General features: G+C 35.7%; 1 protein-coding gene across 1 annotated transcript; it reads right to left on the bottom strand.

Annotated features, from left to right (window-relative positions):
- Positions 1-45,610: 45,610 nt before the first annotated feature.
- TECRL (trans-2,3-enoyl-CoA reductase like) lies at positions 45,611-188,046 on the bottom strand. The gene is given in 12 exon segments (NM_001080324.2): positions 45,611-46,229; positions 47,369-47,414; positions 47,960-48,045; positions 60,460-60,517; positions 71,787-71,830; positions 85,243-85,315; positions 86,547-86,652; positions 91,828-91,943; positions 100,446-100,549; positions 115,107-115,151; positions 151,476-151,527; positions 187,766-188,046. Coding segments are annotated over 12 exon segments (1,092 nt in total). The 5' UTR covers positions 188,000-188,046; the 3' UTR covers positions 45,611-46,101.
- Positions 188,047-288,358: the final 100,312 nt, after the last annotated feature.

Here is a 288,358-nt window from a genome sequence, read left to right on the forward strand (position 1 = left end):
CTGGAAGATCTGCTGGAGAAGGGATAGGCTACCCACTCCAGTATTCTTGGGCTTCCCTGGTGGCTCAGCTGGTAAAGAATCTGCCTGCAATGCAGGAGACCTGGGTTCAATCCCTGAGTTGGGAATATCCCCTGAGAAGGGAATGGCTACCCACTCCAGTATTCTGGCCTGGAGAATTCCATGGACTGTATAGTCCATGGGGTTGCAAAGAGTTGGGTACGACTGAATAATTTTCACTTTCTCTCTGATTATCAGGTGACATATGATTTAATCACAAAAAATCAGAGCAGGCAGAGATTGGTCACAAAAGAGCAGGCACAGTTTGCAACATAGTAACCCAACCCTTGACTGAGGGTCTACTTTCTTGTTCTTTGGGAAGAAAGAACCCTACTTTTGAATATCAGTTTTGTCCAAGGCCTTGGGCTAAAGCTATTACAATTAAAATTTCTCATGTACTTTTTACCTTCCTAAGATCCAGGGGAACAAAGGAAAACTTTATCTTTGTGTTACATCTTTGTGTTACTTGAAAGAAAATTTAGTGCAAATAAAGATAAAATATTTCTTTACCAAATCCTGATAACCACTTACACTATTTTGTTATGAATTTTAAATAAAATATTTTAATATGTACAAGAATAAATACAACAATATTCCATAATGGAATTCATAGTCAATGAGTGACATCTATTTCAGATTTTAACTTTTTCAAAATTAAAGAGTAACAGAAAAATTTAAGAAATCTCTTCTAAAACTACTTCTTAGATTTTAAGTTTAAAACTCTTATTAAATAATAGGATGAAACTTTTTGACCTATGTTACAGAGAAAGTGTACTTTATAATTTGATGTAAACAATGGGAACATTATTTTGTTAATATTATAAGTCAATTGTGCAAAATTATGATTTTATCATAAGGTGGAACGTGTTGAATTCACGTGTTCTCCCTTGACATCATTCAAATTGATGCCAAGTTTGGAAACTTGTCATTAAGATTGCAATAGTATATACATATGTTTGCTTTAAAAACTCACCAAAAGAGTGAGTTTTGTATGACTTTTCTTTTTTTTTTTTTTTGCCTTAAAACCTATTATTACAATTGACTAGTGAAAAATGCTACAATAAAAAAGATGCTTTTGTAATGTGTTAATATTTCATTTAAAATGTTTCAGGAATGAATACTAAATGATAAGAAAAAGCTGTAAGGATGTATCACTGAAAAGACAGAACACAATTAAAAAAAAAAGCTTCTTATCTATACATAAATAATGGCTAAGCTGTTGTATCCTACTGTTCCTTATAAAAGGTCATTTTTGTACATATTTTCTGACAGAATGAGGACGTTTATTTTATCCCTGATTAGCTGAATAATGTCCGGTGGCATTTTCTCCATTGATGCAACATAGCAATGACAGCCTCATCTGCTGTTCATCCTGACCTTCTTCCCACCCACCCCTTACTACAGTCCTTCCCTCTAATAGACTTAGGGAGATCAGTATGTTCCAAAGTCTAAAAATAAAATGCAATTTTCTTCTGGCTTACAATACTAAAATGAGACCATTTTCATTAACATTCCTACCTACATTATGCTTTTTAAAGTGTGCTTTTCTAAGAAAGTTATTAAATCTTATAAGAATTAATTCCCCACTAGGTAAAATTTTTGTTTAGATAAGATTTAATTTTAATTATACTTTACCTTGATTGTATATTTGTATATATAAACTGGATCTATGTTGCTTTTTTATTTTAAATATATTTAGTTAATTTAATGTATAAATAGCAAATATGGCTTTGAAGGATATTTGTAAGAGGAAAATATATGAAATTAATATTCACTTAGTGATAAGCTAAATAACCCATTCAAAACATATTTTTTAATTTTCTTTTTACATCATCGAAACAAAAAAAGGCAACTTTGAAAATCTTACATATACATAATAGAAGTAAACACATTGTTTTCACCAAAATGAAAAATGTTACTATCTTGAGTTATAGTGGAATATAGCCTGCTTTCTTAATAACATCATGTAATAGCCATTTAGAACAAAGGGTCTTTCTGTATAGTCTGAACAACTGCAAGAAATAGATGAAGTGGTCACATTAGCAAGGGAAAGATAGCCTAATACATTTCCCAAAATATGTCTCATGTTTCATTAGTTGTATTGAATGTTTCATGTATGGCATCATGGATTGTTTTTGTTCCTATAGATTTAGAAAGTACTGTATGAAACAAACTGAAATGCATTTACTTATTTTTACTTGATTTAGCAGCAGTATTTAATGTGCATTGTGATTCTTTCATACTTCTAAAATCTAATGAACATGAAACAGTTTCCCCAGAGGAGCCCATGGAACTAATTTTCTAACCACATATTCTTCTGGGAAATAATAATTTAATATATCTTGGCATTCTTTACGGAGAAAGCAATGGCACCCCACTCCAGTACTCTTGCCTGGAAAATCCCATGGACAGAGGAGCCTGGTAGGCTGCAGTCCATGGGGTCACTAGGAGTTGGACACGACTGAGCGACTTCACTTTCACTTTTCACTTTCATGCATTGGAGAAGGAAATGGCAACCCACTCCAGTGTTCTTGCCTGGAGAATCCCAGGGACAGGGGAGCCTGGTGGGCTGCTGTCTCTGGGGTCGCACAGAGTCAGACACGACTGAAGTGACTTAGCAGCAGCAGTAGCAGCAGCATTCTTTAAAATGATTAAAAAAAAAAAAAAAGCCAAATAAATGGAAACTCAAGGAAGAGAATTATAGTTAGCACATAACTCAATTAATTTCCGAGGGAGAAACTACATATACTTGTTGTTCAGTCGCAAAATTTTATCCGACTCTTTGCGACCCCATGGTTTGCAGCATGCCAGGCTCCTCTGTCCTCAACTATTTCCCAGACTGTGCTCAAATTCACATCCATTGAATCAGCGATGCTATCTAACCATCTCATCCTCCACTGCTCCCCTCTCCATTTGCTTTCAATCCTGCTTATTATCAGTGTCTTTTCCAATGGGTCTGCTCTTCACACCAGGTGGCCAAAGTATTGGAGCTTAGCTCCAGCATCAGTCCTTTCAAGGAATATGTGGGGTTGATTTCCTTTACAATTGACTGGTATGATCTCCTTGCTATGCAAGGAATGCCCAAGAGTCTTCTCTAGCAGCACAATTTGAAAGCATCAATTCTTCACTGCTCAACCTTCTTTAGGTACAACTCTCAGCTCCATACGTGAATGTTGGAAAAACCATAGCTTTGATTATGTGGACCTTGTCAGCAAATTGATGTCTCTGCTTTTTAATATACTGTCAAGACTTGTCATAGCTCTCTTTCCAAAGGACTCTCAAGAGTCTTCTCCAGCACTACAATTGGAAAGCATCTGAGGGTCATTTTTGCTTTAGCCCAGCCACTTCATTCTTTCTGGAGCTATTAGTAATAGCACTCCACTCTTTCCTTGTGGCTCAGTTGGTAAAAAATCTACCTGCCAATGCAGGAGACACAAGTTCAACCTCTGGGTCAAGAAGATCCTCTGTAGAACAAAATAACAACCTGCTTCACTATTCTTGCCTGGGAAATTCAATGGACAGAGTAGACTGGCTGGGCTACAATTCACAGGGTCACAAAAGTTTAGAACACAGCATAGCGAATAAACAATGACAAGAGGAGTCCAGCCTACAAGAGATGTTTAAAGCTTTCCAGGCTTTGCAGTGAAGGGCACACAGGAGAAAGGAGGGAGTGAATGAGGGAGTCTATCCACCCTATGGAACACACCAATGACCAAGATAGTGGAAGTTCATTATTGAATGCAAATATAACATAGGAAACAATTATGGATAGAATTGTCTCTCCAAAACTCATGTATTGAAGTCCTAACCCCCAGAACCTCAGAAATGTGTCTTTATTTGGATGTAGGGTCTTTACAAATGTAATCTCGTTAAAATTAGGTTATAATCTAATTCAATATGACTGATGTCCTTTTAAAAAGAGGAAAATTGAACTAGAGACATTCTTAGCAAGATCATGATGTAAAGAAACAAAAGTAAAGACAGCTGTCTACAAGGAAAGAGGCTTGAAACAAATTCTTCCCTCGTTACCTTCAGAGAAACTCAACCTAGCTACCACCTCAATGTTTAGACTTCTGGCCTCCAGCTAAGGTAATACATTTTTGTTAGCTAAGACATGTTATCTGAGCTACTTCGCTATGGTGGCCCTATGAAACTAGTACAGAAACTCACATCCAACTTTTTGCTATTTTATTTAGGTCTACATTGTGAGCAAGCACATATCTAACAGTTAATAACTTTTTTCTTCATCTACCTTAAGTGTTGTAGTATTTCATAATACAATTAAATGTTTGAATTATACACCATTTCCTTTTACTCTATGAGGTTTCTGAAAAGTGAAAGTGAAAGTCACGCAGTTCTGCCCAACTCTTTGCAACCCCATAAACTATAGAATCCATGGAATTGTCTAGGCCAGAATACTGGAGTAGGTAGCCTTTCCCTTCTCCACAGGATCTTCCCAACCCAGGGATTGAACCTAGGTCTCTCACATTGCAGGTGGATTCTTTACCAGCTGAGCCACAAGGGAAGCATGGGGTTTCTAGGTAAGTCAATAAAATCTAATGGTAGAATATCCTTTTTCCTTTGATTAACAGTTTATTATGTAGCTGTATGTTTGTTTGCTATGTTCTTTTTAAATTGCTGGGTGATTTGTATGTCACTAAGCAAAAATAAAAATTTTCTCAAATTCCAGGAAACATATAGTCTAATTAAGCTATATCATAAACAAATAACTGAAATATAATTTTAAAAAACATAAATTCAATGTGAATAACTAAAAAATAATAATAATTAAAAAGAAAAGTGTTAAATTTATGTAGTAACAAAGAATGATGAACAGGAATTGCATTTATACATATAAATAACAAAATGTAAACTTTCACTTTTTAAATTTAATTATTGAAAAAGGAATCAATGGTATATTTTAAGATTTACTTTCACTAATGCTGGTATTCTTTTCACATAAAATCTGTGTATTTTAATGTATATGAATTAGTTTTGATTCAGGGTCTATAGGAATATTACTATTATGGTGATTCATAGTATGTATTTCATTTATAACATGGCTGTTAAAGATTGATTATAAATAATAAAACAGTCCTTAATTTAGTAAAAAAATATAGTAGTAAAAATATTCCACTGAAATGTAACACAATCACATTGTAATTTAAAGCCAATCTGAATTACAGATTTAATATATTAGATTCTTCACTTAAATGCATATATTTTTATCATTTAACACATATGGGGAGATGATACCAAAATAAATTAAAATATACTCAAAAGCTTATTCAGATAACCTGCCATATAAGAAGACAATTCATATTAGACTGGGTGTGTGTATTTAAATGACAAATTATCAAATGATAAATTCCAGTAATTTTTGGGTGTAAGACAGGCTTTATAAACACACACATATACATCAGTTCAGTTCAGTCGTTTAGTTGTGTCTGACTCTTTCCGACCCCATGAATTGCAGCACGCCAGGCTTCCCTGTCCATCACCAACTACCAGAGTTCACACAAACTCACGTCCATCGAGTCAGTGATGCCATCCAGCCATCATATTCTCTGGCGTCCCCTTTTCCTCCTGCCCCCAATCCCTCCCAGCATCAGAGTTTTTTTCCAAGGAGTCAACTCTTCGCATATGGTAGCCAAAGTACTGGAGTTTCAGCTTTAGCATCAGCCCTTCCAATGAACACCCAGGACTGATCTCCTTCAGAATGGACTGGTTGGATCTCCTGGCATTCCAAGGGACTCTCAAGAGTCTTCTCCAACACCACAGTTCAAAAGCATCAATTCTTCGATGCTCAGCCTTCTTCATTGTCAAACTCTCACATCCATACATGACCACTGGAAAAACCATAGCCTTGACTAGCTGGACCTTTGTTAGCAAAATAATATTTCTGCTTTTCAATATGCTATTTAAATTTGTCTTAACTTTCCTTCCAAGGAGTAAGCATCTTTCAATTTCATGGCTGCAGTCACCGTCTGCAATGATTTGGGAGCCCAAAAAAAAGAAAGTCTGAAACTGTTTCCACTGGTTCCCCATCTATTTCCCATGATATGATGAGATCAGATGCCGTGATCTTAGTTTTCTGAATGTTGAACTTTAAGCCAACTTTTTCACTCTCCTCTTTCACTTTCATCAAGAGGCTCTTTAGTTCCTCTTCACTTTCCGCCATAAGAATGGTGTCATCTGCATATCTGAGGTTATTAGTATTTCTCCCAGCAATCTTGATTCCAGCTTATGCTTCTTCCAGCCCATCGTTTCTCATGATGTACTCGGTGTATAAGTTAAATAAGCAGAGTGACAATATACAGCCTTGACGTACTCCTTTTCCTATTTGGAACCAGACTGTTGTTCCATGTCCAGTTCTAACTGTTGCTTCCTGACCTGCATATAGGTTTCTCAAGAGGCAGGTCAGGTGGTCTGGTATTCCCATCTCTTTCAGAATTTTCCACAGTTTATTGTGATTCACACAGTCAAAGGCTTTGGCATAGTCAATAAAGCAGAAATTGATGTATTTCTGGAACTCTCTTGCTTTTTTGATGATCCAGCAGTTGTTGGTAATTTGATCTCTGATTCCGCTGCCTTTTCTAAAACCAGCTTGAACATCTGGAAGTTCACATTCACATATTGCTAAAGCCTGGTTTGGAGAATTTTGAGCATTATTTATTACCCAGATATATAATTTAAAGTAATACTTTTATTATAGTTTAATCTTGGAGATCAGGTTAGGGTAATCCCTACCTATATCTGTATTGTACACTTTGTTTTCTTACTAAAGCTAGTTTTTCACCAAATTCATATGATTAAAGGCAAGATAGATAAGCAGATGATAAATGATAGGTAGATGTATGGATAAATAGACAAAAGTCATGCTTTTGAGGTTTAAAGTTTACATAATGCCACCATGAAGTGGTATCAATATTTGCCTGATGCATTTATGATCTCAACAAATATTTATTGGTAATATTAAAAATAATGTTAAAACTCATTTTTATAACTCAGACAGACATAGTACTAGATTGGGAAATAACTCCTTAGTGGTGAGGCAAAATAAGTTATGAAACTAAAGATATACAATGCAAGATTTGGAAATCCTGAATATATCCTTGAATATTTGTATCCAATAAATTTCTAATAATGCAAAAACAAATAATCTACTTGTATATGCTCAGTTGCTTCAGTGACGTCCAACTCTTTGGAACCAACCCCTAGAGTGTAGCCTGCCTAGCTCCTCTGTCCATGGAATTCTCCAGCCAAGAATTCTGGAATGGGTTACCATGCCCTTCTCTAGGAGAATTTCCCCAGATCAGATCAGATCAGTTGCTCAGTTGTGTCTGACTCTTTGCGACCCCATGAATCGAAGCACGCCAGGCCTCCCTGTCCATCACCAACACCCAGAGTTCACCCAGACTCACGTGCATCGAGTCAGTGATGCGATCCAGCCACCTCATCCTCTGTCGTCCCCTTCTCCTCCTGCCCCCAATCCCTCCCAGCATCAGAGTTTTTCCAATGAGTCAACTCTTTGCATGAGGTGGCCAAAGTACTGGAGTTTCAGCTTTAGCATCATTTCTTGCAAAGAAATCCCAGGGCTGATCTCCTTCAGAATGGACTGGTTGGATGTCCTGGCAGTCCAAGGGACTCTCAAGAGTCTTCTCCAACACCACAGTTCAAAAGCATTAATTCTCGGTGCTCAGCCTTCTTCACAGTCCAACTCTCAAATCCACACAAGACCACAGGAAAAACCATAGCCTTGACTAGACAGACCTTTGTTGGCAAAGTAATGTCTCTGCTTTTGAATATGCGATCTAGGTTGGTCATAACTTTCCCTCCAAGGAGTAAGCGTCTTTTAATTTCATGGCTGCAGTCACCATCTGCAGTGATTTTGGAGCCCAAAAAAAGAAAGTCTGACACTGTTTCCACTGGTTCCCCATCTATTTCCCATGAAGTGATGGGACTGGATGCCATGATCTTCATTTTCTCAATGTTGAGCTTTAAGCCAACTTTTTCACTCTCCTCTTTCACTTTCATCAAAAGGCTTTTTAGTTCCTCTTCACTTTCTGCCATAAGGGTGGTGTCATCTGCATATCTGAGGTTATTGATATTTCTCCTGGAAATCTTGATTCCAGCTTGTGCTTCTTCCAGTTCAGTGTTTTTCATGATGTACTCTGCATATAATTTAAATAAACAGGGTGACAATATACATGATGTACTCTGCATATAAGTTAAATAAACAAGGTGACGTACTCCTTTTCCTATTTGGAACCAGTCTGTTGTTCCATGTCCAGTTCTAACTGTTGCTTCCTGACCTGCATACAAATTTCTCAAGAGGCAGATCAGGTGGTCTTGTATTCCCATCTCTTTCAGAATTTTCCACAGTTTATTGAGATCCACACAGTCAAAGGCTTTGGCATAGTCAATAAAGCAGAAATAGATGTTTTTCTGGAACTCTCTCACTTTTTCCATGATCCAGTGGATGTTGGCAGTTTGAGCTCTGGTTCCTCTGCCTTTTCTAAAACCAGCTTGAACATCAGGAATTTCATGGTTCACATATTGCTTTAGCCTGGCTTGGAGAATTTTGAGCATTACTTTACTAGCGTGTGAGATGAGTGCAATTGTGTGGTAGTTTGAGTGTTCTTGGCATTGCCTTTCTTTGGGATTGGAATGAAAACTGACCTTTTCCAGTCCTGTGGCCACTGCTGAGTTTTCCAAATTTGCTGGCATATTGACTGCAGCACTTTCATTGCATCATCTTTCAGGATTTGGAGTAGCTCCACTGAAATTACATCACCTCCACTAGCTTTGTTCGTAGTGATGCTTCCTAAGGCCCACTTGACTTCACATTCCAGGATGTCTGGCTCTAGGTCAGTGATCACACCATTGTGATTATCTGGGTCATGAAGATCTTTTTTGTACAGTTCTTCTGTGTATTCTTGCCATCTCTTCTTAATATCTTCTGCTTCTGTTAAGTCCATACCATTTCTGTTCTTTATTGAGCTCATCTTTGCATGAAATTTTCCTTTGGTATCTCTGATTTTCTTGAAGAGATCCCTAGTCTTTCCCATTCTGTTGTTTTTCTCTATTTCCTTGCATTGATCGCTGAAGAAGGGTTTCTTATCTCTTCTTGCTATTCTTTGGATCTCTGCATTCAGATGTTTATATCTTTCCTTTTCTCCTCTGCTTTTCTCTTCTCTTCTTTTCACAGCTATTTGTAAGGCCTCCCCAGACAGCCATTTTGTTTTTTGCATTTCTTTTCCATGGGGATGGTCTTGATCCTTGTCTCCTGTACAGTGCCACAAACCTTATTCCATAATTCATCAGGCACTCTATGTATCAGATCTGGGCCCTTAAATCTATTTCTCACTTCCACTGTATAATCATAAGGGATTTGATTTAGGTCATACCTGAATGCTCTAGTGGTTTTGCCTACTTTCTTCAATTTAAGTCTGAATTTGGCAATAAGGAGTTCATGGTCTGAGCCACAGTCAGCTCCTTGTCTTGTTTTTGCTGACTATATAGAGCTTCTCCATCTTTGGCTGCAAAGAATATAATCAATCTGATTTCAGTGTTGACCATCTGGTGATGTCCATGTATAGAGTCTTCTCTTGTGTTGTTGGAAGAGGGTGTTTGCTATAACCAGTGCATTTTCTTGGAAAAACTGTATTAGTCTTTGACCTCCTTCATTCCGTATTCCTAGGCAAAATTTGCCTGTTACTTCAGGTGTTTCTTGACTTCCTACTTTTGCATTCCAGTCGCCTATAATGAAAAGGAAATCTTTTTTGGGTGTTAGTTCTAAAAGGTCTTGTAGGTCTTCATAGAACCACTCAACTTCAGCTTCTTCAGCATTACTGGTTGGGGCACAGACTTGGATTACTGTGATATTGAATGGTTTGCCTTGGAAATGAATAGAGATCATTCTGTCATTTTTGAGATTGCATCCAAGTACTGCATTTCAGACTCTTTTGTTGACCATGATGGCCACTCCATTTTTTTCTGAGGGATTCCTGCCTGATGTAGTAGATACAATGGTCATCTGAGTTAAATTCACCCATTCCAGTCCATTTCAGTTCGCTGATTCCTAGAATGTCGACATTCACTCTTGCCATCTCTTGCTTGACCACTTCCAATTTGCCTTGATTCATGGACCAGTGATCAAACATGCATCTCCGGCATTGCAGGTGAATTCTTTGCCACTGAGCCACCATAGAAACCCATCTACTTGCATAATGGAACTCAGTTTCTGGTATTATTTAGAATTATCAGTGAAGTTCTTAAGAATGCAAATACTGAGTTCTCACCTGATTATATCGTGGTAAAGTAGATTGAATCAGGCTAATAGTATATATATCTTTATGAAACTTCTCAGATGTCTGTATTACACACTAAAATTTAGAGAAAGAATTATTTATAAATAATGTCACTTATGTACATTTTTATGAATCTATCTATAATATTTATACATACATTTTCACAACTGGCTAAAATTTAAATTTATTTATTTATTTATTTTTTTTTTTTAATGTAGCTTTTTAAAAAATTTTATTTTTAATTAGAGGACAATTACAATATTGTGATGGTTTCTGTCATACATCAACATGATTTGGCCACAGGTATACATATGTTCTTTTTAAACATTAACTTCGCTAGTACATTGGAACTAAAAATGAATATTTTTTTCTAATTCTGAGATATCTTACAAAAACCAATCAAGGATTTATAAGATAAGTATCGGTAATTAAATATAAACAGAGTCTGCTTATATCCTTTGAAAGAGATTAGGGAAAATTGATATAAATTCTTCCTTAAGTGAATGGTAGAATTCACCAAAAAGCCCCTTTGGGCCTTGTGTTATCTGTTTCAGAAGATTATTGCTTATTATGCCCATTATTTAAAATATATTGGCTAATTCATATCATGTATGTACTCTTGTGTGAGTTTTGGCAAACTGTGTCTTTCAAATAATTGGTCCATTTCCTTCATGTTAACATATTTGTGGACATCAAGTTGTTCATAGTATTCCTTTATTATCCTTTTAATAGCCATGTGACCTGTAGAGATGTTCCTTTCATTTCTGATGTTAGTAATTTGTGTGTTCATTCTTTTTTTCTTATCTAGCCTAGTAGATATTTATTGACTTTATAGGCCTTTTCAAATTTCAACTTTGTTTAAGTGTTCAAGTCACTTTGGTTTAATCTTTGTTGTTTTCCTTATTTAGAGTAGTTTTCTTATTCACTTTAAATACTATTTGTTTTACTTTCTCTTGATTTCAATTTTAGGCCAACAGTAAAATATTTAAAATATAAAATAGAAATATATCTTAATTACTTGAGTGAAGAAAAGATGCTTTCCACTATAAAAAACACTAACCATGTAAGATTGATAAATCTGATTGCTCAACATTTTAAAATTTTGTTCATATGAAACTATGAAAAAGGCAAGACATTGATTGAGGAATTGTACTTGTAATACATATATCACAAAAATATTGAAACCAGAATATTTAATAAGCTTCAACCAATGAAAGTGAAAACAACTTAATGCCCTCATCTCATCATGGACAAACATTATTTTTTTTGATAGAAATATTTTTAATGCACTTTACAAAATAAGATATAAAATGTCCTCTCTCTCTCTCTACATATATATATATATATGTGTGTATATATATATATATATATATATATATATGCAAACGTACCAAAATTGATAACAAAAGATAAATATAAAATAACTGTCATGACATATACAAATTAAATGATATATAACACAGAAAATTAAAAAAATCAGGATTTAGAAAGAATGCAGAATAATTATGCTTATATGCAGTGAAATGAGAGTATAGTTGCTACAGTTACTTTGGACAATTACTGACCCTAGTTAGAAAAACAGGACAGAATTTGAGACCCATAGTACAGAAGTACCCAAGTGGCCATTATCAGTAGAAAATTATTACACATTTTACACTGTAATTTTATACAAGGAAAAATGACTGATTTCTGCAACAATAAACAGTATGTTAATATTCACAGAAAAATGTCTAAGCAGATAATGTCAGACACAAAATCTATTTCTCTATGATTCATTCTTTATAAAACATTCAGTTCAGTCAGTCAGTTCAGTCGCTCAGTTCAGTTCAGTTCAATCTCAGTCCTGTCCGACTCTTTGAGACCCCCTGAATCACAGCACGCCATGCCTCCCTGTCCATCACCAACTCCCAGAGTTCACTCAGACTCACGTTCATTGAGGTGGTGATGCCATCCAGCCATCTCATCCTCTGTCATCCACTTCTCCTCCTGCTCTCAATCCCTCCCAACATCAGGGTCTTTTCCAATGAGTCAACTCTTCGCATGATGTGGCTAAATATTAGAGTTTCAGCTTTAGCATAAGTCCTTCCAATGAACACCCAGGACTGATCTCCTTTAGAATGGACTGGTTGGAGCTCCTTGCGCTCCAGGGGACTCTCAAGAGTCTTCTCCAACACCACAGTTCAAAAGCATCAATTCTTTGGCGCTCAACTTTCTTCACAGTCCAACTCTCACATGCATACATGACCAGTGGAAAAACCATAGCCTTGAATAAATGGACTTTTGTTGGCAAAGCAATGTCTCTGCTTTTAATATGCTATCTAGGTTGGTCATAACTTTCCTTCCAAGGAGTAAGCATCTTTTAATTTCATGGCTGCAATCACCATCTGCAGTGATTTGGGAGCCCCCAAAAATAATGTCTGACACTGTTTCCACTGTTTCCCCATCTATTTCCCATGAAGTGATGGGACCAGATGCCATGATCTTAATTTTCTGAATGTTGAGCTTTAGGCCAACTTTTTCACTCACCTCTTTCACTTTCATCAAGAGGTTGTTTAATTCCTCTTCATTTTCTGCCATAAGGGTGGTGTCATCTACGTGTCTGAGGTTATTGATATTTCTCCCAGCAATCTTGATTGCAGCTTGTGCTTCTTCCAGTCCAGCATTTCTCATGATGTACTCTGCATATAAGTTAAATAAGCAGGGTGACAATATACAGCCTTGATGTACTCCTTTTCCTATTTGGAACCAGTCTGTTGTTCCATGTCCAGTTCTAACTGTTGCTTCCTGACCTGCATATAGATTTTTCAAGAGGCAGGTCAGGTGGTCTGGTATTCCCATCTATTGAAGAATTTTTCACAGTTTATTGTGATCCACACAGTCAAGGCTTTGGCATAGTCAATAAAGCAGAAATAGATGTTTTTCTGGAACTCTGGCTTTTTCGATGATCCAACAGATGTTGGCAATTTGACCTCTGGTTCCTCTGCCTTTTCTACAACCAGCTTGAACATCTCAAAGTTCACGGTTCATGTATTGTTGAAGCCTGGCTTGGAGAATTTTGAGCATTACTATACTAGTGTGTGAGATGAGTGCAATTGTGCGGTAGTTGGACATTCTTTGGCATTACCTTTCTTTGGGTTTGGCATGAAAACTGACATTTTTCAGTTCTGTGGCCACTGCTGAGTTTTCCAAGTTTGCAGGAAATGTGAAGTAAAACTACAGTGGGATACTACTATACACTCATCAACATTACGAAATGTTGGTAAATTTCCAATATCTGGAAATGTTATCATTTTTCAGTGTATGAAAGTTCCTACATCTTTAGGAAACATTTTAATCATTTCTTATAAAACTCACTCTGTGAATGAGCAATACCACTTTCAGGTAGTTATCCAAGAAAATGCAAAATACATTTCACAATAGATTCATACGAAAATATTCTTAGAAGCTTTATTTTAATAGCCAAGATTGAAAATTACTTTGTTATCCAACTATATGAGGTGGGAGGTGTGCTTACATGGAAAACACATAGCAAACTGAATGACTCTCAAAACCTTATGCTGACTGAGATAAACTTTTTTCATAGAGCAAATATTGTGTGTTTCCATTTATACAAAGTTTTAAAGATGGCCATTTATGTAGTAAATGGTTCTAACTAAATTTGTAAATATGCTCATTGTAAATTTTTTTCAACTTTAATAAATGTTTGAATATTTTCAAAGTAAAAATCTTATAAATTGGTTAAAGAAACAACAAAGTAGATATTTCTGTAACCATATGTCACATATGGATTGCCAAACAAAGAAAACAGAATATTTGTTTAGATCTCTTCAATTTTTATCTATAAGCAGCATTTAACATTGACACTCTTGGCTGATACACTTTTTTTTAAACTTGCTTTTTAATAAATACGTGGGCTCTTTCTTTGTTTTTAAAACATTTTACTAAGCCCGTCAATTTTCTTTGCTGAATGACCTTGTGTTTTTGACCATCACTGGAGTGTCCCAGAATCAAGAGATTTTCTTCTCTCTTCTGTTTATAAACATTATTTTGGTGCATTCATTTTGTCTCTTGATATAAAATACTAGGTATGTATTTTCAACTCACAGTTGTATATCTTTTGACCATAGCACTCTTCTAAATTCCAGAATTTTCCTACTCAGTAATTCCATTTAGAAGTTGAATTTCATCCAGAACTTACAATATCCAAATACTGAGTCACTGGAATTTTCCAAAACATTCTGTATCTGCAATCAACCATATTTAGTTCATTACAGTTTCATTATTCCAGTTGGCCAAATTGAAAAAAAAGAAAACTCTTCCTTTATCTCTAATACCCAGTTCAACTTACTAGACTATTCTATTAAATCTATTTTCAAAATATATTCAGAACTTGGCTTCTTGTCTCAATCTCCATTTCTAGGGCCCTAGTTGTAGTTACCATAATTTCTGCCTGGATTTTCTGCACTTTCCTTATGATTGCCTTTTTTCCACCAAGTCTATTCTAAGAGCAGATAATCCCACTAAAACAGAAGGCAGAAAATGATGAATATGTTATAACTCATTATTTGATATGAGTGAAAGCTCAAATTTTACTCCATGATTTAGCTCTATGTCTCTTCTCTGACTTCATCTGCTACAATTCTCTCTCAGGTTTGATTACCTCATTCAGGCCATAAGGTCATATTTGCTATTTTTCAAAACTACTAGGGATATTCCTAAATGAGGGGAATTGTACTGACTGTTTCCTCTGACAGGGAAGAGTATCTGTTTGGATCCCTCCCTCCCATCTATGATGTCTGTGTACAAAAGTTGCGTTTCAGTGAGGCCACGGTTAATCAGTTCATATGGCACTGTAAATGTTATGTAATGTTAATGATAGCTATTACCTCATTTTTTTCTCTCATGCAATTTATCATCTCCAATTTACATTTAATTATTTAGTTAGTATATTGATCATTTCTTTCCTGTCATTATAAAAATTCAACTCATTGGGAGCTGGGAATATTGTCTATTTTCTTCATACACATTTCCCAAGCATAAATACCAAGGTTTAAGATATAGACAGTACTATAGAAAGATATAGTAAGATATAGAAATAAGTATTTCTCTAGTGAACATGTTTAAACAGTATTATTTAGTGTGTCTGTGTATTAAGAAAAAATGAACTAAAGAATACACAGTTTTTAGCATGCAAAAGATATTTCTATAATTTAAAGGCAAACTGGATCATTTAAGATTATAAAATTAAATAATTGATATCATTAAATAGCATGTTCTGATAATAACATAATTTGGATAGACTAATAACAAAGAAATATATACTTAAAACATAATTATACATTTGAAGACTCATAAACACTATCATCAACACAAGAGAAGACTCTACACCTCTACACATGGACATCATCAGATGGTCGACACTGAAATCATATTGATTGTATTCTTGGCATCCAAAGATAGAGAAGCTCTATACAGTCAGCAAAAACAAGACTGGGAGCTGACTGTGGCTCAGATCATGAACTCCTTATTTCCAAATTCAGACTGAAATTGAAGAAAGTGGAGAAAACAACTAGACAATTCAGGTATGACCTAAATCAAATCCCTTATGACTATATAGTGGAAGTGAGAAATAGATTTAAGGGACTAGATCTGATAGACAGAGTGCCAGATGAACTATGGATGGAGGTTTGTGACATTGTACAGGAGACAGGAATCAAGACCATCCCCAAGAAAAAGAAATACAAAAAAGCAAAGTGGCTGTATGGGAGGCCTTGCAAATAGCTGTTAAAAGAGGGAAATGTGTCCTATTGTCTTGTACTTGACCATTTCCCTCAAATATATTGCTTTTGGTTCTGTGGGCTTCCATTTTTGTATCTTGCTCAAACTCAACGGAGACTATTGCTAAAAATCAGCAAGCTTTATGCTAAAAAAATTTTGCTGAGGTAAAAAAAAAAAAGAGGAAATGAAAAAAAAAGGGAAAAGGAAAGATATACCCATTTGAATACAGAGTTTCAAAGAATAGCAAGGAGAGATATGAAAGCCTTCTTCAGTGATCAATGCAAAGAAATAGATGAAAAGAAATAGAATGGGAAAGATTAGAGATCTCTTCAAGAAAATTAGAGATACCAAGGGAACATTTTATGCAAAGTTCGGCTCAGTAAAGGACAGAAATAGTAAGGACCTAACAGAAGTAGAAGATATTAAGAAGAAGTGGCAAGAATACACAGAAGAACTGTGCAAAAAAGATCTTCATGATCCACATAATCACGATGGTGTGATCACTCACATAGAGCCAGACATTCTGGAATGGGAAGTCAAATGGGCCTTAGGAAGCATCACTATGAACAAAGCTAGTGGAGGTGATGGAATTCCAGTTGAGCTATTTTAAATCCTAAAAGATGATGCTATGAAAGAGCTGAAGTCAATATGCCAGCAAATTTGGAAAACTCAGCAGTGGCCACAGGACTGGAAAAGGTCAGTTTTCATTCCAATCCCAAAGAAAAGCAATGCCAAAGAATGCTCAAACTACCACACAATTACACTCACCTCACACGCTAGTAAAGTGATGCTCAAAATTCTCCAAGCCATGCTTCAGCAATATGTGAACCATGAACTTCCTGATGTTCAAGCTGGTTTTAGAAAAGGCAGAGGAACCAGAGATCAAATTGCCAACATCTGTTGGATCATGGAAAAAGCAAGAGAGTTCCAGAAAAACAACTATTTCTGCTTTATTGACTATACCAAAGCCTTTGACTGTGTGGATCACAATAAACTGTGGAAAGTTCTGAAAGAGATGGGAATACCAGACCACCTGACTTGCCTCTTGAGAAATCTGTATGCAGGTCAGGAAGCAACAGTTAGAACTGGACATGGAACAACATACTGGTTCCAAATAGGAAAAAGAGTACGTCAAGGCTGTATATTGTCACCCTGCTTAGTTAACTTATATGCAGAGAAACATCATTAGAAACACTGGGCTGGAGAAAGCAGAAGCTGCAATCAAGATTGCTGGGAGAAATATCAATAACCTCAGACATGCAGATGACACCACCTTTATGGCAGAAAGTGAAGAAGAATTAAACAGCCTCTTGATGAAAGTGAAAGTGGAGACTGTAAAAGTTGGTTTAAAGCTCAACATTCAGAAAATTAAGCTCATGGCATCCAGTCCCATTACTTCATGGCAAATAGATGGGAAAACAGTGGAAACAGTGGCTGACTTTATTTTTCTGGGCTCCAATCTTACTGCAGATGGTGATTGCAGCCATGAAATTAAAAGACACTTACTCCTTGGAAGGAAAGTTATGTCCAACCTAGATAGCATATTGAAAAGCAGAGACATTACTTTGCGAACAAAGGTCCATCTAGTCAAGGCTATGGTTTTCCAAGTGGTCATGTATGCATGTGAGAGTTGGGCTATAAAGAAAGCTGAGTGCCAAAGAATTGATGCTTTTGAACTGTGGTGTTGGAGAAGACTCTTGAGAGTCCCTTGGACTGCAAGGAGATCCAACCAGTCCATCCTAAAGGAGATCAGTCCTGGGTGTTCTTTGGAAGGACTGATGTTGAAGCTGTAACTCCAATACTTTGGCTACCTGATACAAACAGCTGACTCATTGTAAAGGACCCTGATGCCAGGAAAGATTGAGGGCAGGAGAAGTGGACGACAGAGGATGAGATGATTTGATGGTATCACCAACTCAATCAATGGATATGCGTTTGGGTGAACTCCATGTGTTAGTGATGGACAGGGAGGCCTGACATGCTGCTGTTCATGGGGTCACAAAGAGTCGCTGTGTGACTGAACTGAACTGACTGAAAAATCTTCATAATTAACACTTGAGTTAAAGTATAGCAATAAAATTTTTAAGTACTTTAAACTGTGCTATAAAGAAATTACAGTTCTCAATATTTATATTTGTAAATACCTCATGATTCAAAGAAGAAACAATAATAAAAATTTAAATTAATTATAGATCCCCCATGAGGAATATATATTTTGAGTACTAGTATAAATAAATTTATAAACAGTAAAAATGTATTTTTAAATGGATTTGTGGCAGATGCATGTTGATGTATGGCAAAACCAATACAATATTTTAAAGTAAAAAATTAATAAATACAATTTAAAAATAAATAAATAAATAGATTTTATACTTAAATAAAATTGCAAAAAAAATAAATAAAATAAAATAAATGGACTTCTAGGATATTACAAAAATAATGACAAAATTTAAAAGTGTGGCAGATTTTATTTCGTAAAGCTTATTGATGAACTATGTACACGTCCAACAATGTAACTGACTATTGGTCTTCATTTGTTTCCCTTGAATCTCAGCAGAAACTTGGGAGTATCCATTTAAGTAGATGATATTGGAAAGATGCTAAGTTGATTCTAAGGCTTAGTCTTAAAAAGGACAGAGTTTCCACCTTACTTCTCACTCTCTAATGAGATGCCTTGGGGGATCTGAGTGGACATGTAAAAAAGTCCAAATACTTTGTAGCTTCTGTGCTAATGAGATCGCATGTAGACACCACATAAAGTAAATATTCCAAAAGAAATTCAGCTGTACTGGTCCTTAGCTCTTTGAGTTTTCTCATCACCAATTACCAGACTTATAAAAGAATACATCTTGAGATGATTACATCTCCTGGCTTTCAAACCTCAAGAGAAGATGCCAAGTAGTACAAAGACAAATATTCCCTACTGTGCCCAGTCAAAATTTCTGGCTCACAGAATCTGTGAGGATAATAGGTATTTGTCAACTTAGTTTAAACTGGAAACTATATTTTCTGTTTTCCTCTTTCATATATATATTCCTTAGAGTTGAACAAAACAGGAAAATGCACAAGAGTTAAAAGTTTGAAATAAAGAAACATAACTTTTCAAAGGTCTTAGGACCACATCAGAGCTAGACATAGCTAGATTCTGGAGTTCAGAATCCAGGTGATATTTTGAACTACTGGACCCAGCAGTCAATTGTGGACCCAAGACATCTGCCAATCCTTTCACTGAAATTGCTTCAAGAACAGCTAATTCCAAAGATCTCTCCACCAGATTTCCTTTCATGGTCTCACTTTGAAAGCTAGACTTGCACAGCTTCTAAGATTTCCCTTAAAGCTGAAATCAGTGCAACTGCTTCAATGACTAAGACTATTATTGACAATAATTTTACCTCACATCCAAGGAGTGGTGGCTGCACTGGCGAAGGAGGGCCTAGAGTAGCTATTCCACGTTCAAGGTCAGGAGGGGTGGTGGTGAGGAGATACAACTCATCCAAGGTAAGGAGCAGCGGCTGTGCTTTGCTGGAGCAGCCATGAAGAGATACCCCAGGGCCAAGGTAAGAGAAACCCAAATAAGACGGTAGGTGTTGCAAGAGGGCATCAGAGGGCAGACACACTGACACCATAATCACAGAAAACTAGTCAATCTAATCACACTAGGACCACAGCCTTGTCTAACTCAATGAAACTAAGCCATGACCGTGGGGCCACCCAAGACAGGAGGGTCATAGTGGAGAGGTCTGACAGAATGTGGTAGACTGGAGAAGGGAATGGCAAACCACTTCAGTATTCTTGCCTTGAGAAGCCCATGAACAGTATGAAAAGGCAAAATGATAGGATACTGAAAGAGGAACTCCCCAGGTCAGTAGGTGCCCACTATGCTACTGGAAGTCAGTGGAGAAATAACTCCAGAAAGAATGAAGGGATGGAGCCAAAGCAAAAACAATACCCAGTTCTGGATGTGACTGGTGATAGAAGCAAAGTCCAATGGTGTAAAGAGCAATATTGCATAGGAACCTGGAATGCCAGGTCCATGAATAAAGGCAAATTGGAAGTGGTCAAACAGGAGATGGCAAGAATGAACGTTGACATTCTAGGAATCAATTATCTACTACTGTGGGCAGGAATCCCTTAGAAGAAATGGAGTAGCCATCATGGTCAACAAAAGAGTCTGAAATGCAGTGCTTGGATGCAATCTCAAAAATGACAGAATGATCTCTGTTCATTTCCAAGGCAAACCATTCAATATCACAGTAATCCAAGTCTATGCCCCAACCAGTAATGCTGAAGAAGCTGAAGTTGAGTGGTTCTATGAAGACCTACAAGACCTTTTAGAACTAACACCCACAAAAGATGTCCTTTTCATTATAGGCGACTGGAATGCAAAAGTAGGAAGTCAAGAAACACCTGGCGTAACAGGCAAAATTGGCCTTGGAATATGGAATGAAGCAGGGCAAAGACTAATAGAGTTTTGCCAAGAAAATGCACTGGTCATAGCAAACAACCTCTTCCAACAACACAAGAGAAGACTCTACACATGGACATCACAAGATGACCAACACTGAAATCAGATTGATTGTATTTGTTGCAGCCAAAGATGGAGAAGCTCTGTACAGTCAACAAAAACAAGACCAGGAGCTGACTGTGGCTCAGATCATGAACTCCTTATTGCCAAATTCAGACTTAAATTGCAAATATATATATATATATATATATATATATATATATCTTTACATAAGTATTTAAGCCTCAAAAGTTTTAATTTTTGTTATCTTATCTAGTTTAACTGCTTTTAATGTTAACATTCAGAAAATGAAGATCATGACATCTGGTCCCATCACTTCATGGGAAATATATGGAGAAACAGTGGAAACAGTGTCAGACTTTATTTTGGGGGGCTTCAAAATCACTGCAGATGGTGACTGCAGCCATGAAATTAAAAGATGTTTACTCCTTGGGAGGAAAGTTATGAACAACCTAGATAGCATATTGAAAAGAAGAGACATTACTTTGCCAAAAAAGGTTCGTCTAGTCAAGGCTATGGTTTTTCCTGTGGTTGTATATGGATGTGAGAGTTGGACTGTGAAGAAAGCTGAGCACCAAAGAATTGATGCTTTTGAACTGTAGTGTTGGAAAAGACTCTTAAGAGTCCCTTGGACTGCAAGGAGATCCAACCAGTCCATTCTGAAGGAGATCAGCCCTGGGATTTCTTTGGAAGGAATGATGCTAAAGCTGAAACTCCAGTATTTGGCCACCTCATGGGAAGAGTTGATTCATTGGAAAAGACTCTGATGATAGGAGGGATTCGGGGCAGGAGGAGAAGGGGACGACAGATGATGAGATGGCTGGATGGCATCACTGACTCGATGGACGTGAGTCTCAGTGAACTGGGGGAGTTTGTGATGGACAGGGAGGCCTGGTGTGCAGCGATTCATGGGGTCGCAAAGAGTTGGAGACCACTGAGTGACTGAACTGAATTGAACTTACCTTATTTCCCAGTTCTTATCTACCTTATTTCATTTAGCCAGTTCCAGTCACATTCATGTAAGTCCTGATTTCCATCATAAACTCTTTAGCCCGCTAATATTTTAAATAGTTCTGTGCTAATTGCTAAGTCACTTCCTTTGTGTCCAACTCTTTACCACCCTATGGACTATAGCCTGCTAGGATCTTCTGTCCATGGGATCTTACAGGCAAGAATACTGGAGTGGGTTACCATTCCCTTCTCCAGGGGATCATCTGGATCCAGGGATCAAACCCACATCTCTTATGTCTCCTGAATTGGCAGGCAGGTTCTTTAGGACTAGCTCCACCTGGGAAGCCCCTGTCCTAATTAAGCACCAATGTAATAATGAGCTTAGTACCTATTATATTAAAAAAAAAAAATCTGTGGCAAACTGGGTCAGAAAGAGCCCCTGGAATAGTAAATGGCAACCCACTTCAGTATTTTTCTCTGAAAAATTTCATGGGCAGAGGAGTCTGGTGGGCTACGGTCCATGGGATTGCAAAGAGGCAGACACACTGAGCAACTGAGCATGCACACACACACACACACACACACACACACGGCAAACATAAATATTTTTCTAGCTTGTATTAGAGACTACATTACTGAAAAGGAGACTTTGAACATTAAAAAAGGCAAACAACTTATACTAGAATTTAACCTTCAAGTATTTTCATACATTCAGCATGAAGTTGGCAAAATATTTTTGCAAAAGATGAAATAATGAATATTTTAAATTTTATAGGCCTTATAGTCTCCATAACAACTACTCAACTCTGCAGATGCAGTGCTAAATCAACCCATAGACAATACATAAATGAATGACTGTCACTGTGTTCCAATAAAATTGTATTTACAATAAACTTTTAATATGCCAAACTTGGTGCATGGACCATAGTTTGCTGAACATGGTCTGTAGAATAAGGTTGAAACAAATAAAAAGAAAATAATCTGAAAATCTGTTCTATTTTGGATTCTACTTAATTTAAACTTGCAAAACTGCTCTGTGAAAACCATATTTTATTACATATTTCTGTTGCAGCCATTCACTGCTTTCTAATTTGTATCACACATGCATTTTTCTTCTGACACTAAATATCTTAGATACTTCACCTTCACTTTTGAAATGCTCAGCCCATTTCCAGCTAAAGTCTAACTCCACATATCAATTGACAAATTACATAGACTCACAATCTCGTGTGTATCAGTTCATTTTATGCTCTGACTATCCTCCCGTATTTATTATGGAAATACGGTATATGAATGGGATCCCCTATGGTAAAATGTCAGGGGAAACAGTGGTACATGAAATTCAAATTGATTGAGCACCACAATACTGAACCTCAACTTGTCAAGCAAATGTGAGGATTTATTCCCTTTGTTCCATGCTAATAATATACCACTTAAAGAGTGAAAAATATAAAGAATAAATGAAACATTAGTTCAAAGAGCCTGAAGAATTTGTTAACATTCACATCTTGTGGACTTCACCTCTTTTAGGCAATGAAATCGCTGATTTATTTGGTAACCCTTAGAAGAAAACAAATTACTGTGACATTCCTGAAACATTTGTAATTCTGTCCACAGGCAGCTTAGAGCCTCTCCTTCATTAAGACTCTACATTCTGTAGTTGCTGTTGTCTGTTAAAGTCAAAGTAAACACTTCTGACAGCCAGCTGTTCCTTTTTATACCATAACTGAACTGCTTAAAGTAAATCATTAGTTAGATTAAATCCACACACATTATATTTGCCACTCAAATGATAAAGCATTCATCTGCAAATATCAGTAACGTGGATTTTGAGTAACATAACATACTTCTCTGAGAGAAGAATTACATTTCATGTTACAAAATCTACTCTTAACTGTACACAGACTTCAAATACTACTGAACATTTATATAACTATGTTTTGGCTTTGAACAGTGACTGGTTAAGAAGATTTGTTTGTTATGTGAAATGGTATTATTAGAAATGTTAAAGTGCTATCAGTCAACTGTAGCTGTTGATTGTTCATTTAAACGAAGGTTAAATTTAAGGCATTTAAAATGAATATCATCCTTTTTCCTAAGTAAAAAATGATATTTTCATCTTTGAATTTAATTCAGGCAGTTATTGTTAACTGAGATAAGTTTATATATTTTTGGCATCCTTAAATCCCCAGTAATTGTATGTGTACTTGTGCATGCAATTTTTTTTTTCTGGTAAAAATAAATCTATAGATAGTAGATTAAAAAATGGAGCCATGAACCAAAATGATCATTAAAACAAAAATGATTGTTATGATGCTAAGATCCAAAATATAAGTTTTAACCCCATTTATTTTAATTTAATAATAAAGCAGCAACATATGTATTTTTTTTACTTTATTTTTTTAATTTAAATTTATTTATTTTATTTTTTTATTTTTATTTTAATTTTTAGCTTTACAATATTGTATTGGTTTTGCCATATATCAAAATGAATGTACCACAGGTATATATGTGTTCCCCATCCTGAACCCTCCTTCCTCCTCCCTCCCTATACCATCCCTCTGGGTCGTCCCAGTGCACCAGCCCCAAGTATCCAGTATCGTGCATCGAACCTGGACTGGCGACTTGTTTCATATATGATATTATACATGTTTCAATGCCATTCTCCCAAATCATCCCACCCTCTCCCTCCCCCACAGAGTCCAAAAGACTGTTCTATAAATCAGTGTCTCTTTTGCTGTCTTGTATACAGGGTTATTGTTAACATCTTTCTAAATTCTATATATATGCGTTAGTATACTGTATTGGTGTTTTTCTTTCTGGCTTACTTCACTCTGTATAATAGGCTCAAAATGGATTAAAGATCTAAATTTAAGACCAGAAACTATAAAACTCCTAGAGGAGAACATAGGCAAAACACTCTCCGACATACATCACAGCAGGATCCTCTATGACCCACCTCCCAGAATATTGGAAATAAAAGCAAAAATAAACAAATGGGACCTAATTAAACTTAAAACCTTCTGCACAACAAAAGAAACTATAAGCAAGGTGAAAAGACAGCTTTCAAAATTGGAAAAAATAATAGCAAATGATGCAACTGACAAACAACTAATCTCAAAAATATACAAGCAACTCCTACAGCTCAATTCCAGAAAAATAAATGACCCAATCAAAAATGGGCCAAAGAACTAAATAGACAATTATCCAAAGAAGACATACAGATGGCTAACAAACACATGAAAAGATGCTCAACATCACTCATTATCTGAGAAATGCAAATCAAAACCACTATGAGGTACCATTTCATGCCAGTCAGAATGGCTGCAATCCAAAAGTCTACAAGCAATAAATGCTGGAGAGGGTGTGGAGAAAAGGGGACCCTCTTACACTGTTGGTGGGAATGCAAACTAGTACAGCTACTATGGAGAACAGTGTGGAGATTCCTTAAAAAACTGGAAATAGAACTGCATTATGATCCAGCAATCCCACTGCTGGGCATACACACTGAAGAAACCAGAATTGAAAGAGACACGTGTACCCCAATGTTCATTGCAGCAGTGTTTATAATAGCCAGGACATGAAAGCAACCTAAATATCCATCAGCAGATGAATGGATAAGAAAGCTGTGGTACATATACACAATGGAGTATTACTCAGTCATTAAAAATAATACATTTGAATCAGTTCTAATGAGGTGGATGAAATTTATTTATTTTAATTAGAGGCTAATTACTTTAAAATATTGTATTGGTTTTGCCATACATCAATATGAATCTGGTTAACTTAATTGTGGAAACTTAGACTCTAAAACTAATTTTGTTTCTGGATTTAAAGCCTTTACATTTAAAGACAATTTTCATGTCACATGCAAAAGGCATTGCATAAGACATTACAGAAATGACAGCAGAATTAATGCCTTTTCTTGAAATCAGTCAATAACTAACGTTAGTGTATTGTACTAACAATAAGTATATTGTAAACCAGAATTCTTCATTGTGGTTCTAATAATAACATGTGGCCCTATGATATAGAACAGTTATTAGAGCTTTAGTTTTTGAAGTTATCAAACTTTGGTCTGTGCCAGGGCACCAATTATTTCATACCATTTGAAAAGTCCTAAACAAGTGTTTATTGGTAGTATGATTGACTTTGTCATTTAGATGGCTTTCTCCTTCAATATATTTTAAACCACAAAATCAAGACTTTAGAGCATGCTTATCTAGAAAATGGGTCTGGGTTAGGTTAGGAGAACTAGCAAATAGGGCGTTTTTATAATTATCCTTAAGAAACATTCATTTAAAATGAAATAGAAACCAGTTTCAGAAGAACTAATAAAAGAAAAGACACTTAACCTTCCTGATTCTGTAGTTTTATCATTTGTAAATCTATTTTTGCTTGAAACTGCTGTGATTTCAGTTCAAAAAATGTCTAGCAAATGGACCATGAAAATAATAAAGCATTGATCAGGATAATGGATTGAAAAGGATGTAATAAGTATTGGTGATTCCTTCTCAGAGGAATGAAACTACCAAACACCTAAAGGGCAATTTCAGCCATCAGCCAGTGAGATATTTTCACTTCAGTTACTAGGTAAATTTAATTGAGCAGAATCTGGACCTGTGTACTGGACTTAATAATGTACAATGAAAACTGTAGGACTTCCCTGGAGGCTCAGATAGTAAAGCGTGTGCCTACAACACAGGAGACCCGGGTTCAATCCCTGGGTTGGGAAGACCTCCTGGATAAGGAAATGGCAACACACTCCAGTATTCTTGACTGAAAAATCCCGTAGACGGAAGAGCCTGTTAGAATTCCATGGGGTTGCAAAGAGTTGGACATGACTGAGCGACTTCACTTTCATTTTCAATGAAAACTCTAAGGTATAGTATCTGATGTTAATGAGGCAAACAACCTACTTTTTCCTCCAGGCTTATTGAATTGACCTAAGAAAAATACTTCATGGCAAATAGATGGGGAAACAGTGGCTTTATTATTCTGGGCTCCAAAGTCACAGCAGATGGTGATTGTAGCCATGAAATTAAAAAATGCTTACTTCTTGGAAGGAAAGTTATAACCAAACTAGACAACATATTAAAAAGCAGACACATTACTTTGCCAACAAAGGTCCATCTAGTCAAGACTATGGTTTTTCCAGTGGTCATGTATGGATGTGAGAATTGGACTATAAAGAAAGCTGAGCACCAAAGAACTGATGCTTTTGAACTGTAGTGTTGGAAAAGACTCTTGAGAGTCCCTTGGACTTCAAGGAGATCCAACCAGTCCATCCTAAAGGAGATCAGTCTGGGGTGTTCATTGGTAGGACTGATGTTGAAGCTGAAACTAAAATACTTTGGCCACCTGATAAGAAGAGCTGGATCATTGGAAAAGACCCTGATGCAGGGAAAGATTGAGCACAGTAGGAGAAGGGGACGGCAGAGGATGACATGGTTGGATGGCATCACCGACTCAATGAACATGGGTTTGGGTGGACTCCGGGAGTTGGTGATGGACAGGGAGGCCTGGTGTGCTGTGGTTCATGGGGTCGCAAAGGGTCAGACATTACTGAGCAACTGAACTGAACTGAAGAACAATACTTGTTAAATATTTTAATTGGCTGAATGATCCATTCTTTATTGCTGTAGAGAAATAGAAGAAATAGACTCCAGTGGAGGTTTATCAGAGACCTGAATCTTCTGAATTATAATAAATATATGAATGCATCTGAGAGGCTTCCCTTGGAGCTCACCTGGTAAAGAATCTGCCTGCAGTGCAGGAGACCCGGCTGCAATCTCTGGGTTGGGAAGATCCCCTGGATAAGGAAATGGCAACCCACTCCAGTATCCTTGCCTGGAAAATCTCATGGACAGAGGAACCTGGTGGGCTGCAGTCCATGGGGTCGCAAAGAGTAGGGCACAACTGAGTGACTAACATTTACTTACTGAAAAAAAACAATATAAATTCTCTTATTTTTTTAACTATAATGAAACACTTGGTTATGTATCCAGTATAGAAATATACAGATATTTTATTTCTGAAAGTTTTATATTTTTGTTTATATAACTTATACCAGAAGAAGTGACCCCACCTATCTCAGCGATTCATGGGGTTACAAAGAGTCAGACACAACTGAGCGACTGATCTGATCTGATCTGATCTCAGTGAAATGGTTCAAATAGTTGCTTATATTTAGAAACATAATTTTCAGCTACAACTGTCAATATTTTAAAAATAATTTCAAAGGTGCTAATGAGGACTTGCCTCTATCATGTCATTCAAAAATAAATATGAACAGTTGATATTAAGAAATACAAACAATACAAAGCACCTGGGTGAAAGAATTACAAATGTAAGAGATAGAAATAGCTACAATGTTGAGGTCCTTTAATGGACTGGAACTTGGTGGTCCAGAGTCGACAATAAGAAAGTAAAGGAGAGAAAGAGGCTGATATTCCTTGGTTTACACAGAAAGCCAATAAAGCCCCTGCACGGGGCTTGCTCTGTTCATGAAGGCCTCAGGTGCCCTCTCAATGGGGTGAAGGTGCAGAGCACCTTCTCGAGAGGGTCTTAGGGGTCGGGCAGGAAAGTGAACACAGCGAGCCTCTGTGCTCCAGGGGATCAGCCTTAAAGAGAGAGAGAGAAAGAAAGAAAGACATGGGGACCAGAGCTCTGATGGAGCAAAGGTGTTTTATTCAACATTGTGTAGGTATTTATACTGTCTTACAAGATAACTATTTTCAGCAGCATCCATATGAAAGAGAGAGTTGTAAATAACCACTTTTACCATATGGTTCACAAAAAGGAAGAGGGTACTTTTCACCATATAGAAAAACTAATGAAGGAAATGGATTCCTCAGTCCAGGGAGAGGCTTGCCTCTCCTCTTAATTCCTGAATATTCAGGAATTAATAAGGAGCAGAGAATTCCTGACAGATCCAAAACAGCACACAGGAAGCCTCCTGTTAAATGCTTCCTGACACTACAACATAATTATATTTGTAATTATTTATGGTCTGTTAGAATGTGATTTTTGATCACCTTTACTGGAAAAGGTATAAGATATTTTTTCTGTTAATATTAGTTTTTTTAGAAACTTGGTAATTATGGTTTAAATTAGTAAGGTAAAAGGTATACACATTAATCATATACATGAATATAAAATTGAACATCTAAACAGATTTATGTTTAAAATCACATTTATTTGTTAAAGAAAAATGGTACACATAGAATATGAAAAACAAAGAAAAGTGAATTAATATTTTTTGAGGAGGAGCTACTATTATAAATAAGCCTTAGAAATGAATGTGTTAGTTATTTAGGTGCTTTTGCTTTCTATTATGAGTTATAATTCTCTATTTTGTGTCTTTGTAGGGGAAATGAAGAATACATTAATTAATTTTCAAAAATTTTAAGAAACAAATTTTATGGTTACAAAATTTTGTTCAAATTACCAAGAATAACATACGATTTGGTTTGGAAAAACTACTTGGTGTTTTAAGATAACTGATTTAGTTCAAGAGAAAACAGAGGTGTAATGATAATTGTCTTATTGAAGGGCAGCATTACTTAACTGAAATAAAATGCTGCTTTCCATTTCAGGGACTTTCTCTAGATTCAAGGATTACCTGTGTTTGAAAATCTAATAATTTGATAGGAAGCAGAAAGTGTTTCCTATCAAAAGCACAAAAGCACAACAATCTAAAGCACAACTTCCTTCAAATTCTGAATAAGTTGCCTTCATTCTTTCCATTTAAGAAAGAACCACATTGTAAAAATATTTTTTTTACTTGAAAATATTCAATTTCAAGATTTTCCTGTGTAGACAGCAAAATTTTCTTTCAACTCAGTGGACATAGTTCTGTAGCTTACTATTTTCTCTTGTCAGAGAAATGGAAAAACATGGAAATTGAAAATTTGAGGATATAGAGATATTTATTATGAGCTGCATTGTAGTGTAGTTTCCAGAGACTCCATTTGATTAACTTAATACATAATCAATCTTTGGACATGTAAATTGCAGGTCCCAAGCACTATAAGTTCAATAAATACTTCCTGTAATATTAAGTGGACCGTGCTTTCAGTCAGGATTTCAAGACCAAAATAAAATTAATATAAATCATGAATAAAGATGATATTTATAATTACATGATTTAAAACAGAGTGTGAACATTAAGGGAAGACATTAAAATTCACTTGGCTAAGGCTTTGGAAATGTATCAATTATCAGACTCAGGAATGAATGAATGGAATGAATAGAAAAGTAACTAGAATTATTTTATTGAGTGGCTATTATATAATAGATACATTATGCATGTAGTGTTTCATCTAATCTAATAATTTTACCATAAATTTAGTATCTTAATTCCAATTTTCATAAATAAGAAATCAAAGATAAGTTTAATTTAAAGATTCCATATGCTCACTTAAAGAATGAGGACAGTTAAAATCTCATCTAGAGTTTAGCTTGGAAGATGTAAAGTTCTTCTGCAATTGAGCATGTTTGGGGAAGGAACAACGACTCCTATATTCCAAAATAAGAAAAAAATCTAAAGGAGTTTTCTTTAAATTCTCAAATACCTTACTTGGCAGCCCTTCTCTAATTAAAAATAAAATCTGAAACATAAAATTTGTATAAATTAAGGATTCACTCTCCATGCAGTGTTGAAAATGTTGAAAATCTAGTATGTTATGATATCTTTATTGATTTTAGAAATTTACCTCAAAACTGGAAATGTGCAAAAAATACTCTTGTGGTAAAATTATCTAAAAATTAAATAGGACTAGAAAGCACTCCCTGGAAGAGGTCATGGCAACCCTCGCCAGTATTCTTGCCTGCAGAATCCCCATGGACAGAGGAGCCTGGGAGATTGCAGTCCACAGGGTCGCAGAAAGTCAGACATGGCTGAAGTGACTTAGCATCAGGAGCAGAAAGTACTCATAAATGTAAGCTTTGAACATACAAAATCACAAATTCAAAGATATATGTGTGTGTGAAATTATTAATTATGAAAGCATGGATTTTATATGTAGGTCTATGTAGGAAACTGATGGGGCCCAACTTTTATACAGCAGGTCCTCCGTATATGCAGACACAGAACTCACAGATAAGAAGGGCTGACTATAAGGGACTTGAGCTTTAGAAAATTTTGATATCCATGGAGATCTTGAATAAATGAATGAAGATGGATAGCAAACAAAAAGTGTGTGTATTATATATGTAAAACCAAACCAAACCAAAAAAATCCACCACATTTAGAACAGTCCACTTTAGGAAAGCTGAGTCTGCATTTACTGCCTGGCAACAGATTCTTCTTCCTTCTTAGGAGAAACCTTTCCCCTGTTCTGAGTACACAGTGAACTTGTTTGTTTTGCTTGACAGTGTGCATTATATGGCATTTGGCCAGTTCCACCAGTATGTCTGTCCCTGCAGGAAGGGAAGAGGATCTTCACCTGCATCAGAAGGGGGGTGCATGTTATTCATCACCCCAAATCAACTATGGGGAGGGGCCTGCTGGCCATGGAAGTTCTGCACACACTATAGATACTGATTTTGTTGTATCTCATTTCCTTTCTTATGTAAAGCATTACTCTACCAGTGACATGTGAGTTGAGTCTTTCTTGAAAACTCCAAACTTGTAAGAGTATGCTCACTTATGTCTGTGAGCAAATACTTCTGATGGTTGGCATTATGACTTTTGCCATCCTTCATATCATGGGAAAACTCACTTGGGACTGGTAGTTTGGATCTTCCTTCCCAACAGATAGACTATCCTGTCTATGTTACATCCAGTTGTGTGATTAAAGCCCTCTATTTGCTTACTTATCTTTTGTCTAGTTGCTGTACTCATTATTAAAATCTGATTACAAAATCTTTATTATTTCAGAAATGTCTGTATCTGTATCTTGAATTCTGTAATTATTTGCTTCATATAATTTGATGGTTTATTATTAGGGGCATAGATATTTATAATTTCTATGTCTTCTTGATATATTGAAACTTTTATTAACATATGATGTCTTTTTTGGATCTTGCAAACTTTTTTGATTTAAAGTATTTGACTTATCTTATATTAGTGTAGCCCACCCTTGCATGGAATACTTTTTTCCAGCATTTCCCTACCTATTCATATCTTTGGATCTAAAGTAAGTTTCTTGTAGGTAGCATATATATGAATAATGTTTTTCTTTTTTGTTAAATTAATCCTGCCCATCTCTTTCTTTTGATTAGAAAGTTTGTCCATGTATATTTAAGTTACTTACTGATAAGGAGGGGCTTAATTTTGCTATTTGTTTTCTATTATACATATCTTGTAGCTTTTTTTGGTCCCTCATTTCCTACATTACCGTCTCTTTTGTGCTCAGCTGGTTTTTTTCTAGTGAAACATTTTAATTCCCTTCTGATGTCCTTTTATGTATATTCTGTAACTATTTTTTTGGTTACCATGGGGATTATATTTAGCATCCTACCATTAAACATTCTAATTTGAATTTATACCAGCTGAATTTCAATAACATAGAAAAACTCTGCTCAGTTACACTTCCATCCCCACTCTTTTCACTTATTGATGCCACCAAATTACATCTTTGTATGTTGTGTGCCCAAAATCATAAGGTAACCATTTTTAATATATTAGTATAAAATTATTTAAAAAACAAAAAAAGAGTTACAATACAAAGTTATAATAATACTAGCTTTTAGATCAATCATTTTATGATGTAGTAGTCTCTTAAATCATATAGAACACACAAAAAAATGGAGCCATAAACCATTGTTACAATAATGCTAGCTTTCAGGATTGGAGAAGGAAATAGCAACCCACTCCAGTATTCTTACCTGGAGAATCCCATGGATGGAGGAGCTCTGTGGGTTACAATCCACGGGTTGCAAAGAGTCGGACACAGCTGAGCGACTTCACTTCACTTTAGGATTGTCCATATATTTATCTTTACTTAAGTTGTTCTTTCTTTATATGGCTTTCTAGTTACTGTCTGGTGTTCTTTTATTGCAACCTGCAGGAATCTTGTTAGAACTTCTTTCAGAACAAGCCTAGTGGTAACAGACTTCCTCAGGTTTTATTTGGGAATATTTCTTCCTCATGTTTGAAGGATATTTCTTACCAGATATGAGATTCTTGCTTGGAAGTCTTGTTTTGAATTGTTTTTTTCTTATAGCACTTTAAATATATGACTCATTACCTCTGGCTTTCAATGTTTCTGGTTAGAAAACTACTGATGATATTATTGAGGATGTGATTATTGTATGTGATAAGTCACTTATCTCTTGCAGTTTTCAAGATTCTCTCTTCATATTTGTCTTTCCCCAATTTGATTACAGTATGTCTTGGTTTGAACCTCTTTAAGGTCATACAGCATGAAGTTCATTGAATTTTTGAATGTTCATATTCACCTTTTTCACCATATTTGGAATTAATTTCATATGAAAAGGTACTGAGTTTTCCAATGCATTTCTTTAATACTTCATAAGAAAAGAGACATTTCTATTTGTCTCTTATAAACATTGTCTTGATTTTAAAATTAGTCTTCCTATCCTTCAGAGAAACCATGTAATTCCATGGACTAAAAGGGGAACTAATCAATCTGAGATTATATAATTTCTAATACACATATTTTGCTAATAAAGATGGGTGAATTCTACCTATCATTTATACCATCATCCTTTGGGAGGAAAAATAAAATAATCAGCTAACACTCCATGTAATGAAAGACTCAAAAGACTCAGAAGAATACACTATTCAGAAAAGCTCCAAAATTCCACTAGTTTCTCAAGGTAAATGCTTAATTGTCAACTGTATTGAAGCTTTGTTTGTTTTTTAATGCTGCTTAGCCTCTTCAGTCAACACAGCAAACATTGAATAGTATTTTGGCAAATTTTAGTAACCTTTCTAGTAGTATATCTCCAATACATTAGCTTATTTAATCTATCCAAATAAATAAATAAATGACTATTCTCCTTTATCTACTTTTTTGTGTTTTTTTTTTTTTTGAATATTTGTTTATTTGGGGGCTGTGGTAAGTTGTTGCTACACACAGGCTTTCTCTAGTTGTGGCAAGTGGAGGCTACCTTCCTGTGGTGCACGGGCCTCTTATTCTGGTGGCTCCTCTTACTGCGGAGCACAGGCTCTAGGTGTGGGCTTCAGTAGTTGCAATGCATGGGCTCAGTAGTTAAGTAGTTAAGGCAGGAAGGCTCTACAGCACATGCTCAGTAGTTGTGATGTATAGCCTTAGTTGCTTCAAGACATATGGGATCTTCCCAAACTGAGGATCAAACTGGTGTCCCTTGCGATGCAAGGCAGATTCTTAACCACTGGGAAATCAGGGATGCTCTACTTTTGTTTATTTTGGTGCTGCTTTTTGTTGTTGTTGTTTTTTTCCTGTATTATTGTCTGTACATTGTATATGTCATCAGGACATTTGAATGCTCTGAAAAATAAAATTGTAATTACATATCAAAATATTTCTGAAAAATAACATCCTTGGTGCTTGTCAGGGACAAACATCTTGTCATCATGTTTTGTAATATATTATTCACAAATATTAGCACAGAAGCAGTATCTTTACACATTTTAGAAAAGTCAAAATATAAATATTTTTATTACATATGTTTTTATAGTCCTCAGAACATAAAATTTTGCTTTGTTTTGCATTGCATTCCCCACTACCCTGTTGCACATGTCCAGATGTAGTGTTATTACATGAATTGAGTTCAAACAGATAAAGGTGACCATTTTCTCTAAACACTTACAGAATGGTAGTCCAGTTGTCCATCTTTTAAAACTGGGCTTTTCCTCATGTAGCAGTTGTCAGAAAAAAATAAGTCATCTGAATTATACTATTGTAGAACAAAAACTGATTTCACATTAGCAATGCTAGATTCAGCATTTCCAATCAAAAGAAAAAGAAAGGGAAAGAAAGAGCCCTAAAATTGAGCTTTTATCTGGATGTCATGTCTAGTTGAAATCCCTGTAGGATTCTTGAATAATTACTCTTCACTCCAGATACAAGGATGATTAAAGCTTGATTCTTGCCTTCAAGAAAAGCAGAGTGCACTATCTATTAATGCAGGGAGATAATAAGTATATAAATATGAGAAATGATAGGAAACTTGTTCAAAGAGAGTATATGCAAGTATAATAGAGTACAGTAAGCATATTTGGGAGCCCAGACAAACCAACAACCAGAACCTGCTTGAAGAGAAGAGGAAAAGAAAGGGTCAGGTTATGGAGTTTTACAGAAAAGTTGTTAATTTGGTTCATCTTTTAAGATGATTTCATAGCTTTATGATTTTACCTCTTTCTGGATAAAACTTTTGTGTGCATTAGCGTATACACACACACACACATAGAAACACACACATGGTTAATTGTAATGGAGACAAGACTGAAAAAAAGTCAGATTAGACAAACACCTTCAAGGATGTTTTTAGTATTAAAATTTGGTCCTATCCTGTTCAATTGCCTCAGAAGCTAGTACTGCCAGAAGGAAGAATATTATTTTCACTTACATTTAATTTAAACTTAAATCCACATGTTAATTAAGTTGTAAGTGCTTAATAAATCATGACAAGTAGTTATAATCAGGGCTTCAGTGCTTAAAAGTATATGTGTACCTATTCTTCTCTAATTGATCACAGGTGTGGAGAATCAACCAGGGAAACAGTTTTTAAACCAAAATATGTTAAATAGCAAAATAGCTAAAGGAATAATTTGCTTTCATTTTTTTCTCTTGAAGAAACTTTGTTGGACTCTTGAGAGTCCCTTGGACTGCAAGGAGATCCAACCAGTCCATTCTGAAAAAGATCAGTCCTGGGCTTTCTTTGGAAGGAATGATGCTAAAGCTGAAACTCCAGTACTTTGGCCACCTCATGCCAAGAGTTGACTCATTGGAAAAGACTCTGATGCTGGGAGGGATTGGGGGCAGGAGGAGAAGGGGACGACAGAGGATGAGATGGCTGGATGGCATTACTAACTCGATTGACGTGAATCTCAGTGAACTCCAGGAGTTGGTGATGGACAGGGAGGCCTGGCATGCTGCGATTCACAGGGTCTCAAAGAGTCGGACATGACTGAGCGACTGAACTGAACTGAACTGAATGAGGTTACTTTATTTATGACAATTATATGTTTCAAATGTGAAAGGTGCACAAATGAATCAATAAACATATCTTCTGTACCAACACAGATATACTGGTGAAAAATGTGGAAATTTTCCAGCTGATCCAAGGGCTGGGAGTGTGCAGAAATGGGAAGGGACCATTGTAATCAAGATCTTCTGTGGTTGTAGGACGACTTCAGGTACTGGGTTTTCAATCACCAGCACAGAAAAAAGATCAGTTTAGCAGGATAATTTATTAAAACGGGAACATCCTCTAATAACATAGATCATAGATATGTAACATAACTTTTTGCTCATGAAGTGAGAAGCCAAAGTGAAACTGCACAGTTGATATCAATGTAGAAAGTCATCAAATGCACTGTTTTGCCTATTGCTGATGCTTATGGATTACATAGTTTGGGGGATTTTCCAAATGAAAATTTTGTGGATATTGATAGCTTTCACCTCTTGAATCCTAAATACAATTACATGTTTTTGTTTTTTCATGATCATTAAGTAGTGATAGAAGATTGTTTTAAAGTCTATAATGATTATGTTTTATTTTCTTTTACTCATATACCCTATAATTAATTTCAGGACAATTTGGAACAGTTTACTAGTTTATAATTTCCAAATTATTATCCATATTTCTTTAATCTCATTGTATGCTGATGAATGGGGCTCTGCTCCCTCCCTGTTAGTTGTTTGTCCTGAGACAGCCCAGTTCTGGGGTCTACAGGCTCTATGGTAGGGCTTCTGCAGATCTCCAAGAAGAGGACCTATGCCAACACGTGCCTCCCAGGACTACTACTGCCAGTGCCCCTGTCCCCATGTCAGGCCACTGATGACCCATGTCTCCATAGGAGACCCTCAAACACTCACAGGCAGGTTTGGCTCAGTCTATCACAAGAATAGATTTGAACGTTTTTCTTCTTTCTCCATGTTCTTCTTGTGGTCCTACTGCTTGATGCTGTGCTTCTCTCTGGGGAGAGGTTTTGGGCTGGCTGATTCACTCTTTTAAACATTGTATGGTCAGAATCATGGTTCTTTCCTGGGGCTCCTGCCTGTCGTGGCACCAGCCAAAGGACAGGGAAGCCTGACATGCTACAGTTCATGGGATAGCAAAGAGTCAGACACGATTTAGTGACTTAACAACAGCAATCTTTATTTCGGCTCTACGAATAACTGACAGTGTAATTGTGGATGGGTTATCTATCCTATATAGCTGAGATTCTCAATGACAGTACTATTGCCATTTTCAACCAAGCAATACTTTATTGTTCATATTGAGGGCTGTTGGAGGAGGTGTATCGTGTGTATTGAAGGATGCTTAGCAGCACTTCAGACTTCTATTCTTTTGTTTCCAGTAGTAACCTCCCAGTCATAACAATCAAAAATACCCTAAATATCATAAAATATTTTCTGGGGGACAAAAGCACCATGTTCATAAGCCACTGATATAGACCCTCTTAAAACCCAGTGTCTTCAGCAACACTATGAATATTTGAAGCTTTTTAAATGAAAATATGTAGTTCCTGATTGTCAGTAAATGTTAGCTATTCTCATTGTTTTGATTTTGTTACATGTTAATACATAGATGTGTTTTTCTTTTTGAAATATGTCTATAAATTATAGAGATATGTTTCACAAAGGAATATTTTATTATCTATAAATTATACTTATATGTTTCCTGTGCCTGCTAGAAAAATAAGTTATGAATAAAGTTGTGGCTATATTACATTTTTATGGGAAATGAAAGAATAAGAAGACATGTCTTACTCAAGTGGGTAGGTACAACTCTGTGCTTTTGAGAAGACAGAGATGGCAAAGCCCCAAGAGGAAGCAATAATTATTCTTCTGAAATCTGAAAACCCTGAATATTACTATTAAACAAGGAGATGCTAATTGGGTGAATGGAAATAAGTAGTAAATGTAGATGTGCACTGAATAGATAATTTCGGAAGTAAGAATATAGATGTTGGAGCTGGAAAAGTTTTGCCAAGTAGAGAGAGGTTGCTATATTTCTTTTTAATATAAGCAATATTGCACATCATTTTTGTTTTTGCATCCTAGCTAGACTGCATGTCAGTACAACCTACCATCAAAAAACTGGAACCTCAAACTGAGATAAAAGAAAACAGGTTTTAATCTATTCTCATTTATTACTGAAAGGGATAACTATATGTAATATGGCTGGGAAATGAGCTCAGCGTCTTCATTATTTTGGGCTACTATAACAGCATACCATAGACTGAGTGCCTTAGGGGGAGAAATACTTCTCATAGTTCTAAAGACTGGGATCAGGGTACCAATGTGATTGAATTCTGATGCAAATATTGAAAGGGATGAGGATGTCAAATAAACAACTAGAAAAATGTCTGCAAAGCTACATATGATAGTGTTTATTAATCTTGCATATTTTGAATGAAAAAAAATAAGAATAAATCACAGCAATTGTACACTTAGTCTACATTATTAGAAGTCACGCTTACTTTACTTTTTGGGAGGTTAGTGGTAACTATGATAGCAGAATGGGTTGCAGGGAGGGGGCCTCAGGGATGCTGGAAAATTCTGTTTCTGGAATAATCTGAAAACAGATTAAATAGTACTAGATTCTTCTAAATGTACTCCTATGTCATCTCTTTTACCCGTAACAATTTTCCAGATAAGACATAGAATATCATATTTCTAAAAGCATATCTTAAAGCATATTTCTTAAAGATTGCATTGTAATGCTTGTTACCCTGCATGTATATATTTTTCCTTAGTTAGAATTAAAATATATATTCTATACTGTCCTCTTTAAAAATATCTTGATGCAATTTTAAATGTGCCAACTCATTTTCTTATATTCTGACAGAATTGAATATTCTAAAATAATACATCAAAGTAACATTAGATCCAGACTGGCCTAAGAGTCATGCATGTCCTCTCAATACCTCTCCAAACCCAGGACAGTTTGTTTACTCAGTATGTTCTAACTATAGTGGGTGATTTGTTGATCCTCAAACACACCAAGGTTTTCCTGTATCAGTGCCTTATATAAATCAGTTTTATTCGTCTAAGACATTCTTCCATCAATACTTCACCTGGTTAAAATACTCTATAAGTGACAGCTGAAAGGTCACCCAATTAGAGAGGAAATTCACGGTCTCACCATATGTCTCATCCTGCCCCTCATATTAGTCTTTAGTCTATCATAGCATATAATTCGGAGAAGGCAATGGCACCCCACTCCAGTACTCTTGCCTGGAAAGTCCCATGGACAGAGGAGCCTGGTGGGCTGCAGTCCATGGGGTCGCTAAGAGTCGGACATGACTGAGCGACTTCACTTTCACTTTTCACTTTCATGCATTGGAGAAGGAAACGGCAACCCACTCCAGTGTTCTTGCCTGGAGAATCCCAGGGACAGCGGAGCCTGGTGGGCTGCCGTCTATGGGGTCGCACAGAGTCGGACACGACTGAAACGACTTAACAGCAGCAGCAGCAGCATATAATTCATTTCTTTATAATATGATCACAGTCTAAATTTACTTTGCTACTCATTTGATTATTATGTTCTCATTTTCTCTCTTAAATGAAGTTCCAAGAAAGCAGAAACCCTGTTTACTTTATTCAGGAGGGCTCAGAACTATTTTCTCAAAAACCAAATACCAATAATTATTTTAACAAATTACTGGAAATTATGTTGTACAAAAACTAAAAACCAGTAATATAAATCAAACAAAGATGTTATATAATTTTAGAAGCAATAATAATTGAAAATTACTTGTGTCTATGACCATTCTCTATAAGGGAAAGGATATTATAGGTTGCTTACTTCAAACATCTCATTTTATAAAAAGGAACCATGTATCTAAACAGGTTAAAAAATTTAGCCAATGTCTAATAGTTTACAATAATAATTCATAAATTACTTACTCTTTTTCTATAAATTCATTTTTAATATAACAGTACTTGGATTAAAAAATACTTATCAGTATTATATATCCTATTGCATTTTTTTATTGAATTAACCAAGAGATGATTAGGTAAAATATAACAATTCCATCTACTTAGAAATCCTGCCAGGGAGTATGAGAGAGCTTTTGGAAAATAAATAATTTGGTGAATGTATAGCAAGTAGAAAAATGAATTGTAAGTAATAATTCATTATATAAATAACATTGATTTCCAGGTTAGTAGAATGACAGGATATACAGAAAATTATGCTTTGTGATTGTTGTGAACATATCTTATATTCAATGTAAAAAGTAAAATTTTTAGGTAACAGTCATTTTTCAGTCAAATAATATGAAAACATTACTTCTATATTGTCAAGAAAAATTTTTATGCTTATACATTCATTTTTAAAAATATTTCTGAGTATATTTTTCTTACATATTTTTAACACTTTTATCAAGCTACAGTTAAAAACCAAAATCCCATTTTAGCAAGGAACTTCTGCCTCCAAAAATGATTTTGTACATTTCCATGATCAAGCCTCCTCTGAAGGAAAGTTAATTATAGGTTTCAGTATGCACCTGGGTGAATATTAACTTTTAAGCAGCCTTTAAATAAATGGTTTTTAATTATTATCATTATGCAAAATCTGAATAAATGCCTTTAATTGTACTTATAAGGTAACATTTGCTATAATCATCTCTAATATCCAGGAGCAACTACAATGATTTTGTTTTTTTTTCTTTTTTTATTAAAATAAAAATAGAAGTAATCCTCATTATTGACTTTCAGGTCATTTTATTTTATGAGCACAAATATTATAATTAAAATACATCAACTGATAAAATTTAACATGTATTGATAGTTACTCAAAATTGAACTTAAAGTTTCCAGAAAATAAGTTTAATTACTGGAAGAAGATTAAAAGTCAGTATGCACAATATTCAACTATAATGTTGAATTTTGTGATTTGATTACCCTTCAATATTAAGCATGATATTTTTTGAAAAGTAGAATTGAGAATGCACATTTGAAAAATAAGACTATATTTCATCTATTTAAAAATATTTTATGCTACCATTTTGTATTATATCTTTTAAGAAATGATATTGCTAAAAATTACTGTGTCTGTCTGTGTATGAGTTAGAGAATAATGTTTCCACAATATTTTGCTAAAAGACAAAATGTGCTAAGGGTCTATTTTTATTTAAACTTAGAAATTTTAAAAATATGCAAACAAATTAAAAATATCTTTAAAGTAGCAACTTGAGGTACAAATGATGAAAGGGTGGTCAAGAGAGGCAAAATGTCATGATAATATGAGGTGGTGTAGCAGCTGATTCAACTTTAGTTCTTTTGCATTTCTTTTGATTTCTCTCCCTCTTCAGCTACTTTTTATAAGAAATGTGTAAAAGATGAAGATGTGGTGTTTTAAAACCACTTTCAATTTTTTACTTTTGGGTTGAAAAAGTATTATTCCAGACAATTATTTAAAAATTAGCTATCAGTGACTAAATTTAACTGTGATGCTTCTTTTTAATATTGTTCGTAATTACAAATCTAATATCTGTCAGAAAATTCTAACTTTAATTCATTAAATATTGAATACCTATATCATAAAACTTCAGTGAAAGATATTAGCTAGCATTCTAATACTTCAAATAAAAGACAGAAACTATAGCTTGCAGGCATTCTAATTGTTACATAAAATGATTTGGAGATAGAGGCTAGTATCTGTGAATTGTGATTCTGCTTACTACTGTTTAAAATTATTTCCAGCATTTGCTTGGAATGGGGCCTTTATTAGTAAAGACATAGTAATTACTACTTTGACTTTTTTCGCATTCCTTTTTTTTTTTTAATTTTTTTTTACATTTATGCCATGCTATGTGGCATGTGGTATCTTGATTTCCTGACCAGGAATCAAATCCATACACCCTGAGGTGGAATTGTGGATTCTTAGCTTACTGGACTGCCAGAGAAATCTCTAGTAAATTCTACTTTAAGAGAGGCAGGTTTATTTGAAAAACTCACTCCCCCATGGGTCCAGTCTACTTTGGGTTGTTTTATCCTCCTGAAAACCCTTAAATTGATTCACATAGATTTGTGTTAATAGAAGAGAGTTACTAAACACCAAGTAAATGAGTGTATAACTCCAATCTATGAAAATATTATTGGACATTAATCATTAGTTCATAGATCTATCTCAGAAGACAGACTCATGGTATATTTGTATACATCAAACAGTAATGGTATATTTTTAGTTTTTAAACTTTTTTAATTTTATTATTAATGGCATGTTCCACAAAAATGATAGAAATGGAGAGCAAATGCATTCTAATGTAAAATAAGGGAGAAATGGCCTGAGAGAAAACTGCTAATGTGAACCAGGACATTTAATACAACCACAGTAGATAATTTTTAATAGGAATATACAGGTTGAGGTAGTAGCCATTCCTATGTATCTATTTAGACCAAGAAATAAAAGGACCAAAATTGTCTTCACCAGTTAAGTTCAGTCGGTCAGTCATGTCTGAGTATTTGTGACTCCATGGACTTCTGCACACCAGGCTTCCCTGTCCATCACCAACTCCTGGAGCTTACTCAAACTCATGTCCATTGAGTCGGTGATGCCATCCAACCATCTCATCCTCTGTTGTCCCTTTTTCCTCCTGCCTTCAATCTTTCCCAGCATCAGGGTCTTTTCAAATGAGTCAGTTCTTCCTATCAGGTGGCCAAAGTATTGGAGTTGTCTTCATATATGTTTTCAATTAAATTATTTCTACTAACAACATACTTTATCCTCATGAGTTATATCGGGGCTTCCCTGGTGGCTCAGATGGTAAAGAATCTGCCTGCAATGCAGGAGACATGAGTTAGATAGCTGGGTCTTGAAGATCACTTGGAGAAGGGAATAGCTACCTGCTCCAGCATACTTGCCTGAGACATCCCATTGACAGAGGAGCCTGGCGAGTTACAGTCTGTGGATCACAGAGTCAACAAGATTTAGTGATTAGCAATTACAGCAACAGCAAACATAGTCCAATACTTCACAGGGCTCATTTCCCCAAGCACTGAATGAATAAGGGAATATACACGCTTTGTAGTTTGCATAACCTCATTGTAAATTGATTTCTTGGGCTATAGGACAAGAACTATTGCCATGGGGAAATCCAAGTGGAAACCTCTGAAACAGCACTCATTGTTTCGTAAATATAAACAAGCTACATCCCAATGAATGACTCAGTTCAGTCACTGAGTTTCCTTCAACTCTGTGACCCATGGACTGCAGCACACCAGGCTTCCTTGTCCTTCACTATCTCTCAGAATTTTCTCAAACTCATGTTCACCGAGTCAATGATGCCATCGAACCAGCTCATCCTCTGTCCTCCCCTTTTCCTCGTGCCTTCAATCTTTCCCAGCATCATGGTCATTTCCAATGCATCAGCTCCTCACATCAGGTGGCCAAAGTATTAGAGCTTCAGCTTCAGCCTCAGTCCATCCAATGAATATTCAGAACTGATTTCCTTTAGGATGGACTGGTTGGATCTCCTTGCAATCCAAGGGACTCTCAAGAGTCTTCTCCAACACTACACTTCAAAAGCACCGATTCTTTGGTGCTCAACCTTCTTTATGGTCCAACTTTCATAACCATACATGACTACTGGAAAAACCATAACTCTAACTAGATGGACCTTTGTTGGCAAAGTAATGTCTCTGCTTTTTAATATGCTATTTAGGTCACTCATAGCGTTCCTTCCTAGGAGCAAACATTTTTTAATTTCATGGCTGCAGTCACCATCTTCAGTGATTTTGGAGCCCCCCAAAATAAAGTCTGTCACTGTTTCCATTGTTTCCCCATCTATCTGCTGTGAAGTCATGGGACCCGATGCATGGCCTTCGTTTTGTGAATGTTTTATTTTATGCCAGCTTTTTCACTATGCTCTTTCATGCTCATCAAGAGGCTCTTTAGTTTCTCTTCACTTTCTGCCATAACTATGGTATTATCTGCATATCTGAGGTTATTTATATTTCTCCCAGAAATCTTGATTCCAGCTTGTCCTTCATCCTGCCTAGCATTTCCCATGCTGTACTCTGCCTATAAGTTAAATAAGAAAGGTGACAATATACAGCCTTAATGTACTCGTACTTCTTTCCCAATTTGAAACCAGTTCATTGTTGCAAGTCTGGTTCTAATAGTTGCTACTTGACCTGCATGCAGGTTTCTCAGGTGGTCTAGTATTCCTATTTCTTTAAAACTTTTCCGCAGTGTTGTGATCCACACAGTCAAAGGCTTTAGTGTAGTAAATGAAGCAGAAGTTTTTCTTTCTGGAATTCTCTTGCTTTTTCTATGATCCAGTGGATGTTGGCAATTTGATGTCTAGTTCCTCTGCCTTTTCTAAATGAGTGATTAGTGCTACACCTAAAGAGTCAGACTGGACTAAGTGACTAACATTGTCCTGTTAAGTGGCCATATTGGAACTCTGTTTCCTAGGTGATATGGCTGATGATAACATCTAAATTGTTCCTTTCTCAAACCACACAACTTATTTTTGACAAATCCCATATTCTTTGATGCTGACATTATGTGTTCAGTTCAGTTCAATCGCTCAGTTGTGTCTGACTTTTTGCGACCCCATGAACCACAGCACGCCAGGCCCCCATGTCCATCGCCAACTCCCGGAGTTTACCCAAACTCATGTCCATTGAGTCGGTGATGCCATCCAACCATCTCATCCTCTGTCATCCCCTTCTCCTCCTGCCCTCAATCTTTCCCAGCATTAGGGTCTTTTCAAATGAGTCAACTCTTCGCATCAGGTGGCCAAAGTATTGGAGTTTCAGTTTCAACATCAGTCCTTCCAATGAACAACCAGGACTCATCTCCTTTAGGATGGACTGGTTTGACTTCCTTGCAGTCCAAGGGGCTCTCAAGAGTCTTCTCCAACATACATACATACTTTATTTAAAGTAGAGATGAGCCCTATTTGTCTTTCTCTGTTTAAAGCATAGAATTTTTCACTTGCTAATATCTTCATAATCTTTACATTGACATAAAAATCACAATTATTGAAAATATACACACAAGAATTTTAGAATTTGAGAATGTAGTTGCATTTATAAGATTAAAGTAGTCACACATTTGGAAATACAGCAGCATATCTGAAGTGGAATATTACTGCAAATAATTGTGATTTCATGCTGTTTTGCTGAATGAATATTAGTGAAATAAAATATGTTGTTATATTCTTTTGTGATATTTTAATAAGGTGCACTTGGGAGTGGTAAAGCTTTTGAATAGAGGATTTTGTTATTTCTTGAATAGTTGGTCACATATCTTAATAAGAAACACCTACAAAATGCATTTAAACCTACCTTTACCAAGGATATTTTGTCAAATATCTAAATATCTAAGAGGTTTAATAATGATATTTTGATATATGCATGTCTACCAATCCATCTATTTAGATACACTTATATCCAATAACTGGTAAGACTCTAGAAATTAACCAGTGTAAAAAGACCCAATTTAAATATGAATAAAAATTTCTTTTAAACTTTTAACTATTATGTATGTAATTTTTATAACATAATTCATCTCTTTGTCAAAGTGTATTTGCATATTTACACATACAATCTTATACTTACTAACTGGATTTGAGAAGACATAGAAATCTAAAAATGTGGAAATAAAGGAAAATATATTTCTACTCTTAATCTCAACATTTTAATGCACAATTTCCTCATCATCACATATTGTCCATTTGAAATATATCTATTTCTATATTCACATATAAATATGATATATTTGTAAATATAAATATATTTCAGTATAGTATATTCAAATGTTTAATGAGTAATGTCTAGAAAATATTTTGAATATTGTATTTCCAAAATGATATACAATGTATATTATGAATAACCAAGACGCATGGCAAATTACAAATATTTAACTTTTAATATAGGTAAAATTGAACTACTGACATAATAGTTTCAAGACATCTGAAATTTCTCAATAACATATTGAACAAAAAGAAAAAATCACTCTCAAAATAATATGTAAAATTCAAGTGTTTGAAATATTGCAATATTCACTTTATAGAATTCAAATATTTTAAATTGTCTTAAGCCAATAGTATTATGAAAGATTTAATGAAATAAGAACATTTCATTCAAGTATCAGTCCCTTAAAAATGTACTGGATGCTATTTTCAATTATAGCGATATCTATAATTTCAATTTTTCATTTGCCTCAAGTTTATTACTCTAAATTCAGCTAAATTTTGCTCTTATATATTTTTACTCAAGCCAAAATACTATTGTTTGTGAATTTATGGAACAGAATAGACAATTATCCTTGGTCAAATTTCATTTAGTGAGTTATTATACTGCTTTTCTGTACATGAGATAAGATCACTTATTTTTCTTACAGTATGAATGGAATCATTGCTGATTTCCTATGCATATAAGAACTGAATTTCTTCAGATAAATCTTATGTTTCTTTTTTGCCCACAGAGACATCTGGATACTCATCAGAAGTGTAAAAATCCCAACTAGAAGAAAAAAATAAATAATTATTGTTTCTTTTTTATTTTTATTATGGACATAACAAGTTATGTTTGAAAAAAATAGCCCTTAAAATATTTCCCAAGTGTTACATAGTTCTCTATCAATTTTCCTTATTTATATTGCCTAGCATCATATACATCCTATCAATATTGCATGGTTGAATAAACATAAAAATATAGAAACTGAAATAATTCTACATTTTTTACACCCCACTGTCACATAATACTTACAAAGAAGAAATTCTTAAAATCCCTTTGAATTTTTCAATAATAGTTTTTCATATGTATATACATGGCAAAACCAATACAATATTGTAAAGTTAAATAAAATTAAAAAAAAGAAAAAAAGAAAACACTTCTTCTACACACATATATACATATAAGACGAATCACATAAATTCTAGTCTACATTTTTGTACAGTGGAACAAGAATGAATGAAATGGAAATAATATATATCCCTTCTAATAAAATGAGTTTATTACAATTTAACTTCTTTGTGTGTTAAAATGACAAGCATTCAAGATGACACATTCATGCCCCAGCCTTCCCTTCTCAGATGGGTGTGAACACTTGAAGACACAGTATGTACAAGTCTGTGTGCATACATGAGAGAGTTTAAAGTGAAGTGTGTTATTAGCACTTCTTTTTAACAAAAACTTGTTGCTTAATAAAAATATTTGGACTACATTTTCTAGTTTGGATTAACCACATTTTGGCCTCCCTGGTGGCTCAGTCAGTAAAGAATCTGCCTACAATGTGGGAGACCTGGGTTTGATCCCTGGGTTAAGATGATCCCTTGCAGGAGGAAATGGCAACCCGCTCCAGTATTCTTGCCTTGAGAATCCCATAGACGGAGGAGCCTGGCGGGCTACAGTCCATAGGGTTGCAAAAAAGTCGCACACACTGAGCGACTAAGCACAAGCACGCAACCACAATTATACAGATATGCATAGTAAACAATGTTTCAATATAATTTTATACTGATAAAAAATCCAAAATAAAAATAAAGGCAAAAAAATCCCATTGCAAACATGCCTAATTTCAGTACTATAGCAATTTGTTCTCAAAAACCACTTCTCCTAAAGGTGTATCTACTTCAATCATTAATAAACCTAGGTCTTACCTGGCAATGTTTGAGTCATGATTGTGAAACTAATCCATGATCCAATCTGTTAGATTAAAACATAAATTGACAAATATTGATAGTCAATCTAGAAATTTATTCACTTGTGAACAATTAAATAGGCATTGATTAGGTATTTTAAAAGCTTAAAACAGTGGAAAATTTTAAGTATAAATATATTTTCCAAAGTTATAATTTCATTGATAAATATGATAGTGATTAAAAAACTCATAAAACAGTATCATTTTCCTAGTAAAATGAAAGACATTATTTCAAATGTTTTTATACAATCCAGAGGCTTCTCAAGACATTTAACATGCTGTTTATAAAATTTTCTTTAAATATAGATAGATATATGCACAAATACTATTTATTCTGCAGGAAAAATTGTGAGTGAAATATTCTAATTTCCTATGCCTGTAACTTCAGTTAAAATCTGTATTATAATCTATATTTCTGTCTATGTCTGTATCTACATACTAAACATACATACATATCATGCATAATCTAAAATACATGTAAGTACATAAACATATGTAGTTAGTATATTATCAAATAAAGTTCAGTTATACACATGCATATATAACATACCTCATAGGTGTAGTTAGGACATGAAACCAGGAAAAACATCCATGTAAAGGGGTTATAATTTGGACTTGGAAAACAGGCATTATTTCCTTTTAAAAAGTAGAGTACAATATCAATGATGTTTCATATTTCAAATACAATCACTTATTTATTATATAGTTCTAAATTCCCTACAATAACTATATATCATATGAAATCTCATCATATATTTATAGAAACCTGTTTTAAAAATTATTCAAAGGAGACCCAGTTTCAAATGTCATAAAATTTTGACTCAAAAAAATCCTTATAATTTTCTGACCATGTCTACAGCTATGTTGCAGTAAAATTACAGGATGCACCACAATAATCAATTCCTTAAATTTAAAAATTAAACAATATAAAAACATTATTTTCTTTATGATAATAGTTCAGCAGTATTGCCTACTGAGATTTACATTATATTTTAATACTGCTAATGTGTTTTAACAATTGCTTGCCTCTTCTTATTTTCCTTTAGTGTCAAAGAATATATTTTTGGTTGAGATTATTAAATACCTCAAAACTCTCTTTCTGTTAAATTAGTAATGATCCAGAGGGAATTTCATAAGTATGTCATTTATATCAGAGAAGTATGAAAATCTCTCATAAGAGGATTACAGTGTATATCAGAAGAGTTAATATTCAGAAAGTGAAAGTGAAGTCGCTCAGTCGTGTCTGACTCTTTGCGACCCCATGGACAGTAGCCTGCAACAGGCTCCTCCGTCCATGGGATTTTCTAGGCAAGGGTACTGGAGTGGGTTGCCATTTCCTTCTCCAGGGCATCTTCCCGACCCAGGGATCAAACCCAGGACTCTTGCATTGTAGACAGACGCTCTGAGCCACCAAGGAAGTCTCATATTCAGAAGTACCACACAAATTATTTCTGCTCAGTAATCAGGATTGTTATTTACAACTCTCATTATACTTAGCATATTGTCCTTTATTTCAGTTACTTTTTGCCTTTCAAATTTTTCAAGAAATATTTTGTATAATAAATTCATAATGATCTCCATTTGAACTTTGAGCTGTGACATTTGTAAAAGTAAATGTGAATTATAAAATTACTGTGTATTCATAGCAAGACTTAATTAGATAACAGATCAACTAATGTCTTTTATTTAAATGCTAACATCTTAATAAAATGATAATATGCTGCTTTCAAAACTGTAAGGATTGTTGAACTATCAAAGTGAAAAATATATTAGGCAATGTGCAAATTTCATGCACTGCTTATTTCAAGATAAGGATAAATATATATGCCATTTAGTAGAACAGATTCTCTTGGTAACATTTATGTAAACACCTTTGTGTATCATTCATATATTTATCAAAAGAAAGATGATTGAGGAACCTATCCATGTTAACTGACTTTCAGAGGCAGAATGTGAACACAAGGTAATTTGGGTTAAAGCCAGTCTATGTCTGTTCAATTCCTGGAGGTATTGGAATGATCAGGGTCCACAAATACACATTTCTTCCAGATGTGGTTTGTAGATTAGATAACCAATGTGTCTTATGACACAGAAAAATATATGTATATAGATATTTTGTTCAGTGTGTTGTTTGCTATTAATCGTAATAATATGTAAGTTTAGATATTAGTACCATCCTAAAGATCAGTCCAGGGTGTTCATTGGAGGGCCTGATGTTGAAGCTGAAACTCCAGTATTTTGGTCACCTGATGTGAAGAACTGACTCATTTGAAAAGACCCTGATTCTGGGAAAGATTGAGGGCAGGAGGAGAAGGGGACAACAGAGGATGAGATGGTTGGATGGCATCACTGACACAATGGACATGGGTTTGGGTGGACTCCAAGAGTTGGTGATGGACAGGGAGGCCTGGCGTGCTGTAGGTTCATGGCGTTGCAAAGAGTCGGACACAACTGAGCGACTGAACTGAACTGAACTGAATCTAATACTTACATTCCTATGAAATGTATCTCAGTGTATAGTTTCTATTTATAACTAATCTTTTATTATATTAAAAAGTCTGAAGATTGTGTTACATTACAATGCTGCAGCTACCCAGATTCTTCCCCAGGTATAAAGGGTTTATTCCACAGCTTCTGGATTTACTGTTGGCCGAAAGCCTTTAACTTTCAGCATCCTCTGTGAAGATAACCTGGATGAAGGGAGCAAACTCATGCAAGGTCACACTCACTTTTTGGTTTACCCTTATCCATTATTGGATCAATGTGGCAAATTGATTATTTAATTCAGAACAACACTGATTGTTCAGGCCAGCTTTAGAAGGCCCCTAGGTTCATCTGATACTCTCAATGAAACTGTCTTACTCTCAATTTCATACCCAGACATGATTTCTCTCTTTTCATCTATCAAATCACCCTAACACAACTCCTGAATGCAAATCTCTGTTTCAGTGTCTGTATCACAGAAAACTGAATCTACAGTATTTGCCACAAGGAATGGCACCCAAAGCAGATACTGGAATGGCATTTAAGAGCTGAATGACCTCCTGACCAGCCTGTGCTGTGTGCCCCATTGTTGATGGCAGGGGCCAAACAAAGAACTGCTATTACAAGGTAGCCTTGCAAACATAAAACCTTTTATCCTGGTCTACTGGTATTTTATGCTGTTGAAAAGGATTACTTTATTTGGTCCAATAGAATTTAGTGGTGATGCTATCAATGTTCTTGGTAAAGATAGCTAAAACTGAAATGGATAATTAGCACTTAAAAGCCAACTGTGAAAACTGGCAGGCCCCCTTGGTAGTAAATTGGATTGGCCAAAAAGTTCATTTAGATTTTCTATAAGATGTTATGGAAAACCAAAATTAACTTTTTGGCCAACCCAATATGAAACAGCTCTAATCTGCAATGAGAGAAAAGAAGAGTAAGCGAAGACCAGCCCTGGGACTTACTTGCAAGAGTAATCAAGCACCAAAGAACACACAACTCTAATCCAAACCAGGTCTGTTAAGCTAAGTCATCATTCATAGAATATTAGGCAGTACGGATTTTTATGAACTGCCTGAGCTTGTAGAAGTAGGCTGCTCTTCCCTGTTCAAAATTAGTGCACTCCCTTAGGGGAGCTAGTGATGCAATCTATAATGCATCTGACTACAAATCAGAAAAATTAACACAGTTCCTTCCTTAAAATTAATACAGAGGCTACTAAATTGCAATAAAATCCCTATCTTCCTCAACCCTCTCTTAACCTGTATGCTATAGTGTGACAGTACTAAATAACGTACCAGAGGTTATTGTGACCAAATAAGGGGAAGAAAAAGGTTATTCCCCAAGAGTGCTACAGAACCCAGCCAGTGTGAACTAGCACATTATAGGAGAATTTAGCTGTAATTGGATTCTGTTGATGCTGGATAACAGAGAAAGTGAAGTCGCTCAGTCTTGTCCAACTCTTTGAGACCCCATGGACTGTAGCCTGCCAGACTCCTCTGTCCATGGGGTTTTCCAGGCAGGAATACTGGAGTGGATTGCCATTTCCTTCTCCAGGAGATCTTCCCGACCTAAGATGGAACCTTGGTCTCCCGCATTGTAGGAGGCAAGATATAAAAGTGGATAAGGGGTTTCTGTTATTGGAACACTCTTATGGGATATAGGCATTCAGTTCAGTCGCTCAGTTGTGTCTGACTCTTTGCGACCCCATGGACTGCAGCACGCTTGACTTCCCTGTCCATCACCAACTTCTGGAGCCTACTCAAACTCATGTCCATTGAGTTGGTGATGCCATGCAACCATCTCATCCTCTGTTGTCCCCTTCTCCTCCCACAATCAATCTTTCCCAACATCAGGGTCTTTTCAAATGAGTCAGTTATTCACATCCGGTGGCCAAAGCATTGGAGTTTCAGCTTCCACGTCAGTCCTTCCAATGAATATTCAGGATTGATTTCCTTTAGGATGGACTGGTTGGATCTCCTTCGTGTCCAAGGCACTCTCAAGAGTCTTCTCCAACACCACAGTTAAAAAGCATCTATTCTTCAGTGCTCATTTTTCTTTATAGTCCAACTCTCACATCCATACATGACTACTGGAAAAAACATAGCTTTGACTAGACAAACCTTTGTTGGCAAAGTAATGTCTCTGCTTTTTAATATGCTGTCTAATTGGTCATAGCTTTTCTTCCAAGGATCTAATGTTCTGCTAAGCTAGTACAAACACATTAACATACACCTGAAGCATGAACAAAGCAACAGTCCTCAGTAAATGAGGGGAAAAAAGTGTTGTGATTTCACTGGCAAACAGAAAAAACGTGTTGCATTGCTTAGAAAAGTGAAGGTCCTTGGGTGGATAGTCTAAATAAGGCCAAAAGGGAAGTTCCATTTCCATGGGAGGGAAAAAATGTTCCCCATTTTTCGTATTCCCATAGTATTCCCCATGTTTCATTGGAAAACCTAGAGGACACACCATTTTCCAAAGCTATAAGAAAGGTGTTAGTGCAAGGGCATCACCATTACTAAGATCAAGGTTGGCTTTCTGACATCCCAGACTGAATTTAAGTGATGTCATCTTAGAATGGGATGACTTGTAGTAATTGGGATTAAAAGATTCTTCCCCATCTCCCAAATCGAATCCATTTCTATTTGTGGCACTTCTTATAAGCCAAAATGAATGGGAAGTTCAGAAGTTACTTGATCCACAGAAAGCAAGGCTGGTTGTAAGAACACAGTGTTCTGAAAGGTTAGAATTGATGGATACCACAAAATGAATGTCTTAATTTAGACAAAATAAATTGAGATGAATAATCCAGAGACATGAGGAAGCTAGTTCAATACAAAGTTCCCTATTTCTTTCCCAGGTTTTAGACTGAAAGGAGTTGCAAGACACTAAACTCATTGATGAAATAACAGTCTGGGACCTCAAGGAGAAAGACTGCAACGTGGAAACAACTGTAGATATATAAGCATTCTCATAATCATTCATTAAAATAACTTCACTAAATGATATACTGGCATCTGTTCATGGAACTGTGTACTAGTGAGAATAGACTATGCTACATTTTAAAGACTGCTACAAGCTCAACATTCAGAAAACTAAGATCATGGCATTCGGTCCTGTCACTTCATGGCAAATAGATGGGAAAACAGTGGAATCAGTGGCTGACTTTATTTTTCTGGGCTCCAAAATCACTGCAGATGGTGATTGTAGCCATGAAATTAAAAGATACTTACTCCTTGGAAGGAAAGTTATGACCAACCTAGATAGCATATTAAAAAGCATATTATAAAGTATACATTACTTTATAAACAAAGGTCTGTCTAGTCAAGGCTGTGCTTTTTCCAGTGGTCATGTATGGATGTGAGAGTTGGACTGTGAAGAAAGCTGAGTGCCAAAGAATTGATGCTTTTGAACTGTGGTGTTGGAGAAGACTCTTGAGAATCCCTTGGACTGAAAGAAGACCCAACTAGTCCATACTAAAGGAGATGAGCCCTGGGTGTTATTGGAAGGACTGATGTTGAAGCTGAAACTCCAGTACTTTGCCCACCAGATGCGAAGAGCTGACTCATTTGGAAAGACCCTGATAGATTGAGGGCAGGAGGAGAAGGGGATGAGAGGATGAGATGGTTGGATGGCATCATCGACTCAAGGGACATGAGTTTGGGTAAACTCCAGGAGTTGGTGATAGACAGGGAGGCCTGAAGTGCTGTGGTTCACAAGGTTGCAAAGAATCGAACATGACTGAGTGGCTGAACTGACAACCTGATGGCTCAATGGTTATATAATCTTCCTGCCATTGTAGGGGATATGGGTTTCATCTTTGGGTTGGAAAGATCCTCTAGAGAAGGAAATGGTAACCACTCCAGTATTTTTCCCTGGGGAATCCCATAGTCAGAGGGGTCTGGTGGGCTACAGTACATAGATTGCAAAGAATCAGACATGCCTTAGTGACTAAACAGCAACAATAATCATAGTCTACTTCATAGGGCTCATTTCTCAGGCAGTGAATGAATAAGTGGAATATATATAGTTTGTAGTTTGTATATCCACATTGTGCATTGATTTCTTGAGCTTTAGGGCAAGAGCTATGTCCATGGGGAAAACCAAGTGGACGTGTCTGCAATTGTACTCATTCTTTGGTAAATATAAACAATCTGCTTCCCAATGGGTGATTAGTGCTACACTGAAGATCCAAAGTATGCTTGGATGGTATTATTCATTATATCATCATTTAAGTCACTTTGCAAGCTCTGCAGAAGCCAGATGTATTTTGGAGAGTGACAGTGGAGTCCTGCAGACTTATATTATCCAACATTGCAATTGATGCACGCATGTTCAGTAGCTAAGTCATATTACTGCCAGGTTTTTTCTTGTTTTTGTTTTTGTTTTTTTTTTTCCCCTTGGTTCTTGTGTCCTTGTAGCAAAGAATTAGACTGACAGACTAGTTACAACTCAAGCAGGCAGGATTTATTAAGCAGGCAGTATTCACTGGAGGTTCTTGCCTCATCATAGCAAAGAATTGTAAGACACACTAGTTAGAGCTCAAACAGGCAATATTTGTTAAGAAGGAGGCATGCTGTACAATCTCAAGACAGGAGAGTGGACCAACTCCTGGAGGAGTGTTCTCGACTCCTTTTGGCTTCCCTTTTTATACTTTTTGTCTCTTCCACTTGGTGGTTCCTAGGGCTTGACTGGCTATTCCCCAAGCAAATTAGGGCTTTTACTGGGGACCAGTCAGGGAAGGGTGTTGGGGGCCAGAGTGAGGTACTCCGCCCATGACAAAGGTCATGAGGAAGGAGGCTCGACATATGCAAAGGCGGGATCGAACCTCAGGAGTCCCCCTGGAACTCCTCGAGCGTCTACCCCCATAACCAGAGCCTGCCTACTTTACTACTTTGTGCTCTTACCTACACCTCTGACTTTACGGGGGGCTGTCCCCCACCACCTCTTTCAGAGAAGGAGTTAACCTAGAGCTCCAGTCAATAAAAACTCTTGGGTGTGACAAGAGTGATTTAACCTACAAACTCCTCTGAAGGTTCTCTAGCCTGCCTGACAGGCTCGTCGGGACACATGTGATTGCTCACAGCCTCCCAACCAATCTTGAGAGGCACAAGATGCTTTAAACCCTCTAAAAACAGGTTCCTTAGAAAAGTTAGAAAACTATAAGTATAGTGGGCTAATTAGAAATTGTGTTGGTGAAGGGTTTTTCATTTGTTGAGCCAATGTTTGTTGCTAAGTCTCCATATCCCCTGCCCTTATACACATTAATGAATATATAGAATTAACCTTTGATATTAATCACGTTAGACCTTAGGCTAAGTAAATTCTTTCCTTAACTAAAACCCACTACACCCTCACCCTGTAGGAATGTAACTTTATTTGGGTGGCGTCTGTTTTGAGCATAATCAGCCCTGGAGAAATAAGTGTCCTGATTGACTGACCGCTGTCACAAGGAGAGGGTCGTAAATTGTCAGCAGGCCCCCCTGGCCAGAAGATGATGTAACACCCCTAAGACCTCTGTATACATTTGTGTGAAGCACCTGACTTTAATAAAAGTCAGGACTGCTGTCCCCACGTGACTTTTGTATAACATCTTAGTGTATAAAAACAGACTCTGGAAAATAAAGAATTGGGATCAGTTTCTCAAAATACTGGTCTCCCCATGTCGCTCTCTCTCTCACTCTGGCTGAGTCTCCATCTGGAGCGCGGAACCCACCATGCTTACTAATTATGCCTGGGCTTCTAAGATCCGACCGGGGAGGCCTCAGTGTCTCCTCTTCTTCGGGAGAACGGAAGGACGCCTGCGGCCTACGTAAGTGGTGCAAACTTCTTGTCTTGAAGTTTTATTGGTCTCCCGCGTAAACCAAGCTACTCAGCCTCTTTTCTCCACTGAATTTTCCTACTGAGCTATCCTTATTCTATTACTCTTTATATCTTTAATTAATATCTAATTGAAGCTATTGTATCCTGATCCTCGCCTACGCCGTCTCTCCTTCGAATACCCTGGATCAGCCGGGGCTGGTCCCCGGCAGAAGGGAAGGTAAATAGAGTGTTCAAGGCCAACCCGGGAAATAAGCCTGTTTGGGTGTGTTTTCAGGCCTGAGGTTCTCACTGTGGCTGTGGTTTTTCTTGGGCTTTTTCTCTTTCTTTCTTTGTCCATTTCATTTTTTTTTTTAATTTCTTTGTTACTTTCAAGGGCTTTTTAAACTGCTGCTTATTCTGAGTGCCATTTTGAACTCTTTTTTTCTACTCTAACTACCTAATACTACTAAGGTAGATTATTAACCCAGCCTTGGGTCTATGGATATAGACTGAATTTTTTAAAAATGTGTTTTTCCATCTCTATAACAAAGGGAGGTCAGAATAGTTTACTTTCCTTTAAAATGAGCAATAGCACAGAATTTCAGTTTTTGTTGTTGTTTTTTCTAGAATTATTACTCCCACCCTTTACCATAAAACAGTCCAAGAAGGCTCAGGCTGGGCATCTCATTGAAAATCACTGTATCAATAACATTATGCTATTCATACTGAATGAGTAAGTGGCTAGTATGTTGATGGCCTTTTTAAGACATTTGTGGTCCACAGAAAACATGGGGGTTGCTAATAAACACTACAAAGATTTAGGGACCAAATGATTGTGGGGCATCCTCTCCAAAACAGAGAAAATATAGTGCAGCGTGTACCTCCTACCATTAAGAAGGAAGCAAATTGTCTTACAGGGCTTTTCCAGTTTGGCAGGTAGCATGCATATTACACACCAAGGAAATCTTTGAACTGTATACCATGGAGCACAAAAGCTATGAAAATTTAGTAGGGTTCAAGGTAGAAAATTGCAGCTGTTTCAAGTTTTATTGTAAGCACTCCTGTCCTTGGACTTATAATCAGATAGATTCTACATATTAAACTTATCAGTGATGGAAAAAGTTAAGGTGTGGAACTTATGTATAACCTGCTGGTATATAATGATGTAAAAAGATGATATTTTGCCTCTAGCATTTGGACATCTCATGATATTCCCTCAACCCAAGAACAAGGGCCATACCCATGTCCTGATAAGATCCCTTCAGGTGAGTGTCCACATCATGCTATATATAATCCTTGAAATGTTAATTGTGCCAGTTGATGGTGGAGGGAATCTAGAAGTTTGTGAAGAAGAAAACTGGTGCAAATCAGTTGTTAGACGAAGGCCATGTGCAGCAGTGAAGGCTGTGTAATTTCCCACTAATGTCTCTCTTTTAAATTTCTACTGGTAGCAGAAAGCTTTTGAGTAGTATACCCTCTGAAAGGATGGCCTTGACAAAAGAAAGCTGCCTTATCCAAGATAATTTCCTCATTCTCAGGGAGCCCCAAATCCAATCTAAATCTTTTCTAGTCATTCCAGCTTAGGCTAATTCAGAATGATTGCCCTAGTTTCAGATAACCCAACAAAAATGGCTGAGACCATCCTCGAGATAGCTTCACAACTCAGTTTCCTACTTGGCATAAATTTGTCTCTCTCTCTCTCTCTCTCTCTCTCTCTTTTTTTCAGTACTTTGTAATAAGATTTTAAAGGCTTGTTCTATATGAAATTGTTATTTCCTGGGGAACACATTTTGTAGATCTTGCTTAAACAGTCAGTAAGAGATAGTCCCCATCCATTATTCATGCCTACAGCATATCTAAGATATAGAGATATTAGTATAAATTCCAATGAATGCATAAGTAGGGTAATAAAATCTGGAAGCAACAGAGACTCAATTAGACCTGACACAGGAACTGAGAGTTGGATAAAAATTTTATGTAAGGAAAAATAATGCAGTGTGTATGTGTGTAGATGTCTATATTTTATGATCAGAAGAGGTTTTACTCTCAGAAGAGGTCTGAGACTTGATATTATTGGAACACTAAATATAGAGAAAGGACATGCAATGACTTGAAAGTAATGAGTCCAGAGGTTCTCATCTTAGAAGACACTGCTTCCAAGAAAGGAGATAATACTTGAAGGCTTAGAGGGGAAAGAAATAAGGATACATTTCCAGGAATTGAGAAATTTAGAAAACAAAAGAGTATATGGAGAATCAAAAGACATAATGAAACATTTCATGTCCTCCAGAGCACACTTTATCCTTTAGAGACTTCACTTCATCACCACATCTGTGAAAACATTTGTTATTTCTGTTCAAGGACAATCCATACACTTACAATGAACAGAATTTGATCAATATTCACATAAAGCTTTTATTTGAATAAAATATAAAGCAAGAATTTTCCCCAAGTGATAAAATGAATCCTCTCCAAAACAAAAGAGAAAAATTTTAACATACAGAAGCATTTGCAGATAACAGAGAATGTAGCTGTGAGGAAATCCCAGAACTCAAAAAAGATATGTATATAACAGGAAGGAAAAAGAGTTGATTGTTTTCAAGAATTAAATTGTAGAAAAAAAAAAAGTAATATGAGTGCAACATATTTCAGTTTGCATAAGGGTGGAATGATCAATAGAATAGTGGATATTTAGTAGATGAACAAAAACAGTAAAAACAACAAAAAAAGAATGAACAAAAAGCTAAATATTGAAAGTGATAGAAATATAAAATAGAAGCAGATGTAACATGTTCACCCCACCATCTTCTCACCATCCACAATGTAAGAAATCAAATTTAAACTATAATGCAAGAATAATAATACAAGAAAACTTTCTAGAACTTAAACAAGACATGAGTCAACCAACTAAAAGACTACATCATGTCTCTGGGAAAACTGGGCTTCCTGGTGGCTCAGATGGTGCTGAATCTGCCTGCAATATGAGAGAAACAGGTTTTATCCCTGGGATGGGAAGATTCCTTTGGAGAAAGAAATAAATGGCTACCCCCTCCACTATTCTTTCCTGGAGAATTCCATGGACAAAGGAACCTTGTGGGCTACACTCCATGGGATCATACAGAGTCAGACATGATCTGGAATTATCAGCTCTAAGATACATCCTACGAAATTCAGTACAAAATTAATATACTTTAGTAATAATGAAAAGTGTTCTGAGTCTCAAGGCAAAAGACCAAGCCAATTAACCAAGAAGAGATTGCATTGGCTTCTGACTTGGCAAGAACAACATACAAAGCAAATTAAAGAGTGGAGTAAAGAAACACACACACAAGTCTTCCTTACATGAACTTTTTCAGAGTTTGAGAATGTGATGATTTAAAATTTTCAAATAATGACAGCATATTCCAGGTGAAGAATCTTGAGCAAGTCACCTTGTTAGAGCCTCAGAGTAAAGAATAAACTTTTTGATGGTCATAGGCTTGTTAATGTTGATATTTTTTATAAAATTGCATTGTGATCTGCTTCTATGCTTAAAAAAAAAAATCAGACCATCAAAAGTTTTTCATCTGGACTTCACATACGTCAAAAGAAAAACCAGTAGATCTATGTATTTGGGTCAAATGAAAATAGTATTTAACCTCTTTGTTAAATGTAGGCTTTACTTCGTACAAATGCAGACAACAAACCATAATAGTATTTGCATTATTATGTTAAATTTTTTTCTGCAAGAGAAAGTACAGATAGTTTCAAGTCATATTCAGTTGTTTTATATATCCAAATGTATAATTTGCTGTCATAAACTCAATCAAAAAGTTAGTTATTAAAATATGTGAATATTATAATAAAACAGTTATGTTATTATATATAGCTCATAGATAGTCTAATATAAATTTTCTTTGTAATTTTATGAGTTACGTGAAAAAATATTCTGGAACATATTTCATATATCTACTTCTCCAGCCTGCTAGAAACTTTCAAGAAAATGTTAGGAATTTCAGGTCAATGTTAAAACAAACTTGAAGACACAAACACACTTGCAATTATAATGAAAACATGAAACCCAATTTTGTTCATCACTGCTATTTGAAATCACAATTAAATTATGTACAATGTAAAATAAATCATTGTGCTATAATTGAGCCTGAATGAGAGTATTGATTTACCAAAAATACCTTTAAATTATATAGACACTCTGTGTGTTCAATCACTCAGTCATGTCCAACTGTTTATGACCCCCATGGACTGTAGCCCACCTGGTTTCTCTGTCCATGGAACTTTCTAGGCACTGTAAATATTTTCAAATCTTTTAGCAAAATACTAAATTCAGTGTTCTCTCAGGTATTGCTATTCGACTGCCACTAAATTTGTCAAAGAAGATTCACTTTTATTAAAAAAGCTTATGAATTTTTTTTCAATCATGTTGGATTGTAACAGTTATTGTGCAAACCAGATTAAGATTGAAAGTTAAGCTAAGAAATTTGGATAATCATCAATGGATTTCACACTTCTTTACATCTTAATCATGTTTTTTTTTAAATATGCTTAAAGAAAGTATGTGTGTGTATGTGAGTGTGTGCATGTGTACACGTACACTTCATTTTAGAGAAACCATAATTAGGAACTATAATTTAGTTCAAATATTTTGAAAAATTAGACATAATAAAACAAGAATTGGGAGCACAAACCTTAAATGTTTCCAACCATTGTTTTAAAAAATAATAATTAGCATAATTCACTCTGGAGAAGATTTAAAAAGTGACTAACCTGTGTGACTGGGATGAGACAACACTACATTGATGAAATGATTTCCAGCTTCACAAATCTGCAAAACATTTCAACATTTTGGTGTCATATACTTGGGTCTCTTTTAAAAATATATTTTTAAATATTCAAATATCCATTTAATATATTCTAAAGACCCAAAAGTATACTATAAGTGTAAGAAGAAGAGATATTGTATTATAACAGTGAAAGAAGCTGTTGTAGACATATATAGAATCAAAAGAATGAGTCACATTGAGGTAGAGATTTTGAAGAAATCCTCAACCCCATTAGATAGCTATGTTCAGATTGCCTTGTTAATCAGGTCCTGTTGATTATCTGTTCTTTATTTGATACAATGGGCATATTTTTACAGCACTAAACAGGTCTTATCACTGAAGATAGATTTGGCATAGGTTTATGTATTCCAAGTTTGCTAACACAGTAGCAACCCTTCCACTTCAAGGGTAGTAGTATGGTTCCCAGCTGGTCTCAGCTCAGTTTAGAAAACCTAGTATAAGCAATACTTCCCCACACAGGCACTTGTTGTCTGTCTGTCACCTGATCCTTTAGTCATGTACACTTCACTAGTTGTTCCTGTTTAGCACGCTACAGTGGAAACAGTGACAGTTTTTTTTTTTTTTTTTTTTTTTGGGCTCCAAAATCACTGCAGATGGTGATTGCAGCCATGAATTAAAAGACGCTTACTCCTTGGAAGGAAAGATATGACCAACCTAGATAGCATATTCAAAAGCAGAGATATTATTTTGCCAACAAAGGTCCGTCTAGTCAAGGCTATGGTTTTTCCAGTGGTCATGTTTGCATGTGAGAGTTGGACTGTAAAGAAAGCTGAGCACCAAAGAATTGTTGCTTTTGAACTGTGGTGTTGAAGAAGAGTCTTGAGAGTCCCTTGGACTGCAAAGAGATCCAACCAGTCCATCCTAAAGGATATCAGTCCTGGGTATTCATTGGAAAAACTGATGCTAAAGCTGAAATTCCAGTACTTTGGCCACCTCGTGCAAAGAGTTGACTCATTGGACAAGGCCCTGATGCTGGGAGGGATTGGGGGCAGGAGGAGAAGGGGACGGCAGAGGATGAGATGGCTGGATGGCATCACTGACTCGATGGACATGAGTTTGAGTGAATTCTGGGAGTTGGTGATGGACAGGGAGGCCTGGCATGCTGCGATTCATGGGGTCGCAAAGAGTCAGACATGACTGAGCGACTGAACTGAACTGAACTGAACTGATGACCTGCTAAGAAGTTTAACTGTTAATATCTCCTGGGTTAAAGATGTTTGAATTTGCAACATGTATCCTCTGAAGATAATCCCTTTGTCTGTCATATACATTTGACATAATTTAATGCAAAGTATGTAGTCAAGATATAAGTATTATGTTATTTATAGTAGGTTATGTTATCCAAAATTTTTGTTGTTTAGAGTATCCAACTTTTCATATTACTGTATCCCATAAATTGCACATTCTTTTAACTCAGTGGCTTTAATGCTAAAATCTTTTGCAATATATCTGATATTTTTTTCTTTTCAACAATTTCTGAATGCATTTCTTCACATATACTAATAGTCATATAGATTTTATTTTCTGGGTGACTTTAACATAACTGGCATATAATTCTACTCTGTAAATTTTAGGAAAGAAATAAATTGAAAGTGAAAACAAGACTCCATTTATCATCACCTAGAACTTTGTACAAAAAGTCATTTGGAATAATCAGCTTCAATAGATTAATTCTCATAGAAGAATAATATTAGCAAATATATCAAATGTATTAAAATATTTGAAGAGTTAGAATATCATGATTGTTAGCAATCATATTTGTGCATAAAATAATTGTAGAAAAGACTTCTAGTTTTTTATTTTACCACTAGAAAGACAAAGCTAAAAATTGAATTTTCAGATTATTATTTTATATTTGAAATGATTTACACATTAATGTGATTAAGCTTGTAGGCTTTATGCTAGATGGACCTGTGTTTGAAACCTGAGTCCTTTGTTTTTCATTGTTGGAGATTAAATGATTTAGATTTATTCTGCATTGATTGCACTTCTCTAAGTTTCTGGGTCACATAGTTTCAGCATTACAAAACATGTAATTACCAAATTTAATGTTATATTTGTCTAAGTTTTAGGTAGACTACTACTAGAGCAGCCTTGTAGCACAAGGCCATAACTTGTATTTGTGTATCTTTAATCCACCACCACCATGATCACCCCCAAATATATAATATACTAACATAAGAAATATGAGAGAAGAGAATTTTAAAACTGGTAAATACACCGATTTTTTTATTTTGCTATCTACTAATTAAATATTTTTCTATATATATATATTGTATGGGAAAAATCAACTCTATATGTTTAAAGATGCTTACTTTACCATTAATTCAGCAACTCTATTGGAATTTAAAGAACAGTTGTAATATTCGTAGTTTTTACCTTAAGCACTGGTTTTCAAAGTCTAGGCAATGAATCACTCCAATATATACAGGTATCAATGCTAATAGATTGAAATAAAAGTATTTGATTTAATTTCTTCTTGGGTCAGTGATAAGATTAGGAAATTCAGTAAGTGCTATAAAACTCAGTATATAGTTTTATCACTGATTAAAATTTCAGGGCACATTAACTTTGAAACATTGGAATATTTCTCAGCATGATTCACATATTTCTCCTGAGTTGATTCTTCCCTAAATTAAATATCTTCATTTGGCGTATTATATGTTAACACAACAATTTCATAAATATTAGAGCTTGTGGGAGTTGCTAATAGTAGATTTTATTTAACACTCCTTAAATTGCAAATTATTGTTGATAATAAAATATGTGAATACTATCTACTTTGAGCCATTTATGGTTCCTAAGTAGCACATATTATGAAGGAAGTTATAGACAATCATAAATAGTAAGGAAAAACTGTTCAAATATATTTACATAAGTTATACCCAAATATTATATACAAAAGAAACATGATTTTCTTCACTATAGTAATATAAAAAACAAATATGAAAATATTTGTTGGGTTGCTCATATACAAATTGATAGTTTGCAACAATTTTACTTTTTTTTCAAAAAGTTTAATATAACTAAAAATAAGTTTATATATTTTCAACAACTTACAGAAAGAGAGATAAGCAACTCACAGATATTACCAGAATTACTGTAGTTGTGAAGAGCAAGCTGGCCTAGATTTTAAAATTGTACAACAGTCTGAATATACTTAATACTACTGAATGGTACTCTAAAAATAGTTAAGATAGTAAATCTTAAGCAATTGTTTTTACCACAATTAAAAGAAGACACTAGATAGAGTGTTCTAAGTGAGAAAGAACATTATAATGATAAATAATAAAAATTCAAAGACTTATCTCTGAATGCTTATGGGTGGCTTAAATTTAAAAATATTCACGTGTGCTTTATTTTATATAAATTTATTGACTACTTGTTGCTCACACTAGCATTCATTTAAAAAATAGCATGGTGTTGAATGATTTAATAGTTCAAACTCTTCTTCAGAATTATCATTAGGTGGATAAATATTAAAAATGAAATTTCAAGCTAATAGAATAGAAAAAATCTATTTTTACATAGAAAAATCATCTTTAAAAAATGTTTTCATTCAAAACATTTTTAATGAAAACATTTTTACTTTCTTCAGCATCCTTTGTACTCTCAGTTCACTGAGATTTCCATTTTATTTTTAATCAGCACAGTAAAACATTTAACAATGTACAGTATGGGGAATGTTAAATTTTAATAAAACACGAAGAACCTTGGTTAATATATTAGAAGTGACATATTATGCATTATATTGTACTCCATAGAGTTTTCTGAAAATGCAGGTGTGTGTGTGCTTGGTTAGTCATGACTGATTCTTTGCGACTCCATATACTGTAGCCCACAAGGCTCCTCTGTCCATGGTATTTTCCAGGCAAAAATACTGGAGTGGGTTGCTTTTCTCTACTCCAGGGGATATTCCTAATGACCCAGGGATGATGGAAGTTACATCAGCTGTCTTGGCAGAAGGATTGTTTACCACTGAGTCACCTGGGAAGCCCAAACAGGACTATCCAAATTAAATCCCATTGTTTCCAGGCTGAAAGATGTGATTGATTCAGAATATACAACATTTCATCCTTAGGATTCTTATTGTTTACTACTAGGTGAAGTATCCCCTTGACTTTATCTGCAGTTTCACTCTCTGTGGTTTCAGTTACCCACAGTCAACTGTGGTCCAAAAGTATTAAAAAGAAAATTCCAAAATTTAAAAATTCATAGATTTGATGTTGTCGACCATTCTGAGTAGCATGATGAAATCTCAGGTCATTCTACTCTGTTTGGACATTCTCTTAGTGTGCTTAATTTATAAATTAAAGTTTGCCATAGGTATGTTGAGAAAAAATACATGGTATGTATAGGGTTCTATATCATGATATGTGATGTTCTATATCATCTATATCTCTGATATATGAGATCTTAGACATTCAACGAGGGCCTTGGAATGTGTAACCTATAGATAAGGGGAGACGACTATATTGTTCCTCAGCATGTTGGCATTGTGGCAAATATGCCAGTGGTCAATGAGCAAAAGGGTCGAGGGAGATCAACTTTCTGGGATATATAGTTTATATATTATTCTCCTAACAAGCTTCATCATGTTAAGCATTCTCAGCTTTAAATAGTGAAAGTGACGTATCCACAGGAAAAAAAAAGAAAACCCCATAATACAGAATTTATTGCCATCAGCTAGTCAGGCTGTCACATTGTGAAAGTAAAATCCTTTTAGTTTCCACAGTAAAAACAAGCAGTCTTTATTTTATGACTGCATAATATTTTTATAGGATAAATATAATCTATCTTATTTCTGCATTCATGTTATCCCTACAGTTTTATATGTATTATTAATTATTGGCAACTCTAATATCTTATAACTATCAAGCAATTTGATAGTCATTTTACTAATTGATTTGAAACACAGAATCGGCTAAAATGTTTCTATCACTTATAAGCTTGAGCTTCAGATGTTTTTATTTTGTCTATTTATAATGATGATAATAAAATAATTATAATTTTGCTATGTTTATTTTTCCTTAATATATATTTCAAGAATAAAGAAAATTCAGGATAAATAAATAATTAGAAAAAGTTTCACCTACAAAATATATCAATGCTTCTGATCTTGGGAATTTAGTTTCCTATTTTTTTTTCCTTTTTGAAGTGTTCATTTCTACTTTAAGGGATAAGACATATCACATACATTGTAAAACTGATGACTATAAGCTAATATTATACTGTTTCAGCAATCATGAAGTCTTTTAACTTATGATAATTTATGTTACTGTGATCATAAAATTATAGAACTTTATTCTAATTACTAATCTCTACTCGTTTATTATGAAACTGACTTATATATTAGTCCATTCATAAAAAAGGATAATATGCATATATTTCAGAGGAAATGTATTTGATATATTAATAATTAAAATATTTATATATATATAGTTGAAAATTATGAATGCCAACCTATAATGTTTTCATTGAGTTAATTTTTTAAAGCAATGTAAAATACACAGCAAAGTTGAGGAGAAGTTACAGAGATTTCTCATACATCCCCTCCCCCTGTATATGCATAATCTCCTTCTTTAGCAACACCTCCCAGCAGAGTGGTACATATGTTGTATTTGATGAACCTGCATTGATACATCATTATTACCCAGTGTGCACAGTTTACATTACAGTTTGCTTGGTGTTGTACATTCTGTGGATTTGGACAAATGTATGACATCTATAATTCTCATAACATATAAAGTATTGTCACTTTACTCTGTACTTTATCCCTCTTGTTCATCTCTCTCTCTCCCACTCCTGGAAACCACTGACATTTTTTTTAAACTATTACTACAGTTTTGCCTATTCCAGAATGTCATAGAGTTAGAATTACATGATATATATGAGCTTTTCAGATTGGTTTAAATATACCTTTAAGATTTAAATATACCATTAAGTTTTTCATGGATTGATAGCTCATTTCCTTTTAACATTGAATGCTATTTCATTGTCTGGATGTACCACAGTTTATTTATCCATTCACCTATTGAAGGCTAACCATTACTGCTTCCAAAATTTGTGAGCTGTCAATAAATCTGCTTTAAACAGCCCAGTGCAAGGTTTGCATAGAGATATGTTTTCAACTCCTCTGGAGAATACTAAGAAGCATGATTTCTGGATCACATGGTAAAAATAAATTTAGTTTTGTAAGAAATACCAGTCGTTTTTAAATGGCTTTACTGTCCTCATCAGCAGAAATGATAGTTCCTGTTGTTCCACATCCTCTCCAGCATTTGATATAATTAATGTTCTGCTGCTGCTGCTGAGTCACTTCAGTCGTGTCCGACTCTGTGCGACCCCATAGAAGGCAGCCCACCAGGCTTCCCCATCCCTGGGATTCTCTGGGCAAGAACAATGGAGTGGGTTGCCATTTCCTTCTCCAATGCATGAAAATGAAAAGTGAAAGTGAAGTCGCCCAGTCGTGTCCGACCTCAGCGACCCCATGGACTGCAGCCTTCCAGGCTCCTCTGTCCATAGGATTATCCAGGCAAGAGTACTGGAATGGGGTGCCATTGCCTTCTCCAATTAATGTTCTGGATTCAGGCTATTCTAATAGGAATATTAGGACCTCCCTGGTGACTTAGACGGTAAAGCGTCTGTCTACAATGTGGGGAACCCGGGTTGGATCCCTGGGTTGGGAAGATCCCCTGAAGAAGGAAATGGCAATCCACTCCAGTACTATTGCCTGGAAAATCGCATGGACAAAGGAGCCTGGTAGGCTACAGTCTGTGGCGTTGCAAAGAGTCAGACACAACTGAGGGACTTCACTTTATTTCAATAGGAATATTATGATATCTTATTTTTTTAATTTGCATTTCCTTGATGAAAATGATGTGGAGCATCTTTTCATATGCTTATTTGTCATTGCTATGTCTTCTTAAATGAAGTGTTGATTAAAGTCTTGGTCCATTTTTCACTCAAGTCGTTTTGTCTTTTGTTAAGTTTTAAGAGGATTTAAAAAAAAATACTTTGGATAACCACCTTTCATCAGATGTGCCTTTGCAAATCTTTTTTCTAGTCTATGCTTGCTATCTTATTCTCTTGATATTGTCTTTGCAAATCAGTTTTATATTTTAATAAGTTAGTTTATCAGTTATTTTTTTCATGGACTGTGTTTTGTTTAGTTTAGTGTTTCATTGTCAAGTCTGTGATCCATTTTGAGTCAATTTTGTGATAAGTGTAAGTTCCAGGTCTAGATTTTTTTTTTTTTTTTTTTACCATGTGTATATCTAGTCATTTCAGCACCACTTATGACTATCCTGGCTCCATTGTATTGTTTTGGCTGTAACAAATATACTTTACTTCTGAAAATGAAAAACTAAAGGGTTTTAAATAAAATATAAAACATCATACTTATATTATTGTATGATAAAATGATACATTTGCTAGTTATTTTATTAATTTTTCCATGAATCTAGTATTTTATTCTATAAAAATGCCTATGACAGATGATATTTTAAGTCAGTAAATTGTAACTCAAAGTCTGATTTTGGAATTGATTTAATGTTTAAAAATAGGATATCTTTATTTCTCTGACACATCTCATTACCACAATTTTGGGGATATCTCGATTTTTTTAATCCATAGAGCTTTTATGAAATACTGTGTAACATAATAGTATTACATATACAATAAGAATATAATGTAAGAATAGCACAATAAAGTAAAATTTTAAAAATGAATATATTTTACACATAGTAACTATGTAGTTCATTATTGTCAAAAAACTAGTGATGATTATTTTGAGGACTTTTTTTACATTAGCTTTGATATTATATATTAATATATGTATATAATTTATAATTATATATTTTTATAGTTATATTTCAAATGACAATTTTATGGTTATAGTAACAGCTGATTTTAATTTAAATCATTATTTTGCTTCGGTATAAGTCAGTTTTAGGTGAAAAAATAAGGATAATTATAATAAACTATGATAAAACAGCAAAATATAATATCTGTATTAATTTATATAATCAACTTCTTAAACTAGTTTTTTTAAAGCAAGTTATTTAGGAAACAGCAAGTTCAGCCTGATTTAGGTACAAAACTTGATTCCTTTTTATGTTATTGTTTATATCAGATATATCAGGGACTTTGAGAAGAAACTAAAATGATAAGAAAACATAGTCATAGATTTTAAATCTCCAATAAAGAGTAAATGTAAATTTTTTTATTGATGTCTCCGAATAGTTGGAAAAGTATCAGAAAAAAAATCATCATGTCCAAGTCTGAGCAAAGTGATGAACATATTTAAGTTCGGTACATTCTTTTTCCTCTCACATTTATCTTATCCACGAATACTAAATACAAGCACTTTCCTAGCCTTTCTGTGGTTTCCACAGCAGGGTCCTGATCTCCCCCACCTTTATTGAAACCTATCATATATCATTCCCAGAATCTTCCCCCCTAATCAGAAATTACTGTTATATACACAATGCTTTTTTTTTCAGCTTGATGTTATAAGAACAGCTATAACTTCTTGATAAGAGCCCAATTTATTGCTTTTCCAAGAGTATTTGCATTCTAATAATGAGAAAAAAAAAGCTCAACCTAAATGAGTGAATAACTAATGGTGACAATGAAGACACAGAAGTAAAACCAGGGAGAAAAGTTATTTCCATCACTCAAATATGAATTTTTCTCAAATTTTAGTTTTCAAATTTAAATTTTATTTATTATTAATTTATTTAATAATTTTATTCAAAATTATTTTTTCAAAATTTAATTTTCACTCAAAATGTAAATTTCACCACTTAAAATGTAAATAATAGGCTATATGAACTATCAAGTTTGATACATGGGTCAGGAAGATCCTCTGGAGGAGGAGGGCATGGAACTACACTCCAGTCTTCTCGGCTGGAAAATCGCATGGACAGAGGAGCCTATTGGGCAGTAGTCCATAGGATCACAAATTGTTGAACACAACTGAAGTGACTTAGCACACATGCATATGAACCATAGGCTGTTATGCTCTTAATGATATAGTGCGTGTGTCCTCAGACACTCAGTCATGTCCAACTCTGATATGGTAGGAACCTTCAGTTTTAGGTGATTATATACAAACTTAATAAACACATTAGTTGTTATATTCTGTTTTAGAATCAGTTTCCTAAAATTTATATCTTACTATCCTATTTTATTTGTAAAAGTTAAATGTATCTTACCTACATTAAGAAGTACTAGGACTAGTGAACCTTTTATTTCGTTTTTTGTTGTTGTTGTTTTGTTTTTTGTACTTTGCCACTATAATTTATTACAAGATATTGACTATTGTATATTATAGCTTGGCTTCCCTGGTGGCTCAGATGATAAAGTGTCTACCTGCAATGTGGGAGACCCAGGTCTGATCCCTGGGTTGGGAAGATCCCCTGGAGAAGGAAATGGTAACCCACTCCAATACTCTTGTTTGGAAAATCCATGGATGGAAGAGCCTGGTAGGCTATAGTTCATGTGTCACAAAAAGTCGGACACAACTGAACAACATCACTTCACTTATTGACTATTGTCCCTGTGCTATACAGTAGGCCCATGTAGTTCATACACAATTGCTTGCATCTGCAATCCCAAACTCCTAATTTATGTCTTCCCCAACATCACTCTCCCCTTTTGTAACCATAAGTTTGTTTTCTATGCCTGTGAGTCTGTTTCTGCTTTTTATTATATTTTATATTCAACATATATGACATAATACAATATTTGTCTTTCTCTAACCTACTCCACTCAGTGTGATAATCTCTATGTCCATCCATGTTGCTGCACATGGCATTGTTTAATTCTTTCTTATGACAGAATAGTATCCCATAAATATATATTTGTATATACTATATGTTCTTTATTCATTCATCTGTCAATAGACACTTAGATTGCTTCATGTCTTAGCTATTGTAAATAGTGCTAGTATGAATATTGGGATGCACGTATCTTTTTGAATTAGAGTTTTCTCCAGATGTATCCCCAGGCATGCAATTGTTGAAACAAATGATAACTCTAGATTCAGTTCTTTAGGGAAACCTCCATACTGTTTTCCATAGTGGCTGCACCAATTTACATTCCCACTAGCAGTGTCGGATGGTTCCTTTTTCTATTGAGGAATATTTTAAACAAGTGTCATACTAGGTGCTAAAAAGACAGTGGCACAACCTGCCCCTCTCACAGCCAGCATGGTACTGTATATTCTTAACTAAATTATCAATTCTATGTATATACACATACACACATACATATATATATATGTGTGTGTGTGTGTGTGTGTGTATTCATAGATCAATTCAGTCACTCAGTCGTGTCTGACTCTTTTCGACCCCATGGACTGCAGCATGCTAGCTTTCTGGTCCATCACCAACTCCTGGAGCTTATTCATACTCATGTCCATCGAGTTGGTATACACACATACAGAGGTTCATAAGAGAGCTTTTTACAAAGGTAAATGTTCAAATTGTGCCTGTATGAAATGGTGGGGTATAAGTTGTTCAGTACAAACTTCACAAAGGATCTTGTCATATATGTGAATCATGTGAGTTTATCAGTGTATTAGGGACAGGAACAGAGTGAGTTAATCTATCATGGGCAAGAATGAGGGAAAACATGAATGAAGAATAAAAACATGGAATTAATATATGACATGCAGAACTAAATATGTTCCTAATACAGTAATTAATGCACTTCAGAAATTATGAAGAATCCTTTGTAATCAGATTTATGCATATCAGATTCAGGTAATGCATATGTGAAGTTAAATAGAATGATCTAAAGACCTGGACTGAGGATAATTAGTAAAAAGACCTGTTTCATTCACAAAAATAGATTTTATTTTCATTCTGAATTACTTAACAATTAAGCCAAAGTATTTTGATTGATCATCAGGTAGACCTGTAAAACTTTTTGCGCTTAGCAGTTTGTAAGTTGGTAAATGTGAATACAACAGGAAGAATTACTGAGTTTAATTTTTTCCCATATTTTATTGTATTTCAAATAATTCTAATCATCCTTTAAGATGAGTAGAACATTTGGAATAAAAGATTTAGAGACTAATGACTTGATTATGGGAAGCTATTTATTTCATTTAATACCATTATGTATATATATATAAAAATAAATCATATTTTCTATATGACAAATTCTCAAATGCTGTCTATTTGAATTCATAATAATGCCATGATTAGAGCATGAATAGCAAATAATATAAATAATACATACCAAAAAATTGATAGCAGATATTGCGACTTGCCTGTATCCAAATGCTAGAAAACAGAAAAAGATAAACAACATTCATTTTTTGGATTTACATACTGTAGACATAATTCAGGCAAGGTTTATTGGCTATCACTACCCTCTAAATTGAAAGCACTGTGTGATATGTAATTGAGCTTTTGGAATGATACTTTTGCAATCTGCAGAGATGGTAATATTCTTGCTTTCTACATACACTTTTCTGCTAGTGACCTAATGATATTTAGAATATAAATGTAGTCTATTCATAATTTTTATTATTAAACATTTTAAAAGCAGGTTTGATCTATCCTGTTTATCACTAATTTTTAATGAATTAATTCAGTTTTATTTTTGGCTGCATTGAGTCCTCTTTCCTGTACACAGGCTTCTCTCTAGCTGTGGTGTGGGGACTTCTTGTGGTGGCTTCTCTTGTTGCAGAGCACAGGCTCTAGACACAGTGGTCTCAGCAGTGGTGGCTTCAGGGCTCTAGAGCACAGGATCAGTCATTGTGATGCACAGGTTTTGTTGCTTTGCACCATGTGGGATCTTCTCAGACCAGAGATCGACCAGTGTCCCCTGCATTGCAAGATGGATTCTTAACCACTAGACCCCTTGGAAGCCACGTTTTTGTCAGTGTAAGTTTGTCAGTGTAAAAGCACATTAGTATGACCTAGTGTGTAAATGAAATCAATATCTCTTTTTAATGTTCAACAATAAGAAAAATGCTAATAATCATAATTTTTCATGTCAATGTATGGCAAAAACCACTACAATATTATAAAGTAATTAGCCTCCAATTAAAATAAATTAAATTAAAAAATAATACTTTTTATTTTTGCATTGATGTTTTGCAACATACAGTATTTTAAGAGTTTTGAATATTTTCAACATGAAAACAAATACATGGAGCAAGTGCTATTTTTCTCATCATTTGGTAAACTATATATACATATATATATTCTTTACATAATTTGTCAAATCTTGAAGAGTAATGGACAAAATGGAATTTGAAGCAGAGTTCTAAATTCACCTTGTTTATAGTAGAGAAGTTTGAATATAGAAAATAATGAAAATGAAGTTTTCTAATAAGCTCATTATCTATATTAATAGTTGCATTTCTTCTAGTTTTATTTATTGGGCTGGCCAAAAAAAATCCATTCATGTTTTCCTGTAACATCTTATGGAAAAATTGGAAACTACTTTTTAGGCAACCCAATAAATTGTGTTTATTTTTGTAAACACATCTACAAATTACACATTAGTGTAATTACTCATTTTGAATCCTGGATTTTTTAACATAAGAATATATTTAAAGTATTTTCTGATATTATAAACATTCATTGTCAAAGGTATGATAGAAATTGCATCATATTGTATAATATAGTTCATAAAATTTAATGTGAATATTATATATTTATTAATGTAATTATATTAAATATATTCTAAATATTACATAGGAGGATCTATGCAATATTTAATTTAAGAGCTAAAAGGAGGGATTTGTTGTAATCAGGAAGATCAGGGAGGACTTTGAATACATAACTGAACTTTTATCTAAAAAGTGAATAGATGTTAACACATGGAAGAGAGGGGTTCAGAACCATCATGCATCAAGACTGTGAAGATATGCTTTGTTTTTATTGTTTTGTTTTGTTTTCATTTTTAGTAAGAATAAATAATGACATGATAAAAAGGTATTGGACCAAAGAGTGTAATTTTAAAGTATTTTATATTTATTTCCCCAAATAAGTTGTAGATAAGATAATTTGAAACAAGCTTTCTAGAAAAAACATTAGATACCATTAAAATTGTCTATAATGTTTTTATAATTTGTATAATATTTCACATATAGATCGACAAAATGTAGGTCATTTTTTCTTTAGTGCTTTTGAGACTAAACATTTTTATATATTAAGCTTCCTGTACATATGCATTCTGGTTAGTAGTTAATAGAATGTTCTTGCCACTGGGCAGTTCAATTATGATAATATATTTTTCTTATTTATTTCAAGTATTGTTCAAGGATGTAAAATGATCTTCCTAATGGTATATGTGTTGGAAATACATACCAACAGATTGCTTTTCATTTGTTAATGTGTGTAAATGTGTAGATGCTATTTATTTTATGCAGTCAAATCTATTGATAATAAGGCTATAAAAATGTGGAACTATTTGTATAGAGAATGCAGAAAGAAGTGAAAAAAATAATTGATACAATGGACAAGGAACAATTATTTAAATTATAAAAACATAAAAATAACAGAAAATTTTAATAATCATGTATGTAGTAAATAAAAAAATATCCCGAATTAAACACTTGAGTATGTATTGAGTTGGTCAAAAAGTTCCTTCACATTTTTAAGTTAAAAATAAAAGACACGTTTTTCATTTTCACCAAGAACTTTATTGAACATTGAATTCACCATTTTGTTTCACTACCTTCTGCTATTTTTCAAGAAACTTCATAATCCCATCTTCTCAAATCTTTTTGTTTTCTTGAGCAAAGAACTATCACAGGTGCCTTTTACAGCCTTACAGGGAATAGAATTTTTTCCCTTAAGAGAATTCTGTAAAGATCAAAATAAATGGACACCCAGAGTTGCAACCTCTGGTGAATACTGCAGATGTAAAGTTTTAACAGTTTTCACCTAGTCATCAAAGAAACACGCAGTCTTATGTTATCCTGATGGAAAATTACACAGTTTCTACTGACTAATTCCAGACACTTTTCGTCAAGTGCTGCTTTCAATTGGTCTAATTGGGAGGAATACTTTTTAGAATTAATCATTTGATTTTTCAGAAGGAGTTCATAATAGAACCTTTCAATCCCACGATATACACGGCATCACATCCTTTGGATGAAGACTGATCTTCGGTGTGGTTGGTGGTGGTTCCTTTCACTTGCCACATTGTCACTTCTGTACTACATGATTGCAGAGTATCCAGATTTCATTGCTTGTCACAATATGTTTTAAAAAATGGAATGTTTCTCTATATGTTTAAATAAAGAATCACATGTGGAAATGTAGTCAAGAGATTTTTTTCCCCTTAACTTATATAGAATACAAACACCAAAACGATTAACATTAACCAAGTTGGTGCAAATGATTTTCAGCACTTTATTTGAATAAATTGAATGTATCAGCTATCTCCCATTGATTTTTTCAGTTAGTGTCTCAATTTGATGACTATCAACTGCAACTGGTCTACCCAACCATGGTGCATCGTCCAGTAAGAAATCTTCAGTACAAAACTTTGCAAACCACCTTTGACACATTTGATCAGTCACAGTACCTTCTATATACATGGTGTAAATCAATTTTTGTGTTTCAGTTATATTTTTACCTTTCTTGAAATGATAACACAAAAGGTGCCAAAAATTTTGCATTTTATGTTCCATCTTCAATATTAAAAGGCTACATAAAAATTCACCAATTTCTATACGTAATTTTTTTTAAAAACTGCACACTGTAATGACAGCTGTCATAATAAAATCTAACAGAATTGTTTTGAATGAAGTTAAAGACAATTAAGCAGACTACAGATATCTTATGGGAAAAAATAAATGAACTTTTTGGCCAGTCTAATGTCAAAAGACGGAGAAGGCAATGGCACCCCACTCCAGTACTCTTGCCTGGAAAATCCATGGACAGAGGAGCCTGGTAGGCTGCAGTCCATGGGGTCACTAAAAGTCGGACACGACTGAATGACTTCACTTTCACTTTTCACTTCCATGCACTGGGGAAGGAAATGGCAACCCACTCCAGTGTTCTTGCCTGGAGAATCCCAGGGACAGGGAAGCCTGGTGGGCTGCCGTCTATGGGGTCGCACAGAGTTGGACTGCATCGGACATGACTGAAGCGACTCTTTGCGACCCCATAGACGGCAGCCCACCAGGCTCCCCCGTCCCTGGGATTCTCCAGGCAAGAACACTGGAGTGGGTTGCCATTTCCTTCTCCAATAGCATAGCATAGCAATGTCAAAAGAACATATATAAAGTGAAAGCACAGAAAAATATGATGAAAAAATTAGACACACATAAAAATACAATCATTGTTTCTTTCATTTTTATAATTGTGAGGTTAAACGAAAGATTACATTATATTGTATGCATTCAGGTGTTAAAGAAAATTTACAATGGAAATAATACAAAAATTGGCTCAAATCTTCTGCAACTCTTAAGTATCTGAACTTAATAGAGCATGCAGTTTGATTACAGTTTTTTAATCTAAAATAACTTTTAACTTGTTTAATTAGTATGCTTGTTTATTTTCATTAAATATGATTATTTAATAAGATTCTAAATACTTGGCTGAAAAAGTTTTTATATGTATCTTTACTCTCTTTGTCATAGTCTTTTCTATAATGTTAGTATTTTTGCTTTTAGATTCAATGCTGATTTAGGAATGGATTTTTAAGTATCTAGTTTTAAAATTATTGTTTAAAAAGTTTTTGTGTTTGTCTATGTTTTCAGATTTAGTTCATCTCATTCAAAGATAATGTAGTTTGTACTACCTTTTTTTTGTTTTCAGATTCCACATATAAGCCCATTTACAAAGCAGATATAGAGTCACAGAGTAGTAAACATAATTATGGTTACAAAAGGGCAAAGTGGGAGATGGACAAATTGGGAAACTGATATTAATATATACACAACTCAGCTGATAAAGAATCTTCCTGCGGTACAGAGAACACCAATTTAATTCCTGGGTCAGGAAGATCCGCTGTAGAAAGGATAGGCTATCCACTCCAATATTCTTGGGCTTCCCTGGTGGTTTAGATAGTAAAGAATCCACCTTCAGTGCGGAAGACCTGGATTTGACCCATAGGTTAGGAAGATCTGGAGAAGGGAACGGCTACTCACTCCAGAACCTTGCCTGAAGAATCCCACGGAGAGGAGCCTGGCAGGCTACAGTCCATGGGGTCCCTAGGAGTGACTTTCACTTCATTTCATATATAAAATAGGGGCTTCCCTAGTGGCTCAAGAGTAAAGAATCTGCCTGCAATGAAGGAAACCCAGGTTTGATCCCTGGGTTTGGGAAGATACCCTGGAGGAGGGCATGGCAACCCTCTCTAGTATTCTTGCCTGGAGAGTTCCATGGATAGAGGATCCTGGAGCACCACAATCCATAGGGTCACACAGAGCCTAACACAACTGAAGCGACTGAGCAACAGCAGCATATATAAAAGAGATAATAAGAACCTCCTGTATAGCACAGGAAATTCTATTCAATATACTGTAATGACATTTATAGGAATAGAATCTGAAAAGAAGTGGATATATGTATAACTGATTCAATTTGCTCTGTAGCAGAAACTAACACAATGTTGCAAATCACTATACTCCAATAAATAATAAATTAAAAAAAAAAAAAAAAGATAGTGTAGAGTAGTCCTACTTTGGAGAAACAGCATTGAATTTTCCCTGTGGCTCAGTTGGAAGAGAATCTGTCTGCAATGCAGGAGACTTGGATTAGATCCCTGGGTTGGGAAGATCCCCTGGAGAAGGAGAAGGCTAACCACTCCAATAATCTGGCCTGGAAAATTCCATTGACTGTATAGTTCATGGGACTGCAAAGAGTCAGATAGGACTGAACAACTTTTTCACTAATTTTACTGTCAATATAAAATCAAAAAGTTTAACCTTAAGTTCTAAGTAAGCATTATAAAAGGGAAATAATCCATTGTGTATATGTACCACAGCTTTCTTATTCACTCATCTGCTGATGGATTCATGTTGATGTATGGCAAAACCAATACAATATTGTAAAGTAATTAACCTCCAATTAAAATAAATTTTAAAAAAAGGGAAAGAATCACTCTTTAAAAATCATTGGCTGAGATAATGAATGCAGGGTAGATCTTTTTGTAGATTAAAGCAGAAAAGTGAAATTCTGAGGAAAAAATTAAATGTAACAAATGTCATAATCATTTGACAAAGTTAGATCTGCTGGATCCCATTATTAGGCTTCCACTCCACTAAGTCACTTCAGTCGTGTCTCACTCTGTGTGACCCCATAGACGGCAGTCCACCAGGCTTCCCTGTCCCTGGGATTCTCCAGGCAAGAACACTGGAGTGAGTTGCCATTTCCTTCTCCAATGCATCAAAGTGAAAAATGAAAGTGAAGTCGCTCAGTCGTGTCCAACTCATAGCGACCCCATGGACCACAGCCTACCAGGCTCCTCCGTCCATGGGATTTTCCAGGCAGGAATACTGGAGTGGGGTGCCATTTCCTTCTCCGTTTTAGGCTTCAATGTGGGCTAATTATCTTAGGCCCACACCAATATTGTTACAGACTTAGTGGTGCCCCCTAATAGTTAGATGTTGAAGCCATAAATTTCAATATAATGGTATTTAGAGATTCCCTGATATTTCAGTTGGTAAAGAATCCTCCTGCAATGCAGGAGACCCCAGTTCAATTGCTGTGTGAGGAGATCTGCTGGCAAAGGGATAGGCTACCCATTCCAGTATTCTTGGGCTACCCTTGTGACTCAGCTGGTAAAGAATCCGCCTGCAATGCGGGAGACCTGAGTTTGATCCCTGATTTGGAAGATCCCCTGGAGAAGGGAAAGGCTACCCACTCCAGTATTCTGGCCTGGAGAATTCCATGGACATGAGCTAATTATTGTAGGGATCCCACTATTGCTATAGGTTTAGTGGTGTTCCCTCATAGTTAGAGGTTGAAACCATAAGTTTTAATAAAATTGTATTTAGAGATGGAACTTTGGGGAATTAAGTTTAGATGAGATCATGAGAATAGGGCCCTTGTGATGGGACTAGTATCTTTGAGAAATGCCAGAAAGCTTGCTTTTGCTCTTCACCATGTGAGCAGTCAGTGATAAGGGAGGCATCAACAAGTCAGAAAGAGAGTCCCCACTACAGAACCCCACCTGCCAACACCTTGATCTTGGACTTTCCAGGCTGAATATTTGTGAGAAATAATCCCTCTGGATTAAGCCAATCGGTGGTATTCTGTTAGAGCTATCAGTGCACACTAAGAAGTGATCAATTTAAAAAATTTAAGCTTTTTCTCAGTTCAGTTCAGACGCTCAGTCATGTCTGACACTGACTTCATGGAATGTAGCACCCCAGGCTTTCCTGTCCATCATCAACTCCCAGTGCTTGCTCAAACTCATGTCCATCTAGTCAGTGATGCCATCCTACCATCTCATCCTCTGTCATCCCCTTCTCCTTCTATCAATCTTTCCCAGCATCAGGGTCTTTTCCAATGAGTCAGCTCTTCATATCAGGTGGCCAAAGGATTGGAGTTTCAGCTTCAGCATCAGTCCTTCCAAAGAATATTCAGGACTGATTTCCTTTAGGATGGACTTGTTGGATCTCATTGTAGTCTAAGAACCTCTCAAGAGTCTTCACCAACACCAGTTCTAAAGCATCAATTCTTCAGCTTTCTTTATAGTCCAACCCTCACATCCATACATGACTACTGGAAAAAACGTATCTTTGACTAGACAGATCTTGTTGGCAAAGTAATGTCTCTACTTTTTAGTATGTTGTTTAAGTTCCTCATAGCTTTTCTTCCAAGGTGCAAGCGTTCTTTAATATCATGGCTGTAACCACCATCTGCAGTGATTTTGGAACCCAAGAAAATAAAATCTGTCACTGCTTCCATTCTTTTCCCATCTGTTTGTCATGAATGATGTGACCAGATGCGATGATCTTAGTTGTTTGAATATTGAGTTTTATACCAGCTATTTAACTTTCCTCTTTCACTTTTACAAAGAGCTCTTTAGTTCTTCTTCACTCTCTTCCATAAGGTTCTGTCCTCTCCATATCTGAGGTTACTGATATTTCAAATCCTGACAATCTTGATGTGAGTTTGTTCTTCAGCCAGCCTGGCATTTCTCTTGATGTACTCTATAAGTTAAATAAGCAGGGTGACAATATACAGCTTTGACATATTCTTTTCCCAATTTGGAACCATTCCATTGTTCCATGTCCAGTTCTAACTGTTGCTTCTTGACCTGCGTACAGATTTCTCAAGAAGCAGGTCAGGTTGTCTGGTATTCCCATCTCTTAAAGAATTTTCCATAGTTCGCTGTGATCCACACAGTCAAATGCTTTAGCATAGTCAATAAAGCAGAAGTATATGTTTTTCTGGAACTCTCTTTCTTTTTCTATGATCCAATGGATGTTGACAATTTGATCTCTGGTTCCTTTGCATTTTCTAGATCCAGCTTGAACATCTGGAAGTTCTCAGTTCATGTACTGTTGAAGTCTGGCTTGGAAAAAAATTAGTATTACTTTGCTAGCATGTGAATGAGTGCAATTGTAAGGTAGTTTGAACAGTCTTTGACATTGCCTTTCTTTGGAATTAGAATGAAAACTGACTTTCCCAGTCCTATGGTCATGGCTGAGTTTTCTAAATTTGCTGGCATATTAAGTGTACCACTTTCACAGCATCATCTTATAGGATTTGAAATAGTTCAGCTGGAATTGCATCACTTCCACTAGCTTTATTCGTAGTGATTTTACTAAGGCCCACTTGACTTCAGACTCCATGATGTCTGGCTCTAGGTTCATGATCATACCATCGTGGTTGTCTGGGTCATAAAGATATATTTTGTATAATTCTTCTGTGTATTCTTGCCACCTTTACTTGATATCTTCTGCTTCTCTTAGGCCCATACCATTTCTGTCCTTTACTGAGCCCATCTTTGCATGAAATGTTCCTTTGGTATCTCTAATTTTCTTGAAGAGATCTCTAGTCTTTCCCATTCTGTTTTTTTTTTTTTTTTTTCCTCTATTTGTTTGCATTTATCACTGAGGAAGGCTTTCTTATCTCTCCTTACTATTCTTTGGAACTCTGCATTCAAATGGGTATATCTTTCCTTTTCTCCTTTGCCTTTCACTTCTTTTCTTTTCTCAGCTATTTGTAAGGCCTCCTCAAACAACCATTTTGCATTTCTTTTTCTTGGGGATGGTCTTGATCCCTTCCTCCTATACAATGTCATGAACCTCTGTCCATAGCTCTTCAGGCACTCTGTATATCAGATCTAATCCCTTGAATCTTTTTCTCACTTCCACTGTATTATCATAAGGGATTTGATTTAGGTCATACCTGAATAGTCTAGTGGTTTTCCCATTTTCTTCAATTTAAGTCTGAATTTGGCAATAAGGATTTCATGATCTGAGCCACAGTCAGTTCCCTTGTCTTCTTTTTGCTGTCTGTATAGAGCTTCTCCATCTTTGGCTGCAAAGAATCCATCTGGTGATGTCCATGTGTAGAATCATCTCTTGCTGTTGGAAAAGGGTGTTTGCTATGAACAGTACGTTCTGTTGGCAAAACTATTAGCCTTGGCCCTGCCAAACTTGCCTGTTACTTCAGGTATCTCTTGACTTCCTGCTTTTGCGTTCCAGTCCCCTGTGATGAAAGGGACATCTTTTTTTTGGTGTTCATTCTAGAAAGTCTCATTGGTCCTCATAGAACCGTTTAACTTCAGCTTTTTCAGCATTAGTGGTTGAGGCGTAGACTTGGATTACTGGGATTTTGAATGGTTTGCCTTGAAATTGAACAGAGATCATTCTGTCATTTTTTGAGATTATACCCAAGTACTGGATTTAGGACTCTTTTGTTGACTATAAGGGCTACTCCATTTCTTCTAAGGGATTCTTGCCCACAGTAGTAAATAGAATCGTCATCTGAGTTAAATTCACCCATTCTAGTCCATTTTAGTTCACTGATTCCTAAGATGTGGATGTTCACTCTTGCTATCTCCTGTTTGACCACTTCCAATTTGCCTTGATTCATGGACCTAACATTCCAGGTTCTTATGCAATATTGATCTTTACAGCATCAGACTTTACTTTCATCACCAGTCACCTCAATAACTGGGTGTTGTGTTTGCTTTGGCTCTGTCTCATCAATGTTTTTTGAGTTATTTCTCCACTCTTCTCTAGTAGCATATTGGGCACCTACCAACATGGCGAGTTCATCTTTCAGTGTCATATATTTTTGCTTTAAGCTTCTCCTACTTAGATAAAAATTAAAGATCAAGTTGATGTGATTTTTTTTCCCAGAAAATGTCTATCCAGAATATATTGATTTGGCCTACTAAGGGCTGACTAGCCTTTTGCTCAGATTACTACTTTCTGTGCCAAAGTGCCGATTCTGTTCCAGTTATTTGCTGGTTGTGAGTGAACTGAATAAGGGATGTGCAGTACCAACCACTGTCAGATGTTACTGACCATGATGTGCATCTGTTAGTTATAGAGTGATATGTATACTGAGAGCTAGCTGCAAAGGTTGTACTTTGTGTCACTGCAATTCACATGTATGGTAACTGAAACCTGAAGTGTGGATTTAGGGGCTGGTATTATTTAACTGAACTATAAGAACTGAAATGCATGCATATCAGAGCCATGCAAAGCCTGCGGTGCCTATACATGATATTCACTCTCCACTTGGCATAGTTATTGTAATGCTCCATATATCTTCACAGAACTGGAATCCTACTTACATCATATTTATTGTAAAGTCTTAAGCATTGTAAAATTAAGCTTTTAGCATCTTAGTTTCCTGATATATAATGGGGATTATTAACAGTTATATAATGATATTTTTTCTCATTTAAATTTTTTTGTACTTTTAAATTGGAGGATAGTTTACAATGTTATGTTGGTTTATGCCATACATCAATGTGAATCAGCCATAATTATATATATATATATATATATATATATATATATATATACACACACACATATATATATATACATATATACATATATACATATATACTCCCTTTCCTCTTGATTCTACATAACCCTCAAATGTTGTTTCTAATTCCAAAACAAATACCAATTTTACAGTTCTTGCCAAATAATACATTTTCCATAAGTATTTTGCACATATTAAGCACTGCTGCTGCTGCAGCTAAGTCGCTTCAGTTGTGTCCAACTCTGTGCGACCCCTGAGATGGCCAGCCCACCAGGCTCCCCCGTCCCTGGGATTCTCCAGGCAAGAAAACTGGAGTGGGTTGCCATTTCCTTCTTCGATGCATGAAAGTGAAAAATGAAAGTGAAGTCGCTCAGTTGTCTCCGACTCTGAGCGACTCCATAGACCGCAGCCTAACTGCAGCCTACCAGGCTCCTCCATCCATGGGATTTTCCAGGCAAGAATACTGGAGTGGGGTGCCACTGCCTTCTCCAAATATTAAGCACAGTTAACCTCTATTATTTTGCATCATATATATGAATGCAGCAATTTTCAGAGGCTCCTTTTCTTAAATATCATGAATCAAAAATATCTTTATTTTTTTTCTGTTCATGTTCTAAAGTTGGAAAGTACATTTTCAGATAAAATATTTTAAAATATAAGAGTTTTGTGAGATCAAGATCAGGGAATTTTTTTCCTTTCATATTCATAGTTCATTGGTTAGTATTTTTTTGTTCAGTCTCTCAGTCATATCCAGTTCTTTGTGAGCCCATGGGCTGCAGCCCACCAGGCCTCCCTGTCCTTCACCATCTCCTGGAGCCTGCTCAAACTCATGTCCATTCAGTCAGAGATGCCATCCAACAATCTCATCCTCTGTCATCCCCTTTCTGCCTTCAGCCTTTCCCAGCATCAGGATCTTTTCTGATGAGTCAGCTCTTTGCATCAAGTGGTCAAAGTGTTGGAGCTTCAGCTTCATTATTAGTCCTTCCAATGAATATTCAGGGTTGTTTTCCTCTAGGATTAACTAGTTTGATCTCCTTGCTGTTCAAGGGACTCTCAAGAGTCTTCTTCAACACCACAGTTCAAAAGCATCAATTTTTCAGCACTCAGCCTTCTTTATGGTATAACTCTCACATCCACACATGACTACTGGGAAAACCATAGCCTTGACTAGATGGACCTTTGTCGCCAAAATAATATCTCTGCTTTTTAAATGCTCTGGGTTTCTCATAGGTTTTCTTCCAAGGAGCAAGAGTCTTTTAATTTCATGGCTGCAATTACCAATGACAGTGATTTTGGAACCCAAGAAAATAAAGTCTGTCACTGTTTTCATTGTTTCCCCAAGTATTTGCCTTAAAGAAATGGGACCGGGTGCCATGATCTTAGTTTTTTGAATGTTGAGTTTTATGCCAGCTTTTTCACTTTCCTGTTTCACTTTTATGAAGAGGCTTTTTACTTCTTTTTTGCCATGAGGGTGGTGTCATCTGCATATCTGAGGTTATTGATATTTTAAATCCTGGCAATCTTGATTCCAGTTTGTGTTTCATCCAGCCTGGCATTTTGTATGATGTACACTGCATGGAAGTTAAATAAGCAGGGTGAAAATATACAGCCTTGACATACTCCTTTCTCAATTTTGAACCAGTCAAATGTTACATGTCCAGTTCTAATGGTTGCTTCTTGACCTGCGTACAGAATTCTCAGGAGGCAGATGAGTTGGTCTGGTATTCCCATCTCTTTACAGAGATTTAAAATTCTGAACACTGAAATCATTTGCTCTGATGGCTGAAGTAGATTTGCCGAATTTTGACAAAAACTCTGAATAATGTAATTCTCTGTGTCACTACTTCAAGTAAGGATATTAATTTAACATCTTTAAGGTTATCTTATTTTATAAAATCTAAAATAAAGCTTGAATACATAATTTTATTCATTTATTTTCAAACTTAAAAGGTAGAAATTGACCACAAAAAACTCTCAATTAAGTGTGAAACATCACATATAATACTATGTGTATTATAATACATAATATATAATACTATGTGTATTATAATACATAATATATAATACTATGTGTATTATAATACATAATATATAATACTATGTGTATTATAATACATAAATAATATATAATACAAAGGCTCTGCTGTGAGTGCCTTTTGGACTGCAGGAAAAGATGAGGAAAGGTCCACTGAAGATTTAAAAAATGGAATTCTTTGATCAGGACATGTATGTCTTTCCCAAGAATAGGAAATAAGGATTCAGGTTTTGTTACAGTGTGCATTGCACTAAATTGATTCATCTGCATCAAGGGATAAACATTTAATAAAGTTATAGGAAGCAATATGTCACAAGGGGAAAGAAAAGCCTTATTTTTCTTTTTGAATTATATTTTTTAAAAATAACAATTATTTATTTAAAAACTCCTGAGAGTTTATTGTACATAATTATGTGATTATGTGGAATTTTTTTTTATCTTTACCTTTTCATTTTACTGTCATTTTTGAGATTTATAATCAAGTTATATTTTTGCTACAGTTTCTATGGATAGAAAATAAATCAAAATATGTCAGTCAAATTTGATATTCTAATCCTACGTAAAAATTTAATGGAGTATGTGTGAAAGCAATTTAAAATTGATATATTTTCATTATTTTCTTATTCCTTTATGTGTGCCATGTCATGCATCATTTCTATGTACTTTAGAACAGAGTTTTGATGTTGGCAATTTAGCATGGTGATAGTTAAGAAGAAATTCTACATACATGGTGGTGTATACCGTGGATGATTAATGTAGTAGGCAATCCAAGAAGTGAATCCCCAATAAAAGGCACAACTCTACAAATAAAACAAAATAAAAGTTAAGGAATATATATACACATAACATAATTTGAATCCACCCCAAACATTAGTATTCCACATCACAGTATTTTGGTATAAAAAGGTTATAAATTTTCTAAGCCTGATAACTGGAATGCTTCTTCATCCAGTCAAGTAGCTAACATCTTAAAAACACCTATCTGATATCACTAAGAAAATGCATTTCTTTGCTCAACCCTTGTTAATAGAAATGAGTATTTAGGATATAGAGAAATGTAAAAATGTATTTTAGGAAGATTTTTCAAGAGTAGCTTTTGTCTGTCAGGAGGGAAGTAATAAAAATAATAAATATCTATTAGATAAGATTTACCAATAGTCATATCCCCAAAGTAAATGAACAATAGCATGAGTTACCTAATGTTTCTTGATTGATTATGAAGAGAAATGGACTAGTTTGGGTTTACTAGGTTATGATGCTGATCTAATACTAATGTGATGAATGTTAATACCTTCTTTCAAAAGAGAAGCTAGTCTAAATGATTTTTTGAGGTTTCTAAGAGTTCAAGAGTTTATTGCTTCATGTTAATGACAAAAATAGAACAGCTTCCTCTTCGAAAATTTTAGAAAGTAAATATTTGCTAAAACCCAGGAAGCTCTTAAAGATATAATTCATTTTGAAACCAAATTTTAAATAGGAAAATAAAATAAATTTAAATTGGAAAATTGAGTTATACCATATTGCCTAATGTACATTTCCATCTCAATATTCCGCAATGTTTTCTGTTTTCTTGATAATCATTTGATTGTTAATAGCATTTATATTCATCATTTTTGGGGACAGCAAAGATCCTGTCATTACACTGACAACAACCACAAATAGAGGATATAGCATCATCATTTTAGTCATACAAATTTATATTTATTAGAGGGCTTATGTTTCAGATTCTTCCTCTTCAAGTGGTACTTAGTCTGAATTCAGTGCTAAGTACTTTCAAAATTAAAGGTGCCTAAAAGTACCTTGTAACATAAGGTCATGGCAAATATTTTATGTAATATTATTTGTTGGGGTCAGCTCTGATGAACCAGATCACTCACAAAATGACATTTCAGCAGTTTAAGATATGCTGATACACCTGAACAGAAAAATCTAAGCTTGAGAGAAACAAGCATGATTAAATGATGATGCAGATGATCCTATACATAAAATTTATCAAAAACAATTAAAATTACAAAACATATCAGTGCCCACCTTTAGCAAATTTTTCAAAGATGTATGTCCTGAAGAAACCTTGTGAACAAATAAGGTTTCCAAAAGGTATCGGATATAGTGTATACAATGACAGAAGCAGGCCAAGCTAGAAGGAAATAAAACACAAACCCATTAAATTCCCTTCCAAAAATTTGGATCACCTTATGGATAAGATATTTTCATTTTTTTTTAGTTTGCTATTACTTTCCTTTCTATTTTTGAAGATAAATCTTTTAAAGTTAATTTTATTAGAGTATAGTTAATTTACAATGCTGTTAGTTTCTGCCTTTCAACAAAGTGAATCAGTTACACATATCCACTATTTTTTAAATTATATTACCATATAGATTATTACAGATTATTGAGTATAGAGTTCCCTGTGCTATATAGTAGGTTTTTATTCATTATCTGTGCTATATTTAGTAGTGTACATCAATCCCAGTGTCCCAATTCATCTTTTCCCCATCTTTCCCTTTTGGTAACTATAAGCTTGTCTTCTACATCTATGAGTTTATTTTTGTTTAGTAAATAGCTTCATCTATATTTATATAGTGTAACTTTCTCTTTATCAAGAAAATACTGGTTTTAATAACTAAAACACAAATGTTAGTTTTCATATTTTTATTTTATTTATTCTAGAAAATTTTTAAATTTAATATTAAAAGTACTGTTACAACAGTTTCTTTAAATTTATTTCTGATGACGCTCAAGATATTTTATAATACCAGTCATAAACAGTATGTTCACATCTTTCTGAGGAATATATATGTATATGTGTGTGTGTGTGTGTGTATATATATATATATATATATATATATATATATAAAGTACTTATAAATGTGATCATATGAAAATGGCTTAAATTTGAAGCAGAAAATTTACAACCTACTTAGAATGCATTTGACATGTTATAATATTCAAAATAGCTTTTCATTGCCTGGTTGTCCTTTAACAATTACCACAGATTGAAAAAGTTTGAATTTCACTTCCTATGGATTCAATGCAGCTTTTTTTTTCCAGTTTGTTTTCTTGCCTAACATATTGCAATATTTTGTGTCTCTTTATGTCATTTGTTTTTGTTGCTTTTCTAACCCATCACCTCTTCTTGTCATTTGTATAATTAATATATAAAAAGTGAGTGTCAAATACAGTTTATAGATGTATATTTCCTTGTTTATACTTAAAATATATTTCCATTAAAATACACACCTATTTTATTATGAATAAACGTAAAATTTCAACAACTATGACTGCTATTCAAGAAAATCAATATTCATCAAAGATCATATATTAAACCAATAAATGTTAAGCACAAAAATCAGCATTTCATCTACAACATGTAAAATCGAACACTGAATCTACACTGTATGTTTATAAAACCACAATGAATTGATGATTTCAGGTACTAATGAGTAACTTTGGGAAAAACAGATAAACAAAAAGCAACATACCTAAATCATTAGTTAATATATCACTGTTCATTAATTCATAAAAATAAAACTGCACCTGTTATGAGAGAGATGTTCTACATGGTGTATAGATCTATGAACAATAGGCAAATTCTGAAAGAAGTGAGAGAGTACTGTGTATGTATTTGGGGGCAAAGCTTTCTAGACAGTAACAGAAACAAAAGCAAAAGTTCTGATGTAGGAAGTTGTCTGTGGGTTCAAGGGACTGACAAAATCAGTATCTCTCATAACTAGCTGGTTCAGATGTAGAAGTATTTGTATAAACACCTGAGAAATAGAATTTTACATTTTGTAAGAAAGCAGAAAAATTATCTTTTGCCCAACAATGAAGCAGAGCACTGAATGAGAAATTTCAGTTTAAGCTATGATTAAGTTAGTCCACTTATTTAATTTTTATTATACCATTAGGGCATAGAGATTATCATAGCAGATAGCAATGGCTTAATAGTTGGATTTACACCACTTTGTACATTATTGATAACTCACCAAGTATGATTTCATTTCAAAATATTTAATTATGTTTGGAAAAGTGAAAGTCACTCAGCCCTGTCCAATTCATTTGAGACCCCATGGACTATACAGTCCATGGAATTCTCCAGGCCAGAATACTGGAGTGGGTAGCCATTCTCTTCTCCAGGGGATCTTCACAACCCAGGAATCGAACCCAGGACTCCTGCATTGCAGGTGGATTCTTTACCAGCTGAGCCACCAGGGAAGCCCTAATTATAGTTGACTTTAATTCAAACATAAAATCTTTCTCTTTCCAGTGCTAAACTAATAGAACATTGATAAGTAGGTTTGGATCCATTTCTTTTTTCCAGTTGTAATATTTGAAGATTTCTTATGTTTTATCAACTAAGTTTCAAGATATGAGGACTGTTAAAAAGAAACTTTATAAAGTTTTAAGGCAGTCATTGTATCAGGTTTTTTAGAGGAAGAATATGAAGGCAATATTCAGATAAAAGTTTGTCAGTGTAAGAGATTTTGCTAACAATGGATACTGAATTGTAAGTGTAAGAATTGAAAGTGTAAGAATTCCAGGAATTGATGGAAGTTCAGTAAAAGCAACAAATAGAAGGTTTTAGAGCATATTTAAGTGGAGTATGAGATATGAGGGATGATCTGAATGTGGGGAGTTCATAAGGTCAGAGACCTAAACAAGGACAAAGTATCCAAATTTCAAAAGCTGTTTTGTTGTTTTTTGTTTGTTTGTTTTGTGTTTGTATTTAAGGCAGATATTCAAACTGTGGATACTGAGCACAGGAAAGTTTTCTCTGGCTACTTTTTCATCCCTGATGTTGCAGTTAAAGCCTTAAGGAGATGCACATATGGCAAATGTACATCTAGATCACTAGATCCCTCTGCTGGGAGGGACCATGGCAGTTTTGAGTATGTGTCTGCTCTCTAAAATACTATTGACTGAATAAAGAACATTTGCATTACATCAAGCCATGGGCCACCATTTCACTACTTGAGGAGCATAGAGATCATGCTGGAGATCTGTCCTTAGACCTAGTGTGTAGAGTTTTGTAAGAGATTCAAAGAATTTGGGGGCAGTTGAGTCACAAAAGAAGTGAAACCTAGCAGAAAAATGCTCTGGAATATGAGTCAAAGTTACTTAGAAGAAGTAACTTTGGATTATATGTCAGGTGGATATGGGGTTTGAAATTTTATCTTTTTAACTTTGAGAAATGACATAATCTGTCCTGAAACTGAATTGTCTTAGAGATTTTGGGATTATTTTATAGACCTCTACTAGACACTTAACTTTCAAAAGTAGTTTGTGTGTATCTACTCTGAATGATTTCATGTAAAGTTAACATATTTGTGCTTTAGAAAGAATGTGGCACCCATGCATTTATCACTGAGATGTTATAAAACATGCCATGTTTGTGTTTAAGAATAGCAACCAACTATCAGTCAATTCCTTTGACAATGTTGCTGGGTAAAAAAAGAAAAAGGTCCTCCCTCCATGCTGTGATATATATCTGGTGCACATTATTATTATATGTCTGATCTGAAAAATGAGGGCAATTACATTCTCCAATAAACTCTCCACCCCAGACTCTTTCTAAATGATTTGGGCATTCTCTTCACTTAAGAAAAAGAAAGACTGACTTTCATGTTACCAAAGGACCTGAACAACTTGTCCTATACTAGCCTGACCATGATCCCTGAGATCCAACCTTCTCTTGCCTCCTGTGCACATGCTCCATACGCTTTCTCTCTGCTCCTACAAAGCATCAAACTTCTATGTACCACAGATAATTTCCATATTAATATTTCTCAGATTTACTAGTTTGGCAATCTCACATACTTTCATAAAACATAGAAAATATTTAAACATAACTTTCTTTAAAAAGCCCATCTCAGAACACACATCCAGTTCAGGTTCCTTTCTTTTCATACTCTAAAAAGCCCAATGTAAAATAAATTTGTATGTAATTATTTCATGCCTCTATTTATTCAAAACATTACTATTGAGTATTTTTTAAAAATCATGTAATGTATTATTAACATAAAAGATTGAACATCAAAAGACACTCATTATATAACTTAAATTCATAGAGTGAAAAACACAAATGACTATGTAAATATATAATTTTAAAGTAATAAAATGTATAAAGGGAAATATTTTAGTAGCATATTTCTCATGGAAGGAATAGAAATGCTAACACTGATAAGAAATATTGAGCTTTATGTGAAGTTTGAATAAGAGATAAGAAAGTGAAAGGCCGTGAAGAAAGGTTGGAGGAAGAGGGATGGCGTGTGTAGATACCCTTGTGAGAAAGGGCATGGCAGATATCAGAACAAGAAGGGTGGGCATTGTGGCTGTAGTACAGAAGTAAGAGTGAATGAAAGATTAGTTTCATATGGGACATCCAGGAGTCAAGTTATTCTCTATCATATAGCATCCCTATGATCTGAATTTTGCTTCTTAATTCACTTAGGGTTTAGGCATTTGCTCAGATTTCTTTTCCAAAAAAATAAATTGGTAACTCTACATATCAAAGTAGCATCTTGAATGATTATTCTCTTTTTTTTTAATTTGATATTTGATCTAGGGGACAGAGGTAAAGAATCCACCTGCAATGAGAGACCTGGGTTTGATCCCTGGGTTGGGAAGATCCCCTGGAGAAGGGAAAGGCTACCCACTCCACTACTCTGGAAAAGTCATAGAAAATTCCATGGACTATTAAAGAGTAGGACATGACTGAGCAACTTTCACTTTCACAGAGAAAGAGGTTATTTCCATAGTATGTAATGAATCATATATTCATATTTGATAAGTGTCCTTGGTCTTTTTTTGTGTTTTATATAAGAGTTAAATTTGATTTTGGCCTTTAATTTACTAAACAAAAATTTTAAAATCTTTTTTTTCTTCCAGTTTATTAGTTGTTATTATTGATTATCTATGAAATTTTGCCCATATTTTTAGTATTTATATTCTGAGCCCTATATATGACCTCTAAACTTTGTAACATTAAGCATTTCATTTGCTTGTTGATTGTGATCATAACTAACAGAACTTACCTCCACTCTAAGGTGGAGGTATATACTCTATTATATACTCTTAATATACTCTATTAAGTATATTAAGATACTTAATATACTTAATAGAGTATATTAAGATACTTAATATACTTCATTAAGTATATTAAGTAATAGGTACTTGTTTATAAACTTACAAAAATGTATTTTGCTAAAAGTGAATCCATGTTCATTGAGTTTACAATATTTTTTAACATAATATCTGTGTATTAGTTTGTCTACTTCTTAATCTATATGCACCATGTGTATGTATTACTTACTGTACCACTGGGTGACATAATCTTCTAGAGCTCTCTTTCATGTTATATATATACGGGATCCTCAAATAAAAGAGGAGATATATTAGCAGAGGTCCTGTGTATTCAGCCAAAAATACCTGAAAAAAGAAAGTGATTTAGTTTAAACAGTACATTTTATAGCTTCCCTGGTGGCTCAGACAGTAAAGAATCTGCCTGCAATGCAGGAGACCTGGGTTCAATCTCTGGGTCTGGATGATCCCCTGGAGAGGAGAATGGCAATCCACTCTAGTATTTTTGCCTGGAAAATCCCATGGACAGAGGAGCCTAGTGGATGACAGAATACCTGGGGTCTCAAAGCATCGGACATGACTGAGCTGAGCAACTAACACAGAACCACGATAAACATGTCCCCAGACTTACCCTGCTATATAAGCTGGTGAAATGGATAGGTGAGCATCTGTTCTCTAAAAACAACTAGACCAAGTGCTGTCACAAATAACAGGAAATCTTCCTTAGAAAAATTAGCCAAGAGTTAAGGTAAAGGACAATTATAAATAGTAAAATAAAAATATTAGACATAACTATAATGATGTCTTCATAAATAGCACACAAAGATTTTTATTTAATCATATGATTTTTATTTATCATTAAATAATTTCATTTAATCAAATACATAAGTGCATTTCTCATGTCTTTCTAGCCCCGTACTAAATGAATTTTCTATGTTAAACATCCCTGTCACTAAATGGAATGGGAAATCGCTTTTTGCTGCCATGTCATCTAGAATTCAATCAATTTGAAAGTGAAAGTGTTAGTCGCTCAGTTCTGTCTGACTTTTTGAGACTCCATGGACTGTAGCCCACCAGGATCCTCTTTCCATGGAATTCTCCAGGCTAGAATACTGGAGTGGGTTGCCATTCTCTTCTCCAGGAGATCATCCTGACCCAGGGATTGAACCCAGGTCTCCCACGTAGCAGGCAGATTCTTTGCCATTTGAACCACCAAGAAAAATCAATTTGACCCTTGTTCAAACTGAAATAATATACTTCTCTCTCCTGGAAATTTCAGATTTTTACTGAGTCTGAGTGAGTAGTTTTGGAGGATTGCTTTCTGAAATCTGGAGCTTCTTTTGGAACTTGCCACAAGTATGGCAACCATGTATGTGGAGAGAGATATCCAAACTATAGAGAGACGATCATAAGATTTGGAAAGATAATTGGAAATGAGACCACATGATTTCAAAAAGATTAATTGTCTGATTTTCTGATAGCTTTCTGAAACTGGTGAGTGTCCATTATTTGATTTTGTCTTGATGCTAAAACCAGGTTAAAGTCACATTCTGAAATTTTCAGTCAGAAAAGGGAAAATAATTTCCCTACTAGTTTTCAAAGAGAAAAGCAGAGGAGAGAAAGAATACAAATATGACAATGATAAATTCAACTGCCACTTCTATTTTGCTTTGTCTTTGCCAATTTTCATCATTTCTAAGGAAGGAAACTTGAAGCTGCACATATTTTGCTCAAATATGCAAGTGCGCACATTGATTTTCAGTGGAAACAGCTTCAGACTTTATTTTTTGGGCTTCAAAATCACTGCAGATGGTGACTGCAGCCATGAAATTAAAAGACGCTTACTCCTTGGAAGAAAAGTTGTGACCAACCGAGATAGCATATTGAAAAGCAGAGACATTATTTTGCCAACAAAGGTCCGTCTAGTCAAGGCTATGGTTTTTCCAGTGGTCATGTATGGATGTGAAATTTGGACTGTGAAGAAAGCTGAGCACCGAAGAATTGATGCTTTTGAACTGTGGTGTTGGAGAAGACTCTTGAGAGTCCCTTGGACTGCAAGGACATCCAACCAGTCCATTCTTTTTTTTTTTTTTTTTTCAAAGTTTATAAGTATTTTATGTTCTGTTTTGTTTTTCATGTAGATATCTTATATTGATGAAATTATTGTAGTCTAATCTTCATTTTTCATTTTAAGTCTTATACTCATTTTTTTAACAGAGAAATCTGCTTCTCTCTAATTATTCCTTATAATTAAATACAGGTTACTTTGGAATTTAAGTACACAAGTACAGAGCATTCTTTACTTTTATTAATTTTCCTTTTTTTAATTTTAGAGCTGAACGACAAAGGAATGTAGCACTATATAATGCTGAAGAGCTAAGTAAAGCTTTCCAACATTATAAAGAAAAAGTGGCTGAAAAACTGGAAAAGGTAAGAGGCAATTGTGCAAGTTCAGTGTTTTGTATTGTCCATATTCTGAAAATAAAGACAGACATAGAATATCTTTATAGTTAAAGCAAGGAGTAATTTTTATGATCTCACTCATAATAAGTGAAATAGAATATCTTTATAGTTAAAGCAAGGAGTAATTTTTATGATCTCACTCATAATAATTGAAATAAAGAATGTATAATGATTAGTTAATACCTGTGATGGATTCATTTTGATATTTGGCAAAACTAATACAATTATGTAAAGTTTAAAAATAAAATAAAATTAAAAAAAAAGAAAGTTAATGCTCATTATAAGACTGTAAATATTATATTAACCAACCAGTCCATTCTGAAGGAGATCAGCCCTGGGATTTCTTTGGAAGGAATGATGCTAAAGCTGAAACTCCAGTACTTTGGCCACCTCATGCAAAGAGTTGACTCATTGGAAAAGACTCTGATGCTGCGAGGGATTGGGGGCAGGAGGAGAAGGGGACGACAGAGGATGAGATGGCTGGATGGCATCACTGACTCGATGGACATGAGTCTCAGTGAACTCCGGGGTTGGTGATAGACAGGGAGGCCTGGCGTGCCGAGTCGGACACAACTGAGTGACTGAACTGAACTGATGCTTTTATCTCTTTTGACAATTTTGTGGAGCTACATGATTACAATATATGGCATATAGGCACATACATATAATCACATGTTTATACATAAACATGTATAAATGTCTATTTATATATGTAACTGTCTTTTATACATTTTTAAACAATATTTATTATCTCACAAGGTAAGAAATATTTTTATATGAGGATAAGAACAATGCAATAAGTTTATAAGTTTATAAATCCAAAAATTCAGTACTAAAGCAACCTTTTAATGTATTAATTTATGGCATAAAACATTCCTGATTATTCATATATAAATAAAAATATCTTCTGAATGTCTGATAATAGAATCTAGTTAATACTCTAGACTAATTAGGATAATGATTGTTTTAAAATATTTATTTCAATGTCTCTGACCTAGTCAAATCAATTTTGAGCAAATTCTATAGTAAGATGTCAGAAATGAAAAACGTTGTAAACAATAGTTAACATGACCAAATATCACTATTTATTAAGTTGATAAACATATTGTCATAAATAGGAAGGTTTTTTTTTTGGATCAGAGGAAATTAAACTACAATCTTATCTCCATCATCTCCTAAAAACTTTGGAGATCCTGCTATCTTACAGTAATATGTTCTAGGAGACCCAATATTTTAACACAAATATTGTTCATTCTGAAACACTGGGATTAAAAGAATGCCAAAATATAAAGCATATATTCTGATTTAAAAGCCCTGGAGGGTAATAAAAAAAAATAACTTTTGGACAATGAATCTTTCAAGAAAAATGTATATTTGGGTGAAAATAGAAAGGATGTTTGATTAAACTTAGAAAGTAATCAGAAAATAGATTTATAATTTAAAAAATCAGGATATATAAATGTTAATAAAACGGATTTCTGAAACAGAAACTGCTTTTCTTCTACTAAAAAAGAATAAAAACAAAACTAAAGATGAAATAAATATACAAAGGAAATATATACTTATAGGTATACAGCCTATGCAGATGAATTTACAATAATTAGAAACTCCACCTTAATCCAAAATTTACTGGCGATTTTATTTTCAAAATAAGCAAGTACAACTTTCTTTTTTTTTAACTTTGAAGATACATACTACTTCTAACTTCAATATATTTTTAATATCAAATTATTTTCATACTTCCCCTTTATACAAAGTTCTCTGTTTTAAACTGTGTTGCTTTTAATGTAAAATTCACTATTTTTACTAGACAAGCTATGAAACTGGAATTTTTTTAGAACTTCTCTAGAATATTCAACTTGTTGTATTTCTAAATTGAAAAGGAGTACGACAATAAACAGTTTTAGAAAATATAAATTCTATTCAACTTCAGTTGTTGTAAATTGATTAAAACCCTTGGGCTAAGATTTCATTTAATGCATTCATCCTTCCTTTAAAAAAAATATTTTTTTAGTCCTATTATTATTAGGGTGGTTTTGGCTTGTTCTCTAAAATTGCAATTGACCATTAAAAGGAACATGAATTGCTTGTGTCACAGATGTTGAAAATTGTTTAGTTGCTAGGTCACGACTCTTTTGAGACCCCATAGACTGTAACCTACCAGACTCCTCTGTCCATAGAATTTTACAGGCAGGAACACTGGAGAGCATTGCCATTTCCTACTTAAGGGGTTCTTCCCAATCAAAGGACTGAACCTATGTCTCCTTCATTGGCAGGAGGATTCTTTACCACTGAGCCACTAGAGAAGCCCTGCGGCAAAAAATAGTGTCAACAGTAATTTTCTAAAGATAAGAGAGCTACTAAAATTATGAGAAAATTTCCCAATAGTAATATTGCTTTGTACTCCATGAGTACTATTGAAGCTAATGTGATACTAGAAGGTTTATTTTTTTTCCAAGAAAAATTAACTGTTATATGAAAAACATATAATGGATAATTCTATGCTCATGTTATGCAAACAAACCTTCATAATGAGATCACCAAGAAAAAATAATCAAAATATTTTTCAAGCTCCAAAGAGTTACTGAGTCTTTGAAGAATTACAAGATCAAAATGTTTTATAAGATTCTCCTGAGTAGTAATTAACCTGGGGTATGAAATTTGGTAAGTGCCTGATGTAAAGACCAATCTTTTGAGGGTGCTTAAGACTGGAAGCATCAAAATTGCTGCTTGTTGTCTTTCAAAGACTAAGGTGGCTATAAACACCCCAGAATTTGAGTTGGAAAGTAGAACAGTTAAAACTTAGGAGTGAGGATGAAACAACAGATCTGTCTTCATAGGTACTTCATATGTACATATGAAACTCAGCCTGAAGTCACTTCAATCATGGATTGGAATGAGATGACCTGTACTCAATAGTGCCATTAGTCCATCTGCAGAATGATAAATTATATTTGAAAGGTAAAATGACCAAAGGCTTCTCCAAGTAATCTTTAAATTTATTAATATAATTTTTCTGCAATGTCAGAAATATGCAGTTATACAAGGAGTGAAGATATCATGACCATAACCAAAAGCAGCAGCAGGCATTGAAAATGGTTGAACTAAAGGTTCACATAACAGAATTATCAAGCACATACTTTTAGAAAACAATCTTTTAATGTTCAAAGAAAAAAAAAAACTTGAAATTTTAGTGATATTTGAAAACTTTGGTTTTTTAAATTTTATTTTATTTAACTTTACAATATTGTATTGGTTTTGCCATATATCAAAATGAGTCTGCCACAGGTATACATGTGTTCCCCATCCTGAACCCTCCTCCCTCCCGATACCATCCCTCTGGGTCGTCCCAGTGCACCAGCCCCAAGCATCCAGTATCATGTATCGAACCTGGACTGGTGACTCGTTTCATATATGATATACATATGAAAATTTTGGAAAGGAAAATATGAAAATGTAATATGAATCCCAAAAGGAGAATACAAAGAGAATAATGGAGAATCAAAAGATGAAGAGATTATGCAATTTTGTCAAATTAGATATAACTATCAAGCCAGGAACACAGATAACACAATAAACCCAAAGCAGGATAAATAAAACCACAATCATAACTATGTGCACCATAATCAAATAAAATAAAAATTCTGAATAAACCAGGGAAAAACTTTAAGGAGTACAGTAGACTTTTCAACAGAAATAATGGGAGTCGGAAATCAAACTAATAGTGTTTTTAAATAAAGACAGAAATAGCTGCCAATGTGTATTTTTTTCTGAAAAAAATATTCTCCAAGAATATAAACTAAATGAATACATTTTAAGATGAACAATAATTGTGAGAACTCATCAAAGACAGAAGGATAATACAACATGGACAGAAGAGCCTGGCGGGCTACAGTCCATAGGATTGGACACAATTGAGCGACTACGCACAGCATGTACAGAAACATTAATGAAGATAAAAATGATGAAAACGGAATGTGATCTTTAGTTAATAGGATTTGTCTGATGGGAATTATTTTATTATAATTATATTAATTTATAACATTATCCTAAGTCTTCCAATTTATCCTAAGTTCCACCAGACAAGAATTTTCTCAACATTCTGCAGCAAACTCTTGCCTCTTGAAAAATATTATTAAGTTACTAATTTTGACCTTGCTAAATTAAAGAGATTGTTTCTCACAAAAAAGAAAACATAATAATGCTTTTATTATAGGAGTGAATTTTAATATTTTATAAATGTGTAAGAATGTTAATTGTGGTAAAATATTGCTTTAATTTTGCAATTTAGTTGATATAAAGTGGGTGTGATTGCAATGTAATGTGTATATTTTTAGCATTTAATAGGACTGACTCATTTGGAGCAAAAATGTGTGAACCATAGGGTTGATTTAAAAATATCCAGCCTATTTTCATAGTTCTCTTTGTCACCTAAATGACTTTCCTCTCAGATAAGCTATAATTTTCTAGCACAATTGTCACAGAATTCTTCCTTAGCTTTTTTTTTTCCTCAGTGTTTATCGCAATGATGCAGCTGAAATTTATTATGTATCACAGTTATTGCCACTCACTCCAACACAGTTTCTGTAGATAGAATTCCTTTTTCATCATAAATGTGGACAAAGATTCTTTGAATATTTTAACCTTTAAAGATCAAAATCTGCTTGTTTAACATTTCTTCTAGCAAGGGTCTGTAGATATTACTTCTAAACTCTAAATACTTTGTTACAATATGCATGCATTAGTAGCTTTTTGGTAAACAGTACGATATACTCCACAAAGATTCAGAATACTCTAAACTTCAGTTCAGTTCAGTTCAGTCCTTCAGTCATGTGTGACTGTTTGCGACCCCATGGACTGCAGCATGCCAGGCTTCTCTGTCCATCACCAACATCAAGGTGGTGATTCCATCAACCATCTCATCCTCTGTTGTCCCCTTCTCCTCATGCTCTCAATCTTTTCCAACATCAGGGTCTTTTCCAATGAGTCATTTATTCACATCAGGTGGCCAAATAACTCTAAACTTAGTTTTATTTATTTTTTAATGCAACAAATTAACACTCAAAGGCTCAATAAATCTTGGAAACTAGAGCAACCATTTAGCCAAGCACACTAAATGTAATTATCTAAATTCAAGAAGATAATACAGGAAAAATTGGTGGAAAATTAAAGCGTGTGACATTTTGATTAATGAATGTAAACTTGAATTTCTCATTATGAGACTTAAATAACAATGTATAAATTATCCTGTGCCTTTAATAATTTTAAAAATTGATTGTTTAACTATACAGGGAAAACTCAAAACACTAAGCTGGCAAAAGAAAGCCAGTTTGAATAGAAAATATTAAAAGTAATCACATCACAAATATGAAATCGATTGTAACCAGAAAAAATATTAAACGTCTGAATAATATAAAGAAAATAGATTAAATTTAACTCAAAAATGAATGATTGCACTAATTTTTGTACATCAGTGTCAAAGTTACTCATCAGATTAACTCCTTCACTTCCTGTCACTAAATACCACATCAGTTCAGTTCAGTTCAGTCGCTCAGTCGTGTCCAACTCTTTGTGACCCCATGAATCACAGCACGCCAGGCCTCCCTGTCCATCACCAACTCCTGGAGTTCACCCAGACTCATGTCCATCGAGTCAGTGATGCCATCTAGCCATCTCATCCTCTGTCATCCCCTTCTCCTGCCCCCAATCCCTCCCAGCATCAGAGTCTTTTCCAAATACCACATAGCTTCTTGCTACTGAAGATATCCCATCTATCTATTCATTACTCATGAATCCTTCAGTACTTGTGAAGTAGTATCAAGTGTTTTCTGTTTACTTCTCCTGTTTTTTAATATGGTCTTCATTCTTCTAATGCTATTGGATTCAGTTGCCACCACTTTGAAATTACCTCCTTCAAGAAAGTTGAAAGAACACCCCAACCCCTACAACTCAAATAAGTCTTATTTCTTCACTCTCAGATTTTAAAATGTCCTCTCAACTGTCTTGGGACATTTTTTATTGAATATTCTATCTCCCTTCTTTCCAATGACAAATGTGTCTTCATCATACTGAGGCTCCTAGAAGGAAAAGATGAAGAAATACCAAGTAACTGACAAGACACAGGGGAAATAGAAATAAGGCCATCAGTCATGAGATAGATTTGAATTTACAAAGTAATTATTTCTTCTTTCAACCATTTTCCCCCCATTTCTCCAGTTCTTGAATGGAAATTTGGCCACTGATCATAGTAAGAATGGAGAATTTAAAATACTTCTAATGCAATATTTTGTTTCACTATGAATTTATTTGATAGAAGATATCCTCTCTCAACAAATCATTCACATCAAAATGTGGGACATCTATATTGCATTTCAAATTGATACTCACTGTAGTCCAACTGACTTGTTGACCTAGGTCTGTAAAATAGAGTGTGACAATAGACGAAGCTGCAACACTTTGAATGGTTAAGTTGTCCTTCAGAAAGGGCCCACCTTAAACAATAAGGAAATAATATTTTAATACAATTTTGAGGCAAACAAATGATAAAAATTTTTAATGTGAAACCAGTGAAAGCTAAGGATAAATTTCATATAGAAATTGCAATTTATAGTAAATATTTAAAGTAAGACAACATATGAATAAACCAATTTTAGAAAATATATCTGGCAAATTTTCAAATACACAGTGGTTTTCTAATGCCATTTAAACAAACTACAGATTACCACTAGCTACTAATGTGTTCTGAGAAAAATGTAATTTTAGATAATATCATAATCAAATATGATAAAGTATATTTTGAAGTATAATTTTGTGTGTCAGTAGACATACATATAAACTGTTCTATAATTGATTTTAATGTAGATGAATTAGATGGAGTAGAATTTTATTTTTTTTACAGGTTTCTTTATTTTTTTCCTGTTTATTTATTTATTTATTTTTTAACTTTACAATATTGTATTGGTTATGCCATATATCAAAACGAATCCACCACAGGTATACATGTGTTCCCAATCCTGAACCCTCCTTCCTCCTCCGTCCTCGTACCATCCCTCTGGGTCGTCCCAGTGCACTAGCCCCAAGCATCCAGTATCGAACATCGAACCTGGACTGGCAACTCATTTCATATATGATATTATACATGTTTCAATGCCATTCTCCCAAATCATCCCACCCTCTCCCTCCCCCACAGAGTCCAAAAGACTGTTCTATACATCAGTGTCTCTTTTGCTGTCTCGCATACAGGGTAATTGTTACCATCTTTCTAAATTACATATATATGCGTTAGGATACTGTATTGGTGTTTTTCTTTCTGGTTAACTACACTCTGTATAATACGCTCCAGTTTCACCCACCTCATTAGAACTGATTCACATGTATTCTTTTTAATGGCTGAGTAATACTCCATTGTGTATATGTACCACTGCTTTCTTATCCATTCATCTGCTGATGGACATCTAGGTTGCTTCCATGTCCTGGCTATAATAAACAATGCTGTGATGAACATTGGGGTACACGTGTATCTTTCAATTCTGGTTTCCTCAGTGTGTATGCCCAGCAGTGGGATTGCTGGGTCATAAGGCAGTTCTATTTCCAGTTTTTTAAGGAATCTCCACACTGTTCTCCATAGTGGCTGTACTAGTTTGCATTCCCACCAACAGTGTAAGAGGGTTCCCTTTTCTCCACACCCTCTCCAGCATTTATTGCTTGTAGACTTTTCGATCACAGCCATTCTGACTGGCGTGAAATGGTACCTCATAGTGGTTTTGATTTGCATTTCTCTGATAATGAGTGATGTTGAGCATCTTTTCATGTGTTTGTTAGCCATCTATATGTCTTCTTTGGATAATTGTCTATTTAGTTCTTTGGCCCATTTTTTGATTGGGTCATTTATTTTTCTGGAATCGAGCTATAGCAGTTGCTTGTATATTTTTGAGATTAGTTGTTTGTCTGTTGCTTCATTTGCTATTATTTTCTCCTATTCTGAAGGCTGTCTTTTCATCTTGCTTATAGTTTCCTTTGTTGTGCATAAGGTTTTAAGTTTAATTAGGTCCCATTTGTTTATTTTTGCTTTTATTTCCAATATTCTGGGAGGTGGGTCATAGAGGATCCTCCTGTGATGTATGTTGGAGAGTGTTTTGCCTATGTTCTCCTCTAGGAGTTTTATAGTTTCTGGTCTTATGTTTAGATCTTTAATCCATTTTGAGTTTATTTTTGTGTATGGTGTTAGAAAGTGGTCTAGTTTCATTCTTTTACAAGTGGTGGACCAGTTTTCCCAGCACCACTTGTTAAAGAGATTGTCTGTAATCCATTGTATATTCTTGCCTCCTTTGTCAAAGATAAGGTGTCCATATGTGCGTGGATTTATCTCTGAGATTTATATTTTGTTCCATTGATCTATATTTCTGTCTTTGTGCCAGTACCATACTGTCTTGATAACTGTGGCTTTGTAGTAGAGCCTGAAGTCAGGCAGGTTGATTCCTCCAGTTCCATTCTTCTTTCTCAAGATAGCTTTGCCTATTCGAGGTTTTTTGAATTTCCATACAAATTGTGAAATTATTTGTTCTAGCTCTGTGAAGAATACTGTTGGTAGCTTGATAGGGATTGCATTGAATCTATAAATTGCTTTGGGTAGTATACTCATTTTCACTATATTGATTCTTCCAATCCATGAACATGGCATATTTTTCCATCTATTAGTGTCTTCTTTGATTTCTTTCACCAGTGTTTTATAGTTTTTATAGTTTTTATAGTTTCTTTAGGTAGATATTTCCCTAAGTATATTATTATTTTCATTGCAATGGTGAATGGAGTTTTTTCCTTCATTTCTCTTTCTATTTTCTCATTATTAGTGTATAGGAATGCAAGGGATTTCTGTGTGTTGATTTTATATCCTGCAACTTTACTATATTTATTGATTAGTTCTAGTAATTTTCTGGTGGAGTCTTTAGGGTTTTCTATGTAGAGGATCATATCATCTGCAAACAGTGAGAGTTTTACTTCTTCTTTTCCAATTTGGATTCCTTTTATTTCTTTTTCTGCTCTGATTGCTGTGGCCAAAACTTCCAAAACTATGTTGAATAGTAATGGGGAAAGTGGGCACCCTTGTCTTGTTCCTGACTTTAGAGGAAATGCTTTCAATTTTTCACCATTGAGGATAATGTTTGCTGGGGGTTTGCATATATAGCTTTTATTATGTTGAGGTATGTTCCTTCTGTTCCTGCTTTCTGGAGAGTTTTTATCATAAATGGATGTTGAAATTTGTCAAAGGCTTTCTCTGCATCTATTGCGATAATCATATGGTTTTTATTTTTCAATTTGTTAATGTGGTGTATTACATTGATTGATTTGCGGATATTGAAGAATCCTTGCATCCCTGGGATAAAGCCCACTTGGTCATGGTGTATGATCTTTTTAATGTGTTGTTGGATTCTGATTGCTAGAATTTTGTTAAGAATTTTTGCATCTATGTTCATCAGTGATATTGGCCTGTAGTTTTCTTTTTTTGTGGCATCTTTGTCAAGTTTTGGTATTAGGGTGATTGTGGCCTCATAGAATGAGTTTGGAAGTTTACCTTCGTCTGCAATTTTCTGGAAGAGTTTGAGTAGGATAGGTGTTAGCTCTTCTCTAAATTTTTGGTAGAATTCAGCTGTGAAGCCGTCTGGACCTGGGCTTTTGTTTGTTGGAAGATTTCTGATTACAGTTTCAATTTTCGTGCTTGTGATGGGTCTATTAAGATTTTCTATTTCTTCCTGGTCGAGTTTTGGAAAGTTGTACTTTTCTAAGAATTTGTCCATTTCTTCCACATTGTCCATTTTATTGGCATATAATTACTGATAGTAGTCTCTAATGGTAGAAAGTGAAGAGGAACTAAAAAGCCTCTTGATGAAAGTGAAAGTGGAGAGTGAAAAAGTTGGCTTAAAGCTCAACATTCAGAAAACGAAGATCATGGCATCCCGTCCCATCACCTCGTGGGAAATAGATGGGGAAATAGTAGAAACAGTGTCAGATTTTATTTTTCTGGGCTCCAAAATCACTACAGATGGTGACTGCAGCCATGAAATTAAAAGACGTTTACTCCTTAGAAGGAAAGTTATGACCAACCTAGATAGCATATTCAAAAGCAGAGACATTATTTTGCCAACCAAGGTTCATCTAGTCAAGGTTACGGTTTTTCCTGTGGTCATGTATGGATGTGACAGTTGAACTGTGAAGAAGGCTGAGCGCCAAAGAATTGATGCTTTTGAACTGTGGTGTTGGAGAAGACTCTTGAGAGTCCCTTGGACTGCAAGGAGATCCAACTAGTCCATTCTGACGGAGATCAGCCCTGGGATTTCTTCGGAAGGAATGATGCTAAAGCTGAAACTCCAGTACTTTGGCCACCTCATGTGAAGAGTTGACTCATTGGAAAAGACTCTGATGCTGGGAGGGATTGGGGCAGGAGGAGAAAGGGACGACAGAGGATGAGATGGCTGGATGGCATCACTGAATCTATGGACGTGAGTCTGAGTGAACTCCGGGAGTTGGTGATGGAGAGGGAGGCCTGGCGTGCTGCGATTCATGGGGTCGCAAGGAGTTGGACATGACTGAGCGACTGATCTGATCTGATCTGATGATCCTTTGTATTTCTGTGTTGTCTGTTGTGATCTCTCCATTTTCATTTCTAATTTTATTGATTTGATTTTTCTCCCTTTGTTTCTTGATGAGTCTGGATAATGGTTTGTCAATTTTATTTACCTTTTCAAAGAACCAGCTTTTAGATTTGTCGATTTTTGCCATGGTCTCTTTTGTTTCTTTTGCATTTATTTCTGCCCTAATTTTTAAGATTTCTTTCCTTCTACTAACCCTGGGGTTCTTCATTTCTTACTTTTCTAGTTGCTTTAGGTGTAGAGTTAGGTTATTTTTTTGACTTTTTTCTTGTTTCTTGAGGTATGCCTGTATTGCTATGAATTTTCCCCTTAGGACTGCTTTTACAGTGTCCCACAGGTTTTGGATTGTTGTGTTTTCATTTTCATTCACTTCTATGCAAATTTTGATTTCTTTTTTGATTTCTTTGTGATTTGTTGGTTATTCAGCAGCATGTTGTTCAGCCTCCATATGTTGGAATTTTTAATAGTATTTCTCCTGTAATTGAGATTTAATCTTACTGCATTGTTTTCAGAAAAGATGCCTGAAATTATTTCAATTTTTTGAATTTACCAAGGCTAGACTTGTGGCCCATGATGTGATCTATCCTGGAGAAGGTGTGCACTTGACAAAAGGGTGAAATTCATTGTTTTGGGATGAAATGACCTATAGATATCAATTAGGTCTAACTAGTCTATTGTATCATTTAAAGTTTGTGTTTCCTTGTTAATTTTCTGTTTAGTTGATCTGTCCATAGATGTGAGTAGGGTATTAAAGTCTCCCACTATTATTGTGTTATTGTTAATTTCCCCTTTCATACTTGTTAGCATTTGTCTTACATATTGCAGTGCTCCTATATTGGTTGCATATATATTTATAATTGTTATATCTTCTTCTTGGATTGATCCTTTGATCATTATGTAGTGACCATCTTTGTCTCTTTTCACAGCCTTTGTTTTAAAGTCTATTTTATCTGATATGAGTATTGCTACTCCTGCTTTCTTTTGGTCTCTATTTGCATGGAAAGACTTTTTCCAGCCCTTCACTTTCAGTCTGTTTGTGTCCCCTGTTTTGAGGTGGGTCTCTTGTAGACAACATATGAAGGGGTCTTGTGTTTGTATCCATTCAGCCAGTCTTTGTCTTTTGGTTGGGGCATTCAACCCATTTGCGTTTCAGGTAATTATTGATAAATATGATCCCATTGCCATTTACTCTATTGTTTTGGCTTCAAATTTATACACCCTTTTTGTGTTTCCTGTCCAGAGAAGATCCTTTAGCATTTGTTGGAGAGCTGGTTTGGTGGTGCTGAATTCTCTCAGCTTTTGCTTGTCTGTAAAGCTTTCGATTTCTCCTTCGTATTTGAATGAGATCTTTGCTGGGTACAATAATCTGGGCTGTAGGTTATTTTCTTTCATCACTTTAAGTATGTCTTGCCATTCCCTCCTGGCTGGAAGAGTTTCTATTGAAAGATCAGCTGTTATCCTAATGGGAATTCCCTTGTGTGTTATTTGTTGTTTTTCCCTTGCTGCTTTTAATATTTGTTCTTTGTGTTTGATCTTTGTGAATTTGATTAATATGTGTCTTGGGGTGTTTCGCCTTGGGTTTATCCTGTTTGGGACTCTCTGGATTTCTTCGACTTGAGTGATTATTTCCTTCCCCATTTTAAGGAAGTTTTCAACTATTATCTCCTCAAGTATTTTCTCATGGTCTGTCTTTTTGTCTTCTTCTTCTGGGACTCCTATGATTTGAATGTTTTAGCATTTAATATTGTCCTGGAGGTCTCTGAGATTGTCCTCATTTCTTTTAACTCGTTTTTCTTTTTTCCTCTCTGATTCATTTATTTCTACCATTGTCTTCTAATTCACTAATCCTATTTTCTGCCTCTGTTATTCTACTATTTGTTGCCTCCAGAGTGTTTTTGATCTCATTTATTGCATTATTCATTATATATTGACTCTTTTTTATTTCTTCTAGGTCCTTGTTAAACCTTTCTTGCAACTTCTTAATCCTTGTCTCCAGGCTATTTACCTGTGATTCCATTTTGATTTCAAGATTTTGGATCAATTTCACTATCATTATTCGGAATTTTTTATCAGGTAGATTCCCTATCTCTTCCTCTTTTTTTTGGTTTGGTGGGCATTTATCCTGTTCCTTTACTGGCTGGGTATTCCTCTGTCTCTTCATCTTGTTTATATTGCTGAGTTTGAGGTGTCCTTTCTGTATTCTGGCAGTTTGTGGAGTTCTCTTTATTGTGGCATTTCCTCTCTGTGTGTGGGTTTGTACAGGTGGCTTGTCAAGGTTTCTTGTTTAGGGAAGCTTGTGTTCGTGTTCTGGTGGGTGGAGCTGGATTTCTTCTCTTTGGAGTGCAATGAAGTGTCCAGTAATGAGTTATAAGATGTCTATGGTTTTGTAGTAACTTTGGGCAGCCTGTGTATTGGAGCTCAGGGCTGTGTTCCTGTGTTGCTGGAGAATTTGCTTGGTATGTCTTGCCCTGGAACTTGTTGGCCCTTGTGTGGTGCTTGGTTTCAGTGTAGGTATGGAGGCGTTTGATGAGCTCCTGTAAGTTAATGTTCCCTGGAGTCATGAGTTCCCTGGAGTCAGGGTTTGGACTTAAGCCTCCTGCTTCCAGTTATCAGTCTTATTTTTACAGTAGTCTCTAAACTTCTTCTTATATACAGCATCATCAATAAAACATCTAGGTTAAAGATGAAAAGTTTCTCCACCGTGAGGGTCACCCAGAGAGGTTCACAGTGTTACATGGAGAAAAGAAGAGGGAGGAGGGAGTTAGAGGTGACCCGAATGAGATGAGGTGGAATCAGTAGAGGAGAGAGTGGGCTAGCCAGTAATCACTTCCTTATGTGCAGTCCACAAGTGGACCGCTCAGAGATGTTCACGGAGTTATACAGAGAAGAGAAGAGGAAGGAAGGAGACAGAGGTGGCCAGGAGGATAAAAGGGGGGAATGAAAAGGAGAGAGACAGATCCAGCCAGTAATCAGTTGCCTAAGTGTTCTCCACCGTCTGGAACACACAGAAATTCACAGAGTTGGGTAGACTAGAGAGGGGTTAGGGAGGAGACACAGGCGACCTGGTGGAGAAAAAGGAGAGTCCAAAGGGGGAGAGAGCAGTCAAGCCAGTAATTTTTCTCCCTAGTGAAAAATGGGTACTGAAGATTGGGTTCTTAAAGGTACAAAATTGGTAACAAATACCTAAAAGCAAAAATTAAAAATCTAGAGTAGAATTTGGAATTTCAAAAATACAATGTTAAAGACAGGAAGAAGGAAAAGAACGAGAGAAAAAGAAAAGGAAAAAAAAAGTCACAAAAATTATAAAGAAAATATGGGTACAAAATTGATAACAAATACCAAAAAGCAAAAGTTAAAAATCTAGAGTAGAGTTTGGAATTTGAAAAATACAATGTTAAAGAAAAGAAGAAGAAAAAGAAAGAGAAAAAACAAACAAACAAATACAAACAAAAATTATAAAGAAAATATAGGTACAAAATTGACAACAAATACCAAAAAGCAAAAGTTAAAAATCTAAGAGTAGAGTTTGGAATTTGAAAAATACAATGTTAAAGAAAAGAAGAAGAGAAAGAAAGAAAAAAAAAGTCCCAAAAATTATTTAAAAAAAAAATAGGTACAAAATTGATAACAAATACCAAAAAGCTATGGTAACCCACTCCAGTATTCTTGCCTGGAGAATCCCAGGGATGGGGAGCCTGGTGGGCTGCCGTCTATGGGGTTGTTCAGAGTCAGACACAACTGAAGCGACTTAGCAGCAGCAGCAACCAAAAAGCTAAAATTAAAAATCTAGAGTAGAGTTTGGAATTTCAAAAATACAATGTTAAAGAAAAGAAGAAAAAAAAAAAAGAGAGAGAAAAAGAAAAAAAAAAGGTTACAAAAATTATAAAGAATATATATATGAAGTTTGCTTTAAAAAAAATAGGGTCTTTTTTTTTTTTTTGCAAAGTAATAGTAGGTTATAAAATTCAAAATTAAAGGAGTAATAGAGGATTTAAATTTTTTTTAAAAATTAAAAAAAAAAGAAAGAAAGAAAGAATGATCATAAAAATAGTAAAAATATATCTAGGATTTTCTCTGGTGTTGTGGTATTGTGGGGCAGTTCATTTTCGGCTAGTTCCTTGATCCGGCCTATATTTCTCAAAATCTATAGGCCCCTTCCTATGTGGTTTGTACTAATGACAGGGTTTTAATCTATTGCCTGTCGCTTCCAAGGCGGTTCCGTCTGTTATAGCTTCTTCTGTTTGCTGGTCTCTTCAGTGTCTGATTTCCGCCCTGATACAAAGGGGGCGGTGGTGGACACTTTTTTTTTTTTTTTTTTTAGTCTCACTTGTTCAGTCACGCTTTGGGGAGGGAGGGACGCTGCAAACAAATAACACTGGCGTGTGCTTGCAGTACCTCAGCCACACTGGGCCTAACCCCCTCTCACGGCGCAGGTAGCCTCCCTGCCCACACTGCTCAGGCTCTAGATTGCTCTGCTGGGAACCATCTGAGGCCAGCCCTGGGCTGCTTGCACCTCCCAGGTCTAAGCTGCTCAGGTTCAGGCACTCGGGTAGTCCTCAGAGGCGCAGACTTGGTTGGGCCTGCGTTTTGTGCCCTTCCCAGGTCCGAGCAGCTCAGGTGATGAGGTGTTTGGCGAGCGCGGTTGCTGCGACTTATCGCCTCCCCGTGGCTCGGTTTTCTGGGTGTACAACTGGTGCACCTTCTCAGGCGAATGTTGACCGTCCAGAACCCCAAGAAGTCTTAGTTAGCAAAGAAGCCTGCTTACGGTTTTGTAGATAATGTCTCTCTGGGCTGCGATTGCCCCCTTCTGGCTCTGGCTGCCTGTCACTGGAGGGGGATGGTCTGCAGCCGGCTATCTCTGTTCAGTCCTTTGTTCTGTGCACGGGCCTGGCAGTGTCTTAGGTTAGGGCTGGCTTTTCATGTGGTAGTTATCCCACAGTCTGGTTTGGTAACCCAAATTAGTTTGCTCAGGTAGCGCTCAGGGCATTCAGGCCAGATCCTCACTCTAAGCGATGCATCCTGTGCCTCCCTGCCCAGCCCCCGCTTGCTAGTGGCAGGTGCCAGTGTCTGCACTGCTTCTCTGCTGGGGGAGTTAATGTTGGGCTCATAATCTATGGGTTTTAATTGTTTATTTATTTTTCCTCCCTGTTATGTTGCCCTCTGTGCTTCCAAGGCTCGGCACAGACTCGGCTGTGAGAGTGTTTCCTGGTGTTTGGAAACTTCTTTCTTTTAAGACTCCCTTCCTGGGATGGAGCTCCGTCCTTCCCTCTTTTGTCTCTTTTTTTGTCCTTTATATTTTTTCCTACCTCCTTTTGAAGACAATGGGTTGCTTTTCTGGGTGCCTGATGTCCTCTGCCGGAATTCAGAAGTTGTTTTGTGGAATTTACTCGGCATTTAAATGTTTTTTTGATGAATTTGTGGGGGAGAAAGTGGTCTCCCCGTCCTATTCCTCTGCCATCTTAGCTCCTCCCCTCTAGAATTTTAAAAGTCATCGTAAAGCACCTGGGGATGGGCTTGATTCAGCTTTCAAAAAGATCATTGTGATTGTTGTATGGTAACTGGGAAGAAAAGGAAGCTAGATTACTTAGAAGAAAGTAAGAATTCACCAACCACGGTATGAGGTTTATTTGGACTAAGACGGCAGTGGTAGAGATGTTAAAAATTCATCAACCCCAAAAAGTTTGATCTTAGAGCAAGTTTAACCTGTGAGATTCAGGTTGAGGTAAATTTTTGTCCTGAGCACTTAATTGCATTGTAATATCATTAACTGACAAAGAGTAGAGTGAGGAAAGACCAGATTTGCACTGGGATGACCCAGGGTGGGTAGTACAGGGAGGGAGGTGGGAGGGGGGTTCAGGATGAGGAACATGTGTACACCCATGGCAGATTCATGTTGATGTATGGCAAAACCAATACAATATTATAAAGTAAATAAATATATATATACACATAAACAGCAAAGTATACAAAAAAAAAAAGAAAATTTCAATTAGGGTGCATTTAATGTGAGATATCTATTAGGCCTTCAACTGGGAGCTGTCAAGTAGGCAGTTGGGTGGCTGTGTCTGAAGATATTTTCAAAGTCATTGACAGTTAAAGCCATGGGGGCATGGTGAGATTATTTATGCATGCAGTTTGAAATGAAGGAATACAAACTGAGACTGAGTTTCCTAGCACTCCAGGCTTTTGAATTCAGAAGACAAACACACAGCAAAGATTATTTAAAACTTTCTCATGAAATAGGAAGAAACAGAACTGATGATGGAAAGTTTGTGAAAGAAATGTTCTGCTCTTAAAAATGAACACTAGATAAGTTTGCCGTTGTGTACTGAAAGATATGTACAAAGGTGTCTTTTTTAGTATTGTTTGTAGTAGCAAAACATAAAAATCTTAAGTATACATAAACAAGATGTGGATAAATATAATCTGTTTTATTCAAACAAAAGTATATTATACAGAAAGATAAATGAGTAGATTAGAACTGTGTATACCAGCATAGATGCATCTCACAAGTACAATACTATTAATGTTATTATTTTTATTTGTATTATGCTGCTAAGTCGCTTCAGTCGTGTCCGACTCTGTGTGACCCCATAGATGGCAGCCCACAAGGCTCCCCCGTCCCTGGGATTCTCCAGGCAAGAACACTGGAGTGGGTTGCCATTTCCTTCTCCAATGCATGAAAGTGAAAAGTGAAAGTGAAGTCGCTCAGTCACGTCCGATTCTTTGCGACCCCATGGACTGCAGCCTATCAGGCTCCTCCATCCATGGGACTTCCCAGGCAAGAGTCCTGGAGTGGGGTGCCATTGTCTTCTCCTATTTGTATTATACTTTATGCTAAACTATTTATGGATTATATTAACTCTACTTATGTACAAATTTCCTTTCATTCTTTATTATTGAAAGAAAGTAAGATATTAAATTTTGACCATATTTTGATTTTTTAAATATAATATTTAGATTTATAATTATGCTTACAGGTATTTTTTATAAGATAAAAATAGGCAATTGTTATATATTAATTTTGATAAATCCAACATGAATATAGTAAGCTATGATTTTCTTGCCTAGTTTATGATATATGGCTTCAAAAGAAGTCATCTTGGTGGGCCAGAGTTAATAACAAATCTGAATGGAGTCAGAAATAGGGATACCAAGATTTAATACACTGGGAAGAGTCACTATACTATTGTTGGTTTAAAAATGAAGAGGGCTACCTGGCAAATAATTAAAGTGACCTCTAGGAACTGATAGCCATCCAGGAAATAGGGATCTCTGTCATAAAAGCTAAAAAGTGAATTCTGCCAACAAGACTGAAGGTGGAAGTAGATTTCCTCAGAAGTCTAGATGAGAATTCAATGTAGCTGATACCTTATTCTAAACTTGGATACTCTGAGTAGAGAATCCAGCCAAATTATATCTTTGAGCTCATAAATAATTGCTGTTTTAAGCTGCTAAGTTTGTGGTAATTTGTTGCACATTGATATAACATGGTTCAAGGTTTGTTATCCAGCTGATCAGAATGTCATTGTGACAGTCACTCTAACAACAAGAAATATTGATAAGGACTGATGAAAACTTCTTTCCAACGTGCACCTATCGACATCATAGTTTCCCACTGTTCTATCCCCTTGCTGACATCAAAGAACAGAATATTGGCATTTTGTTTTTAAAATATGGAAAATCAATATAGTATTTGGGTGAAAAAATGTGAGAGAATCCAGATATATCATTAATCATATCACTCTTAGATACAGTAATCAGGAACTCCTTTCCTTGGCATTCTATATCTATGTCCTTTTCCAATGGGAGAGGAATATGTGGGACCAAGAGGATGCACCTAATGGAGCCCATGACATTTATACCATAAGTTGGCCTCTTAAGGCCCCTACATTTTCTGCCTAAATTTGCTCAAGTTATATATCTTTTGGGGACATTTTTGCCCAAGAATGGGCCAAACACTGAGGTGCATACTTGTAACCCTAGGAGATTGTATAAAGGGTATGTGAATGGTTGGAATCGGGGATGGGAAGAGAAGGACCAATTCAACATGTACTTAAACCTTCTACTGAACAAATCTAATGTTTCTAAGAATTAGAAATTGGACCCCATACTTCCAGGACATTATAAATTATATTAACCACAGTAATGAGAGAACACATTTAGGTTACCAGTTTGTATGACAGATTTATTGCAACAATGGCTGCAATTATTCACCATTACCATGTCAGCATCACTCACAATATGACTTTTAGTCCCTTCTATTAAGAGTTGGTGTTGGTTTCCCCAACCTTGAATATAAGGTAGCCTAGTATCTTGCTCTGACAAATAGAATGTGGGACAAGGAATCATAAACCAGTTCTAAGCCTGGGCTTCATGAATTCTTGAATGCTTGTGCTCATTTATTTGCACTCCTGATTCCACCAAGGCCAGAACTTTCTGATGAAGCATGAGAACATATAGAGCAGAGAGGAGTGGCTACAGCCCTGAACATTCTGGCCAGTCCAGCAATCCACCAGCTCACCTTAGCTGTTTGAATGAAACTAGCCAAGCAAGGTCAACCCCAGCCCAGCTAAGCAGAAATCCCAAGCCAAAAAAATGTTGGCTATATTTTCCCATAAAAATAAATTGCTTGTTCTTTTATTTGTGTTTTAGCAGTCTTTTGTGTATAGAAAATGTAAAAGACTCTAAAATAACATGATATAATTATTCATAGTGCACTCATTCTGGCAAAGATACTCTGGCAGCAAATATGTAATATTCATGCCTTGCTTTGTTTTGGTGTTGTCTTTTTCCTTAATATTAATAGTTACAACTATGTTTAATGAGGTGTTAACCATGCACAAATCATTATAGTACTTTATAAACATAATCTTACTTACACACTAGCCACCACCTACAAAAATCACACATACACACACACACAAACCATAAGTTAGATTCTTTATTAGCTCACTTTACAAAAGAAGATTCTGAATATAAGTAAGTAGAAAGATAGGTTTTAAATTGTTTTATTCCAAATAGCCTTTGTGCCATATCCTGCTTATATCACTAAATTCATAGATTCCTTTTTTCAAATAGTTCATCACATTCTTATAAAAATAAATAAATAAAGGTAGTCCTTGATGGGGCTGTTTATAAAACACTCCAAAAAAAAAAAAAAAAAAAGAACACTTGGAGGGTTATGCTTTATTCCCATCACACACTGGTACATCCAACCAGGTATATGAGTGAAGGGAAATAAAATGTCACATTCACCAGAAAGGTTGAAGTAACAGAAATTCCCCAGTCCCTTATAAAATCCCTCAAATTGAAATTACATCTGACACTGATGCTTGTATTCTCAGTTTTTTTTTAATTCATATAATAATCAAGTTCAGAAAACAATACCATTATTTCATTTTATATTATTTCAGCAACCATGTGTTAAAAGGCCCCATAGAAGCAAAAAGAAACAAGATAATGATTCTTCTCTTGAAAACTCTAACTGGATGAGAATTTGCCTTGAACACTTGAATTTCAAAAAATGTGAAACCTCAAGAAATGGTGATTTATAAAAATATTCTGGATTCCCATGTTTTCAACATAGACATCTCAGAAAAAGGTGGAATATTTAAGATAGCAATGAAAACAACAAAACATCTTAGAGAAATCATTTGTACTTAAGTGAATATGATATCGAAGAAATGATAGCCTGAATATTAGCAAAGTACCAGAAAAATACAAGGCAGGTCAGGATTGTGTAGAAAAATTTAAGGATTGAAATTTCTTAAAAGATATCTCTGTAGATTTATTATGAACCTGAACTGAATATTCCTCAGAAATTTCCAATCTACTCAGAGCTTTAACAAGTTCAAATGTAAGGTCAAGTGATGTGATTCAATACCAATGATTCTTAGCAAGACTAACTTTTGTGTATTTTTAGAATAAAATTTTTAAATTTTATGACCAGAAAATAAGGTTTGAAATTTTGAAACACTTGAGGCTTATTAATGGAAACAATACAACTCCCTATAATTCATTAATTCTGTTTCTCCTTATCTCTCTTATTCTGCTTTTTAACAGGAATAAAGGGAAAGAGAACTGAGCCGTATCCCTGAGACTATATTAGGAGGCAGTAGACTGAGGGGATATAGCAATAAAAGCTTTTGAGACAGATGTTAGTTCAGATCCTGCCTTCAATACACAATGACAGTGAATGTATGAAATTTATTTCTGTGAGACTAAAATTCCTCTATCATAAACGTGAAACACTAGCTTTTGAGGAGGCTCAAATAAAACAATATATTTTCAGTATTTATTATAATACCTGTCATTTGGTAATCGATAAATAAATATTGCCTATTGATGACAGAAAAAGGATTCTAAATTAAATAAATAGATGAGTGAAATTATTTCTTACCACGTTCTAGCTGCAGGCCTACTCGAGAAGGATACCACTGTGGACCTATTCAATGAAAAATGACATTTAATTGTAAGCACAGGTGTAAACATATTTTAAAAGCAATATTTTCCATTAGAAGATAGATTAGATCTCAGAAGGTGATTAAAAATGATTATCCAGTATTAGAAATGGAGACAGTAGTTTTCCTTTACAGGATAAGCACTATGGATAATTCTGGAAGAAAGCATGATGGGCGGGTGCTTTAGGGATGGTGATTTTCTGCTTTTTGGTCTAGGAACTTGTTACCCAGATGAATTCAATTTGTGGACATGTAATAAAATAAGTGACCTATGTATAGTGGTGATTTAGTTGCTAAGTTGTGTCCAATTTTTGTGATCCCATGGACGGTAGCCTGGACGGTAGCCTGCCAGGCTCCTCTGTCCATGGAGTTTCCCAGGCAAGCATATTGGAGTGGGTTTCCATATCCCTATCCATGGTATCTTCCTGACCCAGGAAGTGAACTCAGGTCTCCTGCATTGCAGGTAGATTCTTTACTGACTGAACTATAAGGGAAGTTGACCCATGTATAGCTTGTGCAATTTGAAAATTATTCTTAAAAAAAAAAAAAAAAAGTCTTAGATAGCTTCATTTAAAACTGGAGAACTGTGACCTCATTCAAAATTTATTTAAAATTAACATGTGGAACTGAGTTATTTTCTCTATCAGGAATAAGCCACTCTATCAGAATAGTATGTACTATTGACTTTTAGTATTATGAGCAAATTGATTATAGCAGAAATATAACTTTACTGTCTTCTACATATAATACTATTAGTAATAAGTAGAATACTAAAATTTCTGTATGATTAGAAAAATCAAAATACCTTTATTATATGCTAAAACTGAAACTTTAGAAAATGAAGATCATGGCATCCGGTCCCATCACTTCATGGGAAATAAATGGGGAAACAGTGGAAACAGTGTCAGACTTTATTTTTTGGGGCTCCAAAATCACTGCAGATGGTGACTGCAGCCATGAAATTAAAAGACACTTACTCCTTAGAAGGAAAGTTATGACCAACCTAGATAGCATATTCAAAAGCAGAGACATTACTTTGCCAACAAAGGTCCATCTAGTCAAGGCTATGGTTTTTCCAGTGGTAATATACGGATGTGAGAGTTGGACTGTGAAGAAGGCTGAGTGCCGAAGAATTGATGCTTTTGAACTGTGGTGTTGGAGAAGACTCTTGAGAGTCCCTTGGACTGCAAGGAGATCCAACCAGGCCATTCTGAAGGAGATCAGCCCTGGGATTTCTTTGGAAGGAATGATGCTAAAGCTGAAACTCCAGTATTTTGGCCACCTCATGCGAAGAGTTGACTCATTGGAAAAGACTCTGATGCTGGGAGGGATTGGGGGCAGGAGGAGAAGAGGATGACAGAGGATGACATGGCTGGATGGCATCACTGACTCGATGGACGTGAGTCTGAGTGAACTCCTGGAGTTGGTGATGGACAGGGAGGCCTGGCGTGCTGCCATTCATGGGGTCGCAAAGAGTCGGACACGACTGAGCGACTGAACTGAACTAAACTGAACTGAAAGCTGAAACACCAGTACTTTGGCCACCTCATGCAAAGAGTTGACTCATTGGAAAAGACTCTGATGCTGGGAAGGATTGGGGGCAGGAGGACAAGGGGATGACAGAGGATGAGATGGCTGGATGGCATCACTGACTCGATGGACATGAGTCTGAGTGAACTCCTAGAGTTGGTGATGGACAGGGAGGTCTGTGGCATGCTGCGATTCGTGGGGTCACAAAGAGTCAGACACGACTGAGAGACTGAACTGAACTGAACACACATCCATAATAAAAAAGTTGATTCACAATTATCAGAATATTTTTATTTTCTCTTAAAATGAATTCTTTATTATTACTTTAAAGGCTGTATTGAAAATTTAATTTTTAACTTTGAGGTACAATTTTAAGCAAATTCAATTCATATATAATAATTTAAGAGTACTGACAAAAGAATACTACACAATTGCTATTTCTTTTTCAAAACATTACTTTCTAAATTGTCAGTAAGAGTAATGATAATGTAATACAACTGAATTGCAGTCAATTCTATCTAAATTTACTGCAAAAATTCCTGCAACTTACACGTGCAAGTTCTCATGAATAAATAACTCATAAGTTAAAACTTATAATCAATAGTTAAACTTTATTAAGATTACATCTAAACAAAATTTAATAATAGTGTGGCAAATGAGGAATACACAAACATTTAACTCTGACATTTGATTTTTTTAATTGTATTTACTACTAATTGTTTTATTTATATAGCCATTTGTTGTTCTGAAATGCATGCTAAAATTGTTTGTTGAAAAGAATTTTTAAATAGCTATACTTATTAATCATACTGAAAATATGCTGCCAAAGAAGTATGATGGAAACAAATGCAAAGAGATATCTACAGTTTAAAATGAGTTTGCAATTATGGATATAGAAGAAAATATAAAACTTATGAAAATCCATTTATATTTGACAAATAATCATTGACCACCTCTGATTATACATGTTGTCAAGTTCAGTCCATTTTAGTAATATTGGTGTAAGACATTATTTTCAATAGCACTTTATGAGGTTTTTGGGCTTCTTTGGTGGCTCAAATGGTAAAGAATCTGCCTGCAATGCAGGAGACCCAGGTTTGATCCATGGGTTGGGAAGATCCCTTGGAGAAGGAAATGGCTACCCAATATAATATTCTTGCCTGGAAAATTCAAAGCATAGAGGAGCCTGGCAGGCTACAGTCCATGGGGTTGCAAAGAGTCAGACATGACTGGCTGAATTTCACTTCACTTTTTTCACATTTATAGCATCTTTTTAATAGTGGGAAATATCAGTGCAAAATTAATTCAATCATTCTAGGCAAAGAGATCTATCTGTGACCTAGATGAGTCAATTCTGGCTGTATCCACAATGATCAATCAGATAGTTTAGAAGCTGTTAATGCCTTCAAGGAAAACTACTTCCTTTCAATCCTCTCAATAAGAATAAACTATAAGTCTGAGTTCAGTTCAGTTGCTCAGTTGTGTCCAACTCTGACCCGATGAACCACAGCATGCCAGGCCTCCCTGTCCATCACCAACTCCTGGAGTCCACCCAATCCCATGTCCATCGAGTCGATGATGTCATCCAACCATCTCATCCTCTGTCACCTCCTTCTCCTCCTGCCCTCAATCTTTCCCAGCATCAGAGTCTTTTCAAATGAGTCAGCTCTTCACAGAAAAATAAAGTCAGCCATTGTTTCCAGTGTTTCTCCGTCTATTTGCCTTGAAGTGATGGGACCAGATGACATAATCTTAGTTTTCTGAATGTTAAGCTTTAAGCTATAACTATAAATCTACTTATGAAATAAACATGGCATTTAAAGGTTGTAATCTTTGAACACTGTGTCCCAGAGAAAGAGAGTTACTAACTGCTATGTAAACCTTTAGATTAGTTTCAATTCTGTTTTCAAAGAGCAAAACATACATTTTCTGATATTCTCTATGCTTGTTGAGCTTAGATGGAATAGGCTGGAAAAACATCAGGAAAAATAGTTTATAAAGGATAAGGATATACATTGCATAATGAATTTTAGCATGTGTGAATAGTCCTGAAAATTATAATACTGAGTACATTGAACTCTGACGGCTGGCTCACAGCCGAATTATGGCTATGTAGTAGCTCTAATGCATCTACTAGTATCTTAAATTATTTAAGATGTTGAACTCGACTAGTATAATACCTATTATATTCTACCATGATTTAGAGTTCTATCCTTGATGATTGGAAGACTTCATAAACTATGCAATAACATCCCAAATAAGTAGTGTCTGCATACAATTCAAATATATTTATTTTACTAAAATAGGTTTTTCTGAATTTCTGGTTGTGACCATAATATGTTTAAAGATAGAATTAGTGTTATTATCAGCACTATATAAAGGGGTAGAATAGAGTAGAATAAAGTAGAAATGGATTGTCATGGCACTGGATGCAATATATTAGGATAAATTCTAGATAGACAAGTTCAGTATTGTTTCTTCAATGTTTTGTTTCAATAGCTTAAATTGTATAGATACATTTTTGTTTTTAGCTTAAATTGTATAGATACATTTTTGTTTTTATTTGACTACTGTACATTCTTTATTATGAATCATAGTCAAAAACTTGGCGACTAAAATGACAACTATGTGTGTATGTGTATATATATGTGTATGTGTATATATATATATATATACATACATATATATATATATACTGCATTTTATTGCAAAATAAATAATTTTTTTTCTAAAGCTCTCTATTATAGAGGTTTTGCACAAAAATTAACATTAATGGTTGAATTAAATCCTATAATATAAAACAGATTTAAAAGGTTTGAGTGTTTTTTTCCTTCAAGAAGATTTGTTCTTAAATTTTGAAAGATTAAGAAACAGGGTAATGATATAAATTATATCGGATTTCAGCCATCTAAAATATTCAACAAGTTTTACAAAGGAGATGAGAGTCTTGAAGACGAGCACAGTGGCCAGCCATTGGAAGTTGACAATGACCATTTGAGAGCAATCAACAAAGCTGATCCTTTTACAACTACATGATAAGTTGCCTAAGAGCTCAATGTCAACCACTCTAGAGTCGTTCAGCATTTGAACAGGTGAAACAGCCCGATAAGTGGGTTCCTCGTGAGCTGACTGAAAACCAAAGCAATCATCATTTTGAAGTGTCATCTTCTCTTACTCTAAGCAACAACAGTGAAAAATTTCTTGATTGGTTTGTGACATGCAACAAAAAGTGGATATGACAATTGGCAATGAACAGCTCACTGGTTAGACCAGGAAGAAACTCCAAAATACTTCCAAAGCCAAACTTGCACCCAAAAAATAAAAGATCATAATCACTCTTTGGTGGTCTGCTGCTGGTCTGATCCACTACAGCTTTCTGAATCTTGGCAAAACCATTATATCTGAGAAGTAGGCTCAGCAAATCGATGAGATGCACAGAAAACTGCAATTCATGCAGCCAGCACTGGTTAACAGAAAGACCCCAATTCTTCCCCATTACAATGCCCAACCTCAGGTCACAAAACCAATGCTTCAAAAGTTGAACAAATTGGGCTACAGAGTTTTGCCTCATCTGCCAAATTCACCTGACCTCTCACCAACCACTTCTTCAAGTATCTTGACAATTTTTTGCAGAGAAAATATTTCCGCCACCAGCAGGAGGCAGAAAATGCTTCCCAAGAGTTCACTGAACCCTAAAGCATGGATTTTTATGCTACAGGAATAAATAAACTTATTTCTGTTGGCAAAAATGTGTTGATTTTAATGGTTCTTATTAATACTTTGATTAATATAGGTGTGTTTGAGCCTAGTTATAATGATTTAAAATTTGCAGTCCAAAACCACAGTTACATTCAAATCAATCTAATATGATTAGAATTCTTCTTCTAGAATGTTTATCAGCAGTATAAATTTTAACTTAAATACTTAAATTCATGTCTCCAGATATTCAATTTTAGAAATAAAAGTCAGCAATAGAATTTTTTTTTTTAAATAATGAAAGTCAGAAATCTTTATTGAGTCACTGATGGCATGTGTTCTGTATTTGTGTTTATGAGAAGCAGGAAGTGTTAGGCACTCAGTCATGTCCAACTTTTTGCAATCCCAGGGACTGAAAACTTAGTGTCAGTTAGTATTAATAGTTAGATCGTACAGACTAAAGCTTACATAGGTTAAATTATTTAATACACTATAATTTATAAGGTATTAAAATTATTTTTCATCTATCTTAATTACAGATGGAATTGAATACTAACTGAAACCTATATTCATAGTAATACTGAAAGAGGAAAAAATTAGGAGAAAAAATACTGAAGGAATTTTCAAAAATAATAGTATCCTTCATGACCTAAAACATATCACGTCTCATACTTAAGACTTGGTAAACCTACCACCTAACCTCTACCCTTTTTATTTGATCACTAATCCTGCTAGGAAGAAGAGGGCTTCCCAGGTGACACTAGTGGTAAAGATTCTGCCTGCCAATGCAAGAGACGCAAGAGACATGAGTTTGATCTCTGGGTCAGGAAGATCTCCAGGAATGGGGAATGGCAACCTGCTTCAATATTCTAGCCTGGAAAATTCCATGAAAAAAGGAGCTTGGCAGGCTACTGATCATGGAACTGCAAAGAGTTAGACATAATTTAATGACTGAGCACACACATTAGGAGGCATAAATTTCAAGAACAGTTAAGGATTAATTAAAGAAACCATTTCACTAATGTGGTGGAATATTCCTGGTGGACCATGCAGAACATTTGGGGAAAGAAAACAGTGATCAATTTTTGTTGTCTACATCTTGGGTGCTTTGTGACTGCTGTGATGAGATAGGATGAAGAGTAGAAAGAAATAGAATTCTGTTCTTAAAAGTATGCTATGCAGGGCTGGCATCAGTGACATTAATAACCTCAGATATGCATATGACACCACCCTTACGTCAGAAAGCAAAGAGGAACTAAAGAGCTTCTTGATGAAGATGAAAGAGGAGAGTGAAAAAGCTGGCTTAAAAACTCAAAATTCAAAAAACGAAGATGCCAGTCCAGGTTCGATGCACGATACTGGATGCTTGGGGCTAGTGCACTGGGACGACCCAGAGGGATGGTATGGGGAGGGAGGAGGGAGGAGGGTTCAGGATGGGGAACACATGTATACCTGTGATGGATTCATTTTGATATTTGGCAAAACTAATACAATTATGTAAAGTTTAAAAATAAAATAAAATTAAAAAAAAAAAAAAAAAACGAAGATCATGGCAAGTGGTCTCATCACTTCATGGCAAATAGATGGGAAACAATGGCAACTATGACAGACGTTATTTTCTTGGGCTCCAAAATCACTGCAGATGGTGACTGCAGCCATGAAATTAAAAGATGCTTGCTCCTTGGAAGAAAAGCTATGACCAACCTAGACAGCATACTAAAAAGCAGAAACATTACTTTGCCAACAGAGGTCCGTCTAGTCAAGGCTATATAAATGTGCTGATATTATAAATGTTCCTTTTTTCAAATAAAATAATTATATATATATATAAAACAATATAGATTCATTTTAAAGTTAAAAAAGAAAAAATGGATTAAAATAGTTACATCAATGTATGAATAACATAACCTTAATACAAAAGAAACATTTATGTTTCAGAATTTTATTTGTAATGATAAAGTCTGGCAAAGTGTGAATATGTACTAAAGTTATTATATTGCAAAATCTTTTAATTATATTCCTTGTGTGAAAATTAATAAAGGAAGGATATCACCAATAGTTGATTAAGATGTTTGAGATTTTGATGATAAATTGTTGAGCATAGAATACTATATTTCACATTCAATGGACTTTTTTCTTACCACAGAAAATGACATTAGTAAAACAAATGCTGAAATAAACATAATTAGAAGGCCATTAAGATCCTATAGGAAAGAAACATTAAAAAAAATCTTTAACTCATGAAACAAACTTGATTTAATCTAAAATGACTTCCTGAAATGAACTAAAATAACTGCAATTGTAATTGAAAAACAATTGTCAATCCAATAGTTATTAGGTGCATTTCAAATGACATCCCATTTCAGGATAATCTTGTAAGGCAAGCAAATAAAATGAGTGTATTGTGAAATAAATTAAAGAAACTACAAGCACAAAGTAAAATAAAGAACTTAATTTTCCAAAAAAGAGATGGTAGTAGTCTGCTATGCTTAAATTCTATGAAACCATATCTGAGCTTTGAATATATATTTACATGCAACACTTTGATGAAAACAGGCAAGAGGCAGTTCATAGAAAACATCAAGCATGGTGACTGTTCTTGAAATGTTGTTTTTCATGTGATGATTCTGAAATATTGTATACATTTTATCTAAAGCAAAAGATGTAGAGGAAAATGAAAATAATTTTTAAATCCTGAAAAATTATTAAATAGAACACAAAGTATTAAAAACACCATTAGGGTTATTTGGAAGAAGGAATATTTGTACAAGGTCGAATTTCTTTGAAAGTAGTTTAACCACTGTTTTACTCTCATGCATGGGTGAGTGCTCAATCATGTCTGACTCTTGACAACCCCATGGACTATAGCCTGTCAGACTCCTCTATACCTGTGGTGGATTCATGTTGATGTATGGCAAAACCAATACAATATTGTAAAGTAATTAACCTCCAATTAAAATAAATTTATATTAAAAAGTAAAGAATACTAGATAAATTTCCATTTCCTTCTCCAGGGGATCTTCCCCACTCATGGATGGAACCCATGTCTCTTCATCTCCTGCATTGGTAGGCAGGTTCTTTACCACTGAACCACCCAGGATGCCCTGGTTTCCTCTCACAAGCTAAGCTAAGCTAAGCCACTTCAGTCGTGTCCGACTCTGTGCGACCCCATAGATGGCAGCCCACCAGGCTCCCCTGTCCCTGGGATTCTCCAGGCAAGAATATTGGAGTGGGTTGCCATTTCCTTCTCCAGTGCATGAAATTGAAAAGCGAAAGTGAAGTCATTCAGTCATAGACATGTGTTAATGTGAATGTTTAGAAGATAATGTAGCATAAATAGCTGTATTTTGTGAGAAGGCAGACTGAAAAACTTTTAACCAACATATCACTTCTCAAAAAAATATTAATTCAGTTCAGTTCAGTTCAGTCGCTCAGTTGTGTCCGACTTTTTGCGACCCCATGAATTATTATTAAAAAATGAATACCTGAAACTTTGCATTAGCTTTTGTCAATTATCCTAATAGTATATATTTTTAATCCTTGGTAAAGGTAAATTAAGAAAAATGATTGGGATAATAAGCATAAACTGCTACACATAGCAAGCATAATACTTACGCATAATAAACTGATAAATAATTTTTCATCATAGCAATATAATAAATAATTTTTCAATACTTTTACTTTATTCATGCTATACTGTAAATGTCTTTGAAATATATCTACTATTAATCATATGTGTGTCCATAAAGTTCTTACAGGCTGTTGCATAACATCTTACTGGAAACTTTTTGGCCAACCCAATATATGAACAATAAAAAAAGTAAGGACAAGTATGATTAAATTATAGGTCTAAATTTAATCAATTTAGTGATTTACTTTGATTTGATGTAATGGCTAATCTTGTCTAGCACCTAAGGATCTCAATTCTCAATTTACTAACTTTCTAATGTACCTTTTTTTTTCTGAGTGTTTTCAGTCAGTAAATATCATGATAAAGAGGAGGAGTAAAATAAAAACAGTAAGTGCAGGAAAAGGAAAATGAATATATGTAGCCACTCTTATTCTTCAATTCCCTGATTGTTTTAAGTTTTACCTGGGAGTTTTATTTTATTTATTTATTATTTATTAACATATAGTTGATGAACAATATAATATATGTTAAATATATACAATATAGTTATTCACAGTTTAAGGGTTGAGCTCCATTCTTAGTTATTATAAAATATTGGCTATATTCCCTATGTTTCAGAGTATATCCTTGTAGTTTATTTTATATATAATAGTTTGTACCTCTTAATCCCCTATCTTTATGTTGCCCCTCTCCCTTTCTGTCTCCTGCTTGGTAACCACTGGTTTGTTCTCCATATTTATGAGTCTGCTTTGCTGTTGTTGTTATATTCACTAGTTTGTTGTGTTTTTTTAGATCCACATATAAGTAATATCATAGAGCATTTTTCTTTCTGGCTTATTACACTTCTCATAATAACCTCCAAGTGCATCCATGTTGCTACATGTGACAAAATTTCATTCTTTCTTATGCCTGTTTCCGTTTTATATCTCTATATCACATCTTTATCCATTTATTTGTTGGTAGATATTTATGTTGCTTGCATATCTTGGCTATTGAAGTAAATGTAGCTTTGTAGAAATTATATTACTTCTATAAAAATAACAAATTAAAATAGATAAGAAAGCTGATGAACTCTATTCATAATTAGTTTGTGACTCTTCATAGTCAATGATTGTATTTGTTTGGAAATTACATTTCCATTATCATGATTCACTGTATTAACATTGATAATAAATAAAGCCTCCAAGGTATGTTTATGATATAAATAGTCAATAATATGCTCAATCATCAGTGCTTTTTTAAAAATAAACATTGGAAATGTAGCATACAATGTAATAAATTATCAAAGCCCAAGATTAATTTTAAAGAGCATTAGATGTATAAAGTGTCTCATTAACTTTATCACCTAAATTTATTCAAAAACGAGTAAAGATGTAAAATAAAAAATCAAAAACATGAGAAAATGTTGATGGTACTATAAACATTGTTTCATTTGATAAAGTACCAAATAAAATGTATAGAAATGAAACAATTTTATGGCAATAAAAATGTAATGGAATGATGGTATAGCCAGTTAGACTAAGCAGAAGAATTTGTCAATTAGAGAATGAACCAGAATAAATTTCTCAGAAAGTAGAAAATTAAAAGGAATAAGAGAATATAAAAAGCAAATCACGTGTGCATGCTAATTTGCTTGAGTCATGTCTGACTCTTTACAACCCTATGAACTGTAGCCCATCAGTCTCCTCTGTCCATGGGATTCTCCAAGCAAGAATACTGGAGTGGGTTTCCATCCTCTCCTCCAGAGGATCTTCCCAACCCAAAGATCTCTTATGTCTTATCTCTTAGGTCTCCTGCATTGGAAGGCAGGTTCTTTACCACTAGCGCCACCTGGGAAGCCCTCAAAAAAAAAAAAAAAAAAAGAAAGAAAGAATGAAAGAAAATTGAATGATATTCTATGTATTAAGTATCCTTAAGCATAAACAAAGAATTCCATCAACTGTAATGGTAAACTGCATGTTCTACCCAAAACTTCCTTCTGAGGACAACTAGGAAAGTATAACAAAATATTTTATCAAAATCTCCATAGAGTTAGTAACAAAGTGTAGTATTAGAAAGCTAATATTTGGGAGGAAGGGAACCCCAGAAAGCCGAGCCCAGAAACTGAAGCCACATTCCCCTAGAGACATCTGCTTATATTGGAAGAGACAGTTGAGCAAGACTTTCCATAGACCCACAAGCCTGAGCAAACAAAAAAAAAACAGACTTTTTTCCAGTTAAGAAGGAGAATCCTTAGTAAAAGCCAAAAATTTCACTGGTATCACAAAATAAAGAAGTCAAAAAGAGACCAGTTCTCAGAAGGAATGAAGCTGAATTTTGTATCATCTTACCACTTGTTTGGATTCAAGTGATCTGTAATTTCTAAATTCCAGACCTAAAGATTGAGGAAGCAAAATAATTCTTCTCTAGAAAGATACAACTTTATCCAGAGTCTTTAATTACCTCTACATTGTTTGATATTGTTAGATATCACGAAGGGCAATTAGACAGATAGCAGGGTTCTAAATGATGGAAATAAGAGATTTTGTCCAAATAGCTTCTGAATGAAGTGTTTTTAAAGAAAATGTAAAGCAATCACATTATTATTTAGATTGATCTTATACTCGAGATCCTTTTTTTGTCTGTTAATAGATGAACATCCAAAGGATCAACTTTGGGAAAAATAAATTGATTCCAGAATTGAAATGAGATAAGCTGAACAATACTAAATAAAAAAACTGAGACAAAGTAGGTGTCTTATAAAAAATAGCATTATATATATATAATATGAATATATAAAATAATTATAATTTATATTTATATACAAAAACAAAATACTGAACAGCAAAAGTATGTCAAGTGGAAAGTATTCTTTGAATTAAAACATCCTGGATTTTGATAAAAGATTTCTTAAAATTTTAATAGTATTATTAGTAAAGTTTTATACATCTGCAAAGCCAAACTTTTTCTTGATAGAAGCCACCTATTTTCCTTGTTCTGGCATCCAAAGATGTACACAACTTTCTGCTTTCCTGTCTTATAAAAGCCCTGTTCTAATGGGAACTTTTCATGTTTATAAAGCAAAATTAAGGGACGGAAATATCAACCAGGCCGTGGAAAGCTATATAGGAAATGTGGTTGTATCACAGAATGTCCTGTGCACATTGAATTATCACTTTAGTTACACTGTTTTAGTAGTACCATTGTGTTCTTTCCAAACAGTAGAAGACTAAAAACCTGAACAGAAGGGCATGCACATGAGCTCTGTTGCTTTTTTGATTAGAAATAAACACCAAGTATCATTAAAAAAAAAAAAAAAAACTTTCTTGATGTACTGAAATACTTTCTGGTGATTTAATATTGTAATTAGTTATTTGTGAGAAAAGATTCCTTCATTACAGTAATTCACTCAAACTAAATGAACCATTTTATTTCCTGTATACCATTTTTTTGCAGTCTTATAAATGCCACCTACATATTAAGTGATAAAGCTTAAATGAAATCAAGAAAAGCAGTAAAAATATGTGTGATAGTGTTTATGTATCTGAAAAATAAGAGAACTATTTCCTATCTCATACTCTATAACAACAACAAGAAGTTCTAACACTCAAATCAGCATCAACCAACGTGTATAATTTTGCTGACCTTGAAAAGACGAGACATCTGCTAAGGAGTTTACTATTACAGAGCTTTCAAATAAGAAAGACAAAGTGCTATAATGGAGTATAATCAGCAACCACAAAGCAAATCCTCTGTAGGAAAACAGACGTGATTCTAAAAATATTTAAAAGCTGTGTAAAGAAGTATTCAGAATTAAAGAACAAAGAATATGAAAAACAAGAGGCATAAAGTAACAAGCCAATTTCACAGTAAAATATAAAACACAAGGCAAGAAAATATGGGACAGGAAGAAGCACACACAGAGAATAACTGAACTATTTATTTGTCTTCCCTTTTTTAATCTTATAACCAGCTTGTTCACCTAATCACCTACCATATTTCTAAGGAACCACTAGGGTTGGTCATTATGCCTACATTTCCATTTACCTTAGATTACCATTTAACTGTTCAGGAGTCTCAGAGCATCCATCATCACAGGAATACTTTTCTCAATTTGGCTTTGTACAACCACTACTCAGACTTTACTATCTAGCTTCTCCGTCTACTCCAGTGTACTTTAGAGCATTTATTGTTTGTCATTAGCAACAATTTTAAATCAACAACTTCATGCAAAAAACCCTTAGTATTCTTACTTTATTATAAATAAAACTTTTCTGCATATTCTTCAACTGGTGTGTGTTCTTTATGCCAAACTCACCCAATCATGAACCTAAAAGTGTATTAGGAATTATTCTTGCTGTCACACCCAAAACCTGTGTTCTCCATTCTCCTCAGGTAATGCTGATCACCAGACTTTACTACATAGTATTATTTTGTTATTGTTTTTGCCATCTGTGATGGACTGGGATTTCCATCTAAGTCACTAAAGACTTATCTCAGAGTATCCTCTCCACCACTACTCATTTACCATTGTGTGTGATAGTCACTCAATCATGTCTGACTCTTTGCAACCCCATGGACTGTACTCTGCCAGACTCTTCTGTCCATGGAATTCTCCAGGCAAGAATACTGGAGTGTGTTGCCATTGGCTTCTCCAATTTACCATTATAAGTAATTTCAGTATCACTTAAATTCCTTCCTTGGTCTATTTGTCCAAACGTTCTCTGCCTACTGTCTCACTCTTATCCAGAGTCTCATGCTTACCAAAAAATATTTCACTTCCAAATATATTTCAAATATTCTACTTTCTAATCATCACAACCATTCCTTCCTATTTAATTCAGTCAGTATTTCTACTTCAGATAATTTTTGATTCTCCAAGGATTTCCCAGCAATCATCTTATTATTTTGACTCTGGTAAGTTTTTTATTTCTCCCACTATGACTGTAATCATACCTAATCAATGATCTTAACTACTTTGTCTAACTTTCTTGGTTTCACTACTTGGAAAAATGCTGAGCCTTACTATATTCAACTATTTCATACTCTGTGTCTGAATCTGAGTCTTTGAATGGTTTTCCCGTGATGCTGTCACTTCCCTGGTTTCTGTGATGCCATCAGATTTAGCACAACCCAGTGCTACTTTCAGTTACTTTCTCTAATTACCTGTTTTTTATCTTTCTACCTGAAATTATATTATGTACATATTAAGATGCTTAGTATGCATTTCTCCTTACTGTTATGATATATTATGAGAACTAGTAGCTGTAACTAAGAGTTGAACATGGCTGAGCAACTAAGCACAGCACAACTCATTAGAAGACTGCCTGGCATAGAGGAATGTGTGATTTTATAAGATTTCAATAAACATATAGCCTCTTATTGAAAAAGAATCAGCAGAAGGTATGAAAGTGCCATTATTTTAATAAAATGCAATATTAGTTGTCCATGAAAAAGCAAAATGATAGGATACTGAAGGAGAAGCTCCTCAGGTCAGTAGGTGCCCAATACGCTACTGGAGATCAGTGGAGAAATAACTCCAGAAAGAATGAAGGGATGGAGCCAAAGCAAAAACAATACCCAGCTGTGGATGTGACTGGTTATAGAAGCAAGGTTCAATGATGTAAAGAGCAATATTTCATAGGAACCTGGAATGTCAGGTCCATGAATCAAGGCAAATTGGAAGTGGTCAAACAGGAGATGGCAAGAGTGAATGTCAACATTCTAGGAATCAGCGAACTGCAATGGACTGGAATGGGTGATTTTAACTCAGATGACCATTATATCTACTACTGCGGGCAGGAATCCCTCAGAAGAAATGGAGTAGCCATCATGGTCAACAAAAGAGTCCGAAATGCAAGTACTTGGATGCAATCTCAAAAATGACAAAATGATCTCTGTTCGTTTCCAAGGCAAACCATTCAATATCACAATAATCCAAGTCTATGCCTCAACCAGTAATGCTGAAGAAGCTGAAGCTGAACGGTTTTATGAAGACCTACAAGACCTTTTAGAACTAACACCCAAAAAGATGTCCTTTTCATTAGAGGGGACTGGAATGCAAAAGTAGGAAGTCAAGAAACACCTGAAGTAACAGGCAAATTTGGCCGTGGAATATGGAATGAAGCAGGACAAAGACTAATAGAATTTTGCCAAGAAAATGCACTGGTCATAACAAACACCCTCTTCCAACAACACAAGAGAAGACTCTATATGTGGATATCACCAGATGGTCAACACCGAAATCAGACTGATTATATTCTTTGGAGCCAAAAATAGAGAAGCTCTATACAGTCAGCAAAAACAAGATCAGGGGCTGACTGTGGCTCAGACCATGAACTCCTTATTGCCAAATTCAGACTTAAATTGAAGAAAGTAGGGGAAACCAATAGACCATTCAGGTATGACATAAATCAAATACCTTATGATTATACAGTGGAAATGAAAAATAGATTTAAGGGCCTAGATCTGATAGATAGAGTGTCTGATGAACTATGGAATGAGGTTCATGACATTGTACAGGAGACAGGGATCAAGACCATCCCCATGGAAAAGAAATGCAAAAAAGCAAAATGGCTGTCTGGGGAGGCCTTACAAATAGCTGTGAAAAGAAGAGAAGCAAAAAGCAAAGGAGAAAAGGAAAGATATAAACATCTGAATGCAGAGTTCCAAAGAATAGCAAGAAGAGATAAGAAAGCCCTCTTCAGCGAACAATGCAAAGAAATAGAGGAAAACAATAGAATGGGAACTAGAGATCTCTCCAAGAAAATCAGAGATACCAAAGGAACATTTCATGCAAAGATGGGCTCGATAAAGGACAGAAATGGTATGGACCTAACAGAAGCAGAAGATATTAAGAAGAGATGGCAAGAATACACAAGAGAACTGTACAAAAAAGATCTTCACAACACAGATAATCACGATGGTGTGATCACTCAACTAGAGCCAGACAGCCAGGAATGTGAAGTCAAGTGGGCCTTAGAAAGCATCACTAGGAACAAAGCTAATGCAGGTGATAAAATTCCAGTTGAGCTATTCCAAATCCTGAAAGATGATGCTCTAAAAGTGCTGCACTCAATATGCCAGCAAATTTGGAAAACTCAACAGTGGCCACAGAACTGGAAAAGGTCAGTTTTCATTCTAATCCCAAAGAAAGGTAATGCCAAAGAATGCTCAAACTACCGCACAATTGCACTTATCTCACACGCTAGTAAAGTAATGCTCAAAATTCTCCAAGCCAGGCTTCAGCAATATGTGAACTGTGAACTTCCAGATGTTCAAGATGGTTTTAGAAAAGGCAGAGGAACCAGAGATCAAATGGCCAACATCCACTGGATCATCAAAAAAGCAAGAGAGTTCTAGAAAAACATCTATTTCAGATTTATTGACTATGCCAAAGCCTTTGACTGTGTGGATTACAATAACCTGTGGAAAATTCTGAAGGAGATGGAAATACCAGACTACCTGACCTATCTATTGAGAAATTTGTATGCAGGTCAGGAAGCAACAGTTAGAACTGGACATGGAACAACAGACTGGTTCCAAATAGGAAAAGGAGTCCGTCAAGGCTGTATATTGTCACCCCGCTTATTTAACTTATATGCAGAGTACATCATGAGAAACGCTGGACTGGAAGAAACACAAGCTGGAATCAAGATTGCCAGGAGAAATATCAATAACCTCAGATATGCAGATGACACCACCCTTATGGCAGAAAGTGAAGAGGAACTCAAAAGCCTCTTGATGAAAGTGAAAGTGGAGGGTGAAAAATTTCGTTTAAAGCTCAACATTCAGAAAATGAAGATCATGGCATCTGTTCCCATCACTTCATGTGAAATAGATGGGGAACCAGTGGAAACTCTCAGACTTTATTTTTCTGGGCTCCAAAATCACTGCAAATGGTGACTGAAGCCATGAAATGGAAGATGCTTACTCCTTGGAAGGAAATTTATGACCAACCTAGATAGCATATTCAAAAGCAGAGACATTACTTTGCTAACAAAGGTTCATCTAGTCAAGGCTATGTTTTTTCCAATGGTCATGTATGGATGTGAGAGTTGGACTGTGAAGATGGCCAAGCGTCGAAGAATTGATGCTTTTGAACTATGGTGTTGGAGAAGACTCTTGAGAGTCCATTGGACTGCAAGGGGATCCAACCAGTCCATTCTGAAGGAGATGAGCCCTGGGATTTATTTGGAAGGAATGATGCTAAAGCTGAAACTCCAGTACTTTGGCCACGTCATGTGAAGAGTTGACTCATTGGAAAAGACTGATGCTGGGAGGGACTGGGGGCAAGAGGAGAAGGGAATGACAGAGGATGACATGGCTGGATGGCATCACTGACTCGATGGACATGAGTCTGAGTGAACTCCAGGAGTTGGTGATGGACATGGAGGCCTGGCATGCTGCAATTCATGGGGTCGCAAAGAGTCGAACATGACTGAGTGACTGATCTGATCTGGTCTGATCTGGTGGTAAATTATTTCCCCTACAGTGAGTCAGTGTCTTGTAACTAATTTCAGAGGCTGTGAACTTTGACTAGATTTAAATCCTGAGACTATCTACTAGTTGTCTTTTTTATCTTGAGCAAGTTACCTTTCTGAATCCTATTTTTCTCATATGTTAAGCAAAAGTTTTTTAAAAAAGAAGAACAATTAATAAAGTTATCTCTTAGGGATATTTTTATATTTAAATGAAATAGTACATTCCAATTACCAAAAACTCTGAAGAACTAATTAAAAGATGTGATATATGTGAGAAAAATTTGTGACTGATGAAATTAACAAAGATAAGGGGGAATAGACCATAAACATTTCAAAGGCAGAGCACATGGGCAAATTGAGCCAAGTAAGTAATAAATACTATAATATAGTGTCTATTATGTGAAGAAGATCACATCTTCACATGGCCATGCCATGTACTTTGCCATCAGTTACTGTTCCTCAGTAATTCAAAGTAATAATTCTTATACAAGTGTATATGAAAAATTGTAAACTTAATATTATGCTAATATAATTCTATTTATCAATCACATATGAATGTATCAGAGTTATAGAAATAGAGTGAATAAACAGAATATGAATAATCTCATAGTCAAAAAAGCTGCTGTTCAATAGGAAAAAAAATAAAGAAAACATTCCTCACTTAACACCTCAAATGATATTTATATATATATATATATATTTTTTTTTTTTTCTTTTGCCACCACTGAGATAAACACACATGCACATGGAGTATGAGGACATTATGAGAAACTTCTAAACCATAAAGAGCTTGATGTTGATATTGGAGGTAGTAAGGTAGTAAGGACAATATACTAGAGTGAGTCAATATGTGAGAAAATGTATCCAACTGGAAGTTATTGCAGGTATATTTCTAGATTACGAAGACTTAAACTGTAGTGATGAAAATTAGCTATTTTCAGATTTCAAAGATATTAGTGGTAGAGAATGGGTAAATTTTTAGTAGTAGTCATTTATTAACAGTCAGAGATCCCTTTCAGTAATTTGCATTACAATCTCTGAATACAACCTAAGAATTTTAATAAATATACTTGTAACAATAATATGGCTGTATATAAATATACCCATACAACCACACTTATACACAAACACAAATAGTTACTCTTATAATTACTAGCAGTGATTTCTAAATTGAGATATTCTTGATAAAAGAATAAAGAGGAAGCACTTGAAGATAAAGGGAAAATGAGATTAAAGGGATAAAACTTCTGAAGATATGGAGAGAGGATTACATAATGAAGCTAAAAATTCAATTTGGATCAAGTCAAAAGAAAACAGTTTAGATAAAGTATAAAACAAAATCTTAAGTTAGATGATAAATGACAAAGACAGATGGTGTTCTACAGACTATATATCTCTGTGAGTTCCAGAAACTGGGAATCCTGAGGCAAGAAAGAGAGATGTTTAGAATAGTGGATGGTCAAGAGATTGCTCAAGTCATATTGACATAGGGAATTAAGATATTCTGTTGTTCAGAACATGTAGATATAACTAATTGTAATGTGTTAATCATAACATATTTGCATTATATATCCAGGGCATCCCAGGTGGAGCAATGGTAAGAAACCACCTGCCAATGCAGGAGACACAAGAGACAAGGGTTCTATCCCTGAGTTGGGAAGATCCCCTGGAGTAAGAAATGCCATGATCTTAATTTTATGTATGTTGAGCTTTAAGCCAACGTTTTCACTCTCCTCTTTCACTTTTATCAAGAGGCTCTTTAGTTCTTCTTCACTTTCTGCCATAAGAGTGGTATCATCTGCATATCTAAGGTTATTGATACTAGAACTGAAGAAAAATAAATACTATGTGGCATAAAATTATAAATGATGCATTAAAGTGAAGGTGTTAGTCCTTCAGTCATGTCAGACTCTTTTTCTATCCCACAGATTGTAGCCTACCAGCATCCTCTCTCCATGGAATTCTCCAGGCAAGAATAACGAAGTGGGTAGCCATTCCCTTCTCCAGGGAGTTTTCCTAACCCAGGGAGTGAACAGAGGCATCTCACATTGCAGGCAGATTCTTTACCATCTGACCCACTAGGCAAGTTCTTATAGCACCCTAAATGAAGAAGAGATATTTAGAAAAGTCTATTAAAATTTTAAATTAAAATTAAATAGAATTCATGAAACTTCATTCTCTTTTCCTGAAATAACTTTTTTTTCTTTTTTAAGTCATCAAGGATGCAGCTAACTGATGGGTCTCTTGTTATTTTCAGCTTAGAGGAGCATATATAATCCAGAATCTCCTTGTCCAGTGGTACACTCGTTAGAATTTCTTCAAAGACCAGAACATCAAAATTGATAAGTTTTATTAACTTATATCAATCTTTAAATCTACATGTAATAGGAAAAAATTGATGAATTTTCTGTCCAGTTGTAAAAGGGCCCTATAGTACCTTCAGTTCAGTTCAGTCACTCAGCCATGTCCGACTCTTTGCAACCCCATGAATTTCAGCACGCCAGGCCTCCCCATCCATCACCAACTCCTGGAATTCACTCAAACTAACATCTATCGAGTTGGTGATGCCATCCAGCCATCTCATCCTCTGCTGTCCCCTTCTCCTCCTGCCCCCAATCCCTCCCAGCATCAGGGTCTTTTCCAATGAGTCAACTCTTCGCATGAGGTGGCCAAAGTACCGAAGTTTCAGCTTTAGCATCATTCCTTCCAAAGAACAACCAGGACTAATTTCCTTTAGAATGGACTGGTTGGATCTCCTTGCAGTCCAAGGTACTCTCAAGAGTCTTCTCCAACACCACAGTTCAAAAGCATCAATTCTTTGGTGCTTAGCTGTCTTCACAGTCCAACTCTCACATCCATACATGACTACTGGAAAAACCATAGCCTTGACTAGATGGACCTTTGTTGACAAAGTAATGTCTCTGCTTTTTAATATACTATACAGGTTGGTCATAACTTTCCTTCCAAGGAGTAAGCGTCTTTTAATTTCATGGCTGCAATCACCATCTGCAGTGATTTTGGAGCCCCTCAAAATAAAGTCTGACATTGTTTCCACTGTTTCCCCATCTATTTGCCATGAAGTTAATGGAGCAGATGCCATGATCTTAGTTTTTTGAATGTTGAGCTTTAAACCAACTTTTCCACTCTCCTCTTTCTTGGTGATTAAATTTCTAGAAGGGCATAGCCTCTTAATCCATAGCTTTCACAAAATGTAACTTTGAATGTTATCAAAGAATAAACAACTGCCAAATTACTCCATTTCTCCATCTAAGTTATTGACAAGGTTCATAATTCCTTTTGCCGGAGGAAACTATTAGAGAAAGAATATTAGCTGCTTCTTGATTTAGCAGTAGATCACTTTTGTAAGAAAAGCATTCTTCCACTTCTGTCTTTTGTGGCATTTATCATTTTTCTAGCTTCTTTTTTTTTAAGAGATCAGGGAATTCTACAGCCTTGTCAGGGAGGCTCCTTTCAAATTGCCTAGAGAATACTCATTATTCTATCCTATAAATCCTTCTACTGTGTTGTCTTTATTTGAGTTCCTCTCTTTGAACCTGTCAAAGTTTTGCATTGTTTTTATCTCCCTGGCCTTATGGCAAAGATGTATATGCATTTCAAGTGTCACAATAAATTATTTATTCCTTTATGTGGCTGAAATTACAGCTGGATTGATAAATCCACTGTTCCTTCTCTTGCTTTTTTCTTAGGGCTCTGTTTGGGAGCTGCAGAGACAATGATCCAGTAGATTACAAACATTATTGAAACTTCTTATAATTTTGTCAAGTAATAGATAACATGCAAGTGAAAGTGAAGTCTCAGTCATTTCCGACTCTTTGCAACCTCATGGACTGTAGCCTACCAGACTCCTCCATCCATGGGATTTTCCAGGCAAGAATACTGGAATGGGTTGCCATTTCCTTCTCCAGGGGATCTCCCATCCCAGGGATCGAACCTGGGTTTCCCACATTGCAGGCAGATGCTTTATCTTCTAAGCCACAAGGGAAGTCATACAAGTCATGGGCAAAAATGATTTTGCTTTTGTTCTCAGAAACTAATTCTATGACAGAGAGCCAGTGCACAAATTACACTTCAGTTATTTGTCATTCATTTTTTTTAACCTTAGTTTATATACTACTAACTCTTGTTAGTCATACAATAGAAAATGTCATTAGCAGTTTCAAGCCATATTTCATTCTTTCATTTTATTCATATGTATGATTGTTTTTAATTTAATTATTTGTTTTATGGTGACATATGGCATTAGACAGAGATTTCAGTTATTGGAACCAATTGAGAACTAGGCTTAGAATGATATCACTATGAATTATTACATAATTTCTAAATTAACTTTCTAGTTAGCTCCCTACTTTCCAATGGGGAGTAACAATAACCTTTACCATGGAAAATAAATTGGTGTTATTTTGATTTCTACCTGAAGAAATTAAAAAAAAAATAACTCAGTAAAACAAATATAGTGGAGATTAGTGGAGTACAAGGTATAGAGTCATATTATATAGATCCCCTAAGTAAATTATGTAGTTTGAATTTCAGCTCAGCTATTTATTAGCTCTGTGACCTCGTTCAAGTTATCTAATCTTCTTTAAATGTCATTCACTGTAAAATGAAAATTTTAATACTACTAGATGACCATAGAGTTTTACTTTTTTTAATTTGCTATATGGAAATATCTTAAGAGATTCATGACAAAAAGTGAGTGTTTGACAAATTCGACTATATTTGTTTTATGTTGATTTTATAAATGTTAATGCAAGTTAGCCAGAGCTTAACACAGAGATATTATAAGGCACGGTATTTCATAGTAAGTGCTCAACTTTGATGCTAGCTGTAATTTTTAAAACTACAGGAAAGTTGTCACAAGGAAAAAGCTTTCCCTTCATTTTTCTTCGTGATTTCCTCCAATTTTCTTAAACACAAATTTTTTTTTAATGAATTTTGACAAATATACTGCTAGTCCATATAAACTCTATAAGGAGGAAAATTCCATAGAATTGCTATTCTAATTTCATGGTGGTATTATTTCTGATGGTTTTCTTTAATTTTTATGTATTTAAGTTCTCCACCCAGTTGCAACAGATGTGTGGTACAGTCTCCCCACCACACATACACCAACAAGCAAATCTCAGGACACTATAGTGGCATCTTATAATTTGAATCAATTCTGACACTATGTACCTGGAGAGAGCATCGGGTTTCACAGGTTAAATGTTATTGCAAACCTGCCCTTCTCCCTCACCCCCTGCCATCTTCTCTTGCCAGTTTCAGGTCTAAGTTCTCACCTGCACTTCTAACAAATTGACCTCAGAGATCCCCATGAACCCTTCCTTGGGTTCAATTAATTTGCTAGTGCAACTAACTTAACTCAAAGAAACATTGTACTTAACTACATGTTTCTTTAAAGAAAAAAAAATACCTTTTATTGGAGTATATTCAATTAAAAATGTGATCGTTTCAGGTGGAACGATCATTCGATCGTTCCACCTGAAACGATCACTCAGTCATACATATGCAAGTATCCATAACAGGTTTCCTAAAAAGGAATATAACTCAGGAATAGCTAGATGGATGAGATACGAAAGACAAGGTACAGGGAATAGTCACAGAGCTTTCAGGCCCCTCTCCAAATCTACACCAGCCTCTCTGAACCCCCTCCATTGGGATTTTTATGAAAGCTTCATTACATGGGCATGATTGAATAAATCACAGGTGATTGGAAATTGTTTCAATTTTCAGCCCCTCTGAGAGTTCCAACCCTCTAATTACAGCTTGACAATCAGCACTGATCTTTCAGCTAGGTCTAGAATTCACCGCATTAACAAGAAAAAAAAAAAAAAAAAACCTTTATGCTGTTATCACTTTAAAAATTTCAAGGGTTTTAGAAGCTCTTTGCAAGAAAAAGTGGACAAATAAAATACATATATATTTTATTATAAATCACAGTATAGCATCATCCTAATATATTTTGAAGAATTTAAAAGAAAGCATGAGCTAGAAACTAAAAAACATGTATTGCTTAAAAATGTCTAAATAAAAAAGTAATAAAATTTTTGTTTCAATAAGGATCCAGAGTATTTATGGTGAATTATCTAGAAACAATTCATCAAGTGTTTGGTATGTATGCTTACCTCAGTCAGACTCTTATATAGTTAATTTGCCAATTATGTATGTGTCAATATAGACTTCGAAAATAAGGGTTTTGATATAACTTTGAAGATACATAGTAAGTGTTATATGATCTGTTACTTAAAAAAAGATTGAATTTCATTTAATATTCTTGAAATACTCATTGGAATTTATATGCCATCCAACTTTAAAGATAGTTTTAACTATAATGATGGTAGAGTGTGGTGTATAGAGACATGAGGGTGAAAATCACTGATGTTCTCCAAGAGAGACTTCAAGATACAAGCAAAAACAATGATTACAAATGTTAATGAATAAATAGAGAATATTCAGCAAAGGGTCTTTTATAATTTTTCATACATTAAAGAAGAAGAAGTGAAATAGGCAAAAGTATATATTTGTGTGCACATGCATATATATAATTTATAGTTTTATATGTATCTTTTCTTCGGGAAAGCCATTGGTCTTTCTCCTTAGTCTTGCTGCTGCTGCTGCTAAGTCACTTCAGTCATGTCTGACCCCATAGATGGCAGCCCACCAGGCTCCCCTGTCCCTGGGATTCTCCAGGCAAGAACACTGGAGTGAGTTGCCATTGCTTTCTCCAATGCATGAAAGTGAAAAGTGAAAGTGAAGTTGCTCAATCGTGTCTGACTCAGTGACCCCATGGACTGCAGCCTACCAGGCTTCTCCACCCATGGGATTTTCCAGGCAAGAGTACTGGAGTGGGTTGCCATTGCCTTCTCCCTCCTTAGTCTTAACAGCTAATATTATAACTGTAGTTTTCTTCCCTCTCATCTTTTCATCAGTCTGATTGTTCATTACAGTGTCATCAGGGTGATCTAAAAGGTGACTTATACCAAAGTAGAATTGAAAAACATGAACCTTATAAAGGCATGATAGTCATTTTATAGAATGAGAAAAATCACAGTAAAGTAAGTTCCAAAATACAGCTAAGAAAAATATTATACTGACACAAGTCAGAGAGATAGGAGGAAGACAAAAATTCAAGATCAATTTCTAGTAGTCATGTATGGATGGGAGAGTTGTACTATATTGAAAGTTGGGTGCTGAAGAATTGAAGCTTTTGAACTGTGGTGTTGGAAAAGACTCTTGAGAGTCTCTTGAACATCAAGGAGATCCAACCAGTCCATCCTAAAGGAAATCAGTCCTGAATATTCATTGGAAGGACTGATGCTGAAGCTGAAACTCCAATACTTTGGCCACCTGTTGAGAAGAAATGACTCAATGGAAAATACCCTGATGCTGGGAAAGAATGAAGCAGGAGGAGAAGGGGACAACAGAGGATAAGATGGTAAGTAATCTCAGGGAGTTGGTGATGGACAGGGATGCTGGGAGCAAGAGTTCCGCCCATGGCAAAGGTCATGAGGAAGGAGGCTCGGCATACGCAAAGGCGGGATCGAGCCTCAGGAGTCCCCCTGGAAATTCTCGAGCATCTACCCCCAAAACCAGAGTCTGCCTACTTTCTGCTTTGTGCTCTCACCTACACCTCTGACTTTACAGGGGGCTGTACCCCGCTACCTCTCTCTGAAAAAAAGAGTTAACTTACAGCTCCAGTTAATAAAGTTCCTGGGTGTGATAGTGTTTCAACCTACAAACTCCCTTGGAAGTCCTCTAGCCTGCCTGAATAGGTTTTTCCGGCCACATGTGATTGCACAGAGCCTCCCAGCTGTGAGAGGCATGAGATGTTCTAAACTGTCTAAACACAGATTCCTTTGAGCAGTTAAAATATTGATTAGAAATTGTATTGGTGAAGGGTTTTTCATTTTTGGGCCAATGTTTGCTGCTAAGTCTCCATATCCCTTACCTGCTGTGTCCCTGGCAGTGTATTGATTAATATGATTGGTGTAAGTAGTAGCTTTAATGTTTGTAACCTTGGACCCTTGAGTTAATTCTTTTTCTTGTTATAGCCCACCACACCTTTGCCCTATAGGAATGCAACTTTAATGCTTTTGGAGGGTGGCGTTTGACTAATCAACTTTAGAGAAAAATAAGTTTTCTGAAGAAAGGGTCTTAAAATGTTAACAGGCCTCCAGGCCAGAAGATGATGCAAATCACCTAAACTTTTGCATACGGTAAGTTTGCAGGAAGAAAGCCTGGCTTACTGTATGACTCTACCCCTTCCCCCATTATCCTCTATGCATAACTTAAGGTATAAAAACTACTTTGGAAAATAAAGTGCGGGCCTTGTTCACCGAAACTTGGTCTCCCCATGTCCTTCTTTCTCTCACCTTCTGGCTGAATTATTCAGCCTCTTTTCTCCACTGAATTTCCTCACTGAGCTATCCTTATTTAACCATTCTTTATATCCTTAATTAATGTTTAATTAAGCAATTGTTTCCTGATTGCTGATGCCGTCTCCCCTTCGAATTCCCTGGATCCACCAGGGCTGGACCCACCGGGGCTGGACCCCAGCACAGGGAAGCCTGGCATGCTGCACTCCATGGGGTCGCAAAGAGTCGGACAAGAATGAGCAACTGAACTGAACTGAAGAGAACAAATGATAGAGATAAAAGACATACAAGGGGAAAGTTTCCTCTCAGGAAATCTAGTCTTCTGATAAGAGTTATATATAATTTTCTTTACAAAACTAACACATTCCTATTATAACTCCAAGGCCTAGAAATAAACAGCATTTGAAGTATCTTAATAAAAAATCACTTGGTGTCAAAAACATAAGAAGTGACTATAAAAAATTTATAGTTCTAACACTTTAGTTATAAAACAATTACATATATAAAATATATAACTACACATGTAATATATATTTTTATTGTTTAAATAATTTATGAATTTAAATAAATGTTGATTTAACAAATTTTAAAATATGTTAAAAAGATGAAATATTAAGGTGATTAACAGATCACTCTTTTTATAATCATGTATACAGTCACTTCCTAAGTCAAGTTGGCCTTAGAAAGAATCACTACAAACAAAGCTAGTGGAGGTGATGGAATTCCAGCTGAGCTACTTCAAATCCTAAAAAATGATGCTGTGTTAAGTGCCACACTCAATATGCCAGCAGATTTGGAAAACTCAGCAGTAGCCACAAGACTGGAAAAGGTCAGTTTTCATTCCAATCCCAAAGAAAGGCAATGCCAAAGAATCTTCAAACTACTGCACAACTGCACTCATCTCACATGCTAGCAAAGTAATGCTCAAATTTCTCCAAGTGAGGTTTCAACACTGTGTGAACAAAGAAAATCCAGATGTTCAAGCTGAATTAAGAAAATGCAGAAGAACCAGAGATCAAATTGCCAACATCTGCTGGATCATTGAAAAAGCAAGAGTGTTCCAGAAAAATATCTACTTCTGCTTCATTGACTATGCTAAAGCCGTTGACTGTGAGGATCATGACAAACTGGAAAATTCTTCAAGAGATGGGAATACCAGACCACCTTACCTTCCTCCTGAGAAACCTGTTTGCAGATGGAGAAGCAACATTTACAACTGGACATATAACAATGGACTGGTTCCAAATTCGGAAAAGAGCATGTCAAGGATGTATATTTTCACCCTGCTACTTTAACTTATAAGCAGAGTACATCATGTGAAATGCCAAACTAGATGAAGCACAAGTTAAAGTCAAGATTGTGGGGAGAAATATCAATAACCTCAAATAGGCAGATAACACCATCCCTATGGCAGAAAGAAAAGAGGAATCAAAGAGCCTTTTGATGAAAGTGAAAGAGGAGAGAGAAAAACCTGGCTTAAAACTCAGCATTCAAACAACAAAGATCATGGCATCCAATCCCATCACTTCACGGCAAATAGATGGGGAAATAATGGAAACCATGACAGACTATTTTCTTGGGCTCCAAATCACTGAAGATGGTGACGTCAGCCATGAAATTAAAAGACACTTGCTCCTTGGAAGAAAAGCTATGACCAATCCAGACAGCATATTAAAAGGCAGAGATATTGCTTAGCCAACAAAGGTATGTATAGTCAAAGCTATAGTCTCTCCAGTAGTCATGTATGGATGTGAGATTTGGACCATAAAGAAAGCTGAGCTCCAAAGAATTGATGATTTTGAACTGTGGTGTTGGAGAAGACTCTTGAGAGTCCCTTGTACTGCAAGGAGATCCAACCAGTCCATCCTAAAGGAGATCAATCCTGGGTGTTCATTGGAAGAACTGATGCTAAAACTGAATCTCCAATACTTTGGCCACCTGATGAGAGGAACTGAATCATTAGGAAAGACCCTAATGCTGGGAAAGTTTGAAGGTAGGAGGAGAAAGGAATGACAGAGGATGAGATGGTTGGATGGCATCACCAACTCAATGGACATTAGTTTGTGCAAGCTGTGGGAGTTGGTGATGGACAGCAAAACATGGTGTGCTGCAGTCCATGGGGTCACAAAGAGTCAGACATGACTGAGCGACTGAACTGAACTGAATACAGTCATATATTGTTGGATTTAGCAATATTTTTTAGTGAATAAAGCATAATTTAATTGACATCTAGATATTTCTCTGTCACGTAATATGGAAAAAATGGTTTTGTGTTTCTGTACTTTTTAAAATCTGAAGACCAATACTTTTTTGAAATATATTCTAATAAATGCAATATTTTATGGATATTCTCTTTAAGTGATGGATATACTTTTAAAGGAAAGGTAATTTTGAAAAAGTAGAAAAATTTACAATTTACTTAAAGCTGTTAAAGTTTAGAACTGTTCTTTGAAAAGTTATTAAAATAATAGTTGTCAAGAAATCCCTAAGTGTATATGTCTTACTACCTTTAATATAGGTATTAAAACTAATCATATTGCCATATTTTCAATTGTCCAGTCATAAATCTGGATATTTCTAGGAGTTTTCACAAGCTACTACACTTCACTTTCCTAATTACTAGAAAGAAGTTCTAGACAATGTAAATGTAGTGTGTGCTCAGTTGCTCAACTGTGTCCAACTCTTTGCCATCCCATGGGTTGTAGCCCTCCAGGCTCCTCTGTCCAAAGGATTATCCTGGCAAGAATAGTAAAGTAGGTTGCAATTTCCTCCTTCAGGGAATCTTTCCAAGCATAAATTAAACCTACATATCCTGAATCTCCTGCATTGGCAGGGAGCTTCTTTACCAGTGAGCCACCTGGGAAGACAACATAAATGTAGTCATGGTTTAGTCGCTAAACCATGTCAAACTTTTTGCAGCCTCATGGACTATGGCCCACTAGGTTCCTCTGCCATTGGATTTTCCAGGCAAGAGTACTGGATTGAGTTGCAATTTCCTTTTCCACAGGATCTTCCCCACCCAGGGATTGAACTAGGGTCTCCTGAATTGCATATAGAATCTTTACCAACTGAGTCATAAAAGAAGCCCATACATAAATGTAGAACTGGATCTAAAATTTTGTTGACATATAATTATGTCCATATGTAGATACAGACTAACATAAAAATAGTCACAATAACACACATCAAGGTGACTGCACATTCTTTCTAAATATACATTAGTATATGATTAATTTCCTTGTTTTCAGACAATAATACAAATAATAAATTTATACTGTCATTATTAAATGAAATAATTTTGTCATATCTTTCTACTCTACAGTAAGAAAGTGTTTCTGAAATGTCTTCACACTTATTCAGTTCAGTTCAGTTCAGTCGCTCAGTCGTGCCCGACTCTTTGCGACCCCATGAATCACAGCACGCCAGGCCTCCCAGTCCATCACCAACTACTGGAGTTCACTCAAACTCTGTCCATCGAGTCAGTGATGCCATCCAGCCATCTCATCCTCTGTCATCCCCTTCTCCTCCTGCCGCCAGTCCCTCCCAGCTTCAGAGTCTTTTCCAATGAGTCAACTCTTTGCATGAGGTGGCCAAAGTACCGGAGTTTCAGCTTTAGCATCATTCCTTCCAAAGAAATCCCAGGGCTCATCTCCTTCAGAATGGACTGGTTGGATCTCCTTGCAGTCCAAGGGACTCTCAAGAGTCTTCTCCAACACCATAGTTCAAAAGCATCAATTCTTCGGTGCTCAGCCTTATTCACAGTCCAACTCTCACAGCCATACATGACCACAGGGAAAACCATAGCTTTGACTAGACGAACCTTTGTTGGCAAAGTAATGTCTCTGCTTTTGTATACGCTATCTAGATTGGTCATAACTTTCCTTTCAAGGAGTAAGTGTCTTTTAATTTCATGGCTGCAGTCACCATCTGCAATGATTTTGGAGCCCAAAAAAATAAAGTATGACACTGTTTCCACTGTTTCCCCATCTATTTCCCAAGAAGTGATGGGACCAAATGCCATGATCTTTGTTTTCTGAATGTTGAGCTTTAAGCCAACTTTTTCACTCTCCACTTTCACTTTCATCAAGAGGCTTTTTAGTTCCTCTTCACTTTCTGCCATAAGGGTGGTGTCATCTGTATATCTGAGGTTATTGATATTTCTCCCCACAATCTTGATTCCAGCTTGTGTTTCTTCCAGTCCAGTGTTTCTCATGATGTACTCTGCATATAAGTTAAATAAGCAGGGTGACAATATACAGCCTTGATGTCCTCCTTTTCCTATTTGGAACCAGTCTGTTGTTCCATGTCCAGTTCTAACTTATTCCATGTCCAGTTCACACTTATTACTGTAATCTAAACTTTTTGAAACCACTTTACTAGATAGAATTACTAAGTCTTTCCAAGGATGGCAATTCAATTGCTAGCTTAACAAAACAACTGCATTTAGATTCTAAATAAACTGAAGATACTCATGGAAATAACCAGGGCAACATCTTTCACATACACAATGTAGATATGTTTGGAGTTTCAATAATTTAGAAAAATATTGGCATAAATATACAGAGAATTTTTAATTACCAACCTAAAAGATTTAATCCATTATAGATCTCTGCACTTCTCTTGCTTTATTCTTTTTCTCTCCACTATATAATTCATTTCTGTTTCATGTTAACATATCTAAATCTGACTTGTCTTCATGGTAAAATATCAGAACTCACCTTCCTCTAGAATTTTAAACTGACTAAACCTATTTTCCCCTTCATGGATCACAGCCTTGTTATGGTGAAGTGGCTTGTGTTACTCTGAAGCTATGAAACATGCAAAGTAGGGCCACCAAGATGGAGGGGTCAAAGTGGAGAGTTCTGACAAAACATGGTTCACTGGAGAAGGGATGGCAAACCACTCCAGGATTCTTGCCATGAGAACCCCATAAAGATTATCGGAAGGCAAAAAGATATGAAACCAGAAGATGAGCCCACCAGGTCAGAATGTTTCCAGTATGCTACTGGGGAAGAGCAGAGGGTAATTACTAATAGTTCCAGAAAGAATGAAGAGGCTAGGCCAAAGCAAAAGTGATACTCAGTTGTGGATGTGCCTGGTGGTTAAAGTAAAGTTCATGCTGTAAATAATAATATTGCATAGGAATCTAGAATGTTAGGTCCATGAAACAAGGTAAATTTGGATGTGATCAAACAGGAGATGGCAAGAGTGAACATCAGCATCTTAGAAATCAGTGAACTAAAACACTTGTCCGAACTAAAATGGACAAGAATAGGAGAATCTAATTCAGATGACCATTATATCTACTACTGTGGGCAAGAATCCCTTAGAAGAAATGGAGTAATCCTCACAGTCAATAAAAGAGTCCAGAATGCAGTAGTTGTGTACAATCTCAAAAACAAAAAAATGATCTCTATTTGTAATCTAAGTCTATGCCCCAACCACTGATGCTGAAGAAGCTTAAGTTGATTAGTTCCATGAAGATCTACAAAACCTCCTAGACTAACATAAAAAAAAAAAAAAAAATGTCCTTTTCATCATTAGATCAGATCAGTCGCTCAGTTGTGTCCAACGCTTTGCGACCCCATGAATCGCAGCATGCCAGGCCTCCCTGTCCATCACCAACTCCCAGAGTTCACTCAGACTCACATCCATCGAGTCAGTGATGCCATCCAGCCATCTCATCCTCTGTCATCCCCTTCTCCTCTTGCCCCCAATCCCTCCCAGCATGAGTCTTTTCCAATGAGTCAACTCTTCGCATGAGGTGGCCAAAGTACTGGAGTTTCAGCTTTAGCATAATTCCTTCCAAAGAAATCCCAGGGCTGATCTCCTTCAGAATGGACTGGTTGGATCTCCTTGCAGTCCAAGGGACTCTCAAGAGTCTTCTCCAACACCACAGTTCAAAAGCATCAATTGTTTGGTGCTCAGCCTTCTTCACAGTCCAACTCTCACATCCATACATGACCACTGGAAAAACCATAGCCTTGACTAGATGGACCTTTGTTGGCAAAGTAATGTCTCTGCTTTTGAATATGCTGTCTAGGTTGGTCATAACTTTCTTTCCAAGGAGTAAGCGTCTTTTAATTTCATGGCTGCAGTCACCATCTGTAGTGATTTTGGAGCCCAGAAAAATAAAATCTGACACTGTTTCCACTGTTTCCCCATCTATTTCCCATGAAGTGATGATTGGAATACAAATGTAGGAAGTCAAGAAATTTCTAGAGTAACAGGAAGGTTTGGCCATGGAGTACAAAAAGAAACAGGGCAAAGGCTTAAGAGTTTTATCAAGAGAACACACTGGTCATACAAAGCACCCTTTTCTAACAACAGAGTAGACATCTCTACACATGGACATTACCAGATAGTCAATACCAAAATCAGATTGTTTATATTCTTTGCAGCTGAAGATGAAGATGTTCTATACAGTGAGCAAAAACAAGACCTGGGGCTGACTGTGGCTCGGATCATGAGCTTCTTATTGCAACATTCAGTCTTAAATTGAAAAAAAGTAGGGAAAACTACTAAGCCATTCAGGTATGACTTAAATCAAGTTTCTTATTTTTATACAGTGGAGGTGACAAATAGATCCAAGAGATTATATATGATAGACAGAATGCCCGAAGAACTATGGATGGATATCCATTACACTGTACACAAGGCTGAAGCCAAAATCATCCCAAGGAAAAATAAATGCAAGAAGTCAAAGTGGTTATCTGAGGAAATTTTGTAAAAAGCTAAGGAAATAAAAGCAAGGGAGAAAGTGAAATATATACACAACTGAATGCCAAGTTCCAGAGACAAGCAAGGAGAGGTAAGAAGACCTTCTTGAATGAGCAGTGCAAGGAAGTTAAGGAAAATGATAGAATGGGAAAGACTGGAGGTCTTTTAAGTAAAATTGTAGATACCCAGTGAACACTGCATGCAGGAATGGGCATGATAAAGACAGAAACAGTAAGGAACTAGCATAAGCAAAAGAGATTAAGAAGAGATGGCAAGAATACACAGAAGTACTATACAAAAAAGCTCTTGATCTGGATAACCATGATGGTGTGGTCACTCACCTAGAGCCAGACATTCTGTAATGTGAAGAACTAAAGATTCTCTTGATGAAAATGAAAGAGGAGAGTGAAAATGTTGGCTTAAAACTCAACATTCGGAAAACTAAAATCATGGCTCTGGTCCCATCACTTCATGGCAAATAGAAGGGGAAACAGTGGAAACAGTGACAGACTTTTTTGAGGGGCTCAAAAATCACTGCAGATGGTGACTTCAGCCATGAAATTAAAAGACACTTACTCCTTGAAAGGAAATTTATGACCAACCTAGCTATGGCAACTCACTCCAGTACTCTTGCCTGGAAAATCCCATGGGTGGAGGAGCCTGGTAGGCTGCAGTCCATGGGGTCACGAAGAGTCAGACACAACTGAGCGACTTCACTTTCACTTTTCACTTTCATGCATTGGAGAAGGAAATGGCAACCCACTCCAGTGTTCTTGCCTGGAGAATCCCAGGGATGGGGGAGCCTGGTGGGCTGCCATCTATGGGGTCGTACAGAGTCAGACACGACTGGAGCAACTTAGCAGCAGCAGCAGCAGCAGACAGCATGTTAAAAAGCAGAGACATTGCTTTGCCAACAAAGATCCATCTAGTCAAAGCTATGGTTTTTCCAGTAGTCATGTGTGCATGTGAGAGTTGGACTATAAAGAAAACTAATACAATTATGTAAAGTTTAAAAATAAAATAAAATTTAAAAAAAATAAAGAAAGCTGAGCACAGAAGAATTGATGCTTTTGAACTGTGGTGTTGGAGAAGACTCTTGAGAGACCCTTGGACTGCAAGGAGATCAAACCAGTCCATACTAAAGGAGATCAGTCCTGGATATTCACTGGAAGGACTTATGCTGAAGCTAAAACTCTAATATTTGGCCACGTTATGAGAAGAACCAACTCATTTGAAAAGACCCTGATGCTGGGAAAGATTGAAGGCAGGAGGAGAAGGGGACAACACCGGATGAGTATGATGGCAATCACTGACTCAATGGACATGAGTTTGAGTAAACTCCGGGAGTTGTTGATGGACAGGGAGGCCTGGGGTGCTGTAATTTATGGGATTGCAAAGAGTTGGACATGACTGAGTGACCGAAATGAACTGAACTGAACTGAATTGATTACATAAAAATCCAGTTTTGGTGATGGAATTCCATCTGAGCTATTTAAAATACTAAAAGAAGTTCTTATTAAAGTGTTGAACTCAATATGTAAGCAAATTTAGAAAACTCAGCAATGGCCACAGGACTGTAAAATGTCAGTTTTCATTCCAGTCCCAAAGAAGCGTAGTGTCAAAGAATGTTCAAACTACAGTACAGTTGTGTTTATTTCACATGCTACTGAGGTTATGCTCAAAATCCTTCACGTGAGGTTTCAACAGTACATGAACAGAGAGCTTCCAGATGTATAATCCAGATTTAGAAAAAACAGAGGAACCTGAGATCAAATTGCCAACATTTGTTGGATCATAGAGAAATTTTGTAATGATCCCAGTAAAATACCTACTTCTTCTTCACTGACTACACTAAAGCCTTTTACTATGTGGATAACAACAAACTGTGGAAAGTTCTTAAAGAGATGGGAATACCAGACCACTTTACTTGTTTTCTGAGAAACCTGTATGTTTGTCAAGAAACAACAGTTAAAACTGAACATGGAATAAAGGAGTTCCAAACTGGGAAAGGAGTATGTCAAGGTGACAAGTATACTGTCACCCTGTTTGTTTAACTTAAATGCAGAGTACATCATGCAAATGCCAGGGTGGATGAATCACAAGCTGGAATCAAGATTGCTAGGAGAAATATCAACAAGATATATCTTTATATATATATATATATATATATATAATATATATAGTATATATAATATATGTTATAGTATGTATATTTATATAAATTAAAATATAATGTATTGTAATATAATATGATATATGGTATATTTATTTATTTATTATATATAGAATCTTATTCATGAGAAAATTTTTGAGGGATAGTGAGAAATTTTCTGTTTTCATTTATTCATTATGCCTATCATGTCATATACACAAAAAATATTCAGCAAATATTCTGCATCTTTCCTGAAAGAAAATAATGAAATAATTTTCCTAGTTTACTCAAGTATTTTTTTAAAAACTAATAAATTAAATTATGAGCTTTAAGTATTTTCTGAAAAGAAACATTGTTCAAGTAAATCTAGAAGTATTGAAAATGCTCTTTTGCAAAATCTATAGAATGTGCAACACCGAAAATGAATTCTAATGTAACTATGCACTTAGGACAATAATGATGTGTCATTGTAGGTTCTGGGAGTATAACAAATATACTCTTCTGAATATTATGGTGGAGAATGCTGCCCATGGTTTTCTGTGTTTGCCCAGCACAAATAATCCACTTGCAATGCATGAGATGAGGGTTTGATCGCTGAGTCAGGATGATCCCCTGGAGGAGGAATGGCAACCCACTCCAGTATTCTTGCCAGGAAAAATCCCATGGAGAGAGGAGCCCATGGGACCCCAAAAAGTCAGACATGAAACTGGGACTGAGCATGCATGTTGTCCATGTGTGGGGCAGGGGTATATTGGAACTCTGTGTATTTTCTGAACAATCTATCATGAATTTAAAAATGCCCTAAAAATGAAGTTTATTAAAAATTGTTAACTGGTAATTATAGGCATCATCACTATGTTAATAACTATAGGTAAACTAGTCAAAAGTTGTAAAAATAAAAATTAAACAAATTTCATATATATATTTCCCTATAAATAATAATAGGATATCTATTAATGAGGAAAATCTAGCCATTAGTAAAATTAAATAACAATTTAAATGCAATTTTTAAGTATTCCTATGTGATAGATATTTAATCAGTATAAATACATGAAATAAAAAACATGCTCTATATTTGCTTAAATATAAGGAAATACCTTATATTTATTAATGACTTTCACATATAGGATGTTTCCTGTTAACAATAACCCGTTGTACGAGACAGCAAAAGAGACACTGATGTATAGAACAGTCTTATGGACTCTGTGGGAGAGGGAGAGGGTGGGAAGATTTGGGAGAATGACATTGAAACATGTAAAATATCATGTAAGAAACGAGTTGCCAGTCCAGGTTCGATACACGATACTGGATGCTTGGGGCTAGTGCACTGGGACGACCCAGAGGGATGGTATGGGGAGGGAGGAGGGAGGAGGGTTCAGGATGGGGAACACATGTATACGTGTGGCGGATTCATTTTGATATTTGGCAAAACTAATACAATTATGTAAAGTTTAAAAATAAAATAAAATTAAAAAAAAAGGAATAGAATGAAAAAGTTCAAATAAAACTTTGAGTTTTGAAGATTAGAGTGTGAGTTAAAGAGGTAGATATGAAAATGTTCACGATGAAGGGGCATTTATCATAGTATTATTTCTGAGTTCCATGTAAAAATATGATTTCCACATACTCTTTCCATCATAACATTGAACTTATTCTTATAGGTAAATCTGAATCAATTTGAGAAAAAGACTGTAATATAAATTCAAAATTGTATATAAACTTACATGCTTTGTGAAATTTCTGCTTAACATCATGAATAGTAGATTTTTGTGTCACCTGAAAAATGGAGAGAATGATTAACAAAAAGTATTAATTTGTTTGCTTCATATTCATTTAATAAGAAAACATTTGTTTAATAGGTTTAAAATATAAAATAAGTACAAAATGTCTAGCTTTTTTGTTTAGCTCTCTAGTCACTACCTCTCTGATGATTCTGAAACATTGCCTCTTTAAGGCTTTTGCCAGAGTTTTGTATTTATATATAACAGCAATAATGTAATGATGAGGTCATCCAAATTCTTATTTCAAGATTTATTTTTATTAATTTTCTCTGCCTGTGATATTCAGTTTCTGATTTCCAAATTGGTGGGACTATCAATTCAAAGTATGAATGATAAAATAAATAAAAATAAATAAAATAAAAATAATAAAAATAAAAATAAAAAATAAATATATAAAAAAATAAAAATAAATAAATAAAAAAATAAAATAAAAAAAAAATAAATAAAGTAAAAGAGTTATCAGAAGTATCCAGGGATATAAAATTTATTTACACAAACAAAAGAGGGAAATATTTACTTCAGAATATCATGTAAAGAAACAAAATATTCTAAGTTTCATAGTTATGTTTTTAAAATCTTCACCCAAGGTGCCATAGGACCATCAAAAATCTGCTAGATATTTTTTTTTATTATTCTTTAAGTATATTATTATTATTTGGTCCTAAAAGACTCTGATGCTGGAAGGGATTCGGGACAGGAGGAGAAGGGGACCACAGAGGATGAGACGGCTGGATCGCATTACTGACTCGATGGATGTGAGTCTGAGTGAACACCGGGTGTTGGTGATGGACAGGGTGGCCTGATGTGCTGCGATTCATCGGGTCGCAAAGAGTCGGGCACGACTGAGCGACTGAACTGAACTGAACTGAATCTACAGAAATTAAATCTTTCCAGTGTTAGAAAAGGGCTTCCAGATATCAGAGTGATAAAGAATCCACCTGCCAATGTGGGAGATGCAAGAGACACAGGCTCTATTCCTGGATCAGGAAGAACCTTTGGAGTAGAAAATGGCAACAACAACAGAAAAGGAGAAAAGTATGGCAGAGGATGAGATAATTAGTTAGCATTACCAGCTCAATGGACTAGAACTTTAGCAAACTCAGATAGTGAAGGACAGGGAAGTCTGGTGTGCTGCAGTCACAAAGAGTTGGACATGACCTAGTAATTAAATAATAACTACAAAAATGTTAGAAAAGAAAATAAGGGAAAATGTTTCTTCATCTAAATAGGAAAATTCATTAGGATAAGAGTTTTATCAAAACACCCCAAACCATTAAAGTGCTTTCTGACTTTCTGATTCAGTCCTTAGCCAGCTTACAAACTGAAATTCCCCTCTGCTTCTGATTTCTCATTGGCTTATAAAAAATCCAACAATCCTTCAAGGACTATGTCAAAGACATTTTCATATTCATGCAAGTCAAATGTATTTCCTTTCTCTAAACAAATATAGAATATTGTGTGCATGGTTTATTTTAGTTTTTGCTACATTAAAATCTTCTTATGGCTATTTTGGGAGGATAAAATGAAAAAAAATGTGTCCAAAGGGATGGTACATAATAATATTCTAGGCAGTTTTTATTGAAATTATCATATTTAATATTGTATTATAAATCAAAAGCATAACAAAGAGTACATTTCTTTTACTATATTCCATTCCCTCCTTAACCAAGTGTGACAAACCATTCAGAATTATTTCTTATTTCTTCTATGTTTATATTTTACTAAACCAGAAAGTTTCAAGCACTGAAGAATGATATTTTTTCCATTTGTGTTATGCTTTAAATTACAAAAGAAACCTAAATGATTCTGTTAGTGTGAATTTTAAGTTCTTCATATCATTGTCTTTTCTAAAAGTTGGAAATATTTGAAAAATTTAGAGAGCATAATACATATTTTTATGCCTAAACGTATCATGTTTTAATTTTGATTATTAAACTTTGATATTTGAATTATATTTTTAAAGGTGATGGTTTGTTTTAGTAATATTCACTCCAGTAGTTCATTGTTATTTAATAACCGTAAATAACATTAAATAACAAAGCACCATTATATGTTGTGGCCTCTGACAAAGACACCTAAGATCCACGTACTATTCTCTAGAGTAAAAAATATCTGTTCATCAGTCTTTTCAAGAGCCATATATTTAAAAATATAATATAATATAGTAATAATTTTCATGATTAATTCCTCAGTTAGGGTTCACAGTCTGCTCAGCTCCCGCTATTTGAGGGCACATAATCTTGACTGTGTGGATCCCAAAAAACTGTGGAAAATTCTGAAAGAGATGGGAATAACAGACCACTTGCCTCCTGAGAAATTTGTATGCAGGTCAAAAAGCAACAGTTAGAACTGGACATGGAACAACAGACTGGTTCCAAATAGGAAAAGGAGTACGTCAAGGCTATATACTGTCACCCTTCTTATTTAACTTATATGCAGAGTGCATCATGAGAAATACTGGACTGGATGAACCACAAGCTGGAATCAAGTTTGCCAGGAGAAATATCAATAACCCCAGATTTGCAGATGACACCAAATTTATGGTATAAAATGAAAAAACAGCAACAACAACAAAAAAAAAAACCCACCACTAAAGAGCCTCTTGATGAAAGTGAAAGAGGAAACTGAAAAAGCTTGCTTAAAACTCAACATTCAGAATTTTAAGATCATAGCATCCAGTCCCATCACTTCATGGCAAATAGATGGGGAAACAATGGAAACAGTGACAGACTTTATTTTGGGGGGGCTCCAAAATCACTACAGATGGTGACTGCAGCTATAAAATTAAAAGACGCTTACTCCTTGGAAGAAAAGTTGTGAGCAAACTAGACAGCATAGTAAAAAGCAGAGACATTACTTTGCCAACAAAGGTCTGTCTAGTCAGGGCTATGGTTTTTCCAATAGTCATTGTGTGTATGTGAGAGTTAGATTATAAAGAAAGCTGAGCACCGAAGAATTTGGTGCTTTTGAAGTGTGGTGTTGGAGAAGACTATTGAGAGTCCCTTGGACTGTAAGGAGGTCCAACTAGTTCATCCTAAAGGAAATCAGTCCTGAATATTCATTGGAATTACTAATACTGAAGCTGAAACTCCAATATTTTGGCCACCTGATGTGAAGAACTGACTCATTTGAAAAGACCCTGATTCTGGGAAAGATTGAAGACAGGACAAGAAGGGGATGAGAGAGGATGAGATCTTTGGATGGCATCACTGACTCAATGGACATGAGTTTAAATAAATTCCAGGAGTTGGTGATGAACAGAGAAGCATGGTGCATTGCAGTCCATGTTGTCACAGAGTCGGATATGAGTCAACTCCTGAAATGAACTGAACTGAATCTTGTGTATACATGCCAGTGGTTCTAACAGTCTATGAAATCCTTGAAAACAATTATCTGGTGTATCGTAGTTTGTGTTTCAACGTGTAGCATACCATATAGCATATAGTACAGTGTTAGGTCACTTTTGTTGAAGTGAAAAATAAAGATATGAGCAGAAATTTGCATGAAAACAGAAGCCCCATGATTTGATATGAAAAATCTTTCACAAGATTACTATGGAAAAGCTGTATGCTTTGTTTTTCAAACCAGCATACAGTAAATAACAATCTTCTAACTTGGCATATACACATTTCCCTCCCTGAATTTATAGACTTCCAAGACTAAAATTATGTTACCCTGAAAAAAACCTACTTGTGGAAACTGGGTTATTATTACAAGCTTTTCACAAAGTTTTAAATTTAATATTTTTATTGTTACATTTAAATTTCACTTGTTAAAAAACAAAAGCTGCTGACTTTGAATAAATCTTTGAGAATTGCCCTTTTCTAGAACAATTTTAGTCAAATACAGCAGAAAAATATATGATTAACCATGAAATGATTCAGACAGTAAGTGTTGCTCAATTAGCCACAAGCTTGTGCTTGGTCAACTCTTTCAGTACTTTAGTTGTACTCAGCACAAAAAGAGGAAAATATTATCATTAATAGAGCATATAAGACTTTATGATTACTAAATAAATGTCTCTGTAGATTTATTAAGAAATTTTTTCATAATAATTTCTACTTTTAGCCAGTTTAAACAACAGGGACCAGCTAGCTATCTTTGCAATAATTCATTCATTTTTGTAAATCACAATTAATTGTGCTGTTGGGAGAAAAAGTATTCTGTCATCTGAAATTTTAAAATTCTCTTCATTAATCTTTCTTTATAATCAGAGTGACTTAGTCTTAAAATGTTAAGTACACAAGGTAATTGATGTTAATTAGTTGAACCAAAAATTTATTCCTAAATTTCAACTAATCATAGTTGAGTTTTGCATCATCATTACTGTTTTCAACATTTAAGTTGATGGACTTAGAAAAATATTTTCATGTTAAAGTGCAATTTAGGGTTTACTTGAATTTCCCCCTTGTGAAGATACTGCAGTATTTCACAAAATAATTTTTTTTCACTATTACTACTTTTTGAACTTCGAAAGTGGCAATTCTTTTACTGTCTGAGCCACCAGGAAAGCTCTTTATATAATATAGTGGGTTATTTTAAGAAAAGCTTTGCACTGTCAAAAAAAAAGTATGTATACATACATGTATTTCAGATTTTATTATCATAGCAAATGGTTCTTTATATGTTACAATAACACATTTTGTCAATTATTTTTTAAAATATAAAAATAAGCATTCATACATAAATTCTTTAAAATTTTCACCATGGAAATTTTCAAAAATATATCCTTCTGAATAATTTTCTTTTAAATAAATATTTAACTCCAAATGAATTATGTGTAAATATACATTTTACCTAGAATTGTAGCCTAAATATTATTTATTTTCTCATTACATATATATGTATATATCATATAAGTATTGTAAATATAAGAGTAGAAAGAAAAGTATGGTTGAAAATATGACTCTGAGTATCTGATTTTATTCTATATAACTATTATATGATTATAACATTGCAGACATAAATACAGTGTCAATAACCACTGTAAAACTAACATGTAATTTTTGCAATCCTTCAATAAAATTAAATATCGTTTAGTGACTAGAATATTCATTTACAGTGTCTATTATCAAGCCATTTAATTTCTATTTAATGTGAAAATAATAGTCTTTATACATCATGTACTGAACAAGCAGCTATTTCTATACATTTTCTGCCTTATAGCTTGATATTCTAACATGTTGAAAATATGAAACAAAATGTAAAATTGCAACTAGAGTTTGATGCCCAACTCAGCAGTGGCAACAGGACTGGAAAAGGTCAGTGTTCATTCCAATCCCAAAGAAAGGCAATCCCAAAGAATGCTAAAACTACCACACAATTGCACTCATCTCATACTCTGGTAAAGAAATGCTCAAAATTCTACAAGCCAGGCTTCAGCAATATGTGAAACATGAACTTCCAGATGTTCAAGCTGGTTTTAGAAAAGGCAGAGGAACCAGAGATCAAAATGCCAACATATGCTGGATCATGGAAAAAGCAAGAGAGTTTCAGAAAAAACATCAATTTCTGCTTTATTGACTATGCCAAAGCCTTTGACTGTGTGGATCACAATCAACTGTGGAATATTCTGAAAGAGATGGGAATACCAGACCACCTGACCTTCGTCTTGAGAAATTTGTATGCAGGTCAGGAAGCAACAGTTAGAACTGGACATGGAAAAACAGACTGGTTTCAAATAGGAAAAGGAGTATGACAAGGCTGTATATTGTCACTCTGCTTATTTAACTAATATGCAGAGTACATCATGAGAAATGCTGGGCTGGAAGAAACACAAGCTGGAATCAAGATTGCTGGGAGAAATATCAGTAACCTCAAATATACAGATGACAGCACCCTTATGGCAGAAAGTGAAGAGGAACTAAAAAGCCTCTTGATGAAAGTGAAAGTGGAGAGTGAAAAAGTTGGCTTAAAGCTCAACATTCAGAAAACTAAGATCATGGAACCTGGTCCCATCACTTCATGGCAAATAGATGGGGAAACAGTGGAAATAGTGGCTGACTTTTTTTTTTTTTTTTCTGGGCTCCAAAATCACTGCAGGTGCTGATTGCAGCCATGAAATTAAAAGACACTTACTTCTTGGAAGGAAAGTTATGACCAACCTAGATAGCATATTAAAAAGCAGAGTCATTATTTTGCCAACAAAGGTCCATCTAGTCAAGGCTATGGTTTTTCCAGTGGTCATGTATGGATGTGAGAGTTGGACTATAAAGGAAGCTGAGTGCAGAAGAATTGATGCTTTTGACATGTGGTGTTGGAGAAGACTCTTGAGAGTCCCTTGGACTGAAAGGAGATCCAACCAGTACATCCTAAAGGAGATCGGTCCTGGGTGTACATTGGAAGGACTGATGTTGAAGCTGAAACTCTAATATTTTGGCCACCTGATGTGAAGACTCATTTGAAAGACCCTGATGCTGGCAAAGATTGAGCGCAGGAGAAGAAGGAGAAGACAGTGAATGAGATGGTTGGATGGCATCATTGATTCAATGGGTTTGGGTGGACTCCAGGAGTTGGTGATGGACAGGGAGGCCTGGCATGCTGTGTTTCATTGGGTTGCAAAGAGTTGGACACAACTGAGTGACTGAACTGAACTGAACTGAAATTACAAAATAAATAAAGAAAGAAAAAGAAGTGTTTGTTTTTATTAAATTAGAAAATAATGTGTTGGATTTTAAGACTACACTGTTTTCCATGGTGAATAAACTTTCTGGAATATTTTTTAGAATATATGTTTTATTACCTAAATGAGAATATTTTAGCACTAAAGGAGACCATAAAGACCAAAGAATTATAAGTATATTTGTGAAATTAATGTTTACGATTATTTCTTTGATGATGTTGATTATGCTTTCTTAGGAGTTTGTGAAGTCAAAATAATCCTTGCACTCAGGGAAGTTTGCACTTAACACTGTATTACTGAAATAAGGAAGCCCAAATTATGTTTAAATGAATTGGTTTCTCCATACATATTGGAGGACTCTTTCAAATAAAATAGTATCACCTATGAGAAAAATAAGTAATCATTTTAAAAATCTATTATAAAAGCTAGTGATCAAATGACAATTATATTCCTTTCCAAATAATCAACACATATCACTAATGAAAGTTAACTATATGAAGAAAACATTTAGCAAATGATTGATATTATTTACTTATTGATTAATTACTCAGCCTCATAATTATAGGGAATAAATTATATATATGTATGTGTGTGTGTGTGTGTGCATTATCCAAATTAATTTATATTTATTTCTTTGACAAAGATGATTTTTCCATAAATAAAAAAATTCTACATCAATATGCAGAAGAATTGATGCTTTTGAACTGTGGTGTTGGAGAAGACTCTTGAGAGTCCCTTGGGCTGCAAGGATGTCCAAACAGTCCATCCTGAGGGAGATCAGTCCTGGGTATTCATTGGAAGGACTGATGTTGAGGCTGAAACTCCAGTACTTTGGCCCCCTGATGCAAAGAGGTGACTCATTTGAAAACACCCTGATGCTGGGAGGGATTGGGGGCAGGAAGAGAAGGGGATGACAGAGGATGAGATGGCTGGATGGCATCACCGACTCGATGGACATGAGTTTGGGTAAACTCCGGGAGTTGATGATGGACAGGAAGGCCTGGCATGCTGTGGTTCATGGGGTCGCCAAGAGTCAGACAGAACCGAGCGACTGAAATGAACTGAACTGAACTACAGTTCATCAAAATGTAAATTCACATAAAACTAAAGGGTAAATAAAATGTCCATATGATGTATTTTAAATCTATTTTTAGTTTTCTTTATTACTATCTGAAATGTTTTATGGCCAAATTTAAGTGATATAATTGCCTAATAATTATCAGAAAAAAATTATTGGAAAAAGTAAGGATTTATGTGCTTAGTCACTCAGTCTTGTCTGACTCTTTGTGACCCCATGAACTGTAGCCTGCCCAGCTCCTCTGTCCATGAGGATTCTCCAGGGAAGAATATTGAAGTTGATTGCCATGCCCTCTTCCATGGGATCCTCCAAACCCAGGGATCGAACCCAGGTATTCCACATTGCAGGCAGATTCTTCACCTTCTGAGCCACCAGGGAAGAACAAGGATTTATAATCTTTTGAAAAAATTTTGATTAAAATATAGTTGGTTATCAGTTGTTGATTTGCAGTAACAATGACAAAGACATTTACCAAAGTTGCTTAGCCTTTAGTTATAAAAGGAAAAGATGATGTTTATGAATACTTCAATAAGTATTGCCATGAAATGTATGTTGAATAAAGGCCTAAATATAGGGGAAATACCAATGGAAGTGATAAGTAATAATGAGTTCAGCATTAGAAGTATCCATCAATCTGCATTGTTTATATGTATCAGTTCAGTTCAGTCGCTCAGTCGTGTCAGACTCTCTGCGACCCCATGAATCTCAGCACGCCAGGCCTCCCTGTCCATCACCAATACCCGGAGTTTACCCAAACTCATGTCAATCGAGTCAGTGATGCCATTCAGCCATCTCATCTGCTGTCATCCCCTTCTCTTCCTGTCCCCAATCCCTCCCAGCATCAGGGTCTTTTCCAATGAGTCAACTCTTTGCATGAGGTGGACAAACTATTGGAGTTTCAGCTTCAACATCAGTCCTTCCAATGAACACCCAGGACTGGTCTCCTTTAGGATGGACTGGTTGGATCTCCTTGTAGTCCAAGGGACTCACAAGAGTCTTCTCCAACACCACAGTTCAAAAGTATCAGTTCTTCGACACTCAGCTTTCTTCACAGTCCAACTCTCACACCCATACATGACCACTGGAGAAACCATAGCCTTAACTAGACAGGTCTTTGTTGGCAAAGTAATGTCTCTGCTTTTTACTATGCTATCTAGGTTGGTCATAACTTTCCTTCCAAGGAGTAAACATCTTTTAATTTCATGGCTGCAATCACCATCTGCAGTGATTTTCGAGCCCCAAAATACAAAGTCAGCCACTGTTTCCCCTGTTTCCCCATCTATTTCCCATGAAGTGATGGGACCAGATGCCAAGATCTTCATTTTCTGAATGTTGAGCTTTAAGCCTACTTTTTCACTCTCCTCTTTCACTTTCAACCAAAGCCTCTTTAGTTCTTCTTCACTTTCTGCCATAAGGGTGGTGTCATCTGTATATTTGAGGTTATTGATATTTCTCCTGGCAATCTTAATTCCAGCTTGTGCTTCTTCCAGGCCAGCATTTCTCATGATGTACTCTGCATATAAGTTAAATAAGCAGGGTGACAATATATGCTATTTATTGATAATAAAAGTACACATTATTCTCTACTATTGTGCTGTGATAAAAACAGTCACAATATTTTGCAAGTCCTCCCATCAAGAAGTAGAATTATTACCCTCAATGTTAAATTTAAGCTAGTCTTGCTATTTGCTTTAACCAAAAGCATTTTTTGAAAGTGAGACTGCAAGTCGTGAAGCTAAGATTCAAGAGGCCATGTATTTTCCATTCTTTCTGTTAATACCCTGATCAGCACCTTGTAACAGGGCCTAAGTTAACTTCCCCAGTGATGACAGACACATGGCCCTGTTGCACCTTTTCCTAGAGCTCACTCTCAGATCAGTCACCGAGCTACTTGGCAGTGAACTGCAAGTCTTTGCCAGCCCAGCAGACATCATCAGAACAGTTGAACAGCTGTATGCTAAACTCCCAAACAGAATAATAAAATAAATAAATGGCTTTTGCGTAGATAAGTTTTAGAGTATTTGCTTTCAAATGTTAAAGAGCTATTAAAAACATTAATCATGAAAGGAGGACAAGGAAAAGAAATACATAGCTCAATTATTTCATTGTATAGGTTACAGACATTCAGAAGAGTGATGTTTACTTTTTATAAGTTTATATCAGGTTTGTAAATCCACTGAGATATTAACTCTCTTGTATAGTTTTTTTTTTTTTTTTGCTTTTTCTCCACTGATGATGTTAGAGACATGTACATTAATTTTTAAAAATACACTCAGCTGTCAAATTCTATATACAAAAATATAAGTAATATGGTACCACTGTGAAATATGCTGTGTGTTTGTTTTTGTAAAAAATCTGAAAATATTCTTGACTCACATAACTATTTGACCTCAATATTTAAGATACTTAGTATTTGCTTTTGAAAGCTGCACAAGACAATAAAACTGAATTTTGGCAAAAGCTAAAGCAACACAATACCAAAAGCAATAACGAAAACAAAACCAAAAATGTATAGTGTATAATGTCTTGAAATGTGAGATTTATTCCCTTGAGTTTCAAGGAAATCCCTATTTTAAGATTAATAGTATTTCTTGGAAAATGAATCGTTACGGGTAACCTCATTTCTGAAAACATAGGAGTTCATCTACCTCTTTAAGCATCAAATATGTAAATCTATTCAATTTGAATACTTTTATTCCTAAAATATTTTATATTTATTGCCATTTCAAGAAAATAATAATTTAAATGATTTTGGGAACTGAAAATCTTTGGCAAATTAGTTATGTTTAGCAAATATTGTATTCTTCATTTCCACTTCTTTAGAAAATGATGTTTGTTGTGTTGGACTTGGCTCTTTGACTTGCTTTGGACAATGGACTGTGGAAGAAATGGACAATGTCAATTTCAAACTTTAGAAATCACCCCATCTATGTCACTTTTATAGCAATTAAAACTAAGACACCCCCTCTCTGTTCACTCTACTTGGAAATAATGTTAACAAGAGTTATTTCATCAACCTGGTTTTGTGGAATGGAGAGCTCAGAGCACAGTCATAGCTCATCCACATTGGCATGCCATGAGTGAGAATGAAATCTTTGTTACTGTCCATCATTGGTTATTTGGAGTCATTGGTTAGTCTGGACTGAAAATTGCTCTATATACATTCAAAAAGTGGTGGGACTGTCTTTTAGATAACTAGATTAAACATATTGGTGTGGAAGGACTTCATGTCTTACAACCTTGATAGATAGATAGATAGATGTTTCCAAAACATCAAAGATCACTTCACATTTTGAAGTGATTCTCATAAATGTCTTAACAACTACACAAGATTTATACTACATTTTTTAAAATATAAAGAATGTGAAATGAATTTCAAGCAAAAATAATTAGGGAGGAAACTTATCTTTAGAAAGTTCATATTTGTAATTAATTGTTTGACATCAAACCACAGAGATAGGTGCTAAAATTTTTTTCTGCATCATTGGCTCACTATAAATGCTACTATAGAGTGCGGGCCACTGAAAGTAATCGCATTACTTTTCAAATTTCACTACGTGTATTGCATGTTCACAGACCAATTTATCTTCAACAATTAAACAAATTCATAGTTTATTTCATCTTAGAACAATGAAGAATTTATTATTTAATGTGCCTGAAAATCTGAAAAATGTTTGATGATTAAAGAATCATGAAGCTTCAACACCTTCATTACATCACATTATATTACATCCTGAGTAAAGATAAGACAGGCTTTTATCTAGAAAGCTGGTCTAATGCATTCTCATGGCTTCTAATGCCATATATTTTCATAATCCTCAGATGTATATCTCTGGTACTATCTTGGTTCATAGCTGCAAACTTACATATACAACTGAATATTTAACACATTTACATGGATGTCTGACAGTGATCATAACTTTAAATATACAGTACTGAATGCTATGTGGATTAAGCCAAACATTATTTCTACTCTAATGACACCAATATTCAAATGGTTTTTCAAACCAAAATCTTTTTATAAACCATGACTTTTCAACTTCATTATCTGAAAAATCACAGAGTTCTATTGGTCCAACTGATTCTACTGATTGTTTAGAACCATCCCCTTCTGCTATTACAGTTATTCTCATCTACTATAAATATAGTAGGTACTCATTAAACATTCACTGAAGAAATTAATGTCCCATGGATAGATTGAATATCAGTCAACTTATTGAATTATATGTATAATAAAATATGATACTTAAATTTTTATACAGTTTTATGCATGTGTTTATTAAGATTTTATTTAAAATTTTTGGGTTTATTGACATATAATTGGCAAGTTAAATAATAAGATATTTAAAATGTATAACATGATTTGATATACATATATGTTATTAAAAGATTTCACCCATGAATTAACTAACACATCCATTATCTTATATATTTACTGTTTTGTTTTTTTTGGGTGAGAACATTTAAATTCTACTGTCAGCAAATTTCAATTATATCATACAGAAATATCAGCTATATTTGTTATGCTATACAATAGATCCTCTGGCCTTATTCCACTTATAGGTGAAAGTTCATACTCTGTTAACAATCTCTATTTCTCCCAACTCCCAACCACCAGCAATCACTTTTCTATTCTCTTTTTCTGAGTTTAAATTAAATTTATTTTTTTAACATATAAGTGATACTATGCAATATTTACCTTTCCTGTCTGACTTATCTCACTTAGCATTATGATCTTTAGTTTCACCCATGTTGTTACAAATGACACAATGTCCTTCTTTTTAAAGGCTGAGTAATATTTCATTTAATATATATGTAATGCAGATATCTTAGAGGTTGTCTTATCATTTTCTGATGGTTTCCTTTACTATGCAGCAAGCTTTAGTTTAATGTAGTCCTGTCTTACTGCAGTCTTACTGTTTTAAATAGAAGAGGAAACATTACACATTTGTTGTTCAGTCACTAAGTTGTGTCACACCCTTTGCAACCCCATGAACTGCAACACACCAGGCACCCCTGTACTTCACAATCTCCTGGAGTTTTGCTAAGATTCATATCCATTAAGTTGCTGATGCTGCTGACCCCCTTCTCCTTTTGCCTTCTGTCTTTCCCAGTGTCAGAGTATTTTTTAGTGAGCCAGCTCTTTGCATCAGGTGCCCAAAGTATTGGAGTTTCATCTTCACCATCAGTCCTGCCACTGAATATTTAGGGTTGATTTTTTTTTAGGATTGACTGGTTTGATCTCCTTGCGGTCCAAGGGTCTTTCAAGAATCTTCTCGAGCACCAAAATTCAAAAGCATTAATTCTTCAGCACTCAGCCTTCTTTCTAATCCAACTCTCAAATCTGTACATGACTACTAAAAATTATAGTTTTGATTATATCTTTCTTCACAGTCCAACTCTGACATCCATACATGACCACAGGAAAAACCATAGCCTTGACTAGATGGACCTTTGTTGGCAAAGTAAGGTCTCTGCTTTTCAATATGCTATCTAGGTTGGTCATAACTTTTCTTCCAAGGAGTAAGCATCTTTTAATTTCATGGCTGCAGTCACCATCTGCAGTGATTTTGGAACCCAAAAGAATAAAGTCTGTCACCGTTTCCACTGTTTTCCCATCTATTTCCCACGAAGTGATAGGACCGGATGCCATGATCTTCGTTTTCTGAATGTTGAGCTTTAAGCCAACTTTTTCACTCTCCACTTTCACTTTCATCAAGAGGCTTTTTAGTTCCTCTTCACTTTCTGCCATAAGGGTGATGTCATCTGCATATCTGAGGTTATTGATGTTTCTCCCAGCAATCTTGATTCCAGCTTGTGCTTTTTCCAGCTCAGCATTTCTCATGATGTACTCTTCATATAAGTTAAATAAGCAGGGTGACATACTCCTTTTCCTATTTGGAACCAGTCTGTTGTTCCATGTCCAGTTCTAACTGTTGCTTCCTGACCTGCATATAGGTTTACATATTAGGTTGGTGCAAAAATAATTGCAGTTTTGCATTGTTGAACTTTGCCAATTGACTTTGGAATGCATTCTTAAATAAATGTGGTTATGTTATACATAATTTTAATGTTCATTTCTAGCTTTATGTTTATTTTTGCTATTGACTTATTGCTTGCTGTTTATTTTACATTTATTTAGGCTATGGAAATACTGTTAGACAAAAAACAAATTCTAGTGATTTTTTAATTCGAGTTCAGAATTGGTCATAATGCAGCAGAGACAACTCACTATATCAACAATGCATTTGTCTCAGGAACTGCTAACAAACGTACAGTGCAGTGGTGGTTCAAGAAGTTTTGCAAAGGAGAGGAGAGCCTTGAGGAAGAGGAGTATAGTGGCAGAATATCATAAGTTGATAACAACTAATTGAAATCAATCACAGAAACTGATCCTCTTAGCAACTACACAAGAGGTTGCTGAAGAACTCAGCGTCAAATATTTGATGGTCATTCGGCATTTCAAGCAAACTGGAAAGGTGGAAAAAACTATAGGTGGGTGCCTCATGAGCTAACAGGAAAAAAAAAAATCGTCATTTTGAAGATTCATCTTCTCTTATTCTATGCAACAATAATGAAACATTTCTCTATCAGATTGTGACTTTCCATGAAAAGTGGATTTTATATGACAACTAGTGAAAACTAGTTCAGTCACTGGACCAAAAAGAAGCTCCAAAGCACTTCCCAAAGCCAAACTTGCACCAAAAAATGTCATGGTCACTGGTGGTCTGCTGGTTTGATCTACTATATCTTTCTGAATCCCGGTGAAACCATTATATCTGAGAAGATACACAATAAATCATTGAGATACACCAAAAACTGCAATGCCACATCAGTCAAAAGAAAGGGCCCACTTCTTCTCCATGACAACACCCAACCACACATCACACAACCAGAGCTTCAAAAGTTGAAAAAATTAGGCTAAAAAGTTTTGTCTCATCCACCATATTCACCTGGCCCTTGCCAAACACTACCACTTCTTCAAGTATCTTGAAACTTTTTGCAGAGAAAATGCTTCCACAACCAGCAGGAGGCAGAAAATGCTTTCCAAGAGTCTGTCAAATCCTAAGGCATGGATTTTTATGCTACAGGAATAAACAAGCTTATGTCTTGTTAGCAAAAATGTGTTGATTATACTGATTCCTGTTTTGATTAATAAAGCCTGAAAAGTGTGCATGTTTTAAACTCTTAAGTAGGTAGAGAATTTATCTTTGCTTTCCTTCCTGAAAACTCCAGAGTTGTCTTTAAAACAGTATGCCTTCAGTGAAAGCCTGAAAGGTCAATAATGTAAGGCATTTTAGAGGAGAGAATTTCTACTTTAGAAGACTGCCCTTAACTGTTACAGCTAGGCCCAGAATGATCCTTCAGTGTGCTGGAACTGTTAATAAATGGAAGAGACCTCTGAAGCTGCTTTCTTCAATACAAGAAAAAGAAAAATCATCCTTTGAGCCCAACACCTTGTTCTTCCCTCTCCTTTTTTGTTCAGTTGTCAAGTTGTGCCCAACTCTTTGTGACCCCATGGACTGCAACATGTCAGGCTTCGCTGTTTTACACTAACTCCTGGAGTTTGCTCAAATTCATATTCATTGACTCAGTGATGATATCTAATCATCTCATTTTCTGTCATCCTCTTCTGCTTATGCCTTCAATTTTTCCCATCATCAGGGTCTTTTAGCTTACATTTTATTGTATTGGACTATTTACATGTTACTATTCATTACAATGTGGTGAACATCTGAAAAGGAGGAACCATTTTCTGTGGTTTGGTTTGGTGTGTGCACTATTGTTCCTGATGCCTACTACAAGGCCTATCAACAGGAAGATTGGTATTCTTCAGTATTTATGAAGAAAAACAAATAGGGAAAAAGGAAAGCAGGAGAAAAGTGGAAGGCAGGAAATGTTCTTGAATTATACCTCTGCAAGATATTCTTGTCACTGGAGAAGGGAAAGGCAAACCACTTCTGTATTCTTGCCTTGAGAACCCCAAGAAAAGTATGAAAAGGCCAAAATATAGGACACTGAAAGATGAATTCCACAGGTTGGTAGGTGCCCAATATGCTACCAGAGATCGGGGGGAAATAACTCCAGAAAGAATGAAGAAACAGAGCCAAAGGAAAAACAACACCCAGTTGTGGGTGTGACTGGTGATGGAAATAAAGACCAATGCTGTGAAGAGAAATATTGCATAGGAACTTGGAAAGTTAGGTCCATAAATCAAGGCAAATTGAAAGTGGTCAAACAGGATATGGTAAGAGTGAACACCGATGTTTAGGAATCAGAGAACTAAAATGGACTGGAATGGGAGAACTTAACTCAGATGACCATTATATCTACTACCATGGGGCAAGATTCCCTTTGAAGAAATGGCATAGCCATCATAGTCAACAAAAGAGTCCAAAATGCAGCACTTAGATCCAATCTCAAAAATGAAAGAATGATCTCTGTTCATTTCCAAAGCAGACCATTCAATATCAGAGTAATTCAAGTCTATGCCCCAAACAGTAATGTTAAAGAAGCGGAAATTGAATGGTTCTATGAAAACCCACAAGACCTTCTAGAACTAACACACAAAAAAGATGTCCTTTTCATTTTAGGGCACTGGAATGCAAAGGTAGGAAGTCAAGAAACACCTGGAGTAATGGACAAATATGGCCAAGCAGTATAGAATGAAGCAGGACAAAAACTAGCAGAAATTTGACATGAGAATTCACCAGTTATAGCAAATACCCTCTTCCAACAAAACAAGAGAAGACTCTACCCAGAGACATCATCAGATGGTCAATACTGAAATCAGATTGATTATATACTTTTCAGCCAAAGATGGAGAAGCTCTATACAGTCAGCAAAAACAAGACCAGAAGCTGACTGTGGCTCAGATCATGAACTCCTTATTGCCAAATTCAGACTTAAATTGAAGAAAGTAGAAAAAACCACTAGACCATTCAGGTATGACCTAAATCAAATTCCTAATGTTTATATAGTGGAAATGAGAAATAGATTTAAGGGACTAGATCTGATAGAGTGCCTGATGAACTATGGACAGAGGTTTGTGACATTGTATAGGAAGCAGGGATCAAGATCACCCCTAGGAAAAAAGAAATGCAAAAATGAAAAATGGTTGTCAGAGGAGGCCTTACAAATAGCTAAGAAAAAAAGAGAAGTGAAAGGCAAAGGAGAAAAGGAAAGATATACCCATTTGAATGCAGAGTTCCAAAGAATAGCAAGGAAAGATAAGAAAGCCTTCCTCAGTGATCAGTGCAAAGAATTAGAGGGAAGCAATAGAATGGGAAAGACTAGAGATCTCTTCAAGAAAATTAGAGATGCCAAGGAAAAATTTCATGCAAAGATGGGCACAATAAAGGACAGAAATTGTATGGACCTAACAGAAGCAGAAGATATTAAGAGGTGGCAAGAATACAGAGAAGACCTACACAAAAGAGATCCTCATGACCCAGATAATCACAATGAAGAAGAAGTGAAGTAGCTCAGTCATGTCCAACTCTTTGCGACCCCATGGACTGTAGCTTACAAGGCTTCTCTGTGCATGGAATTTTCCAAGCAAGAGTACTGGAGTGGGTTGCTATTTCCTTCTCCAGGAGATCTTCCTGACCTAGGGATTGAACCCAGGTCTCCAGCATTGCAGGCAGATGCTTTACCATCTGAGCCACCAGGGAAGCCCAAGATAGTGTGACCACTAACCTAGAGCCAGGCATCCTGGAATGCGAAGTCAAGTGAGCCTTAGGAAACATCACTAAGAACAAAGCTAGTGGAGGTAATGGAATTCCGGATGAACGATTTCAAATCCTAAAACATGATGCTGTAAAAGTGCTGCACTCAATATGCCAGCAAATTTGAAGGAAAAAAAAAAAAAAAAAACAGTGGCCACAGGACTGGAAGTAGTCAGTTTTCATCCCAATCCCAAAGAAAGGCAGTGACAAAGAATGCTCAGACTACTGCACAATTGCACTCATCTCACAGGCTAGTAAAGTAATACACAAAATTCTCCAAGCCAAGCTTCAATAGTATGTGAACCATGAACTTCCAAATGTTCAAGCTGCATTTAGAAAAGGCAGAGGAACCAGAGATCAATTTGCCAACATCCGTTGAATCACCGAAAAAGCAAGAGTATTCCATAAAACATCTACTTCTGCATCATTCACTAAGTCAAAGCCATTGACTCTGTGTATCACAACAAACTGTGGTAAATTCTGAAAGAGATGGGAATACCAGATCACCTGACCTGCATCCTGAATAATCTGTATGCAGGACAAGAAGCAACAGTTAGAACTGGACATGGAACAATAGACTGGTTCCAAATCGGGAAAGGAATATGTCAAAGCTGTATCTTGTCACCCGGCTTGTTTAACTTATGTGCAGAGTACATCATGAGAAATGCTGGACTGGATGAAACACAAGCTTGAATCAAGATTTCCAGGAGACATATCAATAACCTCAATGGACACAAGTTTGAATAACCTCCAGGAGTTGGTGATGGACAGGGAGGGCTGATGTGCTGCAGTCCATGGTGTCGCAAAAACTGGACATGACTGAGTGACGGAACTGAAGATATCTTTGTAGGTATCTGAATAGTAGTCAACCAAAACATTTTAAAGGTAGTATCATCTTCAAATAATGATCACCTCCAAACTTTTGAGCTCTTATCATGTAGCCATTCAAATAGCAGCATTTTTATACAAGAAAGAAAGATACAATATGCCGTACTGTGCTTAGCTCAGTCACTTCAGTCCTGTCTGATTCTTTGTGATCTGATGGACTGTAGTCTGTCAGGCTCCACTGTCCATGGGATTCTTCAGGTAAGAATACTGGAGTGGATTGCCAGGCCCTTCTCCAGATGATCTTCCCAGCTCAGGGACTGAACCTGAGTCTCTTGTGTCTTCTGCATTGCAGACAGATTCTTTACTCACTGAGCTATCTGGGAAGATGCATTGTAAATATACATAAATATAAATCACATGTTTATGTATAATTTAGGACTATGTGGAGCTTAGAATCTGCCACTATACAAATTTTAGCAAAAATATAAATTCCATCTCTCCTTTTACTTACAATGCAAACTGAAGACCCCCAGGAAGTACAAACACCAAAAACTTGTATCAGAAAGATAATACAAATCTTAATATAATATAAAAATCAGTTTTCACTTCCTACAATATTGTCCCTTCAGTCTTCTCTACCTTAAGCCTTTCAGTTCAGTTCAGTCACTCAGTCATGTCTTTGTGACCCCTGGACTGCAGCACACTAGGTTTCCTTGTCCATCACCAACTCCCAGAGCATGCTCAAACTCATGTCCATCAAAACAGTGATGCCATGCAAACATCTTATCCTGGGTCATCCCCTTCTCCTCCTGCCTTCAATTTTTCCCAGCATCAGGTTTTTCAAATGAGTCAGTTCTTCATGTCAGGTGGCCAAAGTATTTGAGTTTCAGCTTCAGCATCAGTCCTTCCAATGAACATTCAGGACTGATTTCCTTTAGGGTTAACTGGTTTGATTTCATTGCAGTCCAAGGGACTCTCAAGGGTCTTCTCCGACACCACAGTTCAAAAGCATCAATTCTTTGGTGATCAGCTTTCTTATAGTCCAACTTTCACATCCATACATGACTACTGGAAAAACCATAGCCTTGACTAGATGGACCTTTTTCGACAAAGTAATGTCTCTGCTTTTTAATCTGCTGTCTAGGTTGGTCATAACATTTCTTCCAAGGAACAAGTGTCTATTAATTTCATGGCTCCAGTCACCATCTGCAGTGATTATGGAGATCCCAAAAATAAAATCTTTCACTGTTTCCAGTGTTTCCCCATCTATTTGCCACAAAGTGATGGGACCGGATGCCATGATCTTCTTTTTTTGAATGTTGAGTTTTAAGTCATCTTTTTCATTCTCCTCTTTAACCTTCATCAAGAAGCTCTTTACTTCTTCTTCACTTTCCACCATCAGGGTGGTGTCATCTGGGATTCTGAGGTTATTGATATTTCTCCCACAATCTTGATTCTAGCTTGTGCTTCATCCAACCTGGCATTTCTCATGATGTACTCTGGTACATCATGATATAAGTTAAACAAGCAGGATGGCAATATACAGCATCGACGTACTCCTTTCCCAATGTGGAACCAGTCTGTTCCATGCCTGGTTTTAAATGTTCCTTTTTGAGCTACATACAGATTTTTCAGGAGGCAAGTAAGATGGTCTGGTATTCCCATCTCTTGAAGAATTTTCCACAGTTTCTCACGATCCACAGAGTCAAAGGCTTTGGAGTAATCAATAAAGCAGAAGTAGATGTTTTTCTGGTATTCTCTTGCTTTTTTGAGGATTCAACGGATGTTGGAAAGGTGATCTCTGGTTCTTCTGCCTTTTCTAAATGCAGCTTGAGCATCTGAAATTTCATGATTCACGTACTGTTGAAGCCTTTAGCCTTAATTACCTTAAGCCTTTAGATAATTTAAAATATATTTTAAATTAAGCCTTTAGATAATTTAAAATACATTGTAAAAATAGAATGCTCCCACAGAGTATACTGTATTGGTGTTTTTCTTTCTGGCTTACTTCCAAGTCACCAGTTCAGGTTCGATGCACAATACTGGATGCTTGGGGCTGGTGCACTGGGACGACCCAGAGGGATAGTATGGGGAGGGAGGAGGGAGGAGGGAGGAGGGTTCAGGATCGGGAACACGTGTATACCTGTGGTGGATTCATGTTGATATTTGGCAAAACCAATACAATATTGTAAAGTTAAAAAATAAAATAAATAAAATAAATTTAAAAATAAATAAGTAAAAATAGAATGCTCATTTATTAATGTTTCCTTAAATTATCGTTCATTTTTAAAATATTTTTGGTATAATGGATAGTTACAGGAAAGAAAGTTGTCACTAGATAACTTTGAGCACTGAGGTCAGTAAAAGGAACAATTAAATCTGTTATATTTAAGTAACATTAAGATCACAGCAACAAGTCAGTTAATGATTTTGACAGTTACTTTTCAAGCTACTACAAGTATAATAAAATGTTAATCTGAACAAGGTACATACTTAGAATTCAATTTCCTTTAATTTCTTTGAAAAAAAATAAAAGCCTAAAAAATCACATAAAAATATTTCACAGAAATACATTTTGTAAACACAGGCTTTATCTATTTTGTTTGAACTGTTAGAATATGAAAGAACCAAAAATTGCTTCACTGTGAACTTTCTGATAATTACTACAGCATGCACATTTTCAGATTTTGTTGACTTTAGCTAAGTCACTCCATCATTTTGTTGCCTGGTCTTGTGTATTGTTTGACAAAGCAGACTGCAGTAACCTTAAACTTACCCATCAGCCATTTGGATGCCCTCAGTAACAACCCTCAAAGTCACAAGTAAGTTTTATGTTTCTGATGTGACTTCCCTACAGCTCCTCTGATCACAGTCTCACCTACCTGCTAAGCCCTCCTCCTATGTGCTCCTTAGATAAGTTCCCCACAGGTTTTTCCAAAGCCCCACTATTTTGGTTTGAATGGACCAATCTGGCTTTAGTGTAGAAACCCCAAATTACTCCATTCATGGACCATCATGAAGGCATGTGCCCATGTCCTGTCTCTCTTTCATTGTACTCTGCAGTGTAGTCCCTTGAGGCCTGCTGGATCCTTCTTCAAGGGGCTGTGAATACTAAACTCTATTTCAGTTTCCCTCCTGGTCTGTTGAAACTTAACTTACCATCTGGCACCATGTGCTCCACATAACTAGTGTTAATTTGACAAATTAATAACATATTTACATCTAGAGAGATTGCCTTGATTCATTACAAATCCAAATAATAGAATCCCAGTGAAACAGCATTAAACTGAAATAAAATGGTAATAATATATTCCTTTCACTTGTAATATCACATTCTACTCTATTGAAACTGGATGCATATATTTGTTTAACCTGTGTGGGCTGTACTACATTTGATAGAAACCACTGTATGTTCACTGAAAAATTATTATATTTTGTTATATGAATGGTATTCGGTAAAGATTAAATTAGAAATTATATGTGTGTGTGTGTGTGTATATATATATATATATATATATTATATATATTATATAATATATAATTATTATATAATATATATATATATTGCTTAAAGGTTCAAGTGTAACCTAAAGATGGGCCCAATGATTTATATTTATTTGAACTGTTTTATACTTATACCTCAAACTTGGGGAATACACATACATACACACTTTTCTTTCAATATAAACCTGTTGTTAAGCCTTCCTTTATTTTATGGGTTTTAGTATATTTAACTGATTTGAGAATTCTCATAGTACTAAATTTGTAAATTTCTAAATTTTTTTAGCTGTGTCCTATTTTATTCAAGGCACTGAGCCATAGCCATTTCCTTCGGGAAATTCCTCATGGAAAGTGATATATGTTCAGGTGCCTCCAATCAGATAACTTGTATCAGTTAAGTATAAGGGAAAAGAAACAAGGCCATTGCCCAATGTCACAAACCAGTTACATGTGAGAGGTGGCTGAGTATCCTCAAAGCCTAAGCAGATCCCCTGATGTCAATTTATCTCCCATGTTTGTCCTTAACAGGTTGAGAAAATATTTACTCCTCAGTTTTACTGCACTCTCTGTTTTCAGTCTTTCTACTTTTCAGTCTATCTTTCACAAGGTTGCCGGATTTAATTTTCCAGTTGGCAGATCTGAAAACATTATCCCTCTGGTTTGAAAGAGAATAAGAAGTCCAGATGCCTTGCAAGGCATGTAGGCCTCCACCCATACCATCAGTCCCACCCACACCATCTGCTCTGCTGCTGCTGCTAAGTCGCTTCAGTCGTGTCCAACTCTGTGTGATCCCACAGACGGCAGCCCACCAGGTTCTACCATCCCTGGGATTCTCCAGGCAAGAACACTGGAATGGGTTGCCATTTCCTTCTCCAACACGTGAAAGTGAAAAGTGAAAGTGAAGTCACTCAGTCATGCCTGACTCTTCGTGACCCCATGGACTGCAGCCCACCAGGCTCCTCCGTCCATAGGATTTTCCAGGCAAGAGTACTGGAGTAGGGTGCCATTGTCTTCTCTGACACCATCTACTGTTTGTTTTCTCAATTCACTCCTTTTTGCAGCATCACACCATGAACTTAATTATATAGGGCCAGAAATCTTGCTTATTACTTTGCTGTCTATTTGCCTTTGTTATGCTAAGTATTCTTCTGAGAGGATGTTCTTTCTACCCTACATATGTGAATGTATTATACTATACATATTTAAAAAAAATATTTTTGAGTCCCTCCTTCCAATGAATTCAGTTTTCTTATCCTCACCCATTAAACATCCCTCTGATGAGAAGTATTCTTTTCTCAGCTTTCTTAGTATAATTTGGGCTAAACTCTCCTATGCTTTTAGTCATATTATAATTTGTTTTAAAATGTCTAGTCTCTCTCATTCATATCAGAGTAAAGAAATGTGTCTAATTTTCAACCCCATGTAACTAACCTAAAATACAGTAGCCACTCATAAAGTAACTTTGTCTAATTTAAATAACAAAGTAGCCATAACCCTCTCACCTCTACACATCTTGCTAAAATATAGTCACCATTTCACAGCTATGTTCTGTAAAGAAAATGTTGTATGTCTATTAAACATATGATTCCAATTATTAAGTTTCTTCATTCAGTCTTGAATTAATAGGAAATAGGTTCTGTTTTGGGAGAAGGCAATGGCACCCCACTCCAGTACTCTTGCCTGGAAAACCCCATGGATGGAGGAGCCTGGTGGGCTGGCAGTCCATAGGGTCGCTAAGAGTCCGACACAACTGAGCGACTTTACATTTACTTTTCACTTCCATGCACTGGGGAAGGAAATGGCAACCCACTCCAGTGTTCTTGCCTGGAGAATCCCAGGGACGGGGGAGCCTGGTGGGCTGCCATCTATGGGGTCGCACAGAGTCGGACATGACTGAAGCTACTTAGCAGCAGCAGCAGCAGGTTCTGTTTTAATTGCACAATATAATTCTCCAAATTTTCTTCCTTAAATGGTTAACATTTCATTTTTCATCTGATCTTTAAATTTCCAAGAGAAACACAATTCATTTACTTGTATTTGTCTAAAATTTTGTCATTTTAGCCATAAGTTTTGTTCTATGTTTACAGAACAAACCTTTGAGAGTTATTATTTTACTTTGCCTTTTAAGAAACTGTGATCTTTGGAAAGAAATCCAGGAAGAACCTAAATATGGCATGTTCTTATTTTGCATCCAAGATACATATATTGTAAAATAGCATTTAGGTGATTTGATCTGCTTGAATGATGGCAGTGTTGAAATGGTCACTTTCATGTCATCTTGTTTAGTGCTTCTCAAACTATGTGGGATAAAGTATCACTTCTGAAAAATTTCTACTTTGCTGTAGACTAATTCATTTGTAAAATAAAATGAAACTAAGTTGCTATAAAATTAAATACTGATATACCAGATACAATTGTCATTTCAAGAAGATTATGTGATTGAGCAAGCACAAAATCAATTTTTCAAATTGTTAAGATAGGTACAAATGCTCAGTCCCAACTACTAGCCTATATAACGTACATAATGGAGATTTCAACTAATTATTACTGGGACAAAGAACACATCTGCTTATAGGATATAATACTGGCACATAAAATGGTTGTTGTCTCAGTTGGACCATGAAGAATGAATGTGAATTAGACATAAGATTGTGACAGTACACTTCAGGAACATGAATCAAATTTGATCAAAAGTTAAACAATGCAAATTACAAGGCTCTTTTGGGATAGCTGAGTAGTATAGAATATTGAAACATGGAGTAATAAAGAAAAGGTAGAAGATAATTCCAAGTATGTGAATTGAAATAAATAAGAGTATAAAATTGAATAATAGAGTTAGGACAAGTACATTTTTCAAGAGCCTCTCCCCCCGTCCCCAACCTACAAAGGAAGGGCCTTTCAGGAAACTCAAATTTTTATTCTGCATTTCTTGGCAGTCCCATTCCAGACTAGATTCCCCCCAAGTTATTGTATCTAAAGTGGTCTCATTAAATTCAGCAATTAATACTGCAACCTTTAATATATGGGACACTCACAGCATTCCTCTGTTTTACTTAGCTGCATTTGACTCTACTGATCTCTAATCAATTTTTTTCTCAAATCAATTTTTTTTCTTAGTCTTCTGTTATATAACATTTGACATATTTCTTCTAATACTCTGGAGCCTTCTCTTCATTTATATCTTTATTTAAAATCTTCTTCATCTCTTTATTTAAAATCTTTACATTTTGGAATTTCTTAGTTTTCTACAGTTGATTCATTTCCCTTCCAATCAATCACATTGTTCTTTCTTAATTTTATCTTCTCTACTCAAAAGGCCTCAAAGACTACCTATATGATTCTAATCCTCAAGTTAATATATTTCACCTGGACCACTGTCCTGAGTTCTACATCTTCAAACGCAACTGCTTACTGGTTATCTCCCAAAGATCTCCAATTTAAAATGTACAAACTTGAGTGTTTGCTTCCTTCCTTACTCTCAACTAGTCTGAAAAATAATAAGAAAGCAAACTAATAGCAAACATAAAAATCCACAACAAACATTCAATCAGTTCAGTCACTCAGTTGTGTTCTACACTTTGTGACCCCATGGACTGCAGCCCACCAGGCTTCCCTGTCCATCACCAACTCCAAGAGCATGCTCAAACTCATGTCCATTCAGTCAGTGATGCAATCCAATCATCTCATCCTCTGTCATCCTCTTCTCCTCCTGCCTTCAGTCTTTCCAAACATCAGGGTCTTTTCCAATGAATCAGTTCTTCACATTAGGTAGCCAAAGTATTGGAGCTTCAGCTGATGAGTCATTATAATGCAAACTGAAGACCCCCAGGAAGTACAAACTGATGAGTCCTTCCAGTGAAAACCCAGGAATGATTTCCATTAGATTTGACTGGTGGGACTTTCAAGAGTCTTCTCCAACACTACAGTTCAAAAGCATCAGTTCTTCAGTGTCCAGCTTTTTTATAGTCCAACTCTCACATCCATACATGATTACTGGAAAAATTTTAACTTGGACTAGATGGACCTTTGTAGGCAAAGTAATGTCTCTGTTTTTTAATATGCTGTGTAGGTTCATCAGAGCTTTTCTTCCAAGGAGCAAGTGTCTTTTAATTTCACAGCTGCAGTCACCATCTGCAGTGATTTTGGAGTCCAAGAAAATAAAACCTGTCACTGTGTCAATTATTTCCCATCTATTTGCCATGAATGATGGGACTTGATGCCATGATCTTTGTTTTTTTGAAAGTTGAGTTTTAAGCCAGCTTTTTCACTCTCCCCTTTCACTTCATCAAAAGACTCTTTAGTTTCTCTTAGATTTCTACCATAAGGGGGGTGTCATCTGAATATATGAGCTTATTGATATTTCTCTCCCACAATCTGTGTTCCAGCTGTGCTTCATCCAGTCCACCATTTCTCATGAAGTACTCTTCATATAAGTTAAATAAACAGGGTAACAATATACATTCTTGATATACTCCTTTCCCTATTTGGAACCAGTCTGTAGTTCCATGTCCAATTCTAACTGTTGCTTCTTGACCTGCATAGAGATTTTTCAATAGGCAGGTAAAGTGGTCTGGTATTCCCATCTCTTGAAGAATTTTAAACAGTTTATTGTGATGTACACAGTCATAGGCTTTGGTATCATCAGTAAAGCAGAAGTAGATGTTTTTCTGGGGAGGAGGCACTGGCTACCCACTCCAGTACTCTTGCCTGGAAACTCCCATGGATGGAGGAGCCTGATGGGCTGCAGTCCATGGGGTCGCTAAGAGTCAGACATGACTGAGCAACTTCACTTTCACTTTTCACTTTCATGCATTGGAGAAGGATGGCAACCCACTCCAGTGTTCTTGCCTGGAGAATCCCAGGGACAGGGGAGCCTGGTAGGCTGCCATCTATGGGGTTGCACAGAGTCGGACACGACTGATGTGACTTTGCAGCAGATGTTTTTCTGTAACTTTCTTGCTTTTTCAATGATTCTAGCAGATGTTGGCAATTTGAGCTCTGGTTCCTCTGCTTGTTGTAAATCTAGCTTGAACATCTGCAAGTTCTTTGTTCAAGTACTGTTGAAGCCTGGCTTGGAGAGTTTTGAGCATTACTTTGCTAGTGTGTGAGATGAGTGCTTTTGTGAGGTTGTTTGAATATTCTTTGGCATTGCCCTTCGTTGGGATTGGAATAAAAACTGACCTTTTCCAGTCCTGTGGCCACTGCTGCATTTTCCAAATTTGCTGGCATATTGAGTGCAGCAGTTTCACAGCATCATCTTTTAGCATTTGAAATAGCTCAACTGGAATTCCATCACCTCCAGTTGCATTCTTCCTAGTGATATTTCCTAATGCCCACGTGACTTCCCGTTCAAGAATGTCTGGCTCTACGTGAGTGATCACACTATTGTGATTATCTGGGTCATGACAATCTTTTTTGTATACTTCTTCTATGTATCCTTGCCACCCCTTCTTAATATCTTCTGCATCTGCTAGATCCATACAGTTTCTGTTCTTTACTGTGCCCATCTTTGCATGAAATATTCCCTTGGTATCTGTAATTTTCTTGAAGAGATTTCTAGTCTTTCCCATTCTATTGTTTCCCTCTATTTCTTTGCACTGATTACTGAGGAAGGCTTTCTTATCTCTCCTTGCTATTCTTTGGAACTCTGCATTCAAATGGGTATATATTTCCTTTTCTCCTTGCCTTTAACATCTCTTCTTTTCTCAGCTATTTCCAAGGCCTCCTCAGACAACTACGTTGCCTTTTTGCATTTCTTTTTCTTGGGGATGGTCTTGATCACTGCCTCCTCTACAATGTCATGGACCTCCATCCATAGTTCTTCCGGCACTCCATCAGAGCTAAACCCTTGAATCGATTTGTTTCTTCCACTGTATTATCATAAGGGATTTTCATCTTCAGGATCTTCAGTTGCTCAAACATCATTTTAGCATCATATCTACACCCTTCCTGTCCCTCATTCCTGACAACCAAACAACATGTACTGTTGTTTCTACCTCCTAAGTGTCTATCTTATCCTACTTCTCTTCATCTTATTCACTATCTGGGCCACACATAAACACCATTTCTCCAGGAAGACTTTTCCTGTGCAACAGACCAAGTAATCTTCCTATGTTTACCACCCCAAATTACCTTGTTTTCCCTCTCACATTGTATATATTTTTCCATATAAAATTACTTTTACAGTGTTCATCTTCCATAGGAGAGAATTAAATCAATGAAATTAGGAATTGTATCTGTTTGTGTTAATGCATTATCTCGAAAAGGTAATAGAACAGTGGACAATATATCAATAAAATATATTTTAAATCGATAGATACTTGATTGTGATACTATAAAATGTCAAAATACAGAGTAAGAGAATGACTGAATCAGGTAAATTTCAACCATTTTATTTCTAGAGGCATCCTCTAAAACCTAATCATCTATGTTTATTTTCTAAATGGAGTATCATGACCTCATGTATTAGGAGATAAAAATGACATCTTAGCCTTACTGTAAACAGTGATAAAAATGGAAAATTGAAATGTGTAGACATAAATTAGTTAAATATTTACAACAGTGTATATTAGTTTTGTAAATGTCATTCATTAATAGTTTTCTAGAATACATTATTTTTTTTTCTCTACTATTAAAGTGACAGGAATTGCTTGTACATCTATTGGCATCTCCATGGTATAACATAGTACAAGTAAGTATGCATATTATTTGGAATATGCAGGTGGGATACAGACTTCTAGGAATTGATTCTGCATAGATGGGACCCTGTGACTATGCTTTCTAATTCTAATGCTTCCTAATCAGTCGTGTCCGACTCTTTGCAGTCCCATGGACTATAGAGTCCATGGAATTCTCCAGGCCAGAATACTGGAGTGGGTAGCCTTTTCTTTTCCCAGGGGATCTTCCCAACCCTGGGATCGAACCCAGGTCTCCCACATTGTAGGTGAATTTCTTATCAGCTGAGCCACAATGGAAGCCCAAGAATACTGGAGTGGGTAGCCTATCCCTTCTCCAGCAAATCTTCCTGACCCAGGAATCCAACTGGGGTCTCCTGCATTGCAGGCAGAGTCTTTACCAACTGAGCTATCAGGGAAGCCCTTACTAATCATTTCAGAAAGGAATAATAATAACTATCATTGAAATGCCTAAATTTTTACAGTCATAATAAAAAAATTATCAGTTTAAATATTTTTCCATTTCACTGGAATAACATTTTAAAATGTATCACCACTATTTAAAATAATGTTCATTTGCATACAAATAACTGTGTGACAAACATGGTACAATATTTTTCATAGAAGTATAAAATCCACAGATATTCCTGGAAGATAGATGTTGACCTTACTTTGGTTTGATATTTATCCTACTTGGAAAACCAAGAATCAGAATAGTTAAGCAATATGTTAAGGTGATAAGACAATGATTTGCAAAGCTCAAATGCAGATACAAACATAACTGACTTCAGGGCATAAATCATTGCACTAAATTATCTCTTCAATAACATTATATATTTGGACTACATGTCATGAACAAACATACAAAATAGGTATACCTTTTCTGAGAGAAATATAAGACAGGGCAGAAAATATTAAACAATGATTATTTTGAAATCACAATTGCATGCTGCATTATGGAATTCTCAATCATATATAAAAGAAGAGTGGGCACTGGGGATCTCGTGGGTTCATACAAAATGATTATACTAATTACCTTTTCTGGAAGGAACCATTTGTTTCAATTTCTTAATCTTAAAAAATAAGAACTTTTAAAGCACATTTTATCTTTATTATTAGAGGAAAATTTAAATGTTTTTAATTTCTAGGTTTGAATACTAATATTATTTTGTGTATATATATATATATATATATATATATATATATATATATATATATATATATATCTTTACTGCCTGAGCCACCAGGGAAGTCCATAAATATATTTTAATATGCTTAAGAGTCTTTCTTTATGTTAAGTGGAAAGGCAAGTAGACATCCTTGTAAAATAGGACCAATGGCCTGAAACACATTTTACTGGAAGTCAGATGCCTCAATCATGAAATTAAATAGAAAATGAGGATTTTGGCTAGTAAAGGTCAATAATTTTCCACATAATAGTGTATGGTAGTTAAGAACAAGCCACAGAATGTATATTGGCCAGATTCAAAGTTTGGTTCTAAAACACACTAAGTTCTTCTTTTCAACTCCCTGTGCCAATTTTTCTTCTTCTATACAGGGGAAGAAGATTAATAATATCTAGATACTTTTCTAGAAAAAGATAATAAGGGACATATATATTGGACTATATCCAAGGAAAAAGAGAAAAAAAAAGCAGGCCAAATTTATATTAAAATATGGTGTATTTTAGTTCAAAAGTCATAAACTTTCAATGATATGATGCCACATCATAAGAAATAGAATGGAGGGGATAAAGTAGAGAGGAGAAAAAAGAGAACAGGGATGTGAAGAAGAGACTGAAAAAATAGAGGAGAAAAGAGGAATAGAAAACAAGAGAAGGAGAAAGAAGAGTTGGAATGGAAGAACAGGAAGATATTTGTATTTGCATATGCATGAAATTCTGAAAACTGCCATTAGACCATTTTAAGACAAGTGTCATTCTCATTTTACAGATTAGAAAATTAAGGCACACATATGCTAAATTACATGTCCAAGATAAAATATTTAAAGTGGCAAAGTCAGACATTAAGAATTCTCAAATTTTCTAACTTAAGTATTAGTATTTTCTAGGTTTGAATACTAGGTTTGAATACTAACTAATGTTATTTTATGTATATATGTGTGTGTGTATATATATATATATATATATATATATATATATATATATCTTTACTGCTTGAGCCACCAGGGAAGCCCATAAATATGGGCTTCAATTTTTGTGAAATCTTACTAGCCTATTATTTTCTCCACAGTTTTCTAGTGAACACTGGTATTTTTGCCTTTAAAAGAATTGGAGAATTACTGAGGATTCTATTCATAAGAAGTCTTTAAAAAGTTTTTGACAATTTTTTCATAGAGTATACAAAATAAAAGATAGAGGTCTCTTGAGGTCAAGTTCCTTGGAGAAAAGATTAAAGAAAAAAGAATGTGATGATATTGGAAATGTTAACGAGCTTAGCTTTTTAGAGTTCTTTCCATGCTCTTGAATCATTCACTTGTCACCAGATAAGCTTCTGACATTTTAAAAAATAGAAGTGAGATGGAAATAGTTAGCAACTAGAAATTACTCATTGTTAATTTTAAGAAATGTACTTTTCATATGTATTTTTAATGTTCCAAAAATACTTAAAATGATATTTAACAATATTTTTTAAATCTTCTCACTTTTATCAGTCTTCATTGTCATACTTGGCTTCCTAAGTGGTGCTAGTGGTAAACAGCCTGCCTCCCAGTGAAGGAGATATAAAAGACACATGTTCAATCCTTGGGTCGGAAAGATGCCCTGGAGGAGGCCATAGCAACCCACTCCAGTATTCTGGAAAATCCCTTGGATAAAGGAGTCTGTAGGGCTACAGTCCACAGGGTCACAAAGAGTTGGACACAACTGAAGTGACTTATTGTGTGTGTGTGCGCATGCGCACACACACACACACACACACACACACACACACACACACACAAATAGTCATATTGGGCTTTTCCGGTGGCTCAGTGGTAAAGAATCCGCCTGCCAGTTCAGAAAACCCAGGTTCGATCCCTGAGTCAGGAAGATACCCTGGAGAAGAAAGTGGCAACCCAATCCAGTATTTTCGTCTGGAAAATCATGGACAGAGGAGCCTGATGGGCTATAGCACATGGGGTTGCATGTGCTATTAAAAAAAAAAAAAAAGAGTCGGATAGGACTTAGCCACTAAAGAACAAGAAAATACTCATATTATCTGCAGTTTAATTATTCATGGGAAATAACTATACCAATTGAATATTCCCATACACATTGCCTTTTTATGAAAGGCTTATTAGCTTCTGTAATAAGAACATGACTATTTGTTAGTAAATTATACACAATACAAAGTTAAATTCTATATATCTTTTTGGGAGCAAGCCAAGAGTAATTTGGGCATTCAATGAAATGATTTAATTAAATGCTTTTCTATAAATATATTTACATTTATTTGATTTGTAGTTAGATTTAAGTAAGTGTTATTCACTCAGTCGTGCCCAACTCTTTACAACCCCATGGACTGCAGCTCACCAGGCTCCTCTGTCCATGAGATTTTCCAGGCAAGGATACTGGAGTGGGTTGCCATTTCCTTCTCCAGGGGATCTTCCCAACCCAGGGATAGAATCCAGGTCTCCTGCATTGCAGGCAGATTCTTTACCAACTGAGCTAAAAGAGAAGCCCAAATTAGATTTAGAAAATAGTAAAAAAAAAAAGCAGTATTTTTAAATATCATACTCCTCCATCCCAAAACTACCACTGCTAAACATGAGTGCATTATCAAATCCACATATCTCTTGAACAGGCATTGAGTTATTCAATAAATAATTGAATAAAGTGCTTTCTTTGGACCAAGCACTGTTTTAAGTGTTAGAGACACAGGAGTGAAGGAAAAAAAAAAAAAACAAATCCTTGACTTTGTGAAGCTAGCATAATAGGGTTAAGCCTAATAATAAACAAAATGAAAAAAGGAAAATAAACAATATGTTAGATAGTAATAGGTTTTAGTAAAGAAGTAGAACAGGGAAGGGTAATGAAGAACAATGGCAGACTTTGCAGTTTTAAGTAGGTAGTCAGGAAAGGCCCCAAGGAAAAAGTGACAGGAAGTAAAGACCCAAAGGAACACACTGACTAGTTATGAGTGGGGAATGGTGTTCTCTGACATGATTTAACAGTCTAGTTTTGGTTGCTATGTAGAGTATATATTGAATGTGCTAAGGACAGAGCAGAGGAAAGATTTAGCAGTGCTGGTGGGAGAGGCGGTGAAAATTTGTCAGTCTGGATATATTTGAAAGTATCATGAAGAGGATGGATTGTATGTGGGCTGTGAGATGAAGAGACCAGTCATGATGCCTCCAAGTGTTTGGCTTGACCTATTTGAAGTGTGTAGTTGCTACTTGTTGATTTAGAAAACTCTGTGGAAAAATTTTCAGGGAAGACCAAATGCTCAGTTTTAGATACTTCAGTTTGAGATGCCTAGTAAAGATCCAAATAGCTGTATAGAGAGACGGATGAATAAATAGCTACATAGATACATACATACATATATACATACATAGGAAGATAGACACAAAGATAATTGGATTTGCATTTCAGGGGAAAAGATAAGCTATGATTACATGTTTATGAGTCATCAATAGACAGATGATATTTAAAGCTATAGCACTCCATAGGTAAATGATTAAACATGGAGAAAAGTCCTGATGACTGAGTTGGTGACAGTCCACATCTAATAAGTCAGTTAATAAAGAAGCAGCAAGAGAAAAGGAAGAAGTCAGCAACATTGTTTTTTTTTAAAATGCATGTGTGTTTTCCTGGAACTCAAGTATCAAACATATTTTATGGAGGATGATGTACTTAACAGTGGCAAACGGTATCCATATACTGAGTAAGTGAAGCATGAGAATTGACCTTTGGATTTAGTGAGGTATTTATCACTGCCTCACTGGCAAACCTCAGCAAGTTCATGTTCTGAGAAGTGATGGAGGCAAATGCCTGAACGCAGTGGGTTTAAAATAGAATGAAAGAGGAAAATGTGGACAGACATCATGACCACGATAAAAGTAATGACAAAAATGAGATAGAAACTTGAGAGGATAATAGAAGGATTTGTTTCCTGGGGTGTTTGTGTTTGTGTGTATGAATAAAAGAATGTCATTCAATATGTTTTCTTTAATCCAAAGAATTCCTTTAATATTTTTGTCTTATGAATATCTTGAGCAAAAATTTTTTGCCCATTCCTCAGTTAAAGTTGTATTGGCTAGATGCAACAAAATTTCTACTAGAGTTCAGCACATATTACTAAATACATACATCCTATGCATATTTGAAAATTCATATATAACATATTATAACAAATCTTCTCAATAGGTAACTTTCAAGTGTTTCATCACTTATTTTTTCTTGGATTTGTAGGCATATTAAGTTTCTCCCTCCAAATGATTATTAAGCTAAAAAAAATTTCTTTTCCCTATTATGTTCAAGACACTATGCTAAATGTGTTACATATCTTATTCTTACTCTTCACCATAGGCTTATAAAATAGATTTCATTAACCTATGTTCAAAATAAGAGTCCTGGTGATAAGCACTTCAATGGTTTTCCTGAGTGTTTGATAGATATGACTGATGTAGTAGGTATTTGGTCCCAGTATACTTGTTCCAAAATATATGACCTTTAACTTTTACTACTTTATAACTTTTATTACACTTACTGAAAGACAGAGACCAAATTTAAGTAACACGGTTTTCATATACTAGGTAGAGCCAAGTATAATGACAGGCAATTAACATGACCTACTATTAATATAGCTGTTAATTTGTTCAAGAAAAAACTGTGTGAGACAACAAACACTATTTTTTCATGTTTACAATCATAAAGCAAAGCAGCAAACTAATCCAGATTTTTTTCTTTTATATGTCTTGCCATCATTATGAGACAATTTACCAAATTGCAAAACTAGTACAAGACAAAACGAAGCCCATTGTGCTGACAAGTCAATGATTAGGATGCAGCAAGTTACACATCAGATGGTGTTGATTGTGCAGTAAAGGCCGTGAGGAATCCCAAATTAATCCTGTAGCTAGCCTAATGAATGTCCCTAAAGATTTGCCATTGGAGATGCAATTACTGGGTCTCTTAGAGTTCAGATGTGAGATTCTGAAAACAAATCTTTATCTGAAAAGAATATTGGTTTTCTGTATGCTTAAATTTTGTGCAGTTTAATTAATACCTAAAAATGCAAGCCCTGTGTCTTAAAAATCTCAATAATAGGAAATTTAAATGTAGTAGGGAAATAATTAGGAGCTCAACATTTTCTCATTACTTTAAAATGAATTTCATGTCAAAGTTTAGACACATATCAGAAAAGACACAATAACATCTCATTTTAGAATCATGTTCTTTGGAAATCGTTGGCCAATATAATATCTATTCCATTTATTGTTTTATTCTACCTTAATTTTATTATATTTTCCTTGTAAGTTTTCAATTTTCAGTAGTGAGAACCTACAAACATCAACAACTTCTAGATAGTAGTTTTATCTTTAAAATTTATCCTACTACAGTATAATATTAAAAAATCACACATTTTACCGAAATACTTAAATTGTAACATGCCTGAAGTTTGTAAGTTAAAAATATATTATACATAATGCATATTTATAATTTATACATGACTCTAGTGGTACTATAGAGAAATAATATGATTCAGAGTTCTGAAGTAAAGGTTTTCAATTTCATACATTCCACATATGACCTGCATGAACTTGTAAAAGTTCTCTCTTTCATTTCCACCTGTAAATAAAAGTATTTTCCAACTAATGGACTGGTCACAATGTTTAATTACTATAAGAAGGTATATATCATATTCTTGGCAGTTAAAAACAAGTAAATAGTTTCTTCTCTTTTCCTCTTATCTAGAAACATAGCTAGAGCATAGATAAATGGAATCAGTGATTGAATTTTCATTTTAGAAAAATAGCAAAATACTTATTCAACATGTCTTTAGAGCAAAATAAATAAATGTTTTATTAAAATGTCAGTCTTTCCCATAATAAACTGAAGTACTCCTGTTTTTTATCAAACTTTAGAAAAACTAAAAATGATTGGAAGATTGCACATACACGTCTATCTACAACGCACATATATATTTGTGTATTATTTTTCTAACCTGGTAAGTATATATCTTATCTTTCCTTAGTGAAACATCAGTGATATGAGTGTAGATGAATGATATATTAAGCAAGACATTCTTCTTAGGAACTCAGACTCTGTAGTTTTAAACAGTAATTTAAGTTCCTAAACACTGTAACACTGTAGACAATTAAATCAATTCTAAACAATTTTCAAATGGCTAGATTTTATCCCATATGTTACATATTATTTTAATAAATTTAGTGCCTTTTGCCTGCTGTTTTCTAAAAGCACTATTAAAACTATGGACATTTGAATATGCAAGGAAGTGCTTGAAGAGAAAACCCTAGGCAAATGTCATGTAGGCTGAGAAGGTGAGCACTGAAATTTCACCTCCTGACAATGGCTCCAATATTAGGAAGAAAATCGGAACCTAATAATTATTAGCTACCCTTTAAATTGAATATGAAAGATGCATTGGGTATCTTTTATAGAAACAAAGTATGCAAAACATACTTTAAAGTACATGCTAAAGTATCCACCCTACTCATCATAAAATTGGTATGAAAACCCAAAAATATATTTTGGTATAGTCTTTTTCAGCATCAATCAACTGATCAATAATCTTTGAGGCAGAAAAGAGAAATTCAAATAAATAAATAAAACTCACCTTGTCCACAATACATATCTGCTTTTTGGTTTGAGCATCAAGTATTTCAATCTCAAAGTGAATAGTTTTTGAATGTTTAACTGCTGACGTTGATTTTAGAGGGCCTGCTGAGAGTATAAATTGCGACAAAAAATGAAAATTTTTCATGTCATCCTTCAGTATGGACCGTGTAGCTCCTCGAGAAATCAACTCTCTCCTGCGTTCTGAAGCAAGAGACTTGTGTCTTTTGAACATTCTGCAAACTACCAGGAGAAGCTGCCTTGTCAACAGGAGACACATGCAAGTGTGCTCCCTTTGAACAACTTAAATACTGCTGGTGAAACCAGGAAAGGTCAAGTGGCATGCCATTCCAAGAGTTCAGTTTTATTTAGCAGCCTTGAAAACAATGACTGATCTCTTTCTATATATAACACACTATTGTGAATTGCTGCAGTGTAGATTACTAGCGTTCAAATTATTTCTTGCTTTTTCCTTTTATCTCAGGTTCTTAATACGGCCAGTAGTATTGAAATTCCAAAACAAGAAAGAAATAGACAAGATTTTTTATTATCTCTGGATTCTGGATGCACTAATCTTCAAATACATGTATTATTCTTGCATTTATATGTAGATGTACTAAAAATTATCATACTGCTATCTTATATCTTATACTGCTGTTAGTAATGTACTAATACTTAGTACATTATTACATAAACACATTTTTTGGCAAATAATTCCTAGAATAAAGATTTGTGCCATATTTTGAATACTCACATATACATCTGATAGAAAATGGATAAATTCTTTTCTTTTTTTTTTGGATAAATTCTTCATTACATGTGGAGAACAGAAAAACAACAAGTCATCTGTGTGATTGGGATATATAGAGAGGAACTTTATAATTTAAGAAAAAGGAAGAAAACCTTATTTTAACACTTTTACAGACATTATATCATAGGGAAATCATTAAATGTATATGCAAAATCAGTACTAAACATCACAAGTATCATAAAACTAGGTTATGGCAAATTCAAATAAGCTCAGAATGAACAATGAAAAGTAAAAAACAACCTATAAAGAGGGGTTTGTAAAAAACTCCAAGTACTCTGAGACCTGTAAAGCGGGTGAAGGAATAACAAAAATCCAAATTATAGTGTTACTGATTCAAAGGAATTTTACAAAATGTTACAGGAAAATATTCTAGGATATTATTTTCAATTAAAACATGAAAAAGAAAATAGTTACAATAGTAGGGGGGAAATCTATATATCTATATTAGGGAACTAATCTTTAATTTTGTAAATAAAATAATGCAATTAAAACATTTTGGCCTATGCATTGTGTGCTAGAGATTCACGTACACATTGTTCAGTAATCGTTTTTCATACTCTAGACCACAATTCCACTCAATATTTATTATTAAACACTAGAAGTCAGGGATTTTGTCCATGTATGTTTGCGCACACACACACACACACACACACACACATACACACACACACACTGTCAGTTTTATCACCGTAGTTGTTCAGCACTTTAAACTTGGGATTATCCTTAACATTTCCCTTTCTCCCACATCTCAGATCTAATCCATCAAAAATCCAGAACACAATATTGTAAAGTAATTAACCTCCAATTAAAATAAATAAATTTATATTTTAAAAAATCATAAAAAAAATCATCCAGAACACAGTCTTACCACCATCCCACAGCTAATTTCAGAGTATCATTTCACCTGTATTGCTTTTCCAAATTGGTCTCCCTGCATGAACACTGGTCAGTCTATAGTCTTTAATGCAGCTGCTGAAATGATCGGTCTTTATATTAAAACAAGCAATGTGATTAACTTCTCAACACACTCCTTGAGGATTCATATTTTATTCATGTATAATTAAAAAGCCAAAGTTTTCTGAAGAGGTCTACAATACTCTCCGTCATCAGCATTTTGTCATATCTCTGATGCCTTTCCCTAAGCTACCCACAGTGCTCAGAGGAGTGTCTAGCACACAGTAGGGCCCCATACACATGTATTGAAAAATCAACTAATAAATAATTGATCAATAAGTGTATATTGAAGGTGTAGTCAGAAGGATGTAAATTAATTACATGGTGAGGTGAACTATTAGTGCATTATACAAAAGTAATATAACTCTGCAACCTATATAATATAATCTTCAGAGATAGCTTCTATTAAAAACAAAAAAAAGGAATAGTCAAAGGACACAGGTGCCAAACTGAAAGAGCTCCCATTGCCAACACTGAAATAATTCAAAAACATAAATACTGATGATAATATATTCTGACTCAAAGAACTTTGTAAATATCTATGAGTCCATACTGCTATAAGTAAGTGACGGAATAAGTGATAAATAAATAAACGAGGACAAGAGATGAAATTTTCCTACATAAGAATTCCAAATTGTATATGCAGCTAATCTCCGCATGAGTGTAAGTCTCACTTAATTAACACAAAAAATGGAAGCGAAAATAGAAGCTTTACAGTGAGTAAAGAAACTGGCAGGGAGACATATTTTAACCTGGAGGTCAAGTCTAATATCACCATGAAGAGTCATGTTGATATTACATACTGACAGATATCATGAGATGAGGGCACATCAGCTCTGTGGTATTCTTCCCAAAGTTCATTACATAAGTCTAACCCTGAGAAAACAGCAAACAAACACAAATTGAGGGACATTCTACAAAAATACCTAATAGTCTCAAACTGTTAAAAATATGAAAAACAAGGAAACAATTGAGATAAAGTTATAGATCAAGAGATACTATATAAAGACACAAATAGAAAATGTAATGTAGTATATTGATTGTTTTTTAAGAGAAAATAAATGAGAATAGAATCTGAAATTTAACTAATTGTGTAGTACCAATATCAATATCTGAGTTTTGGTAAATATTATGAAAGATGTTGAAATTAGGGGAACTAGGTAAAAAAATACACACAAAACAATTATTCTCAATGTTTTCCTGAAGTTATTCTAAAATAAAAAGTATCAACTAAAACATACCCACACATGCAAAAAAAAAAAAAAAAAGTTGAAGAAAGAAAAAATGGGTGTAAATGGCATTATTTATAAGGGAGTAAATTGCAGGTTTTTGTCTATGTGAGTCACCTATATTAAAAGTTTTCAAAGAAAAAAAATCATTTTGTATATTAGGCTATTATTTCATTAGTATTTTGAAGTAGCTTTAAAAATAAAATATTTTCTATTTGCTAAGTTTTTTTTTTTTAATTATTGCTAAATAGAGCATAATGAAATTAACATTAATTACTACTGGTTTAATACTAGACCTGGGATACCACTTTAAAATAGATAATAGTTTGAAAATCTTTTTAGTGGAAAACTATTATAAAATGATGCATGTAAAACAGAAATCTCTATTCCAATTGAACATACTTATAGTAAAAAGTGAAGGGAGGCCTTATTGTATCATTGTTCTTTACCCTCATATTTTTCATTTCTTTTTGACAGAAGGCATATCATTTAAATTTATTTTCCATTTGAAGTGCTACTTCTTAAGAGATCACTTTAAATAATAAATAGAGCTATTTTATAGAGCAGTTTTATTTCATACAAAATTGAGTAAACAATTCCATTCCCTCCTTATATACTATATACCTTATTATTAATATCTTGAATTAGTGTGAAATTCTGTTACAATTAATGAACCAATATTGATAAATATTTATGAATTAAAGACAATATTTTATTTTAGGAATTAGACTTTGTGTTTTATAGTTCTGTGAGTTTTGACAAACAAATAAATTCATGAGTCCACCATAATAACATCATACAAAATACTTTCACTGACCTGAGAATGTCCTATGCTTTACATATCCATTCCACTCTTTACTCCTCCTAAATTCCTGGCAACCACTAATCTGTTTTACTGTCTTCACAGTTTTATCTTTTCCAGAATATCATTAGTTAAAATCATACAGTATATAGTTTTTCCAGACAGACTTTTTTTAATTAACAATACACATTTAAAACTAGAGCTTTTTAAAAAATGATTGAATAATACCTCATTATATCTTGTACCATAGTTTACTTATTCATTAATCTATTGAAGGACATCTTTGTTGTTACTTTGAACATTTGTGTTTTAGGTTTATGTGTGAGTATCCTTTTTTTTATTTATTTTAATTGGAGGTTAATTACTTTACAATATTGTATTGGTTTTGCCATACATCAACATGAATCCGCCACGGGTATACATGTGTTCCCCATCCTGAACCCCCCTCCCACCTCCCTTCCCGTACCATTCCTCTGGAGTATAATTTTAAATTTCTTTCAGTAAAGAACTAAGAGTGTGATTGCTTAATTGAATAGTAGGTCTTTGTTTAGCTTTGTAATAGTCAGACTGCCTTTCAAAGTGTACCACTTTGCATTCCCACCAGCAATGAATGAAAGTTCCGGTTGCTCTGCATCCTCCACAGGTTTGGTGTTATAACTGTTCTGGAATTTGGCCATCCTAATAAGTGTGATGTAGTATCTCATGTTTAAATGTGCAATTCTCTAATGACAAATGACATAGAGTATCTTTTCCTATGCTTATTTTCCATCTGTACATCTCTGCTGAAGTACCTGCCCAGATCTCTTGTCCATTTTGTAATTGCTTTCTTATTCCCTACTGTAGAGTTTAGAGAGTTCCTTTTATATCTTGGAGATAAGTCCTTTATCATATATGTGTTTTCCAAATACTTTCTTACTGTTTGGTTTGTCTTCTAATTCTCTAAAGAGTATTTTTTGTAAAGCAAAAGTTTTAAAATTTAATGAATTCCAATTTATCTTTTCATCATTCATGGATTGTGCTTTTCTGATGTTATTTTCTATAAATTGTATAATTTTGTATATTACATGTATGTCCATGATCCATTTTGAGTTAATTTATGTGAGAGGTGTAAGGTCTATAAATAGATGTTCTTTTTGCATGTGGGTATCTAGCTGCTTCGGTACCATTTGATAGAAAGACTATCCTTTCTCCAATGGCCTGTCTATACTTGCTTGATTATATTTATGTGGATCTATTTCTAGACTATCTGTTCTGTTCCATTAATTTGTCTATTCTTTTTGCCAAAACCACATTGTCCTTCTTAGAGTAACTTCATAATAAGACTTGATGTCTGGTAATCTCAGCCATCTAACTTTGTTTTTCTTTTTCAGTATTGCAAGGGATATTCTGAATCTTCTGTCTCTTATTCAGGTTTTATGATAGATACTCCACGTATTGGAGCTTCCATGGTGGCTCAATGGTAAATAATCCACTTGACAATGCCAGGAGCTGCAGGAGATACGGATTCAATTCCTGGGTCGGGAAGAACCCTTGAGGAGAAAATGGCAGCCCACTCCAGTATTCTTGCCTGGAGAATCCCATGGACAGAGGAGCCCGGCAGGCTACAATCCACAGGGTCGGAAAAAGTAAACACGACTGAGTGACTGAGCACACAAGCATGCACTCCATGTGTTTCCACAATTGCATTGTGGATTTAATAAATCGTAGTGGAAAATCCCATGGACGGAGGGGCCTGGTGGGCTGCAGTGCATGGGATCACTAAGAGTCGGACACGACTGAGCGACTTCACTTTCATGCATTGGAGAAGGAAATGGCAACCCACTCAAGCATTCTTGCCTGGAGAATCCCAGGGACAGGGGAGCCTGGTGGGCTGCCGTCTATAGGGTCGCACAGAGTCAGACACGACTGAAGCGACTTAGCAGCAGCAGCAGCAGTGGATTTTCTAAATTTGAATATCTGCATGTTAACAATGAATATTCTCATAAGATTATAATATTAGGAATTTCCAGAATTGATGCACTTTTACTCTAAATCAAAGGCAAAAATGCAAGAAGAAAGGACATTATTCCCATCATAGGAAAAATTGTTCTTGGCTATTTTTTTGGAGAATAGTTTATTTGACTGTATGTATTTTTCGCTGATACTTTATTAAGTATGGAAATTGTAATCATACATACATGTACAACTTGCCTGATGGCTCAGACAGTAAAGCGTCTGCCTACAATGCGGGAGGCCTGGGTTCGATCCCTGGGTTGGGAAGATCCCTTGGAGAAGGAAATGACAACCCACTCCAGTACCCCTGCCTGGAAAATCCATGGACAGAGGAGCCTGGTTGGCTACAGTCCATGGGGTCGCAAAGAGTTGGACACGACTGAGCGACTTCACTTTCACTTTTTTTCACTTTCATACATGTTTGTGACATTTAGCCACCAGATCATAAAATTCAAGAGGCAAAGATTAGATCTAATTTTGTCCATCACTCTACCTTCAAGGCATAGTATAATTACTGGCATGTAGTAAGTATTCAACACTGTTTGTTGAATGAATAAATCATCATGTGAATATTGTTTCTCTTTAATTTGAGATTCTAATCAATGATATCACAATAAGTCACCTTTTTTTCCCCCAGTGTAATCATTTTATTAACAAACAGAAACTATGGATTCAGACAAGAGTACAAATTACAATATTTTTCCCATGGGTTAAATTGTTACATTTTTATAATAAAAATAAAGAGTCTTCATAGTTAACTTATCAAAACATAAAGTGTGCCTATTGAGTTTTGATTTGGGCAAAGCAAATACAAGAAAGTAAAGTTGTGCCTGTGAAAGTTTTGTCCTAGAAATAGACTTACACAAGTATAGTGGAAAGGACTTCATGATAAGAACTATGGTTTTAATCTGTACTAAATGTCACCTGAGTAAATGCTTGAAGACACTAAACCCAGAGTTAAGTGGGTCAAAGAGAAATAAATAAGAAGACAAAGACAAACCCACATGTCTTGGATATTTTTGGTCAATGTTCATGAGAAAATCTTGTATATTAGGTGCAAAGAATTAGAGTTTAGGAAGTTAAGATGGAAGCAGAATATTAAGCATTAAGGCATGCTATTATTGTACCTAGGAATATATATAAGCAAGTAATATGTGTCTAGAAAATAACACTTTTTTAGTGCAAATAGTATTGATTCAAGAAGTTCCTTGTTAAATAGTCATGTAATATCAAGCTTTCCATTATCTGTCCCATTTTGAAATCATTATGGATTTCACAAGACTTATGAAATACAAGACACTATATATAAATTAAATAGAGAAGTTTCTGAAAAATTTGGAGGACATTCAATAGACACATACAACATATTTTCTCAGTGTTGGTCTCCAAAATTAGATTTATGCCTCCCAAAAGTTAGATCTTTAATTTTTGTTACCCCATCACCCTAATTAAACATTCAGATTATTCCTCTTCTCTACTCTTCTAAATCTAGATGATTACAATCATTGGAAAATGAAATTTACTTATCATTACTACACTGATGGCTGTATAAATTTCTAACCTAGTGCTATTGGTTCCCTAAAATATTCAAAAGTATATTTATTATCCTTTTCCCCTATAAAGTTTATATAGTCTTATTTTTCTCCACTTTTCTCAATTTTAGTGATACCAATAAACTATGAAGTGGGCTCTGAGTCAGCAGGCTAAAGGCAGATAGAAAAATCTTAGCAATACGAAAATAAATTGTTTTCTGAGTCTCCAGAGAATATGAGTTTTCCCAAGAGAATGTTTTATATTTTTTACACAAGCTTCTTAAAGTGCTGAAACTACGTGGTTAAAACCACTTATGTTAACATTTGAACTAATACATAATAATTGAAAAATCACATATATTTATTATTTGGGTTACATGAAATAAATTACTTGTAATAGAGAAAAGGATTAAAGGGAGGAAATGTGTTCTTACCATGGCAAAGTTTGTTTTACATTTTTGACAAATTAGGATAGTTGGTAAATTAGAAATAATGATGAATAAATAAATCTGTTCAGATTATAGATAAATAATAGTTGTTCTATTACAAAATACTATAGCTGAAATGTAGGGGAAAGAACTCTGGAGTTAAGTTCAGAAATGCAGACTTGGTCTACTCTGACAGCGTGTGCTGTATGATACTGGATAAACTGAGAAACCTCTCTTACTACTAGTTGTATCATTCATGAACACTTTCTTAGCATGATATCTAATGATCCTTCTAACTGTGGTATCTAGGTAATATTTAAATTTTTTCCTATTTAAAGCCAATCATAATAAAAAAAGTAGAAATAAGACCTATATAGTTGCTCTTCCCTCATTAAGTTACTGTACCATGATAGTAATGTTAGTAAAAATGAACTGTATAATTCAATACATTAATAAATTAAACTGGAGTGGGAGTCTCTGTACTGTATTTCACTGACTATGGTGAAATTAAATGGTTTCCTGAAAACAAATCAATTGGACTGAGATATGACCATTTTTTTTTTAATTGAGGAAAACACTCTCATCTTGTGTGTACAAGGTTCAAGTGACTTGTAAAATTAAAATATCCACAGGAAAAGAAAAGTAAAAAGGGGGTGACAGACATTAATTCATATTCAGTTTTGAGCAGACTATATATTTCTATTTATCTTGTCTTTTTTGAATTTTGAGTTGAATATTTACCAAGATGTTTTCTTTTTTTTTTAATTAATTGTTTTATTGGTTTTTAAATCAAGATGTTTTCTTTGAACTATTTATAGAAATTACAAAGTCCTCACAAACCATTCAATCCAGTATTTAACTCAGCTCTATATGCTTCATTTTTTCTTGATTGCACACTGTGTTTTCATTAGAGCAGTTGGCTATGCCCTCTTCTGTGTTCTCTGATTCCACCCTGGAGAGTTTCCAGACATTCAGGCCTGCCCTTCCTAAAGCTGGCCACATAATTGCAGTTGTCCTCTGATGTATTCTGGCAAGTGCTGTCCTTTATTTTGGGAGCTCAGGCCATGACTGTTTCTCCTCTTTCAGGGATTTCTTGTCATAAATAGAATGGACTATAGAGTTCCTCTCTCAACTTTGAAAGAAAAACTTGAAAAAGAAAAATCTGAATATTTTGGGATCTATATATTTAGCAACAAACTCATACACTTTCTTGGCAGTTTTATCTTTGCTTTGGTAAACTGTGAAGAAATCATAGTCAAACAAAAAATAAAAGTTTCATTTGAGAAATGAGAACTTAGTGTGTTCATTTTTTATTATGTACAGCTTCATTTTTTCATTGGGCTTGGGAAATTGAGGCCAGTACATTTTTTGTTTCATAGATTTTCCAAAAAACCTTAAAAACATCAGAGAGATAAGAGTAAGACAGTACCAACAGGATGAGGATATTAACTCTTCATCCTCATAATTTAAAAATCAATAATATTGCTATTATTTAGGTTTCTCCTGCACATTTCAAATAATTTAAGTAATATGAACTGAGATGGTTGAGGTACATTTTCATCTGGATAGAAAGATGTTGACTAGCACTATTTGAAATATCATCTTGTTTTAGGATTATCTGGAGTTGTAATGTTTTCATTTTTGAACATTTTATGCCACAAGGTTTGCATAATTTAATCTACTTAGAAAACAGCAGAAGTTATATCTTTAGTGAAATAATTGGTATTTACAGAGTAATAGTGATTATGTGAGGCTTATCATGATTCATGCAATGTACTCAGTGCTTATCCACATAACTGTATAAGATAGGGTTTTGTTTTTTGGATTTTTATTTTATTTTATTTTTAAAATTTATTTATTTTAATTAGAGGCTAATTACTTTACAATATTGTATTGGTTTTGCCATACATCAACATGAATCCGTCACGTGTATATGTGTTCCCAATCCTGAACACCCCTCCCACCTCCCTCCCCATACCATCCCTCTAGGTCATCCCAGTGCACCAGCCCCAAGCATCCTGTATCCTGCTTCAAACCTGGACTGGCAATTCATTTCTTATATGATATTATACATATTTCAATGCCATTCTCCCAAATCATCTCCCCCCATCTCCCACAGAGTCCAAAACACTGTTCTATACATCTGTGTCTCTTTTGCTGTCTCGCATACAGGGTTAAGATAGTTTTTATTACAGATGCAGAAACTGAGGCACAGAGAGTTTAAGTAACTTCACCAAGTGATAAAGTAAAAAAGTGGCATAACTAATCACAAATCACTATAAGTTCTTAATAACTTTCCAGCATCACCTTTTATGGCTGCATATACATACATCCAGAACTAAATGCATACGTAAGGATCTATTATTTATCATTACAGAACTAAAATCCTACAACACCTATATATGTATACACTATCAAAGTATAATTGTGCTTTGCAATTGTGGATTGCAAAATAATAGCTGCTTATTTTTCAATGGCAAACACACAATATCTTCTGTGTGTGAGTATATTTGTGCTTGCAAATGAGCATGCATGAATGTGTGTGTGTGTGTGAGAGAGAGAGAGAGAGAGAGATGACACAGCAATTGGTGATGCTCTTTGGGGAACTTGTCCTTAATCAAATAACAGACATACTTGTCCTTCTACAAATGCATGTGCTTATGCTTTTCTGACTCTCATTCACTCTAACTTTTCCCTGTGAGTCAGTTTTCCTGCCATTTCTACATCCTAAACATTCTGGAAGTACTTGTGCCATAGTGATACCCAGAGTTGCACAATTTTCGTAAGGACTGAAATAAGACATCACAGAATCCTTCTGTTTACTCTGCAAGGACATTAAAGTGCACCATACTCAAAGTCATATTATTTGTCTTTTGATGTTGTATATTATGCAGTTTGGGGTGAGTTTTCCCAATGGCTCAATGGTAAAGAATTTTCTGTAGTGCAGGAGACACAGGAGATGGGGGTTTGAACCTTGGGTAAGGAAAATCCTCTGGAGGAGCGCATGCAACGCACTCCCTGAAAAATTCTTGCCTGAAAAATTCCACGGACAGAGTAGTGTTGCGGGCTACAGTCCAAAGGATCACAGCTTGTACATGACTGAGTGACTGAATACAGCATAGCATTATGCAGTTTTTCTAAAGGAATTACACTTTCTTTAAATATCAGTATTTATCTTAGATAATGTTTTTATTTTTTTATTATTTTTTTAAAATTTATTTATTATTATTATTTTTTTTTTTTTTACTTTACAATATTGTATTGGTTTTGCCATACATCAGCATGGATCTGCCACGGGTGTACATGTGTTCCCCATCTTGAACTCCCCTCCCACCTCCCTCCCCATCCCTCCTACCATCCCTCTGGGTCATCCCAGCGCACCAGCCCCAAAGCTTCCTGTATCCTGCATCAAACCTGGACTGGCGATTCGTTTCTTATATGATATTATACATGTTTTAATGCCATTCTCCCAAATCATCCCCCCCTCCCTCTCCCACAGAGTCCAAAAGACTGTTCTATACATCTGTGTCTCTTTTGCTGTCTCGCATACAGGGTTGTCATTACCATCTTTCTAAATTCCATATATATGTGTTAGTATACTGTATTGGTGTTTTTCTTTCTGGCTTACTTCATTCTGTATAATAGGCTCCAGTTTCATCCACCTCATTAGAACTGATTCAAATGTATTCTTTTTAATGGATGAGTAATACTCCATTGTGTATATGTACCACAGCTTTCTTATCCATTCATCTGCTGATGGACATCTAGGTTGCTTCCATGTCCTGGCTATAATAAACAGTGCTGCGATGAACATTGTGGTACACATGTCTCTTTCAATTCTGGTTTCCTTGGTGTGTATGCCCAGCAGTGGGATTGCTGGGTCATAAGGTAGTTCTATTTCCAGTTTTTTAAGGAATCTCCACACTGTTCTCCATAGTGGCTGTACTAGTTTGTATTCCCACCAACAGTGTAAGAGGGTTCCCTTTTCTCCACACCCTTTCCAGCATTTATTGCTTGTAGACTTTTGGATCTTTTTTTAAAAGAATATACCACAATACTTAGTGTAGTATGACAGGTGGTGAATAAAATTTAATGAGTGAACAAATAAATGGCAATATAAAAATTATGCTTGACAGTATAAAACAATAGGTAAAATATACACTTTTATATTAATAAGTAGAGTTAATATTAGTATTTGGTTAGATTGTATGTGGGGCCAGAATATTTCTTTGATTATATTAGTAAAGAAGATCTAGTCAAGTTTAGTCATACTCAAACTCTGAAGTGTCTGCTCCTGGTAGAATGTACTGACTACAGATTAACTAAGAAATATCAGATATTAGAAAGATATAAAATTCAGGAATTTTTTTGTACCTCGTCTCTTGTCTATGCAATCACACAAATAGTGAAGAATGGTAATTCTTTAGAGTAATATCAACTAATAAGGAATAAAAAAATCACAAAAACTATTTTACTATCATATTAAAAAAATATTTTCTGGTAAGAAAATTCAATGGACAATAAAACAGGATACTTACATAGTTTTGACTTATCTACCAAATAATCACAAACCAAAGAAGGAAAGTGGTAATGTTTCCAACAATATATGATAAACTGGTGTCTTGTATCTCCTAATATGATACACTTAGAGGGCTGTCTTAATTCTACAATATTCCTTCCAAAAATAAAATTTCACTTTAATCATAAAGAAATATCAAATAAAAATAGACAAGACATCTGAACTAACTTTCTCAAAATTACATTATAAAATAATGATTCAGTAACCATTCCAGATGAAGAAAGACTAAAGAAACCTGAACAATAATTAATATTTACTTCTCAATTGGATGCAGGATAAGGTAGAAATTTGTATAATGCTATAAAAGATAGATCTGAGATAACAGAAGACACATTGAACTGTATATTAAATAATATCTTTGTAAAAATAATGTTTTAAGTTGGATAATTTTTAGCACAGTTATATAAGAGACTATGTATGATAGCACTCTTATGACTATCACAGTGAAGAAATTGAAGAGGAATTAAAGAGGCTCTTGATGAGTGTGAAAGAGGAGAGTGAAAAAGCTGACTTGAAATTTAACATTCAAAAAACAGAGATCGCTTGTAGACTTTTGGATCGCAGCCATTATGACTGGTGTGAAATGGTACCTTATTGTGGTTTTGATTTGCATTTCTCTGATAATGAGTGATGTTGAGCATCTTTTCATGTGTTTGTTAGCCATCTGTATGTCTTCTTTGGAGAAATGTCTATTTAGTTCTTTGGCTCATTTTTTGATTGGGTCATTTATTTTTCTGGAGTTGAGCTGTAGGAGTTGCTTGTATATTTTTGAGATTAGTTGTTTGTCAGCTGCTTCATTTGCTATTATTTTCTCCCATTCTGAAGGCTGCCTTTTCACCTTGCATACACACTGAGGAAACCAGAAGGGAAAGAGACACATGTACCCCAATGTTCATCACAGTACTGTTTATAACAGCCAGGACATGGAAGCAACCTAGATGTCCATCAGCAGATGAATGGATAAGAAAGCTGTGGTACATATACACAATGGAGTATTACTCAGCCATTAAAAAGAATACATTTGAATCAGTTCTAATGAGGTGGATGAAACTGGAGCCTATTATACAGAGTGAAGTAAGCCAGAACGAAAAACACCAATACAGTATACTAACACATATATATGGAATTTAGAAAGATGGTAACAATAACCCAGTGTACGAGACAGCAAAAGAGACGCTGATGTATAGAACAGTCTTATGGCCTCTGTTGCAGAGGGAGAGGGTGGGAAGATTTGGGAGAATGGCATTGAAACATGTATAATATCATGTATGAAACGAGTTGCCAGTCCAGGTTTGATGCACTATACTGGATGCTTGGGGCTAGTGCACTGGGATAACCCAGAGGGATGGTATGGGGAGGGAGGAGGGAGGAGGGTTCAGGATGGGGAACACATGTATACCTGTGGTGGATTCATTTTGATATTTGCCAAAACTAATACAATTTGTAAAGTTTAAAAATAAAATAAAATTTTTTAAAAAAGCAAAAAAAATAAAAAATAAAGGCCAATCAATGCATGCAACATTAATGCAGAAATAAAAAAAATACTTGAAAAAAAAAGGGAAGGAGCATATATATATATATATATATATATATATATATAATTATGACTGATTCATGTTGTTGTACATCAGAAACCAACACAACATTGTAAAGCAATTTTCCATCAATTAAAAAATAAATTAATTAAAAAAAAAAAAAACCAAAGATCATGGCATCTGATCCCATCACATTATGGCAAATAAAAGGAGAAAAAGTAGAGCCACTAACAGATTTTATTTTCTTGGGCTCCCAAATCACTGTGGACGGTGACTGCAACCGTGAAATTAAAAGGCACTTGGTCCTTGAAAGGAAAGCAGTGACAAGCCTAGACAGCATATTGAAAAGCAGAGACATTACTTTACCAACAAAGGTCCATGTAGTCAAAACTATGTTTGTTTGTTTTTTTCAGTAGTCATGTATGGGTATGAGACTTGGGCCATAAAGAAGGCCAAGTGCTGAAGAACTGATGTTTTGAACTGTGGTGCTGGAGAAATCTCTTGAGAATCCCTCTGCCAGGACATCCAACCAGTCAATCCTTAAGGAAATCAACCCTGAATATTCATCAGAAGGACTAATGTTAAAGTTGAAGCTCCAGAACCTTGGCCACCTAATATGAAGAGCTGACTCTTTGGAAAAGACCCTGATGCTAAGAAAGATCAAATGCAAAAGAAGGGAGTGGCAGAGGATGAGATAGTTAGATAGCAACACCAACTCAATGGATGTGGATATACGCAAACTCCAGGAGGTAGTGGAGGACAGCTGAGCCTCCTGTGCTTCAGTGGATGAGGTCATAAAGAGTAGGACTAAGCAACTAAGCATGGCACAGCACAGCAACCTTGTATAACTACTTAAAATTAAGAAGTATTTTTGTTATAAGTGAAAAGTCCCAAACTATATGACTCAAGAGAGATGAAAGTTAAAGATATAAAGATACAAACTTTCAATTTATCATATACTTCTCATTTACAATGAGATTAAATGGAAAAAAGTAGTTAAAATCAAGAATTTTCTTCCAGGTATCCATGACATCTTGAAACTTTCAATCTCCTAGTAAGTGTTTTAGTAGCTTTGTTTTCTGGCTTGTCTTCAGAGTAATGAGTTTTTGTTATAACATTATATAATTTATATTTTAGTGCATTGTACATATAGAAGGCACTGAAAAAATTATAGAAATGAATAATTACTATAAAATGTACATTATACCAATAACTTAAAATAGGAAAAAATGATATTTGCCATAGAATAGTCATTGATTTTCTCTTAATTTTAGAATTATTTATCTTGACTTTTCTTTGTCTGTAAATATTAGTAAATACGAAGGATAATTTTAAACACACCCTAAACTTTGGTTCTAAATATCATATAGGTCATCTGCTAAGGGATGAATATTAATGTGCTTATTATTTAACTCCTAATTGATATAATACAATTTAAAATCTTACAATACACAAATATGTTTCTGTTAATATTATTTTAAATCTATTCAAGTTAATACAACAAAGTATTATATTTATTAACTTATTAATAAGTCATTATTATGCCTGTTAACATTAAAAGCAGTTAAACTAGATAAGATACCAAAAATTAAAACTTTTGAGGCTTAAATACTTATGTAAAGATAATATATATATATTTGCAAAGGTGAATATATATATATATAACTATATATGTATTTGATATATATGAATACATATTAATATATATCAAACTATGGATAAAATTGATTTCTTAATAATATGTTAGAAAATTATTATGTGTGATGAAATCATAATTCTTCACCACTGCGCACTGAAGAATTGATGCCTTTGTGGTTTTTTTTTTTTTGAAATTTTTTTTTTTTTTTTTTTGAATTGATGCCTTTGAACTGTGGTGCTGGAGAAGACTCTTGAGAGTTCTTTTAATAGCAAGGAGATCAAACCATTCAGTACTAAAGGAAATCAACCCTGAATAGTCATTGGAAGGAGTGATGCTGAAGCTGAACTCCAATATGTTGGCCACCTGATGCGAAGATCTGACTCATTGGAAAAGACTCTGATGTTAGGAAAGATGGAAGGCAAAAGGAGTAGAAGTCACAGAGGATGAGATGTTTGGATGGCATCACCAACTCAATAAACATGAGTTTCAGCAAACTTCAGGAGATGTAAAGGACAGGGAAGCCTGGTGTACTGCAGTCCATGGGGTAGCAAAGAGTCAGATGCAACTTAGTGACTCAACAACAACAACATAAAATCATTCCTCTTCTGTCCAATATGTACAGAGAGAGACTTCGTTTGGAAAAGATAATCCATACACTCTGCTATTCACTCTCTACACTTCTATATTTAATCATCTGAGTGTCTGGAACCTTCTGTTTTTTCTTAACACTTTTACCCCACACTTCTCTCTCTCAGCTATTGAATTTTCCTCAAATGCCAATAAGAAAATATAACCAGTGGTAAGAGAAGTTCCACATCTGTTAATAAACCTGCTTCTCTGTCCATACATTCATACTTCTCTGCACTCATAGCGCAAGACCGACCTCCCACTGAAGGACAGAGCCTCCAAATGTACACTAATTCCCGTTTCATTTTTCTGGTCAACAATACTGTTCCACCACTTACTTCTTTGTTTTCTGTATTATCATTTTAAATTCTTCTTACATTATCATTAATATTAGCTTAAAATTCCATGAACAAAGGAGCCTGGTGGGCTACAGTCCATGAGGTTGCAAAGAGTCGGACGTGACTGAGAAACTGAGTGCACACATACACACACAGACACATATATGTTCTGATATCACTTACATTGAAAAATAATCTCTCTTTACCCCATGTCTTATTCCATCTAGCTATCCCTTATTGGTATCAGTTCAGTTCAATTCAGTTCAGTCACTCAGTCCTCTCCTACTCTTTGCGACCCCGTGAACCTCAGCACACCAGGCCTCCCTATCCATCACCAACTCCTGGGTCCACCCAAACCCATGTCCATTGAGTCAGTGATGCCATTCAACAATCCCATCCTCTGTCACCCCCCTTCTCCTCCTGCCCTGAATCTTTCCCAGCATCAGGGTCTTTTAAAATGAGTCAGCTTTCACATCAGGTGGCCAAAGTATTGGAGTTTCAGCTTCCACATCAGTCCTTCCAATGAACACCCAAGACTGATCTCCTTTAGGATGGACTGGTTGGATCTCCTTGCAGTCCAAGGGACTCTCAAGAGTCTTTTCCAACACCACCGTTCAAAAGCATCAATTCTTCTGCACTCAGCTTTCTTTATAGTCCAACTCTCACATCCATACATGACCACTGGAAAAACCATAGCCTTGACTAGATGGACCTTTGTTGGCAAAGTAATGTCTCTGCTTTTTAATATGCTGTCTGGGTTGGTCATAACTTTCCTTCCAAGGAGCAAGCATCTTATTTGTATGTTCCTTTCTATATAGAAACTCTAACTAATTTTATCTGAAATCCTTGCCCTGTCTTCCCTCGTCTCCTTACAAATCAAATTTTCAGTTCTCATTCTTCAGTTTTCAAACCAATCTGCAGGGTTTAACTGAGTAAATCACAATCTCTATAGCATTTTAAACTTTTGGCCTCTGAGAGTTCATCTCTTCTTGTTCTCTTTTATCACTTTGCATTGCCTCCCAAGGATTTTTTTCTAGGATTCTTTTGAATCCCTAGATGCTGCCTCTTTTCCCTTGTATTAGTTAAAAAACTTGCTTTCACCACATAAAATCACTCTCTAAATAACATGATCCTGTCTTGTGGCTTTTCTTTTAATCATCAAATATTTAGCACCTGTTCTGTACCAGGCAATAAGATGAATGGCAATGTTGCCTCAAAAACTTTTTGGATCTTTCTGAGTATTTATTTGAAACTGACCTCTTTATGTAGAGGGCAGGGGAAAACCTAAGAAAAAGATAGACCACTGCAGATTGGCAGGGGGCAATTTTATAAGGCAAGAGAATTTACTCACAAGTTTTGTCTTGAGTGGCCACAAGACAAATAGATTTCCTCATCTGCTTACCAGAACCATAAATGTTTATTTAAAGGGTTTAACTATGTTCACATACCATTCCAGATAGCTTCTTCACTACATTTCTATTTCAATGTTGCAAGCTTAGAGTAGCCTTTGGGAGCAGGGAAGGCAAGGTGAAAGCATGTTCCAAGGACTGGGAGAGGATGGGGAGCCTCCAGTTGCCCAGGTCAAGCTCAGGTCAACTGCTGATCACATATTTTTGACGGCCTCCTCCAACAGGTAGAGAAATATGAATGAACAAAATGAACATGTAGCCTGCCTCCTGGTGTGCACATTCTATTGGGTAGAGAGACCTGTAATATATAGCAAGTTATATAGTGTAGTGCATGCTAAATCACTTCATTCATGTCCGACTCTTTTTGTGACTCTATGGACTGTAGCCTCCACCCATGGGATTTTCCTGGCAAGAATCCTGGAGTGGGTTGCCTCACCCTCCTCCAGGGGATCTTCCTGGATCAAACCCGCATCTCTTACATCTCCTGCATTGGTAGGCAGTTTCTTTACCACTAGTGCAAGCTGGGAAGCCCATATAGTTAGTAGAAAGCAGTACATACTATGGAGAAAAATAAATCAGTTCTAAGAGGAATTTTGTAATTTAAAATAAAGATGACATGGAAGATCCTGAAGTGTGGGTGTTATTTGAGCAAAGGCCTGAAGAAAGTGGAATAGTGAGCAACAAATTCAGGAATTCTTATATTTTAAATGCAGCCTGTGCATGGGGAAAATATCTCAATTTACAGCTACAGCTCTTCACTATACACAAACAGCACATTCCTATACCCAATTACCTACTTATATCCCATGTGGATAAATAGCCTAAGAGACATCTCATGTATGCCATATTGAAAACAGAAAAATGTTCAAAATCCTGATTTTCTCTGACAAACATTTTCATTTACATTTCAGTAAATGACATTTCTAGTTTTTCCAGGCAACATGCATGTATCAACATTTTTTCACAACCCAGAGCCAGTCCAACAGCAAATACTGTTGATTCCATTGTTTAAAAGCATCTGGAGTCCAATCATTTTTATAACAGACAATGCTGTGAAGACATCATATCTCCCAAGACATCATCATCTCTCATTTTGAATAGCTTCCAAACTGCTATTTCTTGTTCTAATATTTCTCAAAAGCCAGTCCCTGCGGAAACCAAATCTGTCTTATCATCTCCCTAAAAAGTAAGTGCAAAAATAATAACATACACTGCAGAGTCTTGTATTGCTAGAGCCCCAATTCCATTTCTTTCCCCACTGTTCCCTTTGCTTATTCTGCTCCATCACCCTGATTCAGCTGTTTCTAGAAAACATCAAACATTTCTCCCCTCAGGTCTGCATTTTGTCTTCACTCTTCTTGGAATCCAATTACTCAGATGTTTGTAAGAGTACTTAAAAATTGTTCCAGGCTTCTGCTTAAATATCATCATTTTAAAGAGGACATTCCTAATCACTCTGTCTCTATTGGCCAAAAGTCTGTGTCCTTATCCTCCATTATTTCTTCTGAGCACATATTATTGACACATTAAAAATGCATTTTAAAATTCTCCTCCCAGTTCCACTAGAATATAAGCTCCACAGAGTAGGATATAGTCTGTTTTGTTTACCATTGTATCTCCAATGACAAGAATAATTATCAGCCATATAAATATGAGAAAAATATTTATTAAATATAATTGAATAAGTTAAACATGAAACAAAGCAGATAGTTTAAATAGGCTGAAGATCAGTGTAGCTTAAAATATTAAGATTTAGTAGTTTTCTAGCTCTCAAAGCCAAAATGGACAAGAGACACAATAATGTGTGAGTATGTAAATATATTTCTGTTTACCTCTACATTAAGAAAAAAATTTATGCTAGAAGCTCTTCTCAAAAGAGTTTCTAGGCTTTTTTGTTTGTTTGTTTCTTTAGGTAGGTTACATTATTCAGGAGAATAGTATAAAATAAATAATATTTCTTGGATGCAAATCTAAATTGGTATCTTGAATTTTCCATAAAAGTGAGAGAAAGAATAGCTATAGACCATCCCATTTTTGAGAACAAACATGAACACTGATGAGCTAATATGCTCACCAACAGTTTAAATTTTTTACAAATGCTTATATGACACAGTGCTTTAGAAAAGCCTTTTAGTAATCATGAGACTGCTCTTTCCACTGTTATGTATTAATATATTTTATTTAGTGTACTAACTCACAGCCTCTCATTTGTCCCCATTCCACATCATAATTATATATAGTACATGTGTATGTGCTCAGTCTCTCTGTTGTGTCCGACTCTTTGCAACCCATTGGATTGTAGCCCGCCAGGCTCCTCTGTCCATGCAGTTTTCCAGAGATAATGGAATGAGTTTCAATTTTCTATTCCAGGGGATCTTCCTAACCCAGGGATCAAACTTGCAGCTCCTGCATCTCCTGCACTGAAGGTGGATTCTTTACCACTGAGCCATCAGGAAAGCCCATTCTATATACAGTACTTTTTCAAATTTCCATATATTCATTTTTCTCATAAAAATCAACTTCTGTCATTTAGTATTTCATATTCTCTACATTGATGCTTACTGGATTGGCAAAGCTAAAATGATTTATTAATCCAATTACTTTGATAAATAATAATATTTAGTAGAATATTGGCATGAACATTTAGAATCAATAGAAAATGGAAAATAAATACATTACTGGATGTAGTAAGCAGTAAATGGGGGCATGAAACATTTTGCTTGGTATTAAAAAAAAAGGCTGCTTACTTTTTGCAGAGTATCAGTATATTTTTAGGATAAAAACTAATATGTACTGATGGCTGCTTCAGTAGGTTCACAGATTCAGATCTGGGGTTTTCTCTTAAAAGTTGCTTTCCCCCTATATAATTGGCTCCAGTTTCATCCACCTCATTAGAACTGATTCAAATGTATTCTTTTTAATGGCTGAATAATACTCCATTGTGTATATGTACCACAGCTTTCTTATCCATCCATCCCAGAAAGAAAAACACCAATACAGTATCAGATCAGATCAGTCACTCAGTCATGTTCGACTCTTTGCGACACCATGAATCGCAGCCTGCCAGGCCTCCCTGTCCATCACCAACACCCGGAGTTCACTGAGACTCACGTCCATCGAGTCAGTGATGCCATCCAGCCATCTCATCCTCTGTCGTCCCCTTCTCCTCCTGCCCCCAAGCCTTCCCAGCATCAGAGTCTTTTCCAATGAGTCAACTCTTCACATGAGGTGGCCAAAGCACTGGAGTTTCAGCTTCAGCATGATTCCTTCCAAAGAAGACCCAGAGCTGATCTCCTTCAGAATGGACTGGTTGGATCTCCTTGCAGTCCAAGGGACTCTCAAGAGTCTTCTCCAACACCACAGTTCAAAAGCATCAATTCTTTGGCACTCAGCCTTCTTCACAGTCCAACTCTCACATCCATACATGACCACAGGATAAACCATAGCCTTGACTAGACGAACCTTTGTTGGCAAAGTAATGTCTCTGCTTTTGAACATGCTATCTAGGTTGGTCATAACTTTCCTTCCAAGGAGTAAGCGTCTTTTAATTTCATGGCTGCAGTCACCATCTGTAGTGATTTTGGAGCCCAGAAAAATAAAGTCTGACACTGTTTCCACTGTTTCCCCATCTATTTCCCATGAAGTGGTGGGACCGGATGCCAAGATCTTCGTTTTCTGAATGTTGAGCTTTAAGCCAACTTTTTCACTCTCCACTTTCACTTTCATCAAGAAGCTTTTGAGTTCCTCTTCACTTTCTGCCATAAGGGTGGTGTCATCTGCATATCTGAGGTTATTGTTTTTCTCCCGGCAATCTTGATTCCAGTTTGTGTTTCTTCCAGTCCAGCGTTTCTTATTATGCACTCTGCATATAAGTTAAATAAACAGGGTGACAATATACAGCCTTGACAAACTCCCTTTCCTGTTTGGAACCAGAGGTACCAAAGGAACATTTCATGCAAAGATGAGCTCGATAAAGGACAGAAATGGTATGGACCTAACAGAAGCAGAAGATACTAAGAAGAGATGGCAAAAATACACAGAAGAACTGTACAAAAAAGATCTTCACGACCCAGATAATCATGATGGTGTGATCACTGACCTAGAGCCAGACATCCTGGAATGTGAAGTCAAGTGGGCCTTAGAAAGCATCACTATGAACAAAGCTAGTAGAGGTGATGGAATTCCAGTTGAGCTATTCCAAATCCTGAAAGATGATGCTGTGAAAGTGCTACACTCAAGATGCCAGCAAATTTGGAAAACTCAGCAGTGGCCACAGGACTGGAAAAGGTCAGTTTTCATTCCAATCCCAAAGAAAAGCAATGCCAAAGAATGCTCAAACTACCGCACAATTGCACTCATCTCACAAATTAGTAAAGTAATGCTCAAAATTCTCCAAGCCAGGCTTCAGCAATATGTGAACCGTGAACTTCCTGATGTTCAAGCTGGTTTTAGAAAAGGCAGAGGAACCAGAGATCAAATTGCCAACATCCGCTGGATCATATAAAAAGCAAGAGAGTTCCAGAAAAACATCTATTTCTGCTTTATTGACTATGCCAAAGCCTTTGACTGTGTAGATCACAATAAACTGTGGAAAATTCTGAAAGAGATGGGAATACCAGACCACCTTATCTGCCTCTTGAGAAATTTGTATGCAGGTCAGGAAGCAACAGTTAGAACTGGACATGGAACAACAGACTGGTTCCAAATAGGAAAAGGCGTTCGTCAAGGCTGTATATTGTCACCCAATACAATATACTAATGCATATATATATGGAATTTAGAAAGATGGTAAAGATAATCCTTATGTGAGACAGCAAAAGAGACACAGATGTATAGAACAGTCTTTTTGACTCTGTTGGCAGCGGGGGAGATGATTTGGGAGAATGGCATTGAAACATGTATGATATCATATAAGGAATGAACCATCAGTCCAGGTTCAATGCAGGATACAGGAAGCTTGGGGCTGGTGCACTGGGATGACACAGAGGGATGGTATGGGGAGCGAGGTGGGAGGGATGTTCAGGATTGGGAACACGTGTACACCCATGGCGGATTCATGTTGACGTACAGCAAAATCAATACAATATTGTAAAGTAAAAAAAATAAATTAATTAATTAAAAAAAAAGTTTCTTTCCCTTATGGCTTTATGGTCTGTACTAGTATGACATTACATAAATTGTTAGTTTTACAACAGTAAAACAACATATTTATCACATACACACACATGCTTCTTGGACTCACATATTCATTCTAGACTACTTTTCAACTTTAGAGACAGTCCAGCTAATTTTTAAGGTATGCTTTTTAGACTACTAGAGAAGTTAATATCCGCTTATATTGTGTGTTATAAATTTGTAAATTCCATGTTTGAAATGTTTTCAAGAAAGATACTTCAAAATCATAGGATTTTACTCTTTCAGTTCCAATTTAATTAAGAAAAAACTAAGGTCATTTTAAAATATAGTTTAATTATAATATTTGATTGCATATTCATTTCAGTTAATACATATTTTTGAAAAACAGAAATACAATGTTTTTTGGTTTTCTAATAGTTTCATTCTTTTTTTAATTTAAATTTATTTATTTTAATTAGGAGCTAATTATTTTATAATATTCTTTCATTGAACATGTTAATGCCAATATGAAACAAATAAACTGATATTTTTAATAAGTTCTCTGGCCTTATCATTAGTCATAATCTTCAACTGTCTGTGGCAGATCATGTTGGATGTTGAAAACTCCATTGTGTGGAATAACTGTTTGCATATTGAGTTATTTTCATTGTATCATCTTAAGTTTAGCAAATGACTAAGTCCTATGCTATGAGATAATGTTTGCTTTTATTATAGAAGGACAGAGAATAAGTTCTTGGTTCAAAATTACATTAATACAATTTCAATATGTAATTCCAAAAAGCATGCAGGTTGATTTTGAAAAACAAGGACCAAATACATCGCCACATTTTTTGTATTGTGGTATCATACACTGTTAACTAGCAATCTATCTATCCATACATATACACAGTACACACACACACACTACAAACACACACATACATGTTCACATCCTATTGTTCAGTTTCTTTAGAGAAAACCTGACTAATAATATACTACATAATAGGCAAATTCTGAATCATATTTTGATTTCAACTTACATTCTCCCTCTGACCTAGTCTGCTCCAACTGGACACCTGAATCAAGCACAACTGATTTTCTAATTTTCCCTTATCTTATGCTTCTTTTTCTCACAATATCTCCAACTTGCTAAACATGCTTTATGAGCCTTCCAGTAGTTGGAGCAGTGGCCAGGCCAGGTCTGGTTGACCAATACTGTCATGATCTATCACATGAATGAAGGATAATTGGATAATTTTACCATATAAAAGTAATTATAAAAGCCATGGTGTTAACCTTAAATTGCATCAATGAGATTTTTTTTTTTAAAAAGCTCTATATGCAAAATTTGTTGTGGGAAATAATTATTTTGCTTAAATCAAGACTTAAGATAATACAACATAAGAATGGTAGCAAAGTGAAGCAAAATCTCCCTTTCTTTCTCAGCTATTACCAAGAAAGTAATTATTTGTATAATCGATTACAAATTTAGAGGGGGAAAAAAGTCTATCTTCTTCAGCAAAAAATCTCATGCTCAATCTAAATTCCATGCAGAGGAGTCTAAAAAACAGTCTATTATTGGTCATGAGAACCAAGTAAACCGTATTACATTTTTACTCTACTCTCTTGGTTGTCTTTCTCCAAATTTTTCATCATTCCAGACTCCAAAATTTCTTCCATATGCAGGTTATCAATATATGGACAAGCTATCATTTATTAGTAAAACTAGAAGCAATCAAAAGAGATATTTCACATATTCTTCTAATCATGAATAAATTTTGTTTCCATGTAAATTGCTTCAGCTACTGTTAAGATGGTTAAACTCTTATACTGCTTTCTAAGGCCAACCTCCTTTTATACTAGAGCTCATCTCTTGTTGCATAACAAAGACACTGCTCCAGGTAGTATATCCTTTCTCATCTATCATTTTGTTTCTCTACTGTATTATTCTGATAGAGCAAACAGATGCTATGGATATAATACCAAAACATTCAATAACATCTCATATTTACATATATATATATATATATATATATATATATATAAAATCTTTTCTTGACCTTACATTCCCCTTCCAGCTTCCCTTGTGGCTCAGCTGATAGAGAATTCACCTGCAATGCGGGAGACCTGGGTTCAATCCCTGGATTGGGAAGATCTCCTGGAGAAGGGAAAGGCTACCCACTCCAGTATTCTGGCCTAGAGAACTCTGTGGACTTTATGGCTCATGGGGCTCAAAGAGTTGGACATGACTGAGCGACTTTCACTTTCACTTTACATTGCTCTTCATTGACTATTTCATTTTTCCCTCACTCTTGAAACCAAACTCCTAAATAAACTTGTCTTACTCACTGAATCCATTTCTTTACCTCCAACTGCTTCCTAAATTCACTCTAATGAGACTTTCATGCCTACCAGTTCAAAGAAATGTTTTGTCAGGGTCACAAATGGAGCTTCTTTGACTTCTTTCTTTTTTCATTTACCCCACAACCAAATCATGTTAATAGCCAGTAAGTTGTTGTTGTTGTTGTTTTAAATTCACAGACACACACATACACAATCAAAGCATGCCCCTGCACTCTAGTACAGTCTAATCTGTATCAGTTTCCATACAGCAACCAGGGGTTTTTAAAAATTATTTTAACAAAATGAAATCATACCAATAGTCTTCTTAAAGCATTGCAGTGGCTTACCATCTTATTCAAAGTGTAAGTCAAAGTTTTTCTAATGATCTACAAAGCTATTTGTAATCTTCTCCCCACCACATATCAGATCAGATCAGATCAGATCAGTCACTCAGTCGTGTCCGACTCTTTGCGACCCCATGAATCGCAGCACTCCAGGCCTCCCTGTCCATATGGCTCTCTAATTTCATTTTCAATCTTTATCCTGTAGTTTATTATCTTCCAGTACTATTTACTCCCTTTATGGGCACCAAACACACCAAGGATATTCTTATTCAAAGTCCTTGTCACATGCTCTTTCCTCCTCCTGAAATCCACCCTGTGCCTCCATGTGGGAGATGCTCACTCTGGTACTTCTTTCTTTTATCTGCTCTAATGTGACTTTGTCATAGAGTCTCTGTCTCATCACCCTCTGTGAAACAGTCAGCTTTAGCCAAGATGTCTGTCTCTGTTACCAGGTATCATATAACTATCCAGCACACATGATATATGTGTTTATTTTTTATCCCACCTGAATGTGAGACTCAGGATGGTAAGAACTTTGTCTGTTTTGTGCAATGACACAATACCTGCACCAGGAATATTATATGACACTCAGTAGATATTCAACAAATATTGCCAAAATAATGAACAGTGATAGCTTAACGATGTATAGTGTTGGATTCTTGATCTCCAAAGAAGATTTAGCTTCAGGACCAGGGACTAGGCTTAATCACTCAAGAGCTCTTCCTCCTTATGAATTCCAGACCCTGCTCTCCTCCTTGGGGACCCCCAAACCTTTTTTTTTTCCTTCTTGGGGACCCTGAACTTCTTAGTAACCTGCCTAGGAATTGACTCTCTCATTCCCCCTTTTCTTGTTGGAGAATTATGCTGCCAAGGGAAAGGGGTGTCTTTTTCATTCCATAACTACTTCCTGCTGTTGAGGAGCATCATCCCTAAATTGTCGAGGCAACATATTCTCTTAAACCTCATATTGAGGGTCTCTGATCCAGGAGCCCCAAGTAATATTTGGAACAGGCTGTGGCACTCATACAAGCCTGGGCAACCATTTGTAACTTAAAAGTTTTCAGATAGTTAGAAACAAATCCAGTTACAGTAAAGCTAGTCAGAGAATCAACTTGTAGCATAACATCTGTAATTCCCAGAAAGGGAACAAATATTACAGCCAGATAATCATACCAGTGAAATACATACCTTGCCCAATGAGTCTTAATTTGTGGCAGATTAGCAGTCTTCTCTGGAAGCTCTGAAAATATGAAACCATGAGTAAAATTTAGACCTAGAGTGTATCTCCCTATCTAGCCAGTGGTAAGCCATGCCCATAAAAGAGCCACATATCCAGTAGATACCATTTGGAGCAAACCAGTGTGACTGAGGGATCCAGTAGCAATTAGTAACAATCAGGCAAAAGGAGAACCTGAACTTCTTATGTGTAGCAAAACAGTCCTTAAACCAAGTTAAAATATAATAAAAATTAAAAGTTTGTTATTTAACTATTTAAACTATATATAAACTATATTTAACTATATTAAACTATATTTAAATATATTTAACTATTATTTCCATAGTTAAATCAGTCCATCTTAGGATTTTTAGAAGTCATCAGATCAAGAAGAAGTGTCACATGATTGTCATTGGTGAAGATATTCACAGAGTTGAAGAAAATCCTTTCCTTGAAGCAGAGGAACCCAACCTGCAAAGCATTTCACTGATGAGGAGGTCAAAAAGCTGAATCATATAGTTAATTCTAAGGCTTCAGGATCTATGACAATATCTGTGCACAAAGACAGTCTGCCATAGAGACAGGCCTTTCTTCTTAGGGGCAGTTTGAGCCCGCATTAAAGATATGGGTACAACTTTAAACCAACTGCCTTGTGTTTTCTGAGTTAACTTATGCAGATTCCTCTTAATAATCTCATTAAGCTTTTCAACTTTTTCTGAAGATTGGTGGCAGGGAAAGGCCGTAATCCATCCAGTAAAAGTGTCTACCCAGAACTGTAAGCAAGAAAATCCATTTGTTTTTGGCAAATGAGTAAAAGGAGCCATAGCCTCATTTATTATTCATAAATCTTGAACTAGTCTCCATTTATCATTTGACTTTTTCTACACCAAAATAGGAATGTTGCATGGACTGTTGCTGCTCCTGCTGCTGCTGCTGCTAAATCGCTTCAGTCATGTCCGACTCTGTGTGACCCCAGAGACGGCAGCCCACCAGGCTCCACCATCCCTGGGATTCTCCAGGCAAGAACACTGGAGTGGGTTGCCATTTCCTTCTCCAATGTATGAACGTGAAAAGTGAAAGTGAAGTCGCTCAGTTGTGTCTGAAACTCAGCGACCCCATGGACTGCAGCCTACCAGGCTCCTGCATGGACTGTTATGGGGAATTAATAGCCCTTGTTCCTTTAAATTTTCAATGATGGGTCATAACTCCTCAACCTCAGGCTTTAGTGAGTACTGCTTTTGATGTGGAAACAGGTGAGGGTCTTTGAGATTGATAATGACAGAAACAGCATATTGTGCTTGACACAGTTTTTCCATCAGCCCATTCTAGGATTTGCATTTTGTTCAACTAAAAAGAGTGAGTTTCATATTTATGAAAACAGAGGCCTGGGCCTTGTTCAGTATATCCCTCCCCAGAAGGGGTGAGGGAGATTCCAGCACAAATAGAAACTCACTAGAAAAACAGCACAGAGTCCCAGTTGTGGCTTGAAGGATGACTGAAATAATAGCATTTGGTTCATCCAGTCAGCCCCATTATAGTAGCGGGTCAGGAAGAAAGCAGACCAGGGGCTTCAGTGAGCACAGAGAAAGTTGCTCCAGGATCCAAAAGAAAATTGACTGATTGGCCCCCACAATTATTAATACCCGGGCTTCCTCAGGTGTTATGGAATGGGGCCTTATGTGGGGATCCCCTGGCACCTTCAGTCCTGATTGCCTTGAGAGTCCAACCCGTGGGGCCTGTGCATCAGAGGGCAATCTCTTCTCCAATGTGGTCCTTGCAGACCTGACATGGAGCCAGGGACAGCTTAGATGCCTGAGGGCAATCCCACTTGAGATGCCCCTCCTTTCCATAGTAGTAACAAGTCCATCCCTTTTCACCTGGGTCTCTCTGAGCATTTTTCCTCAGGCTGCTTCACAGCAGGTCTAACAGCCATTGTTGGGGCTTCAGTCTTCTTTCCCTGGTCTTTTTTTGCCTCATTTTCCTCCATATATATATATATATATATATATATATATTTTTTTTTACCATAATATGCCATCTGAGCCAGCTGTAACAGTTTTTCTAAAGACTGATTTGGTCCAAATGCCTGTTTTCCTAACTTATGGTGGATACCTGGAGCTGACTAAGTGAGAAATCTATCTTTTAAAATCATTCCTCTCTCTGCACTTTCAGAATCAGCATCAGTAAACTTTCAGAGAGCCTCCCATGGTCTATCTAGGAATTCCCATGGAGTTTTCTTCTCTCACTGTTCTGTCAGCTAGCTTAGCATAAAGTCTTAGCACATACTCACTTGAGTTCTACGAGAATACATCCAGCAAAGTGGCTCTGTTATGGGAACCATTTGGCTCCCAGTAGGAAGGAGGGCTATTTTGTGTTACCTCTTTCCCTTGTCTCACGTTCAAGCCATTCATCTCCAAAAGTAGTAGCTTCCACAGAAACTCAAGCTCTCAAGTCAAGAATCAGCGTCTGTCTCAAGACATGTATTATATCTCTCCAAGCAAGGTCATAAAGTAAAATTAGTCCCTTAAAGGCTTCTATGTACTTTTTGGATCCTAAAAATAGTCTCAACCACAATTGGGACTGCTTGAATTTCTACCTGGAATGAGCCAACCCCTCCTAGAAGGATACCCTAATTCTAAGCCTGTTCAGTTGGGAGCCCCAGATACAGGGGCACAGTAAGAGGACAGAAGGAAGCTGAAAGTTTCACACCCAAATCTGTACCCTTAGGACATAAATCTGGCATGTCTCACAGAGAGATAAAGAGCAACACACATATCATTTCTATCCATTTCCATTGTTTTCTACAGAACTGGTTTCAGCTGTAAAACAGCAATAATTGAGACTTTTCAACCAGCCAGTGTTCCCCATCTTCCAAATGATACTATGGTCATTCAGTATCACAGAAGATCAGGCATGCCTTTTTTTTTTTTTTTTTTCAAATTCTGGGTATCAAACTAGTCCCAACTTTTAAAAAAAAATACATTTTAAAAGAGTGATTCCGGAACTGTCAACTCCCATCTGTAAGAGAAAAGAAAGCAGCATCCATGTCTGTGGCTTCTTTCCTCTAGAGGTGTCCCTCCCTGCTCTAGATGAGGGTGTAGATAGACTCTCTACCAAAGTTTTCCTTCCCTGGTCAGACTTTGTTTGTCCCTTACCAACGCAGGTACCTTCCTCATCCCTCCCACGGTCCTACCATGAAAGTGGGGTGGAGATGCACCAAGAGTAGTTTCCCAAGCTAGTACTACAAGGGGAAGCATCTGTCTTCTGTGTGCCCATTCACATTCCTGAGTACAGTCCTGACTGCCATAGAAGCAATGAATCATTGCCATGTGAACAAGCCACTTGAGAGCTTTATCCTGTCTGCTAAGAGCTGGTACTGCCAAAGGAAGAAGCCCACTGTATTTCCAAACTGGGATTCCCGACCTGTGTTCTCAGAAACCTCACGCTCACTAACAATGTTTCCATCCATACAGTTTGGAAGCACAGCTATAAAAAAGTGCCTCATATAGTGAGGCACAAGGACTCACTAGTTTCACTTAGTTCTTAAATTCACTCCTAGCAAATCTGGGCTCCCATGACTACCAAGCTTGGGGTCTAAGTAAAAGTACATGTTAATGGCATGAATCACAAGACCATTGAAAGTCTATGATCTGATAGATTAGATTAGTAGTTCTAATTTCCCATGAAATTCTGAAATAGTCAAGGAGATTAGGAAAACTGACCAAAAAAGGAAAGTTCAGCCCACACATTTCACTCATTTCTGGTCTCTACCCTCTCAGGGACCTTGGGTGTCTCTTGGCATTGGCATGTCGGTACAACACCCCAACAAGACTCCCCTTTTGGGAGCTGCCTTCAGTCATTATGAGGCACCGTGAAACCACAGAGCAGGGCTCATCACTTGCTGCATGCAGGCTGTCATTCATTCACACAAGCGCACTGATGAGTTAGTAAAACAGAAAACGTGTATACTGAGAAAGCAGAGAGGCTAGAGCTCTGAGTGTTCTTACCTTGTCCTGAAGATCCTGGACAAACCCTCAAGATAATAGCTTACAATGAACGGTGTCGATTTCTTGATCTTTGAAGAAGATTTAGCTTCAGGATCAGAAATCAGGCTTGATCACTCAAGAGCTTTTGTGTAGCAGAGTTTTATTAAACTAAGAAAACGGACAGAGAAAGCTTCTGCTATAGACATCAGAAGGGGGACAGAGAGTGCCCCCCTTGCTAGTGTTAGCAAGGGAATTATATGCTTTTTTAAATTGGTTATTACAATTAATCAAAAGAATGTCTCAACATTGTAAAATTTTTTACAGACCCAATCCCACAATATGTATTTTAAGATAACAGGATTAGTCAGAAGGTTTTCAATAAGGAAAAATTGTCCTCAAGAAATATATATATAATCCTTAGTACAGAGTTTAAACTGAGTTGTTTGCTGTGTAATCACCAGTTCTGGGCTTGAAGAAAAAACGTTTTGTGTGACTAAGACTAAGGAATGTAGAGAAAAAAGAAGTTTGTCTTTTCCTCCTTGAGAATTCCAGACCCCTATCTCCTCTTCAAGAGCCCAGACCCCTCTCTCCTCCTCTCAGGCCTCTTATCAACCTGCCTGGAAATTGACTCTCCCAGATAGATGGATGTATGGGCAAATTAGCCAGGTTGTGGTATCAGAAATTAGAACCATTATGCTCTTCCATAGACCAAACTTCAAGGAGTAACTAAAGCATCTAGAAAAATATGTGCATTTGAATCAAAGGACATTATCCCAATTACAGGATAACGTTCAAGGATAAAGCAAAATTCCAAATAAAAGTTGGTTTATTATGAGTTTATGCAGACAGCGTCTCACAGGCTTACTAGTGCTGGGCCAGGGGGAATATAGTTTTAAGTTTAAAGGCACCTGGCACAGGTGGCCGGAGAAGGCAATGGCAAACCACTCCCGTACTCTTGCCTGGAAAAATCCCATGGATGGAGGAGCCTGGTGGGCTGCAGTCCATGGGGTCGTGAAGAGTCGGACACAACTGAGCGATTTCACTTTCATTTTTCACTTTCACGCATTGGAGAAGGAAATGGCAACCCACTCCAGTGTTCTTGCCTGGAGAATCCCAGGTTCGGGGAGCCTGGAGTGCTGCCGTCTATGGGGTCGCACAGAGTCGGACACGACTGAAGTGACTTAGCAGCAGCAGCAGCACAGGTGGCGCTAGTAGTAAAGAATCTACCTGCGGTCGCAGGAGACACAAGAGACATGGGTTCAATCCTTGTTTTGGAAGATTCCCTGGAGTAGAAAATGGCAACCCACTCCAATTTTTTTCGCCTGGAAAATTCCCTGGGCAGAGAAGCCTGGCAGGCTACAGTCCATGGAGTCGCAGAGTTTGGACATGACTGAATGATTCAGTACACACACAGAAATAGCAAAGAAAGTTAGTGGGACTGAAGTGGACAGAAAGGTGCTCCTTTATAAATTAGCAGAATGCCAATGAGATTTTCATGTATAGATGATGAAGGTGAAGGAGTGGAGTACATGAGGTGATGGATTTCTCAGAGAATCTCCCCAGGTGTTCATGGTATTAAGTATTGCAGGGACACTTTTTCTTCCAGCTTTGGCACAATTAAACAATTTTTCCAAGATACAGCATGAAATGCATGATGACTGACTACATTATTGTCTCTTACTGTTAATTTTCTGAACTCTTCAGAGTATAGAGGGCTGGTTTGTGGGGATGTGTCTAACTGGCTTAATGGAAGCCTCAAAAATGTGTTTATAGACATAGTATTAATAGATTTTATAAATTATAATGATTATAATTTTATAAATTATAAAATTTATAAATTATATAGAATTATAATACATTTAATATTACTATTGACATTTTATCTCATGATGACTAATATTTATCTACTATCTGCTCAACTTGCTTTTTGATAGAGTTAGCTTAAGTTAAAAATATCACCTTCCTTTTTGTCTTCTTCTTCTGGAATAACCCTGTATACGAGACAGCAAAAGAGACACTGATGTAAAGAACAGTCTTATGGACTCTGTGGAAGAGGGAGAGGGTGGGAAGATTTGGGAGAATGGCATTGAAACATGTGAAACGTCATGTATGAAACGAGATGCCAGTCCAGGTTCAATGCACGATGCTGGATGCTTGGGGCTGGTGCACTGGGACGACCCAGAGGGATGGTGTGTGGAGGGAGGAGGGAGGAGGGTTCAGGATGGGGAACACATGTATACTAATTAAATAATTTTCTATTAAAGAAAAAAAAAATTTTTTTAATAAATAAATAAAAACAAAACAAAAAAAAATATCACCTTCCATATTGTGCAATGATTTGTTATTTTCCTGTTGGTCCCCTTTCTAAATCCAGTGATTTTTTTAAATGTATCTGTATATTGTTGTTTGTTGTTGCTTAGTCACTAAGTCATGTCCAACTCTGTATCCCATCAGACTCCACTGTTCAGGGATTTCCCAGATAAGAATACTGAAATGGGTTGCCATTTCCCTTTCTACAGTATCTACCTGACCCGATGATCAAACCCATGTCTCCTTCATTGGCAGATGGATTCTTTACCACTGAGCCACCAGGGAGGCTTATATATGTATCAGTTCAGTTCAGTCTCTCAGTTGTGTCTGACTCTTTGTGACCACATGGACTGCAGTACACCTGACTTCCCTATCTATCACCAACTCCCGGAACTTACTCAAACTCATGTCCATTGAATCGGTGATGCCATCCAACCATCTCATCCTCTGTTGTCTCCTTCTCCTGCCTTCAATCATTCCCATAATCAGGGTCTTTTCAAATGAGTCAGTTCTTCTCATCAGGTGGCCAAAGTATTGGAGTTTCAGTTTCAGTCTTTCCAATGAATATTCAGGACTGATTTCCTTTAGGATGGACTGGTTGGATCTTCTTGCTGTCCAAGGGATTCTCAAGAGTCTTCACCAATACCACAAGATATGTATACATGTCATTTAATTATTTTGATAGAGTATTGAAATTATACAATCAAGCATAGAATCTTCCACAGATTTGAATGGGAGACATTTGATCAGTCCATCCCAAAGATTAAGGAAAAAAAAAAAAAATTCAGGAGTTTAGAAGACAATCAACCATACAAACAGTATATTTTCCCACAAAAATAAAATAGCTAGGTAGGTTTTTTAGCTAAGCTATTTTACATAGGCACATGAAATTGATTGAATAGGAAAATTAATTTCACCAGATAGTTTTCAATATGATTAAATATATGAAGTAATATGGCTCCTTCTCCTTTATTAATAGTGTTTTTTCAATGATACTGAAAACAAGGGAGTTATAAACATATCACAGCATCCTAGGCATTCTTTAGGGATAGCAAGTATGTCATCTTGAAAGCTAAACAAGAATTTATATAGAGTAGTTTGATTTCATAACAGCAGAGACAAATGGAACAATTTAATGAATGATGTCTGTCTAAATAAATGAGCTTCTTAATCCTCAAATCTATACAAAAGTTCCAGCCCATATCAGACACAAATTAAAATTGTGTATAGAGGGCAGGAAAGCTTATGATTCATTCCATTTTCATTGATTAATGGATTTCTCATTTTTGCCAGGAGATAGCTTCAAAATTGCAATCTATGTGAGTAATTAATTGGAGAGTCTTGTTATTTTTCTATCTAACAGGAATGAGCAAGTGACACCTAAAATTTAGGTAGGATAAATAGGCTTCTTTTTATCATCTTGGTAACATTTTCCCACTATTTTCTTTTCAATCAACATGTAAATGAAAGTGCTAGTGCTATAGAACAGATATTATAACAGAAAATATATTTAGCACATATCTGGTGTGCATTAGAAACATCATAATTTTTATAACAGAGAAAAATAGAAGCAATATCATATATTTCCTATTTTATCATAGAAATCTAAAAGCAGATCAATGAAAGTAAGTTATACTCATTTATAAATATTATAATACAGAAATAGTCTATCATTTAATAGAATTATATAGAGCTTTTTAATCTAAAATATTTTTTTGAGAAATTTATTGAAGTGTTGATAGAAAATTGCTCTTATAATATACAATCAGTATTTGCTGGCTTAATTTATACAGGACACTTTATAAAAATACTTGTTGAGGAGATGCTATAGAAAATCAACAAATCAACTAATACTTAATCATTTCTTATATTAAATCTTTTTCCATAATAAAATCCATCTGTAAGTATTTATACAGACACACACACATATATATCTCACACATGGGCAAGTGTATTTTCTCATAAACACTTTTGTCAGTTTCTCATTTTTTTTGTTGTTCAGTCACTAAGTCATATCTGACTCGTTGAGACCCCACAGACTGCGACCTAATTTCTCATATTTAATACGTACAGAAGACATAACATTGTGTTGTAGGTCAATTATACTTAAATTACAAGCACACAAACTCATGGGAAAAGAGGTTATCAGAAGGGTGGGGGTAGGGGAAGGAATATTGGATCAAAGTGGCCAAAAGGTCAAACTTCCAATTATAAGACAAACAAGCACTAGAGATGTAATTTGCATGATAAATATAATTACTGCTTCATGTTATATACAAAGAAAGAGTAAATCTTGAGTTTTCATTACAAGGAAAACTATTTTTTTTTCTTTCATTTTGTCTATATATGAAATGATGGCTGTTCACTAAACTTATTGTGGTAATCATTTCATGATGTGTGTAAATCAAATCACTAACTGTACACCTTAAACTTATATAGGATCGATTATATCTCAATAAAACTGGAAGAAAAATTATATACTACTACAGATTTATAGTTAGTGTGCATGTTCCTTGTTATAATTACCAGTATTCTAGGGTTACTTGGCTAGAAAATCATTTGTCAAGATTAAGGTGAATCATTAAATGGAAACTTTAAAAATATTATCTTTTGGAAATATTGACAATAAATATATGTTTATAATAAATTATTTCTATTAGTAAAATGTATCCAACAGAGAAAACCAGAATCAATGATGCTTGATGTTCTTGAGAATGAATGAAACCTACTTTTTTTATTTTTAATACTTTCCAGGTTTTGCTTGATCTGCACATGTATGCACTGATATGTGTAGAAACTGGAAAGCAATTTTTGGCCATATTGAAAGGACTGATGCTGAAGCTCCAATACTTTGGCTACCTGATGTGAAGAGCTGACTCATTTGAAAAGACCCTGATGTTGGGAAAGATTGAAAGTGGGAGGAGAAAGGGATGACAGAGGATGACATGGTTGGATGGCATCACCAACTCAATGGACATGAGTATGGGTAAACTCCAAGAGTTGGTGATGGACAGGGAGACCTGATGTGCTGCAGTCCATGCGGTCCCAAAAAGTCAGACATGACTGAGCAACTGAACTGAACTGAGGTGCCAAGGGATGAATATTTATTATAATACAACTGACTCATGAGAACTTTTAGCCAAAATATTAAAACAAATTGTGGCTATAAATATAGTAGTGGACATTCTGAGATTAGAAATCTAGGTTAAAAATTGGAACAATGGGCCTCTGGTTTTATTTTACTCCTGATCCACATTAGCAAATAACAGACTCTAAATAAGTGTGCTTCAAAAGTGAATGGATAAGGTTTTTAGATTTATTTTCTCATATATTAATGTAAAATAAAATTCCAAAGTCATTTTATACCTGATATTTTTTTCCTGTTAATAGTTGTGGGAACTAATAAATATGCAAAAGATACATTTCTAAATGTTAAAAAATATATTTTATTCATAAAGCATTTCTATTACTTGTCAAAGAAAATTCAAGTTAACATGTTCAACTTGATATGTGCAGCAGATTTACCATAAAGATTGTATTGTATTACAGGTGAGCTCTATATATAATTATAAAAAGAAATAAGAAAATTTTTGTCATTTACTGGGGAGTCACAGAGGCAATATTATGACTGTTGATAGGTGCTCTGGAATGAATATTCTCAAGCACAAACATAACAGAAAAGAGGTCTACATAGTACTTGCCTATAAAGCATTCTGAGATTTCTCATTTAGACAAGCAAAGAAGAGGAAACATTCAAAAATAGAAAGAACTGAAGTTAGGGGAACTAAACCAAATCTTGGACTGGCCTTTAAGCTGTGTAAGTCTTAATTCTATTTTTTCACCTTTTGATTTGGTAATTTTGTTTGATTTTTTTTGTGCTTGATTTGTATCTAGTAGGTTTAATACAGTATAGAATAATGAACATTATGGCTAGCAGGCAATATGAGAAGTAGGATGTGTGGCAGCACAATTCACTGTGGTGATAAAATAAAAATAATAACTGAGATAAGGCTCCAACGTAAAATGAAAATAATTTGAGCATATGGGGCATGAGGCAAAAGACAAGCGGAAACCAAGCAGGATTCCAGGATCATATAAAGAAGGCCAGGTTCAGGGTAAGGCTCTATTATCAAGATAAAGTAAAACATAAGTCAGATAAGACAAGCATCAGTATTTTGTCAAAAATAAATGCAAAATGAAGAGCAGGCAGGAAAATTTCCAGAGCAGACAAAACCATTCAGTCCATATTAGAAAAACTAAGTTTGGCTTATTTCATAAACATTAATTGAAACTTGGGTTTCAATTATCTCTGAAAATAATAAAGTTAAACTTTTACTTCAAATTAGCACAAGGTAACCATGTTTAACCAATCCCTTAGGAGTAGGAAAACTTTTATGCTACAGCCCATCATTGGAAAGAATAAACAGCCTCTGCATTTTCACTGTACTGTAACAACATGCCTCTGAGCCTCATCCTACTATTGACTTGAGAACTCCTCAAAATGCTCATACATGCATAATAAACTCCTGTTGAATACTATTTTATTGATTTGGTAGCTTTAACTTTGCTATTTATGGAGTTTCAACAGCATGGACTGGGACTATAAGAGCAGGCTTCAGGCCTATCACTGTCCTGCGGTCACTACAGCACTCTGAATGCCAGATCTGCTACAGAGAGGCCAATGCCATGTGAAAACTAAACTCACATAACAAAACCAGAAAGAAAGAGTCCCCAAACACTCCTTGTCTGATTAGAGTTGTTTAATGAACTTGGAATATTTGAACTGAGTAGACATTTTCCTGTTTTCCATAAATCAAACATATTCCACAAGTGCTGTGCTAAGTCTCACAGTCGTGTCTGACTCTTTGAGAGGCTATGGACTGTAGTCCACCAAGCTCCTCTGTCTATGGGATTGTCCAGGCATGAATACTGGAGTGGATTACTATGCCCTCCTCTAGGGGATCTTCCTGACCTAGGAATTCAAACTGCATCTCAATGCATCTCCTGCATTAGCAGGTAAGCTCTTTACCACTAGGACCATCTGAGAAGCCCATAATCCACAAGACACATGGTTTATTCACTTTATAGTAGATCAGCATCCAGAGGCCTGAGCTTGTCTCTCTATGATCTGTTTTTATTATTATTATTTTTTTAAATTTATTTTTTAACTTTACAATATTGTATTGGTTTTGCCATATATCAACATGAATCCACCACAGGTATACACGTGTTCCCCATCCTGAACCCTCCTCCCTCCTCCTTCCCAATACCTATTATAGTTTGGAGTTTAGTTGATTTTTCTATCTTCAGTCTTTTAGAAATAGCTTGAAGTAATTTTTGGCACAATTTTTCAAATTTGTCATTAAAAATAAGTGGATCAACATTATCTGAATCAGGAACAAAATCACCAATGTCAATATGAGTACAAGTCTTGTGAAAACCTATTGTAAATGGGTAATTTTCCATCTAAATAAGAAAAATATTTTAGAGTTTCTCTCAGTTGCCATACAATTGAACATTATTTATGTCTTATTTTATCCTACCTGTTTTAAAACTTATAGGAACCTAATGGGAAATGTCTCAAGAGTCATACTTTACATAACTTAGTAAGAAAATTTAAACTTGCTTTCATGGGGACCATATCACTTTTTTATCTTCATTGCCAACTGACAATGGAGAGGAGTGATTGCATTCTTGCAGTAATTTCTGTGTGATAGCACTGTGAGGAGAACACTGGCCCTAAGAGACAAAAGTAATGACAGACAGTTGCCGTAGGGTGCTTAAAGAGAACTGGACAAGACAAATATGTAAGCAGACACTGCCAAAAGGAAGCCCTTGGCACTCACTATGCAAGGATAGTAGTATGTCTGTCAGTGCTCATCAATTCTGGGAGTCTAAATATGAAACTTTCTAATTAGACATTAGATCAGTTTCATTCAGTTGCAGGGTGACAACAGCAACCTCTAAATCTCATCTGGAAAATAACACAAAAAAAATTGGTGACATTTATTTATTTCCTTTGTTGAAAAAACTTGTCAAGATGGCAATGTACATACATTGCATATCTTCTCCTTTCTCCTATGAAATGTTTGCAGAGAAAATAATAAAAAGATACTTTAAAATACTATAATTAAAAATCAGGTATAGAATTGACGAGATTGTGCTTTCTTGAAATACAATGAGAAAACAAATATGAAATGTATTTTAATGTCTACTTTATATTCTTAAAAAGATTCAAAAACTATAAGCAAAAATAATCCTCAAGTGCTTGTGTGTCCATGCACACGCACACACACACACACACACACACACACAAATACATACACACATGCAAACACACATATCCAGATTCTATTCATAACAGTGAAGATAGTATAAATATATAATAAATATGAAAATAGTGTCTAGAAGATAAAAGATAGGATCAAAATTTCAAAACATTCTGAAACTTAAGAGAAAAACTAAATAACTAATTTCAATTTACCTAACGTGCTTCTTTTGTGAGACACACCATTATTCTATATATTGCTAATATCATAGAACCCAAACCTAGTAAAACTGCAATATTAATTTAAAATGTGTCCCTATATCAAAATGTTATATACTAAAATATCTTAGAATCAGTTAAACACAGTAAATGAGGATATATACCAGTTTATAGAATGGAGTGGCATCATTGAAATTATATCAACTACTCTCACACTTTATATATATATATATGAATGTATTTATTGACATGTGAGTCAAATTAAAACTCCAGGTATTTTTTGACCTTAGAGAAATTCTTCTGAAAGAGCAAATCATATAATAAAAATAAAATTAGTTCTTATACATAACAGCAATTAAAGCAGGTCTTTCCTACTACATGTTAAAATACATATAAAAGATACTGGGATTGTAAGAGGACACTATTACAATAAGATTAGTCAATAGAAGTTAAAATAAAATGAAATAAAAACTACTGGGAGAAAAAAAATAGATACACAAGAAACATACCAGTAACCTACAGGATGAAGATCAGTCATTTTAAAAAAATATGTCAAAAAGGGCTTCACCCAGAATTTTAAAGATACAATGGACAGTGTAGGATTTTGGAATCAAATCTACTCCTTGGAATACTCCTTTCGAGTTTGGTTTCCAATATTATCTATAGTAACAAACATTTTTTTTAATCCTGTATTTCATTACTCATAAAGTAAGGATATTATGAAATAATCTGTACTTATCTTCACATTTCCCTTTATACTTTCTTCCATATTATTAATAGTACTTTCCAAACTCTTTCTTGCATGACTTCCTCTGTGGTGAGTGTAGGGCCAGATTAAGTCCCTGGGTCGGGAAGATGCCCTTCCCAGAGAGAAGGAAAGAGAAGGAAGGCTACACATTCCAGTATTCTTGCCTGGAGAATCCCTTGAACAGAGGAGCCTGGCAGGCTACAGTCCTTGGGGTCATAAAGAGCTGGACATGATTGAGTGACTAAACACGCATACACATGGTGAGCTTATGTCACCTCTGCATGAAGATTGAAGCATTGTTATTTGACAAGGCAGAATATCTGAATTCAGGATATATTTGGTGATGCCAATTCACAATAGTATTCTTTTTTTAACTTAACAGCTGTCAGAAATTTCCTAAGACTGTAAGAATGTTAGTTCAGAATCAATAAAGAAAGCTTGTTCAATGAATACATTTAATGGGACAAGAAAAGAAAAGAAAAAAAAAAACAACTTTGTTTTAAATTACAGCCAATAAACACTGTCTGTGTTAGTATACCGGAGAAGGCAATGACACCCTACTCCAGTACTCTTGCCTGGAAAATCCCATGGATGGAGGAGGCTGGTGGGCTGCAGTCCATGGGGTTGCAAAGAGTTGGACACGACTGAGGGACTTCATTTTCACTTTTCACTTTCCTGCACTGGAGAAGGAAATGGTAACCCGCTCCAGTGTTCTTGCCTGGAGAATCCCAGGGATGGGGGAGCCTGGTGGGCTGTCGTCAGTGGGGTCGTACAGAGTTGGACACAACTGAAGTGACTTAGCAGCAGCAGCAGTGTTAGTATATAACTACACCGCTACTGTTAAGTCGCTTCAGTCGTGTTCGACTCAGTACCTATAGACGGCAGCCCACCAGGCTCCCCCGTCCCTGGGATTCTCCAGGCAAGAACACTGGAGCGGGTTGCCATTTCCTTCTCCAATGCAGGAAAGTGAAAGTGAAGTCGCTCAGTCGTGTCCGACTCTTAGCGACTCCATGGACTGCAGCCTACCAGGCTCCTCCGTCCATGGGATTTCCCAGGCAAGAGTACTGGAGTGGGTTGCCATTGCCTTCTCCCTACAGCTATACTACCTTAGATAATTTACATGCCTAAAAACCTTTTCTAAAATGACTGGCAAAAATCCTTAAGTGGCCTAAAAGACCCTCATCTATTCCTTGCTTTCTCAATAGCTTGATCATGTGTTGTATTGACCTTGATATCCACATGCCAGCCATGCTTGTCTTCTTTCCTTTTTAAAAAAAATGCCATCTTCAAAATGTGGCTTCAGAAGTCTCTCTGGTGGCCATGTATGGCTCTTGACACCCTTAGATGTGTGATCATATATGATGACTCCATTTCAGCAGTTTATCTTAGAATACTCAGCAAAAAGGACTTGTCCACACATTATTTTTCTCTTTTATAGACTTTCATGCTACTCTAGACATATTCTTTAACACATGCCTTTAATTGCCCAATTAATTGGCAAGTAAGTATCTCTCAATTAAATATTGTAGCATGTATTTTCAAATTTTCTTTTATTCAGCTAAACCTAGAGACAGATTTAAAGTATAAAAATCCAATAGTATGTCTTTTAGCTATAAGAGATTTGGAATCATATTAAATGTATATACCCCAATGTTCATCGCAGCACTGTTTACAATAGCTAGGACATGGAAGCAATCTAGATATCCATTGGCAGATGAATGGATAATAAAGCTGTGGTATATGTATATATATATATATATATATATATATACAAACACACACAATGGATTATTACTCAGCAATTAAAAAGAGCACATTTGAATCAGTACTAATGAGGTGGATGAAGCTGGAGCCTATTATACACAGTGAAGTAAGTCAGAAAACAAAAAAACACCAATAGAGTATATTAATGCATATATATGGAATTTAGAAAGATGATAATGACAACCCTATATGTGAGAAAAAAAGAGAGGCACAGATACAAAGAACAGACTTTTGGCCTCTGTGGGAGAAACCAAGGGTGGTATGATTTGAGAGAATAGCATTGAAACATGTATATTACCATATGTGAAATAAATCACCAGTCCAAGTTTGATGCATTAAACAGGGCACTCAAAGCTGGTGCACTGGGACAACCCAGAGGAATGGGATGGGAAGGGAGGTGGGAGGGAGGTTTCAGATGGGGCACACATGTACAGCCGTGGCTGATTCTTGTCAATGTATGGCAAAAACCATCACAATATTGTAAAGTAGTTACCCTCTAATTAAAATAAATTGATTAATTTTAAAAAGTGTATATAAGGTCATATTACTCCTACAAGTATATCCTAAATACAACTATTAAATCATATTTACTTAAACAACAAAGGTTTTATAGTTTACATTGCATCAGACAATGCAAAAATAAATATTTAAAATATAGCACATCCTTGTATGTTTCTATTCATTATATAGCTGTATATATCCCTTAAAGTAGCATAAAATAAACTTAGCAACAATATAAGAGAACTTTTATATATGAGTAATTTCAGTGCTCTTAAAACATTCTATCAATTATGTTTACCTTTATTATTTTGGGGTGATATAAATAAAGCAAGTACATTTCAGAACCGCTTAATAACATATAACACTTCCAGGGAACTTGACTACTTGCTGCATAAAATCAAAGAGAGAAAGAAATATTTTGAACTAGATAGATACTAATGAATGTATATTATAACCTATAAATTTAAAATTGTAATCTATGATAATTTATCCAAATTTTAAGTATTTTTTCACATTTCTAGCATGTTTTTTAGAAAGAAAATGATCAAGGAAGAAAAGTATTTGTAGGAATTCAAACCTTCATCTAGTTAACTTGATATCAGGGGGAAGTTATTTTTTTTCAGATACCAATAGGGCAAATGGCACAAACACAGACACATATAATTCTTCTGGGGTGATGATCAACCTAATGCATCCTAGCAGAGTAATTGACACTTTGTTCCACTTACTTGCTATTTACAGAGAATGAGATTATGGTTTTAGTAAAATTAAAAAAAAAAACACTATATGGCTTTATTTTCAATTATGCATACATTCAATTTTCAATTGTGCATACTCAGAAGATTTGTAGTGAAACTTAAAACCTTCCTGAATTGATTTTGATATAAAAAAGTATAGTCAGTTTAAACTGTGGCTGTTAATAAATGATCACCCAGATGACATTTGTTATTTCAGAGGAAGAAAATGCCTCTAGCAGAATGGAGATGTGTCTATACCATAAGGAATTAGTAAGGGGGCGGGGGGAACAGCAAGGAATACAGTCAAAATTAGTGTCCTTCAGGAAAGAAGTATTAGTATCAGGCTATGGCAAAACTGGGAAAGCATAAAAGAAACTCAACATGTCTCTCAAAGGACATTAAAAGAAGAGATGAAAGTAATGGATGTTACAGCTGTCCGGGTGTTACTTAAAACAATCATGTGATAGTCACAAATCATTTCAGTCAGCTCAGTTCAGTCACTCAGTTGTGTCTGATTCTTTGTGACCCCATGGACTGTAGTACCCCAGGAGTCCCTGTCCATCACCAACTCCCAGAGCTTACTCAAACTCATGTCCATTGAGTCAGTGATGCTATCCAACCATCTCATCCTCTGTAGTCCCCTTCTCCCCCAACCTTCAATCATTCCCAGCATCAGGGTCTTTTCAAATGAGTCAGTTCTTCGGATCAGGTGGCCAAAGTATTGGAGTTTCAGCTTCAACATCAGTCCTTCCAATGAACATTCAGGACTGTTTTCCTCTAGGATGGACTTGTTGGATCTCCTTGCTGTCCAAGGGACTCTTAAGAGGCTTCTCCAACCCCACAGTTCAAAAGCATCAGTTCTTCAGTGCTCAGCATTTTTTATAGTCCAACTCTTACATCCATACATGACTACTGGAAAAACAAAAGCTTTGACTAGACGGACCTTTATGGCAAAGTAATGTCTCTGCTTTTTAATATGCTGTCTAGGTTGATCATAACTTTTCTTCCAAGGAGTAAGTGTCTTTTAATTTCATGGCTGCAGTCACCATCTGCAGTGATTTTGGAGCCACCCAAAATAAAATCATCCACTGTTTCCAATGTTTCCCCATCTATTTGACAAGAAGCGATGGGACAAGATGCCATGATCTCAGTTTTCTGAATGTTGAGATTTAAGCCAACTTTTTCACTCTCTTCTTTCAATTTCATCAAGAGGCTCTTTAGTTCTTCTTTGCTTGCTGCCATAACTGTGGTGTCATCTGCATATCTGAGATGACTGATATTTCTCCCGGCAATCTTGATTCCCGCTTGTGCTTCATCCAGTCCAGCATTTCTCATGATGTACTCTGCATATAAGTTAAATAAGCAGGATGACAATGTACAGCCTTGCCGTACTCCTTTCTCGATTTGGAAGCAATCTGTTGTTATGTGTCCAGATCAGTTAGACTTTGTTATTTAATAATTGGAAAATATTTAAGAACAGACTTAAAAATGTCTAATGGAATGGAGCCACCAAATCCAATATTTCTTATTCATTTAAATTATCTATTTATATTATCCATTCTGGGATCATATACAACTTAACAAAAATTAATTTGCCCATGGTTTACTTTATATTTTTTAACCATTTGGTATTTATTTTTAATTTATAATGTATTGCTTTCTATATAACAGCTTTAACATCATCAATAAAACCACATCTTTTGACATTTTCAAGATATTTAAAAATTCCTGCTTTGATTGAACTATTATATTTAACATTATACCTGTTTATTTAACTTATATGCAGAGTACATCATGAGAAACGCTGGGCTGGAAGAAACACAAGCTGGAATCAAGATTGCCAAGAGAAATATCAATAACCTCAGATATGCAGATGACACCACCCTTATGGCAGAAAGTGAAGAGGAACTCAAAAGCCTGTAATGAAAGTGAAAGTGGAGAGTGAAAAAGTTGGCTTAAAGCCCAACATTCAGAAAACGAAGGTCATGGCATCCGGTCCCACCACTTCATGGGAAATAGATGGAGAAAGAGTGGAAACAGTGTCAGACTTTATTTTTCTGGGCTCCAAAATCACTACAGATGGTGACTGCATCCATGAAATTAAAAGACACTTACTCCTTGGAAGGAAAGTTATGACTAACCTAGATAGCATATTCAAAAGCAGAGACATTACTTTGCCAACAAAGGTTCGTCTAGTCAAGGCTATGGCTTTTCCAGTGGTCATGAATGGATGTGAGAGTTGGACTGTGAAGAAGGCTGAGTGCCAAAGAATTGATGCTTTTGAACTGCGGTGTTGGAGAAGACTCTTGAGAGTCCCTTGGACTGCAAGGAGATCCAACCAGTCCATTCTGAAGGAGATCAGCCCTGGGATTTCTTTGGAAGGAATGATGCTAAAGCTGAAACTCCAGTACTTTGGCCACCTCAGGCGAAGAGTTGACTCATTGGAAAAGACTCTGATGCTGGGAGGGATTGGGGGCTGGAGGAGAAGGGGACAACAGAGGATGAGATGGCTGGATGGCATCACTGACTCAATGGGCGTGAGTCTTGGTGAACTCCGGGAGTTGGTGATGGACAAGGAGGCCTGGTGTGCTGTGATTCATGGGGTCGCAAAGAGTCGGACATGACTGAGCCACTGATCTGATCTGATCTGATCTGATAAAGTTATTATAAAGGTTACTATAAACATTTTGGAAATAAGAGAAGAAAAGTGTTTATGTTGACAATTTTATTAAATTTTTATATTTAAAAAGATAATAAATGATGATTATTGTATACAGGTCATCAATAAGGTAATTACTTAGCTAGGTTCATGTTAGTCTTCTATTTTTTTCTTAAAGTATTCCTATAAAATAAATGGACAAATGTCTATCAACCATGAATGAGAAAAGTATGATACCCAGATTTACTAAATTCAAATTGCCTTTGTACAATGCCAGTTAGAAGAAAATGTTGCCATTTATTCTTTCTCTGATAAGTATTAAGAACATATACTAAATATGTGCTATCTTTAAAAATGTTAATATATGCCTTACCCAGTCACTCCTAATTAATCGCCTACACCACTAAGTTATGATATATGACTATTGGAATTTTATAGGGCAATTAAAAACATTCAGTTCAGTTCAGTTCAGTCGCTCAGTCATGTCTGACTCTTTGCGACCCCATGAATCGCAGCACGCCAGGCCTCCTTGTCCATCACCAACTCCCGGCGTTCACCCAGATTCACGCCCATTGAGTCAGTGATGCCATCCAGCCATCTCATCCTCTGTCGTCTCCTTCTCCTCCTGCCCCCAATCCCTCCCAGCATCAGAGTCTTTTCCAGTGAGTCAACTCTTCGCATGAGGTGGCCAAAGTACTGGAGTTTCAGCTTTAGCATCATTCCTTCCAAAGAAATCCCAGGGCTGATCTCCTTCAGAATGGACTGGTTGGATCTCCTTGCAGTCCAAGGGACTCTCAAGAGTCTTCTCCAACACCACAGTTCAAAAGCATCAATTCTTTGGCTCAGCCTTCTTCACAGTCCAACTTTGACATCCATACATGACCACAGGAAAAACCATAGTCTTGACTAGACGGAGCTTTGTTGGCAAAGTAATGTCTCTGCTTTTGAATATGCTATCTAGGTTGGTCATAACTTTCCTTCCAAGGAGTAAGTGTCTTTTAATTTCATGGCTGCAGTCACCATCTGCAGTGATTTTGGAGCCCAAAAAAATAAAGTCTGACACTGTTTCCACTTAGGTAATAGGAAAAGCAATACTTATAAATGTAACATCTTTATTACTTAAGGTAACACTACTTGAAGTAAACATCTCAGAATAATACCTAAGTAGAAGAAAAATTACATCTTTGTAACTCATTGGAAAAGACCATAATGCTGTGAGGGATTGGGAGCAGGAGGAGAAGATGATGACAGAGAATGAAATGGCTGGATGGCATCACCGACTCTATGGATATGAGTTTGAGTAAACTCTGGGAGTTGGTGATGGACAGGGAGGCCTGGCATGCTGTGGTTCATGGGGTCGCAAATAGTCAGACATGACTGAGCAACTGAACTGAACTGAATGGAATAAAGTTTCCATGTTGACTATCCTGATTTATACAGATTAATTGCAAACAAATGTGAGCTAGAAGTCCTCAGTTAAAAATTAAAAAAAGAAAATGCATGGATTAGTAAGCCAAATGAGTAAGAGTTAACAGAAGTATTAGCAAAGATGAGAAATAGGTAACAGAAAATGTAGCTATTTAGTTACGATATATTCAAATACCACAATTAACACTTAAATCAAGTTGAAAAGAGATAAATATAAAAATAAAAGTTGATCTTAAAATATGAGCAATGAAACAAGAAACCTTAAAAATCAACAGGTTACTTTACAAAGAACAAAGTAGAATTCCTAGGCAGTATAACTATATATTTCACAATTAGTAATTTGATCCATGTCTAAAACAGAGTAAACAGCTTAGATATAACAGAACTGAGAACTAAAGTATATATTTAAATCGAGAAATAATCTCAAGAAATATAAAGTATAGCAGAGAAATAAGATAAATAAATATAAGTAAATTTTGAGGAAAAAAAAATCACCTGAAAAATTGTTTGAAAATGTCTGATAAAACAATATGGAAAGGGAATACTAAGAACTTTTTAAAAATGTGAAGCTATGTTAACATGAAAAATGTCATAATGAAAAAACACTAAATAAAAATGGGTACCTAGATAATATGAAGGACTATCTAGATGGTGCTAGTGTAAAGAATCCACTGGCCACACAGGAGATGCAAGAGATTTCGGTTCAATCCCTGGGTAGGAGAGATCCCCTGGAGATGGAAATGGCAAACAACTCCAATATTCTTGCCTGGAAAATCCCAAGGACAGAGGAGCCTGGCTGGCTACAGTCTACGGAGTTGCAGAGTCAAATGCAACAGGGCACACACATGCACACACACAAAACACTCACTCACTCACAAATAATGTGAAATGTTTAATGTGAAAACATTGTTTCCTTTTTCAACAATTCAAAGTTCAGTTCAGTTCGGTTGCTCAGTCGTGTCCGACTCTTTGTGACCCCACGAATCACAGCACGCCAGGCCTCCCTGTCCATCACCAACAGCCGGAATTCACTCAGACTCATGTCCATCAAGTCAGTGATGCCATCCAGCCATCTCATCCAATGTCGTCCCCTTCTCCTCCAGCCCCCAATCCCTCCCAGCTCAGGGTCTTTTTCAATGAGTCAACACTTCGAGTGAGGTGGCCAACGTATTGGAGTTTCAGCTTCAGCATCAGTCCTTCCAAAGAACACCCAGGACTGATCTCATTTAGGATGGACTGGTTGGATCTCCTTGTAGTCCAAGGGACTCTCAAGAGTCTTCTCCAACACCACAGTTCAAAACCATCAATTCTTCGTCACTCAGCTTTCTTCACAGTCCAACTCTTACATCCATACATGACTACTAGAAAAACTATAGCCTTGAATAGACGGACCTTTGTTCGCAAAGTAATATCTCTGCTTTTCAATATGCTATTTAGTTCAGTTCAGTTCAGTCACTCAGTCATGTCCTACTCTTTGGGATCCCATGAATCGCAGCACTCCAGGCCTGCCTGTCCATCACCAACTCCCAGAGTTCACTGAGATTTACGTTGTTCCTAACTTTCCTTTCAAGGAGTAAGCTCTTTTAATTTCACGGCTGCAGTCACCATCTGCAGTGATTTTGGAGCCCAAAAATATAAAGTCTGACACTGTTTCCATTGTTTCCCCATCTATTTGCCATGAAGTGATGGGACCAGATGCCATGATCTTCGTCTTCTGAATGTTGAACTTTAAGCCAACTTTTCACTCTCCTCTTTCACTTTCATCAAGAGGCTTTTTAGTTCTTCTTCACTTTCTGCCATAAGGGTGGTGTCATCTGCATATCTGAGCTTATTGATATTTCTCCTGGCAATCTTGATTCCAGCTTGTGCTTCTTTCAGCCCAGCTTTTCTCATGATGTACTCTGCATATAAGTTAAATAAGCACAGTGACAATATACAGCCTTGACATACACCTTTTCCTATTTAGAACCAGTCTGTTGTTCCATGTCTAGTTCTAACTGTTGCTTCCTGACCTGCATATAGGTTTCTCAAGAGGCAGGTCAGGTGGTCTGGTATTCCCATCTCTTTCAGAATTTTCCACAGTTTATTGTGATCCACACAGTCAAAGGCTTTGGCATAGTCAATAAAGCAGAAATAGATGTTTTTCTAGAACTCTCTTGCTTTTTCGATGATCCAGCGGATGTTGGCAATTTGATCTCTGGTTCCTCTGCATTTTCTAAAACCAGCTTTAACATCTGGAAGTTCGTGGTTCACGTATTGCTGAAGTCTGGCTTGGAGAATTTTGAGCATTTCTTTACTAGCGTGTGAGATGAGTGCAATTGTGTGGTAGTTTAAGCATTCTTTGGCATTGCCTCTCTTTGTGATTGGAATGAAACCTGACCTTTTCCAGTCCTGTGGCCACTGCTGAGTTTTCCAAAGTTACTAGTAGTGATAAGAATAATCTTTATCAGTTGTATATAAATATCACAATCCCTCTTCCACTCCCACACTCTACTTACCACATTTTCCAATCCTGTATTATATACTAATCATGTTCATAGAAATGTCATTGATTTTAGGGAAAAATTCTATTTGGTGACAATAAAGTTTTATATAATCCCCTTTCTTAGAAAGTTTAACATAGTAAGAATCTCCAGTGAGATGACTAGTACTTTTTGCCTTTTCCTACTGTTCATGGGCTTCTTGTGGCTAGAATGCTGGTGTGGTTTGCCATTCCCTTCTCCAGTAGACTGCATTTTGTCAGAACTCCTCACTATGACCGATCCATCTTGGCTGGCCCTACATGGCATGGCTCATAGAGTCATTTGAGTTACACAAGTCCTTTCATCACGACAAGGTTGTGATCCATGAGGAGGCGTGGATGATTATTGTTGTACTTTATAAAATATTATTAAATTAATGTACTTTAATCTGTTTGTATATTTTCAGTATAATTAGATGAATCCTCTTAACATTATTATAGAGAGTATAGTTTTCACTCAAAACTACAAATATGATTTTCTAAATACTGGCTGTTTATTCAAAAAGAATCCCATGTAATTAGAGTTATGATTCACATTAAATGCAATAAAAACTTGAAAATAAGTTTCATACTTTAATTGAAAAAGAGAAAACCAGATGGCATATACTTATAATTTTGAAGAAAAAATACATAAATAAATTTCACACTAATTCTGTATCACATTATTTAAAAAATTAAACATTTACCAGTAATTTTAAAATAAAAATTTTAGAGTTTCTGTATTTAAATCAGCCATGCTGCTGCTGCTGCTGCTGCTGCTAAGTCGCTTCAGTCATGTCTGACTCTGTGCAACCCCATAGACGGTGGCCCACCAGGCTCCCCCGTCCCTGGGATTCTTCAGGCAGGAACACTGGAGTGGGTTGCCATTTCCTTCTCCAGTGCATGAAAGTGAAAAATGAAAGTGAAGTCACTCAGTCGTGTCCAACTCTTAGCGACCCCATGGACTGCAGCCTACCAGGCTCCTCCATCCATGGGATTTTCCAGGCAAGAGTACTGGAGTGGGGTGCCATTGCCTTCTCCTAAATCAGCCATGCCACAGTTTAAAAAATGTTATTAGTATGTCTCTTGGCAGATTAAGAGAAAAGGATTTGAATTATAAATAGGTACTTATTTCTTTGATGACACATTCGAAAGTGTGGTTGAGAAATCTGGATAGTTAAGGACTTGTAGAAAATGATTAATATTTATTAAGGGATCATTATATGTCATGCATCATTCAAAGCATAGATGTTCTTTATGTACTGCTACCTTAATCATAGCCATACAACTTCCTTGTGAGAAACTTGATACTTTGAAATGGATGAACACAAAATTAGTGAATAACAATCTCTTAAATTTCAAAATCCAAATTCTTTGTATAATATATCAGTTCAGTTTAGTCGCTCAGTCATGTACGACTCTTTGCGACCCCATGAATTGCAGCATGCCAGGCCTCCCTGTCCATCACCAACTCCCAGAGTTTACTCAGACTCATGTCCATTGAGTCGGTGATGCCATCCAGCCATCTCATCCTCTATCCTCCCCTTCTCCTCTTGCCCCCAATCCTTCCCGGTATAATGTATCCTGTATCCTAAAATTATCAAATTTATTAACACTTGCTCTTTGTCACCACATAACTTTATGGAAAGAACTATATTGCAATATAGGATCTGCTTTAAAGAGAAATTCATCAGCAAACTTAGCGAGAAAGTATATAATTTCCTACATAATAAATTAAAAATAAAAGCTTACCAACTTATGAAAATAAATTGCAGTACATATTTATGTTTATGTTCTCCAATTTTTTTTTTTTAATTTTAGCAAGATTGGCATCTCTAAAATACCCAGATATACCAGGTTTGGTACTGATACATGTAATTTAACAATAGGAAACATGTTCCTTCCAGGGGAAAACTTTTTATTTTACTCTCCTCTATAAGACCCGGCTGCAGAATGATAATATTTAAGGACACAACATGGAGTTTAACACATCAAGCTTTAATTTGGTAATAGAGAATTTGCAGCAGCACATGTTATAAAACTTCTCCTTAATAGTCAATAAAACCGACAAGAGTCATTGCTTACTACCTGATAGCTAGTCAGTTTTCAAATTATAAAATTCATTTGTCACACTCCACTTAGCATATCTATAACTTTCCAAAAAGAAATTCCATCTTCAAGCAGTTATTTTAATGAGTGAAGGATTAAGTGCTAAAATAAATGGTGATATAAAGGAAATGTGAAAGGGAATTACATCCTGTATCTTAAGACAAAAATGGGGATCAACTGGAGGTTCATATCTGTTTTCTCAAAGATTTTATTTAGGAAGACATGAAACCATAAGAAAATAAATATCACTGCACTATATTCAAGTATGGTTTCAAATGCATCTGTGAATAATATATTGGTAGTGATAGTATTTATTATAAGGAATCCCAAGCAGCATACAAGGACAGAAGAGGTGATTGTTACTATCCACTTAAGCAAGTCTACATCTGTATGGAAATGTAACTCTTGCTGTTACATGTATCAATACAGTAAAACAAATCTACCAGAACTCTTGTCACATTAAATCCTACTTTTTGTTTTGTATGCAATAGTATTTAAATAAATGCTTTAATTTCTTAAAACATGTATAAATTTAGTAATTTATTAAAACATTTAATATACATTTGAGATTATATAAATTTTCCCAGAACAATTTTGTCACTCACTGTGTTGCAGGAAGGGGAAAACCTTCCAGGGCCTGAGAGTGGGTTTTTATCTAACACTTGGACATGAATTGTCCAAGGAGACACACGTGGCTGAGAAAACAAGAGATTTTAATGGGAAGGTCCACCTGGAGAGCAGTAGGGTAAGGGAATCCAGGAGAACTGCTCTGCCAATGTGGCTCACAATCTTGGGTTTTATGGTGATGGGATTAGTTTCCTGGTTGTCTCTGACCAGTCATTCTGACTCAGAGTCCCTCCTAGTGGTACACCCACTGCTTAGCCAAGATGGTTGCCAACGAGAGGGATTCTGGGAGGTGGTCAGATACATGGTGCCTCCTTTTGACCTTTCCTGAACTTGGCTTATTAGTTCCATGTTCCTTACCAGGACCTCCCAGGATCTCGTGTTATAAAACAACCCATGCAAATAATTACTATGGTGTTTGGTCAGGGTGGGTGGTTTCAGTTAGTGTGCCTTCCCTAACAACTGGCCCTAGACTGGGATAGTAATAAATTACAGTTTAGAGCAGAACTAAGTTGAAAAAAAGAAAGAAACTGTTACATATTAATAACACACTTTGTTCTAAGTGTCAGGAGAAAATTTTCTGAGTTGCTCTACCGTGACAAAGTTGTCATGGAATGATGAAAATAACATGAAAGGGAACAATTTGATGCTATAGTGCACATTAGCAGTATGTTACAAATTCTTACCATTTTTAGCCTGTGAAAATTGCCTCAAACTGAAGATGGGCAGATTAGTTATACCAATTGCTTCTCTGTGGTACTGAAAACTAAGTAGGCTCTTCTCATTGCATATTAAAAAAAAAAAAGTGTGTACTTTTTGTCAAAATATTCTGTTTCCCATAATCACACTCCTTCCCTGTATCTCTTGTGAAATGAAATGTTTCTGTTTTATGGTCTACCAGTAAACAAGCCGTTTCCAAATGCAAATTTCTGATCCCAGGTGAAACAAATCCAGATATTTGGAAGCCATCAGCTACTACCTTCCCTTAAGATTGGGGCTTCCCAGGTGGCACTAATGGTAAAGAACCTACCTACCAATGCATGATACTTAAGAGACTTAGGTTCAATCCCTGGGTCAGGAAGCTCCCTTGGAGAAGGAAATGGCAACCCACTCCAGTATTCTTGCCTAGAAAATCCCATGGACATAGGAACCTGGCTGGCTATAGTCCATAGGGTCACAAAGAGATACGAGGACATGACTGAAGTAAATTAGCACAGCGGAGCACAAACTCTGAGGAGCTGGGGTGATGTGAGAGGCGGCCATCTGACACATTTTCCATGTATTACATCTCTTATGGTAAACAAGGAATTAGTATATGAACTAACTGGACTTCTCTGTTGAACTATTGGGCTTCTCTGGTGGCTCATATAGTAAAGAATCCACCTGCAATGTGGGAGACTTGGGTTCGATCCCTGAGTTGAGAAGATCCCCTGGAGGAGGGCAAGGTCACCCACTCCAGGATTCTTGCCTAGAGAATCCCTATGGACAGATGAGCCTGGAGGGCTACAGTCCATGGTGTCGCAAAGAGTCAGACATGACTGAGAGACTAACCAGAGAGAGTATGCGAACTGTAAAGGAAGCAAGATTGGCTCCAGATAACTAGATGCATATCAAAGAAATTATCTCAGCAAGCCCTGACACTTGCATCTTCCCATATATAGAATATAGCTAAATCTCTTCACGTGAGAGATTCAGTTTTATTTTAATTAACAGCAATCTTTTAATATTCAGATTACTTGCCCCTTGCTTCAAAGTTGAATATAACCTGTCTCCTCCCCTGCCTCCTTGTAGTCAGCTCTCTCGGGGTCACCTGAGATATGGTCTCCTGGGCTTGAGTACTAACATTCCAAACAAATAAAAACTAACTCTTAACTTTTAGGTATGGCATATTTTTTTTTAGTTGAGACACTTTTTATTTGAAAATTTATGTGTCAAAACTATTACTCGTGTTCATATTCTTGCCATCAAACTTCAGTATGCACTGATGGCTTTGTGATTAGAGTTCCTCCATGTATTAGGACTTCAGAGGCTGTTGAGCTGGACTTCTACAATATCTGAAAAGCCTTTGAGAAGATAAAGTTCTTTAACTCACAGATAATCATCTAAGGACAAGAGTTTGTTAACAAAAGCATGGTTAGTATGTGTGTTTTTTGAGAACTTTGATCTTTATTCATCACAGAAATCTTATCTCTGTTACTATATCCTAGCAAGGGAAGGAAGACAGCTGAAATAATGAATGAATGTGACTGAAAAGAAAATTCTTTTTTTTTTTTTTCTTGTAAAGGATGAATGACATAGCAAGTTGTCTGAGGACCAGGGAAATAGGTAGAATGTGAACTTGACCATATGGAAAGAAAACTGGACCTGGGTCTGCCCTTAGATACCAAAGAGAGACACTGGGAATAGGTACTGTGTTGTATATTTACATTGATGAACTCATTCTTAATTTTTCTTGTGATTTTATAGCACAATTACATTGCTAGTCTCATTATTTTAATACAAATTTTGAAGACAGGAAAAGAAAATGTTCTTCTCACAGAAATTAACACTATCACAACCAAACAGGAACATTTTCTTCCCACATTTTCTAATTATCATTTAAAATCTGAAATTTTCAAAAATAACTAAAAGCTAAACGATTCTTTTCAATTCTTGAAACTTGTTTCTGTAATTATTTTCTTCTCTTTGCCAACAAATTCCATCCAGTCAAAGCTATGATTTTTCCAATAGTTATGTATGGATGTGACAGTTGGACTATAAAGAAAGTTAAGCACCAAAGAAATGATGCTTTTGAATTGTGCTGTTAGAGAAAACTCTTGAGAGTCCCTTGGACTGCAAGGAAATCAAGCCAGTCCATCCTAAAGAAAATCAGTCCTGAATAGTCATTGGAGGGACTGAGGCTGAAGCTGAAACGCCAATATTTTGGCCACCTGATGTTAATAACTGACTCATTTGAAAAGACCCTGATGCTGGGAAAGACTGAAGGTGGGAAGAGAATGGGATGACAGAGGATGAGATTGTTGGATGGGATCACTGACTGGATGGACATGAACTTGAGCATGCTCTGGGAGTTGGTGATGGACAGGGAAGCCTGGCGTGCTACAGTCCATGGCTGCATGGGGTTGCAGAGTTGGACATGACTGAGTGACTGAACTGAACTGACCTGAAAGGTTCCCTGCTAGGTTGATGGGTTTTCAAATCCACACATGCAGCTCCACCTGATTATAATCCACATTCTTAATATGAGTAAAAAAGAAATATCTTATTTCCCACATATATCTTTGGCAACAGCTTAAATTTTCTGTAAACTTAATATTTAATAAATAAATAAAGATAAAACTTTAATCAGTCATTTTGTGAATAACTGTACCTTTTGGCCAATTTATCCCATATATGTTTCTTTAAAGCTATGTCACTTGTACTTTGGCTTAGTTCACTCATTATATGCTCAAAGCTCTCAATGAAGGAAATGTACCTATAATTCAATAACTTTAAAGACCTCTATAATCAAGAAAATATGATTGTAGAGCTTATCATCACATAGCCCAAAAGCAAATTGCACGTTTAATATTAAAATTGAATTATTAACTAAGTGTATCAGGAATAGACTTGGAAGAAAGGTAAGCTAAAGGGAAACATTTTCATGCAACTTTACATGCAACATCTGACTTATAATAACTTTTACCATTCATTCATATGTTAAGTTGTAATACAGTGTCAAGTAATATATTCTAAAATATTTAATTCAAGTGAAATTATTTCAAATAATTTAATCTGAAATTATTCACAAATAATAAACATGTTATCACTAAATATTTAAAGTTAATAAACACTCTTGGGGCTTACATTAAGAACCAGTTTATCAGAGTTCAATTGGAGAAGCTAAATCACTTGGTGATATTTATATTAATAGATATAACATGGAATTTGTCACAGGAGGTGCCCTTACACAATTGTAGGAGCCATTCAGACATTCCCTGTAAGATTGCTGTGCTCATGTCTGATGCTGGAGCCTAGAGTTGCAGGACTGGTAGTGACACTTTGTATAATAATAATGGAGAACAAAGACAAGGAGGACCCCATGAGAATGGACTGAAGCCCATGTCAGATTTGCTGTTTCTGGTGTTGATGGTATAAGTATCTTGCAGGAGAAGCTTCTACCATTTCCTTGGGAACTAAATGCCTGACCCAGAAGATGAAAATCTTAGGACTATTCAGGGGACAGGGAAGAATTTTAGTCCTGGGTCTGTAGCATTATGCTAGGAAGATGAGCCACCAGTTAAGTGACAGCATGTATGAACTACACATACCTGTTCCTTCATTTCAGCCCTCCAAACTTGCACAAGAACCTCTAATGTGGCCAATCTAAAAAGAAATCATTCAGAGAGTGGGAAGCTGGGAAATGTAGATTTGCATAGCCAATCTGACACATTAAAAAGCTACCAGAGCCAAGAAAATCTCTGATTCTACTTTTAGGTCCTGAATTTCAATCCCCAAATCATCTCTTTTATTAGTGTCAATCAATTTCTATTTTGATTCCAGTGACAAATGTATGCATTAACACATAGGCAGTTACTTCAAGGTGGTATGTAAAGATGATCATCTTCTTAAACTCTGAAATTATCAAATAGAACTTCTCTAATACTTATTAGATAAAGATTACTTATACAATATTTAGATAAGCATAATAAGAGAGCTAATCACAGTTTTCACTGATTAGAGGGAGAGGGAAAGAAAACAATTTTCTTTCTTGTTCAAAGAACAAAATTTAAATAAAAAATAATCTGAGGTGCCTGTCCACCGTCTTTACTGGGGGCATGAAGCAATCCACAAGTTGAAGGCATGGTGTGGCTGAATTAGTTAACCAGCAGAAGGGAAGCTGGAAGAGACGCCCATCCCCAACTACACTACACTGGTGGAGTCTCCTGCTGAGCACCTGGGAAGCCCAGCAAAGGAAGAGAGCGTCGGATTTGATGTTGGACAGACCCAAGTTCAAATCCTTTCTCCTGCATTTGGCTACTGCTGCACGGTGATCTCTTCCAAGTCTTTGTCCAGATAGAAGAGACAGGCTCCAGCTGACTGAGAGCCTCTTCCCAGGTCCTGCCCTGGACCCAGAGATCAAGCCCTGAGCCTTTGGAGTGGAAACACTGACTTCAAGACCCTAGACTACCAGAGAACTAACCCTGCCACTGCTGTTGCTATGTTACTTCAGTCGTGTCCAACTCTGTGCAACCCCACAGAGGGCAGCCCAGCAGGTTCCACCGTCCCTGGGATTCTCCAGGCAAGAACACTGGAGTGGGTTGCCATTTCCTTCTCCAGTGCAGGAAAGTGAAAAGTGAAAGTGAAGTCGCTCAGTCGTGTCCGACTCTTAGTGACCTCATGGACTGCAGCCTACCAGGCTCCTCCGTCCATGGGATTTTCCAGGCAAGAGTACTGGAGTGGGGTGCCATTGCCTTCTCCGGAACTAACCCTGCCGCTAAGTCACTTCAGTCATGTCCAACTCTATGTGACCCCATGGACGGCAGCCCACCAGGCCTTAGAGAGTACCAAATAGCGAGAACTCACAAAAAAGAAACCACTTGAATACAAGACACAGCATCACCCAACCACCAGTAGCAACCTGTCCAGACACCTCATCTAAAAAACAAGCAAAACAAAAATACAAACACAATCATCAGCAGACAATATTATCATGTCCTTCAGCCTTGCCCACCAGAGGAAAAACAAACAAACAAACAAACAAAAAATTCATCACAAATCTCACCCTATACCAAGCTTACACAAACCACTGGGCCAAACTTAAGAGGGCAGAAACCAAAAGAAAGAATTCAACCTTGAAGACTGGGAAAAGGAGACCTCAAACACAATAAGTTTAAAAAAAAATATGTATACCTGTGGTGGATTCATTTCAATATTTGGCAAAACCAATACAATATTGTAAAGTTTAAAAATAAAATAAAATTTTAAAAAAATGAAAAAAAAAAAGGCAGGGAAATACTTCACAAATGAGCAACAAACTAGAAACACAAAAGTCCAAGTAAATGAAGAAGAAATAGGCAAACTGCATGAAAAAATAATTCAGAATAAAAATTATCAAAAACCTTGAAAACAAAATGGAGAAAATGCAAGAATCAATTAACAAAGACCCAGAAGAATTAAAGAATAAACATACAGAGACAGATAACACAATTACTGAAATTAAAAATACTCTAGAAGGAATCAATAGCAGAATATCTGAAGCAGAAGAATGAATCAGTGAGCTGGAAGATAAAATGGTGGAAATAAATTCTTAAGAGGAGAATAAAGTAAAAAAGAATGAAAAGAACTGAACTTCTCTCAGAGAACTCTGGGACAAAATCAAACACACCAACATTTGAATTATAGGGGTCCCAGAAGAAGAGAAAAAGAAAGGGTTTGAGAATATTTCTGAAGAAATTATAGTTGAAAATTTCCCCAACATGGAAAAGGAAAGAGTCAATCAAGTCCAAGAGGCATGAAGAGTCCTATACAGGATAAACCCAAGGAGAAACATGCCAAGACACACGCTAATCAAACTAACAAAGACAAAACACAAAGAAAGAATATTAAAAGCAGCAAGGGAAAAGCAACAAGTAATATACAAGGGAAATCCCATATGTTTAACAGCTGATATTTCAGCAGAAACTCTGTAGGCCAGAAGGGAATGGCAGGATATATGTAAATTACTGAAAGGGAAAAACCTACAACCAAGATGATGGTACCTAGCAAGGATCTCATTTAAAATTGAAGGATAACTCAAAAGATTTTTAAACAAGCAAAAGTTAAGAGAATTCAGTACCACCAAATCAGCTTTACAACAAATATTAATGGGACTTATATAGTCAAGAAATACAAGAGAAGAAAAAAAGATCTACAAAATCAACCCCAATTAAGAAAATGGCGATAAGAATATATATATATACATATATATACACATACATGTGTGTGTGTATATATATATATAATTACTTTAAATGGAAATGGATTCCATACTCCAACCAAAAGACATAGACTGGCTGCATGGATACAAATACAAGACCCATATATATATGCTGTCTACAAGAAACACACTTCAAACTAAAGACACATATAGACTGAGAGTGAGAAGATGGAAAAATATATTCCATGCAAATGGGGAACAAAAGAAAGCTGGAGTAGCAATCGTCATATCAGACAAAATAGACTTTAAAGTAAAGAAGATTACAAGAGATAAGGAGGACACTACATAATGATTAATGGATCAATCCAAGAGGAAGACATAACAATTATAAATATCTATGCACCCAACTTCAAAGCACCTCGATACATAAGACAAACACTAGCACACATAAAAAGAGAAATTGACAGGAACACCATAATAGTAGGAGACTTTAACACCCCACTCACACCATGGACAGATCAAGAAAACAGAAAATTAATAAGGAAACACAAGTCTTAAATGATACATTAGATGAGCTGAATCTCATTGATATCTTCAGGACATTCCAAATGCAGACGAATACACCTTCTCAAGTGCACATGGAACATTCTCCAGGATAGACCACATCTTGGGTCACAAATCAAACTTCAGTAAATTTAAGAAAACTGAAATCATATCAAGCATCTTCTCCGATCACAACACTATGTGACTAGATATAAATTACAAGGAAAAAAAAAAAAACTATAAGAAACACATGGAGATGAAAAAACACATATCTAAATAACAAACAGGATATGGAGGAAATCAATAAGGAAATAAAAAACTTTCTAGAAACAAATAACAATAAAAACATGACAACTTAAAACCTATAGGATGCAGCAAAAGCAATTCTAAGAGGGAAGTTTATAGCAATACAATCCTACCTCAGAAACAAGAAAACATTGACTAGACAACCTAAATTTACACCTAAAACAACTGGAAAAAGAAGAACAACAACAACAAAAACAAACAAAAACAAAATTAGTAGAAGGAAAGAAATTATGAATATTTGAGCAGAAATAAATGAAAAAGAGATGAAAGAAACAATAGTAAAGATTAATAAAACTAAAAGCTTATTCTTTGAGAAGATAAACAAAATTGATGAACCTTTAGCAAGACTGATCAAGAAAAAAAAGAGAGAAGAATCAAATAAAGAAAACTAGAAATGAAAAAGGAGAGGTTAAAACAGACAATGCAGAAATACAAAGGATTATAACAGACTACTCTGAACAACTATATGGCAATAAAGTAGATAACATGGAAGAAATGGACAGATTCTTAGAACAGTTCAATCTTCCAAAACTGAACCATGAAGAAATAGAAATGATGAAAAACCCAATTACTAGCACTGAAATTGAAGCTGTGATCAAAAATTTCCCCAAAAGCAAAAGCCCAGGACCAAATGGCCTCACAGGAGAATTCTATCAAACATTTAGAGAAGAGCTAATGCCTATCCTTCTAAAGTGCTTTCAAAACATGTGGATGAAAGAACACTTCCAAACCCTTTCTATGAGACCACCATCACTCTGATACCAAAACCAGACAAAGGCAACACAAAAAATAAAGCTGCAGGCCAATATCACTGATAAACATAGTTGAAAAATTTCTCAACAAAATTTTAGCAATCAGAATTCAGTAACACATCAAAAAGCTTATACACCATGATCAAGTTAAGTTTATTCCAGGGATGCAATGATTCTTCAATATATGTAAATCAAACAATGAAATACACCATATTAACAAATTGAAAGATAAAACCATATGATCATCTCAATAAATGCATAAAAAGTCTTTGACAAAATTCAGCACCCATTTATGATTAAAACCCTTCAAAAAGTGGGCGTAGAAGGAGGCTACCTCAACATAGTAAACGCCATATATGATAAGCCTACAGCAAACATTATTCTCAATGGTGAAAAATTGAAAGCACTCCCACTAAGAACAGGAACAAGACAAGGGTGTCCACTTTCACCACTATTATTCAACATAGTTCTGGAAGTCCTAGCTACAGCAATCAGAAAAGAAAAAGAAAATAAAAGGAGTCCAGACTGGAAAGGGAGAAGTAAAGCTCTCACCATTTGCAGATGACATGATACTATACATGGACTGTAGCCTGCAATGCTCCGCCATCCATGGGATTATCCGGGCAAGAGTACTGGAGTGGGTTGCCATTTCCTTCTCCAGAGGATCTTCCCAACCCAGGGATCGAACCTGGGTCTCCCGCATTGTAGGCAGATGCTTTACCATCTGAGTCACCAGGGAAGTCCATTACTCTACACAGAAAACCCTAAATATAGTATCAGAAAATTACTAGAGCTAATCAAAGAATTTAGCAAAGTTGCAGGATAAAAAAATCAATACATAGAAATCACTTGTGTTTCTATATATTAACAATGAAAAATAAGAAAGAAAAATAAAAGAATACCATTCACCATTTCAACAAAAAGAATTAAATATCTTAGAACAAACTTACCTACAGAGACAAAAGTACTCTACACAGAAAATTATAAGACACTGATGAAATAAATCAAAGATGACATAAACAGATGGAGAGATATTCCATGTTCCTGGGTAGGAAGAATCAACATTGTGAAAATGACTATACTACCAAAAGAAATCTACAGATTCAATGAGATCCCTATTAAATTACTAAAGACATTTTTCACAGAACTAGAACATGAAATTCCACAATTCTTATGGAAACTTAAAAGACCCCGAATAGCCAAAGCAGTCTTGAGAAAGAAGAATGGAGCTGGAGGAATCAACCTTCCTGACTTTAGGTTATACTAAAAAGCTACAGTCATAAAGACAGTATGGTATTGGGACAAAAACAGAAATATAGAAAAATGGAACAAGATAGAAAGCCTAGAAATAAACCCATGAATCTACGGGTACCTTATTTTTGAAAAAGGTGGCAAGAATATACAATGGGGCAAAGACAGCCTCCCCAATAAATGGTGCTGGGAAAACTGGACAGCTACGACATGTAAAAGGATGAAATTAGAACACTTCCTAACACTATATACAAAGACAAACTCAAAATGGATTAAAGACCTAAATGTACGACCAGAAACTATAAAACTCTTAGAGGAAAACATAGAATACTCAATGACATAAATCAAAGCAAAACCCTCTATGACCCACCTCCTAGAGTAATGGGAATAAAAACACAAGTGGGATCTGATTAAACTTAAAAGTTTTCCACAGCAAAGGAAACTGTAAGCAAGGTGAAAAGACAATCCTCAGAATGGCAGAAATAATAGCAAATGAAACACTGACAAAGGATTAATTTCCAATATATACAAGAAGCTCATACAACTCAATACCAGAAAAATAGACAACCAAATCAAAAAATGGGGAAAAGACCTAAACATACATTTCCCCAAAGACATACAGATGTCTAACAAACACATGAAGAGAAGCTCAACATCGCTTATTATTAGAGAAGTGCAAATCAAAACTAGAAAGAGGTATCACCACACACCAGTCAGAATGGCCACCATAAAAAAGTCTACAAGCAATAAATTCTGGAGAGGGTGTGGAGACAAGGGAACACTCTTGAACTGTTGGTGGGAATGTAAATTGATATAGCCACTATGGAAGACAGTATGGAGATTCCTTAAAGAACTAGGAATAAAAGCACCATATGACCCAGCAATCTGACTCCTAGGCATATACCCTGAGGAAACCAAAACTGAAAAAGACACATGTATCCAATTGTTCACTGCAACACTATTTACAATTGCTAGAGCATGGAAGCAACCTGGATGTCTGTCAACAGACGAATCGATAAAGAAGTAGTAGTACATATACACAATGGAACATTACTCAGTCACAGAAAGAACACATTTGCGTCAGTTCTAATGAGGTGGATGAACCTAGAACTTATTATACAGAGTGAAGTAAGTCAGAAAGAGAAAGATAAATATTGTATTCTAATGCATATATATATGGAATCTAGAAAAATGGTACTGAAAAACTTATTTATAGGGCAGCAATGGAGAAACAGACGTACAGAACAGATTTATGGACATGGGGAGAGGGGAGGAGTGGGTAAGATGTATGGAAAAGGTAACATGGAAACTTACATCAGCATTTGTAAAATAGATAGCCAATGGGAATTTGCTGTATGGCTCAGGAAACACAAACCGGGACTCTGTATCAACCTAGAGGGGTAGGATGGGGACGGAGATGGGTGGGAGGTTCAGAAGGGAGGGGATATATATATACCTATGGCTGATTCATGTTGATCTTTGACAGAAAACAACAAAAGTCTGTAAACCAATTATCCTTCAATTAAAAAATAAATAAAAATAATCCGAGAAGCTAAGCATAATGTATCAGAAACTTTATTGTATATATCCTAAACAATCTGTAAAGTAAATTCTAAAATTGTGCTATTTCTCACATTTATAATTTTCTCTGAGCCATACAAATCATAGGTTTTCAGCTGTTTTTTTTCACAAAATAGAACATAATGTATTATATAAAAATTTTCTTTTTCAGATAATAAAATTTTCAGTGATTACTCAGTTTAAAAGTGAAAGGGGTGCATCTCCTTTGTAGAAGGAATATCTGTTATTGAGTACTTCCTCCATGTAAAAAATTTGATACACATCTTAGAAAGTTGCCAATGGAATACAAGCCTATAGTGCCCTACTTTTGTGTCTCTACATCATTTACAAAATTCTATCCAGGTTGATGTTTATAAATTCTCTATACTTATAGAAAATGTTTGATTAAAAAAAAAAACTATATTGTAATTATTTTCTTAAACAACCTGATAAGAATGATAATTAAACATATGAATATTGAAGATACCAATAGCTCTAATTACTGTGTGTATAAAACTAAGATTAAATAACATCTGATCTCCAACGTTAACCAGCCCCCATTTCCCTAAGAATTCTTCAATACCTAACTGGGAATGTTTGAAGAGTGTCTAATATCTTAACTAACTTGGCTTCTGGGTAATTGCTGGCCTCAATTGCTTCTATTTTTTACATTTCACCTCTTGCTGGCCTCTGCTATCTCAGGATTTCCTGTCAACACTCACCCTCAAGTTACTGCTCTGATTGCTGGCTCCATCAAGTGAAAGTCCTCTGCTGACCTCAACTAGAGATGAACTCAAACTGTTACCTCTAATCTTCTGAAAACTAAGAGATAGGCAATGTCATAATCAGTTACAAGAGTCTCATAAAATTTTCATGCAACTTATGAATTTATATAGTTATATAGCAAATACTTGTAAGAGAGATTTTTTTAACATATATTATTGTTATTTAAAGGAAAAGAAGTAAGGAATCAATCATATTCAAAATTCCATAATTTCAATTTAGTTATTCTACCTAGCAGAAATTTACACATGAAATTTATAGTTGTATATTCATCAGATTTGAAATCTGATCCAATTTTATTAATTATATTTCAATGAAATTGCTTTTATATTTCAGTGAAATTACTTAAAAAGCTATGCATTCTAACTGAGTATGCATTTCTCATAGAGGCCCAATTAAAATAGAGCCAATTACTTATATGAATATTGATTATACACAAGATTAATTTGTTATTGTTTTTATGGTAAATATATTTATAAATACTATGAATTTGTGACACTATTTTTTATTGACATATGTATTCTCTGAAATAAAAACAAGTCCCTGATTCATAAAACTGGGTAAATTAGATACTAATTCAGCTGAGCAATAATGAGCAATAATCATGATAATGATATAATAATTATTATTTGTATGGTAAATTCAGTATGCTAGGAACTGTTCTAATCAAAAGGGGGCTCAAACTATAGTTTATAAAATGTAAAATGAATGGACATGCAGTAAGAGGGGATAGTGAAAGTGAAAGTGAAGTCACTCAGTCCTGTCCGACTCTTTGCAACCCCGAGGACTGTAGCCTACCAGGCTCCTCTGTCCATGGGATTCTCCAGGCAAAAATACTGGAGTGGGTTGCTATTTCCTTCTCCAGGGGATCTTCCCCACCCAGGGATTGAACCCAAGTCTCCCACATTGCGGGCAGACACTTTAACCTCTGAGCCCTAATAGGACACAGTATATAACCAAGCTGGGCTGTGTTTATTAAGGGAGTCTTCAGTTGAAAGTAGCCTTCTATTTTTTCTGTTTCTTCTTTTATCCATCACCTCCTGTTTTTTTAAAAATCAAGCTATAGAAAGCACAGTTACCTACTTTATGGAATGATTTTTCTCCCCACGGCAGCAATAATTCAATTTTTACTGTTTGTCCTCCTCTGTGCCCTGGGACAATGACTCTCCAGGACTGCATTCTTCTTTGCCAGCTGGCTTCTGTTTGGACTTTGCAATGGAATATAATGATATTAATAGAAGACTGGAGGGGAGAATGGGGAGGTTGCTTCCCTGATTAGGGGCACATTTTCTGGCCTTGGAGATTTCCTTCTGGACTGCAGCTTCTGGGCTCTGGGAATACTTATTTTTCCCATTGCCCCCAGATGTCTAAGGGTGATAACAGTGTTCCACAATTGCCTTTCTCTGAATGTTTAGTATCCTGTCATTTCTTACCTTAATTCAGAGTACATCAGCATTAGCACTATTAGCCTTTTATGCCAGATGGATAATTTTTATGTGGGGTTGTTCTACGCATTCTAAGATGTATACCACATGCTTGACCTTTTGCTAGATGTCAGTAGCACCCCATACCCCATCATGACAGCCAAAAATGTATTTTGTCATTGACAAATGTCCTCTGGGAGCTAAAATCACATACCACATCAAAGGATTCTTCTGTTGAACTTTTTTTTAAAGTCGTGAATTGGATTCTGGTTTCTACTGTGAGGCTAACCAATGCACCATAGGACTCTACTCCACATTTCATACTCTTGAATAATTCTCACTCCTTTTAAAACTTATCCATTATTGTTTTCCCCATAACTTCATTTTACCATTCTCTTGTCTTGAAAACTGTTTAGAGGTTGTACTTATTTTCATCTTTTGATTTTCCCATTGTTTAAAATATTGTTATTTAAATAGAAATGATGACAAAGAAATAACTATTCTTGGTTTTCTGTTTATTATCAATGATTTTTATTTCCCATTATTTATGATTTTCACTAAGTGAATATTTAATTTGGTGAACATCTCATTCAGTTGGATTTTAAGGCTTTCTGATAGCAAATGTAATCTGGTTAACTATATTGAATGCAATAAGAATGTGAGATCTGAAAGTGGTGTATTTTTAATTTTAAATATTGTAAAAAAATTGTATCTTTTGGCATCTAGTGTCTTTGTTTTTCTAGCCCGAGCCACCGTAGTGATTTTTCTTATGAATCTCTCCCAAGGAATAATATAAAAATCTTCAGAAAGCATAGTGAACATGTAACATACAACTCTATTACCATCTTACAATTGCAGACAACCTATTTTACAATTTATCTATGTTTGAACATAAAAAACAGACTAAACTTCTTTAAGAAAACAACATGGATTATATAAAGAGCAGACTAAAATTCTTTTAGAAAACAATATGGATTATAATCAAATCTGTTCCTATCCAGGAAATTAAAAGAACATTGACTCAAGATTTCTCAGGCAAATAAAGTTCATTTTGATAGTAAGTGTAAATTCTGTTATTTTGGGCTTTTGAGTTGGTGGTGTATGTCGCTATTATTTTTAGAAATAGATTTGTTATGTATAAAGTTGTTTTAACTTAAATGAAGTTTAAAAAGTAGTTTTCTTTAAGTTGATCACACCAGTTTGAGAGAACCAAAAAACCATAGACATATAGCAGAGAAGTAAATACCTGTAATATTTGTTTTGCAACCTCGTGCACTGTAGTTTACCAGGCTCCTCTATTTATGGGATTCCCAGGCAAGGAATGGAATGCCTTTTCCTTCCCAATGCAGGTATCAAACCCACATCTCCTGCATTGGCAGTGAGGTTCTTTACCACTGAGACAACAGGGAAGCCCAACGCATATCTCCTGCTATATTATTCCAATATAAAATGATATTACACTAAAAGGTAATAATCTAAATTTTATTTGTTGGTGCTGTGATTAGTTGCTCAGTTGTGTCTGACTATTTGTGACCCCATAAACTATAGCCTACCAAGTTCTTCTGTCCATGAGGATTCTTCAGGAAAGAATAGTAGAGTGGGTTGCCATGCTCTCCTCCAGGAGATTTTTGCAATCCAGGACTTGAACCCAGGTCTTCCATATTGCAGGCAGATTCTTTACCAGTTTGAGCTACCAGAGAAGCCCGAATTGTATCTGTTAACATAGAGTTATTTGTTGAGTGTAATGTATGCAACATTTTAAGTTCAAAGAATGGAAGGGGGAAAAAAAACCTGTATTAGTCTAATTTGTTGTTGTTCAGTCACTTAGTCATGACCAACACTTTGCCACCCTATGGACTGTCACACAGCAGGCTTCCTTTCCTTAACCATCTGGAGTTTGCCCAAACTCATGGAAATTAAGTCGGTGATGCCACCCAACCATCTCCCCCTCTGTTAAACTGCTTCTCCTCCTGCCTTCAATCTTTCCCAATATCAGGGTCTTTTCCAATAAAGTGGCCAAAATATTGGAGTTTCTGCTTCAACGTTTGTACTTCCCATGAATATTAAGGGTTGACTTCCTTTAGGATTGACTGGCTTGATCTCTGTGCAGCACAAGGGACTCCAAGAGTCTTCTCCAACATCACAGTTCAGAAGATCAGTTATTCAGTGCTCAGCCTTCTTTGTGGCCCAACTCTCACATCCATACATGACTACTGGAAAAACCATAGCTTTGACTATATAAACCTTGGTCAGAAAAGTAATGTCTCTGCTTTTTAATACACCATATAGGTTTCCCATAGCTTTTCTTCCAAGAAGCACAGTCTTTTAATTTCATAGCTGCAATCACTGTCCACAGTGACATTGGAGCCCAAGAAAATGAAATCTGTCATTCTTACCATTGTTTCCCCATCTGTTCTCCATGAAGTGACAGGACTAGATGCCCTGATCTTCGTTTTTTGAATGTTTTGTTTTGTTTTTTTGAATTAATTTATGATCAATCCTGGGTGTTCATTGGAAGGACTGATGTTGAAGCTGAAACACCAATACTTTGGCCACCTGATGTGAAGAGCTGACTCACTGGAAAAGACCCTCATGTCTGGGAAAGATTGAGGGCAGGAGGATAAGAGAAAGACAGAGGGATAGATGGTTGGATGGAATCACAGACTCAATGCACATGGGTTTGGGTGGACTCCAGGGGTTGGTGATGGACAGGGAGGCCTGGCGTGCTGTGGTTCATGGGGTCACAAAAGAGTCGGACACAACTGATTGACTGAATTGAACTGAACTGAAGGATAATTGCTTTACAGACTTTTGTTGTTTTCTGCCAAATGTCAACATGAATCAGCCATAGGTATACATATATCCCCTCCCTTCTGAACCTCCAACCCGTCTCCCTCCCCATCCTACCCCTCTAGGTTGATACAGAGTCCTGGTTTGTGTTTCCTGAGCCATACAGCAAAATCCCATTGGCTATCTATTTTACAAATGCTAATGTAAGCTTCCATGTTACCCTTTCCATACATCTCACCCACTCCTCCCCTCTCCCCATGTCCATAAGTCTATTCTCCATGTCTGTTTCTCCATTGCTGCCCTATAAATAAGTTTCTCAGTACCATTTTTCTAGATTCCATATATATATATGCATTAGAATACAATATTTATCTTTCTCTTTCTGACTTACTTCACTCTGTATAATAAGTTCTAAGTTCATCTACCTCATTAGAACTGACTCAAATGTGTTCTTTCTGTGACTGAGTAATGTTCCTTTGTGTATATGTACTACTACTTCTTTATCCATTCGTCTGTTGATGGACATCTAGGTTGCTTCCATGCTCTAGCAATTGTAAATAGTGTTGCAGTGAACAATTGGATACATGTGTCTTTTTCAATTTTGGTTTCCTCAGGGTATATGCCTAGGAGTCAGATTGCTGGGTCATATGGTGCTTTTATTCCTAGTTCTTTAAGGAATCTCCATACTGTCTTCCATAGTGGCTATATCAATTTACATCCCCACCAACAGTGCAAGAGTGTTCCTTTTTCCTCACACCTTCTCCAGTATTTATTGTTTGTAGACGTTTTTATGGTGGCCATTCTGACTGGTGTGTGGTGATACCTCTTTCTAGTTTTGATTTGCACTTCTCTAATAATAAACGATGTTGAGCATCTCTTTATGTGTTTGTTAGCCATATGTATGTCTTTGGGGAAATGTTTGTTTAGGTCTTTTCCCCATTTTTTGATTTGGTTGTCTGTTTTTTCTGGTATTGAGTTGTATGAGCTTCTTGTATATATTGGAAATTAATCCTTTGTCAGTGTTTCATTTGCTATTATTTCTGCCATTCTGAGGATTGTCTTTTCACCTTGCTTACAGTTTCCTTTGCTGTGGAAAACTTTTAAGTTTAATCAGGTCCCCACTTGTGTTTTTATTCCCATTACTCTAGGAGATGGGTCATAGAGGGTTTTGCTTTGATTTATGTCATTGAGTATTCTGCCTATGTTTTCCTCTAAGAGTTTTATAGTTTCTGGTCGTACATTTAGGTCTTTAATCCATTTTGAGTTTATCTTTGTGTATGGTGTTAGGAAGTGTTCTAATTTCATTCTGGCTGTGATACTCCTCTTTAATTTTGTGTGTCAGGCACTTAAAGGGCCACCGTGTGTGGGGTCCTACTCTGTAGTTCAGTGCATCACGCGTTTAATGGGACGGCCTCTATATTGTTCAGCTACCCATGCTGGTGTTTGGGGAGAAAGAGGCTATGGTGATTGCTCCACACACTGTGCGTGGCTCAGCAGTATTGCCTTTCTTCCACGGCTGCCTGGCTTTCCTCCACAGGCATTTCCCACCACAATCTCCTCCTTTACATCCCCTTGATCCATATCTCCACCATCAACAGCAGCCTTTGTCCTGGGATTGCTCCACAATCCCTAAACTCCAGTTTCCAACCATTATACCTTCTAGGGGATCTGCATCCCTTTCCAGGGTATGGAAGGCTGCAGCAATGACTGTCTCATTCTCATTCTATTTAGGCTGCCACAGATCAGCCACAGATCAATCACAGATCACATTTCAGGCTGCCACAGATCTGCATCCCTTTCCAGGGTATGGAAGGCTGCAGCAATGACTGTCTCATTCTCATTCTATTTAGGCTGCCACAGATCAGCCACAGATCAATCACAGATCACATTTCACTTTCAGCCTTAAATGTTTCTCCTCTGACTCAGACAATTGCCCTGATGTAGGGGTCAGACTCCTACTCCAGGTCCCCAACCTGCAGAGGGCAGGTCTAGTGCTACTAACAGTCATGTTTTTCTCCCTAGTTCCTTCATCCTACCGAGTTTTCCATGGGTCCATATATTCTTTTCTGCTGGTCAGGTATTCCTGTCTGCTCTCAGCTGGTGTTCTGCATGCACTTCTGTGTCTGAAGGTGTATTCCTGATGTACCCTTAGAAAAAAATGTACTCCACGTCCATCTACTCCTCCACCATGTTGTTCTCTTGAATGCTGAATTTCAAGCCAGCTTTTTCATGTTCCTCTTTCACCTTTATCAAGAGGCTCTTTAGTTTCTCTCCACTTTCTGCCATAACAGTGGTGTCATCTGCATATCCTAGGTTATTGATATTTCTCCTGGCAATCTTCCAGCTTGTGCCTCATCCAGCCCTGCATTTTGTGTGATGTACTTTGCATATAAGTTAAATAAATAGGGTGACAATATAAAGCCTTGATGTACTCCTTTCCCAATTTTGAACCCCTGCATTTTTCCATGTCTGGTTCTAACTGTTGCTTCTTCACCTGTGTACAGGTTTCTCAGGAGTCAGGTTATTTGGTATTCCCATCTATTGAATAATTTTCCACAGTTTGCTGTGATCCAAATAGTCAAAGGCTTTTGCATAGTCAGTGAAGCAAATGTTTTCTGGAATTCACTTGCCCCTTCAATTATCCAGTGGATGTTGGCATTTTGATCTCTGATTCCTTTGCTTTTTCTAAATCCAGCTAATGCTTCTGAAAGTTCTCAGTTCATGTACACTTGAAACCTAGCTTGGAGAATTTAGTACATTATTTTACTAATGTGTGAAGTGAAGTGAAGTCTCTCAATTGTGTCCGACTCTTTGCAAAATCCCATGGATGATAGCCTACCAGGTTCTTCAGCCCATGAGATTTTCCAGGCAAGAATACTGGAGTGGGTTGCTATTTCCTTCTCCAGGAGATCTTCCAACCCAGGGATTGAACCCAGGTCTCCCGCATTGTAGGCAGACGCTTTACTGTCTGAGCCACCAGGGAAGTTGATGTGTGAAATGAGTGCAATTGTGCAGTAGTTTGAACATTCTTTTTCATTTCCCTTCTTTGGGATGAAAATAAAACCAACCTTTTCTAGTCCTGTGGCCCTCACTCACCTCCAGTAATCATAGTTCTTCCCTATGCCCACTCAGCCCTGGGATAGTTTGGATTTTGCTATTACTAATTGTTGATTACCTCACAACCCTTTGCTTATTTTGCCAGTAAAGTCTTCCAAATTTACTGGCATAGTGAGTGCAGCACTTTAACAGCATCATATTTTAGGATTTGAAATAGTTCAGCTGAACTAGTTTTGTAACTACCATGTATTGGTAATTAGTCTAATTACCACATATGAAAGTGCTTGCAGTATTACCATAAAAAGTCAACAAATGTTCACACACATAAAAAAATGATATGTTATTGTGCTGAGTCACAAAGAAAACTGAATTCACTTCAAATGATTCAAACTAAAGGATTCTAAGACAAGGCTCCTTGCACAGGCAAAGAAAAATAAGCAAGGGGTTGTGAGGTAATCAAAAATTAGAAATATATTGTAAAGTAAAAAAGAAAAAATCTCAAAAAAAAAAAAAAAGAAAAACAATTAGAAATAGAAAAATCAAAACTATCCCAAGGCTGAGTGGACATAGGGAAGAACTATGATTATTGGAGGTGAGTGAGGGCCAGCACTTTGGAAAAAGAGCTGTAGTCTAGGTTGTTGCTGCTGCTGCTAAGTCACTTCAGTTGTGTCCAACTCTGTGCGACCCCATAGATGACAGCCCAGCAGGCTTCCCTGACCCTGAGATTCTCCAGGCATGAACGCTGGAGTGGGTTGCCATTTTCTTCTCCAATGCATGAAAGTGAAAAGTGAAAGTGAAGTCGCTCAGTCGTGTCCGACTCTTCGCGACCCCATGGACTGCAGCCTACCAGGCTCCTCTGTCCATGGGATTTTCCAGGCAAAAGTACTGGAGTAGGGTGCCATTGCCTTCTCCGAGTCTAGGTGGGAAGCAGCAAATGCTTGAGATGTAGTGCAGAAATAGGAAAGGAGCAAAATGAACAAACAAAAATCCATTTACAAGCAAAGAAAAAAAAAATTAAACTCTCTCTTCTCTGTAACTCCCATAACCTGAAGGTACATCCCACTTCCTCAACTTCCAGGAAGCCAACTGGTAAGGAGATTCTTGTCATGTTCTTCTTGGGATGCAGCTTTTTAGTTGCAGAGTAAGGTGAAGAATGTCAGGGGATGGGAGTATGAGGCAAATGGAAAATAACCAGTAGAGTACCCTTGCTGATTTATAATGCATCTATAAATTTATCCCCCAAATTTTGCATTTTTATTTAGTCATTTTGATGGTAATTGAGAAGGACAGTAGTAACAAACAAATACCTTAAATGAGTTTGTAGAATGAGATGAACTTTCTGCTTTACCAACACACACACACTTTAGTCATTAAAAAAAAAAAAATGCCCTTATTTATAATTCCTTAATGGCACCCCACTCCAGTACTCTTGCATGGAAAGTCCCATGGACGGAGGAGCCTGGTAGGCTGCAGTCCATGAGGTCACTAAGAGTCGGACACGACTGAGCGACTTCACTTTCACTTTTCACTTTCATGCATTGGAGAAGGAAATGGCAACCCACTCCAGTGTTCTTGCCTGGAGAATCCCAGGGACGGGGGAGCCTGGTGGGCTGCCGTCTCTGGGGTCGCACAGAGTTGGACACGACTGAAGCAACTTAGCAGCAGCAGCAGCAGCAAACCTAAGTTGAATGGAAGACTTATCAGTGTATTTTACCTTTGTCTCTTTCATTGGAAAGAGCTAGCACTGCTATCTAGTAATGGATTATCATGGTTTTTGTATGTTATGAACTCCATTGTTTTAAGCATAAAGAATTAGTATTAATGAGGTTTGTATTTCACTTTCTCTCCTTTTTTGGGCTTCCCAGTGGTGCTAGTGTAAAGAATCGCCTGCCAATGCAGAATATGCAGATGATGTGGGTTTGATCCCTGGATTGGAAAGATCCACTGGAGTAGGAAATGGCACCCCTCTCCAGTATATTTGTCTAGAAAATTCCATGAGCAGAGGAGCCTGAATGACTAAAGTCCATGGGGCCATAAAAAGTCAGACATGACTGAGCAACTGAGCACACACACATCCCCTTCTTTAAAAAAAAAAAAAAAAAGTAGGTAATATGTATGAAGAGCTTACTATGAGCCACATATCATATAAAACTTTTCATTATGTACTTTAATCATATAAATTATATTTTTGGTTTTCTCTTATCCACATTTTATGGAAGAGGAAACTTAGGCTAACAAACTTGCCAAGGGCTTATTATAATCAAGGGGCAAATCTATTTCTTGAACAAAATCAAACTAACACAAAAGGTCATTTTCTTAATAATTATACATTTTTCACTCTTACAGTATCCATATATGTAATTAATATCCAGAGAGTTTTACTTAATTATCTAATCCTGTTAACAGGATTTATTAATTTAAATTTGTTTTATTAAGGCTGAAAATACTTATAGTCCCAGAGAAATAGCTGTGCATTCTATGAAAACTTTGTGGAATCTATTCTTTTCAGTTTTTTACTATAATCTGTAGCCAAATATAAAACATTTGGCTGACAACACACATAAAAATCATTCTTATAGATGCACATATCTTTCAAGAACCATTTAATTTCTGGAGACTGGATAGTAATGCTGTCCTAAGTCATATTCTTAGGGAAGCCAAGTGTGAGTAAGAGTCCAGCATTAAGATGTTTATTAGGAATAAACTGTTGCTATCAATATCAACAGAAAAAAGGAAAGGGAGCAAGGGAAGTTAGGGTAGCTCAATAGCCACAACCTACCAGTTAGAAACTCTGGAGTTGAAATGATCCATCTAAGGTGTCCGGTGCTGAGCAGGAATGAGGAACCCCTTAAAATCCCCTTTTATGTCCCCCCATCAATCATTAGTCATTCCAGGAGGGGCATGAACATGAGCCAGGTACTCCACAGCAGATACCATCCTAAAAGTTCTGAAAGCATAAGGCTGTCAGAAGATGGCATTCTACAACCCAGGGAAATGTATTATTCCTTAAAGGGAAATCTGGGTTGTACCTCTCTATTTCCATCACAGATGTATTGCCCTACTGAGAAAAATTAACATTAGCAATAATAAAGAGGGCTTCTTTCTTCTTAAACTTGAGTATATTTTGTCCTAAAAGTACTAGATCATATGATGTGTCTACACATTTGTATGTGTCCATCACATCTATCTCCTTTCTAAAATTTACCTAATTCATTTTACATATCAGGTTTTGAATTCTTAAATTGCTCAAACATGCCAGTAACCAATAGCAAAGGTTCCTCTTTCAGCTTTCATTAACACCAACAACAATATAACTTTCAAATAGTCTCAACCTTTTTCCAAATGCATGGTGGATTTGTTGTAAATTTGTGGTTTGCTGACAAATCTTTATTTATTAACTACTGCAGTAGAGAATGTAGCAGAAGGTTGTTCTGACTACTGGAGCCTGAAAATACCATGCACCAATGTTAAAACTATGTGGTTTCTCTGCAAAAAAAGCTTTCCCTTCCTCTCTGTAGCCAGCTAAAACAGAATATAATTAGAACAGAGAAAAATCTGAGGCTCAAACAAAAGCTATATTGTTTTGAAGTTTAAAGGTGAGTTTGTACAAATTTCAAAAACTAATTAAGCAGAACAGGTGATATTTAACTACTCTGAAACTTTGAAAAAGGAAAACTGATTTTTATCTCATTGGGTTAAATTACATTTTTATACTGAATGACATAAAGTGCTTCTGTTACTTGTCTTACAGACAAGGTAAATACACTAGCTGCTATTCATTCATGAAACCCTATCTTTCAAAATTTCACAGAATGTTATTCTAACATTTTATTATTGAACAAATATTTTGATAGGTGATGATATTCCAGAAGATAAACAGAAATATATATCCAACCAATTCCACTATGCAATGTAGACCTAGAAAATAAAGTGTAGAAGTAATGGAATGTATTCACGGGTCAATTCTATCTGTGTCTGATATAGATTAAGATCAATGGAGTCAATAAAGCTTAATTAAAACTTTGACCATTTAATATTTTTGTCAGTCACAAAACTGAGGTTCTAGGAGTTCAGTACTCATTTCAATTCATTTCATCTCACCTCCCAAAAGTTATTAAAAGGCTAAAGATAAAAACACAGAAGCCCCATAGAAACATTAAACCATCAGAAACCTTAAGAAAAAATTCCTACGAAAATGGGGCAGAGTAACATAAAAGTATAAAAAAAGTCTTATTCTCTGAACTATAATTCCCTCCAATAGAAAAATACCACTTTAATGGATTGTTTCATTTTGCATTTTGGGTTTGGAACATAAATAATGTGATAAAATGCTTCGAAGGAGGCAGGAGTTCAGAGAGACAGCTAAAAGTTAATCTTGAAAAGTAATTTTTATCCCCACAATTTTAGACTGTTATTGTGCTGGTGGGAAATATGAGCTAAAACAGAATGGAATTGGGGGGAGGGGGGGTAGAGGGGATTTGTAGAACCTCTGTGAATAAGATCTGGAGGAGAAATGGAGCACATCGAGAATTAATAACTGAAAAAAATTGCTGTCTTATTGGAAAATTTATTATTGTTCTAATTTTCTACTGTACTTCACTCCTCAAGGAGTTAAGACTTTGCCTCTTAAAATGAGTGAAATTTAAATACTCAATATGCCCTGAAAGTTAATAAACGATTTTACTCCAACCATCTTTCTGATCTCATTTCTTACCTTTCTCCATAATAGTTTATTCTGTTCTAGCCACACTATAGCCATTGCAATTTTCTAAATATTCGAAGTAAATACACAACTCAAGCCTGTCGTGGCATCTTATCCTCTGTCTCAGATATCTACAAGGCTTACTGGTCACTACCTTCAGTTAACTATTCAAATAACTGGGCGGACTTCCTTGACAGTTATTTATTAAATTTCACCACCCCTTGTGACATTTGTCATTTATTTTATTTTTTCAGAACTATTATCACTTGTGATATAATATTGATTGATTTTATTGTCATTGTCCATCATCATTCATTAAGATATTTTATTCATCTTACCATCTAGCCTATTCTGTTAATTCTTGTATCCTAACATATGAAGGAGATTTAATAAATATTTAGTCAATGAATGAGTTAATGAATGTATTTCCTTATCTCCCTACAGAGCTTTTAGTAAAAAAAATTAACTTTATTTTTTGTTATAAAATTAGATATCCCTTGGGAGACAGAGGACTTCCCTGGTGGCTCAGTGGTGAAGCATCCACCTGCATTGCAGGAGCCACAGGAAACATGGATTCAACCCCTGGGTTGGGAAGATCCCCTGAAGAAGGGCATGACAACCCACTTCAGTATTCTTGCCTGGAGAATCCCCATAGACAGAAGAACCTAGTGGGCTACAATCCTTTGGGTTGCAAAGAGTCAGACACAACTGAAGCAACTCAACATGCACACATGGGAGATACAATTAAGTATTAGTAGAACCCCAAGATAAATGCAGGATGGCATTAACTCATAGCTGCTTCCATGTTAATCAGTAGTCAGTTACTCCGAGAGAGCAGAAAAGCATCTTAAAGTATGATTTATACCCTCACGCTAATAATGTACAGAAAAAAAGAAATTGAGGAATTTCATATACTCATTACATACTAAAATGATAGCTATATACTATAAAGTAATTTGGGTAAGTGCTGTACCTTAGAAATTAAATAATATGCTTCAGATAATATGGCTTTATGTAGATTTAATAGAAAGATAGAAAATAACAGAACCAGATGTCCTGATATAGGAAAACAGTTCACCAAAGGTATTCTTATTCCTTGGTGAAATTTATCAGGAATTGAAAAACAAATGATTTAAGAATGAAAATACTAGAAAATATGGAATTTCCTCTACGTATATTCAAAGAGCAATTATATCCCAGCCAGGTCTAAAAATATCTACAGATTAACCAAGACAAATATTTAATTCCAGGCTGCACTTGCTACTTTTCTCTAAGGCTATTAAAAAGTTTTATTTTTTATTTTTCTAGAATATCAATAACAAATGTAGTCAATATTCTCCCAATTGTAAAAGGGTAAATGTACTACTAGAAATACAAAAAACTTTTGGGAATTAGATTTCTCCTTCAGGCCACTGATGTGTCATTCAGTGAGAACAACTAAAAACAGAAGAGACACTTTGTTCCAGGGCACACCACTAAATCATTGGTACCATATATCAAACAAAGTGAAAAAAGCACCTAATTGACTAGAACCATTAGGTTTTAACTGGTAATGTATTTTAGAGCAAATCTTAGAACGGGCTTTAATTTACCTGTGAATCTGGAGTCTAAAACAAGCAGATTTTTGACATGTGAATTCCTCTGTTTACTATTCTTTCCACATAGACTATATCAGGGTTTATCACACAGCTAGTGCTTCAAGAAACATGTGGCATGACTGAAAGAGTGAACAAAGTCTATGCATAATTTTACGAGTGTGTTGCCTGGGAAAGAAATATACTTTAACTCATGTTCTAGATTGACAAGACATTGGAAAGTTGAGACTGACAATGCCATGACTTTTTAGATACAGCAACAAAGAAACAATCTATGAAAAAAAATGATAATCTCGACTTCAATAAACTGAAAAACTTCTGCTTTGAGAAAAAAATTTTATCAAGAGAATGAGAAGAAAAGCCAAAGACTGGGAGAAAATACTAAGCACACAAAAAGATGATCCACATCGTTTGTCATCAAGGAAATGCAAATTACAACAATGAGATACAGTTAAATGGCCAAAATCTAGATCACTAGCAATATTAAATGCTGGCCAGGATATAGAGAAAAAGGAACTCATTTATTACTGATGGAAATGCAATATTATATAATGCCATAGCTTGGCAGTTTCTTACAAAACTAGCCATATATTAATATAGGGTTCAACCATCACACTGCTTGATATTTACCACAAGCATTGAAAAATTATGTCCACATGAAACTATGCATATGGATGTTTATAGCAGTTTTATTCATAATTGCCAAAACTTGGAGCAACAAAGTTCTTCAGCACGTGAATGGATAAATAAACTGTGATACATCCAGACAATAAAATATCATTCAGCACTGAAAAGACATGAGCTATCAAGCTATGGAAAGATACAGAGGAATCTTAAAAACATATTATTAAGTGAAAGAAGGCAATCTGAAAAGGCTACATACTGTATGATTCCAACAATATGACATACTAGAAAAGGCAAAAACTATGGAGATAATAAAAAGATTAGTATTTGGTGAATAGGGGTTAGAAATGAGTAGGCAGAGAAGAGATGACTTTTAGCACAATGAAAATACTTTGTATATTCTAATGGTAGATGTGTCATTATATATTTCTTAAGCCTATAGAATATATAGCACAAGTGAACTCTTATGTACACTATGGACTTTGGATTATAATGCATCAATGTAGATTCATCCTTGGTAAAAATTTACCATTCTGGTGACTAATGTGAATTATGGGGGAGACCATGTGTGTGTCGGGACAGGCAGTTTGTGATAAATATCTGTACCTCCCTCGCAATTTTGTAGTCAACATAAAACTTCTGAAAAATAGTCATTAAAGGAATAAAAGAAAATAATAACAAAAATAAAATAAAAACACTGAGACCATTTTATACATGTGAAAGGCTAAACTAAAGCAGGCCTGAACATCCTGAATAAATTTCTTGAATTAAATAAATAAAGATATCTGACCTGGTATTTCAAGTGCTGCTGCTGCTAAGTCACTTCAGTCGTGTCGGACTCTGTGTGATCCCATAGACGGCAGCTCACCAGGCTCTGCTGTCCCTGGGATTCTTTAGGCAAGAACACTGGGGTGGGTTGCCATTTCCTTCTCCAATGCAGGAAAGTGAAAAGTGAAAGTGAAGTCGCTCAGTCATGTCTGATTCTTCGCGACCCCATGGACTGTAGCCTACCAAGCTCCCCTGTCCATGGGATTTTCCAGGCAAGAATACTGGAGTGGGATGCCATTGCCTTCTCCGGATATTTCAGGTGATATTTCTCTAATATGCTTACAGCAAAACCTAATTAAGAGCTGCTGCTGCTGCTGCTGCTAAGTCACTTCAGTCGTGTCCGACTCTGTGCGACCCCACTGACAGCAGCCCACTAGGCTCCCCTGACTCTGGGATTCTCCAGGCAAGAACACTGGAGTGGGTTGCCATTTCCTTCTCCAATGCATGAAAATGAAAAGTGAAAGTGAAGACGCTCAGTCGTGTCCGACTCTTCGTGACCCCATGGACTGCAGACCACCAGGCTCCTCCATCCATGGGATTTTCCAGGCAAGAGTACTGGAGTGGGGTGCCATTGCCTTCTCCATTAATTAAGAGCAATGGCTATTAAATTTGAAGTTATCAAATTTCCACTATAATCACATAGTGGAAAAAATTTGAGGTCACAAAGAGGTGGTCTAAATCAGGAATATCTCTTAAAGTGTGACCCATAAATTACATGCATAATGTGTAATTAGGGAGACTTTTAAAAATGCTGACTGTTAAATACAATTCTAATTCTAGTCTGTTATTAGGAGATTGTATTAACACACAATGGTCCAAATCATAGTTGCTTTAAAAAAGAAAGATTATTTACTCATCTAAAGTGATTAATATAGTCATCATTTGAGGGGATTCCTCTGCCCCAGTTTATTGTGAGGGAAGAACAAATAACTTTCAATTAAATGCTTCATCCCTGAGTGCCACAGTTGTCATGTCTGATCGGTTAGAAACAGTCACATAACTTTAAGGGGGTAAAAAGTAAAAGTTTCCTGTCTCTGGAATAGACAAAAGAGAAACATTGGTGAAACCTCACCTACAGAATCCAAATTTCTGGATAAGGGGACCAAAGTTCTTTAAATTTTGTTAAGTTCCATAAGAACAAGGAAATTTGATAGCCTCTGATCTGAATCCATTTCTACTGGAAATAAAGAAATCTGACTTGAATTGGATCCTTTTTCTCATATAATTCAAGGATTTAATTCTAAATATTCAGTTATGTTTCAGTTTGTCACCTAATTCTAATGGTCTCCTAACTTTCAATGTCATTATCAATATAGAAGTTAAAATATACCCTTTTCCTAGTTCATAACATCAGCATATAAAAGCAGAAAGACAGCATTCATTCAGTTTTCATTCTGCTGATGATCTGTCTAAAAAAGTTTTAGAAAGAACTGGAGGCAGATAAAACACATTTCTATTTATGAAGTTCCTGAAAAAGTAAGTTATCTCCCACATATCAGGCAGATTCTTTACCATATGAACCACTACGGAAGCCCAAGTTATTTACACGGCATAATATCTGTGGCATGGTTATCTTAGCTACCCCAGTAAGCTGAGGATTTCATTCTCCCATTTTGGGGACTTTGCATTTATTTTTTTTTTAATTTAAATTTATTTATTTTAATTGGATGCTAATTACTTTATAATATTGTATTGGTTTTGCCATACATCAACACGAATCCACCACGGGTATACACATGTCCCCCATCTTGAACCCCCCTCCCACCTCCCTCCCGGTATCATCCCTCTGGGTCATCCAGGGCACAAGTCCCAAGCATCCTGTACCCTGCATCAAACCCGTACCCTGCATCGAACCTGGACTGGTGATTAGTTTCTTATATGATACCATACATGTTTCAATACCATTCTCCCAAATCATCCCACCCTCTCCCTCTCCCACAGAGTCCAAAAGACTGTTCTATACATCTGTGTCTCTTTTGCTATCTCACATACAGGGTTATCATTACCATCTTCCTAAATTCCATATATATGTATTAGTATACTGTATTGGTGTTTTTCTTTCTGGCTTACTTCACTCTGTATAATAGGCTCCAGTTTCATCCACCTCATTAGAACTGATTCAAATGTATTCTTTTTAATGACTGAGTAATACTCCATTGGAATCAAGATTGCCGGGAGAAATATCAATCACCTCAGATATGCAGATGACACCACCCTTATGGCAGAAAGTGAAGAGGAACTAAAAAGCCTCTTGATGAAGGTGAAAGAGGAGAGTGAAAAAGTTGGCTTAAAACTCAACATTCAGAAAACGAAGATCATGGCATCTGGTCCCATCACTTCATGGAAAATAGATGGGGAAACAGTGTCAGACTTTATTTTGGGGGGCTCAGAAATCACTGCAGATGATGACTGCAGCCATGAAATTAAAAGACGCTTACTCCTTGGAAGAAAAGTTATGACTAACCTAGATAGCATATTGAAAAGCAGAGACATTACTTTGCCAACAAAGGTCCATCTAGTTAAGGCTATGGTTTTTCCAGTGGTCATGTATGGATGTGAGAGTTGGACTGTGAAGAAGGCTGAGTGCCGAAGAACTGATGCTTTTGAACTGTGGTGTTGGAGAAGACTCTTGAGAGTCCCTTGGACTGCAAGGAGATTCAACCAGTCCATTCTGAAGGAGATCAGCGCTGGTATTTCTTTGGAAGGAATGATGCTAAAGCTGAAACTCCAGTACTTTGGCCACCTCATGCGAAGAGTTGACTCATTGGAAAAGACTGTAATGCTGGGAGGGATTGGGGGCAGGAGGAGAAGGGGACAACAGAGGATGAGATGGCTGGATGGCATCACTGACTCGATGGATGTGAGTCTGGGTGAACTCTGGGAGTTGGTGATGGACAGGGAGGCCTGGCGTGCTGCGATTCATGGGATCACAAAGAGTCAGACACAACTGAGCAACTGAACTAAACTGAACTGAATACTCCATTCTGTATGTACCACAGCTTTCTTATCCATTCATCTGCCGATGGACATCTAGGTTGCTTCCATGTCCTGGCTATTATAAACAGTGCTACAATGAACATTTGGGTACATGTATCTCTTTCAATTCTGGTTTCCTTGGTGTGTATGCCCAGCAGTGGGATTGCTGGGTAATAAGGTAGTTCTTTTTCAAGTTTTTTAAGGAATCTCCACACTGTTCTCCATAGTGGCTGTACTAGTTTGCATTCCCACCAACAGTGTAAGAGGGTTCCCTTTTCTCCACACCTTCTCCAGCATTTATTGCTTGTAGACTTTTGGATCGCAGCCATTCTGACTGGCATGAAATGGTACCTCATTTTGGTTTTGATTTGAAAAATAGAAAGCCCAGAGATAAATCCACCCACCTATGGACACCTTAACAAGTGGTGCTCAGAAAACTGGTCAACCACTTGTAAAAGAATGAAACTTGGACACTTTGTAACACCATACACAAAAATAAACTCAAAATGGATTAAAGATCTAAACATAAGACGAGAAACTGTAAAACTCCTAGAGGAGAACATAGGCAAAACACTCTCTGACATAAATCACAGCAGGATCCTCTATGATCTACCTCCTAGAATATTGGAAATAAAAGCAAAAATAAACAAATGAGACCCAATTAAAAGTTTCTGCACAAAAAAAGGAAATTATAAGCAAGGTGAAAAGACAGCCTTCAGAATGGGAGAAAATAATAGCAAATGAAGCAACTGACAGACAACTAATCTCAAAAATATACAAGCAACTCCTGCAGCTCAATTCCAGAAAAATAAATGACCCAATCAAAAAAATGGGCCAAAGAACTAAATAGACATTTCTCCAAAGAAGACATACAGATGGCTAACAAACACATGAAAGATGCTCAACATCACTCATTATCAGAGAAATGCATTTATTTTTAGAGTTGCCTCAGAAGTTGAAATTAATAAGAAAATCAAATATTGTGCTTATTTTGCATATCTCTTAGACCTGATTACTAAACCTAAATAGATCATCCAAATAATTTAGGCTAAATAAGAAATGGGATCCTTTGATAATTTAGTGTGATCTGTAAGATCACGTAATGAATCTGCTAATAAATATGCAAAGAAAACTGCTAAAAGTGTCTAATGACTATTAAAATGAGCCTTATATAAATCTACCATTAGCAAAGATGAATAAGAGAAGAACAAAATACCTTGTGAAACAGCTTTATGTGAACCACCAGAGGGGATTACAAAATTTTATGACTTGAGGTATTTCTCTCACTGAAGTGAAGAGCACATCATACTGATTTTTTGATTGAGCCATTTGACAGGCTAGATGGCAGGTCACAGCTGAAAAGACACCTGGTATCAGGCATTACCCATCACTCATATGACAAAAAGTGTTGGGAGCTTAACTTTGCAATGCTCAAACACATGCTGATCAGGTTCTGTACCTAACATTGTATCAGAAAATAGAACAGAGTGTCTTCATGGACTGAAATTGAGTATGTCCACATTTTGGGTAAGGCTGACACAATCAAGTTTCCCTCGATGACTTGACTAATGCTGACAATCAACTGAATAATTCAGATTTTATTTAATATGAATGAGGAGAGAATATCGAGGTATTCAATTTAATTGATTTAATTAGCATGATGATTGTCAATTTTCCACCTCAGATTATTACTTTATGTGGATAATTATAGTTCAGTGAACATTAATTTCTGAATCATGAAGATAAAAACACATACATTAAAAGAGAGATATATTGGCATGTAATTTTTTTTTTTTACTAAAACTGGCAATCATCTTTATCCTTTAAATTTTTGCTTGAGAGTTCTAGCACATTATATTCATTGATTAATTTTAATTAGTTATTTTTGTTTTTTTCAAACATAGGTCAGAATATAGAGAAATTTTACATAGAAAAATATTTTAAGGGCTGTTTGATACTTTTACCTGGATTAGAAAAAAGCCATAGTATATAAAAAAGAAACAGATATATTTATAAAGCATATTTAGAACAATAAACATGGTTTATTATCAAGTTATTTTCCTTTTTAGGTTATCCCTTTTATAGCTTTCAAGAATTAACAACGGAAGAAACAATGGATTTTTTAGTCACTTGAGTGTTCAAATGAATAGACATTTAAGCAAGCTGTCATATATTTTCAAAATCTAGCAAAAATAAAATCTATCTCATGAAAGATATGAAGATATAATTTTAATCACATATGGGAAAAACTAATTTATAACACTTTGGTAAAGAATAAGATATTCATTTTCAGCTGAAGTTTATTCATATTTAATCAATATTTAATGAAACTATCTTACATTAATTTTATACCTTATTCATCATGTAGGAGCAATTGCAATCAATATATATATATATATCTTACTTAATATGTAAGTTGTTTGTAAGTATGAAGAGAGTACCTACTCACATGTATTAATTATATGATTAATTAAAATATATATACATTATAGAGAAATTAATGTTGTAATTAGTAAGAACATGATAACATCAATTTCCAGTTCCTAGCAATTGCCAGTGTAAATTAAAAACATGGTATTAATGTTTGGTTTATAGTTAACTTTGGGAGTCTATTAAGCAATCAAATCTAAACTATGAATCTGGAATAACTTGAAATAGCATTGGAAATTATCTTGTTGTAAAAGTTTATTTCTTCTTTTCCCACAGTCTCAAGGTTTGCATTAGCTTGTCTCATTTTCATGTGCGTGAAGACAGGTCCCCTCTGATGACAGTGCCAGAAAACTAGTTTTGGGGTATGTAAATGAAATGTTAAAGGTAGTTTGGGCTGACATGTGCATGGCTCTCATTAATGACATTTTAGCTAATTTTAGGGTTTACATTTCCTCTAGGCAAGTTGTGCGGTAGTTTGAGCATTCTTTGGCATTGCCTTTCTTTGGGATTGGAATGAAAACTGACCTTTTCCAGTCCTGTGGCCACTGCTGAGTTTTCCAAATTTGCTGGCATATTGAGTGCAGCACTTTCACAGCATCATCTTTCAGGATTTGAAATAGCTCAACTGAAATTCCATCACCTCCACTTCCTTTGTTCTTAGTGATGCTTTCTAAGGCCCACTTGACTTCACATTCCAGGATGTCTGGCTCTAGGTGAGTGATCACAACATCGTGATTATCTTGGTCGTGAAGATTTTTTGGACAGTTCTTCTGTGTATTCTTGCCACCTCTTCTTGATATCTTCTGCTTGTTAGGTCCATACCATTTCTGTCCTTTATTGAGCCCATCTTTGCATGAAATGTTCCCTTGGTATCTCTAATTTTCTTGAAGAGATCTCTAGTCTTTCCCATTCTGTTGTTTTCCTCTATTTCTTTGCATTGATCGCTGAGGAAGGCTTTCTTATCTCTTCTTGCTATTCTTTGGAACTCTGCATTCAGATGTTTATATCTTTCCTGTTCTCCTTTTCCCGTCTAGTCAAGGCTATGTTTTTTCCAGTGGTCATGTATGGATGTGAGAGTTGGACTGTGAAAAAGGCTGTGCACCGAAGAATGGATGCTTTACAACTGTGGTGTTTGGAGAAGACTTTTAAGAGTCCCTTGGACTGCAAGGAGATCCAACCAGTCCATTCTGAAGGAGATCAGCCCTGGGATTTCTTTGGAAGGAATGATGCTGAAGCTGAAACTCCAGTACTTTGGCCACCTCACGTGAAAAGTTGACTCATTGAAAAAGACTCTGATGCTGGGAGGGATTGAGGGCAGGAGGAGAAGGGGACAACAGAGGATGAGATGGCTGGATGGCATCACTGACTCGATGGATGTGAGTCTGAGTGAACTCTGGGAAGTGGTGATGGACAGGGAGGCCTGGTGTGCTGTGAGTATGGGGTCACAAAGAGTCAGACACGACTGAGCAACTGAAGTGAACTGAACTGAGGCAAGTTGTACATGGGAAAGGAGATTTGGAAATTCTCAGAGACACCTTTCTATCTCATTCAATTTCACTCCTGCTGCTACGTGAAACTTTATTATTATTATTCCTATTATTAACTTTCTAATAACTTAAAAGGTCTTTATGCACATCAAAAATGAGCATAGTATTAAAATAATAAAAGTGACCAGACAACCAAGCGTATTTATCTTAACTGTTTAAACTGCTGTTCCTCTTTGTAGTTGTTGATGTTTTTGTTGTTGCTACTGAATTCATAAATTCTTGTTTTACTTCTGTCACCCCCAAAGTGCATGAGTAAAGTCTCAAACTGATAACACCTTGAAAATTAAAGGAGAAATAATTAAAGTTTTAATTTTTTTTAAATTGAAAAATGTTTAAACGTAAAGAACAGTTGCAAGCCTAGAACAAATAACTACTGATACTCTTTACTGAGTTTCACCTATTCTAATATTTGCTGCATGTGAGTTATTCTATCTTTCCAATTCTGTCTCTCAAATATGTGTACATGCATATATACAGATGAGGAGGACATGACAACCCACTCCTATATTCTTGCCTGGAGAATCCCATGGAGAGAGGAACCTGGAAGGCTATAGTCCATGGGGTCGCAAAGAGTCTAAGAAGACTAAGTGACTGAACATACAGACATATATACATATATACACATAGATACATATATATACCAGTCAGTCAGTTCAGTTGCACAGTAGTGTGCAACTTTTTGTGACCTCATGGATTGCAGCATACCAGGCCTCCCTGTCCATCACCAACTTATGAGGTTTACCCAAAGTCATGTCCACTGAGTCGGTGATGCCATCCAACTATCTCATCCTCTATCGTCCCCTTCTCCCACCTTCAATCTTTCCCAACATCAGGGTCTTTTCAAATGAGTCAGTTCTTCGCATCAGGTGGACAAAGTATTGGAGTTTCATCTTCAGAATCAGTCCTTCCAATGAATATTCAGGACTGATTTCCTTTCAGATGGACTGGTTTGATCACGTTGCAGTCCAAGGGACTCTCAAGGGTCTTCTCCAACACCAAAAGTCAAAAGCATCAATTCTTTGACATTTAGTTTTCTTTACTTCCCTGGTGGCTCAGACGGTAAAGCGTCTGCCTACAATGCGGGAGAGCCAGGTTCAATCCCTGGATCGGGAAGATCGCCTGGAGAAGGCAGTGGCAACCCACTCCAGTATTCTTGCCTGGAAAATCCTATGGATGGAGGAGCCTGGTAGGCTGCAGTCCATGGGGTCGCTAAGAGTTGGATACGACTGAGCAACTTCACTTTCACTTTCTTTTTCTTTACAGTCCAACTCTCACATCCATCCACGACTACTGGAAACACCAAAGCTTTGACTATACAGACCTTTATTGGCAAAGCAATTTCTTTGCTTATTAATATGCTGTCTAGGTTGGTCATAACTTTTATTCGAAGGAGAAAGTGTCTTCTAATTTCATGGCTGCAGTCATCATCTGCAGTGATTTTGGAACCCCCCAAAATATAAAGTCTGTCACTGTTTCCACTGTTTCTCCATCTATTTGCCATGAAGTGATGGGACCAGATGCTGTGATCTTTGTTTTCTGAATGTTGAGATTTAGGTCAACTTTTTCACTCTTCTCTTTCACTTTCATCAAGAGGCTCTTTAGTTCTTCTTCACTTTCTGCCATAAGGGAGGTGTCATCTGCATATCTGAGGTTATTGATATTTCTCCCAGAAATCTTGATTCCAGCTTGCGCTTCCTCCATCCCAGCATTTCTCATGATGTACTCTGCATATAAGGTAAATAAGCAGCATGACAATTTACAGCCTTGACGTACTCCTTTTCCTATTTGGAACCAGTGTGTTGTTCCACGACCAGTTCTAACTGTTGCTTCCTGACCTGCACACAGATTTCTCAAGATGCAGGTCAGGTGGTCTGGTACTCCCATCTCCTCCAGAATTTTCCACAGTTTATTGTGATCCACACAGTCAAAGGCTTTGGAGCAGTAAATAAAGCAGAATAGATGTTTTTTCTGAAACTCTCTTGCTTTTTTGATGATCCAGCAGATATTGGCAAGTTGATCTCTGGTTCCTCTGCCTTTTCTAAATTCAACTTGAACATCTGGAAGTTCACGGTGTATATTTTACCATTTTTAGAACCACTTGAGAATAACTTGCAACAGTTGATAACTTTCTCCTAAATACCTCAGTGCATATTTGAGAAAAAAATTTATATAATTATGATAAAGCCATAAAAATCACAAAATTTGATAGGGAGACCATATTATGGCCCAAAATATAAATTTACTGAAATTTTGTCAATTTCACCCAAAATTTCTCTCTCAGAATGTTTCTCATCCAATATCACACGCTGAATTTATCACTTTTTCCTTTATCACCTTTAATTTTATTTGATCTATCAGTTATGTTTTTCAAAACTTGGATATTTTTAAGGCTATACACGTTTTTTTGTTTTTTTTTTTTTTGCATTTCTTTTTCTTGGGGATGGTCTTGATCCCTGTCTCCTGCACAGTGTCATGGACCTCCATCCATAGTTCATAAGGCATTCTGTCTATCAGATCTAGTCCCTTAAATCTATTTCACTTTCACTGTATAATCATAAGGGACTTAATTTAGGTCATATCTGAATGTCTAGCGGTTTTCTCTACTTTCTTCAATTTAGGTCTGCATTTGGCAAGAAGGAGTTCATGATCTGAGTCACAATCAGCTCCTGATCTTGTTTTTGCTGACTGTAGAGAACTTCTCCATCTTTGGCTGCAAAAAATAAAATTAATCTGATTTTGGTGTTGGATGCCATGGTTGGATGGCATGACCGACTCAATGGACATGAGTTTGAGTAAACTCCGGGAGTTGGTGATGAACAGGGAGGCCTGGCATGCTGCAGTCCACGGCATCGCAAAGAGTTGGACACGACTGAACCACTGAACTGAACTGAACTAGAGCATCATTTATTGTATAATGTTATACAGTTTGGGTGTGTCTGTTGGTTTCTTATCATTGCATTCAGGATATTCATTTTGGACCATAATGCTAAAGAAGAGCCCTTCTTTGGTGCAACATATCGAGAAGTATATAATATTTAAATCAGTGCTGTGTTCGTGATGTAACTTTTGGTCACTTGTTTAAATAGCATCCTCCAGATTTCTCTCTATATAGTAACTTATTAGTTGTGAAAGACCAAGTAATAGAAATGGAATGATAATTTGAGACAATATAAATACCCTGTAAACCACCAAAGTTTCATTCATTAGTTTTAACATCCATTATTCCATAATGCATTGTCACCATGATTGTCGCAAAATGATAACTGTCATATTGCTGTTATTAGTTGATATTCTGCTGTAAGGGAAAAAGTTCCTTCTCTCCAAATTTAAAAGTATTGTGCATCTTAGACTGTAAGAATCTTATTGGATTAAATCCATTCTCAAATTATCCCAGTTTAGTCAATGAAAGCTCATTCATCCTAGCTCCTATGAATTTTTTATTCATTTCCAACATTTTTTTAAATATTTCCTTATTTAATTTTTTCCGCAAAAAAGATACTCCAAGCTTATCTATAAACTTTTTCTTCCCTCACTCTGGAGTTATTAAGTTCTTTAAGACTCTGATCCTGTATATTTGTTGTTTAGTCATTAAATCATGCTGGGACAAGAATACTAGAATGGGTAGCCATTCCTTTCTCCAAGGGATCTTCCTGACTCAGGGATTGAAACTGCATGTCCTGCACTGGCAGGTGGATTATTTACCACGGAGCCACTAGAGAAGTTCTTTCTGTATATTGGAGAATGATATTTAGAAACTAATATTAGTTCACATAGTAGTCCAATTTAAAATCTATTTGAAGATCATCAAACTTTATACACTTGGAAAAATTTCCATAACATATCATTGCATATGTTTACCAATACAAAAATAAATAAATAAATAACTTAACCTTTAAAAATATAAAACATACAATATCTATTTTTTTTTTATGTCAAAAGACAAACCAGTCATTTTCTGAGCAGAGGGAGAATTAGCTAAAAATATGTGTAATATTATTAGAAAATTATAATTAATTTGCAAATGAATTAACTAGGAATTAAACAATAGAAGATGGATCTAATTTTCAGGTATACTTGTCACAAAGTTACCATTTAGAAATAATGATAAAAATATAAATTATTTATATAGGCTTTGTCAAATTCTCACCAAAAGAATTTCAGAAACTTCAGTCTCTGTCTAAAGGCTCTTCTTAGCAGTATCCCATTATATTCAAACTCAAGTTGCCATTACCTAGTTGATTTGATAATATTTATTGCCTAAAATATCATATATAATTATTTGCATTTAAGGAAGAAACAGGAAAACAATTTTAAAGGTAGAAAGAGTACAATAAAAGAAAGGAAACAAAGAGAATGATAGAAATAAATTTATTCCATATGTACTTATGTTAGGAAGATGTCCACCTTTCTTGAAGATATGCAAGAGTGAGCCCAATTTGGAGTAAACGCTTTAGTCACAAAGAGCCAACTGGTCTGATATGTAATCCTCAAGAAGAAAAACACTCTACAAAATAGCTATGAGATGTATAATTCTTGGTCAGGAGGAGAAGTTAGCCACAATGGAGAACAGAAAATATATGGTACCTACATCAGGTGTTTGATAATCAAATAAGGAATAAAAGGCATAATATTTGACATGACACTTAAATTTGTTTTTGGAGGATGACTCAAATTTTATATTCTTTCAAAAAGATGAGAAAGACAAAGGAATTCTACAGAAAAAAAATGCACAAGGGCATGAAATCATAAGACAGATTTCAGAAGACCAAATATTTCACTGTGTCTATGCACTCATCTCACATGCTAGTAACGTTATGTTCCAAATTCTCCAAGCCAGGCTTCAGCAATATGTGAACCGTGAACTTCCAGATGTTCAAGCTGGTTTTAGAAAAGGCAGAGGAACCAGAGATCAAATTGCCAACATCCACTGGATCGTTGAAAAAGCAAGTGAGTTCCAGAAAAACATCTATTCTGCTTTATTGACTACCCAAAGTCTTTGACTGTGTACATCACAATAAACTGTGGAAAATTCTGAAAGAGATGGGACTACCAGACCACCTGACATGCCTCTTGAGAAAGCTGTATGCAGGTCAGCAAATAACAGTTAGAACTGGACATGGAAAAACAGACTGGTTTCAAATAGGAAAAGGAGTATGACAAGGCTGTATATTGTTACCCTGCTTATTTAACTTGTATGCAGAGTACATCATGAGAAACGCTGGGCTGGAAGAAGAACAATCTGGAATCAAGATTGCCGGGAGAAATATCAGTAAACCTCAGATATGCAGATGACACCACCCTTATGGCAGAAAGTGAAGAGGAACTAAAGAGTCTCTTGATTAAAGTGAAAGAGGAGAGTGAAAAAGTTGGCCTAAATCTCAACATTCAGAAAACTAAGATCATGGCATCTGGTCCCATCACTTCATGGGAAATAGATAGGGAAACAGTGGAAACAGTGTCAGACTTTATTTTGGGGGGCTCCAAAATCACTGCAGATGGTGACTGCAACCATGAAATTATAAGATGCTTACTCCTTGGAAGGAAAGTTATGACCAACCTAGACAGCATGTTAAAAAGCAGAGACATTACTTTGCCAACAAAGGTCCATCTAGTCAAGGCTATGGTATTTCCAGTAGTCATGTATGGATGTGAGAGTTGGACTATAAAGAAAGCTGAGTGCAAAAGAATTTATGCTTTTGAACTGTGGTGTTGGAGAAGACTCTTGAGAGTCTTTTGGACTGCAAGGAGATCCAACCAGTCCATCCTAAAGGAGATCAGTCCTGGGTGTTCACTGGAAGGACTGAAGCTGAAACTCCAATAACTTTGGCCACCTGATGCAAAGAGCTGACTCATTTGAAAAGACCTTGAGGCTGTGAAACATTGAGAGTGGGAGGAAAAGGGGGCGATAGAGGATGAGATAGCTGGATGGCATCACCGACTCGATGGACATGAGTTTGGGTGAACTCCGGGAGTTGGTGATGGACAGGGAGGCCTGGAGTGCTTCAGTTCATGGGGTCACAAAGAGTTGGACAGGACTGAGTGACTCAACTGAATTGATAGTTTTGGGTGATAGAATACACCGGAAATTCAAATTGAACTCAGATCTTACTCCAAGTCACTCATTCAACTGTTAACTTTTACTAGATCTTTGTTACTTAAAAAGCTCTCTATTCAATCCTATTTCCCTATGTTTAAAAGGACTTTTTTAGTCTTGCAAAGTTTTAAACATAACTCTTTCTAACTAGCCAATGCATTCCTGAGCCTATCCATCTTTAGCAACATCTCATCAAAACAATCATTAGTAGCCAACATACACTACTTAAAGTTATATTTTCTAACTCTTCTCTTATAGCTGTCTATGTTACAAAGTGACAAAACCTTTGTTACAATTGTCATCCAGCAATTTTAGAGGCAGAAAACTATGCTTCCTCACCTGACAGCTCTAAGAGAAGAGTTAAGAATAGAACATTTAAGTAGTGTGTGCTGGCTAATTGAAAGCATATGGTCAAATAAAATTGGTAACTGGTAAATCTATGTGCCTATTCAAGTGAAAATTTTATAGTGTTTTATTTAATACCCTATTAAATTAATTAATAAAAGCTTTAAATTGTCTACTTTAAAGGTAAGCTAAATAATTTATATATTTTGAGAACATTCAAGCACTGGCAACAATCTTCTGGATTAAAATATAAATTTCTACTCTAGCCAGTGTTTCTTTTGGTCTCTAATGGAGAACTATGATGTATGTCACTGACACTCTGAAACTTATCAGAGTAAAAAGGGCAAGACACCTTCCCTATCAAATTAATGGTGTGCATCACACTGACATTGAGACAAGGTGTCTCTCAACAGAATCCTTATGTTTTCGCTACTCACCCAGGAGTTGATTTAGCAGATAGGAACTTGTCACAGAGTGTTAGTAAAAGAGCAGGTACAAAAGAAACTCTAAAGAAAGGGAAGTACTCTTAGGTCAATGTGTTAGTGTTCCATAAAATTATTTATTTTTAATATTAAGTAGTTATTACATGTTTGAAAACAAATAAACAATTTCTAGGTTGGTAGGAAAGTAAAATGCATGAGTTTGGATTTATCTATGGAAAATATTTCTCTGATAAAGAAGGACAAAAATATTTTTAAATGATTTAATACAGCAAACAGAATTCTGATAAATCCCCCCATATCTTTAAATTATATCAACTAATTATTTTTGTTTGCTTTTGGATCCTATCATAAAACATCCTAAATTATATTTATCTTTCAGACAAACATAAAATAAGGAATCTATAATGATGCATATTTTACTGTTTAAAAGCATAACTTTTTCGATTCTAATTCATTATAAAATTAATTTAATTTCTATAAAGTATAATTAGAAAATAACCATTAAAAATTATATTTCTCTGGTTCAAAATATTTACTTAAAAATACTTCATTTTAAGTGTTTATCAGTTCAGTTCAGTAGCTCAGTCATGTCCGACTCTTTGTGACCCCATGAATTGCAGCACGCCAGGCCTCCCTGTCCATCACCAACTCCCAGAGTTCACTCAAACTCAGGTCCATCGAGTCGGTGATGCCATCCAGCCATCTCATCCTCTGTCGTCTTCTTCTCCTCCTGCCCACAATCCCTCCCAGCATCAGAACCTTTTCAAATTAGTCAACTCTTCGCATGAGGTGGCCAAAGTACTGTTTCAGCTTTAGCATCATTCCTTCCCAAGAACACCCAGGACTGATTTTCTTTAGAATGGACTGGTTGGATCTCTTGCAGTCCAAGAGACTCTCAAGAGTCTTATACAACAATACAGTTCAAAAGCATCAATTCTTCAGCACTCAGCCTTCTTCACAGTCCAACTCTCACATTCATACATGACTACTGGAAAAACCATAGCCTTGACTAGACAGACCTTTGTTATGTCTCTGTTTTTTAGTATGCTCTCTAGATTGGTCATAACTTTCCTTCCAAAGAGTAAGCGACTTTTAATTTCATGGCTGCAATCACCATCTGCAATGATTTTGGAGACCAAAAAAATAAAGTCTGACACTGTCTCCACTGTTTCCCCATCTATTTCCGATGAAGTGTTGTGACCAGATGCCATGAACTTAGTTTTCTGAATGTTGAGTTGTTGTTGTTGTTGTTTAAGTTTTAACCCTTTACTTTTATTTTTATTTACTTATTTTTAATTTAATTTATTTTTTAGCTTTACAATATTGTATTGGTTTTGCCATATATCAACATGCATCCGTCACAGATATACACATGTTCCCCATCCTGAACCCTCCTCCCTCCTCCCTCCCATTAAGTCAACTTTTTCACTCTCCTCTTTCACTTTCATCATCAAGAGGCTTTTTAGTTCCTCTTAACTTTCTGCTATAAGGGTGGTGTCATCTGCATATCTGAGGTTACTGATATTTCTCCCAGTAATCTTGATTCCAGCTTGTGCTTCTTCCAGCCCAGAGTTTCTCATGATGTACTCTGCAGGTAAATAAGCAGGGTGACAATATACAGCCTGGACGGACTACTTTTCCTATTTGGAACCAGTCTGTTGGTCCATGTCCAGTTCTAACTGTTGCTTCCTGACCTGCATATAGGTTTCTCAAGAGGCTGGTCAGGTGGTCTGGTATTCCCATATCTTTCAAAATTTTCCACAGTTTATTGTGATCCACACAGTCAAAGGCTTTGGCATAGTCAATAAGCAGAAATAGATGTTTTTTTCTGGAACTCTCTTGCTTTTTCCATGATCCAGTGGATGTTGGCAATTTGATCTCTGGTTCCTCTGCCTTTTCTAAAACCAGCTTGAACATCTGAAAGTTCACAGTTCAAGTATTGCTGAAGCCTGGCTTAGAGAATTTTGAGCATTACTTTACTAGCGTGTGAGATGAGTGAAATTTTGTGGTAGTTTGAGCGTCTTTGGCATTGCTTTAATTTGGGATTGGAATGAAAACTGACCTTTTCCAGTCCTGTGGCCACTGCTGAGTTTTCCAAATTTGCTGGTGTATTGAGTGCAGCACTTTCACAGCATCATCTTTCAGGATTTGAAATAGCTCAACTGGAATTCCATCACCTGCACTAGCTTTGTTCGTAGTGATGCTTTCTAAGACCCACTTGACTTCACATTCCAGGATGTCTGGCTCTAGCTGAGTGATCACAACATCGTAATTATCTTGGTCGTGAAGATCTTTTTTGTACAGTTCTTCTGTGTATTTTTGCCACCTCTTCTTAATATCTTCTGCTTCTGTTAGGTCCATACCATTTCTGTCCTTTATCAAGCCCATCTTTGCATGAAATGTTCCCTTGGTATCTTTAATTTTCTTGAAGTGATCTCTAGTCTTTAGATCCCATTCTGTTGTTTTCCTCTATTTCTTTGTATTAATCTCTGAGGAAGACTTTCTTATCTCTTCTTGTTATTCTTTGGAACTCTGCATTCAGATGCTTATATCTTTCCTTTTCTCCTTCGCTTTTTGCTTCTTTTCTTTTCACAGCTATTTGTAAGGCCTCCCCAGACAGCCATTTTGCTTTTTGCATTTCTTTTCCATGGGGATGGTCTTGATCCCTGTCTCCTGTACAATGTCACAAACCTCATTCCATAGTTTATCAGGCACTCTATCTATCAGATCTAGGCCCTTAAATATATTTCTCACTTCCACTGTATAATCATAAGGGATTTGATTTAGGTCATACCTGAATGGTCTAGTGGTTTTCCTCACTTTCTTCAATTTAAGTCTGAATTTGGCAATAAGGAGTTCATGATCTGAGCCACAGTCAGATATAGAGCTTCTCTATCTTTGGCTGCAAAGAATATAATCAATCTGATTTCGGTGTTGACCATCTGGTGATGTCCATGTGTAGAGTCTTCTCTTGTGTTGTTGGAAGAGGGTGTTTGCTATGACCAGTGTGTTCTCTTGGCAAAACTCTGTTAGCCTTTGCCCTGCTTCATTCCATATTCCGAGGCCAAATTTGCCTGTTACCCCAGGTGTTTCTAGACTTCCTACTTTTGCATTCCAGTCCCCTATAATGAAAAGGACATCTTTTTGGGGGTGTTAGTTCTAAAAGGTCATGTAGGTCTTCATAGAACCGTTCAACTTCAGCTTCTTCAGTGTTACTGGTTGGGGCATAGCCTTGGATTACTGTGATATTGAATGGTTTGCCTTGGAAACGAACAGAGATCATTCTGTCATTTTTGACATTGCATCCAAGTACTGCATTTCAAACTCTTTTGTTGACCATGATGGCTACTCCATCTTCTAAAGGATTCCTGCCCGCAGTAGTAGATATAATGGTCATCTGAGTTAAATTCACCCAGTCCAATCCATTTTAGTTCGCTGATTCCTAGAATGTCGACGTTCACTCTTGCCATCTCCTGTTTGACCACTTCCAATTTGCCTTGATTCATGGACCTAACATTCCAGGTTCCTATGCAATATTGCTCTTTACAGCATCAGACCTTGCTTCTATCACCAGTCACATCCAGAACTGGGTATTGTTTTTGCTTTGACTCCATCCTTTCATTCTTTCTGGAGTTATTTCTCCACTGATCTCCTATAGCATATTGGGCACCTACCGACCTGGGGAGTTCCTCTTTCAGTATCCTATCATTTTGCCTTTTCATACTGTTCATGGGGTTCTCAAGGCAAGAATACTGAAGTAGTTTACCATTCCCTTCTCCAGTGGACCACATTCTGTCAGACCTCTCCACCATGACCCACTTGTCTTGGGTGGCCCCACACGTCATGGCTTAGTTTCATTGAGTTAGACAAGGCTGTGGTCCCTGTGACTAGTTTTCTGTGATTATGGTTTCAGTGTGTCTGCCCTATGATGCCTTCTAGCAACACCTACCATCTTACTTGTGTTTCTCTTACCTTGGACATGGGGTCTCTCTTCACCGCTGCTCCAGCAAAGCGCAGCTGCTGCTCCTTACCTTGGACCAAGGGTATCTCCTTATCGCTGCCCCTCCTGACCTTGAACGTAGAGTAGCTCCTCTCGGCCCTCCTGCTCCAACTCAGCCACTGATCCTTGGACGTGGGGTAGCTCCTCCTGGCTGCTGCCCCTTGCCTTGGGCAGGGGGTGGGGGGTAGCTCCTCCTGGCTGCCTTCCCTGACCTCACACGTTGGGTAGCTCCTCTCAGCTGCTGTCCCTAACCTTGGACATGGGGTAGCTCCTCTTGGCCACGCATCTGCAAGGTCCGTCACAGCCTGAGAACTCTTTCCATGTGGTCTGTAGCAGCCAGAAATCCTGTCAACAACTTCCTAGAGAAATTTTCTTCTTAAAGACTGCAGTAAAGTTTAGCCCATTTTAATTTTATCATGAATATTAAGTTTAGTATTTTAAGTAATCTATGAGGAACTACACACACACACACATATATAGTGATTTAATTTGATAATACTACTTGTAAAATACTCAAAAACATTTTATTATGTTAAATGTCTGCTTATGTTATCAAATTACATTGAAACTGTGATTTCTATCCAATAATAAGATTTATAGTTTAATTTACTTATAGTCTTAATCCAAGCATTGATCTATTCCAACAAACAAACAAACACTTAATCCTCTGTTAAGGAAACACTATTGTATTTCCCACATCAAATTTTATAAACTGGATTATTTATATGCATAATTTAATTTTTTAATAGATTTCAACTGCAAATTTGCATTTTTCTGCAAAGGGCAAAAGAAATATTTTTTCCCACCAGATACCATAAACAGAAGTTTGTCAGAATGGAGATGATACACTTATCAGAATTCATAAGACAGTAATACTTTAAGCAAAAAATGAGATCCAAATAAGTGGATGCTTAGGGCTGGTGCACTGGGATGACCCAGAGGGATGGTATGGGGAGGGAGGAAGGAGGAGGGTTCAGGATGGGGAACACATGTATACCTGTGGCAGATTCATTTTGATATATGGCAAAACCAATACAATATTGTAAAGTTAAATAAAATAAAATAAAAAAATAAAAGTTGAATAAAAAGGGCAAGAAAACTGAAGTTATTTTTACCATCTTTCTAAATACCATATATATGCGTTAGTATACTGTATTGGTGTTTTTCTTTCTGGCTTACTTCACTCTGTATAATAGGTTCCAGTTTCATCCATCTCATTTCATGTACATTGTTACACAAAATTTAATAAATACTATATTATTAAAGATTTGTGATAATATTAAAAAAAACAAATAAGTATAAAGTTTAGTGTCTTTTAAGGAAAAAATGGAAGCTGAAAAATATGTTTAAGAAATTTCAATCCAGCACAAGTAACCTACCTTCCTGAATTGCAAACACTTTCTCAAATACGTTTAAGGGATACACCCAGGTTTTAAAATTTGTCATGAACATCATTTATAGTAGTCATACAAAGGATTGTACTTGCGGGAAAAAAACTTTTGTTCTTATCTTTAAACATGGATTACACCATACCCCTTTTTATTCATGCTGCCCTAATTTTTGTTACATTGTACCAAGACTCTAGGTGATTCTATATAGAGAATGACATTCTTGCTCTGTCATTTACCAATTGTGTGACCTTGAGTAATTTTTTAAAGTGTTTGTGCCTCCTACTTAATACTAAAATAGAAATTGTAACAGTGCCTAGCCATTGAGCTTTTCTGAATATTAAGTGAAAAAATATAAGTAGATGATTTAGAATATTCCAGAACACAAAATAAGCATGCAACAAACACTGTTGCATGTTTTTAATAGCTTATTATGATTACAGAGAGAATTGCCTTAATAGTGAGATCTACATTTGCTCAGACACTATTGCTCTTTAATAAATCACAAAAATTGCCTTGCCTTAGAGAGTAAAGAGTGCTTTGTAGGAGGATCTTTGGTAGAAGTAGAACTGGTTTTTTGTTTGTTTCTTTGTTTTTGACTGACCTAGAAAGTCAGTATGTCAAGAATGAGAAAACATTCATCTGGATCCAATAAACCTAGGAATATAAATGGGAGCTGCAGGCTTTAGGGTTGCCATAAAGTTAGTTAATTTACCAGATAAAAAAAAGGAATAACGTAGAAACCTTGGAATCTAGTTAGCTCTGATAATAATTTTGTAAATGGAATGTTCGCATTTTTTTCCTTTTAATCATTTGCTCACTATATAATTTTAGTAAAAATCTTAGGTTATTTTGTGTATTGGTTTAATTTTTGCTTTTATTTAGGTTATCAGATTGATTTAGTTACACTGAAAACAACAAAATGAACCTTATATCCTTTGTTTTTTTGTTTGTTTTATTTTTACTTAAAAATTAATACTATTAATACTATGTATAAATATATAACTAATGAGAACATACTGTATAGCACTGAGAACTCTACTTAAAGCACTGTGGAAATTTGAATGGGAAGGAAATCCAAAAATGAGGGGATAAATGTTTATGTATGGCTATCTCATTTTGATGTACAGTAGAAACTAACACAGCACTGTAAAGCAACTATACTCTATATTTTGATTTTAAAAATAAAAATATTACTTATAGTATTATTGATACATAACTGACATACTACAAAATTCATCCTTTTAAAGTAAAATTCAGTGGTTTTTAGTATATTTGCAAAGTTGTACAAACATCACTTCTATCTGATTTTAGAAGATTTTTATCACCTCAAATAAAGTTTCATACCCATTAGTAGTCACTGCCTACTCCCCCTTCCCTTTAACCCCTGGAAACCACTAAAACCCTGTATGGAACAACTGATTGTTCAGGATTGAGAAAGAAGTACGATAGGGCTGTTTGCTGTCACCCTGTTTGTTTAACCTATATGCTGAGTACATCATGAAAAACACT

This window comes from Bos taurus, chromosome 6, assembly GCF_002263795.3.
Source record: "Bos taurus isolate L1 Dominette 01449 registration number 42190680 breed Hereford chromosome 6, ARS-UCD2.0, whole genome shotgun sequence".
In the NCBI taxonomy this organism is placed as follows: domain Eukaryota; kingdom Metazoa; phylum Chordata; class Mammalia; order Artiodactyla; family Bovidae; genus Bos; species Bos taurus.